Here is a 247585-nt window from a genome sequence, read left to right on the forward strand (position 1 = left end):
CCGACAGATAAGAGAGCGTTCCCTGACCCAATTTCAGCTAAAGCTTTTTTTACATATTAATTGAGCTGTCAGAGAATGCATATTTCATGCAAGAATCCAATTAGTGTTTATTTCATTATCAAGATATCCTTACAAAAGTTCTATTTCTACTCCAATGCAGAACCTCGTGTAGTTTGTGAATTACCTCCACAAAAATCAAGTCAATATCTGAGAATACATTTACTTTGAAAATATTCTTTGTTCACTCTTTTTTTTTATAAGAACCAGTAAATTTAAGTTCAGGCTGACTGTTCTTCATTTTTTCGAAAATCTGAGGCTGGATTGTTCTTAATTTGTTCTTGAAATAATAGGGTGTAAGCAGTGCTATTGCTAGCTTTTCGCTCTAAGGAGGTGTTCAGGCCTCATTTGCCAACAAAGTGAGAGAGACAGCCTTAATTTGCTGACAAATTTGAATATTCACCGAAAAAGCACCCACATCGCTAAAAATCCTCGGTTTTGAAAAAAAAACGTTGTTCAAAGTTGCATTTTGCAGAAGCTCAGCCTCAGCTTGTTCTTAATTTGTTCTTAACTTTTGACCGGTTTTGAGGCTCGTGTTCTTATAAAATTGTTCTCAAGTTGTTAAAATTGTTCAAAATTGTTATAAAAGTGTTTTTCATTTGCATTTATTGAAAAATATGGTTTGAACAGCTTGTCATAAATTGCTAATATTTCACTATAATTAACTGTATATTGTTTTATGCTTATTAATTGCTGATCATTTTTAGATTTTTCTCTTGGTCCATTTTCCCTAAAATTTGGTTATTCTGATTCCAAACTGCTCTCGGCTGTTTTTGTGCAAACATTCAAATTTTGACATCTTACGTTAGTTCACGTATTTTTGAACTCTATCAGGCAAAGGATCAACCTTATGACCCCTGCAATTTTCTTCTTCCATCTGATATAGCAGTTGAATTTTCGTAATGATAAACAAATTTGTTGTGCGTCATGCAGATGATCAGCTGTGCCGGGCAGAACAAAGAACGGAAACAAACCAGTTGAGTATGTTGTTGTTGGCAGTTGTTCAATTCATTAACTCGAATTCAGGCAGGCATCGAAAATGACGATCTTTTGCTGAGGAAAAGCATACTAGAATACTCTAAGACCCTGTTGAGTATTTTGCAAAAGTTTTAATTTCATGCAGGTAAGAGACCTTGACATTTTATCATTTATTTCCGATGTTTCCACTTATTTTGATGCCCTCAATGACGCTCTACCTGGCTAGGCCTCGTCTTGACATGAACGTACGATGTCAAACCACTGCGGCAAACTTGGAAGAATTTCATCATTCAAGTATGTCGTAACATGTATGTCTTAAAGAAATGTCTTCATAAAAAGATTACAGCCTGAATGAATTTATGCGTGGATTAGACTTTAATGCTACATAGTAAATACAATTCATTAAATTCATCCTCTAAAACAAGAGAGAAAAATCTTACGGAGAAAAGAGAAATTTTTTAGCAATAGTTTCACCCCTTTGAGCGACCCTGAACTGCTTCCTAGTACTACACAAAGTTTTAAGAAATCAATAAATCTTTATTTGACCAGGATGTTGACATTTAATTGTAATTCATAAGCTTCTGACATCGTCATAAACAATGTTTTAGTTGTTGATTTTCTTCAAGTATGCCAGTCCGTAGTATATAGCAGAGCTCAACAAGAAATCAAGCTTGCACAGTCATTTGAGCTATATTTTCCATAACCTCCTTTTACCAATCATTTTGAATGCAAACAGAAGTTTTTTTATTATAGAGAAATTGTGAATTCAGTTTGCACTTGAATGTTTTGCATGCAGTGGCATTCTGGCGTTGTGCATGCACCTGCCATATTCTCAAGACTTGCTCTATTCATTGTCATAAACAGTGTTGTTGTATTCATTGTCATAAACAGTGCTGCTTTCTTCTTTGATGATATCAAGGGGAAATTGAAAATGGTATTGGGCATAACCATGCACCAAAGATCTATTGATATTTAATTCTTTCTCAAAACAGATTTTCTGCTTGCCCTTGAAGCTCCTTTCAAAAATGCCAACTGTGAGGGCCTTTCATTCAGATGTATCATTGACTCTCATTGACTCTAAAATATTTCATATACATTCCCCCTCACCAAAGTATCTGGACAGTTTGGAGATCAATTGTGTTTTCAGACAAAAACAAAAATTAGGATGGCAATGACTACTTTTAGCTTAGTCATAATAATTTTTTGAGAAACCCTTCAAAAATAAACCAAGACATCAAAGTGTTGCAAAAATTCTGCTCTTTTCATCTGTTCTTAATTTTTGTTAAAATGAGAAACCTTTGCGCCACAAGCATTATGATAATCAACTGATGTCAAATTTCTTTTATATCATAAGCACAGAACAGCAAAGTTAGGTGATTTGAACTGAGTTCTAGGTTCTTGGTTTTTGGACTTGGTTCACAATCTAGTTCTTGAGACAGAAATACTTTAGAATAAAGAGATATACAACATGTTTACTTTTAGTTGGAAAAATATTTGTATGGAAATGCCATGAATCAATTACAAGACATGGATGACATTTGGTAACATTTTAGTAAATCATAAAGGCTCTTGCAAAGGGGACATATCATTCAGTTTTTTTTGCAATGTCAAAACAGGAGTCTTTTCACCTCCAATGATACTGGCAATTTAATGATAGCTCTTTTCCATCATTGTGATAAAACATTATTTCTAGACACTGCTCAAAAGTCAATTCTTTTATTTCGGTCACTACCATCTTGAGGAAAAGCCCTCACAAAGTTTGCTTACATATCAATAATATATTTTTTTTGGGAAATAAATAAATCAACAGCCAAATAAGCTTCAATAAAAAATTCAGAAAATTTGACAAAAATGTCTTCACGAAAACAGCCTTTGAAATTTGTAAACAAGTTTCTTCAATAACAGAGATTCGAAACTGTTGTAAGGGTATACATGATGTCTTTAGTTCATAAATTCTCATTGGTTGCTTCTTAAACTCTAAGAATATGCAAAATATAATTCTTTACTCAACCTCTTTCCTACAAGAACTTAATCTTGTAATCTTGACCTTTATAGATAAATATGAGGAATTGATTCTGGTACAAAGTTCAAGTAATGTTGAAATTTGAAAATTTCTTGAGTTTTTGTCACCATATCATGTTGGCAGTTTCAAAGTTCAATAGATTAAATAATTTTCTGCCTTTTACTTTCAGGAACAACATGGAGGATTGTATGAACTGCAAAGATGATAAAATGGTGATGAAATGCACATCAGCAGATTCAGAACTCAGAGAAGGATTCATAACTTTTTGCCGTATTTGTTACAATGAAAGTGAAGAGGAATCCCTTTTATCACCGTGCAATTGTGCTGGCTCTATTAAGTATGTCCATCAGAGCTGCTTGTTGAAATGGTTGAAAGCACGGAAGCCAATTTGTGAATTATGTAAATACAATTACCAGATCATCAAGAAGACCAGGCAATATGAAAAGGTTAGTATTTGAAATGATGCTGATATGTCTTTTGTTTTCAGATTGTAGGGTATTGTGGAAAAATTCCCTTCGTGTTGCAAAAAATGTATCAAATGCTTCCTTTGAGTCCAGAAACATGGCATAACATTTAGTTTTCCAAAAGGTTTGTCAGGGGCTCATACGGCTCTTTCCAAATGACCCAAAGAGCATATAATTTCTCACCATCTTATCAGGTTTCCATCATGCTTTTTCAACTCTGTGTTTCAAATAATTTGATATATTTGTTTTGTTTTGTTGATATTGGAATTTGCCCGTTCTGTTTGTATGATGATAATAATAACTGAAATTAATTAGATTTCAGGCGCGGATCTAGCCAAAATTTTGACCAAAATTTAGCCAAAATTTGGGGTGCTTGACCCTGTTACAGCCCTGTGTGTTATAGAGTTCACAAGTGTGACATCACAAAAACTATTTTTAGAATTTTAGAATTTTGACCACATGAAATAAAAGAACACCATAAAATACTCCCATATACGCAAAATCAGTTGAATTTGTCAAAAATTGGTGAGCTATGGCCAAATAGATTTTTGAGACGTCATCATCTGCTGTTCTCTATTAGTCCATAAATATTGCTAAAAGTTACTATTGAGGTTCGCAACTTTTAATTAATATCTTTAATAACTAATAAATTTTAAAAAATGTGATTAATATCTAAAATGTCACAATTTTACTCCGTTCAGCATGGCCTTTCATCCCGGGGGGGGGGGGCACTTAGTATATTTTGCTGACAGGATGTGCACATCTTTCCGGGTATCATTTTCAGCAATTTATTCTAAGGCTGGGTATCTGTTCAAAGGATATAATCTGTAGCCGGTTGCCTGATTTTCGTTTTTTTTCTATTCAAAAATAACAGCAAAGAGGCTGCCCGCCCATTGTTTTTTTGGTGTTCTGGCAACCATGGCAACTGGCACCAAAGTTTTTGTTTCCCTTCGTTCTTTTTTCAAGAATTCTAAAGCCGGGTGTCATTTTTAGCTTTTTTTCTAAATCTGGTTCACCAAAACAATCTTAGGAGTGCACACCCCCGTCGTTTTGGTATCCAAGTACCCCCCCCCCCCCCCGGGCCTTTGACCCTCTTCTTGCAACTTCGATTCTAATTTTCATGACTTTTTCTAAGAAAAAAAGTCTAGTCCGTCAATACAGGCAATGCGAGCGTTGAAAAAAGTGGGGGGTCTAGAAAAAGTGGGAGGGTAAAACCATATAAAAAGAGGCTTTACTGGTAGTTTATTACTTAATATTTGACTAAGGCCCCCCAGCCCCCCTGCTCCGCGGTGCCTGCAACACAAACCCTCAAATTCTTATTTTCATCCGTATTTCATTTTGCACATTTTGTTTTAAAGCGTCCACACTTTCCGAGCTATGGATATCGATATCGAATATGCTTTTTAGTCACTGTTTTTATAGGGGAACATATGGGCACGGGTTTCCACAGGTTTTCAGGAAACAAGCTGTCACTTCGAGTGGCGACTGATTTTGAATTCTTTGGATACTCTGGGATAAAGATGAATTCTGGAATTCTGTCGGAATCTTGTGGGAGTTCAGTTCAGTATGTAAACAGAAAAACTGTGGTCAGTCAGGGAGAAATGCAGCAATTGTTGCAATTGAAATTTTAGATCAAAAATTCAAGATTTATGGAGAAACATAGCTCTTAGAATTTGACCGGTTTTTTTAAACCTGTGCAACCGGTCTAGATCCGCGCCTGGATTTATTTTAGTTAACTAAACTTCTGCAAATTGTAGAAAGAAAAAAAGCAGTGTTTTGAAAGGAAATTAGGAGTTGTAGGATTAAACAAAGGGATGTATGGATTTATGATCATTGAAATTGTCTCTATCATGCCCTTACATAAGGTCAGAGTAGAACTTGGAAATATCAAAACATATCTTATTCATTTGTCTGCTTGTCAATTCGGTTTATGGGCACATCACGTATAGTTATCTACATAAGTATTATAACGTGATACCAGGAAATGTTGTGCTACATTCATACTTCTTAGAATTCATTTTTTGCTTCTTCTGTTTTAGAGACAACACCCAAGCATCACAAGATGGCACTTACTGTCAATTATAAAAGCAATTGTGGTGCTTGATTGGTTTCACTTCCTTGAGACAGTTTTCCTCTGCTTCAGCTTGTGCATCATTAACCACTTGAACTCAACTGACCTTGTGTACCAAGTGTCCCTCATTGGTTCAATAGAACTCTTTTACTACTTAGCAAACTTCTTCAACTGCTTCTTCCTGCTCTATTATTACAAATGGTCAGAATTGAATCAAGACATCAGAGTTCTGAACTTTTGTGACACTAAAGTCGTCCTGGATGATAGGGGAATCATGCTAAGGCTGATCGATAAATATGCTTCCTTGCTCGGAGAATATCGAAGGATAATGGATGTAGTGAGTCAAATTGAGTAACATCCCATATTGAATGAAGCTACGAATGGCAAACTGGCCTGCAAATGTTGATATTTTCTTTTTGGATACGGACTTTGGGACCTTTTGATGAAATGAATGGACATGTTTGCCAAGAAGCTCAAGTTTCTCCCTTACACCAATGGATCTGTTTGCTCACATGCTATCAAGCTGTTCCCTCTAACTTTGATTCCTGGAGATTTTATAGGTGATTTCAAATCATCGATGTTTATTTAGAAGTAGATTCTAGCGCAATTTACAGATTGCAACACATTTCGCTGTTTACAAGTCTTTGATTGAATTTTAACGGAGCTTTCACTGCCGTTTTAAACTGCTCTAAGAAACATTCGTTGTTGTCTTAATTATTTGGAGCACACCAGACTGTTCAGTAAATAAAACTATAATTGTGCTCAAATTGTTTTTTATAAACTTTTTCCTTTATAATATATAGAGTATATTTGTTTATTTAAACTAACTTATTATTAGTGAAGCTAATATTTTATTTCACTTGATGCATTGTTAGTTGTATCTTTGCATTTACTTAAATGTTAATTCAAAAATATTCGCAAATGTAAGAGAAGATGTAGGCCTTCCATTTTTAAATATATGGCATTATTTAATCAAAGATTGTGATCACATGTGACTCTCATATTTCTATAAACAAAATGTGTTACTGTACAACGACATACACCTTGCTAGGGAGCACGCTCCTTCATTGAGGTGCAACTTCAAGTTAACGAAAATAAAGCGCAAATCCTTTGACTCTGAAATTTAGAAAATTTGCCAATTTTGAAATTTCTGTTAGTTTATCAGGTTTTCTTGGGTCGTCATCTATTTTTAGGGACTTCTTTAAACCTAAGAAATTTAATGCCCAAATTATTTGCACAATATCATGTTACTTATAGCCGAGGCATATCACTTCAAGAAAATCTCATTCAATTTTCGTGGAAATCCTATTGTTTATCTGAAAATCTTTGGAAATCCTTTTGTTTTCGTGGAAATTTCACCCCAAATAGTATCTCAATAGGAAATTTCAGGTAAAATCCGCTCGGTGGAAGAAACGCTTTAGGTATTTTAGAGACCTTCCTGTCATAAAGTCAAGAAAGGATCAAGCAAAGGTAGTTGCTCCGTTTGTTAAATATGATATTCCTTTTTATGAATGAAGTTAAACAAACTAATGATTTGAAGATTTGAAGATTGCTTGTTGGCAATAAATCTAAAAATTCAGGCCCACTTTAGGTAAAATTGTGCCTTGTGTCCATTTCTCCTAAATTTTCTCAGTAGAAGCGTCAACTGCAATTCACTATGAGCTCAAGATTTATTTTAATACTCAAAAGGCATGCTAAAATGGAAAGAGGGATCTAAATTGACAACCAGTGTTTCTTGTTACCAAGCTTTAGAAGTAACTGACAAAATGGCATTTTTCAAGACCGCGGCGAAATTGTACCAGTTGTTTTTATCTGCTGTTCAATTTGTTTGCAAAAAATAATTTTCAATAGAATTAGGAGGATTGCTTTAGTTAAATGTGCCTAAAAGAGAGCATTTCCCAGGGAACTGGAAGCATCAAAATTCGAAAATTTCCTGCTCCTTCGGCGGCAACCATGGTGCCGCCTTGGGTAGTAGCTATATCCTTTACCCGTTCCGATATAGAGATTTGACAAAACTATTAGGAAAGTCCGTTATTATCATATAAAATGAATAGTTGCTAATTATATACAGAGTTAGGTTGACAAAATGTATTTCAGAGGTTTGTGACAGTAAATGAAAAATTTCAGGTACAATTTTTTAAAGCAGGTAAATTTTGTAGTAAGCCCCCCCCCCCCCCAACAAGGCTTGCCTCACGACTGCCCTGTAGAGTGTTACTATTTTGGTTCCGAAATTGAACCTATAATTCCGCAAAAATAATGAAAACTCTCCCATACATCCACAAGGTATATAACATTTTTCAAGAAGCAACAAATTTTGTAAATCCTTGACCCTAAAATCTCAATATTGAACATACTTCATAATTTCATTTTTCATTCGACATTCAATTTTTTGTTCATGCTAAGTTTCCCTCCCAATAATTTTGCCGTATCTTTCCAATATGGTGCCCATAACTTCGCATGTTTCTTCAAATGATACGAAAATTTTTATCGATTGCCTTTTGAGGTATCGGACCGTGGCATTAAATTTTTATTCGACAAAACTTTTAAAAACTGATAGCGATAATTTCGCACTTTTCCAGAAAAAGGTACCGTAAATAATGGCACGGCTCCGTACCTCAAACCTAAGGTCCTCCCTCCCCCCTCTGAGGATACTTTTGCAATTAGTAATGTTGCCTTTGTGGGCGAGTTTTTCTGTTGACATATATTTTTGGTTGCTATTCTCTTTTTGGGTAGTTACTATAGCAACTAGACAAGGCGCCTTCGTCATTACCAAAACACTGAAACCTTTGATGGACTATTTCGAATTTCGATTGAAAAATTCGATCAAATGGAATGAAAACAGCAAAAATCATACAGAATAATTAACTGGTGCATGTGTAAAAATTGATGTAATCCTTGATGCATACAAAAGTCCTGACAACAAGTGAATAAGGGAAGAATTACCGGCCTAAGGACAAGAAGGCAATCGATAAAACATGGCCGCAGTGGCAATCGCAAAGCCTAGAAAGAAACCAAAATCTGACCGCGTTGAGCCTTTTGATGATACAGCATCAGAAGCCAGTCTGCCCTCGATTTCTCAGAGAAATTCAAGACCTGGAAGTGGTAACTTTTTAACTGCCAAGTTTATTACTTTCAATGAGGAAAATTTTTTACGGTCCAGAATTTTCATTTCTTTTATATTCTCAGCATGGCAATGACTTTACAGAGTAACAACAGATGAAAAAACCTAAAATTAAAAAGTAAAGTTAAAAAAGAGTTCATGTAAATACATATTGAATATTTAACATAAAGCTTGCTGAAGAGCATAATAAAAATAACTTTTCAGAGCTTTTGAGCCATAAATATCCTTGATGATGTACAGGTTCAATCACCTATCAGATGCTTACAGTTGTTTTCCCAATCTTTTTCAACATCATATTAAATTCGTCTCATCCTTTTTTTCCCCACATATCCACAGCTAGAATACCAGAATATTTTTCGATCAAAATTTTGTCAAAAGTGATTTATGTGAAAAATTTGGCCAAAATGACATTTTTATCTTTGATCTAAAAATCCAGAACATCATTCTGATATTTCTAGGAACCATATTTAGAAAATTTTGAAACACAGATATTCCTTGGTTTGGACAAGAAATCCACATCTGAGCTTTGTGAAACTTATGCTAAACACCCCATGGCAATGTTTGATGTTTTTTTAAAGAGTCATTTGTTTATTGCATTGTTCATTTCAGCAAGTAATAGACCTACAGGCATAGTTTTAAAATGTTAAAATGCAAATGGCACCAACATAGTAAAGCATTATGTTTATTGTACCACAATAGATTTTCATGCTTTCTTTTCAATAAAATATACTTTGGAAAATCATATACCATAAATCCTCGAATTGGCCCCTCTCAAAAGAACCCCCCCTTGAATAAGCCCCTGCCCTAGAACTACAAATTGTCAATAAGCCCCCCCCCTCCAATAAGCCCCCACTGCTACTGTAAATTCTTGAATTGGACCCCTCCATTTGATGATTTTTGCCATCTGAGGTTGCCTATGGCGTTATATTGAAATACGACAACAAATTCATACTTTTGGTAGTACTTAATTAAATGCTCATAAAGATATTTCTACTAAAATTAACGAGGTATTTTAATAATGTCTTCTTAATGTCTATAATTATTTTATTGGCCTCCCCCCTCGTATAAGCCCCTCCTCGAATAAGCCCCCATCCAAGAATATCAATAATAAATAAGCCCCCCTGGGGGCTAATTCGAGGATTTATGGTGAAAGAAAACATGTTTTCCTATTTTTTTAAGTTGAAGCATTATTATGAATTAATTTTTGCTAAACTTTAGCATGGAGTGCAAAGGATGAAGATGAAAATGGAAACGTTTCCATTAATGGCGAAAGCTCAGAAATTGAGAAGAAAGCAAAAAGAGAGGACATCTTAAATGAACAAGAAAGGTCATCAATAAATGGCAGCAGGGGTATGCTGCAAAAAATGAAGAAAAATGTTGTTGTCCCAGTTGATGAGGAGCCAACTGGAAGTGACTCAATTACTAGAATAAATGTCATTGGAAAGAGAGATGGTATGTTTATTTCTATGGTATACCTTTTTGCATGCAAATAATCTTAGGTACTTTATAGTAGCATCTTTTCATGATACTGGTATCATGCAAGCTTAAGGATATTTAGATACAATGAAATGTAGAGTGTCTTATTGTTTGATATCCATTTGGCAGTTCTTTTCTATTCATGGTTTTTCTTTTGAAAATTTGAGTAAATCTAGAAACATCCCATTTTTAGTACCTGAAGCTTGGGATAATCCTGCACACGAGGCAGATTCGGATTCCATTGCTTCAAGCCGACCAGGCTCTGCACCTCTCTACAGACAGCCTAAACCTGCAGCATCAAGGTATGTTGTTTTTTAAGTTTATATTCACCAAAAACTAGCAGTATTTCATCTTGTTCCCACCATCATGTTGCCATGTCATCTTCTTTGGTATTCAATGAGCGAATGTTATTTTTTAATTATTACTCTGTTTGCTTAATTTACTCTTTTTTCTTGCTGTTGGCTGCTAATATATGTTTCATCTAGATCTGCGAGAATAACAGCATTTTGTGTTTTTGGAGCCAAATACATTATTGATCATCAAAATTTTTTGCTACTTTTAAGAATATGTCTGCAATTTTATGTTTGGTTGTTAGTTTTTTGTCAGTGGTAATCTTGTGTTCTCTTTAGGCCAATTTCAGCTCCTCAAGGAAGGCTAGCAAAGCAAACAGGGAAGGATGGCCCATACAAGCATACAGATACAGACATAGTGGAGGAGTCAGCACTACCAAAGAATAGACCCTCAACATCTCAATCAGTTGGTAAAAGAGCTGGAGTTGAAAGCTCTCTTTCAAAGGTAATTATATCACTTTCCTAAGCAGATAGAACTCCTTGACTCAGCTTTTCAGACAGTTTAAGAAAAAATGTTTTTCAAGCCTTTTCGTAAGAAGTAGCCTGCGCGAGCTGCCGAGCGGTCACGTGAATTCTCTTGCGTGAGCGATCTCTCTAGAAATGATAATATAATAATCAACAATGCCGAAAGTGTCTGTAATGTTTAAAAAACCGTATGAATTTGTTCTAAGGTACCTTTGTTTTAAATGCACTCCACGAAAATTCACTCCACTCCATGACTAAATACCCAACATAAATGTGCGTCGTTTGTAAATTTTATGTACATCACGAAGGTCATATAGACGTCATTGCTGGATGATCGCAAAATGTTGTTCCAAACCTTTTTTAAAAACGCTTTAACTGACCAGACGATCTTCTAAGGGCTAATGTTCTATTATTAAACTTTCATGGTAGATTTGAAATTCAATTGCATATTTCCGTTGAGATGTAGTCAATTCAGCTTGCTTATGTTTCCTGTGTTTTTATACACAGCTTTGCATCGTCTATGTAACTTCTTGGGTCGCAAAAGATGACTATAAATATGTTAATTGATGAAACATTTTTTCCTCAAAATTTACCGTTTTGCGCGAGCAGCCAAACGCTCCCGCCGTTGGTTTTGCGCGAATGCTGGCGCGATTGCGAGTGATCGCTTGCGTCAAACGAAAAGGCCTGTTATTTACTCAAGGATTTTATTATTCTCACTTACTTAAGGATTATATTATTTTTCCAGCATGAATCAGTTGCCAGTTATACAGAAAGTCGAGCTATGAGCAGAACTGGCAGCCGGGAGGGTCAGTTATCAAGTAAGTCATTTTTTGATATACTAGTTTGTTTATGGTTTTGTAAGTCTTTAAAAAGGTGAAAATCGACCCTCTCTTTAAAATTTAATGCTTCCTCAACACACCAGCAGTAGAAAGGGTGAATCGAGTATATAGAACAAAGTTTTTAGGCAAACTGTGACAGATAACTTGATATCCAGAAAGGGGGGGTCCAAGGTGCAACCTTTTCTTGTTCCAAGGTGAAAGTAAACTTTTTCCCGTTTTCCTCTTTCCCCTATTATGAAGAATTCCCCAATCTGAAGTGTTTTCTTTCCGGTTGTGAAGGACTGTTCTATTTATTGAATCCTTGCTACATTGGAATTAATGTATTGTTTGGGCATAAGTCATTCCTTTAGCTTTATCCCGTACCCCTTGTTTGGCATATCCTCCTTGCATGAGCCATCTCTGCCAAGTGTTAGTCTTTGCTCATTTTTAAGGCGACAGCATTCTTTTAGGTGACATTTTTAAGTACATGAATACTATGAACTTTTCAAAATCACATTCTACAGCAAAAACAGCCAGTTCAGAGTCAATGCTTGCCCCTCCAGTGGCATCTGGTGAGCCTCAAGCATACATTCCTTATGACTATGCCAAAGACTGCATCGCTAAGGTTTGTTTTGAATATCTTTACTGGCTTAAAGTCTTCTTCATCGAACTATCATTTTTATTGTCATTAAACTATTCACAAATCTACTGAATTTGATTCAGATACATCTATTTATAAATAAAAAAAAATGTCTGTGTAAAAACTATTTGGTAAAGTGAATTTTGTCCGCTGGTGCTTAAGCAAATCTGGTTACATGAGTTCAAGAATCTCGCCCTGCCTTTGCTCTTTGTTAATTCCTTCAAATTGTGCATTATGCTGTTTTTGGGTATCAGTGTGTTGCTTCGCAGAAGAAGGGCTCATAGTAACCCTTCCTTCTCATTATGACTTGTGAACAAGTCCCAATCTCCTTCCGTCTTCCGAACTTTTCTTTTCCACGTAAACCTTTCCAATTGTATTACCATTTTGCTATATCATGGAATCACAGTTTCCAGCACTAATGAAAAGTTAAAGGGCCACTCCAGCCCAAAATTTTTATTTCAGAACGCTATGTAATCAGACCTCCTGAAAACGAATCTGTTACTACTTTTTTCATATCTCTAACCGTTTTGTTATTGGCGTTTGTAAATTGATCATTGAGTTGAATTGTTTATGTAGGTACACCCAAGTATCACCTTGTTTTAACCGATTTACTTTTCACTTTGTTCGCGTAGGTTGTTGACAACATGAAACGAATGAAGGGAAATCACTTGAAAGTGGTTGAGAGGATCCAAGACCAATACAAAGTCATTGAGGAACACACTCAGGTAGGGGTCGTTTACTGTCCTATTTTGATCTAAATACACCCTTATCACTGTCTCTACTCATAAATAGCAAATTCACTTAGTAAAGTCATTTATTACAGTGACGATACCCTGGTACTGACGGTACTGTATTGTTTGCTCAATCTCTTTGACCTAAACTGCTGCATCCAAACTTAGTATATTGTACGTAACTTAGCATAAGTGAACTTAGCAAAAAAGTTTTTTATATTTGAAAAAACATGTATCGAAATCTTCCCTTCAAACGTTTATTAACACATTATATATATTTATGTATTTAATTCTTAAATCCTTTTCTAATTATGATCAGGGTCAGTTCAATGATTATGTGATAAAACTGAGAATGGAGTACAACGAGAAAGTTGGCACGTTTAAAAGAATTATCGAGATTCACCAAGCGGAACTTAAGAAGAGTCAGGACTTTTGGCAAAACAGTGTCAAGGTTAATGCTTCACTTTTTAATACCACGTAGAAAGCCAAATATTCTTATTTTATGTTTTTTTTTATTTCATTGATATTGTCTTTAATATCTTAATATAAAAGGTCATTTATTACCATTTACAATAATTAAGTCTATAAAATGTGGAATATTATTTCATTCAAATTTAGTCGTTGATAGCTAGTCATTAAAAAAATGTCTTTTGACTAGGCCTTTGGTGTTTCTTGTAGAGCTTGAAAGAGAAAAACAAGATGCTCCTGGAGGACAGGAAAAAATATCTCACAAAGTATAAAGATGAAATCGATAATCTGGAAGAAGAAAAGGTAAGACATTTCCTTTGTGCCGTTTTCTTAATGACAACTGACCTTAAACAGTACGGGAACATTTGATCCCTTCCTTGAATGATTCCAAAAATTACATCAACCACCAAGCAATGCGCAGTATTCATCGCAAGCTGTGCCTGTTAATGTACATTGAATGAACTTGAGTTTGGTCATCGCTTTTGCAATTTTTACACAACGAAATGTGTACACTTGCCTTGCCTTCATCTTTCCACTACACGGTGTATTACCACGACCATGTAGACATCAATTGCATTCATTCGCTTTATTTAAGTTTAACTATCTTGTGTTGCCTTAAACTTCCTTTCAACAAACACTCCTTGAACTTTCACGACTTCTGAAATACGGTGAGTTTGAAAAAAGTCAAATACTGCAAAGGTATGAAAGAGGCGCCCTAAAATATTATCATTATTATTTTGCTAAAAGGTGAAAATGCTAGACTAAAATGTTTCTATATCTTTTAGGTCACAAGTGTGAAACACTTGACTAGACTTCTGGATCAAAAGCATACAGACTACCTGAACGGTATGACAAATTTAAAAGATCTATTTTCTTCTGATAAATCTTTTTTTGCCAAATCGATATATTTTCTTTTGATAAAGGTTTGTTTTGTTTGCCAAATAGATTCACCGTTTTAAGAAATTGTTTGGTGGCATTTTTCAAGATTTAAGTGAATTGTTTAACTTATAATCATAGCAAGAAGATCTTCTAGTCCCTATTTAAATAGAGAGCGAGATTTCAAAAATCACCATCGATGGGCACTATAAAAGTTTAGTGCTGTAACACGTGGTTGTAAGAAGAGTAAATTCAGCAATCTTATTGGTTAAGATGTGCCCGTCAAGCTAAAATCGATCAATCAAATATCCGCCTGACTAGAGGTACAACGAGAAAATGTCGGTTTCTCAAATATTGTTTTACGTTTGTCAATGTGTGTGTTACGAGCAAAGATCCTTTGCTTTATAATAAAAACGCTAGCTTCCCCAATAAACTGCCATTTTTGCAAGCCAACACTTCTAATACTATTGGCACCCTTTCTTGTATTTTATCTGATCAATTCGCAAGGCTACACCTTGAAGCTAACTGTGATAGGCTTTACGGCCAGGATGAACAAAAATTGATGCAAAGAATAACGACTTTGTACAAGAACTGAATATCGATTACGATGTTTCGAGCATAACTCTTCGTCAGGTTAAAAGAATAGAAGGAGAAACGGTTAACAAGAGAATTGAAGAGTAGAATCGAAAGATAAACTGTATGGAACATAGTAGGAATACGATAGTAGAAGGCGTTTGGACGAGATAAGAGTACCAAGTTTAAAAATAATACGTTTTTCGATGTATGTTTTTAAATGCAAGCTCAGTACCTTAGATGTCTAGATATAAAGAAAGTCTCCTCGCCAGAGTTTTAGGATAAAGAAATTTATTCATTTATTCTCAAGAAATCAATTAATTTGCTCTGTTAGGAAGATGGCATTCAAAAGACTTTTATTTGTCGACTGTCTCATGATGCATAAGAAAGTATATTCTGGGTCATTCTCGACGTTGAAAATCTTTTTGCTTTCGGTTTGTTCTTTAAGGACTGCCATAGTACATAGGATCAAGCGCTTATTCAAATAGATATTTATTTCATTTTATCTCTTGAGTTTAGTTCTGAATAAGCTGAAAGAAGAGGAAACGAAACGAGAAGAACTACAAAGTAACTTAAGACTTGAAGCAGAAAAAGAAGAAGAACTTCAAAAGCAAATTTCGGAGGGTCAGAAAAAAAGTGGAGATGAAAAAGAGCGACTGGAGAAGGAGCTGGAGGAAAAATCAGCTAACGTGGTTGCCTTAGAAAGTGAAAAAGACAAAGCTGAAACCTCGTTGAAAGATAAAGAGGATGAAAATAACAAGTTGAAAGAAAGCATCTTAGAATTAGAAGCAAAACTGAAGGAGTTGTAAGTTTATGAATAATTCCCAACATATTAATTGTTCTAGATATTTCTTTAGAATCGTCAAATTTAAATGCAAGATGTATCTTCAGGATGCTCAAACCTAAAAACAAGATGCACCTTTAGGACGATCAATCTTTTAATCATGATCGAAGCTCTTTCCGTTTCGCATTTGACCTGTTTTATTTCCTTTTTTTTCAGTGAAAATAGGCCGTTGGCTACAGTGGGTGTTGTCACGTCAGCTTCTCTTCTCGAAAAGGACACCGTGAAGGAGGCTGATGTCCAGAAATCCGAGGCTCAAAATGAAGCAGCGACGATGGCAACCTCGACGACCGGACTTGTTGTGGCTGGAATCACAACGGAGGAGTCGAACCGGATGGAGAAACGAATAAAAGAGCTGGAAAATGAGTTGAATGAGACAGAGAAAGCAATCAAGAAATTTGAGAAGGAGAATTCAGAGCAAAGCGAGGTTATTCTAAAGCTGCGTAGCCAGTCTGGAAATAATGATATGGTATGTACACATTTTGATGATTGACGTATGCTAATTATTCTTGGGAAGAAGGTGGTACCTCAAAAGAGGCTGTTGTAAAGACAGTGGTGATGACGAGGGAGGGGATGTGGAGAGGCTGGTTGCTAAAATATGTTTAACCTAACATTTGTGATTTTTCGTAAGTTAAATATTAGTTGTTGGTATTTGCCAATGGAAAAAAGTACTTTTCAGGATAGTTTTTAGAATAATCGGGAGTTTCTGTTTTCTAAAAAGAGTGCAATCATAAGTCATTTTCTTAAGGGGCTATGTAACTGCTGTATTGGAAGGCTCGTGTTCTAAGAGCTTAAGGATTACGCTCGTTAGAGCTTTCTAACGTCAAATGCATTACAGAAGTTAAAGCATTAAGCATTTTAATTTTTGGAAAATTTAATTGCTTTTAACTTTTAACTTGCAGGCAGTTATAGAGCTCAAACGAGAAAATGAGAGCTTGAAAGAGCGCCTCAAGGTGGCAGTTTCACAAATGGCAGACTCAATAGATATTGGTGATGTCAAAAGCCGAATGGAGGCTGCAAATGCTGAAAAGGCCGATCTTGTAAACGAGAATAACGGATTTAAGGAGCAGCTTGAAAAGTGGAAAGCAGAGTTCCGAGAAGAGCATGATGGGAAGGAGCCGGCAGAGGATGACAGGTTGGAAGATTTTTTTGCTATTTGATCGTTATTTTCAAATTTTAATTTGCTAACTTCATAAAATATATCATTTCATTTTTTCATTTTATAATATTTATACAGGTTAAAGGTTCATACATATATGTTTTTCAACCTGACCTGTTTAAAAGATTAAATAAGCGCTAATAAATATGTTATAATACTAATAACAAAAGAAATTTACCAACCAAACCTAATTTACAATATTTAATAATGCTAAGTATCTACTAAGTATATATAGCTATAGATTAGTTGTTTTTGGAAACTGAAAAGGGCGATCCATATTGCATCGCTTTTCAATTTTTGGACAAGAATTGTCTTTTTAGTTATCAATTTTCTTGACCATCTTGCCCAATTTTCTTGCCCGATTCTAGAAAAGACAGTTAAGTTACTATCAAAGTTGACTTTGTAATTCGTAACATTTGGTCGAGAAAACAGTCATTTGTTGGTTAAGAGCCCAGTTTCACGAAATATCCTCGGACGTTCGCTAATCATGTTCACCCTTAATGGGAATTACTTGTGCGTAGTCGTATATGACCACTGCGAAGGCAGGGTTTTCTTCTAGCGACTTTCGCCGAACTTTATGATTTTTTTGAAGATTTGTTTAATGTTTAATTATTTGTAGAACGGAAGAAATCGAAGGCCTAGTCCAAGAGATCAAATCAAATGACGAGAAGCTTCGTGCAATGAATGCAGATATTGCTGTAATGAAACTGCTGCTTGGAGAACCCGTAGATACTGATGACGGAAAGGAGAGTGGTGAGCAATTTAGATCTTGCATTTGCCTAAGAGCTTTTTACAAGGAACACTTCATTTTCATATTCAAATAAGTTTCGTAATCAGCCCCCCCCCCCCCAGTTTTTCTTGCCGTTTTTGGTCAGTTTTTTGTCGGAAAGGTACAACATTCCAGCCTTATAACTTGAAAGCTAATTGGAATTTCACCAATAAAATGTTTTTGGACCTTTTGGACCGGATTCAACTTACGGTCCGGTTTTTGAAATTACTTCAAACGTCATTGTACGACTTTGCCTAGCTGAGACTAGGATACAGCACCATGCTTATTATCGGTTCTTAACTTTGGTTGAGATTGTACTGTAGGTTTAATGATGATAAGAACGGTCGTGAAAGGTGCAATTTTTACTTTGACGAAAAATTACTCATGCTCCTGCAAATACTTTCATGAGCAATGAAAACAAGAGTTTTTCAGAAATTTTCTTATGCAAAACATGATCAATTGAATTTCATCTTAGATTCTTCCGACGGCAATGAAGAGATGATAAAGAAATTAGTCGAAGACAAAAATTCCCTTCTTGATGAATTGGATGATTTTAAGAGAGAAGCACGTGGGGTCAAAGAAGAACTCGATGAGCGAAATGACGAAAATGCAAATTTGAAAGAAGAGATACAAAAGTTAGAGAGCGAGAAAGAAGAACTAGAGGCTAAAATTGAAGAGCTTTCGAGAGCAAGGCCAGGGGAGCCAGTCATCGTGGCAGGGGTGTCATCAGATATCTCTGTTGCTGCAAGTGGAGCAGAGAGCGAGCATGATTCGGCGGAATCTGAGGTAGCTATTGTTTTGCAATGAACAATTTGTTATATCTGATTGTTTAGCAAAGCCTACTCTATTTTTTTGTAAATATATACATGAACAAGGCTTTAATTGCGATTTAAATGCAGTTCTTGTTATGAAAAAACCTTTGATTTATAGATTAGGAAGCTTTATTCATCATTTTTATTTCCAAACTTTTCTTCTTTCTTAAAAAAAGAAAGATTTTGCCCCCCCCCCCTCCCAATTGTAAAAACCAGACAAGTGATTCCAGTACGCTGGTCACAGAAAACAAAGTTCTTTTATCTGAAAATATTTGAAGATGTCATGCTGTTCTCTCTTTAAATTTAATTTCTATTTCTTTCTTAATTACTGTGATAGAGCGTAAAATATCGCTTGACATTTTTCTTTCAACAAAGGCTGCTAAATTCTACTGCCGTTGCTCCGTATATGTTACTGCAACCTTCCCGGATCGAGCAACAATATCTTTGTAGCAGGGCTCTTCGCTTCTCCAATGTCTTGTTCTAAAAGTTTCGAGTAGACAGCTGCTTTTATACGCAGAAACAGGCCTATCATCCCCATTACAGAGCTTCCTATGTGTAATTCTGATGGACGAGCCTATTTTGCGTAACAATTATTTTAAGTTTGCTTTCTCATCAGGCAACTTCACCTCACTGCTTAATTCTATTAGTGTGTTCTCTCTCATTTGCCTTTATATACATCAGTATTAGTAGCTTTACATCGTCTTTTTGCACAATTACCACCGTTGCTAAGTCCAATTCCTGTGATATGCTAGGGCCTCAGAGCTGAAATCGAGGAATTAAACAAATCACTGGAGCAGAAGCAAATCGAATACGAGACTATCGTTGTGGAACTTAATTCGAAGATTGAAGAGTCACAAAAATCAATCGAGGTAAATTTCTATTTTGCTCAATTTCTTCAATTATTTTGACAAATGCTTGTTAGACCTTAGCTGCAGATGCTGTAGTTAATTAGCTTTTTATTGTACAAAATGCTAGTTTTTGTAATTATTACTAAGTTGTTTACTTGTTTGTTATCTACGCACTCCTGGTTGAAGTGCAAACAATAAATCGAGATTTGGTCGGATCGTGCATTCATAGATCTTTGTTTTGAAGTTGAGATCTCTTAGTACTGGAAATGAAAATTTCACATGACAAGAAAAATATCTTAGATTGGACAGTTATCAGGCTCTACTGATAGATAACATATTTGTATATGATATGTACATTTCTTGTAGACTGCAATGCAAGAAAGAGATAACTTTATGATGACGATACAAGAACTAGAAGGAAAGATGGAAAATGAGCAAATTAATTTTGATGCGCAACTTGCCCATAAACTAAAGGTAAGTAAGATACCTATCTATATTGCCTCAACGATGCACACGTTCTGCATTTTATTTAATGCCTCTATTTTCCCTATAAAGTATCTCTTTTTGTTTCTTCAATGCCTCTCTGTTACCTCTCCTCTGGTCTGTCTCTGTATGCCAGACGTCATTTTAGAATTATTTCGAACCTTGTCTCGTGTCTTTTTCTGGTTCAAGGTCCTGTTTACTCTTTACATTTGATTATTTGCCCTGTTTTCAAATCAACTGTTAGAAACGATCCTCAGAATTGCTATATTCAAGTGAGATTTTAATGAGCTTTTAATGGGAGTGAAAAAGTTTCTAATTTTTCATAGTTTCTTACCGTTAATGAAGTCACGTTAGACCTCTTCAGATGTAACCCTGGTTTGAGCACGAATAAAGGTTTAATGATTTTCCACGAGACTGACATTGATTACTGCTTAATGAACCAGTATGTAATGATTATCATAAAAAAATTCGCGAAAATTCAAGACGCGAAAATATTGAATTCAAAAATTGTTTTTTTCCTGTAGGAAATTGAAGCCTTTAAGTTAAAAATAGAAGAGCTTGAGGCGCAGAGATTGTCAAACCTACCAGTTGATGCTGCGGAGGAGGTGAAGGCCCTTCAAACTAAACTGGTGAGTGTCTGAAAAGACGTAGCTCTATATGTTGTTTGGGGGGGGGGGGTGCTTATTATATGTGATACTCATGTGGCCTAATTAAAAATCAGGAGGCTCCTTTTAGGATCTTTGCATTCAAATATGTATCTGACTTTCTAAGACATTAGATTTTGCCTAACATCAAATAATTTAAATGTTTTTAACGCAATTAACTTTAATGTAATGTTTTCATATGTTTAGAGTTAATAAGGTCTCGTGAAAAAGTAAATGTTTTTATATGGTGTTTTAGAAAACGTTGGAAGATGAAAAGGAATCAATGGAGAAAGGCAGTTTGGACAGCAAAGCGACAGCTGCTTCATTGAATTTGAATATAGACAAGCTGAATAAAATGATCGAGAAAGAGAAGGCGAGAAATGAACAGCTACAGGTTTGGATGTTATTGATGTTCGATTTTTTATCTGTATTTAATGGTAAGCTAGGCAAATTATTTTTAAATTTCAAGGTATTAGGTAATTCACCCTGTTTGGAATAATGTCACTATTGTCACTCATGCTTTTTTGGGAATTATAAGTTTTTCCCATGTATCCTGTTTTTATGTAAATGTATGTAGCAGGCTGCTCGACAGACTCTAGAATTCTCTAGAAATAATCCTTTTTCTTCTGGAGTAAAGATTTGGAATAACATCCCATTGCAAATTCAAACAAGTCCCACAATCACTACATTTAAATGGAAACTGAAGGATTTCCTACAAAATTATCATCCTTCCCGAAGCACGATCCCTAGGAAGACCGGCAAATCCATACTGTTCTAGTCTCTTTTTTTGCTTTCTTTACCATTAGATGCAAATATAAACATCCCTTGTATTTAACAATGTTTGCTTTTTACGAACAAAACGTAACATGCAGTCTGTATTGATTCCTATCGCGGTTCCCACCTCAGACACCCAGACTGCTTGCAACTTTTCGTAGCCAGAGGCCTACACATTTCTGAACCTTGTCTTGTGAAATTTCCTTCAGCCTTGGCAATCACATGAATTTAATGTTGCAATTGTTTTTTCTAGCTAGTACTGAAGTTCTTGAACTCTATATTCATTCTTTTGTAGACTGAAAAGCAGAAATCTAAGGACGAATCTGATAAGAAGATAAAAGATCTTGAACAGAAACTCACAGCAGCAACAACAGCAGCGGCAGCATCACGAAAACAAAGCAGAAGTTCAAAGGAAGACACCGCTAATACGAAAGCCTTGCAAAAGAAGGTATGTAGTGCGGCGATCTGCCGCCCGTGTTGAATCTGAGAACAGCCAAACGAATTTCTCAAGAATTTTTATCAATTGTACGTCCTGTATGACCTAAACTACAAATCATGTTCTCTAAATTAGTTTAAAATAGTTAAAAGTAATTAAAGATAGTTAAAGATAGAAGATAGTTAGAAAGTGATAAGAAGAATAAATCAGAAATTCCGAAAAGGATTTTTAAGGGTATAAATTTTTGGCATACGAATCAGCCAAAAAAGCGGTTTTACGTCATTCACTTAAAAGATTAAGTTTTTTTTCTTTTTCAATTCCTGAAAGTGACACAAGCTCCAACTAGCATCTGGAGCCATACACAACTAAGGACTGATTGCGCCTTCCTAATGACAGTCAGTGAATCTGCGCAGTTACTTAGAAACACTACGTAAGCTTAATGACCAAAAGTATGGAAAAGCTTAATGTTGATAACTCCCCTCTTCCCCAACGAGGTTGCGGCATAAAAAGGACACAGGCAGGTTACACCACCCGAAATTTAAATTATTTTGGAAATCCCCCTTTAGTTATGGCAATTTTACAGTCCTCAAACCTGTAAATTCGTGTTTTTCTACCAAATCTATTTGACAATTTGTATCAATCCCCGTCAAATTTATCTAAAAGTTTTGTTTCCGACAATTTCTAAGAAAGTAACTGGCAAATTTTCTAAAGAAAGTAACTGCTTCTGTTTTTTTTTCATTAAATAATTTCAGTCAAGTAATTCCATAACTGGCTCAGCAAAATTGAATACGTTTTTCAGGTTGACAATTTAGAAAAGCAATTGGCCCAAGCCAAGGAGAAAGTCGCCCAGGCAGCACAAGCGCCAGTAAAAGAAACAAGAGTTAGTATTTTCGTTATGTTTCATTTTTCAGCATTTGACTTGTATTTCTCACGCTGTGGGTTAGATCGACCATTTTGCTTTCGTGTTTTAACCAATTTTGCTGATTACTTTTCCCCTGAAATATTGTTCACAGGATTTTTACAAAGAAATTGCTTTCTGATAAATTTTAGTTAACCTTGAAATAGTAAGAAAATGTTATCAAGAGATATTTATTTTTTCCTGGCTTTGTTTAGGAGCCAAAGGGTCCAAGTTTAGCGGAAGAAAAACTCAAGAAGGAGAACGACAAACTAAATGAGAAAATTGAAGCATTTAAAAAGGCGTCCAAGGTAGGTCTATCGGATAATCGAATTTAAAGGAATAATATAAGCTTTTGTTATGCAGTTGTTTAAGATTCCTTGCAATACTGTAAAGTACAGTTCAGTTCATTACAGTACAATACAATACAATACACTACAATACAATACAGTACGGTATGATACAATACAGTACGGTACGATATGGTACAATTACAGTACAGTACGATATAGTACGGTTACAGTACAGTGCTGTGTAGTGCAGTGCAGTGCAGTGCAGTGCAGTGCAGTGCAGTGCAGTGCAGTGCAGTGCAGTGCAGTGCAGTGCAGTGCAGTGCAGTACAGTACAGTACAGTACAGTACAGTACAGTACAGTACAGTACAGTACAGTACAGTACACTACAGTACAGTACAGTACAGTACAGTACAGTACAGTACAGTACAGTACAGTACAGTACAGTACAGTACAGTACAGTACAGTACAGTACAGTACAGTACAGTACAGTACAGTACAGTACAGTACAGTACAGTACAGTACAGTACAGTACAGTATAGTATAGTACAGTACAGTACAGTACAGTGCAGTGCAGTGCAGTGCAGTGCAGTGCAGTGCAGTACAGGGCAATGCAGTGCAGTGCAGTGCAGTGCAGTGCAGTACAGGGCAATGCAGTGCAGTGCAGTGCAGTTTAGATCAACTCTGCTAAACCTTTTTTCTCATTGATTATAATTTCATTTTAATTGCAGGAAGACCGTGACAAAATCAAAACTCTTCAAGTGGAAATCAAAGAAGTCAAAGAAAAGGCAGCCAAAGCCGGCCCTTCAGCTGAAGATGTAAGTTTCATCTTAGAGACTCTTAGAGCGTAACAGTCAATTTGGTAAAGGTGGTAGTTTATATTTTCTGCCATCGTTATATCTGCAAATATTGAATAAATTCCAACTATTCTTTGCAGAGAATGGCAGCTAAGAAGCAAGAAAAGCAAATGAAAGGTAAATTGCATTTTGTTCGTTAAATGCTTGTTAAGTGATACAGACGAAAAATTAAGATCGCTTCAGCCATGCACTAAATGTGAAGAAAAATCTTTATTCGTTTTGATTGGACTTTTGATTGCTTTTTTAATAGATTTGCAAAAGAATCTAGAAACAGAGAAGAAAAGAACTGATAAATTAAAAGAAGATTTGACCAAAACGGAAGAAGATTTGGCGAACCTTAAAAAGGTAAGTTGTTTTCATTCCTCGTAGGTTTTCATTTCTGGTTGAGGGGACAGGGCACCCATTTTCGAGGATGCTTTTCTAATCACGGCTAGTTGATTGATGATTGTTTGACGTAATTGTACAAAGGCATGAAATCTTGGAATTTCAAATTATTTCTATCAGTGCTAAACCCTTTTAAAGCATGGTTAGTTCTAGCAGAAATGATACCTGAATTATTTTATAGGAACTTTCAGAAGCCAATTCTGAGAATAAAAAGAAGGAAGATGAACTTTCAAAACTCGGTGTTGCTGCAAAGGTTTGTCATATTTCAAGTCCGAACGTTGCAATCAGTTTTCTGGTCACTGATATTTCAGTGTCAGCATAATTCATTTATGCAAAGATTTTTTACACTTTTTTGTTTAACGCGTGTTTGTGTCATTTATGTAGGTTGTTTTTTAAACAATTTGCGGAAATTTTAAGCCGGGATTTACTTTAAATTACCCCGTGCTACAGAGAATGAAAAAAGCTAAGACGCCATAATAAAGGTATATTCAAACTGGTTAAGTTAAGCAAATTGCTAGTTAAGCAAACTTTTTCAACCTTTTTTGACTCCCTCTTTTACCCACAATGCTAATTTTGATTGCCAGTTTAATTCGTCAATGTTTTGATATTATGTTTTGATTTAGCACTGTTTCTGTTGTTGATGTTTGTGAAAACGTACTTCTTACCGTTAACTAGGCTGTTTTTATCAAAACATTTTCTAGATGCTAAAGGGGGCTGACTTTTTATTTTTCAATCCTTTTTTGTAACAGCAAGGTGCAGAGGCGATGGCAAAGGTTGAAGAGCTGCAAGTGACATGCAAGACCTTAACGGATGAGAATAAAACACTGACTGAGAATTACAACAGTGAAAGGGCAAGTAGTTAACGATTTATAAGGAACTATGATATAGATTATGAAGTATCGAAAAATTTTTTTAGTCAAAATGAGAAGATGCACGTAGTATTCAACATATACTTTTGCAAGAAATCTTCAAATGTCATGATTCGCTTTTGGTTACGTTTGATCTCATTCTCACAGAAGTTACAAGCAATCTTCTAACAGCAAAATAACATACCGCTTTCTAATTACAGGTTTTAAGGAAGAAATATTACAATATGGTTGAAGACATGAAAGGCAAAATCAGAGTATATGCTAGGTGCAGGCCACTAAGTACCTCTGAAAAAGAGAGAGTAAGTCTCATTCTTCTTTTGATCCCTCTTTGATTTCTTATTTTAGTTTATGGTCTATGAAAAAGGGATGCTAATCAAAGAAACAATCAAATTCTAAACAAACTGTTAGGCGGTTATAAGGTTCATTCAAAATATTTCGATTTCTAGGGAAACTACAGCGCTGTGAAGTCGCCTGATGAATACTCTCTTATTGTGGACACTCATAGAGGGCCTAAGGAATTCCAGTATGACTCTGTGTTCATGCCTGATTCAACGCAGGAGAAAGTTTTTGAAGATACGAGCGTAAGTGATTACAATCATCTCATTCCTTTCTTGTTACTTTGGCTATGTTGGGCATGTTTGTCATAAGTCTTAAGAAGACCGCCTCTCAGGACAACTCTCTCTATCTATCAAAACATTTGTAATTCAGCCAAAGGGAAATATGCCGCTGAAAGATGACACATTTTTGCATTTTATCGCAGTGGCATGAAAATTTAGCTCCCAGGTTTTTTGAAAATTTAACTCCCAGTCTACTGTTGCATACGTTTTGGTATATTGGTAATGACTTATTTTTTTGCAACATTTAATTGCAGATGTTAATCCAGTCTGCTGTTGATGGGTACAATGTCTGCATTTTTGCCTATGGTCAGACTGGCTCTGGAAAAACATTTACGGTTATTGGTGACAAGGAACAAAGGTTTCCTGGAATTGCTCCACGGGCATTCCAGAACTTGTTTCAACTGTTGGAAGAAAACAAGTAAGTTTAACCCGTTAGTTTTGAATCATTTTCTAGGTGCAGTCTGAGCATTTCAGGATATATGTCGCATTTCGGTTGTTTTCAAATTTTTTTTGACTTCCTGTTTTGTCTTTAAAGGCTGATTTTTATAAACATTTCCCCATAAATGAAATCAATCAGCGTTGAAACTGGCCCAAACTCATTATCTTTGACTATGAAATTAGGTTAATGTGTTTGTACTTTAAAAGAGAGAAAAACAAGGATCCTCACGCTTAACTTTTGTAAAATTCTAAAATTGTTCATTTTATTGGTTTGTTTTCTTTCACATTTTTAGTCAATCAACAATTATTTCCCATTTCTAACCTTATCTTGATGGAGCCAATATTAATTCGTTCACTATCAAATACATTCAATTGATGATGTTCCTTTATATCTTTCTTCAGGGCGAAATTTGCCTTCAAGGTTGAGCTGTACATGATGGAGTTGTACATGGACAAACTCATAGATCTGTTTGCAACAAACAAAGATGTATCCTTACTGATAATGAGAGATGTGTTGTTTGATATTGCTAAGATATCATGCACCTACAATCTTATATTACATTCTATGTTAGATGTTATATATAATATCTATTTGGTGTCAGATTAGATGCGTCGATAAATACGAAATTAGATTTTTCAATTTGCAAAAATAGCCGAAAAACCCCCATCCCTAGATGTTGTAGAATATTTAATTTGGGAGAAATTTTGGGACAATTTTTTGAAGAATCTTTTTTAACATTTCAACCATTTTTGTCCGACAATATTGGTTACTAACTTCTTTTCGGTGGATTTTCCCACTTGTCAAGATTTTCTTGTGTCCATCGCAGATCTGGTAGGATTCAGGAGACACCTTCTGCAACATAGTCAGCATCCCATTGTCTACTAATCATAATCTCAGTAAAATGACTACAGAATAATAGTAATTGTCAAATTAGTCTTAGACGTTTTATGTCCACTTTAGAGCAAGAAGCAATAAACACTCCTAATGGGCGAGCTTTGTTAGTTTACCTTAACTTCGATCTTTAGGCAAAACTGGATATCAAGAAGGACAAAAAGGTAGGACTAGTTCTCTTCAGCATTCTGTTGAGCACACCATATTGTATCTTTTCCAGTTTTTTTCCAGTATTTCCAGTTAATCGTTTGCTTACGGTCACTTTTTCTTAACAGGGTATGGTTATTGTGCAAGGTGCAGTGATCCACGAAGCCAAAAATTCAGAGGAGCTTATGAGTTTGTTTGAAAAAGGCTCTTCCACTCGACACGTCTCTTCAACAAGTATGGGTCTTTCTTTTTTTCGTTTTATAGTTCGGCAGGGTACCCAGTGGCGTAGCTTGGCCTTCCAGACCAGGGGGGATGCAAGGTCACCAATAGTAAAATTTACGGGCGGAGAAATGGAGGAAGATAAACTTAGGTATATTTTCACCTACCGATTGGCAGTTTTACCGACAAACTAACAATTTTGTGAACCAACTGGAGAACCACCGACTCATGAAGAACTGGGAGCTGCTGCACCCTCTCCACCGCTAACCTTGCCCCTAAGGGTATCTGACACTTTTGTACCTTAAGAATTATCTTTTATCAATAATGTCACATCAGTTAAGGCTAAGGCAGGTTCGCTGACTCCACAGCCTTGTTCCCATAACTAAGCTTTCTTTTGTTTTTCTATACAGAAATGAACGCTGAATCCTCAAGATCACATTTGATCATAAGTATCATCATCGAGGCTACAAACCGGACAACTGGGACCGTATCAAGAGGAAAGGTATGTCTATCCAATCACGTAGCCATTATCAAACACCAATCACTTGTTCTTTTTTGGTAGCGGTAGTTAGGCCTAGTGGCGAATTCCATTCTAAGGGAGGGGGGGAGGGGGGTGGACTTTACACTGACTTAACAAGAATGCAAAGAAACAAGGACACTTGACTTACTTGAATAGAACCAACAATGAATGAGGTATCAAGGAAAGTTTTCAGTTTCAAACCATTTTCTTTTGTTTGTTGCTAAACGTTTTTGCTTTATTTGCGTGGAATCTTTATGGCCTAGAAATCCTTCTGTGGGATTTTCATAGACGCAAGTAACCTGTTGCTAGACTTTTTATTTCAAAATCTCTCTAAAATTGTGGCAAGTTCGCTCTGTTCGGACTGAAATCTGTCGTGAAAAAGTTCTTTGGCTCCTTAATCCATCCTTTGAATTCCTTTGTTGTTTGTTGTTTGTGTTACTTACGCTAAGGAAACTAAAGCTTTAAAAATTTAACGAAATATGCCTTTGGTACTGCGAGATGGCTGTATGACATTCTCCCGGTTTTTCGTTTTATTTGGACTTCTATCAACTCTTTTTTATCTAAATATAAATCAAATCTCATTGAATGATTTTCTTCTAGCTGAGCTTGGTCGATTTGGCTGGGTCTGAAAGAGCGGCAAAAACTGAAGCATCTCCCGAGCAGCTTAAGGTATGCTTTTTAAGTGCCACTGGATGTTTTGTAGACGCAGACTACTGCCTCATTTTTGGGGAAAATTTCATTGAAAGGCATTCTTCACGGCAATTTTGCAATAATAGCAGACTAAGCATTTCAAATATCAAGACTATGTTTCATATTACTTATTCATATTTATTGGTTACGTTTCCTGTTTTGAAGAGATTACTATGGTTAGCACCTTAAATTCGAATTAGCGAAACTGTTGCAAAGGCTTAGCTCGAAATTCAATTATCAGATCCGATTAGACCAGAACTAACGCAAAGGAATTGCAATGTCTGTTTCATAAATTCGGGGGTTCATAAGAAGAACCAATTTATGAGTATCAAGGATGATTCTTTCGCGTTGTAGAAAACCTTAAATCGTTTGGTTTCCTTTAATAAGTTACTTTTGCTTGCATACTGACTTAGCAGTTCAGCATTTTTTAGTATTGTTGTTGAATAAAAGTCCTATTTATATTGATAACCGTGAAATTTTTTTTCTTCGAGATGATGTTTCAAAACAAACCGCAACTGTGCTTGAATCTCTTTAAACGTATTTAAACGGCTTTTGGGAGATATCATACATAAATAGCTTTTTAAGAAGCTTTATAACTACGGGAACTTCTACTTAAGAACCCATATCGATCTGTTTTTCAGGAAGCTCAGTCAATCAACAAGAGTTTGAGTGCACTTGGTGACGTCATTTCTGCTTTATCTAGCGAGCAGTCCTTCATTCCGTACCGTAATAATAAGTTAACACTCCTTATGCAGGATTCACTTGGTAAGTTCTTTTTTGTGGTCATCTGTTCAGGTAGCCATTTAGTCAAGGCTGCATAGTAGGGGCTTACGAGCTCACGTACTTGCAGGTCATTTAAGATTGCAGCTGTTGACATCATCACAGTTTTAATCTACTATCCTGAGTGATTTTTCATTACCCCTACATTTTGCAAATTGGCTAAGTTTAGAAAACCTTTCGCTAGCTCGAGCACCCGGTATCTCGACCACCTGGTATCTCGACCACCCGGTATCTCGACCACCCGGTATATCAACCAACTTGTATCTCGATTCCTATTTTCATCCGATTTCAGCTCAACTTCATTCAAAAATTTATAACAATATTTTCAATATTTTATTATCCTTTTTCCCAAAAATATAGAAACATTAAACAAGTAACCATTAGCTTAAGAGATGTTATATCTGGCATTTATCGTGTATTAAATGTATGAGTACTGTGGCAGTAATGTGGGCTTGGGGCCCTGCTCTGGAATGGCACATCTCGTATTTTTAGCTCAAGTGAAATATTACAACCTGCAGATCCAAAGATCAATGCCCAAGAGGGGGCTTAAGATCGGCTTGCTTTTTCTTAGAAAGCGTGACACCTTTACAACAAGGCCCATTTTTCCCACATTTTTATGCCAGCAGAAATAGGTTTTTTAGAATCTTTTGACTCAACAAAGAAGATTTTTCCGCAAAGTATCTTTACCAGCAGACAAGTAAGGAATGACACGTGAATCATTTGTTTTGCTACTCTCTTTCAGGTGGAAATGCCAAGACGCTTATGTTTGTCAACATTTCTCCTGCTGACTATAACACCGATGAAACAATTACCTCCTTGACGTGAGTTTAATTATTTCTGCAACATGTTCCCGGATTTCCCGGGCATATGATTTTATCATCAAATATTTTTTCTACTTTGCACATGCTTGCAGTATCTCAAGTATGTGTTATACATTCGAATCCCATTAAGTCGGACCTTCAAAAGAGTGAAGAATTGGTCTGACTTTGCGAATGCTCGAGTTATTCGTAACGACTTTTAATATAAATAGGTCTGTAAAAATCCAATAAGAATCGAAAATCAGTCCGACCTAGTGAAGTCCTTGTTGTCCGATCTGGTACGACTTAACAGGATTCAACTGTACATCCTATTCGTAATTATACATATCGTTATTATAAAACTTGGTTCGATTTTATCGCTGTTAGATCTGCATCTCTAAACCGTTGCTGTGCAGGCTTCTAAAGTCTTGGTGTAGTTCAATTTGTAGTGCCTAGGCCATTTCTATGCATAGACACTGTCAGTTGAGTCAACGCCGTTATTTGTTTCAGATACGCCTCCAGAGTGAAGCTGATCACAAACGATGCAAGTAAAAATGCTGAAAGCAAAGAGGTCGCAAGATTAAAGGGAGTAAGTGATTCCTGCATTTTATGTTTTCTTTTTGCCTTATGCTGTCTGTTGGGGAGTTTGGCTTGCCTCTGCTGCTTAACCTCAATGATGATTTGCAAAAAATTAAGAGCAGAAACCATTTGTTCTTTTTTTACGTACCTTTTGACAATCGATTGTTAAATGTCGCTCTTTGCTTAGCAAATCATTGATTTGTATGCGGACTTTAAAAGCGCTAGCTCCATATTGGGTATCAATTTGCATATCGTATCGTATGCATATGGTAGATCCATTTTATGTAGATTATAAACTGACAGCAACAGATTGATAGGCAACTTGGGCTGGAGTCATTTTGACATTAAGCCAACTTAGGGCTAAGCGAGGAAGCTGTAAACAACTAAACAACTTAGTTTTATATCTCCAAAATTTACCGCCTTTATTGTCTAGCAACAACCGCTCAGGTGGTTGTTTTGACATTGTATTTTGTTATCAAGACCAAATATTATTCAGATCAACATATAGACCGAGGCATGACTTCTCCCATCTCCTGTGTTCAATTTACTATCAACTTTTAAAGCTGAATTCTTAGAAAATTTTACTAGCTTGAGGGATTGATCCTAATTCAAGTTAAGGGCTATGAAAAAAGCAAACATTTGAGTATGCTTAAGTTTTTCGTCTCGCACTCTTCAGAGTATAAAAGGTCAGAACATAGATCGAAAACTTTACGCTGGGAAATATATATATATACCCAGTTGTGGATCGAAATAGGCCAATCAGATACGCGAGCACATGACTGTCGAGGTTGACCAATCATGACCGCTTGCCCAATGAGAATGTTACCAATGGAGTCCTAAGGTGAAAACGAACTCCTTTTGTCTGCACATTAGCGGTTTTTCATGTCTATGTAGATAAACTGAATTAAAAAACAGCAATCTGTTTCTCGAGTTTATGCCAAGATGGATTTCAACCAAGTTTTTTTGGCTCTGATGCTTGCGATCTCCCTGAAAATTTTGTTCATATCATTTTGTCCTGTACCTTTAGATAGGTTGCCCTTCTTGGCAACAAAAATGTTTTGAATTTTTACTATCTGGAGTTCTTATTATATGCTATGTGTCTTTTGTAGATTATCACTAAATTGAAGAAAGGAGAGAATGTCGAAGAGGAAGTGGCAGATGAATAAACAAGAGCTGGCAAACCAAGCTGGCTATTATGGCAAAGATTGTGTACTCATCAATGCAATTTAAAAACATTTTTCATTTAAACTTCATCAGATTAGCTATAAGGATGATAGAATATGTCACGCTTAGTTATCACCTTTGAAATCAATACAGACACCTTTTGAAAATGCCACTGCTAGAATCAAACCAGTTGTCTTACCCCACAACTCCGAAATTCTCCAAAGTTGTAACCCTATCTTGAAAACTTAAAGACTAACCATCATTTGACAAGACGCTTATCTCTTTTAGAAGGCCACTGCTATGAAACGCTATTGTCTCAGCCAAAACTACTTCAACCAGTTATTTTTTTATAACACGACCTGTTCCTTAAAAACATCACTGAAAACAGCATTTTTAAAAGCTTTTTAATTAAATAGAAACAAGTTGTCTAGGCTATGCAAGATCGTAGTTGGCCTCGGTTATGCAATCATGTCCAGAAACTTTGACTTCCATTCACCCTTTCTGTAATAATCTCGATTTTTATCTCAGATTTGTGTCTTTTACAGGAATTGAATTGCATTGTATGTGTATTTGTAATATATTGCCTTGCGTCTGTAAATATTGGTTGCATAAACAACTGTACGACTTTCGAGTGATTATTTTGATCTGTGTGAAGATGGGAAATAGTATTAACTAATTTTTTTAATTTAATGTACATAGACACGAGTATATTTTATAATAATGTAAATTATGATAATTTATGAGCATTATTTATGTAGCATCGGTAGCATCTCAGTTTTTCATCATCACAAAATACTTGAATTTGTGCTTCTCATTCAAATTACTTATTCTCTGACTTGTGCTAGTTTTATGATTCTTATTTTTATAAGTTTATAGGTTTGATAAGTTTGGTGAACGGAGAACGTTGTAAATCAAAACTGTCAACATTTCTATTATAAGTTGCAAATGATTTTTAGAACTACAAAAGTCGTTTCATCCAAATGTTGTATTGAATCAAATCAAGGCGTTGCTCTCTCTAAAGAATCTTCGGGATTCATAATTATACTAATGGGCAAATTGCATTCTTCTGGCCTGTATCAGATGCTTTATTATAGTCAGCAAAGAGGAATCTTGACCTGGATTTGTTGTAGAAAACACCCTATTTCAAAGTCTTTTCCAGATTCCCAAAGGTACTAGATTGCAGGAAAAACCCATCTCTTCTTCAAAGGTTTTCCGGATGAGCTTTGGTACACCTGTGAATAAGAGTGAACATGCTGCGGTGTAATCTAGATCGTGAAAAACTTGTAACGGCTATCTATTCATAAACCTCTTGTCTCAATTCTAAAGATCATCCTGCTTACTATGCAGCAAATCGTGTTTTCGGAGAAGATTTAGATGGAAATCTTAACCGTAGCATGCACGCCTCTGTGTAACCAAAAAGCAATATGGTGACGAAAAATACTGCCATGTAGTTCTAAAGTGAGACACCATGAAAATATATTTTTAGGATTTTTCATTTTTGACCAAATAACTTAACAGAACTTCATGAAGAAACATCTAAAGATTTATCTCAAGAAAAACTCATAGGTCTTCAAATTGCTTTTCCCTTCTTTTGTAAATTGTTATGTCTAGCCTTATCATGATCGACTTTTTGAGCTGCACTCCCCTTTTCTTTCGTTCTCCCTTTATTTTCTTTTTTCAATTTTTCCTATCTTTTTTATTTTTTATTGTATTTTTTCTTCTTATCTTGAATTGGAAACTAGATGCTCTGTTCTTTTTATTACTTCATGATGTTATTGACACAACTTCAAAATGTTTTTTCTTTAAATTCGATTTAATGAAAGTACAATGTAACCTTCAGAATCACACAAGGGCACGTAGCTCGAAAGCTCTTCTGAGTTATTTCTACGTGCCTTCAGTATTCAATTTTCTCTTGCTAACAGCTATTATGTAAAACGTTTTTCTTTATTTTTAATTATCTATGTTATCAATTTTTATCACATGTGATCATAAAGTGTTGAAGTTGGATTTGAAGCTGCTGATAGGATAGCCTCGTTCCTGGACGATTCTTCTTGTCTTGTAGTCTTGTAGTCTTATTGCATAATCTATCGAGTACCCGCTTGGCAAGGTGAAATTGGAAGTTAAGGCAGGTGAACCGCAGGCAAAGATGTTTTGAACAGGTGTCCAAATTTCAAGGCTACATTCAAAATACATAAACATGAGAGCATTATCTGAGGCTGTTTTGTAGCATGCGACCATGATGAATAGCTGTAACGTACCTTGAATAAGGACGCTTGACTTCCTATGTACCTGGTATCCTAAGATAGGACCTCTAGGCCTGTTTGACTGTGGGCTACCCGTTGTTCATTTTGAATTGTTTGTAATAGCATGTAAAAGTCAGTCAAGGAGACAGATCAACTAAACCTAGAGAAAGATGAGAGGACCACGAAGTGTTACAAGTCATTTCTTGAGGCCTGTCAGGTTTGCAAGAAGCCCGAGAACTGCTGAGAAAGATAATGCGGTATTCAACAGAAATTGCATCCTCCGAAGTGCCTCGTTGCACAGCCACAGCAGATTTATGGAAGCTTCCTCAAACATTATAAACTTGAGTGTAGTTAATTCTGTGCCAGTTTATGAACTGCGAAATGAATATGAAAGAGCAAAGACAAAGGCCCTTTGTAAGTAAGACCAAGTCTTCCTGTTTCGTCTTTAATTGTTATTAATTTTTAACTTATGATGTGTCACCATTTGTTGACCTCCGCCTGCAATGTTTACATACACCTGTGATAAGGCATGGAATAATATGGGGGATAGAAAATGCATGCAGAATTAGACTGGATACCATGACCTGACATTGCCCTTGGCATGAAATTGGAAACATGTTATCTAAACCTTCAGGTTCTTATCTTAATTGATTTGATGTCCTTGGTGGACAGCTCTGAAAGATTTTCAGTTGAATTTTTCCACTATGCACAATTTGTGAACAAACTTTAATGGATGAGTAATAAGTTGCTATATAACTTTCATTTCTTTCGCAATGGTGCATTGCCCTTCCAAAAATGTTGATAGAATCTTAAGGGGCTGAGTTTCCAGAGCCTGAATCCTCTCCTTTTATGGTAAGATACTTGTGATAATGGTCTGCTTAAAAGGGTAATAGTGTCCCTTTAAAAACACTGTAGAGGTGGTTCTGGGGGCCCATCTCTTAGCCCCTTAGTTTTATCTATGACCATGACAACAAGCCAAAACTCAGATTTTGGGATAGTTGGAGGGTCATGGTATGGTACCAACCTTCTGATAGAAGATGGTACCTGATGATGAAAAGGGTAATACAAGATTTCATGAAAATGGTTTTTTTAGATTTGGGAAACTATAGAAATATCAAAATAATTCTTGATATCTTGCTAATTTTGTCATAATGTCTTATTTTAGCTCACACACTAAACAATCAAAATGACATAAGTGTTGATGCAGTGTTTGCAAACAACGAAATTAGCCTTAAGTACATTGATGTTTATGGCTTTGACTATGATTACACTTTGGCCAGCTACTCCGACCAACTGCACATGAAAACCTATGACATTGCTGTGAACAACCTGATTGAGATGTTTGGATACCCAAAGCAAATCAAATCAATGCGATATGACCCAGGCTTTGCTATAAGGGGATTGCACTTTGATACACGGAAAGGCTTGTTAATGAAACTTGACTCATTTAGTCACATCCAAATTGGGACAGTCTATAGGGGGCGTCAAGAAGTGAACAGCTGGGATGTTGTCAATTATTACGGTGGGACACATCTTGGTATTGACCAGGTCAGCCATGCCAACAAGGGAACTGACACATATATTCATCAGCTGATTGATTTATTTTCACTGCCCTTTATGGGTCTTCTCTCCAATGTCATTGAGGTATGTTGATTGCTACTGTTTGCATTTTACCTTGCTGTTTCCATTGTTTTCTTCTCATTATGCGTTTTTCCAAAAACCAGCCTTATTTGGACAACTAGTCAAAATTTTCCATGTTACAAATCAGGGGCGGAAATTTGGTCAAATAAAGGGGGTTGGGGCAAGCCTATTGTTTTAATAAGATGGCTTCACATTTCCCATTGTTTTGAACCAAAAGACCATTGGCCCCCCAAAGTATTGGAGGGGCTAATAAGTAAAAACTTTTAGCTGGACTAAATTTTAATTACTGAATCCTAATCCAAGGTCAAATCGGCTAACTCTTTCAATAGTGCCTATTTTGCCTTCCTAAAGTGAGGCTAATTGCTGTGCTTTGTTCAAGTTGAAGCATTGCGTATGGGTACCAAGTTTACTTCTTTCCTGTTTCAAATTCAAGAAGAAATTGTCTTTTCTTGACTATTGAAAATAATTTTGCATATCTTTTATAAGTCATAAAATATTTTTAGCATGTATACATGATTAGAAAAATCAAAACATTATTTGCTTACATGTCACAATTTCCCTTCTTTTTCCAGTATCTTTATCAGAACAACATAACTTATGATCCAGAGTATGTTTATTACGACTGTGAGGTAAGAGCAATTGGTATCTGCAAATTTATTTGAATTCCATTTGTTTTTGTGAAGTAGCAGGTTTGACTTTTCTTCAGTGTCAACCATTGTCCTTGCTGATAAAAGTGATTGCCATTACTGGTACTGGTACAAGTATAATTTCTTTCTAATCAAAATTGTGTACATAATGATACCAATTTAAGGCACAGGGACCCTGTTTTGCTAGCAAAATTGCTGTCACTTTAGCTAGTATCGACAATTTGCAAACCAGGGAGGAAATTAACAAAAAAGTTATGCTAAGAAGGAGAGCATCTTAAAAGTATTTGCAGTAATCTGGTTTTTTCCTGCTTTGTCTTATTTTCAGAAAGGCATTGATTTTTATGTTTCAAGATCACAATTGTTTGCAATCTGAGATGTGTGCTAATTTTGTTTCATTTTGCAGAGAGCTACCCAGGCTGTTCATTATAAAGGTGTCATGTATGATGCAATCACAGGCAATCTAGGTAAGGTCAATTTGCATCAAGTACAATGGCTTTTGAAAACCTCAGCCGTCTTTTGTTTCTTCTCTTTAAGACATCAATGTAAAAAATTTTGTTTTTACTAACCATTGGCTAGCTTAAAGAGGAAAAAAATTGTCTACTTTGAAATTAGACCAGTTGAGAAAAATGTCAGTGTGTGGTATAGCTCTTCAATTGAGGTGAACAATCACAGAGGTAGCACCAGTAAAAAGCTGCTTGAGAAAATTGGCAAATGCCTTAAAAGCAAAATTGCTTGAAGAGATAAATAGTCCTTTTGCAAGACATTTGCTGTGACAAAGCTTCTGCTATTGTCAAGTATTCATGTTTGAACAGATTGTGTTTAGCGCACTGAAAGACTCAACAGTGACGTCATACACAGTTAACCTGAGAGGGAAAAACCAGTTGCAGTCAAATTGTTTGTTTGTATTGCTATACAGCTGGCTCAATATTTGAATATGAAGAAAAAATCACAGCACTGGGCCTAGACACACGCTGTGCAGAGTTTTTAGTTTCGTCAACATCATAGCAAGCAGATGTTAGTAAAGCTAGGACATCAAAGGGTCGCATTTTCAATACGAGAATGGGAATAGACAGGAGTAGGGTGGAATGTCTATTAAGGATAGGGGATGGAATTAGTAATGCAAGCAATTTTTAACAGATGATATATAAGTGGAAAAATAAAGCACAAATTCTAATGTAAATCAATGATAAGAAATCGATAAAAATGTAGCAAATAATAAAGAGCGCAATGCGACAAAAAGGAACAAAAGCGAATAAACGTAAATCATAAAGCTAATAATGATTGTTAATAAGTGTAAGGAAGTCTAATATTGTGTTACAAAATTAATAAAGCATTTGTAATACATATAGTAATGTTTCCTTGAAAAATCTTTAACCCGCTCATTCTCTGAAGTAAAACAGTTCATCCTTTGCTGAAGAAATACAGTACCATTCTGTATTTTGTACAATTCCCCTCCAAGCGCTTGATAGAAAATGCATACTTTAACTTTGTTCAACCTGCTTTGCTTGCAGAAAAATACCTACCCGCCAATCCAGAGATGAAGGAGTTCTTGCACAAACTGAAGCAACATGGCAAGAAGCTGTTTATGATAACCAACAGCAAATACAATTTTGTGTAAGTATCTAGAAACGCCTATTCAAACAGACCTGCCAAGTCAGACGCATTTTGCGTTAAACACACGCATTTCGGCCCTTTTTCGTACTCACACGCATCACAGCAGAATCCTCACGCATTTTGCAACAAACTTTTTGGTTTATTCACATTTTTCAATTTTTATTCCAAATCCAAGCAAAATCTCTCTTATCCTAACAAGGCATGTTAGCACAATAACAGCGACTAGATAATAAGATGACTAGAGAACAGTGAATTTGTCCAGGTTAAGTGATGTTACATTTATCGGCAAGCCTACACAAATAGCAGACTAGCTCTATTGCGACTATTTGGGATATCAGTTACACTACGACGCTCCGGTTGCTCGTACGTACATTCCTCCCTCTCCTGGTCTACAGTGCTGTGCCCTTTTGCAATCATTTGCGCAGTGCAAGTGCACCAGATTAATTTATTTCATGATTATGTACTGTTTTAGATTCTCTCTCAATAAAAACTGAATAAAATGACGAAAATCAAAGCCCCCTTAATCCCTCGCCGCTTCTGCGGTCCCTGCTCAAAAAGGTGTTTCCGAAGAACTAGAGGGCGCGGCAAAGGAATAGCTTCATGGGCTACGCCCTGTGACCCTGCTTTGCGTGTGTGGCGGTCAGGATTAGTTCTAGGTCGATCAAGACCCGCCCATGCCAACCTTCTTTTGCAAAAACTCACTCGTTTTCAAAACTGAAACTTAACGGGTCTGATTCAAATCGATATTGGTATCCTGCTAAAGATGACTGGGACATTAGGTCGATCACTGGTAGTGGGGCATTAGGTCGATTGGAAGGGTTCCATGATTATGTTGTAATATTATGATACATGTAAGCTATATCTTTCCTTGATTCCAAGAAAGCCCTAGAGAGTGAAGGCAAAGGGGGTTACGCTTCCAAAAGAAAATAGCAAAATGCAGTGAAGGCAATATGCTCTTGTACTTTATGTAGCAAGTTGTGTTAAACTATGCGAGATATCTTCCATATCTTTAATGTTTTTCTTCATTGAATCATTTTCACTCAGCTTCTTGTATTCAACCCCTTGTGTTTTCGTTCGTTAGTTACAACTCATTTCACTCACGTTTTGCTCTTTTCCTTCCTCGATCGATCAATTATGTCGAGTAATGGTGTAATCCAAATTGGAATGTTTCGTTGCTGTCATCTTTTACTTTGTTTCATGTTTCGTCATTTGCAATTTTAAGATCATGTCTCCATAGAAACAAAGGAATGGTTCACCTGATGGGCCCTGACTGGAGAGACCTCTTTGACGTCATAGTCACCGATGCAAGGAAGCCGAGGTTCTTTAATGACATTCAAAGGTGACGATTTTCGAGGCTTTTTGAAGAGCTTTTATCTATTTTTGCCAGCCTTGCATTGCTTTACACTGGCCTCCTTCCTAAAAAACTACCTTCAAAGAATCAAGTTGATTTGGCTGTTTCATTTTCGTGTAATATTTTGCATCCCAGTGACCTTTAATGTGTTTTATATCTTATATCACTGAGTAATTTCTGTTACAACTAGCGTACCCCCATAGTTTTTGGCCAAGGGTGATCATGTTAGTCTGATTTGTTTATTACGAACTAAGAGAACCTTGCTTAAATTGAACATCCCTATGTCGAATGCCTTGCTAGTCTGGAGTATTTTGGAGTTTTCTGTAGGTTTAAGGAACCAAATGAAACACGAAGCTTCTTTTCAGTCTCTTTTTATAGTTGGCGTTGCATTTGAGTCAAAAGCTCGGCCATTGATAGCTTAAAGCCAGGTTTCATCTTGAATAGTATAGTTTTTATCTTAAAATGTTTAGTTTTTATCTTAAAAATGTTTAGTTTTTATCTTAAAATGTTTAATTTAACTGTGAACTCAATGCGAAATTTACCTTTAGGCCATTCCGATGTGTCGATACGGCAACTGGATTTCCAACTTGGAATCAAGTGAACCAGTTTGAACCAGGAAAAGTCTACTCAGAGGTGACGGTTTTCATTTCGATTTCCCCCATTTTTATTCTGCTCTGCATCAGTTTCTCAATCTTGCCTCAAGTCTCCATTTAACCAATTTAAAATTCATACTTGATGTAAACTGTAAACAGCCTTTATTATTTAAATTTTCTTATCAATATGCGTCTATAACGAAATGGTAACAAAGCAGAGAATTTGAAATCAATATTGCTCAAAGAGTTATGTGAGGTTAATTAAAGTTATTAAAAATAGGATGCCAAACGTTTCTTTTCGAAAAAAAACCTTGTTTTGGGAGCAGATGCTGTATATAAGGCGATTTATTCTATCCCTGGTTATCATGTAACAAGCATGTTTTTTTATGTTATATCTTGCCATCGTGTTTTATATTCTTGGATTTTCTTTTTCACAGGGAAACATCAAACTGTTTGCTCGTTTTACAGAATGGGAAGGTCCACATGTTTTGTATTTCGGAGACCACGTGTATAGCGATTTGATGGTTTGTATGCAGTTACATACAGCATTTGTTGGCGTACAATTTTGCTTTTTGCATTTCATTTAGTTCATTTTTAAATTTTTCATTCACAGTAACGTTTTGTTAAAAACTTAATTGAACTAATTGCGAACACTATATGGATATTTACAAACAAAACAAACGCTACTTGAAAAATAAATACCTAAGGCTAATCCCAGTGTAGGCCAAGTGAAATCTGATTTCAGTCAAAGGTCAAAATAACAGATAAAGATCAGAAAATCTATTAGTTTGCTATTGGTTTTTTTTAAACGTAAACCAGTGAGATTTTTTTTAAATTTTACAGCCAAATTTGCATCAAAAGCCTCCATACAATGACTCTTGTATTCTGTTAAAATTTGTGTTAATTTCTTTGTTGATGTTATCAGTCTGGCTCAAAAAATCGATAATCTTGATTTTCTAGGATCCAGTTATGAGGCATGGCTGGAGAACTGGTGCTATTTTGCCGGAACTTGAGGTGAGAAAGAAAATGAATGTGGGGAGTTTGTCTTGACTATTCCAATATAAAAATGTATCATAGAGAGCTTTAGAGAGAGCCTTTTCTCGTTTTTGATCAACTGGAAACTATTTTGTATTTTTTCTTTCGAGTGCCTAGCTCTGAAACCCACGCCATGTAGGCAGAGAACGAGATCAGCCAATCCTAGCATCGTTTCTTCCAAGTTCAAGGAAATCAGTTGCAGTAAATGAAGTTTCTCGTTTGATTTTAAACTCCATTCCTTTCTTCAAAATTTTTCAATTTATAATCATTCGCTGTAGTTTTCCATGTGTTATTGACATCCTTAAAGGAGAACTGACACGCAAAAATAAGTTTGGCTAAAACGGTAGTTTGTGACAAGCAAATTCCAGGATCGAAAAAATTTTTTAAATCACAGTTACCGTTTTTGAAATACAGGCGTTTTAAGTTGAGGAACGACAATTGTTCCGACAACTTGAAACTCGAGGCGAAAATCGTCACGAGTGGGCAATCATCTTTGACGTCACAAGTGACATGTTCTCAGCACGTATTATGTTTCTCTATAGAAACCTTTAAGAAAATGCTGCGGACAAATGTTTATTTTGTGCATCTGAAAGAAGCTAATTTTGCATTTTTGACACATAATTGACTTTTTCAATGGTTTGGGACTCTGAATCGGAGTTTTATTACACTGATTTCGAAACAAATGGAGAGTTTCAGCCGTCTGAGTTTGTGCCACCAACCAGCGCTGCCGCTTGGGCAGATAGTCGTCCCATGGCTCAACAGTGACGATATTATGAACAAAAAACAGACTAGAAGTACAAACTGATATAGAGTTTCGATTAAAAACATTGCTATTGCTACAATCTAAATGGGATCAGGTATCGTAAAACTAGAATTTCTGTATGGCCTAATTCGCTGAAATGCCTATGATGCCCTAAACAGAACTGCAAGTTATTTATTATCAATATAGCATTGTATGATTGTTTTTCCATGTTTCAAACTCATTAACTGTATCGTGATATTAAATAGTAAAGGCGGGTTGAAAGTCGCACTTGTGCGGATTATATGCCATTTTCACCGGGTGTGGAGGGTTTCGGGAATTACCTTTAAGGCTTGAAAAATCTGGATCTACGAAATAGGCTCTTAGCTCTTAGTCATAGAACTTGATTTCTTAGTCGAAGAAAATGCTTTTTAGTTGTCATAGGAATATCAACTGGCGCATTATCTTCTTTTGCAAACAATTTTGACTTGGGTAGGATTATTATTTAGTCACAATCGCAGCTCCCGTCAACCAAGGTTTTTTCTTGAATTCATATTTCTGCACCCAAAGCAGGTTGCAGGATCGCTTTTACCGCCGTCTCCACTAGATTTCGTTTGTCTTTTGGCTATTGCTTCAACCCCCCCCCCCCCCCCCCATTCCCATGTTGCGATTTTATTTGTAATTATAAAGTAAAAACTTTGAAGAAATGGTATTAACAGTTTTTAAACAAAGTCGACTCCTTTTTTCATAAGCTTAGAGGTTCTTTCAATGTTTCAAAGCATGCTGGTTCGAAGATATCATGGCATAAAAATAAATTTATGTGGATATTAGCGTCCTAGCAGACATGTAGCTAAGATTTTCTAGCTTTTTTATACTTATAAATGAAATGCCTGAGAATTTTTTGTCTTTTCACCGCGGACTATTTTCAATAAAACATGAAACTTCATTTGTACTTTCACCGTTGCGGTGAAAGCCTTTACAACGGCATTGTTAACATGTCACTTGTGACGTCAACCGAGAATTTTAACAACTCCTGGCGATAATCTTGTTTCCGCTTCGGGAAATTCCCGAGTCCTGGCTGTGACGTAATTGACGGATAAAAGTGCAAATATCAGAAAAACGGTGAATCTAAGAAGAAAACTTTTTCCAGATTTGAAGTCAGCGACAGATTGGCATAGAATAAGCTAAAGTTATTTTTGCGTGTCAGTTCTCCTTTAAAGGATTGATCTCTGCACACGAGTGCAACAAACTATATAGAAGTTGACAGCGGCCTACTAAACTTCAAATCCTCTTTTCAATTATCAAAATCTTTTGCACGAAGCACTTTTGAAAAAGTCTACTAACCACTCTTCTCTTGTATCCACAGCGAGAAATCATGATATCTAACTCAAAAGAGTACAGAAGAAATGTTCAGTGGTTGCTTGCCCTTGAAAATCTCATGGCAATAGCTCAGGTTGGTTAAAGAAATTTTTTCATTCGCAACTACAAGTGTTGAAATTTTCTTGCGCAGATCTGCGTAATATATAGATCTCAAATTCTACCTATATTTTTGGGGCAATCCCTCTCAAAAACGATCCTTTCCTTCCCGTAAACAATCCTTTCCCTTCCTTAGAATAAGGTCGACAAAAAAGCTGCATCTAACCACCTTTCACAATAGTGTTTTATATTAGCACCCCTTAAGTTGCACCGTTGTAGCATTCTATTCCAATATGCTGCCTATCCTGTGGGTATATGCAACTTCTTTATCGTTAACATAAGTTGAGAAGTTTTTGTTCAACTGGAAAAGCGTTCATTATACCTCATAAAAACCCTAAAACAAAGCAACTTAATACTGCCCTGTTCTTTCCACCAAAAGTGTGTACAGCTCTGCTTATAGGGTAACAAGCATTTTATGACAGACCAGGAAACAGTAATTTTCACCTTGATGTTTTATATATTAATATAAGTAGCTACAATTGAGGTTTCCTTAGATTAATCTTCATCTCTAAATGATTGCTCTTTTTGGAAATTTCAAAATCATTAGTCATCTTCTTTTCATTTACTTGTTTTGGAATATGTCTAGATCCTGACTTTTGTAGACAGGAAATGTTCATTTTCTCTCTCGGACCTTCGATTAGTTGAGAGGCCAACGTTCACCGATTTGTCACAACCAATGTTATATTTTAGTGGGAGCGTTCTATTTTCTAGGTCCACAATGAAATAGAAGCGAAAAATTTATTTTTTGAATGGAAACACGAAAGACGAGAGCTCAGGTAAAATAATTCTCGACGTTGTGAAACATTGTTAACAAGAAAACCCAATTAGTTCTGACTTGATTTATCGCACTCATTCGTTTTGAATTTCATTAGATGTCTAATTTATTTTCATTTCCGATTTCCAAACCAAAATTACGTTCTTTTCTAGTAACAATATATTTCTATTTGTAGGCAAAAGCTGAAAAGTATTTTCAATCCTTTCTTTGGAAGCGTCTTCAGAACGTATCACAACCCGACATACTTCTCAAGGAGGTTGACGCGATATGCAGATATATATACAGCAAAAATGTCAAATCTGTTAGAATACCCCCTAGGGTACACGTTTTACCCGCGGAGGCACCATCTGCCCCATGAACATGACATTAACTGAAAAAGCTAACAATCACTTCAGTTACAATAGAATGGTGTTTATATTGTAAATGCAGGAATTTTAGCAATAAAAACCAAAATAGTTTGTAAAATCATAAATTCAGAGTTTTCATGCATTCATTAGTTTACATTTAGTTCTAGTTTCGTGTTTAAAACAAATGGTTTTAGAAAATCGGATTTGTGCTATTTTCTCAAAGGCTGTGTCTTTTCTGATTGTTATATGTCATACTTGTCAGGTGATAATATTCTTGAGTAGTAACCAAATAGTTAAAACTGAAATACCATAAAGTGATGCTTCTGGGCACAAATGGCTGTAAGGGGGTGCAAAATATGAAAAATCCGTTTCAACACGTGTCATGCATTTTAAAATCAGTGTAGTGCTTGCTGTACCTAACAATTTACGACCTAAACATGAAAAAAATCAGTGTGCTACTGCTTAATTGGTAAAAAATGTTTGCGAGCTCTGTTCTTTTTTTAAACATGGAACTTGACAAGCAACGATAAGGATCAGGACGAACACATGTTAGAAATAGGTATGATGAAAGTTATCTGGAAAAATATTTTCAATAGATTTCGTTAGAAGTTATTTTGCATATGCCCTGATGAAAGATGCATTGTTTGGTAGGATTCTGAAATCATCATCTGATCATAAAGGGTGGAGCTTGTGTTGACTCATATTGGCTATTGTAGTTCCGTAGCTATTAAGCTAGTTAAAGTAACTGAACTTGTGTCTTGTTCCTTCGGCAGAGCGTTACAGACGTGCATTTGTTATTTGTGCCGCCATTATGATTGCTCGATGGCCGCAACGGAAACCGACGTCGCTGACCCTGACCCTTATTCGTTGTGACCACTTGTCAAGTTTCAATGTTATCTTTGTAACTGTCACAAAGCAAAGTACTGATTACAGTTTCAGATCCCTGACCTTTGAATTTTGTCTTTGGCCTAGCCGGCTTTAGTCACTCTTAGTATCCTTTCAGAGCACGTGTTTAAGCGAATTCCTAGCTGATGATTTCAGCACTACCCGAGTAAGGCCAATGGAGTGTCTGAGAGGTATCATGGGTATGTTTATGGGTGTGGTCAGGGGTGTGGCTTCTAGAAATTGACCTACAGCGCAGCCCACCCTCCTTTTTAGGTTGGTTTCCATGGTATGGCGTTCTTCGAACTCGGTTTTAAGGAATTGTTCCGTTTCAATACAGACACAAAGAAATGGCTTTTTCTGAGGAAGAAACCATTAGGAAATCTCCTTTTGGTTTGTCATTGCAATATGTCATATGTGATCTTTAGGTTGGTTTTCCCTCTTAACTATTTCTGTGAATCACATTAGCATTCAGTCGCCAATTGCTATCGGCAAAAATTAGCTTATTTCGCAGCCAGCTTATTGTTTTCTAGTAGAAATAGAAGCCTCAGTCGACAAATGTTATGAGCAGGCGTTGACTGGTTCATCATCTCAATTAAAGTATACGAAGCCTACACTTTATCCATTTATCCAACGATTGCTAGACATTTTGACGCCCCAACAATACTCTCCTCCACAGAGGCTATTACGAATTGAGATGGGGAATGAGGAGAGGTGGAGGTGCTGTTGAGAAGAGGGGAGGGAGGGAGGAGGAGAAGAGAAAAGGAGAAACACCTACAATCGTTTGCCGTTTTTCTTCCAACTTCTTCCTCGCAACTCCTTCACTTTTCCTTTTCTTCCGCAGTTCCCTTTATCCTTTTCGCCCTCTTTATCTCGCTCCCCAGTAGCCTCTGTGGAGGTGAGTAGAGCAAGTTATAATGCAGTACAGCAACACCGATATGAAACACTCTAATATGGCCGCATATCTAAGGTGCTAACGATGAAAAAGAATGTCAGAAAAATGAGAAAAAACAAAACATGTCTAAAGAATATTGACGAGGCCTCTTTGTAGAAACACATACCTGATAATGTGATCATGACTGCCAAGTGGTCTGATTTAAAATTTAATTAATTTTTGATTATATTTTAAAAAAACTCTACAAATAAAACCTGACCATGCCAGAGAATCTTGGGCCCCACTTACGCTAGGGGTTCTAGGCACACTGCCTAGTGTGTTGGAGATTAGATGTTGCCCAGAACTGTGTAGAGTTATAAATAAGTTCCTTAAAAGGCCTGGTGTATTGAATGATCGATCAGTAGCAAATGAGGAAGCAACCCATTTCTTTAGGATATATCAAAATATAAAGTGGTATTCTTCTCGTGAAAATCTTTGTTGGCATGCATTAAACATTGAATAGCTCATTGATAAAGCTTCGGCAATTCAGAGTCTCAACATTGATGACTAAATCCTAGCTGACAACTCAGCTACAAATTCAGGATTATCAGGATCAAAGAGCTTGCCTTTTTTGAGTTTTTAAGACGTGAAGGATCTAATCGATTCTGCTTTCAATACCATTCTGGACTAACTCTTCGGGGACTTCTTGTTTTCGTTTAAATCAAGTAGTTACTGGCAGTTCCGCTGTGGCATTCATGGTCGTAGCTAGTAGAGGGGTGTTGGGGGCGATGACCCCCCCCCCCAACTCTTTACTTGTTGGTCTGTAAATCTTCATTCGGTACACAAAATCTTTAGCTGGTCGGCAAAATCGCCTATCGGTAATTTAAATCGCACATAAATTTTTCTTCATCTATATTTTCGTTGAAGAATTTTACTATTAATGACCGTCCACCCCCTAGCCAGGAAGGAGAAGCTACAACTCTGGTGACGTTTATATTTGTTCTGTCATTTACGGTTAGCAAAAGTTTTGCAAAAGGGAAAGTCTTGGAGCGCTGAAATTAATACCCAGGCAAGTTTAATCACTCTGCTATTAGTTAAAAATCAAAAGATATCTGGCAGGGTAATGTTGAGGTCAAACGGTGCAATTTTTCATCTTCAGTTCCATTGTCAGTTGGTTGACGAATTGATGAACTATTTAGAACCACTGATAAACTCAAAGGAGCAACTTATGACCGTCTTCTTCTATAAACCAAAAGCGTTATCATCAATAGGTATTAGAAAATAGCGAATTTTTAAAAACACTTCTACAAGTACGAGATAAAAATTAATTCTCAGAGTTAAGCAATCACGTTATTAGTTAAAAACTGATTAATGGAAACCTAAAATATTTTTGATTTACGATATAAAATTAGTTTGTTATTCATTTTTTAGGAAATTCTAGAGTCGAAAAAGCCAATGCAGAAACGCATACTACACCAGCAACCCTCCACCTTTCTCAGTTTGGATTTTCAGCTAAAGGAAATCAATCTGACCGAAAACTCTAAAACGCAAACATAAATGATGTTTCAATCATTCATTTAATAATTTTTGTAAACAATACTCACTCAGCTACATTTATTGTTTAACTAAACCTAAAAAAGTTAGCCAGTTTTGACAGAATTCGTTCTAATGATCTTGCTTGGCTACTTCGTAGTCTTGCGTTTTACTTCGTACTTCTATTCTCTAAACATTTTTCAAAGGCAAAGCCATCCGTGTTTTATTTTTAAAGTAGAATAAATTGGAAAAAAGGACTGATCGAGACATATGCGTGACAGCGCATAGATGGATTGAATAATGGCGCTCTCTTGTGTCTCACGCCCAGGCTTAAAGACATGACCCTGTGGTTAAGGATGGCGACCGAGAACTGACTTGACTGTTAATAATCACCAACTGTAATCTTGAACTAGTGACTCTCATCTCTTATCGTCGATGAATAACCCTGATAGTGCAGAATTCGCTCGCCTCCCATTCTACTTTATCGGTTGACGCCAGTCATTTCCTCAAAACGTTTCTAAATTACCAAACCTTTTAATTCCTAGTAAGAGGGCCTGTCTCCAAGTCTAACTGCAAACTGCAACTTGGCTTCGAACAATCAGCTGTCTTTAACAACCCTTTGAGACATTTTTACATATTGCCCCTAAGGGCACTAGATCATCAATGGGCTGGACAATGGCGCAGCTTATCATGAATTTGAAGATGGTGTAAGGGGTTAAATTGTCTGTTTTCTTTACAGTTTCTATTTTTTTATCATGCAGTTGGGCAGATATGTGATGCTTCAGCACGTATCCTTGTGAACTGCAAAAATGACCTGTGATCAGGTCCAGTGAATCCAAACTCTGCCCAGTTGTTCCTGTGGACTCAGCCCCCTTCTATCTCCAATAGTTGGCGAATCCCCTGTCTGATTTTAAACCAAATGGTTTTGCCTGGCCGTGGGTTCATCTTTAGGCCGATTAGAACACATGCGATTAAGTCTGCAGTTCATGGATTTCTTACTATGCCTTTATATTTTACATTAGTGCATAAATCGATATGGACAGATATAATGCTCAAGAAAGATTAATAGTTTTACTGTTAATAAAAAACAAATTAAGGCCAAAAGGATCCAGGGAGCTTCTCAAGATGCAAGAGAATGGTTTTTTGAAAGGTAGACAGCTGAAGAGGAAGATGGAGCTGAGAAGGTTAGTTAATAAATAAAATTAAGCTGTTTCTGACTGTATTACAGCAGCTGAAAAATTAGCTGTTTTATTTTCCGTAAGGAATGTTTGCACTGTTACTTTTTGCATCTAATGAACAACAACCTAAACAAAACCCAAGAAATAAGATATTTCTTGAAGACAGTTGTGGCTCGGTCAAGAAGCCTTTCTCTTCATTCGACTTTTAATACCTTAACAATATACTATTTAGTAAGATATTTGTGCCGATCCTTCTTCAAATTTCAAGCATTCTCGCAATCAAAAGATGCCTGTAGTTGTTAGTAAAACAGTGCATCCCTAAATTGAATAAGCAGCAAATTGACACGGAATAAACAAGTATTTCGAGATGATCTCAAATTTTTCAAGTATAGCTCCAAAGGCTACATTTGGAGCAAACGTATAGGTTTGGACTCCTTCTCTTTGCAATGACGGGGCTACATTGAACCTCATGAAACACTTAAATTCAGCAACTTAAAGAGCTGAATCCTGAGCTAAGGTGCTGATTCAATAATGTATGGCACAGTTTTGAAAGCAGTTAGAATAAATTTTTAAATTTTCTTGATTGTTATGTTATTTTTGTAAAGAGTCTCATGCTCTTCGCTCTTTAAAGCGTCGTACCTGAAAACATTGGCAGCCTCTTTTGCAGCAGCACTTAGCTGCTAATCTTGGCCTGCATAGAATTTGCCAATAAAGATCAAACGATGAACATAGTATAGCTCTTCTAACCAATGATGGTCTCTCGCCTTCAAGATATTCCTTTGTACGGCCCATAAGCGTGGATTGCCCGTGGCAGGAGACCTCTAAGCCTTGAAGTAAATTGCAAAATTAAAGTCCTTGGCTAATGTCAAATACAGTCCTTTATGTTGTTACCTTTCACGTGGAATTATTCTGGACTGAGACTTTTGAATCACAGCTTGCTTTGGGCTTTGTACATTTTTGTGTTTGTACATCAGTGTTTGCATCGTTTTGTTTTTCGAATCAAATCCACAAAAGCTACCGGCTTTTGCAAAAGCCCTGAGATTCATTTTGATTTAGCGTGATTTTTCCACTATTTACTTGTCGATTAACGAATTTTCCTTGGCATCCTTACACTTTGTTGAAAAATTACAGAGCCTTGGCGTCTTGTGAATCTGCAAAACAAAACTTGGGATGAACTGTGTGGCTGGGATAGACCGAACTAGGGTGGATGGTGGTTCAGGTATAAAGTGCCTCTGAGGTTCGTATTTTTCATTTCAAATTCTTAGCAATCAATATCAATCAATCTAATAGGAGTTAGTTTGGACTTGGCTTAGTTCACAGCATTCAGGACCGATTTACACAGAAGTTGTTATGTAGACCATCCTTATCGTTTTCTTTAATAATTTGCTTCGTTGAACGGATTTTATCAAACTCTAGGGTCTCCCTGATTCCCTGATTGTTGAAGTTTTACATTGAAGCGCATGTTAAATTAGTCAGAGGTTACCACTTGGCCTTGCTATCAAGGAAAGACTGTTATTCTCAGATGCTATGAGTTGATCAAATGTTTCTCTTGCTAGGATATAAAAGATTAATTCATGTCGAAGTTTGCGCTGCATAAACAGAGAAGTCTGAAAAGATAGGGAAAATATCACTAAAAACGATAAGAAGTAGTAGAACTTTTTGTGGTAGAAAGGAGCACATACACCCTCGGCGTGAGGTAAGGTGCTTTTATTTAGCAGTGTTCCTTGGCTCTAGCATAAAAAATGGCACCATGCAAGGTGCTGTATGTGCAAGAAGTAGAGACAAGATTTGGGCTTTTTCGGAATTCTATGTCAATTTGAAATGGAAAAATTTGGTTAACTAAACGTGCTACTGTGTTCAATATGTGCCAGAAAATTTTTCTATTTGAAAAGGGTTTATGTTTGTTCATTTGATAAACAAAAACAACCAGAAACCTCGAAGCTGCAATGATTTCTGCTTTTGTATAGATCCCAGCGTCTGACACACATCGATTACCGTCAATGAAGTATCAACTATTTTTAAATAAAACCCAGCCTTAAAGTTTGTTGCAAGACAGGGACCGCCGAAGGGGGGGCTGAGGGGGCTGAGGGGGCTGAGAGGGCTTCAGCTGAGGGGGCTTCAGCTGAGAGGGCTTCAGCTGAGGGGGCTTCAGCTGAGAGGGCTTCAGCTGAGGAGGCTTTAGCCATCCCCCAATTATTTCCAAAGTGTACTTAAACCATACAAAAGTCGCCTTGCTCAGACCATGCTGTAAAGCAACCTATCTCAGCTGACCTCGAATCATAGTCTTATCTGGCCATGGAAAAATAGCCAACGACGCTGTGCAGCAGCTCTCCGAGACTGCATTACACCACAATGTCAATATACAATACTGCGTTCGTTTTTTATGAGCTAATGCCGAAAAAGAGTATCAAACCCAACTGCAATCAATGTAATCGCTATGTTCTCAAAGGCACCTACAAAACGAAAAATAGAAATGCATTTTTTCAAAGGATTTCACTTTTTCATAAATCTTGAAATCTGACTTGGGTGGGAACCTCTTATTCTGACTGTGGTATCGAGCTTATCGCAGAAGTAGAACAGCCCATCAAAATGGGTCAACGAGCCAACGTTACGTCTGGTTACAAGTAAAGACAAGAGGGAAATTCCTAATGAGTACTTTCGAAACTTCTTTTAGGGCTCAAACTCCTTTGCAGCGGCTAGTAAAATTGTATTATGGAAAAGCTTTAATGGATTCTAGGCAACGAAAAATTGTTACTTTTGTTCAATCTCATTGGGGGGAGGGGAGTGGGGTGCCTGTTGAAAAAGCAGAACCATGAGTATGGATAATATCAGTCTAAATGAGGGTTGCTTGGCGGCAAATGTTCTTCCATGCTTATTACATTCGTACTCTTTCTGTAGTCAGAGCAACTGCAAAATAAAGTTGTGATTTTTAATTAATCCTTAAAGGGATATTTGAGCCCAGGCTTGAATTTCCAGCAAAGGGCTGAGTGTCTTCTCAAATATTTAACGAATAGCAATGTGGTGAATACCGAGTACTTCTACCTACAGAGGACAGTTAATGATAATCAAATCGTGCCTTAAAATCTGAATATCTGATTAAAAATTTCTTAGAACACTTTGATTACCTTAGAAAGATATCTTTTTAATCTTTTGCGAGATTTAAGAATGTGTCATCTGGATATTACTGTGCTATTAATGACGATTAAGGTTAGAGTGAAACATTTAACGTCGATAAAGCAATGGGTTTCTCAAACATTGTGGTGTGTGGCAAGGTATGATCGGACCCTGTATCCAATTTCAATTTGAGATCTTTGGCCTAGGCCATGCTTTTTACCTGGAGCGACATACTCAACATCTTTTCAACCGTATCTTGTTCTTTAAAAATTGGCTCCTTCATTTCTTTTACTATCTGACCCCTTACTTTCATTCAATTGATTAAATGTTAAAACAAACAGGGGCGTCCGAATAGGGGCAAATCCAGTGTCGTAGACTAGAGGTTGGAGGGTCAAATTTACCGACAAAAACATAGATGAAAAGAAATTTAGGTGCTGTTTCACCTACCAAAAGAGGATTTTACCGACAAATCAAGGATTTTGTGGACAACTGAATATATTTTACTTGGATTTTGTGACCCACCAAATCATTGGGGTGTCACACCCCCTATACTCCCTGCGAACTTCGCCTTTGGGCAGATCTAGCTATAATTCCTACAAAATGCGTCTATTAACTCTTGTTTATTCCTCTAAAGGGCTTTATTAACGCCAATTTATGCTTTTGCCAATGACCTATTAGTAACCAAAATAAAGAAACATTTTTCTTCCCTCTTTAGAACTCGAACACGCCCTCAAATAATCAGAGTGCCTTTTGAATCCTCAAGAAAGTTTCTTCGTTGCGTAATTACACATTTCTTTTTTCTTCAAAATTTGTCACACCTATTGCAAAAAATGTTCTTTCTGCAGGCTGTACTTGATATATCATAAAGAAAACTTTGTCATCGCATAAGATAAAATTCATAGATTTGGTAACATAGAAGCAAGACACTGAAACAGCTAATGCAATTGGTGAAAAAATTTAGAGTGGAGGCTTGTTTTGACTAAATCGGTAATGAGATAGATGGAGCCCAACTTGTGATCAGCTCCAAAGGATTTCTCGCACAGTGATAACTACATGAATAACGCTCAGTTCAAAGTATTGTTTTTGCCTGAAAGAAAAAGGCATACGGTCGTTATCGACGATTTCCAAGGCAGTGTTTAATCACTTCACAAATTTACTTGTTGGTCGTCAAAATATGCCCAAAGCAAAGATTAAAAAGAAATGATTTAACTGTTGTTTTGCAAATGTTTCGTTTCAAACGAAATTTTCCATTTTGTTCGTATTTTCCACAGCCTGGATTTTTTAACCGTTTTTTGGCATAAGGAAACAGATTATCTCAAAAAGGAGCACGAGAAACGTGAATGATGCCCCATAGTTTTGCTGGTCCAGCTCATTCTATCAGTAAAAACCATTTAGGCCATTGATTGGTTTCAAGGTGATCGAATATTGGCTCATTATCAAGCGTAGAAAGACAATTTTCAGGAATTGATAGTTCAAATGTTTTTACACAAAAATCTGAATTATTTTGTAACATTTGAAAAGGTCTTGTGTAGAGTCTCCTTGGAAATGTCTGACTTGAGCAGGACGTGAGTGGGTGTATTGGGGTGTATGCGGATGCATGGGGTGATTTTAAGCACAGAAGCCAATTTCCAGTGATATATCTTAAAAGGAAAATTGTGGACTTCATAACAGTTGCAGCTCCATTGCAGATGGTATGATGTGATTAAGAATCTGAATGAGAATTGCGAATATTTGCAGTTTTGCAATGAAGTGAGTTTTCATACTTTTGTGCAAGGCTCGGCACGAGTGACATCAGTCAAGCAATGTGCTTTCGCTTCTGGTCACACTGGACTTTTTCACGCCATATTGGACACAATTAAGAAAAAATTAGACTGTAGACAGTAACTTATTTACATGAATATAATATTAAATTAATGGTAACAGTATATAAATTTTGATTTGCATACCTTTTCGTTGTGTCTGTAGTATTCGACAAAACAAGAATTTTAGAATGTGAAAAAGAAAGGCTTTAATTCAGTTATCTTATTTTCATTCCCTATCAAAAAAATCAATGTCTGCAAAAAAAAAAACTATTTCTCGCTACCTGTTGCAAATGATAGGTGGTGGCTTTTGAGCAAATTTAACATAGCTCTTTGTGAAGCGATTTCCAAGTTGAACTTCATCAAGGTCAAAGTGTACTCCCTTTGTGCCATATCAAAAGATTTTCTCAATCTATAGCACATGTACATATTCAGTGGGCTATTTTTAATACAAGTTGCCTTCTTCATGTTGAATATTGTCAATTTAGAGTTAAGTCTTGAGTTTTCCTTTCAGATTTCATCTGCAAAAGAGATTTGACAAAGGGGCGGTGACGGAAACCACAGCGAAGTAACTTTGAAAGAGCGTCGATAAGGGAATCAAGATTGTCAAATTAATATCTTATTTAATTCAAAGTTTTCGCCTTTCCTCGTGGGCAAGATTATCGATAGCCCACAGACCCGATCTGGAAATTGCCTTGCTTTGTATCAACTAGTGTATTCAAAGAGTGGAGAGTAGATCAAGTAGACAACAATTGCACATAACAGACCCTGTTCGTTGTCCTTTTGTCTTCCTGGCTATAAAAGCATGCGAGATAGTCGGGTCGACAGTTCATTATGATCACTCAATGTGTGGTGACCTCGTAATGACTAGGTGGTTTTGTAGTGACTCGCTTGCAGGTTAACAGAGAAATTATCTGTGAGGTGCAACGTTAGAAATTCAGTTCATCGCTACAGTTCACTAGACGAAAATTCAATAACTAGCTTTCATGCCACGAGAGATTTCCACAACAAATCTGTAACCCATCACAAGGATTCGCAAAGAATTTCCTGGAAATTTGATCCAACACAGATAAGTGCAATTTTAATCTGGCTCAGCTCAAGAACTCTCTCCGAGTAGGTCTCAAATAAAGAACGGTTGTTTACTGCAAACAGTGAAGGGGCAGCGTGTAAAGAAAGGCGATAGTTGTTGTCAATTTGCTGTTTTAATTCTGCAAAAAACAGTTCATGACCAAACTGGAAAACATGACTTCATCTGCTAATGAACCATTCAAAATTGTTCTACTTGGAGACGAAGGTGTTGGAAAAACTGGTGAGTTTTTTACAAATCTTCGGATATCTATCATTAGTTGTTCATCGTGATTGCAAGGAAATGCCTAGCACAGGTTCTTCAATACTCGGAAATGACATTGCTTGGCAATTTGTTGCTAATAGCCTATTATCGCTTAATTGCCTTCATGTACAGAATTATTACATTTGCTTCTGTTGTCAAGTTCCTTTTAGTATTCCTCCCACCCGGATGTCTTGGAAAAACTGTGTCTGTTTGGTCGTCAAAGTGATATGAGAACGAGCGCTCGAAGTGCTGGACTTCCCATTCGGCAATTCGCAGGAATTTATTGTCAATTCCGCGTACTTAGCAGATTAATGCGGCCACTTTCACTATCAACGTCATTAACAGTTTTGATTGGAAATTTATGAACTTCTATTACTTTCAGGATGAAAATAAAATCGAGTTAAATTTAGATACCATCATCCAGAAATAGCGAGTCTAATTCTGTAGAAGGCGCGGTTTTTTGTAATGTGTAAATGGGAATTAAGAAAAAACATAAATAAGGTCATCACATTACCGAAATTCCAATGACATCTGGGTATAAGAAACACGATGCAGGCATGCCATAGACTGAGGTCACCATTCCATTCGCCGTCATGGTCATAGTAATTTCATCATCATAATCATAATCGGAACTCTTGATGAATTTCAAGGTGATATAAATGATATCTTTACTTGGAAAGACCGATGTTATTGGAATTGCAAACATAAAACAAAGACCTCCTGAAATTCAAGATCATGGGATGCACCCATATGCCAAAAAAAGTATGACGAAAGAGCAATAATAATAATGATAATTATCATTTTTCGTCATCGCCATCATTGTAGACTTGTTTCTGCTGTTGATGTTGCCTTAAGGAGAGTAATTTTGCGTTCCTGTGGTAAACTTGACTTGACTTGAAAAACAGTTTAATAAAATCTGTGAATTAAACGATAATATTGAGCAGAGATGGATCATTTTTTCTGATTTTTAGTACTAAGACTTAGCAAAGCTTCCTTTCAAAGTGTCACGAGGCCCGGTTTTGCAAGATGGGCAATTATCTCATGTAAATAGCGTACAAGATTTCCACGAAAGCAAAAACATTTCGAAGGATACTCAGATGCAGCAATATGATCGCCACCAAATGTGTATGAGATTTTCATGTAGTAATTTTCCCCTTGGTTCGCCACGGCGCACTTAGAATGATGTTTGTTCATACTACTCCACAAAATTAGCCTATTTCACATCAAATTGTTTTTGATAATGGACTTACCTGTATGAACCAATCCATCACAACCATGCTTAGTTTTAGGGAACACTTAAATATAAATGGAAGGGAATCTACCTTTGCCTGGCTGTAACTTTTTGTCCCCGAATTTTTTGTAGGGTTCTTTTTGCTGCCCCGCAGTCACAACAAAGAGACTCACCGAAGGCGCCACAGGCTACTAATCTCTCAATATTCCGTACCCTGTTGAACTGCATCACAAAGAAGTGAATGCGGATTTTGGAACAGTTTCTAAATCACCTAAAACGATTCCGTTTTAATGATTAATTAGGCAGGCAACTTACAGAAGGTGCTTGAAATAGTTCGGTGTAACTGTCAGAAAACTAGAGGCCACTTTATATGGATTACTATGACACGTAGCGCTAAGTTGAAAGCAAACATGGTTGCCCTGTTTTATTCCACAACGAGACATCGGCCAGAGTTATAGATAGCGACATGAAACGATTGAATTGTTAGCATTCTCTATCAAAGTTGAGAGCCTTATTAAAGCGAGTTGCATTTAGGGTTTATGAATGATAACGAGCGTATGATACTTTACTCCAACCAACTAAACGCTGTCGCCAAATGCATACCAACATATCCCCTCGAAATTCCATTCCTCTCTTGATTTAGAAAACTACAACAAGATATGATTTGATAAATCCTTTTAGAAAATTTATGATTCTCATTCATGAAATTTGATGCCTCGGCAAGAACTCTGATTAAAGTTCAAAAGTTTGTACAATTTACAAACACACAGGAAACGCTCTTGTTTTACACACAGGAAATTTCGTTTTACAAAAAGTGGAGATAGCTATACTCCCCCCCCCTTGATCCCCGTCATTTGAGACCCTGCCCTGTCATGTCTTCAGAGATAACTATATCTAATAATAATTCAGCAATATTGTGTATCTTTAAGAGTTCCAATGTGAGAAATGCACAAATTCCTTATCAAAAAGCGAGTGCGTTTGGCAGGTTAAAACCATTTTTAGGGCCACAAAAGTCAAAGATATTGCCAATTTCTACTGTGTTGCCAAACTTTTCATATTGCCCTTTGATCTGGTTGTTCTGCATCAAAGTTGCAAAATAATGCAATTGGCAAGACCCACAAACAAGCACTGAGAATTCCACTGAGAATTGCGGAGACGACGATTCCACATTTCCACAACTGCTTGATAAGGATGGAACGAAAACAATGAAAACAATCAATGGCAGCGCCAGCCACTAAGCTCTGGGGGGACAAACCAAAAAGTTCAAGCCACGCCCTTTTAACCACCAAAAATTGCTCTTTTACCAACAGGGAACGCCAATTTTATCGGAAGGGAGCGCCAATGACTAACTTCTGTTTGAATATTGGCAGTTTGAAAATCATAGGATTACATCACAAAAAGTATGGTGTCAAAATATTACCCCTCCCCCAATATTTTCTCATCGAATTTAAGCGAAATACAAAATCGGTTCTGCTGAGAACTGGGAGAGGGGACGTGTCCCCCAGTCCCCCCCTCTGGCGCCGCTACTGAAACAATATAAGCCGATCAACCATATTAATCTTGAATACATGTGGGAATATTTCGTTAAAAATGATGTTCCGTACAATCTCCGAAGTAAGGAACTGTGCAAACTCCCATTAACAAAAACCCAGCGTTATGGTATAAAATCCCTATCATTTAGAGGGAGTTTAATGTGGAATAATTTAGACGATGGTATAAAACTTGGAACCTCCCTGAAAAGCTTTAGAACTGAAATACGCAGTTGGGATGGCAATAGATTTTTGCTTCAAATCTCCACTTAGTCTTTATATGTGTTTTTGTGAATAGTTGGTCTAAATCAGTTCCTTAACTACAAATAAACCAACTGTGAAAAAGTTTTATGAGCATGAGTTTGATTATGATGATTATTATTATTGATTATCAAAATCCATTGATAGCCATGGGCCTTAAAATGGCTTGTAAACGATCTTTGGTTTTCTTTAGACATCCACCCCTAATACTATTTCCATTGCTGTAAATCAACATATTGACATGAAAAGACAACGTTAAAAAGAGCGTCTTTAACTGTTATAGTCATTTGCACAGGGTCTTTCTTTCATTTTGGAATGCACTGGGATTAAGCCACTTCAGTTTGGGGAAATGCATTGACATAATCTTCGAGATTTGAACAACAGTGATTGGCAACAAAAGCGAAAAAGAACGAGTTGATAAAGGCTTTGTTCACGCGATTGATTCTTCAACATAATTCCTTCCCTCTGTCAATTAATTTTGCAATCTTTGACACACTAATATTTCCTAATTTTGTTAGCTATTCACTAATTTTATCTTCATTTCTTTGCATTGATTAATTGCAAATTGTTCAATTTTGATTTAGCAATTACTAATAGAAGTTAAATATCCCTTTTTAGCGCTGTTGGTGAGATTTTTATGCAGAAGATATTTGGGGGAATATGATCCAACAATTGGTAAGAAGACTTTTATTTTGCAATTTATACAATCATATTTTGTATCAGTTTACTGCATGCTATAATATACGTTGCATTGCAAATAGATTTCACAACAGACTTTAGATGGAAGCATCAATGGGAGACCTAGACTTTTTTAGTGTATACTATTGCCAGTCAGATCTTTGCTATTTCTGTTGAAAAAATTTCTTTCGTCTTTCGTAGAGGATGCTTATTCTAAAAAGATTACATTAGATGGCAAAACACACATCATCGAAGTCTTAGACACAGCCAACAAGGTAATGAATGGTCTTGTGTAATCATTTGTAAGTGACTCTGCAGACGCCCTTAGGCCCTTTCCTATCTCTATAAGCAACAGCCTTCGGGCAAGACCCATGCTATACGTTTAACCTCAATATTGTTCGTGGGGTGGGAGAAGACCAAAGCCAAACAATGTTGGTATTATTGCAGACTCGTCCTCGCCTCGAATCAAGATATGATGATGATTACAGTTTTGATCCTCTACGTAAGATGCTTACAGATGTACAGAAACACAATGTGTACAGAAACACCCATAAGTCTTCCAAAAGTTGAGAGGAACAGGTTTTTCAAAAACTACGCGTAAAACCATACTGGAGTGTACTCATTCATCTTTCATGGATTTAACTTACAGTTACAAAAAAACTGGAGTGTAGAGTTACCAAAATAGTGCCAAAACAATACCGTGTATTTCTTGCAAACACTGTGTATTTACATCAAAGTTCTAAAAGGTTTACGACGGTTGTTTGTTGGAAGTAGCAAGGGCACAAAAGACGATCCTTGTGGCATCTACAGTGCAGTGCAGTTCCGGATCGTAGCAACAGTGCAATTTAGTTTTGCAAGATCCATGAAGAAGATTTATTGTTGCAAGGTCATTTCAATCAGCGTCACGACGCAATGTTTCACTATTGATTTTGTAATTTTTGTTTTAGGGTGAAGGCACGACGAGACGAAAAGAATTCATGCTAACAGCAAATGCATTCATTATAGCGTTTTCAACCATTGACTCTATATCGTTCCAGTCGGTTTTGCGTTACAAAAGAATTATCGAACAATATTCACGGCACGACGACATACATATCGGGCTAATAGGAACAAAGTCAGATCTGACTCATCTACGACAGGTGCCTCGGAATGAGGCTCAGTCGTTTGCGACAATATATGGCTGGCTATACTCGGAATCGTCAGCTGCCAACGATATCAATGTGCAGGGTATCTTTCATAGTATTATACGAGCAGGAAAGGGAGAATCAGGACTTCCAAAAAACGTTCCGGAGAGACCAATGAACAGAAAGAAGTCTATCTTTAATAAACTGAGTTCTCAGTTCATGAGGAAAAGGTCTTATAGCAAGCCTATAGATGTACCAGCTGAGATAGTCCAAAATGGTAATGGATTTGCAAAGAATTCAATGTCGTCCCTGTCTGTGACTGCAAATGTAAAACAGTATGCAAGGAGACGCTCCTACAGCTTTACGACTGTCATTTAAGACTTACAGTCCCTGGCCAATTTCCTTGGAACGCCTTGCTTGTTTAAGTGTTATTCATGAAAAATTTACTGTTTTCAGTAAGATAAGACCGACTTCTTCCCCAAAATAGCTTTAACGAATCAATTAAATCACATCTAGCCTCTTATCATTGCATTAAACTGTTTGGAGGGAGTGAAGGGGTGCAATAGAAAATATTCAAAAATTTGAAGCAATGAACCAACGATTTTGGCCGGGATTCTATATATATATCAATGTAGGTAATGAGATAAACTTTTAACCATCGCAATCCTAACATGAAGTACCTTCAAAAAATTTGTCTCTGTGTCAGCTAAAGGCATAAATACCTGGCTTTATGTATCTTTTTCTTGGCAAATGGCAGTAAGAAGGAAGGACAGTTTGGTGAATAAGTTTTAGCGTCTAGGCAACTCCTTGAAATGTGCTACTTGCAAAACAGACAAATTGATGCTATCTAAAACTCGTTAATCCCTAGGAAGGCCAGTTTTGTACATGTTGTCTTCAATGCATGCACCCTTCTTAATCAATAACTCTGAAGGAGTGCAATTGTGCTTGAAGCATCTTGCAAGGTTTATCCATGCTAAAACTGCTCCCTTTAGCATCCTCTAGACTAGCTGTATGTACCCTGGGTACCAGACTCACTCATAGGTTTTGTAATATTTTTGCGAGAGCTTTCTTCATAGCATTGCGAAACTATTTTTTCTATCAGTTAAACGTAGAATCCACCAAATGTATCATCGCTGAATGTTTTTGGCAGACTCGTACAACGTAATTCTTCCCGCACAAACGGGAAACAGGGAAACATTCCTAGTCAGGTAATAGCAGTGCCACACCCCTTCCCCTTAATTTTGAATTTGCCGGCAAAAGCAAATAGAAATGCTAGATTCTAAGTTTATAATCTATTGCTCCAATGTTTTAAACTTGAAGATATATGAATAGTGATAAACATATTCATGAATATTACGTACTCTATTCTTGCCTTGAAATTGTTTATTTATTCTCAAATGGCTCAAGCTTTCACTGGAAACATTAGGCCACAATGCATTATTGCCAACAATCATATCTTTGAAACACCATATTCAGCAAATCTTGGGATCAGCCCCCCTCCAACAATTTTCTTTAGCTTGTTCCCTGTGTAGCAGTTACCAAGCCCCCTGTCAAAGTTGATGCAAAAGGTTTTTTAGAAAATTGAGCAAACAAAAGCCTAAAATTGTAGACTGTCAATTTGAAAAATTAGAAACGCAATGCATAACAGTCTTATACTGTTTGACTCAGCCATGAAAGCAACGGTTGTAAAGAATTCAATTTTTTGCGATTTTTATTAGTTAAAAGCTGTCATTGCTAGCTATGATAAAGTTTTTGTAAGAAACGCGAGTGAGAAATGCCTATATTAGTGCTTGACTTCTTTAAACCCTGACAATACGTTCTCAGCATTTAAGGAACAATATCGGAAAGCATTTTTTAAGCTGCTGCACCTCAACTCATAAAATGCATTTAAAGTTGAATTTTCGAACTTCTATTGTAGAAGAAGCCTAACGTACAATATTGGGAATTTTTTTAGCAATTATTTTTACTTTATGTTGATTTGGCATGGTATCGTAATCAGCAATGCAACTCACTTGGTTGTAACTAAAATTCTTTAGCCAATAACATCAGAAAACAGGCGGGCTCTATCTGATTTGTTTTAAATCCCTCCCTGAAAGGTTTATAGGCCCATGAACTTTCCACAAGATTGCAAGACAGCAGGATAGAACAGAGTTGGTTGCAGCCTTACATAATTTTTAAGGGAAACTCATATATTTTTTATATTATCAACAATTTAAGAATGAATCCCTTTTCATGATTAATCAACTCATCCACCAACATTATCCACCGTAACTTTCACTAACACCTATAATTTCTGGGTAGAAAGAGACCATCACCAAAGATGCAAGGTTGGGGCTAACTGGTGTATTGGGGAAGTTTGAGACTCTAAATAACTCTGTGCTGAATTTGTATTTGTATTCTCTAGTAAACAATGGAAGAATAAGAATTACATTGAAGAAATGAATAGGCACTGCCTGGGTAGATTGGTTTGTTACTGACTGAGAGGGCAGAATATGGCGTTTTCTCTTCACTATGACTTCTCTTGATCTAATCTCTATCCCAAGCGTTTTGAATGACCTAACCAAAACTGGTAACTTTATGGTTATCAACTTCTTGTAGAATTTCTTATCAACTGCACGGAGATCTGATATCTTACGCGTTGTGTTGCTTCGACTACACCAGGCGGGGTTTACATGTATTTGTCAAGTTTTGGGCCTTATAGGCCGGCCCAACGATCCCCTGATATCAAACAGCATTTTTTGTGATTAAAGAATAACATTTTGACACAATAGGGGAAGAATAACGTTTCCAGCTCACCCATCCATTATCTTATATTCATTGGTGCGCAACAGTTCACCTTCAATCTCCATATCTGTTATCTGCGGTGCGGCAAGGTCATCTTTTCGGCAGGTGCATTCCAAATTTGGCCAGAATGACCATATTTGGATTACACTCCCATCATGCTTTTGGTAGGTAGAAATATACCGCATGCTCTTTCGCTCTTCCCTTTTCACGGCACGGCGAGAGATGGCAAACTATGGCTACGGGTTTGGAAGCTCTCAGTCTCAGGGCTATTCATCCGTGCATCCTCAAAGCTCGTTTACTGCACAAGCATCAAGTGCCTATGGTAGTAATTTTGGCGGAACAGGAGCACCTCGTCCCCTAGTTCAGCAAGGCTATGATACAGGTCCTGGTTATGGGTATGGCTATGGTCGACAGCAAGACAACCAGAGTTCTGCGATACCTTCATCACATCCAACTACATTTGGTACATCATCATATATGTCAAGAGATGCCGGACCTTATGATGCATCGAAGTCCAGCTTTGGCTACGCTCCGAGCTCACAAGGTTGGTGAAATTCAATTTAACCTAAATGGTATTTGGAGCTTGCTGGGAATTAGGCCATTAGGCCGTAGGAACATTTAGTGCTTTCATTAGGACCCTAACTTCTACATGTCTTATATTTGCTTTCCATCTATTCTGCTGATCAAATTAAGCACAAAGAAAATAGGAAATTGTTGTTTGATGAATCTTAGCTTTAATTAACCTTTGATGTGTGCATTTTTATGGCCAGAAGGTAGCAGTGAATTCAGCCTATTGTCTGGCCCACATGGCGTTCCTCGATTTGCAGAACGAAGAACACTAAAGGCTGTAAGTCTCATGGCAGACCTTCTTTGTTAAATGCGCAATCAATTTTAAAATTATAGATTAAAAATTCAAAGCCTTTTACTGCACTTCCATTTTATTCTTTAAAATGTGCAGGGAGAGAAGCCCTCCACCTCAAGGAGAGCAGTGCTTCAAGAAGCCGACATGTCAAAACATCTTTTAAAATATGTACAATTGTTTATAAATCTGAATATCTTGTTTTCAATTTTTGTGAAAATGCACTGAAATTAAGGACACTTTCTGTGCAAGTATTTTGGTTGTAATCGACATTTTCATTTATTAAAATGCTCTACCTATAGATTTTTTTCGTTAGTTGATGGATAGCTTGATGCAAGCCTGGCCATTATAGGAGTGTCATGGCATTTGTTCCCCTCTAGGTTCTCCTCAAATGCAAGACAGGGGCTACAAATTGCTCTCTTAAATTGCTTTAAAAATCAAATTGCTTTCCTTGAAATCCATTTTTTAGTTTGCTGTAATGTTGATTTATAACATAAATTCTTATTGCAGGTTCATTCATGTATGGTAACCAAGGAATGAAGCAAACTGGATCATATGGTGGAAGCTCAATGTATGGCTCTGGTCAATATGGATCTGGACAGTCTAAGCAATCATCCAGTCAAAGTTTCATGTCCCAAGCTGGTTCAACTAATCCTGGTTATGTTGGGTATGGCTCAGTTCGTTCCCAGGCTGGTGCTTCGGGAGGGTATAGCACTGCGTCTGTCTCAGCTGGTGGTTATAGCAATGTCTCATCCCAGGCTACATCAGCAAACAATGCACAACAAAAACCAAGACAAGTCATTTCAAAGGTGGATTTCCTTTTTAACAAAAGTCAGCATATGTTATTCAAATAATTAGATATCTCTTTAATAAGTGATCAATAATGATTATTAAATGTCAAAGTCAATGATGACTTCAAATATTTGATAAGTATCTTGATATATAAACTGTTATATTACAGCTAGTCTCCTTCAGTTTGAGAATGCTAATTTAGTTGATATCCAAGATGTATTTCCAACAAACTTATTTTTTTCTTGACAGCTAATCGAATCTACAAATCAAATTAAATGGTTCAATGTTGAATTAGTTATCAAATTTTTACACCCGCATTTGATTTAAGCCACAGCAACAACAAGGACAGCAGCAACAACCAGGAAACCAATCTGCTGCTAATACATATGACACAGTCATTCTCAATGCAGCCACTTCATTCCTGAGTCAGCAAGGTCAGCAGCAAAAAGCACCTTGGCAACGACAGCAGAAACCACAGTTTCGTCTTCAGAATGAAAGAAGACAGGGACCTAGAAATCCGCAGCAGTTGCATTACTGTGAAGTCTGCAAAATAAGTTGTGCTGGACCAATGGTAAGTTCATTGTGCATTGGAAGTCATTTAACATTGTTACGAAACATCAGTTGACTGCACAACCCAGAAAGTTTATGTAGGGGCCATGAACATCACAGGCCGAATTCAAGCTGGGTCTATTTAACTTGCTGCATTCATTTCATCCTGCAGCATTAATTACAAATATGATCATGGATTCTTTGTGTTAATATACAGACTTTGTGTTAATAAGCCTCCATTAAAAACATAGCAATATAGCAGTTTACTCAAGCAAGCTATAAGCTTAATTGCTCTGTTGACTTCTTTAAATATACTTGCTTTTATGTCAGCTTTTGATTATGATGCATAGAAAACTCTGAAAATCATTGATATGTTTTGATGCTTTTAGACATACAAAGAGCATCTCGAAGGTCAAAGACATAAGAAAAAAGCAGCATCTCAGGTTACAACGAGCAAAGAGGCTTTGCCAAGTGGGTCATACAAATGTGAACTGTGTGATATAACTTGTACTGGCTTAGATGCATATGATGCCCATCTGAAAGGTGCCAAGCATATCAAGGTAACACTATCATTACATATATATGTTTGCCATTTGCTTTGTTTCAATTTTGATTGTATATATATCTTTAAAAGTTTTTATTCATCGGTTGGTATGTCTTTTCATTCAATCCAAGGATAGATTCTGTTCTTAGATATATCATGATTTTTAAAAAGTGTTAATTTTGATTTTATCATTTAAATTTTATGCCTCTCCATTTGTTTTAGACCATAAAGCTTCATCAGAAACTAGGGAAACCAATTCCTGATTTTAAAACACCCGAGCAAATTAGTGCAGAGGAAAAGAAGACAGCAAATGAGGGTCCTAAAAAAGTTATACAGCGCCCAAAATCAGCAACGGCTCCTAAAATTAATTTTGTTGGTGGGACGTCTCTCACAAGCACTGGGTCTGGAAACAAGGATGGTGAAAGTTCTGCAACCAAAATAGATGCTCCAATTGAAGATGAGGATGCATCAATGGATGCCATTGATTCTGGAAAAGAGATTGTGGGTAAGGGCATGTTGTTTACTCAATTTCATGTGGCATCAAGATTGGCAGAATTTTGGTTTCTTTACACACAGCTAATGATGATATCATATATACCTTTTCTGTAAATATAAGTGATGACACTACACACCTCTGACAACCTGAAGCTGTATGTGTAATTGTGAAACCATTGATTTATACCTACCATTCCATTAAGGCTAGCCTTGATTTTATGAACCATGGTGTTTTATTTTAAGGGCATTTTATGCAGCTTATAACTTCACAGCACAGTAAGACATCAAATTTTTTGGAAGTGATGCTGAAGTTTTCAATGGAAAGGAAAGTGGTTTCTGGCATTAAATTGGTTTTTCTTTAAGTGAAATCATGTCAGTCTTTTTGTTTGTTCTCATTATCCAAACCTCTTTTCAGGTGAGGAATACATTGAAGATTTAAAGAGTGATGTTGGCAAAGTCATTGGGTACAAGTGCACCTTATGTGACTGTAGGTTTAATGATATGGTGGCAAGAACTGCTCATGTAAAAGGAAGAAGACACAGGCTGAATTTCAAGGTTTTTGATTCTTGCATTAAAACTTTTGACAATGTGAATAAAAAATAGAACAGAGAAAATATATGTATGGGCAAAATGCAGCTGATGATGAAACATTTCCTTAACCATCTTTCGGGGCTGAAATATAATGATGCATAAACCTCTGACAACCTGAGGCTGCAATTGAGTCCTTATCAAGTAGATATTTTGGTGTTTATTAACCTTGGGTTTTAGGACTTTTTAAAAATCTAAATTTCTCATTTTTATCAGAAAAAAGTTCAGCCATCACTGAAAGTTGATATGAAAGGCAGCAAGTTTCAAAACAGATTGCAGCGCAGTGGTGGTGGAGGTGATACCCGTCGAGCAAGGGAACAGGAAGTTATGTGGCGAGCACGTCAGCAGGAGCAGCTGAGGTGGGAACAAGAACTAAGGATGAGGGAAGAAGAATTGCGTAGATGGGAAGAAGAAGAGTACCTCAGGAAAGTTGAAGAGGATAGGTAGGTGATAGAGTCACTTGAAATTTGTTTTCATTGGTTATTTTTGCCATATTACAGCACATGATGAAACCTTTTCCTACCATCTTTCGGGACTGAGATAATCAGTGATGATTCCAACCTCTGACAATCTGAAGCTGTTTGGCAATGGTTACTTTGTGTTAATGGTTTATTAATTTGGCTTTTTGATAAGCTGTAATCTTTCCTTGTTGATAGGTATTGGACCAGACCTGATCACAGAAATATGCATGAGTTGGAACATTATGAGCTTGAACGCAGAGCTAGATATTTTGAATCTCAGGGAGGAAGAGGCGAAGGTGTAAGTGTTTTTTTCAATTTATTCTTTATTGTATATATTTCCTCATAATATATATTTATATTTAGTATCACAATATCAGCATCAAGCTGAATCAAGAACACATATATACCCCTTAAAAAGGTTTTGTATATATACTTTTTGATCAACATCTTAAGAAATTGATTTCATGTAATGCTATGTAAGAATTCAATTTTTTTGCTCTCAAGTATAAGTGGCCTTGTAACATTTTATTTTTAATGCAGCCAAATCCCTTAACACCTGACGATAGGCTGATCATGGCAAAGCACAACAAGATTTATCCAAATGAAATTGAACTAAAGCAAGTACAGAATGTTGTTGGAACAACAGAGAAAGCACTGAAGCTGGTTTCAGACCAGATTGCTGATGAAGATCAGAAGGCAGGACAAGAGGGAGCCGAGGTAGTTGTGAAAAAGGAGGCAGAGGAAAAGGTTAAGGTTAAGAAGGAAGATGGAGTAGAGCAGGATGAGAAATCTGAGTTGTTAAAGCAGGAAACAAAAACAATGACAACAAAGTCTGTTCCACGTAAGTATTAATGACTTAACCTGCTACATAGGCTCTGTTACACTATAAAAATTAACCTGGAATTTTCTTAAGCTGCTAATTTTGTTATGTAGACAGAATGAAGGGTGAACTTGGGCTGGTTTGATAATGATGCATGACACCCTTGAAATGTTTCTATTAAACCGTTTTCAATACTTTCTGTCTTTGTATGATGAGAATCAATTTTCCTCTATCTCCTTTGCTGTAAATGCTGATTTACTTTGTAACCAATGTGGGAACCTTGTGTGCCATGCATACAAGCTCCTCCCGAGTAGACCAGAGCTGAGTACGCCTACCTTGTACACCAAATGAAGTGCATTCTGTCTACAGCATTGGATATTGATACAGCTCGCTGTCAATTTCATTTTGAAATTGATTGGTTTGTAGCTGTGCTCTGCATATTCCATTGCCTTCTCCTAGTCACTATGTGACCATGATTGAGGAGACAAACCATGCAGTTGACAAATTTTTTGCAAAAAATGTCACTTAAAACTTCAGTCACTTAGGATTTGTTCCTTTTTTGAAAGGAAATGTTAGAATTGGATTGTTTGTTTCTCTTTCAGGCACTTTAAAAGGTGTTATGCGTGTTGGTGTACTTGCTAAAGGTCTCCTGTTGCATGAAAGTCTAGACGTTGAGCTTGTTGTTTTGTGTAATGGTAAGTGTGAATCTTCAGGCTATTTTAGTTATGCTAACCTCTTAAGACCAACAATAAGACATTTTATTTTACATTGGCAGAAGCAATTGATAATTTATTGTCTCTGTTTTAAAAATTAACAGAAATGAAAAATTAGCAAAATGGTTTAGAATCAGCTGTTCAATGGAGGTTTAATGAATATTTTGACAAGTTTTTCTTTTAAATGTTGGATTAGGTTGTAATTCAAGCAAGTAAAGCACTTTGGCTTACTCATATCAAGCTGAAGTCATTTAAGATTAGGCAAGCACCTCGACTGAAGACAGTGCATGAATTCTGTTATCTTCAGCCTGTTTTGTTAAATTCCTGAACAAACCAACCAGTACTTGTATGAAGTCAGATGTAGGCTATGTGCTTTCAAATGATGATACTCTTCTCTTGATTACCATGAGAGATATTAATGATTTAATGAGCCTGATGAAAGCACCACTAATTCTGTATTATTATATATACCTTATCACAAAAATAGACCATTTATTTATTACATTAAAAGGGTATATACAAATCAATGGGTAAAAAGCATGGTGAAAATTAAGCAGCATTTCCTTAGGCAATTTTTTCTCCTTTTTTGCTCAATAATACACATTCTATTTTTATGTAATAAGGTGTAGTGGTTTATTGGTTAGAAATGTATAGTATATCTATTATATTTCCCAGTTTGATTTTGAGGCAAGATTTTTAAAGGCTCATATGTTGACTGTTGTCTTTCACAGATAAGCCCACACTTACCCTGCTAAGGAGAGTTGCTGCAGCCCTTCCAGAAAAAATAAAAGTATGTTTAAAATCAGTATATTATATTTTATATGTAATTTTATTCTTTTTGCATATATTTGTTTCTCTTGCTCCTTATATTGCTGATGAAACAAAAAAAAGGTACTGCTTGACAACACCCCTTTTGTGTATGACAATTCCAAGTAATTATGTCTAGAAATTTCATGAAATACAATTTATTTAATGTTTTTTATCAGTCAAACCCTATTGTATTATCTCACATTTTTGCAATTTGCCATTTCAAGGATTTTTAGAACATGAATGGAAAAGTCACTCTCTGAGCAACCATATTTTGAGATGTTTGAAAGTCTATCAAAAAAGTTTAAAGCTTGAAATCAGATGATTGTCTCTGTATATATATTCTAGCAAATTACAAATAAGAAAACATTTTTTTCCTGTAGCAAGTTTCAGATGAAGTCTATGACATAGAAGTAGATGAAAAAGGTGGTTGTATAACAGTTTCAACACAGTCTGATCCAAAGTGTAGTGTAGAGATCAAGCTAACATCCCCAGTCATGAGGGAAGAGCCAGGAGAAGAAGGAAAACAGGACAAGAATGGTTTGTATTTGTCACCATTCTGGTTTCAAAAGTGCTCCTTCTTTATTTTGAACAATAAAAGAAGTTTTTTACGTGATTTGTTCCATCTCAAAGGAGTGAGGATTTTTTTGAGGTATCAGGTATTTTGCAAATCATTCCACATTGATTAATCCAAAACTACATATAGAAATCTTTCTTTGACAATATTTGGAAGTTGTGTACACAGTATAGGACCTTGACTGTATTCAATAGAAAATGTGTGCTACCCATATTAGAAAATGTTTGTCTATTCAAACAAGAGGGTTTTTTTAAATGCATACACAAGTGTAGTTCTAACTTGTAAGTCAAATACATTTAAGCTTGTATTAAAAAAGGGGTCTTTTTCTTTTCAAATGTTAAGAGGAAAGTTTGTGTTACTATACAAGTATATTATGCTGTTGGTTATAGAAGAGATGGAAATTTCTCAAAAGTCGCAACTCTTCTTTAATTTTAGCTTGACAAAAAGTAAATCTTAATAGAGGTTCTCAATATATTTGCAGTTTTTGCCATCAATTTTGGTTTTCTGCAAAGTTTCAATGCAATCATGTAAAGGGAATTCAGTTGAAACTAGAAATCTTTCTACCCAATGCAAACTTGCCCTAAAATTTAACAAAATGTTTCTGCCTCTAATTGGCATCAATATGCGTCAGGTTTGTTGTGTCATTTCAGCTCTTTTCTTATTAGTTGCTCCATCTTTGCAGAGAAAACAGTCAAAGAATTCCCTTTTTTCAATCTTACTACCCTTTCATCTATAGAAATGTGGCAATTAAAAACTTCAGAAACTCGTTTATTGGTTTAATATGCAGGAATGAAAAAACATGAAATAAGGAACATAAATATGGAGAGCTGCTTGAAGAATATTAGGGTCTTATTCAGCGCTTGGTCTTTCTCCCAAAACTTTGATTTTTTGAGGTCATGTTTAATACTGTCCCTTAAATCCCTAAATATTGATTTAGGATTTTATGCATTGACCATATAAATCAGTCAGAAAGTTGAGTGGACAGTTTTGTAATATAATAGCTCCAACATGTTTTGTGACTATTTTCAAACTGCTATAGCCATTTTGAAAGAAACATAACCTGTTATTTTGATGCCGTAGAATACTTAATTGCAAGGCAAGGAAGTTGTTTTGTGCACCAGAACAGCTTCCTTAATTGCTCCAGAAAACAGTTACCAGAAAAGGAAGAAGAATGGGAGATTGTCATAAGCTTTGACCATCAGTGCACCTTTGCTCCATTTTTTATGTATTCTTTAGATTGTCACATGGTGTTAATATGATGTCTGTCCTCCCATAATCACCAGTATATCATCAACTGAAGTAATGTGGCCCCAGTTCCTTTTGAAGATGATATTTGCAAAGTAATAGTTGCAAAACAATTTAGAAAATGTAAAAGAGCAAGAATGCTAGATATGTAGCAAATTGTAGCAAAGCAATTGAGGTTTCAATTCCCTCTCCTACATAATTTGTAGACTCTAGTCATATAGACACGTTTAAGATGTTAGTCTTTGATGGAGCGTATGTGCCTATTTGGTCAAAGCCTCACACCAAACTTCTGTTTATTGGTAGCAACATCAGCAGAGGGTCAAGTGCTGAATAAAGAGAAATGCCTTGAAGCTCTAGCGTCTCTACGCCATGCTAAGTGGTTCCAGGTTCGATTTCTATTTCTCTATTTTTCTTAACACCTCCTTCGTTTATCTGAAGCTGGAGAGGTGGCTAGCCATTGGTTTTTTGATCCTGTGTGGATTTTGTATCAAAATCAATCATGTTAGGAAGGGAATTAGTCTACTTACTTTAGGTCTTAAATTAGCTAAGTATGTGGTCTTCACTTTGGAAATTGTCATTGCAATGCAGCAGTAATGTTAGCCTGTCCAATGTACAATTTAGCCACTTCTCCATTCCTTCAGCGTGATAGTGTGAGCTGTTCAAATGTAAACTTCTGGTTTGACTGTGTCATGCAAGTTCACTTTGGTCTTGCTATTTAACGAGTTTGAAGATGGCTACTTGTCTTAGACAGCTTGCACTTGCCAACTAGACAAACCTATGAGGTGTATGAAAACTATGGAAATATGGACATGGCATGCATCATGTTCAGAAAATGAAAACTCTGTAGACATTTGCAACACGTTTCTTGCATTTTTGCTTAATTTTTCACTGCCAAAATGAAAGTTTGCATGTTACATGTGCATATTTGAACAAGGCTTGGCTATAGAGAAATCCAGTTTTAAATGCTAAAGGACTAATTGAATTTGGTGTGTTTTCAGGCACGTGCAAATGGGGTCCAGTTCTGTGTTATAATCATTCGTATTATGAGAGATCTGTGTAGTAGAGTTCCTGCATTTCAAGTCCTTGATGGATGGGTAAGCAAAGTTTGACATTTTTCTAGTGGTTTGAGCAAATACTATGTTCACAGAGCAAATATTTTGTTTGCTAGGGTTTCTTGGTAGACATTATAATATTGGTGTTTCCAATGTGGGAACCTTGCGTGTCATGCATGCAAGCTCCTCCCGAGTAGACCAGAGCTGAGTACGCCTACCTTGTACACCAAATGAAGTGCATTCGGTCTACAGCATTGGATATTGACACAGCTCGCTGTCAATTTCATTTTGAAATTGATTGGTTTGTAGCAGTGCTCTGCATATTCCATTGCCTTCTCCTAGTCACTATGTGACCATGATTGAGGAGACAAACCATGCAGTTGACATGTTGTTTATTCCCTACGTAATGTAATGATAACAATTGTCAATAATGATATCAGTTTTACTATGCATGTCATTCTCATCGATGATTTCTAAAATATGTGAAGTCTGCAATTCTTTTATATATAATGTAGCAAGTTGTTCATGAATTGTACCCTTTGAAAATGGCTTTTGAAAGATGAAGGGAAGTGAATTAGAAAAGGTATAAATTGAGTGAACATGAAAAAAGAATTCTTTTGTTAAAGCATAATGACCTTCTACATAGAAATATAAGTTTTGGTTCATGCTTTGGGTAAGTCACAGGGCTTCAAATACTTAAAAAAACATGTATTTCTTGATTAGGTGATTTTTTCTGCTACGTTGTCAAATTTGTCATAACTTAAAATATTGGAAGCAACCTGCACCTGAAACAAAAGAACTGCTAGTACTAAATTATGATTATTTTAAGGTAAGTTTAGTTTAACATTGTGTTCAAGTTTGACCTTAATTATCTTCTTCAGGCAATTGAACTTTTGGTAGAAAAGGCCCTGAGCAGTGGACCAAGCCCTGCTGGTGCAGGAGAGGCATTCAGGAGGGTGCTTGAAGTTATCTCATCCGGAATATTCCTCCCAGGTTTGTGCTTTTGTGCTTTTTATTAAAATCTTCCGCAAAGTTTTTAGAATGCCAGGTTTTTCATGTTGCTTTTTTGCTTATCTGAAGGAAGGTATGATACAAAGTGCCATATCTTTTAATGTTAGAGATAGATACAGGAGGAAGTGTAAACATTTCTTCACTGTAGCTTTTTTCTTAAGACTGAATTTTTTTAGATTTTTAAATCTTATGTGTGCTGCAGCTTTTATCATTGAATTTGTGATTCAGACACAATTTAGCACTTTTTCTTAAATATTTTACCAAAGATTTCTCCTGCTATCCAAACACCAACCTATGTGCTATCACTCTTTGCTTTTGCTGTTCTTGCCTCTCTTTGCAATTGCTTACCTAATAACCAATGTGGGAACCTTGCATGCCATGCATGCAAGCTCCTCCTGAGTAGACCAGAGCTGAGTATGCCTACTTTGTACACCAAATGAAGTGCATTCGGTCTACAGCATTGGATATTGACACAGCTCGCCGTCAATTTCATTTTGAAATTGATTGGTTTGTAGCGGTGCTCTGCATATTCCATTGCCTTCTCCTAGTCACTATGTGACCATGATTGAGGAGACAAACCATGCAGTTGACATAACACTTATACCTTTCATGGTAGTGCCAGTTGAAGTCTTTCTGTTTTGAATCTCCTTATGGAGAGAATAACAAGTGATCTCAATGTTATTTGTTAATATATCTTGTAGGCTCGTGTGGCTTACTAGATCCATGCGAAAAAGACAAAACCGATGCAGTCTGTGATCTTTCAAACCAGGAAAGGGAAGACTTGACTGCTGGAGCTCAGGTGAGTTTCATTAATTGCTTGTTTTTTTAAATAAGTTTACGCCTGTTTGTACTGTCCAGGTACTACATCTCAGGTGTTATTTGGTTGGCAGTTAGATTGCAGGTCAGCAGACATCAATGCCTCTGATCCCAGGTTGTTTTTTTTGTAACAAGAGATTGACCTCTTCTGTAAATTATTAATTTCTCAGGCAGGTTAGAACATTGCAAGATTCGCAGCTCCATGTTTTTTTTACAAATTCAATCTTGACTTGATAGCAATGCACTGCTTGCTTGCAACATTATTTGTTTCCGTATTTGTATTTTACTGACATTTTCGTCTTTTGTTTTTGTAGCATGCACTGAGGCTACACGCTTTTCGGCAGCTGCACACTGTACTTGACATAGAACCGCTGAAGCCATCACCACGAGGGCGAGGCTTGGTGCGTCCTAAGAGGAGGCGCGATGACAGCAGGGACAGTGCTGGTAAAATTGCTGGTGCCAAAGTGCAAAGGAAGGATGATGAAAAGGGAGAGGTGGCTGGGACAAGTGCAGAGTAGAGAAAACCATTTGGGACACTGGACATTGGACGCTGTTGAGACAGCGGTCTTCTAGTCACAGATAACAGCAATTACATTGCTACGTTGGGAACTGTAGATAGTAAACATTTCGATATTGTAAATTAGGTGCATCATTTCTAACAGATTGTGCTTTTGAGATCTTAATGATTGTGTTTGTTGGTATGACCGATCGACACACAACCTCAATGTGCCGTTCTGTATGTAAATTAACGAATTAGAATTTCATGGTACTTAGAAGATTTCGTTTGTTTATATTTGTAAGAAATCTGGCTATTTCCCACTCATGAGACGTGCAGTACATTTAATCCTAGAGTTTTTTCCCCAGTTTTACTGAAAAAAGTAATCGGGTTGATACGAAGCACTTACCAAATGTTTGTGTAATAAAAGTAAGTCTAGTTACTTTGTGACAGGCTACCGTTCTTCTGTGCAACATCTCTTGCAGTAGTTGTAGGCAATACCAAAGTTCGCTGTGTGTAATGGTGTGATCGACGTCCTTCACTGGTAAGAGCCCTAGAAGGATGGTAAGATAAACAATATCGTAAGTTTACGCATAATTGTCAATCACAAACATATGAAACATAAAAGGTGAATCAGAATCATAAAGAGCAATTAAGAATTAGATAAATGAAGGTAGATAGAACTAAGTAATAGGTATTGATTAGATTAAAATGGAGAAACTACAATGCAACCGTTGAAATCGCACGAAGGGCCGGTCCAACCCAACTTTTTGAAGCACGACTTGCTTCAAAATCAAATAACCACGCACAAATGTTTTTACAATTATTTTTCAATATTATAGGTGCTTAAAAATCGTGACATTATGTATTCTGGTATCTTCAAAATTGTGACACTGGGAGGGACCAAATATTTTCCAAATCCTTTTAGAAGCGTTGTTTTTCCAAGAACTGGCACCAAGTGCTTGCATACCAATAATGCCTCCTCTTATTTCGGGATTTGATTTAATAACAATCTCATAGTTCTTGCAAAAGTTTCCAATAGTCTTTCAGGGGGGCTATCCTTTCATTAAATTTCTTTAAATAAGCATCTCATTTCAAAAAAGTCTTCGTAACATGTTTCAAAATGCTTGCTTTCTTCAAAGCCATTTTCAAAAAAATATTTAAAAACTTTCAAGATTGCCGAAAAAGTCTTTTAAATGATAAGTTATTGTAATGAGAGTTAATGAAGGCCACATACTTTTATTTATTTTATTTTACCTATTCTCTCAGGACATAGAGTTGTTAAGTGTGACGTCATAAAAATTTATTAAGAATTTTGACCAGAAAATCTTTTTAACCTAACCTAAAAAACCCAAAAGAACAACAAAAATTACTTATAAATACGCATAATCAGCTAAATGTGTCAAACATCGTGTGAGATAGGCTAATGAAAGACTAATGAAAGTTATCCAGTCAAACCAAACGGGCTATGCTCGAAACATCGTTATTCATTAATCTTTTATTTATTCCTGATACAATTTACCAGTGGCGGACTGGCAGGGATGCTATGTTGCGATCGCAACCCGGGCCCTCTCAACTTCATAATAACCGGGCCCTACGGAGATAAATTCGAGAAAATAACTCTATTAATTTCAAAGATATCTATGTTCAAGAGAATACAAGTCACAAAAATGAAGATAAAATCCTTAGAAAGAAAACTTTTCAGTATTGCTTACCAGGGGCGTTGTGGCTAGGCGGGACACCGGAAAATTTCTTGGTGGGTTTGTAAAAAATTTCCCTTTCAAGTGAGTTTGTAAAACCCAGGAAAATATCTTATATGAACAAAATCTTTGGTGAGAAAACGCCTCACTTACATTTATACTCAAGTTCACAGTTCAGAATTAGAGGAGGTCGACATTTACAAACAGGCAACTGTGAAAGAGATGCGTGGAATATGAACAGGGCTTCCGAGAGGGGGACAAGAAGGGGCAAACTGTCCCAGGGCCTCGAGGTCTAGGGGTCCTCTTAAAGCAAGGAATTCCAGTTTAAGAACTGAATTTTAACTTTGCTCGCAGCGCATATAGGTTTTCTCTTCCATTTTTGTTAGAATCAACTGTGCACTACAGCATTGGATTTGTTTCACTTTTTTGCAGTCAGAGAAAAGGGGCTGCACCCCAGCAAATATAGCAGGTGAACCTTTAAAAATGATAAAAACTGGCATCTTTTCAAGATTTCATAGGTGCATGGTTTCCAGGTACATATCATTTTTGATGAATTGGGTTCATGATTGGAGATATCATACACAAGAGTGGGCCCCCTTATGATAATTTTCTCCCGGCCCTTTTCTAGGAGCCACAACGCCCCTGTTGCTTTCATTATACGTAGAACGGGCCCCTTTTCTGTATATAGCAACCCGAGAGGTTTGCTGCCAGTCCGCCTCTGCTGAATTTACTTACATTCATAGTTGTTATTTAGCTAACCGTTTTTTTTGCTGTTATTTTGGCTCTTTGATGGGGAAAGACCCTATGCTCCATTGGCCATATCTCATCAAACTCGTAACATATTTAAATGACTTTGGACATTTAGAGGTACAGTCTACTCTCGATAAGTGGAACCTCCACGGGACCGAAAGATATAGTTCCACTTATCGAATGTTCCACTTGTCCGAATTGCTCGATAAGTGGAACCTTCATGAAACCGAAAAAAAGTTCCACTTATCGAACTTCCCCCTTGTCTAAAGAAAAGGCTTTATAAGTGTTTATGTTCCATATGATGATTGTTTTTAAAGCAATGTAGTTATGCAAAATAATCCTTAATACACGCTTGTTTTAGAGTTTGTGAAAGTTTCACACAAACTTGTTTTAGAGAATTCCTTAAACTGCTTCAAACATTCAGCTTTCTTTTTTACCCAGTGTGAAACGGTGTTTTTAGCAACGCCATATTTCTTTGCTGTAGCTATACAGTAGTTAAACAGGCAAGCCTTCATTTCGAAGACTGCACAGCTGCCCCTTTTTATATGTGACTGCTGATCAGGGACGGATCCAGAGCAAACTTGAAGGAGGGGCAGTTGGTAGTGGGGGCGCTGAAAAATTTCAATAATTTCAGATACCTTTTCAGAAGAAACAACATAACTTTGAGGAAATCCTTGAAGCAAATTAACCTATCGGTCCAAGGACCTTTTTCATCTGATTCTCATTCTTCAAAAGGGGCGCACAATTTCCAAAAAGGTGCGGCAGACTTGCTTCAAATCGTTGAAGGAGGGGCAACTGCCCCTAGTTGCCCCCCTTAAATCCGCCACTGCTGCTGATAGATATTTTTTGTTTTCATCACTTGATAGCAATCGAATGTTCGCAAGAATATTCGAATAAAGAATGTATTGATTAAAATGATTCGAACGTACTTAAGATGATTTTTTTTGGAAAAGTTCCACTTATGTGTATTATTGCTCATGGACCAAGAAAATGGTTCCACTTGTCGAAAGTTCCACTTATCGAGGGTTCCACTTATCCGAATAAAATAAGAGAGGTTTGTTAATGCAAATCCAGGGAACCGGAGACATTGGTTCCACTAAACGAAAGTTCCACTTATCCGGGGTTCCACTTATTGAGAGCAGACTGTAATTTATGATGCCTTTCAGGCTATGTGATCTATCTAAATTCAAAAGTTCTAAAAAAAGAAAGATTTTTGTGATTTCATCACTTAAGAACCCTATTGGGTTAGATGTATCTTAGGTCTCCCATGGTCAATGGTTCTACCCTAAATTGAAAAGTTATAAAAAAAGAAATATTTTTGTGACTTCATCACTTAAGAACCCTATTGGGTTAGATGTATCTTAGGTCTCCCATGATCAATGGTTCTACCCTCTTCTGTATGTAGCGGTGGCTGCTTTCAACCCAAGAGTGTCGAGAAGCCAGGTGCTCATTGTCCAACAGATGTTACTCATTCCAGATGGCAACGAGGGTGCCGCTTCTTGCTGTAAGATGTTTCTTGCTTACCCAATCTGTAAGATGTTGGCTTGCAGCGAACAATTTAACCATATGCGATCCTTGATAATTTTAGGCTATAATTTTCTTTGTAATCTGATACTTTTGGGTACCTGCTTCTAAAAATAGCCTATACCTTTTTGATACTTACGGGTTCAATATCAACACATAGCAATATCAAAAACAGGAATGAAAGAACAGATGTGTTTAAACTGATTATTCAGGAAACAAGCGCTATGACTAGTGGTATTTTTATGTGCTCAATAACAAGATTTGGTATTTTGATATTTTTGGATCTTGTCAGCAATCTTTACCTGACATTTTTGGGACTGAAAAATTTGTTTTCGATACTTTTAGGTGAATTTTGATAATTGCGGATGGACCCCCCCCCCCGAATAGAAATTCAGTGACTCCCCTTGGCTGTCAATGCTTTGAAAATAACGCCGATTTATGTGTAATTGAATGAATTTTGCATCCTGCCTTATTCAAAACCCGGTTTTTCGTGTTTTGAATGTTTTTATTTGCTCTACGACAACCGCTTAGTGATTGCAGTTAAAAAAACAGAAAGGTAAAGAACATAATTATTTTTTTATCTAAGGAAATAAACAGCCGATCTCTATTGAATATATTTGAGTTTAGTATAAACCAACTAAACAAAACGCCAATCAAAACGAGAATAACTGGTTGATTATCGAAGAAAGAACGGTTTCCCACGTGGTTTTTCGATCGCTTGAGGTTCAAGGTACAATAGAAATTGATTGACAAGTATTGGACACCTGTGATATCACTAATCCATTTGGCTTAAGATTGTTTTGAAAGAGTGCGTTCCATGAAGAGAAAAGCTTCGTTTATGGCACAATTGTTACTCGTAGGAACACCAGTTGAAAAGAAAAACAAGGAACTCCATACAAAACTAAGAAGTGCAACGTTGAATAAGGAAAAATCGCCGAAGTAGACTTGCAGTAAGCAGTTCGTGTGCCACTGTAAATGGCCTACGGATAGAGTGAAAATGGATACATATTCCACAAAATCGGCACAAACAACGCAGACCACGAACACAAGTGATTCTTCATATCCAATTTTGTTCCAGCTTCAATCATCAGTAGACAAGGCCCCTGTAGCTCAAAATAACGGCCTGTCGAGTCCATATACGAGACGAAAAAGCCATGTACATGCACACACGTTGAAACGGGTACGAATTGCATTGGCTCTGTTGGGGATTCTCGGAATTGTCATGGTTATTTTTGTGCTTAGCTTTTACCTTCCAGAGGGTCGGCAAATCGGTGAAAAAGATGTGAATTATAGTTTGGGTAAAGAAAGCCACGGGTCGTTAGTGTTTAATGTTAGAACAGCTGGGATTCTTCTACATAATTCAATTACAAACACAAGCTTGCGAATCCAAACAAAGCTTTCAAATACTGCAAGTGCTGCTCTCAAAGTCATTAGTCACTCGGATACAAACATCGTTTTGAAAACGGACAGTGCAGTCTTTAGGGTATCATTACAAAGCAGTGACAAGCAGTCGATGTGCTGGAATATCTCGATTTCAAGAATCAAGCCAGGCAATATTGGGAAATGCGTCGAATTTGGAAATGGTAAGTGGTACGGAATAGGGGAGAGATATTTCCAAACGTGGCTTCTAAATGATGCGAATATCAGTATGGTGCCGTTTACTACTTTTGATATAGCCCAGGGAAAGGTCAATAAAAGTTATGGTGGCGTTATTGAGCCATATATGTTTAGCTCTCTTGGTTTTGGTATTAAAATAGATAGGACTAAACTCCTGAGAATGAGCGTGAACAATCCAGACAAAGGACAACTTTGTGTACTGTTGTCATCGGATGATGATCGCTCGATTAGAAGCACTGGGAACACAGTAGAACTTAATTACACTGTTTGCATGTCTAAAAATGCACGGGAGGTGCACAAATACATGTTGGAGAAGTTTTTTTCAAAGCCGTTACAAACACCGGATACGCGAATGCTGACATCACCAATATGGTCAACATGGGCAAAGTACAAGAAAAATATCACCCAGGAGAAAATTCTCGAATTTGCAAGAGACATAGTGAATCACAGCATGCCTGTCAGCCAGCTCGAGATTGATGACAAATATTCCACTCACTATGGAGATTTTGATTTTGACCCTGCAAAATTTGATGATCCAATTAAAATGATTAAAGACTTACATTCAATGGGTATGAGGGTCACAGTTTGGGTCTACCCATTTGCTAATCTGAATTCCAAAGCATTGAATGATGGTGCTGATTTCTGGGTGAAAAGTGGTAGGAGCCCTGGAATTGTTCTATGGTGGAACGGGCTCGGTGCTGTTCTTGATACAACCAATACAGAGGGAGTCAGTTGGTTCAAGAACAGGTTAAAGACATTCATCAACCAATTTGGGCTGGACGGTTTGAAATTTGATGCAGGAGAAGTGAGGTACTTACCAGATTCTTATAAGTTTTATCAACCATTGGATAATGTCAACTTCTTCTCAAGCAAGTATGTAGAAATGGCATCAACATTTGGTGGACTGGGAGAGGTCAGAGTTGGATATGGCAACCAAAATTGCTCACTTTTTACTAGAATACTTGACAGGTCATCAACGTGGGGCATTGACAATGGTTTGAAATCAGTTGTTACATCAACACTGACCTTTGGTATTTTAGGATACCCTTTTGTACTTCCTGATATGGTTGGTGGAAATGCCTACATTGGAAAACCAGACCAAGAGTTGTATATAAGGTGGATTCAACTCAACGCCTTCTTACCATCTATACAGTTTTCAATAGCACCCTGGGATTACAATCCAAAGACAGTTAATCTCACAAAAGCTGCACTGGCTGTTCGAGACATAATTACCCCAGATATTCTTAAGTTCGCAAAAATTGCAGCCAGTACTGGATACCCCATTGTGCGCCCGCTTTGGTGGCTGGCACCCAATGATACCATTGCTTTGACTGAGGATAGTGAATTTTTAATTGGAGACAAATACTTGATTGCACCTGTTTTAGAGAAAGGAGCTCAAGAGAGGACTGTATATTTGATTGAAGGTTCGTGGCAAGAAATGTTTGGGGACAAGAAAGTATTCAATGTCAGCAGTGAAGGGAAGAGGATTTTGTACAAAGTAGGGTTAGAAGATATAATATATTTTAAGAATCTAAACAGTGAAGAGTAATTGTATTTGATCATGTTGATGGTAAATATTTTTGATTTTGTATCACTTTGATATTTTGTTAGGGTGGCATAAAAAGGCAACTCTTTGGTGAAGGCAAATTCACGAAATTATTTGGTGAAGGAGCTCAGAAGCTAATATATCACTCCCTGTTTCCTCCCATTCAGTCATTATCCATATAGTTGAAGCAAAATTATATCAAACTTATAAAGCAGCATGAGCCATGTCTAAAACAAATTTTGATTGTGTACTAAAAAGTAAAAGCTTCATGCCACCAAGGTAGCTTTGTACTTTCTTACATAGCAAAAACTGTGTTTTTACTATTGAGTCAAACAGAAATTAACTCCAAAACTCGTTTTTAAAGGATAACTTTATATGAGAAGTTGCCTTGAAACTAATCTTCACAGCAAATAGCAAAGAAAATCTAGGTATAAATACTGCCAGTCAATAAGAAATCTTAATTTCCAGACAGCTTTTTGTCCGAACACTGTGCGGACACAGAAGCCATGATAAAACTGAGCCATATTTGTATTATTGAGAACTTTGTTTTAAAAACATGTCTGTTGCCAGATACCCTCATTCATGCCTGAGCAGACCTCAGGTGTTCTTGTGCTAACCAGAGATATCAATGTTGACAATATCAATGGTTTTTGTAAAGGAATTGGCCAAGGTTTCTCGGCAGTGGAGCTAACCCATTTTTAAAGGAGCCGATGCATTGTAGAGAGCCATATTTTGGGATTTGGAAGACTTACAACCCACCCCATATGGGCAGATGTAAAATTATTCCCTGCAGATGTAAAATTATTCCCTGCAGATGTAAAATTATTCCCTGCAGATGTATAATTATTCCCTGCAGATGTAAAATTATTTCCTGCAGATGTAGAAATATTCCCTGCAGTGCAGACATAAAATTTGAGCAGACTCTTCTCTAGGGCCCTCTAGATGAATCACGGACACACCCAACCCTCTGAAGCAGTATTTGCTGTTTTTTAAGTAATTCTTTTTAATGTAAGGGTGTAGTTATCTTGTTCTAGAGATTTTTAAAGAATTTATGAACAATGCTAGTATATGTTTTGAGTATGTCTATCCAGTGTTCAAGTGAAAGGCAATGCTACACTTCTTAGGATATGTGTATTGAAGTTTATTCATATTCTTGTTCAAAATATGGATGTGTCTGCATTTTGAATACACAAATAGCAATTGAATTTTGTATATACACATATGGTCCAAAATTCACTAGATGTATTGATTACTTGCAATTGTAAAAGAAAACAAACAGATTTTCATAATAAGAGCTAAATCACTTTTGAAATATTCGTTGTTTGAGGTTTTGATGAGAACTATTACAACTTAAGACAATTACAGCTTTTGTCTCAGGAAGGCAAAAAGTTTTTAAGAGATGTCATTAAAAATAACCTGATATGTTCAATTTTCTTAAAGTGGGTTGCCAGAGTCAATTTATCTTACTGTATTGGTCAGTGTGTAAAAGTTAATCGCAAGTTTTTGTACAATTGTTTATAGTTTTTTACTCGAGTGTCTGCATCATAAAACAAACATTTCTGATCCGAGCATACATAGCATAATAAGGCCTTCTCAAACAAAATTTCCCTGTCAAGGTGTACAGCCATAATTTATATTCCTCTAGGAACAAAACACCCCTAGGACAGCCTATGTCAACATGCATTTGAAAGTTCAATAGTTTGAAATGTGCCTTTCCGCAAAAAGTTCTTTATAGTGCTATTTGGTAGAGAACACGCGCGTAGACGCGGAATAGCGCGGTTCCAGCTTATGATGATCCCTAGCTTCATTCTCTTTGTCAGACTGTAGAACTTCAAATCCCAATATATTAGGACGAAAAAGTATCTGTAGTCCGTAAATGAACGCTGGTCTAAATGGTCAAAGAAATAGTGCGTTGTTATCTGTATATGTTTGCAATTTTCGTTAAAGTTGGTTTAAAGAAGATAATATTAACTTCATGTTTATTTGATATAATTTCATATATAATTACTTGGTTCTAGATACTTCCTTCTACTTACATGTTTGTTGCTACATCTATCAATCAATTTATATATTTAATTGCCATATTTATATATTTTGTCACTTATCAGACGATCTTGTGATATTTTATAAATTGATTCGCAACGTTATTTTCCTTCCATTATTTTCCGCTTTTTTCTCTAAGATCTGTTGCAAATAAGTTCTTGTAAGTGATGTATCCTTTTGCTTGTTTGAAGTAAGGTTTTCTCATGCGGTGAAACACCCAGTTCCAACTTTTTCATCGAAAGTGATGTATGTTTCAAAAGTAATATGTTTTTCGCTCTATTTTCCTATGTTTCCGCTTTTCCGTTCTATTTCCAAACTCTTAAACTTATCCGCTAGAATCAGCAATGAAAAAACGAACAGCGAGGCAGCCACGATTATCACCATATTTCTAGAAATAGTGAACTGAAAAATTCTAGGGATTCTAAAAACTCCAGAAAGTAGGAGACGTATTTTGGATATTATAAGAGACAAGATAGGCACTGTTTTCTAGAGTCTGTTTGGATCAGTTTGACTTGACGCATCATCCTTGCAGATCCGCAAGGTCCTTATTGGTGATATTATAAATTTAGCTCCATCTACTCTAAATATGTGGATCTAGGTTTATATGTACGTAGAACCATCTCTGGTGAAGGTAGCATCAAAGTTGTTTTTTGGTAGTTGTGGTAAGCCCAGTCAGCCTGTCAATTCCAAGCTCAGTTGGCATTTGGTTTCAAGCTTCAGAGATCTAATTAAATATGAACGTTGCGTGTGGTACTTCATCAAAAATAACGATAATCTAGTTACCAAATAAACTGAGTACCAGTTAACTATCAAACTAATTATCTCACTCTGGTCTTAAAAGATCTAGCCATTATACTGATCCTTTTAGTTCTGCGTCATTTTTTTGCGGATAACACATTTGTGTTGATGCATTGCAGTAGTAAAAATTAGGTTACATTTATGTAATAAAGAATTAATTATTAAATATAAAATAGATCATTACATAGCAAGCAACGAACTATTACGTCTAAAGTTTGTTATACGCAAAAGAAATCACGCATTCAGATATAATGGAAGCATTTACATTAATATTTTTCTTTCATGTACAAAATTTATTATTCTATATCTTTTATTCTATAGCTTACTATTCTATAGCTTATAACTCTGTTCTCAGTCACCATTGTTCCGAGGAAAAAACAAGTCCTTGACCGATTCGAACAAACTGCCACCCAAAAATCCACCTTGACCGTCAAAATTCTTCCATAAAGCTGGTGGGATGCTCTCGTCTGTGGAAAATAATTTTAGTACGAATGAATTTGGAAATGCAAGCAGAGAATGTATTGAATGCAACAATCTGAAACAAATAAACTCCTACAACAACAGTAAAGAAATGAGAATAAGCATGAAAGTCGAGGAAAAGTTTCAATTTTCAATTGAAACGTCTCTAGATTCAATTGGAACGTCTCTGAATACTTCAATTGGAACGTCTCTTTCAAATATAAATCTTTCGGTGTTTAAAACCTTTTGTTTAGGAAAAGTTCAGAAAACGACTACCTTATTATCCTTGACAAGGTTCTTTGTTTTGCCCGAATAAGAACCCATAAACTTTGATAGAACTCAAGAAATCACACTTGTTCGGGAGATGAACCATGCCCGGCTTCCAGACATGCCCTAGCCCCCGTTTCAGGGTCATTGCACATGAGCATTATTACTTGAAGCCCTGGCGGGAAGTTCAGGAGTTTTGAGGTCCCAGACAGAACAGCGCATGTGCTATGGCCCTGTAGCACTGATTGGTTTAAGACGGTATTGTCTCGAAACAAAAGACGGCTTCGTTTCCCGAACAAAACAAACACAGTTGATTGGTGAGCTTTGAGTGAAAACTAGTTCTTCACGCGTGCAAATGATCTTGTTATTATTCAAGAAAATCTTATTGTTTCTAATGATCCCGCATCAGAAAACTTTGACAATGTCGTTTTAACAGTGAATTGGAAAAAAGTATCTTCTGCAATTAAGTTCAGATCTTCTCATTTTACGATATCGTAATAACTTGATGCGTTATTAAAATGCAATGTATTTGCTTTTTGTGTTTATCAGTTGAATGATAAACACGATAGTTGAATGTTTGTTGTGGCAACTGTTTTCAGCGAAACATGGCTATTGCAAAGATATAACAATAACTGTTGATGGTACATAAAGAGAGACGCTAGGTAGGCCTTCTCCTGGTTTCTCTAGATCGTGAATTGATCTAGAGAAATAACAGTGAGCAGAAATAACACGCAGTTGCGTGAAACGATTTTATATAAATGAAAAATGATTTGATTTAAAAACAAAAATGTAAAAAAAATTAGATTATGTAAAATTGTGAACACGTGACACAGCTGGTGTTTTGCCAAATAAAAACTTAGCCACTCTTGGCAATGGAGTGAAGCATCTTGCACAAGCAGATCAAGCAAGGATGTCCTTTTAGGTGTTACGGTCGCGTGACAAAAACAACAAGAGAACAACGTATTGCGAAAGTAAACAGGAACGTCAAAATAAAAATGACTGTATTTGTCTCGGCAATTAAGGTTACAGTATAACATTAAAAGTAAATAAATCAAGCAAAGAGACACAGAAACAAAAACAAATAAACAAAACAATTGAAAAAAGCTGTTCGCCACTGACCTTTCACTTCGCTCTTAGCCCAAGCTTCTTCAAATTTTTCCAAGTCACCTGAAGAAAGGCAGTTGAAAGTTAACCAAAATGAAAAATAATAAAACATTTAAAGGATTTTGGGGGATTAAATTCCGAATGGTATTAGCTGGGGTCCTTTGATAATCAACTTAACTTTCTAAGACAACAATAAAAAGCAAAAACGGCCATTAGAAAATCCATTATTGCAAAAATCCTACTTTACTTTTCATTTCTTGCTGTAATTGAACAAATATTTCTTTACTTTTCATACAACTGCAAATTCACAACTAATTTTCCAAGACACAGATTCTGACCTTCCCCTTTCCGGATATTTAAATTTACGTGGGGGTATTTACGGACTTCATAAGAAAAAAGAAAAACTTGTTGAAACATTTTCCCGTGAATTAATGCATCTCACATTTTGGTTTCTTGCTAAGAATTGGAAAACAGGATGACACCAAGCAGTGGAAACCAACATTATTTTTCTGTCTGATCCTCAAGTCCCTGGCAGATCGTAGGAAATAAGGGACTTTTGGCTGTTGCAAATTGTTGCAACGAATTTACAAAATACAATTTATCACGCAGCAACGCAATTTTACAAAATTTGTTCCGTGAATAATAACTAATTCTTCATAACATTACTAGCAGAATCTTAAGGGGCTGTAAATGCGTAAAATTGGCTTGGTTATGCTTTAGCTGGTGTATGTCGAGAAGGGTGTAAGATGCGTTAAAACGCGATTAAAAGGATAAAATAAGTTTGAAAATGATTTATCTTTATTGAAAGCAAACCTTCATCCATGTTCAAGAGATCTTCTAATACTTCTTCATTTCCTGTGCTATCTTTCGAGGTAATTTTCTTATGTGTTTGATCGCCGATTTTTCGTATTACAGTTACCTAAACAAAAAAGAGACTCATTGACTACTTCAGAAACGATTTATCGGATGTTGGTCCATTGAGCTTCCAAAACCTCCACCAGAGAGTAGATTTTTAGCACAATTCACTATTAATTTTGGTTTTTTTCTGGCTCCTCCTCTAATGCCTACTATGCCACAACGAAGGCATACAATTGATAAGAAGCTTCTGTATGATTAAGGTTGATAATGTTTCAAGGAGGAAACTGTATGAAGAATAAAATAAAATATTGTTAACATGATACATAGTTATAGGGCTAATGGTCAGTGATGTTTGGCCTCAAAACAACGTATTGCATTTCTAGCCATGCTTCGAAAACGAATCTTAGGCAATAGACTGAAAAGAATTAAATTTTGCCGCCTTTACAAACTATCTGAAAGTTTGGAAAAAATTGTAAACAAGTTTGTAGACTTCTACATAATAATTCATCAGTTGACTGAGAATGAAAGGCTGAATTCAATTAATTTTTGTTTTTTTCTTCATTCTCAGTCATTTACCCCTATGCCCCTTCTTTGTAAACTTTCCTAATTTATAGGGGGTCTAGACAAGCTGGGAGGGGGTTGAAATAAGCAGGAGGCTGTACTTTGGATACAGGAGTGTCTTTTTGTTTGGAGACGTTTTGCATCATGGTGTATCTTTAGAATCTGGAAAGTTCATTTCCGGGTAAATTATTTTCTTAGCTGTTTCTTGAATCTTAAACATTTGCACCTTTATTTGCAGACTGCAAACAACGCGAGTTGATTACGTTGACTTGCAAACAATTGCAAATAACTGCAAACAACTCGTCTCATTGCGGTCTACGAATTTCTCCATAGCTTTTAAGAATTTTCGTCTTTCTTTAATGGCTTCATTGTAGCACATATTTGGGTGGAAAACAGGCGAAAAGAAATAAACAGTGTTGCAATAATGATGTCTTGGTTGCCCACCCTTCTGCAAAAATAGCGTCTCGAAACGATTATTAGAAATTTCATATTGGCTAGCATCCTTGAAAACCCAATACCTGTTCATTTCCTTCTGAGTCTTTAACTGTCTTTTGACATTCAACTATCTGCAAATAAAGAAGATGCTGAGCTGACTTTTTTGGGCTTTTCTACATCAAACCTTTTTTATATATCTCAGTTTGCTTTGCTATATGTTTACAATCTTTTGGTGGTACAAAACTTGAAAATGGCTTTGAAAAAAGCAAACATTCAGTAAACTAAAGCTTTTCGTCTGACACTCTTCAGAGTTTAAAACGTCAGAACATAGACCGAAAACTCTACGCTAGGAAATATATATATACCCAGTTGTGGATCGAAATATATCTTTATGATATACAAGATGATAAATAAGATCTACCCTGAAAGCCTTTGGAAAAGATATAAAGTAAGGTATACCTACTCAAGTTATAGACCAAGAAACCGCATGGACATTAAAATTCTGAGTGTAATCTTGATTACTCGAAAAGCGTTCACTATTTTAGACAAAAAGCTTGGAATGACATTCGTACCACCATCAAAGAACTCCCTACCCTGCAACAATTATAAAAAACATCTAAAAGCCTTCCGAGGAGCTGAATTTAACCCAAAAACGACTCCCTTGAAGGTCAACTATTTCTTCATTTACAATAAACTTGCTTCAAATAATGAATAAAAAATATGCATAAGCTTTCAAAATATGATACCCCATCAGCTCTTTTCCTTGTTACTGTGCTGGAAAATGACCCAAAAGAGGATCCTTTCTGTGTCATAAGACTTCTGTCATCAGGAACCGCGTGCTCAGCTGCTCCTTTATTTAAGACATCTTCAATAGTTGATTTTCCAGACTGAATTTCTTGATCAAGATCTTAAAGTAAACGATCATCGAGTTATTGACAAATGATAGAAGAAAAGCTAGAATTATTATGCGTTCTCTGTCTACTTAGAATATTTTATTTCAAACATCCAACATTCCTTTTTAGCAGAAACTGAAAGGTGAATGAACTAATGACAATCATCAATTACAGTATACGGAAAGAAAAGTTCATCGTCATAAAGAATTAGTCTTTACAGACCTGTAATTTGACGAATAATATTTTATAATGCATTTTTTTAAGGGGAACTAAAAACAGTACTAAAATAGACATCACTTGGAAATTACACATCAAGAGATCGTAATTACAGATACCAGATTTCCACTTAAAGGTGCCCTGGGTGCTTTTTGAATTTAAAGGGAACCGCTTTTTCGAGGGGGTACTTGTTCGTAGGGTGTCTTTTTGTTCGAGGGTGGACACTTTCAAAATTTTTCGTCATTTCACTCAGTTAGCTTGTGATTGGAAATAAATTGTCTGCAAGACCTATTTGGAAAAATTAGCGTGGAGCCAGCCTTATTGTTCCAGAAAATTTTTATACTATGATAATGGATGCTATAAAAGCAAAAGTTTTAAAATGATGAACTACAAAAACTAAAACAAAGTACAGGCATTTTGAACTCATGTTTGAAAACCGTTCAAACGGAAGTGCCATACTTTATTTACAAATTTAGTAAGAGACTACACGCATTATTCCCATTATATTTGTTATTAGTTCAGTTTTTGAGAGAACGGTGCTTTCTTCAGATAGGGGGCCTTTCGGAGTGTGGGCGCTTTTTACAGGGAATACGGTAATGAAGCAATGCAAGGAAGCCTAGCAGGTTCTTGAAATCAAATTTTTGACACTCCCATTAGGTTTTAAACATTTACTCTCCAAACATGCGATATAAAAACTTGTTGTACGCTTGTTGTACGGGCTCATTTTATTAACTGTGAATCTTCTCAAACTCTAAATGATCGAAAATGAATACATTTTCTGCCATTTTCAATGTGTTTATGCTTTTTGAATCTTTTTTCTTAGTATTTGATTTTCATCAACCACGCAGAAATTCCTTGAAATTTCCCAAGACTATATGCAGTCAAAACATAATGTAACAAAGTACAATCAATTTTCACTGTTTCTGTCAATCACACATCGTTTCAAAAACTCAAAAAGATGCAACAAAACATTGTTCCTCTGTTTCCGCCACATTTCAATCATGGTAATGATAACGTAACGTGTTTCCCTAAAGGCTGAACATTTCCAGGCCTAAACAATCTTTGTTTCATTTTCACTATTCTTGCCTGTATTTGTGCCTGGTAAATTGTACTAAATAACAAAAAGCATTTGATGCATTATGGAACCAAATGTAAACTTTAGAAAGTCTGAATATGTACTTATCAGTACCATGGTCTTTGTAATCATTGATTTTTGGGAGTTTTCTATTATTTTCAAATGGAAATGTCCATGACCAATCCATCTAATAAAAAAAACAAGTTCATTTTATAGCAAGAAAATAATGCATCTAGGAACAAAAATAAAAAACTGTGCATTGCATCACCATATAAAATGTGATGTCTATTCACAAATTTCTCAGAGATTGTAAAACAAATTATTTACTATAAAAAGGTAATAAAATTTACAAAACATAACAGTAAACCTGATAAAAAGTTTTTAGTAGATATCATATATCAGGTATACATTTAGGAGTCATTTTAATTTAGGTATTTTAGACAAGAGCTCTCTTCTTCAGAAGAAATGCATTTTGTAGTTTGGACTATCAAAGTAAATCTGTGCTTAGCAGTCACAACAAAGCCAAATGCAACATCTTTTTTATTTGTGAATTTAGTTCTATGTCTAGTTAAAAAACATCCAATCTTTTGAAGGAGAAGCAATTACCCTGTGATATACGCTAAAGTGGCAAAACACTTGCAGTTTGTTTCTCCAATTCTATAGGACAACTACACAAAGGAAATTGTTAAGATTGAGTCTCAAGCCAAGCAGAAAATCCTTCAATCATCAGATCTATTAAAAAGTATTTATTCTAGTCCAGGAAGACGCAACTCAAGAGTTTTTGAGAACCTTGCGTAACAAGGCTTCAACAATGGCCTTTTGCAAAGAACAATATTCTTACCAGAAAAGGTATTATGGCTTTAGCAGGAGGAACAAAGGTAGCCCTACACCATCAATACCCAATGAACATGACAGGTTAAAAAGGCATACATATATAGTATATAGTACTTCACAGTCTTATTGTTATCTAATTTCTTATTCAATATCAATTGAAATTCACTTGGCAAAAAGGCCCAGGTACAATGTACCAGAAGTTACCATATAGACAAGGTGATTAAGATCCTTGGAATGAATGGGTCATCTGTCTATCTGTTGTGCACAGTATAGATTCAAGTAGGATATCAAAATTTGCTAGACTTTATAACATGCAGAGGACAATCCATGAATTTTTATAGAAATTCCCAAAGCAATAAACTTCTGGGTGCCATCTTCCAAACTCATAATTTCCATCAACATCAAATTATTTTTATTAGGTTTTAGAAATGACTGAAACAAACCATTGTCCTAGGGTTGCTTTGCTCCAACTCATTTTCATCATAAGAAGGTATCTATAAATCAGATATAGACACATCAATATTGTTTTTATACAATAAAACAATTTTTAAAATTTGCTAACCATAATTTTGGGTTGATAAAAAGCAAATCAAATGGATCAGCTATTTCCCTTAAAGAAATTATAAACATTGTTCAGATGGATGTAGGAACTGGGGGCACAGGTTTCAGAAACAGAGTTATAGTACAAATTTGTAGCTCAGAGAGATGTCCTTGGTTCACTTACATGTGTTTCACCTCATTTTGGAAATGCTTCATATGGCTATGGTTATTCAGCTTAAGAACACAAGAATTGATTTTCTGGCAATGGTCTTGCTGCATTATCATGGTGAGAACTGAATTATGTAGCTAAATGTTGAAATTTGTGAAAGGACTGAAATTTCAAATTTTAAATTTTGTTTGTTGCTCATTAAAATATCCTACCAAAGCTTTGGAATGATTAATACAATTAGCTCCACATTATCAAAAGCCAAAAGATCTTTCAAAGAGGCTCAGTATTCTTATATTCTCTCTCCACACTTAAATGATCCCAAATTGGAAAACCTTTGTATGTAAGATAATTTAAAATTTACCTTAAAACTTTTAAAGAAGCTAAAATCATCCCTGTCAGGATCTTTTAACATTTTATCTCTCAGTTTACTTGAACCCTGGCTTTCATTTTCTGTGTTGTTGTCTGAGCCATCTATAGGAAAATAGAAAACAACAAAACCTTGTAACAATGCTCTTGCTAATAGTATTGGATTAAACAAACAAATATGCAGTTTATAGAATTTGCTTCACCTTACCCTTGGAGTGTGAATGCCATTAAAAGTCAAAGAATTAGCCCATTTCCTCTATGTTCAAGAATGTAGAAACAGAAATCACTACAGTCTGTATTCAGAGAGCAAAACATTGTTCTCTAGATAAAGCATTATCGTTCACTCTACCAATCATTGTTTCCACTTAACCATTTAAAAAATGTACTAGCCACCTGGGGATTCCAGTGTAAACAATTATGTTACAAAGCCGGTAAGAGAGTTGGCTGCACCAAGAAATGTCATCAAAACCCAAAACAGAGAATTTGAAAAAACATGACTGATTTTTAATTCAGGCTTTATAAGATTGATTTCCCATCATAGATTTGCTATATTTGAACATTGTAGAAATTTTCTTTACCCTAAAGAGTTGGATGAAGCAATAAGAATTCAAGAAAATCTGGAAATAAAGAATATCAAATATCTAAAGGAATTGTACTATTTGGTACCTTCAAGGCCTCTAAATTCATGGAACCCATGATCATCATGAAATCTGTCAAATCCCTGGAACATATCTTTCATTATTACATCAAACTGGTGAAATAAATCATGGGAGAAATTGAAGAAGTCTTGTTCATTTCCTCTATCCTCCTCTCCATCTATATAGATTTGAAATGACGGCATTGAATGGCCCCAGGGGTGCTCCCTGTACATGTGATCTTGCCTTTCAGTTCTCTTTTCTTCACTTTGCTTCAGAAAATCACTTTCAATATTTCTGAAAAGTAGGAAATAACTAAAAAGAATTAAAAAATATTGCTGTCTAAATAAACAGTCTCACATTAACGTTTCTGATTACTTCATACTTTTTGTTATGGCAGTTTTGACAAATGGTTTGGCACAATTTAAAAACAATAGTCTAAAATAACTTCAGAAATTTATTTCCAAAACACAAACTTATTGAGCATCTCTCTTCTTCTTTACTGCCCTTTACATAACCTTTTAGGTTAGCTACATGTCGAGAGAGATAAAAAGCCATCGAATCTATATTGTCTAAAAAACTGTTTATTATTTTGGCAACATTAACCTTGGCAAGCCAGTGACACCAGTGTCGTTATTCCTGTCATCGTCTGGTTTGTTCTTTTTCGAAAACAATCCACTGAAAAGATCACCAAGAACCATTTTTCGTAACTTATGTTTTCAGTCCCAGGTTTGATCAATTTGGTTGCATCATAATTTCAAATGTTGACACGGCCTCGTTTAGATCAATCATAGCGAGGCGATCTCAAGAAGACGTGGAAAAATGGCGACCGAAGTAGTATTCTTATTTTGCAAATAGAAATTGTGAGTATTATATTGTGTAAATGATGTTATGTTATATTTGAATTCATTAACGATGTGCAGAGCTTAAGCGTTCCGTTTTGCTAGTAATAAGATTTTAAGGATAGCCTTGTGTGTTTATATACAATATCAGATGATAAGATGGATTTATACAATTTCAAAATATTCAGAAATTTCTGTTCATCCCCATATTCAAAAACCTGTTTTTGCTACTTGAAACGTGTCTCAAGATAATAATAGATAATAAGAAAGTAAGTTTTCTGAAGTATTTCTTTCATTTTATCTCACTAAATGTCACTTTTTCTATCACTTTGTTTCCTATGTTGTTAATGAGCCAAACCGAGTACCACTTAGATTTAGCACCAGAGTCGCCGCCAGATACCATAGGACAATGTGGATACCATTGCAAAACATATGCCAGCAAGGCGAAATGAGGGAAAATAATCAAATTCCTAGAATCCAATTTAAAGAAAGCAGCATAAATTAAAATGTGATAATTTTTCTTATTTTAAAAGAGCAATACAATAAAGTAAAGCAGAGCCAAAATGCTATCCAAATTGTTCATTTTGATGAGCATGATAGAGCTTAGTTCTTTTCCAAGATTGAGCATAGAGTGCCAGCACTTGCGCAAACCCAACCACTGGAGCATTTGATCACTCGGGCAAAAGGGCAAATTTTGAGGAATAAATTTTTCATCAATGATCACATCTCAACAGAAATATTCATTTTAATTTGAAATGTACCACAAGTGTTTAATGATACTTTAGGAATACTATAGCCACTTGGTATTTGAATTTTATTAGCCCTTGGAACATTGTATAGGCAGTTAGTGTCTTTAAAAAAGTTTGGTAATGAATTTTGCAATCATCCAGGATTAACATCTATATGACAATTATATTAAAAATAAAATTTTCAAATGAAGCACATTTCGCTTGGTTGTTTAATCTTATGGTTTCAATAAACATTACGGATGCTTTTAACATTGTTGATTTTTATTATTAAAATTTGCTATCTCCTCATTTGTTATTATTGAGCTAACAGAGCCTTTCAGATACAGAAGCCTGTTTGACCTTAGATCAATACCAATTTCAGTTGGTCAACCATTGATTGTCTTGAATAAAGCTTCACACTTTCAATTGAATACTAATGTGAAAATAAAATGGTAGCTGTTGCTTGATAAGAATAATGACAATTTTGAAGGCAATGCATAATTGTGTCAATTAAATGTTTTTATTTATCCATTTAATAGTAGTTTTCATTCAGTTCATTTGGAGCTAAATATTGTAACATACAATCAAACTTGTGTAAAAATTGACAAATTCACATTTGATTTGCGCTTTTCAGCTAAATATATATTTGCATATATATGGTTATTCTTATAGATGAATGAAGCATTTGCAAAATAGAGAGACGTCATATTTAGGCAAATTAGGGGTACCTCTGTTAGCTGCAAATAGACTTTTCCCATGTACTAAAAAGGGGGAGGGCATACTTCCTGTTCCCCTTTAATCCTCTATTGTTCAGCTCTTGGTTTAGTTCGGGTTCAAACTGGAAAAATTTGATTCTGGTCTCAACATATGTGTTTATAGGGGAGGCGGACAGTGCTACTATTTCAATTACTTTAATAGCAATTTTTTTCAAAGCCACTAGTTGTGTAATGTAAGAAAGATAAAACGGAACACAAACATTTTCAACCACGTAATTGCCTCATTCAATCAAACTCAAGTTGCTGCAGCAGACCTTTCATCAAAAGCCAATATACCACAGCATGAGAGGAGCCTCATTCTTCAGCCACAGAACAGCCATGCTATTACTTGGGTCTTTTTAATAGCAAATGAAGGAAAACAATGGTACATTGCATCATAACTCTCTTTGTTTGTGGCACAATAGGCTATTGTTAGGAATGCAAATCCTTTTCCTTTGCTTTTAAAATTTCAGATTTAATAGCAAGAGATCAGATAGGTGCTCTTCTTGAGGAGAACAAAGTAGCTTGATACAAAACAAAACAAATTGACAATTGTATCGCTTCTGCTTGTATAGATGTATAAGACAGGTTGTTTCGTAGTTTTCTTCCTTTACATTTGCAAATGTAGGCAAATTAACTCATGAGTAGTGCCTTCACCTCAAAATGATGGAAATCCCAACCCAATGTTAAAGTTAGTAAGAAGCAGATTCAGTTAAAATTGAATTTAAGGTAATTCAAATATAAAGTACATATAATTGCTTGCAATTTTGGTTAAGGAAGATAAGGCCTTCCATCCTTATTGAATTTTCATCAAAGTTTTTTGCTGTGTTTTTATAACATTACTAGGTTAGACTTTTTCAGTGACTTATTTGTTGCATTTCATTTCTATTCCTAATAAATAACCGTCTACACACCAATAATTATGCTGCTTTTACAAACTTTCTGACAAACTTCTCACAAGGAAACAAATATCTCATTAAGGCAAGGAACAAACACTCCAGTGGCAATCTTGCTATTACAAAGTGTACCTTTAATAGCGAGAGGCTCCAGTGGGAATATGATATTCTTGCTTACTCTCAGGCATCTATGCTCTTATTTTACTGGCATGAGCACCTTGAAACAATTCTTTTTTGTATGGAAAGTTTCCACGTTATAAGGAGTGAATTAGGACGTCAATGCACCGCTGCATATCGTTCAACCTACCTTGCACATCTAACAGGAAGATGGTACCAAGGGAAGTTACACAAAATCTATAACTGTTTCAGAAGGGAGAGGACAATGAAACCCCTTTTCATTACTATGAGCCAATCCACCAGTCCTACCTAAAGGCATCAGAACATCAGATAGCATAAAAGATGCCTAGCCAATTGAAAAGCTGTCAAGATTACCGTTTAAAAACTCAACTTGTCCGTTTTACACTAAAACGGGCAAATTGTCATTCAAGAATCGAAATTAGGGTGAGTGGGCTGGAAAAAAACGAACAGCGTATCATCAAGCAAATTGAGACCCACGCCATACCGAATCTTTTAATCTCTCTAGTTCCACCAAGAGAAAAACATTGCTATGAAATCACACAATTTACTCTAGTAATCTTTATGAAGAAGAAAGACTCATTGTGGATAATCAGATATAAGAAAAATTTGAGAAAGCACGTCAGAAGAGACCATTACTTGTAGTAAAAAAATGCTATGGGCGAACATTTAAAGAACAAACGCACCTCGTGGAATCAACTCGTTGAATTTTAATCAATTATCTTTATGTCTTATATTTATCTTCTAGACAAACACTGGCTGATAAATAGAGAAATTCTGAAAGATGGAGAAAGGATCAGAAGTAGATATTCTTTTCAAAACTTGCAGTATCGAAGAAATCAAAGATGCGGAGAAAAACCTAAGAGGTGCCATTGAAAAGAAGAAGGAAGATTTAAGACTCATGGTTGGAGAAAGGTACAGGGATTTGATAAACGCAGCGGATACAATCAGTCTGATGAAGGATTTATCACAAGATGTATATAAAGGTTTGAATACGATCCAAGCATGCTGCAAAGATTTTAAGAACAGGACTGCGCGACGTAGACGCACCACAAGTGAAGATATAAAACTTGGAAATGAAGAAATAAACTTTTATGCCCTGGCCACGCAAATGGAGCTTCTAGTTGATACACCAGAGAAGATATGGGACGCACTTGACAGGCAAGACTTCATGGTAGCTGCGCAGTTGTATTTGCTGGGTCACCATATTGTTAATAACAGCCTTCACATGAATACGGGCTATGGGAACCAAAGTGATGTTTTTGTAAGTTAATACCAAAGATCCTTTGATGTTTAAGAGTGATTTTGTAATTTTAGAGAAAACGATTTACTGTTGCAGTTTGGTACGATAAACAAAGCGGTCAAATCTTTGATTGGCTGAGAGCTCCAATCACTATTATTTTCTCCCAACCAAATAAGCCAATCAGCACACAGGATTCTCACAACAAGATCACTTCGCAGCTAGAATTAGGCCCATTTTCGCCGTTTCAGCGTGTTTTTCCCTACATTGTCTACAAAAACATTGCACGCCTCTACAAAGCGAATTTCCGCCTGATTTTTTGTCCAGTTCAAAGAGGATTAGGGTCAGAAAAAAGCAGGCTGTACATGTCGTTTAATTTTAAGTATTTGATGTACTGCGATGGAGCAGATCACAAGGACTGTGGACCGATTTTGAGTTTTATATACTTATGGTTAAGTGTATTGATTTGCCATGTTGTGTAAAACAAACAGGTTTTTAATCGCGAAATACAATATTCAACACGTAACTAAATGCTCTCTTTAGACTTTCTTAACCTAGTAAAGATGTTTATACAAAATTCGCAAATCTAGTCTAGCAGTAGGAAAAGATAGATTGACCAAGCAGCTAAGGGTGGTGAAAGAAAATGTATTGACTAGTTATGCAAGTGCAAAGAACGCGGTATAAATAGTCACGATATTGGAAAGAAATATAATGACAATGCAAAGTTATGAGACAAATCATAACGGATGGGAACAATGATCTCGAAAAAATCGAATGCCATCTTGTCATCCTAACAAGCACTGTATTTTGTAGGTATTTCTCTAGCTTTTATTTTTGTTGTTTTGCAGGCAAATTTTCCAGTTCTTCATCACCAATGGGCAGCCATCAGTCACTTCAAGGAATCAATCCTCAAGGTTACAAATGTTAATCTTACAGAATTCCACTGAAATCGCAATGTAGCAGTCGTTTCTGTCGACATTTATGGCAAAAGAGAATATTCTTAAAAGCGATCTCACAATTGCCATATGACGTACGGTGCTCTAAAATTTTTTATTTTATGGAAGGGCAATGGTATGGAATGCTATATAAGAGTTTAGTTTGTAAAAGGCATTTAGATGTTTTCAGATAGTAATATTGGTAATAGTTGATTGAAGCCATATATATGCTGTCTTTTCATTAAAACCTAATTTTTGCACAACTGTCATTGACTAAACAAATTTATCCTATCTTTTAAGGGCAGTTTGGCCGCTTTGAAGGAGCCTACTTTGCCAGACAAGGTAATCTTCAAAATGATTTCATTAATTTTGCGTCATTGAATCGTTTTTTCCCATCCCCAAATGCGTCTATAGACTTGAGTTTTAAGTGCTGATTTACGTTGGTTTCTGATGGCAGAAAAGCAAACGATACTCCAAGTTTCATAATTCAGGAAAACATTTCTTGGTCTTAAGAATTCCAGTTAGTTTTAAACTTTATTTGTCCTTGATAACATACAGAAACTGATGTATACGGCAGCCATAAATCTCAATGGTAGGAAAATCTTTTAAGGGTGATTTGTGTAGTCTCTCCCCGTTTACTAGACACCCAAGACTAGAAAAGGATTTTTTCTCTTTCTTCGGCATATAGTTCAAGTGACATGCTTTGTGCTTTGATGGTATTTCGTACGTCGAGGGGGGCAAGGCAAATTTGATGGCCTAAGGGCCATGGCAGTGGTTTGTTGGTGCGAAGTAATGGCAAGCAAAAGATGTCTGCGTCCGCCTGGTGGCAACCAATCACATTTTTAACATATTTGTCATCACACATGCCATGCAGCCATCTTCGTGGGTACAGCTTCTTTCTCATGCGGCCGTCATAACATGCACCACAGCCGCCATTTAATCGAGCTTGTACTTGGTTAGAATCCTGTTAAAGTACTTTAAGTTCATATCTACTCCCGTTATTTAAAACTATGTTTTTTATAGGGTTGCATAAAATGACCTTTCAGTGCTTTTTGCGTTCTAACGCCCCTTAAGAATATTTTCACTCGATCTTGAAAAACTCTGGTCCATGCTAAACACAGTTTCACTATAAGCTTTTGTCGCAGAGCGCTAGAATCTGCTAAATTGTAACACTAAGCTTCTGACTGGAACGATACTTCCCTTTTAGGCGCTAGCTGAGAGTCTGTGCAGTATCATTCTTCTGAGCGACTCTTCACCTCGGCAAGTCTTCGTGGAGTTTTTGCTGGCACGAAAGGTAAACCGTGATTCAATCAAAGTTTCTCATTTGAATTTTCATCTTTGAAACATTATGCAAAATAACGTATTTCAAGTGAAATTATTTTATTATTGGTACATTGCTAATATCTCAGGCTCATAATGAAATTTTTGTTTATGAATCACTCTTTTGCGGTCTTAAAACTCTAGCTGTTAGAAATAATTTGAACCTCAACTAATTTGATGTTGCCGAAAATTTGTTTTTAATGTTTCGATATATCATGTGAGATGATGGATTAGTTTTTTAATCTGGTTTTGAATCTTAATTTTTGAATCTCGTTTTCTTAGGCAGCAATTCAAGATCTGTTTCACCCAAGTCATCACAGTAAGGCTCGTTTTACTGATCTTCAAATCTTTAAACCTTCCTTAAAAAATGTTTCTTTGTTGTTTGCTTGCCAGTTGAAAAGTATGGACTCGATGGAAGTCAAAAATTATTTATCTCTATTACAAAACTCTTTTCATGAAAAAGCTGTTCAATTACAAAGCGGGGTAATTTTTGAAATGATTCTAAAATGGTTAATTTTTGGTTAGTTATAATTTTCTGTCAATATGATTCTTTAAAAAGGTCATGTTCGAACTTTTATATCTAGCTGGTGGCTGTTTTTACAATCTTGCATCTATTTCGTGTAAGAAAAACTATTGTCCGGTGCTTTTTTTATTGTAGACTTTTTATGTGGAAGAATGACTCGTTAAAATGTTATTTGGTTCGTGAATTGTTTTTACATTTTTAATAGATGCGATGAAAAATCCGGTACAATTTTTATTGTGACTTATCTTCAGCCTCCATCAGACCTTGATGGAAAGATCAATAACTATGCTTTCTTTATAGTTTATTGTTTTTTATTTTTATTTTCACTTTCGTTTTTCTTTGCAGAAACAAGTATCAAAAGGCAGATATGTGACGTCACGTCCTTGATAGTCCTGACACTGCAACAGATCTTTAGCTTGTTTTATCATCCTGATTCGCAATCAACGCTCGATAAACCCGGTATATTGAAATATTCGTATGCTTTGTTTTGTTTTTGCAATTAAAAATTTTCCGACGTTTTTGCTCTGACAAGTGTCGGACATAAAGTATTTTAGTATGCTATGTTTTTGCTTTACCGTGCTTTTTTGACGACAGAGATAATTGCGATTTCAAAACTTGATCATCCGCGTCAGTTTTTCGGTGTAAAATAAATTGCTCTTTAGAAATTAAAGCTGCTTCTGGTTACTGTTTCTATACAGCGAAATTTGTCGAGCTCTGAAATTTTAGTAGTTGTTATATAATCAAGGTAGCAGACGAATTTATGAAGTGCTTTTTCAGCTGAAGTTTTTACTCTAATTATTACGGAATTGCCTAGGACTACTACAAGAATTAAGGAAGGACTTTTTCTGCAACAAGTTTGGATTGCCAACTTTTATCAATGTGAAGATACGTCACTGATTTTTAAAATCAAAGTTTAAGAGCCTTTTAATTGAAATCTTGTTTTTATTGATTTCAGAGGTCGACTCGCTCCTCTATAAAACAATCAACGAAGCAACAAAGAAAAAACAGCCTGGTCAAGGAGAATGTGAGACAATCTTTTTCACTAATTCCTTTTATATCAAGTTTTTCATGTTTGTTTTATAGTCAGGGCTGTTAGTCAAAAAATTGTGCAAATTGTGATACCAGCATGAAATCTCGCATAAAGGGGCAGTTTAATACGCTGAAAAAGATAGGATATGGACCCCAACTGAAAATCGCCCGCTTCGGCTATTTTTAGACTGGGGTACTTTGCCTCAAGCCCCTAACGGCGCTAATACAATATATCTGCTGTAAGTAGGTACAATAGCACGAAACTTTGCAACAGGGGCCAGTTTGATACCCATCACTATAACTAAACCACTAAAGAGGCAGTTTCAGAAATTTATAATGGCGTAATTATAAAAATTAGCATCTTTTTTTAGTTAGTCTAGAGCTTTTTAGTTAGTCTGCAAATGTTCTGGCATCAAAGTCTCAAAATGTTATATGAATTCGTGATTCAACTTGTTTGTGATCTTTTTCCAGCACTCCAGTGGCTTTTTGGAGAAGATTTTGATGTGCTCACTGTGGCTCGCCATTTGCCGCCCACTGTTTTAGGTAGAAATCAGATCTTCTTTTAAATGTCTCCGTTGTTGTTGTCGTTGTTGTTGTTGTTGCTGTTGTTGTTGTCGTTGTTGATGTTTCCCCTCTTGTTTTTGATATAGTAAAGCTTTCTATGACGATTGCTGTGTAATATTCATGACAAAATCTTCTCACAGAAATCAGAATCGCAAATTTATTGTTTGCCCCTCTTGCAAACCCATAAACGAGCTTTAATTTCATATTGAGATCTAGTTTCATCGTTGTTTAGTATTAATATATTTTTATCTAGTAAGATTAATCTATTTTCGTTTATCAATGCTGTTATTGCCATCTTTTTTAATTTTAATTTTATACTTTTCATTGTAGTTCAAAGTTTCAATTATGTCACTGCTTTGTTAGCCTAGATATATTTTCATAAAAAACATGACGGTTGTTCGTCCCCAGGCTTTCGTCCGAAAATAAGAAACGTCATGGGAATTGTTCCTCAGCAAAAAATTCGCGATGGAGCAAAGGAATGGCTGACTGGGTGAGCGATTTTTCTGCTTTTCCCTCCTCGTGCTGGTAGTTGCAATATGACCACCCTGTTGCGACATAAACACTGCAACCCAATGACTAAACCATCCTTTGAAAATTCGACTCAAATATCAGAAATCTGAGAGCTACAGAAACTGAACTATCAATACCTGCTTAAGGAAAACAAAAATAATCGACAAAGGTTCTTGTCGTGGATCTAGGCTTGGGAATCAACTTATCAACCTTTCTTGCCTCTTTGAGAATATATTCGAATTGGAAGTAAAAGGTCTTTGTACGACCAAAAAACATGTGACAATCAATAATTAATCTAGATTGATGGGAAATAAATAAAGACGAATGCTAATGGAAATTTCGAAACTTTCTCAAACATAGCAAATTGTTAATTTCTTTTCTTTACAAGAAAAGTCATCCCTGATGATCTTGCTGGATGAAAACTGCCAATTTGTGACAAACAGTGCTATAATAGCAAATATATCACAACGGATTCATTGTTAATACGATTTAAGAAATCGTTATGAAGAGAATTTTGAATTATTTCACAATCATAAGGATCATTTGGGTAATATCACTGAAGATTGCCGAAGCTATCTAATTATAAAGGAAATTGCATCTTATTAGAATTTGTAGTATTCTTTAATAACAAGCAACCAATTTCAGACTGCTTGAGATCAATGTTAAACCGAGTTAAATGGAGATGTCATCCCATTTATTTTAGACCGGCTTGTTTCTGTAAGATGAATGGGGATGACAGTAATTATGCTTTTCATCGCCACTATGTTGGCTTGGTCTTAGAATCTAAAACGATAAAAGGTTGTGCTTCGCAGTGGTTGAGATTGATTTTGTATCAAGCCGCAGCGTTCAGAATGAGCAGCTTGCTTTGCGTTTCTCCTTCTCACTTAGTCACGTAGCAACAAAACACTTACGAACTTCAAGGCAGTTAGGTCTGTTAATTGTTTTTCCATAGCGGTCATGGGAAGGAAATATCACTTACATCAATGATATTTTTCCTTATCTCTAATTCTAGGTCAGTGTTTCTTGTTTTGATTGATTTTGCCTAGCTCCACCCTACGGTGCCTTATCACAGTGTTTGTAGGCTGGGGCAGTTAACCTTTTATCTCTCCATTTGGTCTTAGCCCACATTATGACGTCAGAACATGCACAGACAATTTTGATCTTTACTTGTACTCTTTGAATCTTGAAATATTAATATCCATGCTCATTTGTCACAAGAAATATGAAATGCGATCAGTAGCAGATGAACCCATAGCGAATTTCTTTCTAATGCTCATTGTGAAACCCACCTCTAGATATGCATAAGTTTTCTAACAAGATGCACCTGCCTTTTGACGCATTTATCGACCAAATGCTCAGTTGCTGAGATTCTCGAATTGTTGAATCCAGCCATCCATCGAGACTTTGTCACTCTGCTAGCTGATTTTTAAACAGTGCCTGTGAAATGGCCGATGAAAGTAATAGCAGACCAGTTGAAAAATAGTTTGAGACTAGTTTTAGAATTCACCTTGATTGTGTATGAGTATTAGAGTCTCCTAAAATTCGTCAGTAACATAAACACACGATTTGTTTTGTTCGAGCAAGTCAAACCAAAACCGAAGTAGCCGATATGAATCTGTCGTTTAGCCAAATTAGTGATGCAGTGCTATTTTAAAATCATTTTCAAAATTTATTTGATAATCAAATGAAATTTTACCAAGGTTAATTTCACGAAGGATGTTGGAAATTTTGATTAGGCTAGGGATTCATTTTTAAGAAAATTTTGGCATTCATTCTTGTTTTAAGCTTTAATGTACGGCTTTTCATGACTTGGAATAATGAATAAGTAGGAATTCTCAAGTTTTGGTTTTTGCACGAAATCTTTCTCTCTTCTTCCGTCCTTTCTTTCCTTTTTTTGTATAAAGCAAAGTGTGTTTCATCAAATCCTTGATATTTTCTTGATCTCTTCGGGGTTAGTGTCTATTTATCGCAGGATTCTTTTCACAGTTCTTTATGTTTTTACTTAGGATAGACTGGGCTCTTAAAGTGAGTTATTTTTTTCTTCTCCTTTCATCCCTTAGATATCAAAAGTAGAGCACTGTTGTATCGACTCCCTGGTGGGGAAAAGTGAACTTTTCTTGCCCATTCCCTGCCTATAATTTAAAGTTGCTTTGTAACTTGAGTCCGTCAAGTTATATGCAAGGTTTAGAGTTTTTTTGGATTAGATGGAGCGAGTTGTGCCGATGTACCAACGGCTAGTCGTAGCTTCCTATGATGAGGAAATGTAGCCTCAAGATCTGATTTGATGTCTTCTCAGAAAGCGGTTTTATTTAAATTTGAGGGCTTCATAAATCGATGTTTCCTCCCCGAGCAAAAAATTAAGAAAAAGGTATACTATATAATAAGTTTTTTTTTGAAAATCTGCGTAATGAAAGTTGCATTTGCTAAGGGTTCTTTTCTTATGCCTATTTTCTGTATCCGTAAGGGAACTGACTTGCCCGCGTAGCAGGCTCTCGCCGACGAGCTAGTCAGAAAATGCAGTTTTTTCTTTTTCTGTGGTTTTGTGCTTACTGACTCGCGTAGTGAACGAAATTGCATGTTTTGATATGTAGATGCACGTTTTTCACACATGAAATTTTATCGAGTCCACCCCAGAAGACTCCACGAAATGCTGCAACATCCACATTTTTTGCCGAATCATTGGAATCACAAAGCCATTTTTTCTTTTTGCGTTCCGAAATCAGTCTGCATCAAACAAAAAAATCCACTTTTGTGTAGACAAATTCACATGGTTTCTTTTATAACGTGGGGATTCAATGGTCGCTGATTGGTTGACACTAGCAAACGGGCCTCTTTCCCTCGCTAGACGTGTGTCTACCAATCAGCTGGACTTGCACATTATTCACGTTTTTCGTTCAGTCACCTGATGATCGCATAAGCGTGAAGCAAGGAGTAGCAACGTAGAACCGTCCTGTTCTATACATCAAATAGCGTAGATTTTCGTTCATATGAAAAGTAAAGTCTTTTCTATTTTCATATTTTATATTTTGTTTTTGTAATAATTTTAATATAATAATATACATGTTTATACAGGGTAACCTTATCAGTACAAGAAATTACTGTTATCAACAAGGGCCCTGTTCAAAATTACAAATGTCAAGTTTATATACAAAGAATTAAAATATTTTATTTACATAAATAAGTATCATCTGAATCATTTCGTCAGTATTTCTTAAATCATTGTAACACTTAGGTCCTTGAAACAGAAATGATTTTCTCGAAGCTTCAGTCCTTAGTGGTTTTTTTATATATATATATTCAGTATTAAAACTTACAACAACAAATTACCTAAAACAGTACGTACGAACTACTAAACTACATTACAAGGACGGAACCCAGGAGGAGAAATATAACATGAGTGCCCCCTGGGATATGACATGTATCTAAATACAACTAATAATACAACTATAATACTACATATACATATACTAAATTATAATAATACATACATAGTAAAATACAACATGTACATATACGGTAAATACTCAAGCCCATTTCACATTGGACGCCATTGGAAAATATGTTATTATGCCCTTAGTGGTAATCGAAGGGCTGCGTTGTTATTTCTGGTGTTATATAATAATGGCTTATTTCCGCCGCGTATGATGTGAACGTTCCTTGCTTGTTCCTTGTATGCACTTGAAGATTAGACCTGCTACTTTCAATTTCTTTCGATTTAGGATGTTACGGAATCTGTTCTCTCTATCTTCAATTGTTTGGTATTAAATGATCTTGATTGTTTGGCAGTAAATGATCTTGTGTAAGTTTTGTAGCAAAAAAGCTTTATAGTTATCGCTTGCAGCATCTTAACCCATGTTAACTGGGGTGCTCCTTCTTATAGGTCTTTCAACAGCTCATGATTTTGTCTTTCAGGTGCATCAACGATGTTCACGTCGGAGTGGCTAGGTTATTGGAATACATTAAAAGTGTCAAAGGCCTTGCATCAATACGAGACACTGTTTACGACCTGCTGTCCGATTCGAGGCTGTTCGGAGCAAAGGTACCTTCATGATATGTTAGTTTACGAAAATCAAATGTACCTGAACCAGGAAATATCTTACCATGATCTTTGGCAGTGTTTGACAGAATTAGAAAACATTACACACAGTACAAATATTTTTTTAATTGTTACACAATTGAAAATAACATTGGGAACCACTTTCTTGCAACAATATAATCAAACATTTTAATGTCTTGAACGTTTTCAATTTTATACTTGAAAAAGGAAAATTTTCCAACATTGGAACAAATTACCAAAGAACAAATCTACCAATCTCTAAACTAGTGGGACGTACATGTGCTGTTAGGATAAAGATAATTTAAATTAGCAATTTTTTCACGGTGGAAATTCATGTTTCGTTATGGAGGAGACTCTCTCTTCCCAGTACGCTCTTTCTCTCCTTTTTGCATCGGTAGGTACCCATTGAATGCCATGTTTATGGAATATTACATATAACACAAGGAATGAGCTGTAGCACATAATTTAGAAATCTTATTTGCTTTCAAAAGTTTGAAATTTGAGAATTTAACCATCGTATTTTAAAAAATTTGGACAACCAATCATGTATCTTGTCGAAAGCAATGTGTAAGTAAAGCATTTAAATCATCTACGAGTTAAGTGATCGTCAGTTTGAGCTGCCGGACAAATCTACAGATAAAGTGATGTGTCAAGTCAAATTCTAGGCAATGAACAGATATTAGCCAATCAATGAGCGTGTGAGTGGAATCACGCTCACTGATTGGTCAATTTTTATTGTAAGATGGCTCAAGCCTCTTTTATATCTGTCGATTGCCTTTAAAGAAGGGAAATTCAGAAGAAGTAAAATTCTGTAAGCGTCTGCAGAGGTTGATGCGCGTTGCTGGTTGCTCGTGTCGCAAATTCAACCTGTTTTGTCGCTACTAGATCTATGAATGCATTTACAGATTTTACCGAGTGTGACTTTTTTTATTTTTAAGAGTGAGTTATCAGCCTCTTTGGAATACAAATCTCGGGATCCAGATAACTGGAATCATCTTTGTGAAGCAGTTCTTGACCGGCAGTTCACACTTTGGGATGAGCTGTTCGAAAGAGCATTCTTCAATCGAGCAAAGGTATCCCTTCCATGCATTGCTAATTCTTTAATCTTTGCTACTTTTCATCCTTGAATGCTGTACAGGTAGCTTGCTTCAATGGATTTCTAACTTTGTTCAAATGCCCGTCAATACGGTGCAACATTGTCCCAAACATGCCCCCAACAAGGCACGTTGGGAGCGCTTCGAATTTGGAGGGTCACAAAAGGGGCAATGCTTCAAGAAGGCTACTTCTTAGACAAGAGCATGTTTTCCAAAAGTTGGGGGCATGTGACCCCGGTGTAACCCCGGTGTACCCCTGGTTGCGACATCCCGGCACCCAAAAGTTTTTCAGGTTCTCAGATGTAAAGGATGTCAAACAACCCAACTCTTGAGACAATAATTCTTTTAACAGCCAACCTTTTTAGCTAAAGCAACTCACCCAGCATCAGAAGCGTCTCCGTGTGGTGACCTAGTAAGTTTTTCAGGTGACCCAACTTTTCATCCAACATGAGTGTCAAGTGAAAGTCTGATGGAAAGTTGGACCTCTTAAAGGGGGCTTGAAGCAATCAACGTAAGTAGCTTGGTCTAAGCCAATCAAATCACAGAACAGTTAAATTCATGTTAGTACTGCATCAACAGTTGAAGGACCATGTGTACCGTGAAAACAAACAATTCAAGAATTGCCCGTTCACAATACAGGGAAAAACAGGGAAAAACAGGGAAAAACAGGGAAAAACAGGGAAAAACAGGGAAAAACAGGGAAAAACAGGGAAAAACAGGGAAAAACAGGGAAAAACAGGGAAAAACTGTAGGCAAGCAGAGTACACATCATTAGGGTGGTTCAAAATGACTTTTATCTCAATTTGTGAATGCGCAAATGATGGCAAATACACAAGAGAATACGTCATTTACTCCTGTCTTTATGGCTGGAGTTCGGAGTTTCGTTAAAATTATTTTGCTACTTTCATGCATTCTCTTTAAAGCTTTTTCTTTTTGCATTAAGTTAAAAGCTTGCAAAACTTGCAACATGTGATCGAGGCTTTCCATATTAAGATTATCCGTTTTTTGTCTCATTTTGAAATTGCCTTTCGTCTGATAACCTCATTTCAAAACATATTGTTGCCATCTATTGTTTTTTCAAAAACATTTGAAGAGCAAGACGTCGAATTGGCAGCACACCAAACTGCGTTTCTTTCAGGTTTTATTGACTCTTTAGTTGAATAGATTCTTTGTTTTCGTTATTCTAAGTAGTAGAGTGTTTTGGAAAACTTTTGCTGGAAATTCAAAAAGTCGAGGGTACGGACAACCTGTGTAAATGTCTAAGTTAGGCTTCTTGATCCTGCATGCAAATTGCGTTACTCAAATTTTCAAAGCTTTTTTGCGTGGTGCGTTTGACCTCACGATTCTCTCTATTTTATACGTATTTGAAAGCTAAGTTAAACTTCAGTCTCTTGAGTCAAACTGTTTGCTCAAATAAAGTCTTATCTGGTAGGAAGCCAAATATTACTGTTGAAAAACACAGAATTTCAGGATTTTTTTCTACCAATGTTGGCGATGACAACATTTTACGTTTCTTTATCAAATATGATTTTATGCGTTTGGTCAGGTTTTGTTGGCTAATCTTATCTCCTCAATGGCGCGTGGTTTTATGGATTTTTGTTTTATCAGTTAAAGATTTACACTTACCTCAAGTATTTTCATAAGTTAATTTTGGTCGCTCCTAGATGATTTGATAAAGCTGACTTTGCATTTCCTAAAAGCTGAGACGTCAAACAAAAATATATTGGGTTGAAAGAAAGGGTTGAAATGAAAAATGAAGAAAGAGGGAACGAGAAGGGAACGAGAATGGTTTAGCCTATGTGTTGGTTATTTTGCCTAGCTGCATATTGTTTTGTTTCTGCTACCTATTACGTACTTATGCTTGATTTGTTTGCTAGATTTTTCTTCTGTGAATCACGGTTTGTCAGACTTTGAAATATTGCAGTTAGTTGATGATGTTTTCGAAACCAGCTGGCTAACTGCGAATTTGTTCCTAATATCTTTAAATCTTCGATATCGCAGACAGCGATGTAACGTCGATATCGTTTTGCGATCATCAACTTTACTGGGTCATCTACAACAGGTTTTAATGGTAGGAAGAAACGGGCGTACTTACACATGCTCAGTTAGGATGATCTCTAGCTACTTGCGGAAACGCACATTTATCTTGACTAATCCTGCAGTATTGCTTAATTTTAGCATACTTATTGGCTCTTTTCACTCTGCAAACATCATAATATGCATGGCTAGAAGAGAGGCGACTGCGTTAAAATACGTTCAAGTAGTTTGTCAGCTTTGTACTCTGAGGGGTGTGGGACGAACAGTGCTTAAATTAGCCAAATGTGCTCTTTTTCTCTTTCTCGTGCACGCTATTAAGATATTTTGGGTTAAAGAAATGTATGTAAAGTTTTCACCTATTGTCCGAAAAATGGTAAACAACTTATAAACTCCTTAAATGATGAGTTGTTTTTTTCTTCCATCTCCTCTAGAAAACAGTTATAGCTTCTATTAAAACCATGCGAGTTCTTTTCCTTGCTGTCTTTAAAACTTTTAGGATATCAACCAACATTTTATACTCATTTTATACATTATCGGCTAACATTTTCTGATAATAATATTTCATTGTCCTTTTCCTGCTTTCCCTTTAAAAATGCTGTTCTTTTATCGAATATAACTATGAATTGGTCTTCACATTTCAGGCTGTTCTAGAAGAAATGCTTTCAAATTCGTATTCAAACGCTGTCAACTGCATTGACACGACAATCACTGAGATAGCCACGCTAAAAAACACGAATGCAGATTCAAATTCACATTGGGACAGAAACGTGACATCATACTTATGGAGTGAGATGCCGGGAGATTTGCCGACCTCGGGTTGGTGTATGGAGACCAACCAAAATGAGTCACAGGAAATAAGTTCTTTGTCCTACAAGGCCAGGGGATGTACACCGTCCGTACAAACGTGCGTTTTGTTTTCTACTTATTAATTTTACAATATTGCCGAGACCATACTTATTATGAGATTCAGACAACTCAAGAAGCTTTGGCATTTTCCATCCTGAATGGATATGACAGGATTATAGTAAATGAATTTCACACGGGGCTGGGCTGTTGTGGGGTTTACAAGGCAAGCAATTTTGCCAAAAAGATGGGCGTGATATTGTTTTTGTAGCTGACGTGGCTCTACATCTTTCAGTGAAGCAGACATTTTCTAGATTTATCGATCCCGTGCTCCAGGGGATCTGAAGTGTGGGTGTGACCCCTACACCCCTTATTGCAACGGCCCTGTGTGCCAAAAACCCTTCATCGGAATAAGCGTGATTATTTGTTGTGCAGCGTCCTTGTTTGCAGATATTATTTGATTTCAAATAAGTTTAGAAAAACTTTTCTAAAGGCTTGTAAATCTTTGCATATAAAAATGATTTGTTGAATTTGCTCTCGCTGTTCGTAGGCTATGTAAAAATTTTGATACCAATCTTGCTGACGTCGTTAAAGAGGTGAAATATTTGTTTGAATCTGGAGAGCAGAAAGATATTCCAATGGCATCGAAAATTGAGGTAATAATGTTGACATGTATGGTCTACTTGACTCGCAGTCTTGCCTGAAATCAAACAAGAACCAGAGATCTGAATCTCAGGTCCTTGCCTTTAATCCTAAACCAACTACCGATCTGTTTCGAGAGAAACATCCAGTTGAACAAAAGCCTAGAATAGCCAGTGAGAGTTACTTATCCTCGCATTTGCTCAAAATATAATATAAACCCGATCCTTGGCTTTAGATTTCCATACAATTTAATTCTATCTCTAAAACTAAGGATTTTGCAGTTGACTTCGTTTTTTTTGCTTCACGTTTTTTTATAAATGAACCACTGCACAAAAGTGGCTTTGTTTTTATAAATTATTAATTCATATCAAAACCGTGTTGGTTAGTTAAACAATCGATTTAGTGTTGATGTTAACTACAGTGCTTTCAAAATGGACCCTCCTTTTCGATACAGGCACGTGGGTTTTCATTCGAAGAGGACAAACGCATCGAGCCATTCCGTAAGTTTTCATCTGCAACAGAGGCTCAAGGGTATATTCAAGAATCAACATCGCAGGTTGTTAAGAGGTACGTTTTTTGACGTCACTGTTTAGCTGTTAGCTGATCTCGTGGGTTTTCGGGACAAACGTGCTTTCTTGAGGTTTTCTGTTTAAAATACGCGATCATCTCTCAACTTATAACGGACTAAATCTGTCTGATCTGCATCTTCTCTTCTAGTGGTTTTGTTAACCAGTGCTTTGACAAATTGCGTTTCTGCTAATTGAACTAGATTATCTAAATGATAAACGTACTACATGGCACAAGTTATTGATCAAAACAGACATGCACCTTGGGTTTAAAATGTTCCTCATTACGAGCAACCCTTGCTGTCATAATTAAGGAAGAGCATGCTGCCATTTGTATCACGTGAATTGAAAGAGGCATGGCATCATCTGCAATGGCAATCACTTGGTCTCCAGGTGTTGGTAGCATGGTATTTCTCCGTATTTATACATGGGTTTTAGTGATAAACGGACGATATAAAGATAGAATTTGAGTCAATGAAATTTTGCTCTATAGCAACGCGTATTGGTAAGAATCAGTTTTCATTTTTGCCAGAACGTATTTTTAAAGGACCTTATTTATGTTGGGCGGGTGCCATTTTAATATTTTTCCTTTGATCTTGTTGCAGGATCTGTGCTCATATTCAGGAGTCTCTTAATGAGTTGAATTCACAGTTGGTAAACACAAACGAGGCAGACGATTATAATCAATCGCTTTGCATAGATAGGTTTGTATACTTCTTGCATTGTATCAGTTATCAAAAACGCAGACAGATATTTTTCTCTCAATTATTATCTATCATTAGCTTCTTTGTTTATAAATACTTTAAAGAAACTGTTTTTTAACATTTCTTTTTGAATGGTGTCTTTTTTACACTTTCCTCACAGAGTTTCTCAGACCTAACAAGATCTTTTAATAAATTCGACCAAATTGATCATCATCTGCCTCAAGCTTTCTTTACTATACCACTTATCCATTAAAATGTCCAATGTAAACACATGGGCTGTTGATTCTGCACAATCCATGCCAGAGAGCGTACCAGCTTTTGTAGTGTACCATTGGTAAATCAAGCTTTCCATTCGTCCGTTAATATTGTTTCCCTTTAATACAGTGGCCCGATGATCGCATTAAGCGTGAAACTCGGGCTAGCAACTTAGAACCGTTCTGTTCTTTCCACCATAAGCGTGTACAGCTCTGTCTAGACAGCATTGAGCACGTTTATGACAGACCGGTAAACAGTGATTTTCATTAGTTTCTCTTTTATAATACTTATTTTGCTGCTGCATAATGTTGCGTTACCTCTTGAGCACGTGCCATATGGCACGTGAAAAAGGTTTTAAAATACAGCCCAATTATTCCTACCCCTCTTCCACAGAACAAATTATATTATTTCAATGCATATATGGAGCTTCTTACACATGGTAAATTTTCTTCAGTGTTTGAGAATGTTCACATTTCAGGATCACCTTTCTTGGACGCCTTTGCTCCAGCATCCCGGAACATTGTAAAAATTTAATTCATCTCACTTGTGGTTTTGCGGAACAGGATAAGACAACTCTTAAAAGAGCAGCTAAACAGAGACCAAGAAAGGGCAAGCTGCCAAAGGTAGTTCTCAAGCTACTTCTTTTTTAAAAGTTTGTTCTTTAAGAGACGCTTATACAAAAGTCCGTGGCAAACAAGCAAATTCGAGCTGGTGTCTTTGTTGGGGAGATGCACCAGCATTTGTCCGAAGTTCTGGTAGCTTTAACAATTTTGCATTATATGCACATGCGCAGTTAAAATCGATCGCCTTATGTATTCTGTGCCAGGAAAATTCATGGCTGTTATGGAAATGAGCAAGTGTCGAATCAAAAGACAATGAAAATTTAAAGAAAATATTATCAAAAGAAAGGTGACAATGTAGGTCTGGATTTTATGATGCAATTCTGATGTATATAGTTTTTTTCACTGAAAGCCGTGAAGCGCTATGAGAAGGAAATTCTTTTCTGTGAGAGCACTAAGGCGCATGTGCCTAAGCGGCACTTCTCTCATTGGTCGAACTAGTAAATAGAACGATAGCCCGAAACAATGGCTTCCTAGTTTCATCTCCTCAAGGATGTTCACTGCTAATAGATTTGTGATCTTGTTGTGTTTTGATGGTAGCGATTGTTGAATAGTTTCTTTGGCAGTGTCCAAGTTGTGTCTTTCGTAGGTAGAGGCTATCAGAAGAGAGACAGGGCCGAGTCAGTGGCGTAACGCACGGTGTGCACCTTTAAGCACAAAACTAAGAGACCCCAAGCATTTGGGCCCCGAAAGGGTCATCAAGAATTTTCTCGAAAAAACCGATGTTTTGATGAAAGCATATGTTTCTTAATAGCATTCACAGCATCGTTAAAATGAGCGTAAGACTTGCGAGCAACCTTATAATAATGAAGCAAGATATAGCATGTCAATTAGGTTTTCCTCTAATGCACATCCATATCGTTATAAAATTTTGTATTTAATTTTCGAGAATCTAACAGATATTAAAAATCTAATTGATTTACTCCATGGATCAGTTTGAAACCTTTCTGAACATGTTTTCAAATGCATGCTAAACCCACACCTGTACACGCTGCATGGAAATCCATGAAAAGCTCAAATGAAGATCATAAAAAATATCTTAGGCAGCAGAATTTCTCTTCATATGTTGTTAAATGTTATTTCTTTGGATCTTACAAGAAAACCCCTGAGTACTTAGGCTCTAAAACTTGACTCAACTTTAGGTAAGTATAGGGGCCTGAAACACCATTTTCAATAAAAGTCCCACACTGCTTCGTTACGCCACTGGGCCGAGTATATACAAGAGTTTTCTATACAAGATATCAGCAATTGTTAGTGCTTCGTATGAAATGTACATAGTCACGTGCTAGCTTAGTCCGTTTGGGAGGGCCAATGACTCTGGTTTTAGTCATTACTAAGCATCACGGGATATGCGACTTATTACCAGCATCCTCATTGGCCAGTGGCCTAAGCACTTGGTTTGCAAGTTATGTCGACAATCGATTGTCGGCCTAGAATGTCGAGTCTGAATTATTGGAATTTGATGTTTGTTTGTTGAGATGTTAAAAGAGGCGAGTGTTCTGCGGGCGACATCACTCGTTTCAAACTTTACAACACGCCTGGATTCCCCGTCTCGTGGTTTTGAAACACATCGAAATAAGGCACGCCCTAAAAGACATGTGGAAATACGATATTCGAAACGTTAAAATATGAACAGAACCTGACATGAATGAATAATTATGTCGTACGATCGCTTTTGTTCAATTGTTAATATTTGCAGCGTTTTTTGAGCTCATAAACGACTTTCTTGCTATTTTGTGTAATTGATATCCTATAAATATTCTTTTAAGCAAAGTGTTCTAGAAGCTGCATGTGTAGTGTTTAGCTGCATTTTGTCGCTTATTAACAAACTTTGAGCAGAATCTCGACACTTGCAGAAGCTTGAGATGACGTACAATGTGCATTTGACAAAGCATAAAAATCACCCCGAGCTATACTATAATACTTTTTGAAAGTGCAGCAACCATCTTTGTAAAGACAGGAAATTTTGATACTTTCATTAAAGCGTTTTTTCAGCAGTAATTCGGATCTGTTTCACTGTTTCATGGCAGCTAGTAGCTTGCTTACTATGCAATGTGGTCCAGTGAGACAGGACTTTGGAATTCAAACTTTGTACTCATTTTGACCATCCTTCACAATTCATCAAACTGTAATTATTTTGTTGTTTTATAGACCGAAGCTACCTCTTGCTTGGACAAAGTTAAATCAGAATTTGCAGAGCAGCAAAATACATCTTTCAGGTGAGTTGAGCAAGTAACTCTGAAATTCCAGCTTCTAATTTTTTTATATTTGATGCCAGTTCTTTCTCAGCTTATTTTCTAATAGGGGTCCTTGTTTATATTAAGCCCATCTGAACATCACTTTTCCTGACAAATTTTCTCAAATTTTCTCTCGTGTCTTTTTGGATAGATTGTTGAGCTCTCTCACTTTCATTCATATCCTTTGTTTTGATGTGTGTTTTTGCTCGTATTCTCGTTAACGTTTTTCTTGCATTCTCCATTTCCAATCCCGTCTCTTCATCTTCTTTTCAATCTTCCACTTCTTCTTGTCTCCCCCACTCCTATTCTAATCGCTTCTCTTGCAATTTGGCTCTCCTCGTCTTCTCTCCCACTCTCTCCTCTCCAATCTCGTCACTTCTCTAGATACGCTTTCTTCTTCGTCTTCTTTTCAACCTTCCACTTTTTCTTGTCTCCCCCACTTCCGTTATCGTCACTGCTCTTGCAATGTGTCTCTCCTCGTCTTCTCTTCCACTCTCTCTCCTCTTTATGCCCACTGCATTTCCAATCTCGTCACTTCTCTAGATTCGTTTTCTTATTCGTCTTTTTTTCAACCTTCCACTTCTTCTTGTCTCCCCCACTCCTATTCTAATCGCTTCTCTTGTAATATGTCTCTCCTCGTCTTCTCTCCCACTCTCTTCTCTCCAATCTCGTCACTTCTCTAGATTCGTTTTCTTATTCGTCTTCTTTTCAACCTTCCACTTCTTCTTGTCTCCCCCACTCCCATTCTAATCCCTTCTTTTGCAATGTGTCTGTCCTCATCTTCTGTTTTTATCAAGTGTCCATACCACCACAGTTCATGCCCCATAGTTACAGGAAAACAGCTGTCAACCTCACTTGTCCTGTGCATTTAACACAAATCAAACAATCTTAATTTCAGTAGAATTATTGTCAGTTTTGCACCATTGAATACCATCAATTACATTCTGCAGCATCTGGAAAGAATGGGTCGTTCAGAAGAGTTCGTCAATTTTCCAGAAGACGTTATTCTCTGCCGAAGAACTTACTGTTTACGGTACCACGGTATGTGAAGTGCACCTAACTTAGTTGCATCTTTACTAGGTACAACTTTTCCTGTTTTGTAATTCATCTGTGCGTATCGTATTCCGTGAAATTCACCAATGGACCGATTTTCTGTAGACAACGTAGTGCAATCTGCAGTCTAGTGCAAATCTTGATAACTATGTAAACAGTGGTGTTGTGCCATTAAATTGCAAGGGGGACTCTTGCACAAAATGTTGCGGAAACAATAGCAAAAGTAGAAATTTGTTAATTTTCGGCATCAACAAGGGGGATTCAGCCTCCCTTAGCCCCCTTAGCTCTACACTCCTCTATGTAAGGTTTTTTGGTATGTCTAGTTTTGCGATCAGCTTTTATTACATTTGCTAATCGCCAAGGTTCATTATTGCAAAGAGCCTTATTCAACCTATATGTATGTATACGATGCAGTTTTTGAGATTTGCCTTCTTTAAGTCTGGCCAAGAGTTTTAATGAAAGTACCTCTTCAACGTTTAGTGTCGGTTGTTGATGAAGGAGTGACGATTGTTCCTATCAAAGTAGAATATTACTTTTGAACTAAAGCGATCTGTGTGAGATTTGTCAGAATGCCAAGAGATTACCTCTTCTCAACTGCTCAAGTATTGTTTTATTGCCACTATGAATGCGTTGGAATTACCTGTCTTTTATCACAGTGCTGGGAAGATATCACGATTGAGGAGGAGGCAGACACTGGGAGTAAAGTGCAATCAAAAATCAGAGTTCCATCCCAGGTAAGTTGCACTCGGCTCATCACAAGTGTCGGGTTATTTATTTGAGATCTATTTTTGTACTTAGATTAATTGACTTGGTGTGATGGGTATGATAATGGCCACCAAGATATGAATAAGATCGACTTTCTGTTTAACGTCCCGTTTCAAATCGAAACGTCTTGTCAAATCGAAACGTCCTTGTCAAATCGAAACGTCCTTGTCAAATCGAAACGTCCTTGTCAATACGAACCGTCCTTGTCAAATCAAAATGTTCTTGTCAAATCGAAACTTCAAAGGCTTTAAAACTATGAAGCAAACTGAATTTTCTATAGGACAGGGAGAGGGGGAGAGGAGGTGTAGTGGGGCTAAAATGTCAATCTAAGCAGATAAAAAAGCTCTCAATTCCTACTATAATATTCCAAATCGACTTCAATTTCTTAGCGAGAGTTTTTAAACCCCCTTTTAATCTACTCCTCTGGTACAACCAGTGTTTTCTTGTAGATTTCGTCTGTTTACATAGATCTGGTATTTGTTCCAAATAGCTGTTGTTAATTTGGTAATATGTATATGTTTCCTTGACAAGGTCAACTCAACATTTTATAACTGCAAAGACAAGCAACCGCCATCATTGCAGCTGTTTATTAACTTACTCAATTCGTTTCAATTCGTTTAATCGGATAACAGGTACAAAACATTATACTCGCAAAAACAATTCCATTATCAGCTCCTTAGATGATAGTCTGCCATAAAACCAGATCAACTCTTGATTATTCTTATCAATTCCTCACTATACTCAAGTTTAAGTTGTTCAACACTTCAATGGCGTCATTCTCTTACAGGTTTCGTCGTTCTTGATCTCCCTGCTTTTTCGCTTGTGCGAAGAAACCAATCGAATCGGTGGCCATGTGCTAGAAAAGTTAGTAATTTGAATACACTTGCCCAATTGCATATGAAGTAAACCATAGGTTTAGGGTGAGAGTTGAACCGGAAAAACCTGCCAGTCAAGGCCCTGAAAACTAACACGGTGAAGGATTATGTTCTGTTGACAGTCTACCAGACACTTTTGAGTTATCAAAAAGCTGATTATGTTATCTTAATAAAGAATTGAAAATTCAAGTAACATTGAAAGTTCGTGCTGAAGGTTTTTCAACACAAATTCTCACTCAGGCTGTCTGTAATGACATGCGCATATAGTATACTCTAGTTACAGTCACACTAAATGTTGCTTGAAGGTTTGTGACTGTAAGCGTAGTGTGGACTTAAACACAGCCTACTTGAAATGTTTTGGATATTTGGGCCTAAATTTTGCGAGAATGAAATCTGCAGAGACTTTACGCGGAGTGACTATGAGCCCTAAGTGACTATGAATTAACCTTAATCATTCTGACTATGAGCTCTAAATCAACTCGCAAAGTGATTATGATTCCTAAATTTCCCTTAGGTCGCTGATCAGAGAACTAACGTACGCGGTGGGCGATGCCATACTATTCTCTTTAGAAGACTACGCAAAAAATCAGCGCCCATTGTCACAGAACCGAGCGTTGCAATTGGTTTTTGATGTCAAGTTCCTCATTCTTCTCATAGCTGGCAATACAGATACAAAAGATGAGGTACCTTGTTTGTGTTTATTGCGAAAACTCTAGGACAAAAGTGCTCGAAACCTTATCACGTTCCCTAGAAACCGAAAGTCTTTGTGCGATTCTTGTTTATGCATTTTTGTGCGATTCTTGTTTATGCCTTCTAGAAATCAATAACCTGTCAATTCCTGGTCGTTTTCTATGGTTTTAAATCATATAAGCTTATCTGAGTTGCTAAAGCCGTGGGATATTCTGAAAATAAATTATTCTGATAAATGAGTGCTCTTATCTACTAATTGCATTGAAAGAAAACTTTTTAAGGAGAAACATTTTTGCCTTTCAGGTTAGCAAAAGATTCAAGAAAAGAGGAAGTATGCTTGTAAATACGATGGAAAGCTTTGTTGACCCATTTGATTTAGACGTATTCACACCACACATGACCAACTTTGTCAACAAGCAACTTCAAAAATCATGTGTAAGTCTCGCCTCTTTATTGGCAAACCCTTTTTTTCTTGGTAATACATCTCTCCTTTACAGCTCTAGAATCCCTTGCTCAATTGGTCTAACCTTTATTTTGAAATGTTTTGTTTTCTAAGCAAACTAACAGTTTTATCTATTGACGTTAGACTCTAAAAAATGCAAAAATTATGTTGTTGGATGCCTTCTCCGCATTACCCTCTGCCCCTAATATCGTAGCGAGATCTTTGATAGTGGACATAATTGATGGTTATCATGCATCAATGGAGAGCCGGGTCCTCCACCATTTTTTGAAGCGGGGTCTTTACCGAAGAAGTATGACGAAGAGAAACGAACTTCGTCAGAAAGTCCTAACAAAAGTCTGCTTCATCATCAAAAGAAAAGTCCTAAACCATCTACGTGCTCAAATTCATATCGTAAAAGAAAGTGCGTCAAGTTACATGATAACGAGATTCATACTGGAAAGGAGGATATTTCTGTTGCAATATGGCCCACGTAAAACACCATAACGTGCCTCTAAGTATAGAACACTCCTTGAACATTTGCCAGAAATTCATTTTCAATGAAAAACTTTCATTTTCGTTTTCAACTTTCATTTTCGATGAAAAATCTGAAGTATAGTAGAATATATCTTATTTGGCTTAGTTCATTTTTCATCGTAAATTTTACATCCAAAACAAGATTGCATTAGGTGGCCATTTCTCAGCCAGTTTTGCACAGGTGCGGCGTCCAGTTTGTTGGACTCTAACGTTCTTTTCTTTTAATTTTATAATGTTATAATGTCCTTTTAATTTTTAAGCTCCAGAGTAAAAAATCATTGAACTAAATTTTGATGGCCTTTTCGCTTGACAAATATGTTGACAATTTTTTTATTTAGCTTGGGTTTTGCGGTCCGTATAAATTTCAAAAAGTTCCTTTTTCAATGTTTTCTAAGAACTACTGTTTTTGTCGATAATGTTTTGGTCGATAAATTGTTGAGTAATTTGCAGCTTCTGAATCTTTTTCAACCTAAATAGTCATTGCGATGAGATGCTTGTGGGAATTTTTATGCTTGGGACCATTCCGCTAAATACACGATGCTCTGTCATGTGGTTTAAAGATCGTTGTGGTAAACGAAATTGCTTATTATCCGAGCTAGTCATTTGTAAATTAAAATATACTTGACCAAACTGAATGGGTCTCGGTATACGTAAGGCACGGTAGATGTGTATGTCATAAAACGGGGTGGGGCCAAGACCATTGGCTTTTTCAAAATTATTTTTCTAGAAACAATAAGCAATTCAAACCTTTTTGTTCTTAAGTGATAGTTGGCCTCTTACTTATTTTTATGACTTACCTTTTTAAACACAATAATTAGTGGATGTTGGATTGGCTATAGACTCTGTCAACATAAATTCTTAAATTTGTTACAGGCACTTTGAATGAATAAAGTTCAGCCCGGGCTGAATTCAACACGGGCTAAGATTGTAATCCATCACTTGTCTTGTTATTTCTGGTTTTAAAGAGTGGACAAAACTCGAACAATGAACCTAATTTCAATGGTTAGTCTCTCCACGCTTAAAAGGCACGTCTCGCTACTCATTTGCGAAGAACTTTAGACTTCTTTATTGATTGCATGATCTAGGTGTAAAAGGCTTTATCCCGGAAACAGTTAATTCAATTGGCAAAGATACCGTTACAGTTGCTGCATTGGCTGCCAGTTGTTTATTACTCCGGTTATTGTACCTGATAAAACGGCGTGCCTTGTGAGCTCTTTCAGTGTTTCCTTCCTAAAGAAGATTTCAACATTGGAGTCTCGTAAATTTAATTAATTAGCATTAGCTTATTGTTTGTGCATACCAAGATCTCGAAGTTCGAATTCTATAAGTATTACGTCAAAGCTTATCTTGATGCCTTTTAGCGACTTTTGAATAGCTTGGTAGAGATAGCCACGTGAGATAGCACACGGACACAGACAGGCGACGCGAATAAATGAGACGACCGTTCGACAAGAAGGACTGCGGCTGACTGATCCAAATGCCGCTGCTGGCTTTAAAACCCGAGTTTGATACACATACATTGGTAGGCCTGCCTATTGTTGGTTGACTTGAGCGCGGATATGAGTCGAAGTGATCAGCCTTTATTAAAATGGCCAATGTTATGCATTTTATGGCCAATTTCACTTCAGGGAAAGGTCCTCCCTTCAAACTCTTGAGAATTTTGTCCCAAATTTTTAGCTTTCCACCGCCCGTGGTGATTCGGAATTTGCCCGATAAGGCTGATAAGGCATAACATAGCAGCAAAAGGAAGCTGTCTGGTCATCAGTACGAGGCATCTGCCTCGCTCCATCAGTTCATGCAGTTGTGTGTATGCGTGGAAGTACGCAAGCAAGTCTGTTTGTCAACCAGAAACCTTTTGTAAAAAGTGTTACGCCAATACACTTGCTGCCATTTCAACAAAAATTAAAGCTATAAATCACCCTTGAAAATAGTCATTAAATAGTTGTTTGCCAGTTCCCCTCCCCCTGAATTTTACCCCCTTGTTAACCTCTTTCCCTTGAATTCAACAAATTTTCTACTAGTAGATATATTTTTACATATACGTGCCTTCTTAACCCCAAAAATTACTTAGGCCTCGTCTATTCATGCGCAGAATCAAACTTTTCATTGCGAATTCAAAAATTAAGCTTCGAATCGGTTAGGCGGGAAAATGTTTGGAGGAAAAATTTTACTTGAAGGGCAATCGGTTCAAGATAATTTGAAACGTATGAAGGAAATTGCTGATAAACTCCATGCACTCGGGTCTACCGTAGCTGAAGTGAACAAGTCGCTAGACTCTCAAACCACAACACAGCGGACAAAATGCTCAGCGGCATCATGTTTCGGAGCATGCTCCAACAAGCATGCGGTCCAGTATAACGTCATCGGGCAAAAAATGTCTGGATTAGAGCGTTCTCTCGTGATTAACATTTCTACCTTGAAAAGGAAGCCCTCCTTGTAAAGAAATGTTTACGTATTCAGAACTATGCGGTTACGTATTTATGGGTTAACATTGGCTCCAAAGTATAAACGCCTCGATTAAATAAATTTAATCTCTCACCACAGTTTGACTGAATTAACACCAGACACGTAAATGCTTGCGGCTGTGGGGGTGTCACACCCCCAATCTTGGAAATTCTTTCAATTAGTCTTAAAATGTGAGAGTAATCGGAAAATCTAAGTCGGTGCTCTAACTCTCATTTGCGTCAGACAATTAATTCTCAATACTACATGATTTCTCACTATCACAGAGAATGTTAGGCAGTTCTAACGTCAAAATCTTATACCCTTTACCTTCCCAAAAATTTCGGTCAATTTACGTTCCTGTTAACACGATAACATTGTCGAAATGGTAAACAGGAATGCTTATTACTAATGTAAATTTGGACCAAAATTCCCGTAACTATTTATTCTTAAAGTGATTTACCAGGGTCTCTCTTCTCACTTTCAGCTTCTTCTTGGCACTATATCCAACATTGATAAGCACACACTACCAACCTTATCTAGCAGAACCTCAAGTATGTCACAAGAGCAATACAATGTTGTGCCATTCTCGCCAAACCCAGTGAGATTTATGTTGCTACCAATCAGCGCACACCAAGAGAAGAGTAGTCACTTGAGAATTGAGGTCAGTCCCTTGCTTTTATTATTTCATTGTTTCAGGCGGTCATTTGACAAATCACTAGAAGCAAGCTTCCTCGTGAATATTTTTTTATTCACTTGGACATCTACTGTTAATAATAACAGCAATTATAATCTAATCAATTAAAAGTACGAAAAGCTTCTTTTCACAAGTTTACGCTAATCATATAAACGAACAAGGCAAATGCGCTGTTGAACTCGAGGGCAACTTGTAGGTCGAATGTCCTAAAGATGTTATAACATAAATATGTGAAAGTCGCCGTATTAATGTGACGTCTTTTAGCAAAAGAAGCGAAGAATATTGTTATGTATCATTTGCATTGTATTTAATGTTTACCTACTTAAAGTTTTGAAGGAATTTAGCTTATCGCTGTTTGGTTCTCTTAGGTACAGGAACACGATATTTTGACATTTTTATTTCAACGCGAAATCCTTGGAGGAGGAGCAGGTTATCGAACCTAAAGTAGATCCTTTCAAAGCTTATTGCGCGAGCATATTTTGATTGCCTGGAGTTTCATTTAGGCCCGAGCTACACGACGTCGGATTGGTTTTCGCTTCGGATTGCCCACCCCAAGTGATTACACGAGAAAGAATGCGAAGCGAAGTACTTCGGGTTGATTTTCACTTCACCTCCAGAGCGGAGTGAATTTCACTCCAGTTACGCCCACCGAAGTACTTTGGATTGCCTCAGCATCGTCTAACTCCTATCCGACGTGAAAAGCAATCCAATCCGAACGTCGTGTAACTCGGGCTTTAATTGCTAGTTTTTCTTGTCCCATTTCTCTGCATCCGTCCCTTTTATATCAATCCACATTGTGGCGCCTTATCATTTCCACTCTATCTTGTTCTCAGCGATGAGTAACAGCCTTGGATTCACGGTCGCTGATTACTGTTTGTTCTTCTGTGCCTATTTTCAGTGGTATCGCTCTCCTTATCGACAAATCCAACCTTAAATCCAGTGAATTATTCTGTTGATAAACTCAACACAAAGATAGTGTTTTCTCTCTGAGATAGGTTTTCAATAACTTAGATATTTATCCTTTAAAATTACCATGCCTCGATCTGACGATATCTCTATGTCACAAATACTTTTGCCAATAAACTTCTCACGGGCCTCTTAGCTTATTGCTTTTTGGTTGAAGCTGCAGCCTTTCTATAGTAAGGAGAAATTATGTTTACATTGCCTTCCATTTACCAATTTGAATTTAACATAGCTATTCTTTCAAAAGTTAGTCTTCATCCACGGAGCCACTGATGATATTTCTTCAAAGCGACGCTTGTGTTTCGGTGGGTCGGGAATCTTTGAACCATTTCTTTGACATTGTTTCCAATACCGTTTTCACAATCCTATTGACAAATCCTATCCACAATCCACCTTTGTTTACTTTCGGCTCCCTCAAGCACCACTTCTTGTTTCCTTTTTCTCTAAGTTCAATATTATATTGAATAAGCTGTGTATGATTGTATAATCATTGTTTTGCTTTGCTTTTTTAAGCTTTTAATTTACAATGCAAGTAAACCACTTACTTCTATATCTTTTTATACGAGGCAGCACACTTTGTTCCGTGTTGGTTTGTGCCGATACTTTCAAGCAGTCAACATTTTCTTTTAACATATCGAAACGCACTCGCTCTCTAGTTAGAAGGTCCTGTTTCATACCGCAGAAATTCGTTGACTGTATTTTTAAATTTCATTATTGAAATTATATATACAATTATGAAATTATGAATACAATTATGAAATTATGAAATTATGTATTGAAATTATGTTCCTTTGAATTGCTGCGTCACATCTTATTCTGTGCCCAGTCCTTTCTGGCGCAATATTGTCGCATCATTTTCTAGATCGTATTTTTTAGATAGGAAAATCTTGTTTATGTTATTCCTTACGGTACGTTACTATCTCTACCCGTAAATCGAAATTTTAAATCGAATTTAAGCAATATTGAATGAAAGTTATTGAAGTTCCTATAAACTTCCATATCGAAAATGTCAGCACACAAGTCGAACTTCTTAGCGTTGTCTATAAAAATCTAAATACTTAATGCTTGAATTATATATCTATCTATGTAGGAATATTTAAAACGAATATAATGGAATATTTAAAACGACCTGTTTTTCCAATTATGCAATAGACAAAATATACTGCTTGCCCCAAAAGCTTGGGAATAACAAGTTATTTGTAGCAGTCGATAAAGATGTAGCTCAGTTTTATATTATTCTTTGTGTTTGTGAGTCAATTACTATGGGCTATCGTGTCAAGTCTCCCGTAAACCTATATTAAATTGAAACAACGAACGGCCTAGCATAACATTTTCGTCCTTTTTTGAAATTAGGTATGTGATTTTTCCCTCAAGTACTCGACACGTGTCGAAAGAAGCGCGCAAGTTGAAATGAAGTTGTTTCTCTAACCATTAAAATGTTTGGATTTAAACAAAGACGCAACCATTAAGCGACTGATTAATGTCGCGAAAGTAGGGCTATGAAAAATTAACTTGGATATTAAAAACTCATTCATTTCCCTGCCTGTTTGTTTTTTAGGATTTTGAACTCGAAAAGACTCACACGAGCGAAGCAAACGAGAAACTGTCAATCAAATCACCTTTGTTTGAGCACCTGCGCCAATATACGTTAGATTTTGATTTAATTTAGATTGACTGTTTGGGTCTTTGTGATAAAGCAACTTTGTCAATGGTGGTTGGTTTATGCCTTTGTGGTGGCTGATGAAAAACCGCCGTTCGGCGAAATCTGGACAGAGCAGAAATCGATCTAGAAGACGCTCCTTTGACTGAAACTTTTTTGACAATTAGGACGTTTGAATATAAACTATCGTATCGGCAAAATTACCTATCTTAATTTTGAAGTTTGGTTCGATTGAAATATAATGTATATATGCCTCGCAGCGATTAAGCTAGATTCAATTGCCATCGTAAATTATATGCTTGTATTTGCATTGTCGTAATACACTGCAGACACATTATTTAAAATTCGAAGATTGAAGATCGTCGTTGAAAAGAGTCTTTTTTGTAAAACCCATTCATTCTTCTAAAACCCAGCTGCAAACTGCGGTTCGGTTTTCCTTAAAATTGCAAATTTCCAACGGAGAGTTTTCCAGTTTCCCAGCATTGTAGCCAGATCGTAAAAATCCCATTATGATTTTGAGATCTCTAAGACCAGCTGGTTTTCTTTAATGATTTTTTGCGTCTTCGTTACCATTTGCTAAATACCTCTCTCGCCTAGTGACATTTGAGGCTGGCACAGCGCCTTCCAAGCATCCGCTATCTGCTGCGACTCCTCGCACCTTTTTCCAGGACGTTCCCTCTGTCCTTCTTTCCCTCTGTTCCTCTTCCCCACTTTTGCTCCTTCCCCCAGATTGCGTATCATACAAACACTATAATTACTTTCTTGATCCAAATTTAGCTCATGCGTCATCCATTTCCATCTTCGTGGTTTGTTGTCAGTCTCGTTAAGCAAATCTCCCATACTGGCGTGAGATGATGCCGTTCTGTACAGTTACAATGTAATGCCTGACCAGACCGATGAAATACGGGAGAATCATACGTTAGTGGGAAACACTCGAAGATTCTTTCCCGTCATTAAAAAGATGCTGTTGTAGGATTATTATTTGACGGCACAAAATGGCACATGTTCTTTCGTCTTGTTTTGTTGCTCACTTCTTTCGCCATGTAAAGTCAGCAATCGCTTGCAGAATTCTTAGCCTATTTCTGTGGCCTTCTTTCTCGCCATATGCGCATGCTATCTTCATTTCTGTTTTTGCTCAACTATAAATTATTGTCATATTGTGTACATAAGATTTTTTTTCCTGATTTTTCTGTTTGGCAGCTGGGGGTGGCCATTGATTAGAGAGAAGACGAGGTAAAAGAGTAATGCTTGTGGAGATAAAGAGGTGTGCCAGATTTAAGAGTACGGGGTTGTAACGCAATCATGTATTTTCAACGCATTTTGAATTGATACATTTAAAAAAATCGACAATCCCCCCTGCAGGGACTTTTTGTGTCCTCGCGGAAAAAACTATTCTATTTTTCCAGAGGAAACAGAAATTTTCTTATAGCAACCACAAACAGGCATCATATTGAACAGTCTATCCCAATTGAAAAGTCGATACGAATGCACCAAGACTGGTGTATAAAACGCAATGGAGAAACAGCAAACAAGAGTCCGGGGTTGCCAGTAGGCAGAGTCAAAGAAAAGAAGTTGGGTCTTATCATTACCCCAGCTACTGCATATCAATTTGCTGTTATTAGACGGTAATCACATAGCAAGCAATGGAAAAATTGCTTTTTATGTTTCATTTTTTATCATCAGGCCACATTATTGTTCATTGCCTCTGTTAAAATGTGTACTTCGTGCTTTGGTGAGCACCGTGCACTTAAACGTTTCCCTATGTGAGAATTTTGCGGGTCAAATCAATCAGCCTATCTTTTGAGTGAAATGAAACATCGAAAAGATTTCTCACGTGTTTTGCCTCGCCTAAAAGCTTTTTGCAGAGTTCTTTTCGAAATATTGAAATTAAACTTTCTTACTTGAAACATCTGTTGCCCACTTAAAGCGCGAGCGTAATTCACGGTCTAATGATCGTGAGAGATCAGCCAGATGATTGTTTTTTGAAGCAGCTTACGGCCTTGCTTCTTGCGCTTTTAAGTTGCCTGGCCATGTCAGAAAAAGTTCGCGTATAACACTAAGGGATTCTGCGTGAAGAAACCCAAAAATTTGCACGAAGAATGCCGTTTTGAGATGATTTATTTCTTAATTCGAGGAAATAGGCGGGAAATTCTCCTTTTTACTCGTTTCTTGATGCCTTTTCTCTTTAACAGTTTCAGGTTCACATCAAATTTTCAGGAACTGTTATGTTAAAGAACTAAGAAATTTGCGAGAATTTCGAAGGGGTGACATAGAAGATGGAATGTAACGAATGTGGCAATCCACGGTTGCTAACGAGTAACTCTGGGCCGGGCATATATCTATAAACGAGCGACTCCGATTAAACCTCTGTGTTTCCTTGGTTGGAGTTCACGATATTTTGAAAATTTGCGCATGTTTCCAATGTGACTTTGTATCAATATATCTTCTTAAATGGACGGCAGTCCAAGCTCATATATTTTGAAAAAACAGTGAAAAATGCTATTGAATTATCATTATAAAAGTTTTTGTCATAATTCTTGAAAAAATGTTGTTTCATATCAAACCGGTACCTTTTACCTCAAAACTTTTACCTCAGAAGTTTTCCAAGCGAGCTGCTTTGCTCATAAATGGGAAAACCTGCAGTAGAATAAACTGACGAAAATTGCATGACAGCCTTAACAGAATGTGTCAAAAAGTTGATTGTTGTTGATCTCAATGCATTATGGATGCAAATGAAAGCGGAAAACATTTCCATAAGACCTAGACATCATGCATTTATCAAAAACCAGCTCTAGTCCAATCAGCAGCCACATTCATTTGGAAGGAAACTGTTCAGCCAAAGTCATATAACTGGCGATCCTAAATGGAACTGACTGTATTACCTATCTGTCGTATAGTGATTGGTGCCGTGATCGAAGCAGAGCTGTGCACGCTTTACAGGACAGATATGAATTAAAGGTTTTGATTCTGTAGCGTTAACACTTTTTGGGAAAAGAGTCAATGTTCACTCTCCACTGCTCCTTGCTATATCTGGTCAACCAGCAAAAAAAGGAAATCTTAACACACTTATAAGTTTCGCTGGCTAAGGCTGGCTAACGCTGGTAACGAATTTCATAAGAACATCAGTGCAGTGCCCTGCATTGCAAAATTGGACCATATCTCCCATGCATGATGACGTCCTGCTCCATGTGATCGGCTTTGCCCTGAGTTGAGATTCTTTCTTCTTGTTAATTGATCTAACTGCCTCAGATCTCATCAGAAACAAATTCGTGTCTGATGACATCATAATGTCTGATGATTCGTGTCAGATGCGTGTCTACTCGTTTCCAAAATGAACGAGAACACATTACGGTATATACAGGTGTGGGGACTATGTAATGTGATCGTTGCTCAAATTTGGCGTTGTTGTTGCAGTTTGTTTCGACAGGCTAGTATCCGGCTCATATAAAATCAATCGACGTTCACCAATGTTGTAACAAAGCTAAAGGGGCGTTTCCCCGCATTGATCGCATAGCAGCTCGACTTGTAATTTCAGCTGGTGACTTGTTTTATATCCCCCTATATTTTAAGAGACGAATCTAAATACACCTCCTGGTACAGCCATTCACTGACAACATGCGTATGGCGAAACAGAGTTGTTCTAGCTGGTGGTGCGAGCGTCCTTCATTCAGCTTTAGATCGACAATGAAAGTGCTACCCGTTGTTAGAAAAGAAAGTAGACCATCGATTAAACAGTTTGACATGCAAGCGATAGCTTTGCAAAACATAAAACCGATGTTGCTGTCTTAAAACAGACTGTAAAACCCTCGCTCTCCCAAGGAATCTCTGAAGGCTTTCTACGCATGTCACTGTGAGAGTCCGCTGTTGCCCAAGGCCGTTATTTTTGCAAGGTGTTGTGTACTTAGAAGGGGCTTCCATGACAGCAATGAAAGTTTGTTAGACCGCTTCGAAGAAGTGTGCCAGTGAAAATGCATGTATAATGTGACAATGATGCTGGAACTTCAAAGTCCTTTCTTATGGCTGTTTATTAGTTATTAGCTTTAAGCGTGGCTGAGCAATTGAAATCTCCCACTTCTCTTTCCTTAAAAAGGTTTTAACTTCAGAAGTAAGAGATCAGATTTTAAGACAGGCTTATCGCTTATTAATGTTCCTGCTCTTGAAGTATAATGGCACAATAAAGCAATTTTTCAAAAAACTAATTCATAAAGAATCAAGTAGTTTAAGTGAATTTATGTTTGCCATAAAGTATGCTTGTCCCAAAAAAAGATGTTAAGACAGAAATGCATGAACAACATTTACAAGTTTTCAATATATATTTTAAAATCATTTAGAAACAAGTCGCATTTTAGGCTCCATCGTTTATCGCTACAAGATGCCATTCATTTGGATTAATTCAAAAACATGTTGTCGAATCGATGTTGAGGCAGCTGAAAGTAAATAAAGAACGATAATTGAAGGAGGCGGTTTCAAAGATCAGCATATATCAAATGCTAAACCTGCAGCATGAGCGTAGGACTCCCATCCGATCCAAGGAAAAACAACAATCTGTCAAGGGCAATTTGTCTATGTCAAAGCTGTTGTAGTTGCATAATAAAACATTTCGTGTTTGTACAACATTTGAAGTTCAAGTTTTGAAACGCACCATCAGCGAAAGTTTCTTGAAAGACTCAGCTCATTGAAATTGTGTCTGTGATAATAGCTGTAATGAGTATAGAAGCTGTAATGAAAAATTGCATTGTCTGTTTCGTATTCGAAGCAACCAGCACATCAACAGTGTAAAATGCTATCGCCTTATAACAATTTTCTTTATTTTTTCAACAGCATCGGACCGTAAAATTCAATATTTCTAGTTCACCATGCAAGCAATCTTTATTTCCATTATTTTTAGAGTTAGCCAAAAAATTTTTCATTCATCGGATATGACCAAAGCTAGGCAGGAACTTGAAAAATGAATGATGCAATTAAATGGTGTAAAAATTCTTTGCACAAATAACTCAGTTTGAACGAACTTCAAGTTTTCAAACCTTGATGTGTAGGTTGAGGCATGGAGGAGGAGGGGGGCTGAGAATTTTTTCCCCGGAATATTTTTTCGCATTTTTTTCTTAAGTGAAGTTGTTCCAGACCCTGATTTTTGTAAAAAATTATTGAAAATATTGCTCATAAAAAGTTTTAGAACCTCCTATCACAAAAACTTTCAGAAAATTCTTTCATCTTGGCATTCTCTGCCTTTCTAGAGAGCACATTTTATGCCTTTCTCTACAAAGTTTTTGTTCCATTGTTTTGCCTTGCCCAAATAAGGCTGCTCAGATCTCAGGGGGCTGAAGCCTTCCCGGCCTCAGATTCGTTCATCAATGCCCCGATGCTAGTTATCATCGACAGGCAATTGATAAATGTTATAACTACCATGCTTCCACTTTGTAAAAATCACTACGATGGATTCAATCAAGCTTGCAGACCTTACACGGGCAAGAAGAGCACACAAAACCATTGATTTGAAAGCTATTTATCCCCGAATCAAGCAAGGAAAGCCAAACTTTTAGGGGTAAAACTATATCATATGTGTTTGACATGAAAATCTCATTAAACTACACCTTGGACTGTAGACTTTCCTATATGCAATTCCAATCTGACGGTTTTTAACAAATCACCCTCATGTCATGTCCGAAAATCGGCGGACAATAGGAGAGATTTATTGCCAAATTAAAAATGTATTCGAAATTAATTTCACTTGAATGTCATTAGTACTAATGTGTAGAAACAATTCACACGAAAACAATGTTTTCAGGTCATAGAAGAAGAAATTATGCGGAAATTAGTCATGACATGCGTAATGAACAGCGGCATAATTAACGTGCCATTCGCGTCACATTTATGTAATACATATTACAACTTCAAAGAATTCTCTATTATTCAGCAAGTTTTGTGGAAATGCTTAATCAATGTGTGGTTGCTTCCTAGTGTAATAAATGGCCGTAACTGCGCCGTGATTCCTAGCGCAAGCTATCATAATTAAACCGCCTGTCGTCGGAACAAGTCGCGGAGTCGCTGGACGTTCGTGGTTAATCTATAGAGTCACTTTCTGTCACAATCGCCTCATTAAATAAAGAAAGCTAAAATAATAGTCTCAATACAGGTTTACGTATAAATAAAGTTTTAGTTCTCATCTTGTCTTGGTGAGTTCAAACTACCGCGAAGGCGCTAATATATCGACATATATAAAAGCGTTGAGCTCCCTCAAAGTTCATTTTTCGACATTGGAAAAAGACAGAACAGATTTTTGTCATTCTGCTCTCAAAATTCCCCCGAAGTTATGATGTCTAAAGAAAATAATTTAAAAAGTTTTCAAATAAAACTACCTAACCTTAAGATAAAACCAAAAATTAGCTAGATTATTGAGATATGTCTAGCTGGGCAAAATCAATTAAATATGTTACAAATTGGCTGAGTTATGACAACATGTGCACAGGCACCATCGCATCATTGTAATTCCGTCTTGGTTTCAAAATCAAAGGCGTACGAGATTCTTATGAATTGTCACAAATGGCGCACAAGATCTTCATTGGGTGTTATGCCCCTTGACTCACTTCTTTTACTTGAAATATCTTAATAATTTTTTCTAAATCTTTTTCTTGTATCAAAATTTAACTAATTCATTTGCCCTATTAAGATGAGCTTTGAAATATATTGCTCAACGTCACTCGGTTTCTAAATGAACAAGAGAAGGCTCGGTCACGATGCATGAGGAACATCACTATCAAATTTGACTAATCGCTAATCGATTCAAGCAATCTTATTTATATTTATACTAACTTTACTCGGATGTTTTATAACATTAAATGCATTAATTGTAGAAGCCTTAAGCCTGTCATAAAATGCCACCACATTTAGGCATATTTAGTAGTTGCTATCTGATCATTGCATTTAGAATTATCCTTGTATCTTTAAAGTGTTTTTTGCTGATTTTCAAGGATTCTGACGTCTCCTATCCAACGTGTTCCTCGTCAATTTTCATCCAATATGTTCTCAAAGTGAGCAGGCATAATTTTGATAAAATGCTTAGAGTGTACGAGTCTGCGTTTATGAGAATTTAAGCCTGAGATTTGGGACAGTTAGCTGATGATCGCATTAAGCATTAAACTCGAAGCAGCAAATTAGAACCCTAATATCTATACACAAAAAGCGTAAGCCTGAGATTCAATAATTAAGAGTGTCGAGCAGCCATAGTAATGAAAACACTGGCAGTCAAACGGCCAAGCAATGTGATGTGTCCACAGGGGAAGCAAAGGAATCTGAAGCTATCACACCCAGACCCCGCTTTCTTTCCATTTTTGTCTTGAGGAAGGTTCGGATAGTTTGAGCTAATTGGCCATTGGAAACATTGTAATCGAAGGATGAAGACTATTCTTAATTGTGCCCATTGGAAGGACAAAGACCTTTCTTGATTTTGCAAAGAGCAATCATGGGCGAAGATTATTAGAAACAGAATTCCTCTTTGCCTCGAGCCACGCCTCTTTTCGAATGACCACACCGACGGCCTAGCGCAATGCCCCTTTTTCCAGAACAAGGCTCTGTGCTAACATTAATTCCCAACTTTGAAAGTAAACACCCCTTAGCCAGGCTAAATTGTTCAATTTCAATTCAAGGACAGTGTTTTGTTAATATATTGTTAGTTGTCATTGAACACGACAAGTTACCTTCAGCGTAAGCACAGACTACTGTAAAACGAATGGCTTGTTATTGTTTACTGAAAAATTCCCGCCAAATTTCAACCACAAACGTACATGAATAATTAATACATCCAGGTGTGCAACGGGTACTTGCAAATATTCTCAACAAAAGCCATCTCTTTAATCTACAGGAATCCTGCAAGATGAGCAAGATCATTTGCAAATGACATTTGCTTTCAAATTTTCATTCATTGATAAAGTAGGTTGTATTTGCATCACACTAGTATGCCTTCATCTCAATAGGAACACCATAGACTGAGCTTTCTTTACGAAGCCATGTTTGTCACTCTGTCTTGTTTGCAATCATTTCGATCAAACTAATTTGAAGCTTAAATGATACGCCGAATAATCACCAGACTGCTTCGAAATCAAGCCCTGCCTTAATGCAGGGAATTTTCAAGAAAGTTTGGACTTCTGCGGCTTGGCAAATTTTTTCACTGTGTTTAAATTTCTCTTATTGAGAAATAGGAAGCTGTGATAAAATGGAGAACGGAGATTTTCTTTCAAAAATAAGGAAAGAAGGGAAGGATGTAAATAAAACAAAGGTGTATGTTTATAATTAATGATAAAGGATGGCAACAGTAAAATATTTCTTTCTAGACAAAGTAAAATCATCAATTGAGAAAACAGATAAATAATTAATATGTTAACCGATGAATGAGTTTGAGTGCTCGCGTCCTGTGTCAAAAAGTTGATCATGATATGTCAAAGAAAACAAAGATAAGGACTCCAGGCCTCGAAGGGAAGAATCTTCAAATGAACAAAACATGTCATTTAAAATAATACGTTATGTTGTCGTTGGACAAAACTTGTCTCACTTGAATCATCGAGTATTAATTTATTCTCGAATTTATATTTTTCCGTTGCTGTTATGATGCCGGAAGATGAAAGAATCTTTTAAAATCTTGATAATATTTTGAACTGAGGCTTTTTGCTCAAAGTTAGATCTTAAAGAAAGTATTTCGGGTATGAAAGTGTACAATTTGATTCAAAAGCTGCTTGCATTGAAATGAAAGACTGAAATTGTTTATGAATTTTGTGGGAATACTTTGGCTTGTTTTTGTTTGTATATGAATATCAATCATAGCCTGCAACTTTCGTTCTTGAGATGCCCAGGGTCTTTAACGGAGATAGGCATTTGCAACAAACTTTTTTCACGCGCGGCAGAACAATGCGTAAAATGAGTACAGGTTTCGCCAAAGCGCCGCTAACACTTGCTCGACGGGTATTTTGGTGCGGCCTGGTCGTTGACCATTTGCTTGTTCATTTCCGTTGTTTTCAGCTTCAAAACATAGCCAGGCGTACATAATCACCCAAAACCCCCTGCCAACACATGGTATGTGCCTCCAACAATGACTAAACTTTTTCAGATAATGAAGTTTCCTTTTTATAACTGCAGAAACAAAAGGCTTCTAAAACCCACTGAATTATATTGAAAATTTGACAATGCGAAAGTAACGGTACATTGAACAAAAATTCCGCGATTCCTTTGTACATGGCAAAACATTACGATGGACGGCAAGTTACTTCTAAGCCATCTGTTAGTAGTTTACGGGAATTCAACTCTCATTAAAACCAGCTATTGACGAGAATCCGAGCAGCCAAAAATTTTCACATAATGTTTAGTTTTCCTTACTTAATGTTGTTTGTTTCTTTATCAAAAACAAGTGGACAGAAACTCGTTCTGCGTTTGGAGTTTTCAAATGAATTCAACAGAACGCATTCCCACAATTTCATTGTTAAAGTGTTAAACCAATGAATCATGAATATCGCACACCTTGAATGGGGCTTTGAAAATTAGCCAATCAGCAGTAAATTTGAAGCTCACGTGCCACGCTCGGTTTTAATGAGAACAGGTCAAATGTATGACGTCTGGGCTTTATAGTGTGTATGTGAGCGAATTGAAGGTATCTTGCCCAAAACACTCGAGCGTCGCTCCGAGTCTGGATGCAGCGGATAGCCCTTAGTAACGCAAGAAAATCTAGGCCTGTTTGAAAGTTTGATCAAGCAAGTGAAGCAACGATGCCTAGTTCACTATTAACAGACATGGAAAGAGGGAACGCTGGCCCTTCGTTAGATGATCATAGAGCAATGCAACTCGCTTTAGAGTTAGAATTATCAATGCTAGGCCTGGACGAAGAGCCAAACTTTGCAGAAACTCGTGCCAAGAAGAGCATGAACATGACAGAATGCGTACAAGTTCCTACTTCGGAGCACGTCGCGGAAATAGTCGGCAGACAAGGTGAGTGAAGTTATTTTTTAACGTGACTCTGATTATTTGATTTTAATTTTTTCTTAAGAGAGTGCCCATATGCTTTGTGTGTATGTTGGATTGATTAAGCAAACACGCGGCCCGATTCCCAACATTCTCATACTCATCCAGCCTTTGTTTTGCTCTTTTTAAACAGGTTGTAAGATAAAAGCCCTGCGAGCAAAGACTAATACATACATCAAAACACCGGTGCGCGGGGAAGATCCAGTGTTCGTCGTTACAGGTCGAAAAGAAGACGTTGCTATGGCTCAGAGGGAAATCATGCAAGCCGCAGAGCATTTTAGCCAAATCAGGGCCAGTAGAAGAAACAGCAGCAGCCTTAGCAATGGCACTATTGGCCCGAACTCCCCTACCATCCCTGGACAAATAACAAAGTCGGTAAGAGTACCTTACAGAGTTGTGGGCCTCGTTGTTGGCCCGAAAGGTGCCACTATCAAACGAATTCAGCAGAGCACGAACACATACATTGTCACCCCTTCAAGAGATAAAGAACCTGTTTTTGAAGTTACTGGCCTTCCTGAAAACGTCGATAAAGCAAAAGGCGAGATCGAGCAACATATTGCTCTCCGCACCGGCGGAATTTTAGAGAACACCCCTCCGGAGAACGGTGATGGGCATTTGTACAACGGTTTCGCTTCGCCGCTTTTCTCTCCAACAAATTCTGCGAGTTTTTCAGCCTTCCTTGATCACAACCACACACCTCACAATCATCAAAGATCCAGCTCATCAGATTCGTTCAGTGGCTACTACGCTAGCTCAAGTGGTTCTTCAAAGTTTTCAGACCTTGGCGTTAAAAGTCCTTTTACAAACAACGGCTTTTTCGGTGACGATATTGTGCCGTCGCCGACCGCGGATCTGGATTCGCCGCGCAATTCTGCTTTCGACCCGGCTCCCGGATCTCCAGCTCCAAGCATATGGCCAGATTTGGCTGGTTCGCGTGCTTTGAATCGCGCTGTTGGCGGCCATACATTGCAGATAGCAAGATTGAACAGCGCAAGCATGGAAAATGGCAATGATATGGAGCCTATCACCCTTCGCCAGCCACCCATGAGACGCATGATGTCTGAGCCAATAAAGCAGGACGGGATTTCTGGCCCACCCGGTCGTGGCATTTTTTCCTCATTCAGTCCGACCGACTTGATTAATCGTCGCAACAATGATGTCGTATACACAAGTGGAACATTGAATGGTTTGTCTTCACCCACCATCGATGTTTCAGCAAATGGCTCACTGAGTGATGGGAGTACAGGCTCACAAGCATCCAGCCCGGGGGCAAATTGGAGACGAAACAATATGATTGAGGATGGTTTCAAAAGAAAGCTTTGCTACGTTTGCAAGAGTGGAGATGTTGTTGCTGCCTTGGTACCTTGCGGACACAACCTGTTCTGTATGGAGTGTGCCTCTAAGATGCGGAATGATGCCAAAGATTGCCCGGCCTGCGGTAAGCTAGTAGAGCAAGTGATACGCATTATTCCTTACTGAGGCGAGCATGCTGTGTGACGTCAGATGCAGTGCGGATGGTCCTCAGTAATTTGTGAGTAAGGAAATTTCTACATTTATTATAAAATCTATCCATTCAGCTAATTAATACTGCTCTATTTTAATTGCAGAAGACTAAATAACCAATTAAAGGACTATCCCTCATATATATTTAAATATTTAGATTTTGACTGGAGAGTGTCTTTGGCAAATTAGTTTTATAATAATAGTAGTAAAAAATTTTAATTATAAAAATAAAGACAATTGTTTAATATTAGATTAACATTCCCAGCATGCTTTGCGCTGTTATTTTAGAACTGAACTGAAGTGGTATAAAAATATTCCAGCTTTTTCATGGTGTCATACAATAACAGCCAGGAATTCTCAAAAGCAAATCGATTATGTCCATATTTAGAACACGAAATGTTCAGATTGTTCTTTCTGACTATACGAACCTGTTTTGAAATGCATCATCTTTATTTAGAAATATCTAATTGAGTTAAGACAAAAGGCTTCCTGTGAATTTGCTTACGTAGCCAATATTACAAAAAAGCTTTTATGTTTGCTACTTTGTGCAGATCAATCCCATTGTTTTGGGGGTTCTTTGATACGTGAAGCGGACGCCCAGTGTTTCGGGGCTTGTATTCATTACTCGTTGATCTATAACTAATTTATCGCGCGGTAGTTACTCCCTGTTAGTTTTCTTGACGCAGATGGTTGAAAGAATCCCTCCTTGAACAAATTTTACTCACGTTATATCCTCAGAAGATATTTATAATAATAACCCTGATGCTTATAGAATTCCTGGCTGTCCGTAGATTGTTCACACTCTCCTTTTTCTCGAACTATCGTCTGGTGTTAACAGATTATAAAAATAAAATTATATGGGTCATAATTATATTTTATATATACACTGTAAATCATACTTGGTGATTTGGGCCTAATCATTTGAGCTTTATTGATGTTTTTAACATACGAGCTCAAAACCACGTGACTATGGTCTATGTTTCGCATATAACGTCTCAAGGTCGTTATTTTTCATGCCTTGAGTCCGTACTTCAATCAGCAGAAAATCACAGGTGCCTTGGTGCAAAAATCGTTTTGGATTGTTTTTGATGCTGATTAAACCCTTTGCCTTGGAGCTCTTACCAAGGCGTGATTTTCAAACATTTTCCAAAAATAATCTTTGTGATTCCATCTGAACGTCTGAAGATTTCCAAGGCATCGCTTGAAATGCATTCGATTCTCAGATGGCCAAGTATGAAACAAATATTTTGTTTATTTCTTTATAAATAATCGAATTTGGTAGAACAGAATGCACTGTCAAAATGCAGTGGCCTAGAGAACAGAGTTAAAGTGTGCAGGAAGCAAGGAATCTTCTACTTGTGTCACGAAAACATTGCATAATGCCTGTGTCATCTAGGAATGAAATGAAACCGATTCAATAAAAATCATGTTCACTCACTTTAAACCTTGATCAAGGAGAGCTTTTCTTTTCTGACTTTCATAATCATAACAAGAAAGTTTACTTTTTCGCTTGATGCTTCTCTTGCCTAGGTAACTATTTGCTACTGTCTCGCTTAACTGGGCTTTCCTTTCTGTCCTCTGAATCGTGTTTGCGTGTTTGCTTCATGCCTTTCCTTAAAAGGCTGTGTTCCTGTTAAAAACCTTTTACTATCATTTCCTTTCAGTTGCGCTCTTTCGGATACCAATTAGGTAGTCAGTGCAAAACAATATTAAGGCTATTTTTCTTTCGAAAAATTATTCAAAACATTAAACTTATAAGTTCTTTTCGAAATCTTCATAGCGATATAAATATTTACCATTTTCATGCTGGCGGTCAAATAGTTTTTCGACTTACGTACATTTTGCTTATACCACTAACAATTAAGATAGAAAAGTCTCTTTCTTCATGGAGTCATTTCGTTGTGCTGGCTTGTCAAACTGCGTGGGAATTTCTTCCTTTATCCATGTTTGTTTTGGTTTGCCTCGTTTTGTTTGTGCCTTGAGATTAATGACATAAATCTGAGAGCGAAACACAACAAAGCCGATGTGCTTTCTATCGATCGTGGTTCATTAGTGGTTTTCTCCTTAAGCCTTCCAACTCACCAATGCAAAACCCTGAACAATATTACGGTTTCTTTAAGATATTGCTTGATTTCCACTGCTGACAATTACTTTGCTAATCATTTCATCCTGTCGTCTATCGTCTCTCGATCGTTATTCATTCGTTTTTCAGTCGTTGCCAAGCTGACCTATATCTTCATGCCTCCTTATGTTTGCTTGTTTCTTTGCTTTGTGTTACATTCAGTGTGCTAACTACGGTAGTCTCGAAAATGTCTCTAGTCTTTAATTCCTTTATCTTTCGCTTTTAATTCTCAAACCAAGCAAAGTTTTAGGTATAAAGATATAATTAACGCTGTACCCCCTGTTAAACAGTTTCATACTTAGAAAAGTTGACTGCAACACCAACATGCTGGAACAACCTCCCTTAGATATTATTCTGTTAATCTTTGGTTGCTGTTTCATCAATTTTTACCGCTTGGATTTATATCCTTATAAATAAGTAAATATATCATACTATAAGCCATGTTTTCGTGTCTCCTGCTAATTTCAATCATCAGTAAGATTTTCGGACGCTCTCAATCAGGTCGAGTCAATCTTTGAATGCTGTCCTATTTCCTACGCTCGTTCTGTTTCTGATATATCTTAAAAAGTTTGGGAGAGATATACTGAAAGATTCATAGTTCCGAAACTTTCAATGGTTAAGAAGAGTTATCTCGTAAGCCATAAAGATTAATAGATCGCAAAGGGACATCCATTATTTATGCTCGCGCAGTTGTATACTTGAGAGAAATGAGTTCTTAAGATTTGCATTTGCTTCTCTGGGTCAAACACGTTTTAGGAGATTTTCGTACACCTGCGCTCTTGTATAGCATTCAGTAGGTTGACCCTTCTCTGTCCAGCTTTTCTCGAATGCTGATTGATTTTACCTAGGCCGGTCTTTGCAACTGAAAGGGAATGAATGGTTCTGACTGAATAATTTCTTGTATTCTCGCTCCATTCTTTCCTTTGTTATAGATAACTTGTTTCTAATTGTCTACTCTGAATGGCAGATGGTGAAATGCTAATGGAGATTTCTTCAAAGCAGTAGCGAAATTTCTTTTGTGCTGTTTGGCTCTCAACTTTTAATCATTATTGTACATTTATAAAATGATTTGTTAGTGCGCTCGATACAGCTTTGAAGGTTGAATAAGTTTCTGTATCTAATACAGTAACTATTAATTTACCAGGCCAATTTTGAACGTGATGTTAGCCGACAGATTGTTGCTTTGTTTTCAAACGCCAAGAGAAGATTCTTTGCTATATCCACCCGGTGAACGAATGATGAAGTGGTTCTTAATTTTATTTGTTTACTTTTCGGGATCTTTCTAGGCCCTGCTAGCGTCTTATGAAGAAGCTTCTCTTTTGTTAACTGAGGTAATTATTTACATTTTGGCAACCATCAAAACTGTTAGAGCAAATTGTTCGTGTCAAGCAAACGGTTACCTTTTCGAAAATTTGTTTTAGTTTAGATGATCTAGCATAGATTCGCATGTCGAAGTTCCGATTGACAAAAATGCAACGCCCCCAAGTGCAACGCCCCCAAGTGCAACGCCCCCAAGTGCAACGCCCCCAAGTGCATTGCCCCCATATCCTCAAAATTCATTATGTTCTTCGAGCACTTTCCTTCTAAACTTAACATTTTTCTACTTCGATCTTTTTCAAACAAAGTTTTGCTCAACCTGGTTTATTACGTTACAGATTTTTTTAAAGAATCTGCAGAACTTAATTGTTTATCATCTTGTATAGGATTAAATTAGATAGCAAGTAAATTTATCGTGTTTATAGCACATTTAGCCGTGCTTTTATGATACATTAACAGGTTAACGCGAGTTTTTTAACGGGTGCATAAAAGTTACTGACAGTTTTTGCTTGTTTTTTGTCGTAAACGAGTGCATTGGGAGATCTTAGACAGATTTCTGGATGCAAGTAGGACTTTTTCAGATGGTGAACTTTTGATTCAGTTTTTAACACGCTTGTGTATACTTGCAATTTTTGTTCAATTTAGAAGTTTTTGAGATTATATTTAGGGCATAGGGTTTGTAATGAGAAGTATAAAAAATCGTGTGTTATCGTCCAGACAAAGATTTTTAATATGCGTCAGTGATCGTCACTAGCACCGCAATATTTTACATAAGATTGATGTACAGTACGTCTATAGACGAGCGTGCGAACTGTTGTAGAAACCATTAAAAGAATATTTTTTATTTTAAACACACATTACTTATAATGAATTGAGATATTAATGATGGCAGATCTTTTATTTTTGTTGTCCGCGTATCAGAGCGTTTAATGTTAGTTTAACGCAACTCGGCTTATTAATTATATCAGAGAGTCGAGCTTCGCTTGACCAAACATACAGTTTATCAACATTCTATCCTGGTACTGAAATTATTACGTTAAATTGTAGATTTATTTCGCATAGATACATAAAGTGATTTTTTCCATAGAATTGTTTATTAACTAACCCCTCGTTTATTTTTTCAAAGAACATTATGGGTCAACCCAGAAAGAAATATCTTTAACATGTGCTAATTGGAGAGTCTGTAGGCAGTGGCCCTCTGTGTAAATTCATGTACGCAGATTTAATGACAGTTGCAGGCTGGATTTCCCTTGATAATGCATTGACGAACACGTGAAACCGAATATTCGTAGTTAGTCCCTGATGAACTTTTTGCCTTTATCCCAAACGTTGTTTTGATGACCAAATAAGGAAAATGTGTCAATTGTAACGAAAGTTTTGACCTTAGGCTCCCTAGCAAATTCCTCATGCAAATTCTTTGCTAATAACCACTTTTCAATTTTAAGACTTCTTTCCAAGAGTAGATAATCTTGTAACTGAGATTACTTCCACATAATCCATTTTCTTTTATTTGTCCCTTTTTAAGATCGAGCAGAAATCCAGCCTTAGAAACTTGCGTTCAGGGATCTCCTATTTCCACAATAATTAGCAATCTGGAATCTGGAGCCAAATAGGACGGGTAAATCGATGCTAGCCTGGTTACGAATTTGGTGGCCATGTTTCCTAAAACACGTAACCTCAGACCCTAAACGGCCAACCAAGTCTGTCATTTCCCATGAAGTCCTCTATTCCTAGAACCAGGTTTAGGCCTATGTTGACTTGTGCGTTGCAGGCTTGTTTGAAATAGACATTCTCATAGATTCAAGATCATAGTAACTCGATATATGCTAGATGGTAATATACTGCAGAGTCTTTTTAGTTGTTTATGAGTATTGCATATATAAGAGTTTTAACTTCATTAAATGAGCGTCTCAATTAAAAACACTTCTCAGAGATTTCGTTAATTCAATAAGGTAGTCATGTCTTAATGCCAACAGCAGCAACTTTCGATCTGAAATTGCCACACTATTTTCAATTCGTTTTGTTTCGCGAGACATATGGGCCTAGTCATAGGTCACGCCAAGGTTTAAATTGTAAACGCAGCTTATTGGTGCGTCTTTGAAATATATTGTTTAATCTGTTTTAAAATCTAATCCATTCTCAGCTCAGGAAAGCATTTCAAAGCGGTTTTCCAGTGAGTTTATAGCCGATTAAAAGTGTATTGCAGAGTCCCAGCTTTGATACCAAAATGCACAAAAAAGTTGAGAGATCATAAGTGCAACAAACAATTTCTATCTTAGCAGTTGTTGCTGTTGTATTTTATCAATTCTAAAGTAGAGAAAATTCACAAACATCAGTTAGCGTATTTCGTATTTAAGAGATCGTGTAAAAGGGTTGTAGATAATGCCATTCTATTGTTTATAATGAAACTCATTTTGCTAAATATTGCGTTTGTTTTCTATCCACCCGCTTCTAGCTGTGCTTTTCTAGTGGCCTTCGGTTACCGACTCAAAGGAACTTATTCAAATTAAAATATATGGAGAACATATATTGGATGAAGGAGAGGGGAAGATTGTTCATCATGGCTGATAGTCGTGCTTAGGTGATGAGAATTTTCGCTAATAAAATCCAGAAATACCCTGCTTCTGAATTATAGAGACAATTTAAGAAGAGGGAGTCGAATGGATACAAACCTTTGGAATAAGATTAACAGTTTCGTGCTATTAAAGTTAGACTGAATTCCTTCAATAGTCTGGTTTGTTTTCAGGCGTGGTCGGGACACCGATGACTCTTAACTCTAAGCCTAACGCGTTATTTAAAGCTTGTATAATACCTACTTTTCCTTTAGGTTATCCTAACCAACTAGAATGTTTACCAAAAGGCTAGGAACAACGACGTCAGTTTGTCAATCGTCCCCCTCTTCCCTACAAAAACAATGTTGGTTTACAATGAAATGGGTCAGGGTTTTAGGAAGCTCTTTTTTTGCTTTTATGTGATTTTTCTCTAAATTATCAACATTGTTCTAGAGGGATTGGGCGGAAGTAGTAATTTTTTTCGGTAGAGGAATGAAATATATAGATGCAACGCAAATTGCTGGGTGTTCCAAGTACGTTTGGCAGGAATTGTAGTTTTTCTAGCATTTATCAATGAACAGAGCAAATCATTAAGATATCAAAAAGAAGTTGCAAAGATGTATGATATGGAATCTTGGTTTTTCTTGTTTCCAAACCTCCACAAAGGTAGAGTGGTAGCTTGTGCTTATTGGCCACTGTTGTATCGTGTTCGTTCGCTTTTGCTCTTTCCATTCCATTTTATAACACTCCTTCATGTTGCAATGTTTTTCACATCTTTGTGTCAGGAGAATTCGTAATTTTTTCCTAACCAAGTAATTTTCTATAATACAGTGCTTGGGAATGTTTCGAGGAGCTTCAAACTTGAGGAACTTGTCAAGGCTTTCGTTACCAATATCCTTTCTATTACGTCACTGTTTAAAGGAGGGTAAAGTCTTTTGTTAACATTGACAACGACAAGATAGGGTTATTCAATTTGTAGGGGTAAATCGACCGATATCTGTCTGCATGGGAGATGTAATTGAATTGAAACTATCCCATCTACTTTTTTGAGATAATGCAATTGAAGGATGTCTGGAATTTCTAAACAGGACATCACAATAAATGACCCTCAACAGTTTGTGACCTTTAGCCAGAACTTTGTGGCAGGAAAACATATCATAAAGTATTTGTGGGATATGCCTCGTAGTTCTATGTAGACATGTTAAAAGCTTTCCACTCCTCACCCCTGTGACCCCGTTACACTTCACATTTTTTGTAGTAAATAACTCGTATAGTTCACGACTTGCTTTGATTCATATTTCCTTTTATTCAAAGAAACACAACTTTCAGTGGGAAAGAGAACAATAAATGAGCTTTACCCATTGACTTTATTCCTGTGCTGTGGAAGCCTTTTGAACCGGCAAAAGGTTCTCTTGGCGCGAGTATCACAAAGAGACTGGGTTCTACAAAAAGACGACGATCGTTTTTATTTTCATAACAAATTTGATAGATACGTTCAGTGAATTTTTAAGCTGCAAGGATCCTTAGATATTGACAGATTTTTTATGGAAATCATTACACTGCCTTTTAAGATCACCTTCGGCGTATAGACTTTTGGGCTCACAATCAGAGACTAGCTTGACAGTCAGAGACTTTGATTGATGCTAGATCTGGGCACTTTTTGCCCAAAATGATCAGATGGAGTCCCATTCAATCAAAGTCTGTTTTATTACAACCATCAAATGCCTTATGAAAGCAATTCTTAACCTTCTTAAGGATAAACACGTGAATCTCTTTAAATTATATTCATTCAAATGTTGCCAATCGTTTGTTTCAAAAGGCCTGCTTTCCAATCTCTCTAAAGAGTTTCAAAAGGGTGTTTTCTGGCAAATATTTCTCAACGGGAAAAATACAAAACGAAATCATTTCGAGGTAAACAGTCACAAAATTAAATTGGTGTTAGAAATAACGTGTATGCGAAGAGAGCAGCTTGCGAACCCGACTTTTTCTAGATTTTTGCACAGTTGACATTGGGAGAGTTGACATGCTGTGAAACTTTCGGTTACCAGAAAATCAAAATGCAAATTTTCAGCATAGGAAGTTCAGCTTTTTTTGTAATAATCGCCAAAATACGTAGTTTATGCAAAAAGACCTATAAAGTATAGCTAGTCAAAAATTTATATGTATGATAAAGTCATTTACACAAGAAAATTTTCATTGCTTGGCCTAAAGCCGTAACTTTTGCAAAAAAGAAACGCTACTAAAGGAGATTTGATATGAACTGGGCTCTCAAAGCAGTTTCTGCTTCGATGCTTAACCATTTTAATTTGTATTGTGGTTTTTGAATAGACATAAACGATAGTCTATCACAACTATCATATCAAAAGGTCGATTCCCATTTCTCTCAATTTTCTGTAATTTTTGTTCTGATGAACCAAAGAAGGTTTGCAGGACTCAAACATATAACTCGACTAAAGAGACAATTCACATGTCTTAGAGCAATATCTAATAGAGAAATTGATATTACTCCCATTCGATGCATTTATTTCTTACAGCAATACTTTAAAAGTTTTGAGACAAATCGAAGAATGGACCTCTGAAAATTCTATTCAGAATGAAATTTCTAATTCTACAACATTCTAATTCAATACTTTCAAACGCCTCTATATAATGCTTGTATAAAAATTGAATTGCTTTTTTTATTTTAGGGACACAGAAATTCACATAAAAGACTACTCAAGCTTTAAAAATTGCATTTTCCTTCATCTCTTAGCTTTTATATTTCTCCTATATTAATATTCTAAATTTTTTATGCAGCATGAAACGGAATTATGTGGAGGCAAGGGTGTGGTAAAAACAAGTTCTGCATCTTATTTAAAACTGAGTCACTGGCCAAAGATTCTCCAAGGTACCAGTTTGGTATTCAACTGCTCGTTTTAAGAAGGACCTTTTTTACTGTTTTCCTTCTGTCTATCAATAGGAAACTTTTTCATGAAAAACTTAACAGTGAAAAGTTGAAGACTTTTTCAGGGGAGGTTTTAATCGTGCTATCCTTGATGAAGCCAAAAAGCAAATTACATCTATTTTAACTAAAATTTCAGTTAATGCGAAGAAAGAACGTCACAAATCTGGATTTTTTCAAACTAACTTTTTGGTTGTGAAAGCACGTGAAAAATACAACTATAAACAACGTAAAACCTTCTTCTTCTCATCGATACATTATTGCTAATGTCATATCAAAATCCTCGGTTTTTTATCTCTTTCGCTGTTTCTGGTGTGCAAGATCTCATTTGATTTGGTGTGATTTCACTCGAAATTTTTCTTTTTCCGGTTACTTCAAACGCGATTTCAAAACTTGTTGCAAATCGACACAATTGCTTTCCTAAACTGCTACACTGCTTCGAATGTAGAACATGCGATGTAAACTTTAACACTTGGCAGTTTTGTGGATATTCGCTGCTGAACGGCGGGCATTGACTTGTTTCTGCTTGAGGTTGATTCGAAATTTTTGCTGAATTGCGGTCTAGGCCTTCCACCATTGTGTCACAATGATATTAGAAGATTCTCCTCGTTCTTACGCGGTTAAATCTGGCCCACACCTAACAACAGAAAAATAAGTCTTGCGCATATTTATCAAACGTGCGGTGAAATCTTTGTCTAAACAAAGGCCAATTCCCTTGATTGTCAATATATGTTCCCTAGTGGATAGCTTAAATTGTTGTTAGAAGGATTTCTGCTACTTAAGCCCTTATTGTAAACTCCAGTTACTGTAATCTTCTATAAAGATAGCGAAGCAGCGGGGTACTCAAGGGAACGCTATTTTCTAAGTAACATTTCAAGTTTTGAGTCCGACTTAAGCTTTTGAAACATTTCTGCAATCGAAGTCTGTGAGAAATATCCGGAGATTCATGATAAATTTATTTAATCTAGAAATATCTCGAAATCTTTGCAGAAACCTTTAAAATCCTTAAATCTCTCAAAGACCTAATTGCTACGATTACTCACTAAGCATTCTAACAGCATTTAGAGCAGGAGTGCGGTCCTAAAACTTAAGGAAGGTGAACTCTGTTGTAGGGATTGCTAGAAGCCTTACCCAATATCACACCCATGGTCACGCCCTGTCCATTGACTTTGTATCAATTAAAGGATTAATTTAAATCGCTATGTAAGGAATTTGCCCAACCAACATATATTGGCTTACTAAGGGGCAGTTTAGCCCCCACAAAATATCCCCTAATACCAACGAAGGAGACTGAGCCCTCGAGACCCCTCCAAGGCATCGTTGATATAAAGTTATGCTAAAAACCATACGATGATGTCATTATCTTCAGCAGAGCTAAAAACGCAATTGAAGTGGTTAAAAAAAAGGGAGCTATGTTGTGGTTGCTGCTTCAGAGCTTTCCTTAAGTTGTCATGACTTTAATTGGCCCACAAGAAAGTTTTGTAGCAAAGGATATACAATGTGGAACAACAGAAATGCTGAGTCATATTAAAAGCTTATTAATTGAATGACGTAAGCAAAGTATAGGGTCCATATGTTGGCCAAGTTGTACCCATAAAGGATATGCACCTGCTTGACCAACATTCGCGCTGACAACTAAGTTAATAACTGTGGACTAGAAAATACTGTTAGATGTAGCTATTTGCAAGAGAGTTGAAAATTCTTCGAAATAAAGAGATCATCTTTTAAAACTGTGGGCGTTTTTGCCAATTAGTTTGAAAGAAATAAGCATTAAGATGAAATGGAGCCAACGATGAAATAGAAGCTGCTGAGTTAGTTAGTCATGCAAATTGTGTTCATTGAAAATTATGACTTAATTGATTATCAATTAAATCATTAGTTCCAATTAAGTAACCAGCATTATTTTTTTTGAAGTTGAAACTTTCGTAACTTTTCAAAATACAGGCACATTCATTGCTTTTCTCAGGATACGCATCCTGTTCAAATTATAATTCAAACACTCTTTTACAGAAGCACGAATTAAAGGAACCATTGATAGTATAAAATGCAGACTTAATCTGATTCAAATACAATATTTTAATTGAAACGAACAAAATCAATGTAATCAATCAAACATAACAGAACGTTACAGCAACATCCAGAAATTGTTTTTCTTACATACTATCATAGTAACATTTACATTAACAATTAGATTTTTGAAACATTTACAAAGATTTTTGTGCTTTTAATCACATTCAAAAACTTTTGTTATCCATAGAAAGTCCTTGAAAATTTACTGGAAATTAAAAATCCTCAGAAAACCTGTCCAGCAATCTGAAAAGAATTTTTAGATTTCATAAGCCCGGAAATCTTTTAAAATCTTGAACAACGTTTTACGTATTGAAGTCAGTCTTCAGAAAATCCCCTTCTTTAATATCTATAAAAGGTACCATCTTGAATTTTCATTGTAAAATGTTTTGATCAATAAAATTAGATTCTTCATCTTATAGTTTAATAGAAAATTAATTCTCATCATGATTATTGTCAATTTTTGGGTATAGCAGGCGCTTTTGTGTTCAATGAAGACAGAATCTCCAACGATTTTCGAGCCAGGTGCTTTCTTTCAGACAAGTTTTCATAAAAATAGCAATTTAATCTCTAAATTTTAGTATGAAGATTTTAGTATAAAGGTGCTTTTTATAAGCAAGAAACCTGAACAAAAATAGAAACGACACTATATGAGACTATTCCTAACTATCTAAGACGAACATTAAGTGACAAAGGAAAATGCAAAAAGCGTGAAATAGTATATATATTTCTTTGCGGTTTTTATTCGATTTGAATCATAATATATCCTTCTTTAGGAAAAATTATTTGGCGGCTCACATATATTCTATCATTGCTGAAAGATTACTGTTAGCTAGAAAGCAACGTTTCGGCTTGAACTGACCTATGGCTGGAACTGGAAATCAGGCTGAGGAGTTCAAAGAAAACTTGAAAATTATACTTTATTAGGGCAGGTGAAGCCTGATAAGAAAGTTTTATATTTGTCTCGGTTTCTTTGCAAGAATTTGTAACAGGTTAAGTGCGATGTGATAAGATAGCAAGTCTAAAGTGAAAAATTCCAAGTGAAATAAGAATGCTGGAAGTTTTATCAAAAATACTTATGACCTTGGTTAAAAGTCCTGGATCCTTCGTAAATGGCTTTGTTGACATTTCTCTCTCTAACATCGGGCAATTGCTTCATGTTTATGGAACAGTTAGCCATTAGCATATTCCCTTCTTAAAGGACTATTCTCTTTGACTAGCGAGAGCCGCTTCGTGTCGTTATCTTCGCTTTTGAAGAGTCAGCTGCACAACTGCCGTCATTTCTCAAGCAAAAACCATTGATTGCACAGCTATCACGCCTGGCACAGGATATGCATTCTCTTTGCTGCCTACAGGCTTAAAATAGGACCTTTTGAGATTAAAGACACAGCAGAAGGGAATTTGAAAACAGCCCTACCTTATATTGCAATTATTTCAAATTTAATTCTAAGCTTAAAACCGAAATTGTGCTGCTCATTTGCTAAAAGAAATAGAAAAAATAAAGCGTTCAAGTTAAGAAGTTTGGTATATTGATTCTGTATCTAGTTTACAATTCCCACCAAACGTCTGGGAACGTAAGCGACCGTTTTCTAGGAAAATTTTCACATCCTCCTCTCTCCCCCTCATCATGTTGTTTGGGAGATTGGGAAGCGCGTTTCTTTGTGCTACTGGTGTGATATTTTCGCTGTTCTGTTAGGAAACGGGGTGAAAGTAATGGTAATTGAGAGAAAAATACAAAAACACATTAGCTCAAAATTATACTGGCAAGCATTGTAGGTCTTCCATTATATTAATTTCATCATTATATTATATTATATTATATTATATTATATTATATTATATTATATTATATTATATTATATTATATTATATTATATTATATTATATTATATTATATTATATTATATTATATTATATTATATTATATTATATTATATTATATTATATTATATTATATTATATTATATTATATTATATTATATTATATTATATTATATTATATTATATTATATTATATTATATTATATTATATTATATTATATTATATTATATTATATTATATTATATTATATTATATTATATTATATTATATTATATTATATTATATTATATTATATTATATTATATTATATTATATTATATTATATTATATTATATTATATTATATCAATTCAAATTTCTTATTAAAGGTTGGTACATCGAAAATCAATGCGCCTGTAACGCTTGCAGTCAATAACTTCCATAATGCAATTTCTAAAATTGCTTCATATTAGTACATATTACTGTTCACGCTATTGTTAAATTAACAGTAAGAAAGGTATTATCAGTACTACTTGAGAAAAGAAAAAAGATTTCTGAGATGTCAAGAAATAAAATAGATTATATAGAGCAGTGTGAAGCAATAAGGAAACCCATTCGATTAGACTTTTGAGACTGAAACAGTCAGCCGAACAACCTATCAAAAATGGAAAAAGGTTTAAGGAAATAAAAAACAAGCAGAGAAGGAACCAAAAAAATCAGCAGGGAAAGAGGCAGCAAGAATTGTTGCAAACGATAGAAAAAAAATAGATGAAAGCTGTAAAGAGTTCTTTTCAGAACTATAATCACTGAATGGACAAGAGGCCACAACAATCGACTTTAGGAAGTGAAGCTGAACGAGCTCTTTTAACAAATAAAAATGAAAATGAAAACATTAGAAAAAAGACATTGAAAAATTGAAAGAACATTTAACTTGGCGCATAATATGCAATTCCCAGTAGTACAATGCAGTCACGCAACAATATTACTAGCCTATAAAAAGGGGATAGGAAATAGATAGGAAACTCCATGTTCATGAGCTTATTCTCCATAAAACACTTGTTAAAAGCCAGCCATCAGACAGGCTGCATATAGGAAAGGATAGTTCGTAGACCATAAACACAAATGTTACAACAAAACATAAACCGACAAGCTAAGTGCCACAATTAACATTGAAAGAGGAGCATGAATAGTTGCAGTATGTAGAGATGTGATAATTTTTGACACGTAGAGACGTATTAAAAGCAGAAAATGTCATATGTTTCTGAAGAAAATCCTAATAAAACACTGTTTTTGTTTCTAACTTTTGCGTTATACTTCCAAAAAGTTTGCTACCACACCATTGATTTCATGCAATTGAATTTTTTCACTTTCCACGGTCCCTGGGGGCAACCAAGGAATGTTGTCAAACAATTAATATTTCATATGCAATTCCCAAAAGAATAAAACCTTTCTTGATTCTTTGGATCCTTTGGGACAATTGAATCCTTTCTTGTACTCAAACTCAAACGATGTTCTGAATGCACGAGTTAACTTCTTTTTCAAATTTTTTGTCAGCAAGGCAGCAAATGGGGTGTTATTTATGGCAAAAAGCTTGCAAAAGATAGCCAAAGACTGAATAAACAACGTGAAAGTTACGGACTTTATTAGCAGCTGAAATGGGCCTACAAGGTATGTTTGATTTCCGTTTTATTCATGATTAGTGAATGGAAATTTGTATTTACTTTCAGCATCTCGAAGGGTGGATGGATTTAAGAAAGCGGGCATTTTTGAATGAAAAGCAAAAAGTCTTCTGTGATTTTTATGGCGAAGCTTAAAGTGGAAATCTTATCTGGCAGTTGTTTTGTATTTCGAAGTATTGCTTTGGCGCAAATATTCAAGAAGCGCATATTGAAAGAGAGCGATACGAAAAGCCTGTTTTGTTAAAAATAGTAGGAAAATATTTTTCCTTGCCAGTTGCCGCTAAAGATGTTGGTTGGACATCGGACTACAAAATATTGAAAATGCTTTGAAGATGAAAATTTTGATTTTGGATATTTAAATTCTCAATTTTACAAACATGAAATTTGAGATTTTAGTTATCTGAAGTAATTTGTCGTGTTATAAAGACTCTAGAGCTGGGTTTACATCTTATAGAAACAAGCAAAAGGGTAAGCTAATTATCAAAATTCAGAAACTATGATTTCGAATTATTTTTTGTCTCCATTCTAAAATACGTGTAAAAGGCTCATATCTTGAGTGTTTAATATGCCTTCTCTTTTATCGCAAGTGTCCAAAGAATTAAAAAAACACAAAAATATCATAAATAGCAGCCCAAAGATAATCAATAACGTGAAAATTCGGATGACTGGACAAACGAAGTCGCCCCATGATCAGTGATGAATAGATCTCCACGATACGTGTTTGTTTTGTGATGCGTCAAATACTTGGAGGTTTTGGAATCTTCAGGGTATTTGTCAAACGACTGCTCATCTATACGTCCGTGGTTTAGCAAACCCACTAGAAGATTCAGCATTGATCAATAAATAGGTATGCAGGGATGCCTGGTTGTCATAGAAACCAGCATATAGCATGCTCTGTATTCGTCTTTGGTTGTTGTTAATATGCTATGAGAATGAAATTTTTAGCTGGCATGACAGAGCTGATCTAGATGGGAACTTCAATGTCTATTTTTCCTGAAACTGCCATTTGTTGCATGTCGAGATTCCGGTTTAGAATTCACAGCATCACAAAACAGTTGGGAGTATAGTCTATTGAACAACAAAGTAGTGTTTGAAAAGCTCTAAGCACATTTTTTATCTCTTTTCTCAATTAAATTGGGAAGTCTTATTGGTTTTTCAAATAAATGTGATCTGGCAATAAATATAAATTTACTTGAGAACCCAGAGTGCACCAAAAGTAAAGTGATAAGAATATCGAAATTATTAGGCAAGTTAAATAGTATTTTCATTTCGTACTAAATTAAAAAAATCCTTGAAATTTATCTTTGTAGTCAGAGTTCGCTTCACGTTAGTGGTCATTACCCGTCGTAACCAAGGTAACAGCAGAAAATTCGTTTATCCTATGTTACATTAGATACACCGAGGGTGGTCCCAGTTGAACAATATATTTTTCGCGTTATACTTCCCTATTTGAGAAAATTTTTAAAAATTTTTGCAGTATGAGTGGGAGATCTGAAAGATAAAGGCGAAAATATAATTTTAAAAATGTTATTGAAGAGCATAAATCTTCTTCTTTCGAAAGAATAGAATTTTATGAATGTAAAATTGATTTTGATAAAAAAGAATTTGATAAACAGAAAATCACACATTTTGGAAACTATAGACACATTTTTCATATACGATTCTTTCATCTTCGAAACATTTGTTTTCTATGAGACAACATCAGTTTAGAAGAAATCCCCCATGACCGCCACTATTCTTGTGAATAAAATCCAATTGTAACATTTGTTTATTTACTTTAAGGTTGAACCGAGATTCAATGACCATGACGGCTAATTTAAGTTTCCATATCCTAACTGTTTTCATTTAAGCATCATACTATATCTGCTTGCTATCTCTTTCTTTGCATTAGAAAATTTCACAGCTCTTTCAAATGGCAAAGAAAATTTATGCATTTAAGGACAATGAACAACTCCAATCTCTGAAATATTTTTTTGATGTAAATCAAATTAAATTTGTAGCTCTAGAATTCTATACAACATTAGAATAAAACTTTAGCTATTGAGACATTTACATTTTATCAACAAAAGGAGACGTTATATTTTGTTACAGCTAGAGCATATAGTGAAATGCTTTAGAGGAGAAGATCTTTAGATAAAAGTGCACAATTCCTCAAGAAAAATTGAATAAGTTGGTTCAGTTTTCTGAGAGCATCTCAAGGAGTTTTATCAAGAGATTTTAGGATAATTTAAGCAAATGTTTTGAAATGATGTTTAATGGTAGATCATTCCTCCTTATGCCTCTTGAAATTGAATAGACTTTTGCCATAATAAAGTTTGTTGCTATGATTCAGGAGCAGAAAACTACAATTGAACTGCCTAGTAGAATGTTGTGATGGTATGTTGTCTCATCGAGAGAAAAGTATGAATAGCTTTTATTTGTGATAATGTTTTGTTGCTGTTAGATTTTTTACTTCGTGTTCTGCCTAACTCACTTTACGTTGGTCTTTTTGTAAAAGACAAAGTCTTTGAAAGGAGCCATTTGAAGGCAAGGTATCAACAGCTTTCAGAAGGCATCGATGGCACTTATATCCGTCTATGCCACATTTCCAACTCGCATCTTTTGATGCCAAGGGCTCTTTTCTTGCATTTAAATCTTAGCATAACTCGAGCAGAGAACTCAAATGTTTTCTTGTTGCTGTGACAGGTGCACAGTCCTAAATGGTGAGAAAGTAGACATCTTCCCACTCAAGGTCTAGATTTCAAACCTGCCGATACTCTAATTACCGCAGGTAATACTTATTACCGCAAAATTGACATAAGCAAGGGATTATGGATGCAATCAAAGTATCTAATGGAAGAAAAATTCTAACTTTAATGAAAATGCCCGTCTTTTGAAAAGTCTCTAACGTGTCTATACTAGCTAAGGTTTTCATCTAAGGGACATGCTCGGCATAACTAACGGACGATAAGTTTGTGCTTATTATAATTCTTAGTCAGGTTCTCTGAAGTAAACTGGTTGCAGAGTGGTATCAATTACTTAATATCTTTGATCTCCGAAAAACAAGCACTTGTCTGAAATGAGCATCTCTTATAACTAGTTACCTTGCATCTTTAAAATCTTTCTCGCTCTAGCACACTCTGCCCCATAAAATTTTCAAGAGTTGTACACTCACATTATAGATTGTGCTTTTTACTGTCACATAGAGGCGGATCTAGACGTTCGCACCGTTCGCACATGCGACAGTCAAGTTTTAAATTAATATTAGGAATTCGTCTCGAAAGATTAAACTTGATTCGAATCTCTAAGCATCCTGACTAAAAAACTACAGGGTACCAATCTAGTTAGATTGGGGTATTTCAGTGCACAGTATAGTTAGGAGAACGTTCGCACCGATTCGCACAGCTTTTGTTTTAAAATATCTAGCCAATCAATTCGCTAGATAGTGCGAACTTCGGTGCACAGTATGTTTTTTAGTACGGTAGCCCCACTGGGCAAAGATTAATTCGTCCTCTGTGTGCTTGTGCTTTGTACAGTTCTGAGCTTACTTATACTTGGCCTGGAGAAATTTGTCATTGGAGAAAAGAAATTTTGTGTTATTGAGTCGACGGGCTATATATATAACGTATGCATTAAACCTGGTAATTGGGAAGAGGAAGGTCATTTGACACGGGATATTTTCCAGTTTCGATATCCTCGATGGATAGAGGGCCTACAAATGTCAATCAATGCACTGGACTGGGGCGATACCTGCGATTTGGCTCTGGCGAAGAAATTATGTTTAGGACCTTGGTACAGTGACAATTTTTTGGATTCCGGGTAATGTTTGCTTGGGTATTCCCCTGAATTTGTGGGGTTCACTCGGAATGCAACACATGTTTACACACCGATTTGGTTTAGTTATTTATTAATATTAGTTATCAATAAATATGAATATTTGCGTAAATTTGTTCAATTTGATTAGTTCTGAAAATTCGTTGCAGGTATGCTCCTTGTTTTTTTCGCGTGGTCTGGTTTGTCATCGTACAATCGTACAGCATTGCCTGATTGTAAAAGGAAAACTCGTGTCAATAGGCTTAAGAATTTTAAGTTGTTTAAGATTTTTCTGTTCGAAAGAAAGGGGGTGAATATACGTAAAAGCTATTGGTGTTGTCGCAAGTGGTCTTTCCAACCACACTCTTGTGTGTGACAGTCGGAATACTTTCTGGATCCGCCCCTGCTGTCACAGTTCCCTTTTGGCAGCCTTTCCACTATTAACATGATAATAATGAATACAAAAGATACTACTTCAAAGACTAATTTGATAAATCGAAAAAATCACATGATACTAAAATCACAAAAGAAGTAACTAATAGATCTAAAGGTGCAATTAGATAACAAAAGAAATCATAAACAATTGAATGTGAGAAAGGTGATCAATTACTATGTTTACATATAGCAAAATAGACAAAGTCTAAACCAGCACTATTGCATCTAATCTGACTTAAAAGTGCTCGATGTTCATTAGCACGGAGCAATTGACATAGTAAAAGATAGGCTAAAAATAAGAAAGATGGTTTGTTACTCCGAATTTCGTGTTTGCGCACTCATCAGACAGATTCGCTTCTCAAAACCCCGTGATTGGAAAAAAATTGTAAACCAATTGATTGGTTCATGGACAACATTTCTATGCCAATCATATTTGTTTTCAATATCATTGTTCAACTTTGTGGACAATGCCATACTATTTTGGCCCTGGACAGATATCTTGCAGCCCCGTAAAATGGTGCTAAGGCCGAGGGAGATTTCCTAACGCGCAAAGGATCTCTTTAAGCAGGGCCTCGTTCCAGCGGACAACTTTAAAACGGCGCAATTTCACGCCGACCGGTGATTATAACCACCGCAGCCAGAAAAAGACAAGACCAAAGTAAGCACCGCCAAAAAGGTTTGGTCAATGGGAAAGATCAGGGCGAAACATAATGATCGGACAGCCTTATGACGGAGAGAAGACTGATTAAACTTTAAGCAGAAAACAACAAATCCTCGGTGCTTATTTGAGCAAGTTCACTAATCCCTTGAAACCATCGAAGGCAAATATCTCGCTTGAAAACAGCCTTTAAGTTCATTTCCTTGAGCTTGTTCCCATAACAACACAACTTTACTGTGGTTTACAATATTTACAAAGAAGCATTTTGTGACAGGATGTTTCTCGATTGTTAATTTATTCCAAATTAGGAAAATACCACAGGCATTGTAAGTAGACAGATTGCATAGAAATAAAATGTTTTTTTCGAAATGAAAACAATATGGCCTTCAAGGCAAACACTTTATCGTTGTTGTGTGGTCTTAGGATAGTCCATCTTGGTTCCCCCTTATGATAATGAACCATGAAAAGCAGCACATTTTATAAGAAGGAATGAAATTTGAATAGATAATCAATAGCCAAATGGTATGTAAACAGGCCTAATGGGTCATGAATTTGTTCCATGCAGTTGTAGGTATGTTTGAATCATTGTTGGAGACTTCAGTACTTTGAGATCATTTATCGCAAAGATCAGTCCTGCAATTCTTTGCATTCTGATATGATCGTGAAACATTACTGTCTCGTTCGCCAGCCCCTAGGAACTAACTGACAAAAAACCCAATCTTCATAATTCCTGGATAGATAACCTTATATTTAATAGCTTTATAGATTTGGCGCTTTATTAGGCATGAGTTTAAGCGTTGCCTATATCATAAAATAGTAATTTTCAGTAGGCCCGTGAGTGTATTTCAGAAAAATTATCACCATGGCTTATCCAGTATGTCCCCTTAACTTTTACAATCTGTTGGCTTGAAAAACAACGAGTGATGCATTGATCGATCGCATACCCTGGGTACCAGACCCTCATGAATCCGGGGATAAAGTATTATAGACGGCTGCGATGGCCAAGGCTGAACCACCTTCAAAAAATATTAGTGACTAGTTTCGAACAATTCTTTGGGACGAAATGATGAAGACTCTGGCACCCAGGGTATCGATCGCAGTGCCCTCGAGTTTTCTGCATGTTTAGAGCACGACGATTTTCTGATGATCGCGATAACTCTCATCAGGGGCGCCTACCCTGGAGGGGCTGCAGGGGCTGCAGGGGCTGCAGGGGCTGCAGGGGCTGCAGGGGCAGCTTCCTCCAGCCCTCTTCCAGGAGGGGCAGAGGGGGCAAGCAATGCCCTTAAATATTTACTTCTAAGATACCATTATAGTAGATTACTGATGGCTAGTTTAGCCACTCTCATTATGTTAATTTCAATAAGAAATTAAAAAATATAGAAAAAATCTCCTTTTTTGCTGTCGGTCTTTGATAAAGGAAATTTTTATTTCAGAAAAGATAATAAACTTTAAAAACCAACAGCATCTTATAAGATACTAACTTTTTTGCCCATGTTTCAGAACGCTTATTTCATGCCTTAATATATGCATAGAAATACGCTGAAGTAAACAATTATTTGATTTACCTCTGTTTCTTTTGATTATTATTCAAAATTCTACTATTTTCCCACAGCAGCAACACTGCCCCTCCTGCCTTAATCTTATGCAGGCGTCCCTGCTCTCAGTGGAGGATGAGCATCACAACAGTCTGTGTTTTGTTCATCATTCTTGCTTGGCATGGTACCGGTGAAACCTGGAATGGCCCTTCTATTGTACAAAAGGCTCCTTTGAAAGAAGCTGATAATAGCTACCTGGGCATTTTGTCAATATTTTTCGGGCTTTGGAAGCTTTGATTATGATTATAGCAGCGAAATGACCTTTGTTTACTTTTAAGAGTCAATGAGTATTGTACATCTTTGTAATCCTCAGATTCTTTTTTTCTAAGATAAGCCAAAATGTATAAAGCATCGTTGAGAAATTATTCAGTTCACAAAATTGCATGGATCGGCTTAGCATAGCGAACTAAACTTGATTGGCTTTAGCGAGATTCCCTTCCTGGGAGTCCTCCATTAAATCCACCAATCACGTTCCTAGAGTCAAGCTTCCAATACCAATTAAGAGCGTAACAAAGACTGAATGCTGAAGTATTTTCTTCCTCAGGACAATATAGAAAATTAGATAAAAACAAAAATATAGGAGCAATTCAAATAGACCAATTCGACTCACAGCCTCATTTTGAAAAATTCTTCAAATTATTTTGTACAAAATTTTTGACCTCAGATTCGGATTGCGAGCAAAGATTTTAGCATACTTGGAAGTTTTCATTATGGTATTGCTCACGATATTGATTTTATGACAACAAAAAGGTAAAAAATTAGGTCTGAAATCTAAAATACAAGCACAAACAATATGAAAAATTGTATCCGGCCTAAGATTATGGTGATAAAACCAAATTTGAGCTTGAAAAAGTCGTATAATTAGGTTAGGAGAAATTTTCAAAACGAGGCCATAAGTCGAATTCGTGTATTGTGTTCAATCGCGGGCCAAAAGTAACGAGGAGAAGATGAACGAATGTAAAGAATGAAGCACGTTGATTGGCTCCTCTTTTGACCAATCAGTGGCCACTAAGCTCCCTCGTGGTTGAAGAGTCGAAGAAAGAAAACGAACTCTTTCTATCTGCACTAATTAGGTTGCTTTTATAGTAGATAGATGAAACAACGCTTTCATGAAACAACGCTTTCATGAAAAGTTGCTTGCATAATAGTCATCAAATGTTCTTTGTTATGTATGTTATGTTTGTTATGTTATGTATGTATGTTTCGATGAACAATAGAGTTTAGAGTAAATATTGCATCTAATTTGTCCAAATAGCCTTGTATACTGGCATTTCTATCGTTGAGGCTGATCTCCTTCCGGTTTGAGCGGCAAGAAGCTGCTTTAATAAGAGAGCAGTGCTTTTTGTTTAGCTTACTAATCTTTCAGTCTTTCATTATCCCTTCCTGTTTTTATTCAGATTAAAGATGCATTTCTTCTTCTTAATAATATCAAATATATCATGAGCAAAAACATCAGTCCTTTTTCCTTAACCCATACAAAAGCCCCAAGCACTAAAGTGCCAAAACACGCCAGTCTGTCTAGCATTACAGGTCTTATTGCCCTAGCGCTGTTTACATCTGACTCACAAGAGCTTGCCTTGAACTTGTTACAGTGTCATCTATAATCTTAACTTTTGCATGGCAGATAAATCCATTGCTTCAATCAATTTATTTTTATTATTCTCTCCAGTGCCCTAAGTGATCTGGCCTAGCATAGCTCCAGTCAATTACCCTTTTCTATTCTTCTTGTCCACTCAGCCATATTGACTGCTCGGGTTTCTTCTGATGACATCCTGCCCTCCTCTATGCTCATATGTAATAAATATTTGTTGAAGCCCTGTATTCATTTACTCTGACGAAGCCCTGTATGCCGGGGCGAAATATTAGTATTCGTTTAATTTAATTTATTTTGAAAATATGTTTGCTTTGTTCCTGAAATTTATCCTCATATTTCTATTATACTAATTGCAAGATTCACAGAGTCCGGCGGACAGCCTAACCTGCGGTTCTTCCTTCTCACACAAAATATTTGTTACCCTGTTTGTCCATACGATCTTGCTGAGTAACAAAGAGCTTAGAAAAGTAATGCAATTGAAAGAGAATTAATATTCCGTCTCACATACTACAACCCAATGTTTCATATTATCGTGACTATTTGACACAATATTAAGTATCAATGTTAAGTCACTTTAGTTAAGGCTCCCCTCCAGTCCTTATGCGTTGCCTAGATATTTTTTACGATCAGTTTTAGCTACAAATTAGGAATTAATGTTTTTTGTTTCTTCTGACGAGCTTCTGAATAAAACAGTAAACCACCCTTGTCTTGTTTGCTCAAAACAATATGATATAGATATTCAAACTTTCGATGAAGTTAATGTCTTGGTAGTAATTTCAGTTAAAATATTTTAAACTTCTCAAATTTCTTGCCTTAATATTCTTGTCATGTTTATTCTTATAAAAAGAAAAGTTTTATCTGTGTACAGAAGCCCTATCCGGAAAATAATGTTTTTGGGATTAGTTATATGCGTTTACATTTTGAAGGGGCCTAAAGAATCTGTAGGCGAAACCATACGCTTTCACTTTAGCAATAGGCAGCTTGCTTGGCATGTAACAAAATGGCTTAGATGCATCAAAATCAGGCCTGCAATGCCCTTGGTATTCATGATTTTAAAACTTACTTTGATCAGTCGAACATACTTGTTATTCAGTGACTTCTTCTATGAGTGCAAAATAGACCTGTTGTTCTAGTGGAAATGTTTTAATACAGGTTTAGAAATATGCATTTTCCTAAAGCATGATGATTAAATTGAGACATTTGAAGCCAAAAACAAGGAAAGTTTCAAGAAGATCCTACCAACGAAATTAACTAGCGAGAAATAAAAATTCATAGCAAAACTAATATCATTTCAACCTATGTTTACGATGGCAAACTTAACTTTAATTTGAACTGAGTTCTAGGCATAGCAAAACCAAGATTCAAGGTGAATGATTCCTTAGGGTTATTAATCTCATTGCTGTACAGATAACTCATGATGAAATAAATGGTCACGTGGGCATTGACCTAGGCTATGAAGAACACTTATCGAAAACATCTACCACGCCCATGAAATCTTGCAGCGTTGTTGAAAATATTTGCTGGAAGACAGCTGAAAAGGACTGGCTTTTTGCATTTTGCTTGAGAAAGCTCGTTTATATTCACAACTTGATAGATTCTAATTACAGTGCTTTGTCGCAATCATTTATCGCAAAATGTCTTCTACTCATTAAATTCAAATCTATCGCTTTGTAGCTATTTTTTATCCTTAATTAGGGGATGGAAAACATCCCACAGAGGTTGGACGAATCTGCCCATTTGACATATGCGAAATTTCTAAAGTTTATTATTTTTCAAAGTATAATGGATCAAAAATGGGTAATACATAAGAAATACAAAGAATATCTAATTTTATATGTACAAAGCACTTGCGACTGAAATGAAGCTTTATCGACGTATTTTAGAACTAACAAATTCCTATATAGTTTACTATGTGCTTTTCATAATGGAAACAACTCGCAGCACGCGCTATTTAGCCTTATTGAGACCTGTCGTAAAACATTTGATGAAAAGGGGGTAGTTGGGATGGTGCTAATGGACTTATCAAAGGCATACGACTGTCTTCTCCATGATTTACTTTAGCCAAACTTTCAGTCTATAAAATTGAGCCAAACAGTCTTGCACTGATCTCCAACTATTTATCACAAAGGAAAGAACGCAAAGTAGGCTCAAAATTTAGTGAATGGCAGGAGGTAGTGTCTGGAGTTCCACAGGGCTCAGTTCTCGGTCCGCTTTTGTTCAATATCTTTGTCAATGATTTCATCCTTGCCACGAAGTCCACCTATGTCTGCAACTTTGCGGACGATAATACAAAATACGCTTGTGGCAAAGATGTTGAATCAGTGGCAGCGAGACTGGAGGATGATGTCTCTAGAGCTCTCGACTGGTTTAAAAATTAACAGAATGGTGATTAATCCCCAAAAATTTCAAGGCTTGAAACAGAAACAAGATTTACTCTTGGAAATTGGAAACATAATAGTTAAAGCGACAAGATCTGTTAAACTACTTGGGATAACTGTTAACGATGAATTGAAATTCGAGAAACATGTGAAAACACTGTGTCAAAAAGTTTGCGAAAAAGTCAGTGCATTCTCAAGGGTCGCCCCTTGCGTGGATGAAAAGAAAGGGAAAATCCTGTATCATACATTTATAATGTCAAATTTCAATTATTGTCCACTTATCTGGATGTTTTGAGGTAAAACTCAAAACAAAGAAATAGATAGGGTTCACAACAGAGCTTTGAGAATACTTTTTAATGACTACACATCGAGCTTTGAAGAACTTAGTGATAGGATCCATAGCAAAAAATAGGTAGTGATAGGATCCATGTAAAGAACCTACAAAATCTGATGATAGAAATATTTAAGTGCCTGTCATATGAAAATCCATCCTTCATGTGGAATATTTTTGAGCGTAAGGAATTAAATTAAAATCTAAGATTAGGTTCACAATTACAACTGCCAAAAGCCAAAACCACAACCTACGGCACCAGTTCATTAGCTTTCAGGGGCAGCATCCTCTGGAACAGCCTGCCTGATACTATAAAAGACTCACCGTCTGTTGATAAATTCAAAATATTGATAAAAGAATGGAAGGGTGATAACTGTAAATGTAAAGATTGTCGGTAGAACAACAGCAATAGAAACCCCCTTCGAAGTTTTATTTATGTAAATATTTAATTTTAGTATTTTTCTTTTGTAAATAATTGGTTTAAATTAGCTGTTGCATTTAGCTATTGTGAATACCAACTTTGAATTATGTAATAATAATTTTTTTATTATTAAACATCTCATTTTCATTGAATACATTTTAAGTTTACAATTATACGACTCGCTTTTACAGGCATCATATAATTGGCTTATCTGCATTACAATATTTAAAAGTCAATTAGTTCGGGGCTTAGCCATGGTTTGTTTCGACGACAGAAGATATAGTAGGTGCAGCGGATAGAAATGTTCATGAGTTTCATCAAGATGGATTTAGTTTGATTTGAGTCAAAATTGAGTTGGTGTAGCATGTCAGAGAGAGAGAGGTAGATGAGGTTCCCAGAATGCCAAGGGCAGTCATAGAAAGGTTAACAAAGGTAACACATTTATAGGCAGGGCTCAGTTCCTTGATAAGATCGCTATATTTCCTAGCTTTTCGAGTACTGTTAGATCGCTATATTTCGTCAATAATAATAATAGTAATAATAATAATAATAATTTTTAATAGTTCTGCACATCAGCTTCTATTATGGTAGTTCACCGGAGATTCTTGCGCTCAGCATGGAGACCTCGTCACAACCATGGACTTCTTTGGATCAGATGACCCAATTATCGGCCGACTTTCATGTTTTTGAGGAGGAAGTCGGGTTTTTGTAAAAAGTAGGTAGAATATTTTTGGAGCACTGTTCTACAATTAAACTTTGAAAATGCCGTCTTTTTTTTAATTTATGAACAGTGTAATGAGCTTCAACAAAATAGATTTTAAAATCTTTGCTTTCTGTGATAACTAGTAAATTGAAGTTCAGGCTGGTTGTTTTAAATTTTTACGAAAACTTAAGGCTGGATTGTTCTTAATTTATTCTTAAGTCATTAGAATGTTCATATACGTAAATAGACTGTTGTTGATTTTACCGTTACATTGATTTTTCAATTGTAGGAAATCCGAACTTTAGAATTAAAAGTACTGCCAATTTTTAAAACAGCACTTTCTATCTAGTTGGTTTAATTCCTGCCCTGTTTTTTTTATATTTGTAAATAATTTAACCCAATTGGTCCAACAATTTCCCTGTACAAAGCAACAACAATTTTATACATAATTTTCAGCGTTCCAAGTCCCACATATATGTTAAGCGAATTTCCACATTCCGAAATTGTTTTAATGTTCAGTGAAAGCTTATTGCCCCAAAGCCATTCCTCAAGAAATGCAAGCTCCAGTGACGAATCCAGACTATCGCCATTACCGCTCGAGCGGTAGTCAGATTATTCAAAAAATTATAGAAACAAGGATCATTTTCATGTTTATCCTACTACTTTAATTAAACCATAGTTAAAAATTGAAAACATACCTGAAATTTCCACAGAGACAGAAATATAGCATGGGGGGATGATGAAATCACGGCTTGCTAGCTAGGGGGGTTGAGTCGGTGTTGAGCGGATTCGAGCTGAACTGAGCGGTAGTCAGCCTGCCTAAACCAATCAAATCATCAGAAATCACAGCCAACCTGGGGGGATGCATACAAATTTTGTTGACAACCAATGAACAACCGAGTTGACTACCGCTCAGATGGGGGGTAGTACGAGTAGTACTGTCGCTCAACACGGCTCAAACGCTACAGAAAGATGGGGGATGCCTACATATTCTACAAGTGGGCAAACTGTAACTTCAAAGCCGATGTGACCCATTTTTTTGTACAATACACAACTATAAGTAGGAATATATTTTATAAGAATATTAAGACTCAAATATTATAAAATTTAAGAAGGCATCAGGATTAAAAGTCTGGCCCACAATGTTCGCCAAAAGTATGATTCTTTGTTTAACAAAAATTTCTCTCAATAATTGCAAATTTTATCTGGCTTTTTAAACTTATAATTTCCAACAGGTCTGATTTTCATAAGTAATTGTGCGACTAAATGCGAGTTTTAGGCGACACTTCAAAATTCTGCCAGATGTATCTTTTTTTCTAATTCTATGGTGTTCCTAGGCTAAAGCAGTAAATTTTTTTAGAATATCCATCCTCAGAATATTGAATAAGATTTTTTTTCTTCTTAAGCTTGTTGTAAGGATACATGAAATTTCAGTAAAGCACTGCTTGTCTCTTGAAAATGGTCTACATAAGAAATTATAGAAAAGCAATAATCATTTTAGAAAACCGGGTGTGACCAGGAAATGGGTGTGATCTAAAGGGTGTGGTCTACCCTAAAGGGTGTGTATCTCATTTCGGCGGTAGTCAGATTTTTGCCTGGATCCGCCACTGAGCTCTGCATTGATAACGGCGTTCAAGTTCTCGATATCGTCTGATACAGATAGTTGTGTCGTCAGCTTACATTGTCAACTGAGCTTTTTACAATAAAAAGGCGACCTGTTGATATATAGTAAGAAAAGAAAGGGCCCAATACACGAGCCTTGCGAAATACCAGTTTCTGTTGCTTGAACAGAACAACCTTTTTAGGCTAGTGGCCCTTAATAGATACGAGTACTTCATAAGTAGCAGTTTCAAACAACTTCTTAACATGAACGATGTTAATAGCGTTGACTTAACAATTTTCATTAAAAACAGTGACTAAAAGTGCGTTTAACGAAAAAAAGAAGCTTATTGCCAAGTTCTTGAATTGTCTCGTATTGTGTGTTGTCTTTATTGATTTGTGAGTGAATTCCAGATTTTAGGCCCTTGGTCACTTAAAGGTAATGTGTCAATATAAAAGTACTGCGTATACCCAACTTGTCAAGTAATATCAAAATAACGGCTTGTGATTGGTCAGTATTCTTGCGATGCAAAACTGCTCACATGAAAACCAAACTTCACAGCAGGGTAAATAAACAAAATGACCCTAATGGCTGGGGCGGTGATATGAAAAATCACGTTTCTGAAAACCCCCGCAGAGTTGCTTGCTTCAGCTGGACACATTACCTTTAATGATCTGATACCATTGTTGGTAGTTCTGGCTTTTGGAATGTCAAGGGGGTTTTTGAGTCAAAGGTTATGACCTGTTGTTTTGGGTACAAAATAGTCTTTCATGAAAACAGGATTAAGGTTGTTGAGTGCTTTATAAACTTCAAGCGCTAAAATTCTAACTGATTGGATATGTATGGGAGTTTCTTTGAGTTGGCAAGTAATTCTTTGTAAAGCATGGACCAGAGTGATTTGCTTTCTGTAGCACAAAATTCGACATTGTGCAGAAAATATCTCTAGGAAACTGAAGCATACAACGTGTTCTTTTTTATACAAATCTGAAGGTAACGTACATTGTCAGGACATCTGACGAGAGTTTTCTATTCAAAACTGAGGAAAGAAGATCCACCATTTCCCAGACTTGTAAACTGTCTTTGTTAAAACTAAAATTTATAAGCTTGATCTTTCTTTTCTCTCTTCCACACCCCTCCCTTCTCTCTTGTTACGGCTAAGCTAGAGGCTCCCGGGCCTTTCCCTAGCATCAAAAACTAAAAAAAAAATTAAGCAGGCCATACATTCAATATTGCACCTTGTTGAAAGCGTCCATAGAGGAAAGGTGCAAAGAAAAAGAGCTTAATAGAGAAGGAAGATTCGAGATACCATTAAAGATAGGTTGTATGCAGACTTAAAACATACAGCAGAAAATCAATAACTAGGGATATAAGAGCTAAAATCTTTTTAACAGTTCTAAAGCCCGTTTACACTACAGCAAAAAGAACGGGGACTCTTTAGACAGTGCAAGGAATACAACTTCCTGATCTGTTTGCAAGGAGGACAACTTCAGGTTCTGTTTGCAAGAAAGACAACTTTCGGATCTGTTTGCAAGGAAGACAACTTCCGGTTCCGTTTGCAAGAATGATAACTTTCGGTTCTGTCTGCAAGAAAGACAACTTCCGGATCTGTTTGCAAGAAAGACAACTTCCGGATCTGTTTGCAAGGAAGACAACTTCCGGTTCCGTTTGCAAGAATGATAACTTTCGGCTCTGTCTGCAAGAATGACAACTTTCGGTTCTGTCTGCAAGAAAGACAACTTCCGGATCTGTTTGCAAGAAAGACAACTTCCGGATCTGTTTGCAAGGAAGACAACTTCCGGTTCCGTTTGCAAGAATGATAACTTTTGGCTCTGTCTGCAAGAATGATAACTTTCGGTTCTGTCTGCAAGAAAGACAACTTCCGGATCTGTTTGCAAAAAAGACAACTTCCGGATCTGTTTGCAAGGAAGACAACTTCCGGATCTGTTTGCAAGAAAGACAACTTCCGGATCTGTTTGCAAGGAAGACAACTTCTGGTTCCCTTTGCAAGGGAGACAACTTCCGGTTCCGTTTGCAAGAATGATAACTTTCGGTTCTGTCTGCAAGAAAGACAACTTCCGGATCTGTTTGCAAGAAAGACAACTTCCGGATCTGTTTGCAAGGAAGACAACTTCCGAATCTGTTTGCAAGGAAGACAACTTCCGGTTCCGTTTGCAAGAATGATAACTTCCGGATCTGTTTGCAAGAAAGACAACTTCCGGATCTGTTTGCAAGGAAGACAACTTCCGGTTCCGTTTGCAAGAATGATAACTTTTGGCTCTGTCTGCAAGAATGATAACTTTCGGTTCTGTCTGCAAGAAAGACAACTTCCGGATCTGTTTGCAAAAAAGACAACTTCCGGATCTGTTTGCAAGGAAGACAACTTCCGGATCTGTTTGCAAGAAAGACAACTTCCGGATCTGTTTGCAAGGAAGACAACTTCTGGTTCCCTTTGCAAGGGAGACAACTTCCGGTTCCGTTTGCAAGAATGATAACTTTCGGTTCTGTCTGCAAGAAAGACAACTTCCGGATCTGTTTGCAAGAAAGACAACTTCCGGATCTGTTTGCAAGGAAGACAACTTCCGAATCTGTTTGCAAGGAAGACAACTTCCGGTTCCGTTTGCAAGAATGATAACTTTCGGTTCTGTCTGCAAGAAATACAACTTCCGGATCTGTTTGCAAGAAAGACAACTTCCGGATCTGTTTGCAAGGAAGACAACTTCCGGTTCCGTTTGCAAGAATGATAACTTTCGGCTCTGTCTGCAAGAAAGACAACTTCGGTTCTGTTTGCAAGGAAGACAACTTCCGGATCTGTTTGCAAGAAAGACAACTTCCAGTATGTTGTGAAAAACCCGACAACATTAAATCGAAAGCAGCTGCAATGAATACCAGATGTGCAGCCAATAGTCCATTTGAAGCGTAAACAAGGGCTTTAGCATTAAAGACATCTTTGTCGAAGGATACCTAGTTTACAGTTATTGGATCTTTGGGACAAAAAAGGGGTCAATGAATTTATGAACTTGCTTGCTTTTTTCTGTGATTTTCTCCCACATAAGAACTTTACCATTATTATAAAAGGCATTAATGATTTTGCAATCAATATTGCACTTTGTCAGCATTATATTGAGCAAATTTGTATAAGAAAGACTAATTGCATGTACGCTGAACCATCAAAATAGCCAGAAGGTCGATGAAGAATCGCCAGCCAATATTTCAATAACTTTGAACAAAAGTTTCCTGGCTAAAAAGTTTAGGGCTTTTCACATGGTGGGCAGTAGTGTTGGTATTGCCTAAGCAGCAAGGCTATTTCAGACTGGAAGCAAGACTACTATTATTGTACCTGTTACACACTGACTTCAAAACTGTTCTTTGTATATTGAACAAAAGGATTAATGCTCTTGAGCTTTGGTAACAACAAGTTTCCTCAAATGTCAAGCACTTGTCGGAGAATTCTACCATCCTGGTAGCTATCCCAATCTCCTTCAGTCTTTTTCTCAATGCTTTTGGTGTTGTTCCTAGCGCCCCGATTATGATTGGAATTAATTTAGATTTTTTTCCCACAGTTTTGTCAGTTCCCTTGCTAAATCTTGGTACTTGATTATCTTTTCCTTTTCTTTTTCATGAACTCTGGTATCGAATGGCACAGCGAAGTCTATAGCCTGGCATTTGTTATTTTTCTTGCCAACTATAATCATATCAGGCCTTCTTGCTTCGATGACGTGGTCTGTTTGTATTGAAAAGTCCCTCAAACCTTACACTCTTCGTTTTCGCATACAGCTTGCGGCTCATGTTCATACCATCTATCTTTCGTGTCAAGACCATATTTTCCGCATACCTCCCAATGCATCTTTTTCCTTTCCAGTCATGCCTACGTTTATACTCTTTTTGTATCATTTAACTACATTCACTTAGGATGTGGTTGATGCTCTCATCTGCTTTACCACACATCCTAAATTTACTGTCTTCTTGCGTCTTACAAATTTTTGCCTCATTAAGTTTGCTCTCACAGCCTGTTCTTATGCTGTCATAATGAGGGCCTCGGTTTCTCTCGTCAGGCTTCCCTCTTGTAGCCACAAGACTACAAGATTAATATCCTCGATGACATTTTCACCATTCAACTTTGTCTCCAGAATCCTTTTCACTCTTCTCTTATATTCACTGCCGACTTTCCCTTTCATCTCTTTTACCTGCACTTCATCTGCCTGTAATACGCCCAAATATTTGTATCCTTCTCCTTCTTTCAGTGATTTTATAACTTTATCATCTGGCATTTTGATTCCGTATGATTTGACCCTTTTTCCTCTCTTCACAACCAATTCCGAACATTTTTCAGCCCCGAATGGCATGTCAATGTCCTAGCTATACACAAGTGAAACAAATTCTTTCTCGCTCTTTGCATACAACATAAGGTCGTCCATGTCAAGAAGGTGATTGATCTTTTCTCTATTTTTTCCAATTTCCTACCCAAGTTTTGTTGTTTTCAATACACTGGTGAGAAGAATGAGTGTTATAGCGAGAAAAAGCGGCCATAATGCATTCCTCTCCTAGTGATTCATTAGCACATGTCAGCTCAACCCTCCAATCTTTCATTGTCGATTCAAAGAACTTCATTAAAGTATTGTTTATTCCTAGAATATGCAGACGCTCTAATACCCAGGAATGAGCCACCATAACAAACACTTTCCTGTAGCCAATCCATCCCATTGCTAAGTTCTTTTTTCTCAATCTTGCCTTTCTCAGTATCATCCTGTTTATGTACAATTGATCTGCCGTTTCTCTGCTCTTTCTCCTACACTCTACTCTATCTGTTCCTCAAGCAGAAGCTGGCTCTTTTCATCAGATACTAGTGCTGTCAGCAACTTCCAACAAAGCGGTAAACGTGTAATAGGACGGCTGTTGCTTGCATCTCTCCCCTTTGACCTTCTGCAGCTGGACAGTTCGGCCTTTGTCATCCATACTGGTGTCTCCTTCCAAGCATTCGGTGGAACTTGTATGCATTGTTGCAAAGAATTTTTAGCCAGAACCCTTATACACCATCTGGTCCAGGTGCCTTCCAATATGGTACTTTTCTAAGGATCTTCTCTATTTTCTCTCCCGTAACATTCACTTCTGCTTGTTTTAACCCTGCATTCATCTTCGTTTTAAAATCTTCTAACCACTCTGCCTCCCTGTTGTATTCGATATTTGTACTTCACATGTCTGTCCAGAATTGCTTTGCTTCATTTGCCTCTGGCACTTCACTTTCACCTTGTTCTCCTTCATTGTTCAACTGTTTATAAAATCCACCTCCATTGTTCTTAAACTGTCTATTTTGCTGGTATGGCTTGGTTCTTTCGTCATATCTTGAAGTCTTACCACGTTTGGCCTTAATCCTTTGCCTCAGCTTCTCCTTCACAATCTTCAATCCATTCTGCTTGAACTTGTACTCTCCTTGCTATGAACCTACGTATTGTTTCTTTACTGCTTTTCTTTCAATTAACGCATTCACTCGAACTAGATCTCTCTTCAGCTCTTTAACTTGCCCTTCAAGCCTACATTTCCATCACGGTTTCTTTTTTTCTCTTTGTTTTTGCTTTTCACGCCAAGCAGTTCTGTCATCATTGCTGCCTCACAATGTATCAGATCATTAATCTCAGTAATGCTGTTCACTTTGATCTTGCCTATTACATTATCAATCTTTTTACTATTGCCTAAAGCTTTCCTTTCTCGATGCCTCTAAATGATGGTAATCTAACTCTGTCCTTCTTACTTATCCCGCTTAATCGCTCAATCACGTTCTTTTCTTCATGAGTAATATCCTTATCGACTGAGAAATAGCCATCCCTAATAGCAACTCATTATCAACGTCAGCCACATGAGTAAACATTTATTCGTTTCTATCCTCATGCTCAATTCCCTGTTCTATTTGTCCATACGATGCATCTTCGATCGGTCGTTTTATCACTTCAAGCTCCAGGTTCGATAACCATTGCTTCTTCGTGATTTGGTTCTTCTGATCGACTAGTCGTTGTTCAGTAACTGGGAACATACCTCTACTAATCCACACACTATCAATTCTTTCCCTGTAACCATTACAGCGTGGCTCGCTGCTATAGTAGCACTCAAGGGCAATTCTGTCATCATCCTGTTACCACTTTCATCTAATCCTCCTAGCAGTAGATTGCTTCTTCATTATAATTTTTGACTAAATTCTTATTTCAACACGATATCCCATCAGAAACCTGAGTAAAAGCTATGATAAGTTAAAAATAACTATTAATTGAAGACAAAATTTAAAAAAAATTATTTAATAATTTAAGTGAATTGAATTTGACGTCTGATCTTCCTAAGAGTCGTGTTTTAATTCGGGTTTCCTGAGCTCTCCAAATGAGTTTCCTGATTTTCCTTAATTCTATGGGTATTTTGTTTCGCGCTTTAAGCCCAGAGAGGTGGAATCCTTTTTTTGTACTGTCAAGCTTAAATTTTGGGATGTCGAGATTTCTATTGTTTTTTGTTCTCCTCACATTCTATCCTCTGTCAATCCTCTAATTATACTTGTTCCAGAGGCTCTCAGGGCGCTGCTTATTAACTATTTTGTGTGTCACGATAGATCTATCAAAAGAAATGATCTGATCAACGCTTAGCCAGTCACTAGTCCAGGGGTCCTTTCATTTGGCATTTTCAATAATTGAGAATGCCCTATCCTGTAGACGCTGAAGCGTTTGTAGCTTCGTGTTTGTGCTGACAGCCGGGCTAATGCTACTGGACCATGAAACACCTGCCGGGCAAGAGACTTCTCCAAGGGTTCCAGTCTCATTCGCGCCGTTGTCTGTTATACCTTGATAATCCATATTACACTCTTACGAGGATAGTGAGTTTTAGGCTACACCACCACCGGTATAATTTATTGCAACACCATCACTAAGGAGATTGCCGGCCAAGGCTAAAGAGTTTCTAAGGTTTCTGAACCAGACTTTTAGGACCCAAGTACCAATCTTGATACTTTCTGTCCCAAGTAGAGCTTTTATCTGCATATGTTCAATACGAATTTCTATCTGTTCAATACGGATCTTAAGATCATCCATGAATTGCAAGTAATTTAACTTTAGTCCACACTTCAGAGTGTAACCCTTTGGGTCTTTCCTTTATTTGTATGTGAGGGGGATCATACAGATCACAAATAAAAGAGGCGAAAGACTGTCTCCTTGGAAAATCCCTCTCCTGATGTTGACCTTACCCAAGATTTCACCACATGATGTCAAATCCACATTCCAATTCTTCATAGATCTCGTGCTGAAAATAATAACATTACCCTCAACATTTGCCAGTTCCAGATATTCGAGAATCCAGGAATGGGGAACAAAATCATAGGCTTTCTTATAATCGATCCACGCCATTTCTTGGATCAACATGTCAGTCGTAATTCTAATATCATATTGTTTCCACAAGAGTCTTTATCCGCTCGTCTCTTAGCCATCTTTTTATGATCTACTTTGTTATCCTAAATGTCACTCCAAAACCGTTTACTTTCATTAGCATCAAGCTTTTCATTGCTTTTTATTTTCCACCCAGCTGTTGATAAACCCGTTTTTGGTCTTGCTAAAACAACCTATTGATTTTCTATTGCTCGATTCTCTGATCGTACCTCTTAATTTTCATAGATTTTGCTTTTTATCGTTGCTTCAGCTCTTCTAATACTACATTGAAACCTTTTCTCTTTATCCTCTATTTCTGCTCAAGTTTCTTTTCCACCAAATCTTTTTTATTCCATTAGCTCTTTTACCATAAGGTCCGAGATCTACTTTTCTTCCTATCAAGATGGTACAGGCTTTTATTAATTCATTTGTTCCAGTTATACTTTCTGTTACAAATTTTCCCAAAATGCTATTCACCTTTTTTACATGCTTCCTGAGTGATGTTCTCTCCACCTCCTTAAACCCTTGTAATTCCACTTCAAGATTGTGCTCAATTATACTATTTATTTCTTCAATAATTTCTCTTTTCTCGTCAGTCACTTCTTGTATATTCACAAACACCAAACCACGATGGTCATCCTCTGTACTATCATTTTCAACAACAGCCTCGTTAACATCTTGTTCTTCGCATAATTCCTCTTGAAAATTTACACCCACCATTCTTTTCTTTATCTCTGCAAGTTCTAGCGCTGTTAGCCACTCATTTTTACGTATCATTCGAGCTTTTTCACAAAATCTCTGCTCAGTTACATTGAAACTTTGTCCTTCCTTCCAAATATTATGCAATTATTATTATTGTTATTGTTATTTTTTTTGTTATCTGACCTGGGTTGTCCAAAACCTAGACAATCTTGTGTCCAATTTTATTCGCCAGTTTTTCCTGTTGATCTTCCTGTTTCTGCTACCTTGAGTGGAATTATCCTCTCAAAAATCAATTTGGCCTAAATCTATCGCTGCCTGCTGTCAATTTTACGCAATGCCAAACTGTCCTTCGCAATGCCCTAAAATCTTCTCCTAACATTGACATTCAAACCCTATGGAAAAACACCAGTCGTGGCACGAACCTACAGTACGACATCTATCGTAATACTAAAGAGGTATTAAAAGCTGTCAAATCAGACAACAAAGAACGTCTCTCTCAAAACTTACCATCTCAGGGAGCTACAATTACCTTTCTACTGAAAAATTCACTGGAAAAGCTGAACGGTATTTGGTCAAGTACACAGAGCAATTTGCCTAGTAACATCTTTAACTTTACTATCAAGTATCTTAACAATACCCCCCAAACTCGTAAAATTCTGCTGAAATGGAACCTTAGTCAAACATCCGACTGTGAATTCTGTCTTCTTCCAGAAACACTTCTACACGTTGTTGCTGGATGCAAAGTGTACCTTGACCAAGGCCGCTATTCTTGGCGTTATAATTCTGCATTAAAATTTCTAGCCACTTCCTTCCAAGCAATAAACGGGTCTTCTCTCTACGCAGATTTTCCAGGCTTTCTTTCCCCTTCTATCATAACTGGAGATCAACTACGCCCTGACTTACTTATTACTTATCAAAACTATCTGTCTGTACGTTTTAGAGCTAACCATAGGCTTTGAAACAAATCTCATTTGCAATGCTGTCAGAAAGTCAAAGAAATATGCCACCCTCGTATATGACTTAAAACGTCAGTTTAAGTCAGTCTCGTTTGTCAATCTTTCCATCAGTTCACTTGGTATTTTTGGCAACTCCTGCAGCTCATTCATCGACATGTGTGACTCTTTGTCCATTGATCATCAACAGAAACGCTATCTCATCTCCAAACTTTCAAGCATCTCCATTCGCACCACATACTATATATTCTGCTGTAGAAACAAAACGTGGACTTATCCAGAGCTACTCTCCTTTTAACATTTTTTCTCTTTTCTCATTACTACGATTGTAATAGTTTTTATTTTGTAAACACAGGCTAGCCAGTTACAAATTACCTTGTAATAGTGAGATTTGTAATTGTAGTTTTTATTGGAATTCAAAATTAAAAGTTTTCATTATTATCATCTTCAGTTTGTTTTTTGTATTGTTCTCTTAAGAGACCGAGACCAAACTATGGTCCTAAGGCTTAGCAGTTCAGCTCTTTTTAAGGTTAGAGATAGAGCTCTCCTCAAGATATGTGATGTTCCTAGCAAGAATATCTTTTGGATTTCTTCGATGCTGATCTTTCCAAAAATCTTTGATACATGTTCATTCATACGTTTTCTGATGAGTCCAAGGGCTCCGATAATGACAGGAATAACACTTTTATCTCAAGATCTTTGTATTTTGATAACTTTTCTGTTACTTTGCTTTCAACATTTCGCTCAGATAGGACAGACATGTAAATGAAAATGCATTTGTTTTCCTTCCTGCCTTTGATCACGATGTCAGCTCTGTTTGCAGTAATCTTCTTGTTAGTGGATTGGCATATCCCACAATATCACCACATCCTTCCCTTCAACGACCATGCTTGGTTTATGCTCATACCATCTAAAGGGCACCTCAACATTGTAATATTTACATATCTTCCAGTGCATGTAGATTAATGCTTTGTCGTGTTGTTCAAGGTATTCCCTTTTTGCCAGAACAGGGCATCCTGATGTGATGTGCTCTATGGTTTTATCATAGTCATGGCACAGTCTACACTTTGGGTTTGTTCCGTCCTTAATGATCTTATTCCGGTAGTTGTTTGTGGCAAGGCTTTGGTCCTGTGCTGCAATAATAAATCCTTCTGTTTCCCCCTTTAGACTAGAACTTTTCAGCCATTTATAGGTGCTTTCTTTATCTATATCTGATTTGTTTACTCTTTCAGGATATTGTCCATGCATAGGCTTTGCCTTCCAGTTCTCGCTAATGGTTTCCATTATTCTTTTCTTGGCGCATTTTTTAGTGTGTCTTGCGCATTGTGTAGCTGACTCATTTTCCCTTGTTTCAGTATCTTGCATTTGGATGTCTTTCTTAAACCTAGTTGCTTCCTTTTGTACCGAATATAGTTTCTTACTCTTCTCGCGGTGGTAAACTTGTCTCAACAATTTATCTTTTTTCATTTTTAGGTATGTTTCTAGGCCTATGGTGGTAATCTTATAGGTACACTCTAATTGGATCAAGCCGCGTCCTCCTTCTTTTCTACTTATGTTAATTCGATCAACAACTGCTTTGGGATGGTTCATCCGGTATATAGTTAGAAGCTTTCTTGTTTTTTGTCCATTTTCTTTATTTCTTGCAATTGCCAATCAATGATATTGAAAGTGTAAGTGAGGACTGGCGCAGCTAACGTGTTTATAGCAGTTATTTTGTAACCAGCATTCAGTTCACTTTTTAAAACCAATTTAATTATCCGATAGTACTCTTTTCTGATTTTCTCTTTCATGGCAGAGTGTTGGATTCCATCTCCTTCATCTATTCCAAGGTATTTATAGGTGCCCTCTTGATTCAGTTCTTCAATGTTGGTATTTTCGTCTATTTTGATTGATGAAGTTTCCGCCAGTTTTCGCCTCTTGAATGTTGCCTTTGCGCATTTATCTAGTCCGAATTGCATATTAATACCACTAAACATCTTGACGGTGTGGAGCAGGCCTTCAAGGTCTCCATCATTCTTTGCATAGAGCTTTAGATCGTCCATATAAAACAAATGATTTAATCTTTCTCTATAGACAGTGTATCCCAAATCTGTGGTGTTGAGTAAATTAGAAAGCGGTGCCAGGCCAGGCAGAATAAAAGAATAAAAGAGGAGATAATGAATCTCCTTGAAATAATCAATTTCTGATATTTATAGGATTTGTTACAATTTTTCCAGTAGAGTAGTTCAAAACCATTGTTGTTTTCCATGAGTTCATATTGTGCTTCATAAAATTGATTAACGCTGGTGAGACTATATATTTGCATGGTTTTCAAAATCCACGTGTGAGGGACGCTCTCAAACGCTTTTCTGTAATCTATCCATGCACAGCTCATATTTTTATCATTATTATTATTATCATTAATGTTCTTATTATTATTATTACTAGTATTACATATAACGTCTAAAAACATTCGCCAGTGGCTTGATCTTCCCATAAGTGCTACTTTAACTAGTATAGTTCTTTCTGAAAATCAATTTGGTCTCGATCTTCAGCTACCTTCTGTCAAATTCACTCAATGCCAAACTGTTTCACGCAATGCCCTCCGAACCTCTCCTAACACAAACATCATATCATCATATTCCCGACGATATCCAAACATTGATCTCTAGTCTCTACACCGATTTCAGAACATCTATCATCACAAATAGCTTCCAAACTCCATCTATTCCTGTGCATCGAGGAGTTCTTCAAGGTGACTGCCTTAGTCCTCTCATATTTAACATGTGTTTCATCACTTTCATTCAACACATAAAAGCTCAAAAATTCAGACAGCTCGGCTTTTCTTTTCATGACCAGACTAACCAAATGTTTCAACAAGTACACTGGTTCCAGTTTGCTGATGACGCAGCAGTCGTCACGAGTGGCGAAAAAGAAAACCAGCTATTGTTAAACTGCTTCAATGCCAATGGGCTTATATGACTATTAGGGTGGATAAATGTTCCACCTTCAGCATCAAAAAGTTCTCCACTCGATCAATGCAGTTCCAACCCAAACTCCACGTTAACCACGAGCCTGTTCCTTCTGTCGCTAAAGACGAGTCATTCAAATACCTCGGTAGGCATTTCAATCTTGAAATGAACAACCAAGATCATAAAGCAGAATCTTTATCACTAGTCACTGGCTTTCTCAAGGAAATAGATTCTTTGCCAATCCACCCTAGAAACAAACTCCGTCTCTATGACAACTATGGTCTCTCAAAGGTTTCATGGCATTTTACTGTGGCTGACCTTTCTAAGACATGGGTAATTGAGAACCTCGATAATATTGTATCTAATTACATCCGTCAATGGCTCGAATTACCCATTAGTTCAACACTCAGCAGCATCATCCTCTCTAAAAAGTTTGATTTGGATTTAAAGCTTCCTTCCACAAGTTTCAAACAATGCCAAACTGTCTTGCGTAAAGCTCTAATGACTTCTCTAAATGAAAACATTCGCTCACTATGGAAAGCCACGAGTAACTGTAAAAATCTGCAATACGATCAGTACCAAAGAAGTCTTGAAAGCCATAAAAACCCAGCACAAAGAACGTCTTCACTTCAGAATGCCTTACCATCACAGGGTGCTACTCTCACATTCCTTTTCACTAACGCTCTTTCTAAACTGAACAAACTCTGATCTGACATGCAAAGTATTATGCCCAAGAACATTTTCAATTTTACTATTAAATACCTTAACAATTTTGCTTCTACCCATAAAAACCTCTACTTGTGGGGAATTAGGCAAACGTCTAATTGATCGTTTTGTTTACAACCAGAAACCTTACTCCATGTTGTTGTGGTTGTAAAACATATCTCGACGAAGGTCGTTATACATGGAGGCATAACTCTGCCCTGCTCTTCCTTGCAAACTCTTTACAAGCCATCGAAGGATAATCACTTTATGCTGATCTCAATACATTCTTCTGTCCTTCTGTCATCACTGGAGAACAATTCCGTCCCGACCTGCTTTTGATCACAAAAGACAAAAGTCTCCTTATCTCTGAACTTACTGTTGGTTTCGAAACAAATCTCGATAATATCGATATCGCAATAAGGCAATTATGCAGAGAGAATAAGGCAATTAATATCAATCAGACATATCTTCTTCATACAAATCCGTCATTTCTATCAACCTTTCTATTGGTTGTCTTGGTATCTTTAGCCAATTATCCACTTCTTTCCTCGAAATGTGTCACCCACACTACACTTCGAAATGTGTCGAAGATGTTTAATCCCAATCAACAACACACACACTATATGATTCGTAAACTGTCAAACATCATCATTAGATCTACCTACTACATCTTTTGCCGGAGTACAAAACATGGGACAACCCAAAGCTTCTTTCTTTTTAACGAATGTCTTTTTATTCTCTATTGTCAGTATATCTTTCTGTTGTTATGACTATGTGTAACATTCACTCAACTTATGTAACAGGCAAGTCATTTACAAAGTACCTTATCTTGTGAGCTTTGTAACTGTAATGTTTAAGATTTCAAAATGAAAATGTTTCCATTATTATTATTACTATTATTGTTACTATTACCTGGATAAAAACGCTGCGCGTAAAGCTGAGAAATACAGTTCCCTTCTAAAGGAACTGCGCCATAGGTACAAAGAAATGAAATTTGTCAACCTGTCCATCAGCTGCCTCGGCATCTTTGGTAACTCATGTGACTCTTTCATTGATATGTGAGACGAATTGAAATAAGACTATTAACGCCGAAACTTTGTGATTAAAAATTGCCTGCAATAATTATACGCACATCTTATTACATATTCTGTATGCGCAACAAGACTTGGACAAACACTGAACTGCTCTCCTTCTAAAAATACTACGAACTCCTGTGATTTTATTTATATGTTAAAAATTTTGTAAATTAGTGTGTATTTGGGATCATTGAAGGTCGTATACGGGTGTCACTACTGCTATGCAAAGTTCTACTACAGGTTTGGATCTCAAGTCTATTGATTTCGGGCCAGTTTCCATTATTGATCGCTTTGAAGGCAAGTTTAAAGATGTCAAATTCGCGTCTCTCAGCAATTGGTAACCCTCCAATTTTTAGATCATACTATTTCTGATAATCAGCACAGCCAGGTAAGAGTAAAAGCTAACCAAACCATCAAAGAAAAAATCGAATCAGCTTTCTTTACATTATTTTTGGAACCGCAAAAGTTTAAAGATTTGGAATGAGCATGTGACTAGAAGAATAAGGAATGGGCATGCGACTAGAGGCCTGGCTAAAGAAACCAAACATTCATACAACACATAGTCGCATTGTTTGAAGAGGTTTGGTGACCTGACCAAACCTCTTCTTAAATCGTGGCGTTTCATTTATCGACTTTTAACTAACAGCCCTTCCGTGAATAAAGCAACCATTTTTTCATGAACGCAATATTGCTCATTAAACAATGACGAAATGACAGAATTTCTCAGTCTGATCCAAAGGTTATTGCAGTATATATAATGCAGATAAGGGTTGCATAATTGGGGATTTTTTTTCTAGTAATTAGTAGCAATCGCCTTTACTGTCTTCTTTTGAAAGAAATTCCCAGCCAAGATTACAACCTTCAGTTGATATATATATCTCCTAGTTTGTTTCATTTCTGGATCCTTCTTGTGATGAACTGCGTCATCCGTCGTTGAGATGCAGGCAAACGTAAACGCTGGAGAGCCTACGCTGTGCTTTTCGAGTTTAATAATTTTGATATATCAAATATAAATTATATTTAAATCCTAGCCAAGCTGTTAAGTTTCTCGAATGATCTTTAAAATTCGTTTTGGAATCAAGGATTTTCTAAATGAGCTAATGCTTTTCTTTGCTTCATAAATGTCTTCATTGCTAACAAACAATCTTTGATGCACTAGCCTCTTATGCTTGATGAAAAAAATTTCCCTCAGTTGTAGAAGCAACGAGCTCCGTTAGTCTTTCTTTAGCATTTCAGCGGTGGCATAAACATTTTTTCTATAGAAAAAGTGATATGCCATCCGCAACAATTCAATAAAAAAGGCCATTACATGCACAATCAAGAAAAACGGGTTCAGAATCGGTCCTTGAAGAATGGCTGCAATAACAGCTTCCCATTTCGAGCTTTTGCAAATTATAGACACTGCTATGCACTAAGTATACACACAATACACGCTGCTGCCTATTTTCAAGTCCCTGTGCATGAGATTGAGTAGATTATCAATAAAGTTTAAGTTCAAAAAGACCTTCATGCCAAACAAATGCATTTAGAAGTTTGAGGAAAGCAGCGAGAGATTCTATACTAGGAATCAATTAAATTTGCACATACTGAGAGGAGTTGCTTGAAACTGCTTGCTTAAAAACCTTCATTTATTGGATCATTTCTGACACTGGCGGTGAGAATCGGGTGAACTGGTAGACTCCCATAGACAAGGGACAACTTAGAAGGTCTGTAGGAGAAACGGCAGATTAATCTTATACACAAACAGGGAAAGCCCAATAGAGACAAAAATCTATTTGAATTTGGATCTCATTACCTGAAAAACAACATGGATTGCCTCTTAATATGCAAAATCAGTTACGAATATGTTACGAATTAACTGACACACGGCCACTTCAGGAAGATAACAAATATGTTTTTCAGAAAAGCGGGAAACGCTCTTTTTGGGGTCAGAAATCGAGAAGTGGCAAATTTTTTCGAGTGGGATTCTGGAATCGATAACACCGGAATTCGGAAATTGATGGTTAGGAATCGGTAATTGGGCGAAAAATGTAGCGGAAATTTAAGAATCAGAGGATCTATTGGGTACTCTCCATGAGCAGAGGCTCATTCTCCATCCAACCTTTGTTATTTGGTCTCTATTCACAATATAATTAATAACAGTACAAAAAAAGCTACCAGGTAGCGAACATCAAATCTTTCATTAACCATATCCCACCTGATGTTTGACATGTCTAAAATCATGACTATTTTTCGTTTTTAGAACTATTTTTAGAAGTTATTTTGCGTTTGCGTCATGGGGCTCTTTCAGGATACGTAGTCAAAATTATGAATTCTAAAAATTGATATTTAGGACGTCACACATGAACTTTCTATGAATCAAGAAATGATCCAAGGAGAGGAGGAAATGTCTAAGGGCTAAAGCAAAATAAAATAGGGCTAAACCAAAAATGCAATGGTGTATATTATAATATGGAAACTTTTCATTTTCAATTCAATTAAAACTACAATTATAAATTTCACTATTACAAAAGTAATTTGCAATTTGCTAGCCTTAGTTTACAAAGTAAAAGACCATTACAAGCACAAACAAAAGAAATTAAAAAAAAGGAAAAAGTATGTTCGTCATTGTTTGCTTTAGAAGTTCTTAGTAGCAGAGATCGTTAGAATGAGATACGAGTCTTTCTCTCTTTATGATAAAAATAATATTAATAGTTATAAATGAGAAATTATTTATTTACAGTTGGCAACAAGATCTAGCGTTCGGCTAATTTAGGCCAACTATTTACAATGAATAACAAAAGTAATTCTAGTAACAAAAAACATCGTCCTTTATGCTGGATTCAAGTTATTGACAGCTTTATATATCTCGATTAAGAGCAGTTGTAAATTTATCTGGTGAATAGACACTGATTTTGTTGCATGCGACAGCATGCCTCCTAACCTCAACAAAGTTTGAGATTTTAGTGCAACGTCAGCAAAATTTCCATTGTCTTTTGGGAACAGGATCCCTATCCTATGGCAACCGTAATTTTAGTGATCATCGCATTTTGATTTATAATCTTTTCTTGTGTCATACACTTCGCTGCAAAATGTAAGTGGTTGACTTTATGGGTTGAATGTGAGTGACTCACACACCTGAGTGACTCCTGAGGTATGACATTTTGAACCAATGAATTGTACATCACTGATTAGGAAGGCAGTGAAGCCTATCGATTTCCGCATTGCACGGCAAGAAGTGACTCAGTGTATTTACACGAGACGAATTTTTTCGTGCGAAGGGAATTTTTCGCCGCGAATGCGCGAAAAATATGCGCAGAAGTAGAAATTAGAAAATTCACAGCGAATTCGAAGCGAAAAATTCGCTGCGAAAAAGCAGAAACCATTCCTACTTTTTCGCCTTGTAAAATAAACCAATCAGAACAGCATTTGAAGACCCCTGACTTCTTTCAGATAGCCTACGTCTTTCCGCATTCTTTTTTTCAAACACTCTCGCCTATAAAACGTACGGTGGCCCACAGGTGCCACGGCAAAACTTTCTCTCTCACGGCAAAACTTACTTTCTTACGGCAAAACTTACTTTCTCACGGCAAAACTTACTTTCTCACGGCAAAACTTTCTTTTTTCACGGCAAAACTTTATTTCTCACGGCAAAACTTTATTTCTCACGGCAAAACTTTACTTCTCACGGCAAAACTTTCTTTGAATTTAATTTATTACTTAAATTAAATTTATTTTGAAAATTTTATCTCGTGACATTGGATTCTCGTCGTCGTATTGCTTTGTTCCTTTTGCTTTTCTAACATAGGCGTAGTAGACAAGGGTCTGGGGAGATAAGGGGGCTGTAGCGGCAACTGTAGTTCCTCAACACTGAAAAGTTTCCAAAAAAGCGATAATCAGGCAGAAATCTACCATGATTCAGTCAGGCAAAATTTTCATAAACAATGGATGTTGTTTGTTGGGCAACCACTTCGATTTTTTTCTCCCCTTATATTATGCCCATGCTTATTATTTCATTAAGTACCTAGCCATCAACCCACCCTGTGAGTAATACGATATGATATGATATTAAACACAATACCCAATTTATAGGTTTTTTACAAGCCACAATCGAGCGTGCCAAGTGCACGTACGTGATTTTTTTGCACGAATTTTATGTGCACGCCAATTTTCAACGAATTGATCTTTTTCACTGCTTTCAAAACAAACTGTTTCGTTGAGATAGGCATATAGGCCTAGCCTAGCCCAACCTAGATAAATTTTAGAACATTTCTGGAAACAGATATTTTTCCCGGCTTCACTTCCTGTGGTCAAAGCTGCCTCGAGTTGACTGACGCGATTGCGATGGTCTGGCCCAGGTAAAAGGAGCTGTCTAGACCATATGGCTACTGCTCGACCTGATGACGTAATTAGTTTACTCTAAACTTAACCCTACCCCTTGCTAGATTCCTTCTAGTTTCATGACCGATGACTTGCAAGGTGATCACTTGATACACCTCGTTAAAAATATCTGCTTCAAATATTTGACTGTTTGTTTGCGAAGGTCCACCAAGAAAAGATTAAAAAACAAGTCATAAATAAGAACAAACCAAATATTCGCCATCAGATCAATAAACTCATTTTTTTAAAAATGTTTAGGGACTGCAAAAAAGACTGTAGATCCTCCAAAAACAACGATCGGTACCATCACTATTAATGCCAAGAATTATGCATTACCTTCACATTTTCCTTGAAATTCAATTATTCACGTTCGTAGGGGTTTTTCATATTTTACAGTTTAATCACTTAATTTTTGCCTGAATTCTTTGCTTAATTTCGCACGTTTCATAAAATTGTTTGTACAGCACCTCTCCGTTCTTGCCGTACAAATGATATTTTTCCCGGCTTCACTTCCTGTGGTCAAAGCTGCCTCGAGTTGACTGACGCGATTGCGATGGTCTGGCCCAGGTAAAAGGAGCTGTCTAGACCATATGGCTACTGCTCGACCTGATGACGTAATTAGTTTACTCTAAACCTAACCCTAGCCCTATGCCTAACCTTAACCCTAACCCTAATCCTTTACTTGAAATAATTAATCATACTTATTTATGACTGTTAATCATGCTTATTTATGACTATCAGGTCGAGCAGTATGGAAACTAGACAATTTCCAGGTAAAATTGTGAATAGATGGAGAAATTTTAGTTTATGAAGAAGCAACTATCTCTTGAGGTGAATAATAGAAAATATAATAGCTAGGCCCATTTGTCATGGTTTTATTGCCATTTCTTTATTTGATATCTAGGTATTCGCTGTACACTTTGGAAAACTTCCTGAACCTAGTCTTCTGATTGTGCATGTTTCGAATAAATCTATTCATATGGCGAACCTAGCCTTCTGTATAAAGCATGAGAATTTTGAAAGCTTCTGTTTTATTACAGGCAAAAACTCCTAAAATCCTCAAAATATACTTTGTCTCTACACCTGGAGTTTGGCAGCTCTGATAGAAATCTATTCGTAATGATGGCAAAAACGGGAGCTCATTTGATGTTGCTAATACTTTTTCACTATAAGCTGTGTTACTAAGCTGTTTTGTTCTGTCATTGTTGATATCCTGGTGATAATCAAGTACTTCTTGTGTTTGTCTTTATCCATTTCTGTATACCGCCATCATACAACTTAACTCTGGCATTTTTCTTTTCCTCAAGCGCATGCATTTTATAACGTATCGTTTCTTCTAGTTTAAGTTAATAATTGATCAAAGTTGGAGGTGCTATCTTTGCATCTGATTCGGAGAGCTCGTTCATGAATCTTGTTTATTTTATTATTTATTCTTCTATCGTGGAACATCCATACAAGTGGTCAATAACTAAGATGAGAAATTATAAATGAGGTCATTGTTAGAGCTAGTTGAGGTGTACCATCAATGTTGATATGTGATTTAGAGCATGATGTTTTTGACTGGCTTTTTTGCAAAGGTTATCAGCATGAGATTGAAAACTTAACCTTTTTTAAAAGTTACCCCAAGAGGAGTAAATTCGGTACTTTCTTTTATTACAGACCCTCAGTTTCGTGTAGTTATTCTCAAACCATGGAGATAAAAAGCAAGTGTCTCTTTTGAGAGGTTCTAATACTACGTGAAGACCGGCTCTACATGAAAAGATTGTGGTATCATCCGCATAATTACATAAATTACTATCTATCACCAACGAATTTACACCAAAATCTTGATCTCTAGCAGTTTTCGTGGCTTAGTATAAAGTTGTTAGATTTATCTGTTATGGAGCTTCAGGCGTCTTTATTACGATCAGATTTGGTCATAATTTAATAAGAAGATACCAATAAAAGAAAATAGCACCCTAAGACTTATGCAGTGTGTTAAAAGGTTTCCTGGTTTACTAGTTGTTCAGTGTCATTGGTACGAAATTCATATTGTGTGGGGGGGGGGGGGGGCTGCCCCTTGTATTCCTTCTCATTCAGTACACTGTTATAAAAGAACATACTCCCGTTTGACAATTATTGGGGGAGGGGCTCCAGCCCCCCGGTTACTTTATATGGCAAAATTTCAAGTTTGGCAGGTGCAGGGGAGCTTAGGGGACTGTAGCTCAACGTCATTGTTTAAATTTTTGTCAAGGTAACTAATGCCAAAAAACTTACAGTAAAACTAGAGAGAAATTTTGAGGCGATTCAAAGAGAATGGGAATAGGAAACTTGGTTGTAAATTTAATATTTGAGACCGTTAGTACAACGAGACTGAGATACACCAGGGACATCCAGCAACTGATAATTTTACCTTGTCTCACATAGTAGTTGTCTTACACTATTACTTCCCCCTTTTTTCAAAAGCATAGAAATTTTAGAATTATTTAATTTCCATCTTCAGTTTTGAATCAGTTCACTCTAAATGCCAAGAGAGCTTAGAATTACATCCCTTTTTAGTGTTACTCTGTGCTTATATTTTCACTTGTACATGAAAATTTATATGTGAAAACTCAAATTTTTTCCATTATTTAAATTACTAGCAAAAATTAATTTCTGCAATTTTTGGTAGTCTGAAAGATGTGGCTTGAATAATCTATCTAGTAAGTGATTCATTCCCAGAACCATGCATTTTCCAATCCATAGTTTCTTTGGTCTAATGCAGAATGTTGTAGTACTAGATATTATCATACCATAATATGTTCTCGATTCCAAACACATTTTCCATTTCAATGACCTTTAAATTTGTTTGTCAGTTTTCATCATCTCGCTGAGTTTCAATCCTCCTAAATCATTTTCTACTAAGTAGTTAATGGTGCTTTTGCAATGTTTTTTATAAAACCATGCCAAATTGTAAATTGGGCAAATTTTGATTCAAAAAACCAAAACTTTATGTTGATCTTCAATTATTTGACACAAAGAATAATTTAAACATAGGATAAAGAAACAGATTGCAAAAATGATTAGTTCTTTACTCTGTGTCTAACATGTAGGTCTATTACATAATTATCATGTTTAAAACAAAACTATTATAGTTAATATCTTTTATAAACCCTACTGTGATTAAAAACAAAATATGACTGAAAATTATATTTACATGTCTGACCAAGTACTAATTTACAGAAGTTGCTTAATTGTGCTATGTGTCTATGAAATTATAAAATTGTCATGCCTAAGTATGTAAAAGTTATATTTCTTGTGATGTTATAATCAAGACAGAAATGAAGGCTGGAACAAATCTTGTGCTTGTATTCACCCAGTTAGAAGATGTGAAGGCTCTTGAATTCATGTAAAGTTTTGATGTGTGGCAATCCTTTCAAAATCAAAACTCTGTTACTATAAGGATTAGTTTCTGGTTGCCTAGGGCTTGCTCTCGCAATGATGAGGGCTTGCAGAGGTATTTGAGATGAGTGCAGGCCATGTTGAGTATGCTTTTCATCTTCAGGGAGTTTGCGCTTCATCTTTTAAAATATCTGCAAAAATGAAATTGCAGAGAAGGGCAGAATTAGTTAGTTGCAGAGTCTAAACATTAGACAATGAGCCTAAAAAACAGAAAGCACAAGGATACCAAGACCCACTGCCTTAAATACAGCAAAAATGGTTCTTAACAAGTGAAAATCTGTGAAAGAAGGTGCACCAAGTGAAAAATAAGTGTGAAAGTTTAACAAATCATTTTTAGATGCAATTTTGGCAGTTTGTATCAACTTTGCATTAGATAGACTTTCTTCCAATGAAAATCTTTCGTTTTGAACCCCCCAATTCAGGCTTATCCACTTAAACTTTTACATATCAGAATAAGTGAAGTTGTGTATAACATTAATCTACTGAAAAAAAATTCCCCAGATTTAAAGAAACAAAATTAAACCCAAAATTGTATCTCTTTGAAAAAAATTACTAACTTTGTCTAGAGGTGCAAGTTATTGAATATTAATCAAGGTAAAAAATCTATCTTCTAACCACATCGGTTACAAAGCCAACCATGCATTTATAAGACTTGTTCTCCCGTCCTTTTGGGGCTACTGATTATCGATTAAAATTTATTTCTTATCAGGATGTTAAATTCTGGAATTCTCTTCCTCTTGAATTGCGTAATAAAAAAATAAACAAACGTTTAATAAGCACTTGAAAATATATCTCCAAAAAAATCAATGGGCCTTCAAATAGCATCTTATGATCAACTTTTGAATTGCACTCCCCTTCTCTTTAGTTCTCTACTTTCTTTTTATATCAATTTTTATTTTCTTACGTTTCTTTATTATATATTCTTGCTGTTTTTGTTATTGATACAACTTCACATATATGTTTTTCCTTGAATCTGTTTCTTTAAATATATACAATGTAACCTGTAGAATCACAAAAGGGCACGTAGCTCGAAAGCTCCTCTGAGTTATTTCTACGTGTCCTTCAGTATTTAATTTTTTCTTGCTGACAATTTCATGCTTTTCAAATCTTCTAATCGTTTATGTTAGCACTATCGTATCACTTGTAATTATTTAAAATATACTGATAATGAAATGTTGAAGTTGAAGAAGTTAAGATAAATTATGCTTCATTAGAATTTCAACAACCAGGAGCCAAATCCACTAAGAAATCCACTAAAAGGAAAGCTAACCATTGGGAGACTTGTTTTGCAACTTTTTAATTCTCTAAATTTTAAACACATTTCGGTTCAGGTATATTCTTCATCGTTAATAATTGAAACATCCCCACCCGTAGCTACCCCACTTTACGTGCTTCTGAATTCGGTCCAATAAACAAAGTACGCTTTTGTAAATCTTTCGTGCACCGCTACCTGTCAGCTTAAATCTTCAATCTTCAATCGTTAACTCCTAAAGGCTATACAACCAATCTGGAGAATTTACTCAAGGAGCATTAAAAAAAGGGAAAATTAACTTAGGAGCAGGATTAATACCATTTCCACCCAGCGCTCCAGTTTGTTGATTATGCTTCGAAAATTGTAACGTTTTGCATATATTTCGGCATATAAAAACAAAAAACTGCACTTGAATCAAAATAGACATGAATTTTATTAACTGGAACAGGATTTCAAAAAGTCATTGATATATTCTAGGAAACTTGAAATCATTATTTAAAACAGCATCAAATGTAACTATAAGACGTGAATATCTATGAAAAAGTTACCTGTCACTTGTAAAATTTGAGCCAGCTTTTAGTTCTTCAAACAAATCAACGAGATCTCAGTTTTTGATTTACGTGAGAACAGGAAGAAACGAGAACAAAAACAAAACAAATCCAAAGTTCACGAGGAAACCCATGTGCAAGATCGTTGTCTGGCCAATCAGAATATCTCAAAACCCTCCAGCGCAGTTCCAACTCACTGGCACTGATCAGTGCTCACTGGGCCAATATCACCTGTCCGCGTTCGTAGGAGAGCACTGGGGTGAGCAATACATCATATATACGAATTAATTCATTTCTCACACATTCGACTCATCTAATCTAAATCTTTTTTAAAAATTAATTTCTCACATTTTTCGATAATATTTTCTATTATGTATTTTGCTATGTTGGTTCTACTTGGCACAATGGTAAATAAAAAGGTAAACCATATTTTGGTGGTACAAAACGTAGGGAGCTGTTACCGATCCAGGGTAGTTTTAGATAGACCGGGCACTTTTGTGGACCAAATTTTACGTCAACCGAGAAATTTCCTATCTCCTTAATGTAAACTGAAATAATGTATGGCCTCCCTAAAATACACAAGCCGAATATTCCACTTGGACCCATTTTGTCTATGATTGGCTCAGCACAACACGAACTGGCTAAGTGGCTTTCTGAAGTTTTGGACTCTGTTCTTCAAAAATATTCAAAACATTGTATCAAGGACTCTTTTACGTTCGCTGAGTTCATGCAAAACTTGAACATCGAAAACGAAACATCTTTCATGTGTTCTTTTGACATTAGCAGTCTTTTCACTAATGTCCCTTTGAATGAGACCATCAAAATATGTGCCGACGCTTTGTACCGGAGCGAGCTTAATAGCCCACCATTCCCAGAGGAAGTATTCATTGAACTGATGGAAACTGCAACATGTTCAGTTGAATTCAGCTTTAACAATGAAATGTACCAACAAAAAGGATGGTGTCGCTATGGGTAGCCCTCTGGGACCTGCTTTGGCCAATATCTTTGTTGGCTTTCATGAAGAGCGTTTGTTTGACTGCGACCAAAAGCCAGGTGTCTATTTTCGGTATGTGGATGACACATATACTATTTTCAAAACAGAGGCTGAGTGTGATACTTTCCTAAAACGCCTTAATGGCCTTTACACAGCCCTACATTTTACATTTGAAAAGGAAGAAAATAACTCCTTGCCATTTCTGGATGTTTTGGTTGAAAAATCTGACACTGGATTTCTCACTAGTGTATACCGTAAACTAGTGTTTATAGTACGAAAAAGGCCCTTCCGTCCATTCAAAAGGACTGCGTTCCTGCCACAAAAAAAGTTCAGTTGTATATGAATTTACGTGCCAGTGTAATTCTGGCTACGTAGGACGCACCACCCAAAGATTGGAGGATAGGATAAAACAACATGTTCCATCTAATATTAGAAACAAAACACATCCCCAAAGAGAACAGCCACCTCGGTCTTGCAAATCCAAAATTGCTACTAAAACCTGCGATTCTGCTATCGGGCAGCATTTGCCAGAAAACCCAGATTGTGCAAAAAACTATAATGGCGACATGTTTCGGATTATTGGTAAAGCCCGATATTCCACCTAGCAGTTATAGAATCTATCTACTTAAGCACGAATAAACCGCTACTGTGTAGACAAAAGGAGTTCGTTTTCACCTTAGGACTCCACTGGTAACATTCTAATAGGCAAGCGGCACTGATTGGTCAACCTTTAGAGTCATGTGCTCGTGTTTCTGATTGGCCTATTTCGATCCACAACTGGGTATATATATTTCTTAGCGTAGAGTTTTCGATGTATGTTCTGACGTTTTATACTGTGAAGAGTGTCAGACGAAAAGCTTTAGTTTACTAAATGTTTGCAAAGCCATTTACAAATAAAAAGGTCTATAGGTTCTATTTATTGTTCTAACAATACGATTTCCTAATGGATACCTAATCTGCTTAATTGACTAATTTGACTCTCCTAGATGAAAAATTATTCTGGGACAACTCAAGTCTATCATTTTGATTCATAGTTTAAAAGTATGTGATAAATATTTTAAACACTCCTTGACTTTTCAAAGTTAAATATTTCTTCGATAGATGAAGCCCCGTAAAACGGGGCGAAACACTAGCCTTCATCAATTTACGTGTATTTGCTGTTGTTCATTCTCGTTGCGTTGCGGTGTTACTTATTTCCTATTATTTTATCGATTTTTCACCGAAATTATTCCATGGGAGCGCGTCGAGCAGCCTGCTATCGTGGTCTTCCCTTTATTCACACAAATATTTCTTTGGTTGTACCCAAGCGCTATTGTTTGTTGTATGCTCACAACCATATCGTGTCTCTTGACAGTCTACACAAAATTTTTTATGTTTCAATATTGAAAGGATACTCGGATAGAAATTTGAATAAAGAGCCGATCAAATCAGTAAAGTTTGGCCAGAACGTGATCCGAAACCATAAAACTTTCGGCGGAATTTTACTTTTTCATCAGAATGTAGTATCCAGTATGTAGTACCAAATTATAGGTTATCAGTTACCCGATACCTTTTTATTTTTGAAGATGAACTCGGAGTTATTCCATATCTGCTTCAAACACTTAGCCTTTAAAAACAGGCCAGATGACTTCCATTAATGTTGATATCTTATTCAAATATTTTTAACTAACTAGCTTCCGAATGTAGATTTAGGACACTGAAAAGGTATGCTTGTAGCGCAATGTCCTGATCTTTCTTCTCGGTCTGACCACACCTCGCGATTCCTACGCATGAAATTAAAGGTAGCTTGCGACGCTCTTCACTCCGAGCCTCCGAAAAAGGAGGCTGGGGGGCAATGCCCCCTCCACATCTTTTGGCAAAACAATAGTTTTTTCAAAATCTTTTGTAATGGTTGCTAAATTTTCCCTTGGCTCTCCTACTTTCAAACCTGTTTCTGAGCCAATGCCACTCTCAGTGTTTGGTCATGTCAACCCTTGGATCTGTAGTCAGCGACCCATTGTGTGTGGTAGAATTAAAGAAGGACTTGGATTCTCTGATCTTGTGACAAAAACCTCCTTGTTGTAGAATAGTTATGACTGTGAATTTTATAGCTTAATCAAACTCAGTGTTGATAACTTTTATTCTAAACATTGGCAGAAATGTAAGAGGAACTTTTAGTTGCTTAGTAATATCCACGATTTTACATTTACAAAAAATGTTATGAAAGAAAGGCAACAGGGGCGCACATTCAAACTTTGTTTGGGGGAGGGGTTATAAATATGTCCTGGACCGACAGCAGCTTGAAAATTTTTCAGACCGAATGAGGGTGTATAGAATATTAGTGCTTATTTAAAACGATTTAAGATCTTTTACAACAATGACATCAAGTATACAACATAAATTTCTCTTTACTTGCATTTTAAGCTGCAGTAAGTGTTCCATAAAAAATCAATTAAAAATCCACCACTTTTCATAATTTGCAGTTAAATATATTATTTTGATTGTGTATATTTATATTAAGGAATGCCAGGACCGACTTAAATATTGGGGGTGTCTCACCCTCATACCCCTTAATATGCGCCCCTGAAAGACAAAATGTCTAATAAAGTAAAAATAACAATTTGAACTAAAATATTGTGTAACAAAGCACTTTAAACTTAGATTTATAAATGTATATTATTGTTTTCAATAACAAAGGCTTATTTGGGAATTCATTTTACACACCGCGCACTTCAGCATATGTTGTTTTCAGTTGGAATGGACACGTGTACACATGTCCGGGACATAACGTGATTTTATCATCAAATTGTAATAACATTTTAAAACGTGATGTGACTACCAGAGAACGACGCAAATCGACGAGTAACAATCGAATGTAACAAAAAATGAGACGAAAGCTAAGCTGTGATGCAAAATACATGAATTAATAAAATCTCTGCGCCGGTTGCTCAAACTGACTTCGGTACTGAGCTGAGGTGTGAAATCTTGAAATTGTCACCTACTCGAGGCACCCTTATCTTCAGATAAAAACGTCATAGAACATGTGCATGACACAAATTACATTACATTGGAAACCTCTGCAGCAGAGGCGAGGGCAAAGAAATTCTTTTGATGGTAAAGAAGTAATTTTGCCGACAAAAAGGGTGTGGTCAAAAGATAAATACCCTTATATGCTGCTTTTATGCGCTTGTGTTTCAAATTTCATACTTTAGTGCCATACTTTGAAAGTTTAACTACTACAGAACTGTTTATACGTTGCAATTGTTGCAAAAAGATTACAGGAAGAGTACAAAAATTTCTTCTTTTGACCGGCAAAAATCCTTAATGTGCCGACGCACAAAGTGGTAGCCTCTGCTCTGCAGAATCTTAAAATAAGTATCATCTAGATAACCACAAATGAAAACACACATATTCTAAATGTGTTTGCCACCTGGCTACTTTTAAGGAGTCAGTCTTCCATAATTATTCATTACCAACTGCTTCCGACTCGGGGGAGACCTAAAGGCAATGGAAAATGGTTTAAATAAGAAAGAATTCCAAAAATCATTTGAGTTTTGATTGGCAAATTACTGATTGCAAATGTGACTTGATCTTCAAAGAATATGCAATTAAGTATCTGCTTGAAAATAAAAAGTTGAATTAATATTTTCTTCTTTTATGAATAGATATATCATATCATTATCTCATATCTTACGGTTTACATATAATTGCTATTTCTTTGATGATCTTTTTAAAGATATAAATCATAAAATAACATGACAATCAGTAAGATTTATCAATGACTTGCCATACCCCTTTAACAAGAAAAGCACATCTCTTGCCATCATGGCTTCCATGTAAAGTAAGAGCACTCCACACTTTTACAAGTGACCTTGAAAAAGGAATTAGGATTCTTCAACATTACATTACGATACATTTATAAAAATACATGTGTGTATATAGATATATAAACCCACAATACTTGGCAAAAGTCTTGGAACTCTAACGTCAACATTGAATTCTGGCAGCATGTTGCAAAAAACAACGAAAATGCAAAGGAAACAAAAATTTTTGCACAGATAATATTCAAAAAATTTTAAAATAATTTCAAAATTGCAAATGATGAATGATGAAACAAAGCAAAAGATAACAGACAGTTTTAGATCAAAGCAAGTGAAAACTTTTGTAACCTACAAAGCAAATTTTGATTACGGTATCACTCCCAATAATTAGCAAAAATTTAGCTTTTTTGTATACTGCGTTTAGCTGGCTGCATCTGGCTGCCAACCATAAGATATGTGGCTGTCAACCATTCATAACAACTGGCAATAACCTGAAGGTGGATAGTCACAATTTACTCCCAAAATGAAACCACAGATGCTGGTGTAAAGTGTTTGCATTTGGTAACGATAGACAATGGATCAATAGAAACAATGTTTCTTCTAAATAATATCGGAATTATGCCAGGGTTATGCTAGATTCCAAATTATGCTAGATTTTATGCTAAATAAAGTTACAAAACCTTTGTGAAAACTATTTTTTGGGTTATGCTAAGGTAGATCAAATTGGCAGGCACGAAATAATAGGCATGTCTTTCTTATCACTAACTTAGCCTGGTAAAAATGAGATCTGAGTCTAATTTTGAGCAGCCTTTTAACACAAGGTGTGTAAAAGTTGAAAACCAACTGGCCCCCGAAGAAAATCTTTATGTTTTTCTGGCCCGGTACTTAAAAAAATTAAGTACCCCTGATACATAGCAACAAAGGTTTTGTAACTTTATGTTTCTTGCACCAGGCTGAGTCAGAAAATCGTTCTATGCTATTTTTAGGACAGAACGTTAATCGTTCGTTAGTCTTTTGTTGGGTCGGTTTGAAGCGCCTGAAGTCAGGGTCGAGGGACTGCACAGCGTATTTTAAAGAAACTCTTATATTTGTAGATGAATTTAATAAAGGCCGCCACCATGGTTGGCGCTAAAAATTTTTTTAGGTTATATTAATCTAGGAATGGCCAGAAACAGCACCTCAAATAGATTTTAACGGGAGAAAATTCAAAGCAATATTCTTATGGTTTTCATAACTAGATTCAGGGCCTAAAATAAGCGTGGATCTGACTCACTTTGTGGAGTCGTAAATTAAAAATGTGGAACTGTAATTGTAGAAAGTGTGGATTTGTAAATAATGCATGTTCTTAAAAGTGCAGCATAAAATACCAATCGAAACGCCTAAGAAAGAGATGGGAACATTTTTCAACTCGAAGTGAATGCCCAAGCCCAGCCTTATGTATTGCACTCATTTTTTTAAAAGAAAATTGCGATAAGAAATAAGCAATCTATAATAAAGAAGAATTAAGAAACTTCAGAGCTCGAAGCTCGAAGCTTTACGATATTGTTGTGTGCTATTTTGAAGTAAGATGGACTCTGTATACAGCTTTAACTTCAAAACATCATGTCAATTTAGTTTGCTTCTATGACTTGCTTCAAAAAAGACACTGAGCCTTAAGACCAAGACCGAGATTATGATTTCCTGCCCGTAATGCATTTTGGGGTTTTTATGTGATATTTTTCAGTAGATTTCAAAGAAAGTTATAAACCATTTCAACTAAGGTGTTTTAAATTGGAGAAGCATTGGAAAAATTACCCTCAAGGCTACAGCAGCTGAACGATGATAAGCCTCTCGGTGGTAGCTGGAAGGAATATTCAATTGGGAATGTTGCATAACAGGGACTATAGTCCTCCTCAACTTTTTTGCAATAATAGGTTAGAAAATGTTTTGAAAGTTTACGCTAACGAACGCATTAGTAGCAGTTCTTCTGGGAACACGTTTTGTTCTTTTTGATGGTGCTTTATCTTGTGTGAACAAATTTGTATTTTATCTAACTCGGTTTTGTATTTTTATGTTAATTGAAATCTTTTATTAAATCGTTATGTTTATGAATAAGGACAGAAAGGAGCATATATTTTCTGTAAGGAGTGGTTTCCGGTGTTTCAAAGGGCGTGGCTGTAAAAAAATTTAGGGGCAAGCCTGCTAGTCCCGTTTTAGCCACTCCCTTGTGGGCTGGTGCCAGTGTGACCTGATCTAGCGTAATATTAACATGAAATTGGCCAAAAATCGTCATTTAGCATAAAACCTAGCATAATTTGGAATCTAGCATAACTCTGGCATAATTCTGATATTATTTAGAAGAAACATTGTTTCCATTGATCCATTGCCTATCGTTACCAAATGCAAACACTTTACACCAGCATCTGTGGTTTCATTTTGGGTGAAAATTGTGACTTTCCACCTTCAGGATATTGCCAGTTGTTTTGAATGGTTGGCAGCCACATTTTGTATGGTTGCAGCCAAATGCAGCCAGCTAAACGCAGTATACAAAAAAGCTAAATTTTTGCTAATTATTTGGAGTGATAACGTAATCAAAATTTGCTTTGTAGGTTACAAAAGTTTTTACTTGCTTTGATCTAAAACTGTCTGTTATCTTTGCTTTGTTTCATCATTCATCATTTGCAATTTTGAAATTATTTAAAATTTTTTTGAATATTATATGTGCAAAAATTTTTGTTTCCTTTGCATTTTCGTTGTTTTTTTGCAACATGCTGCCAGAATTCAGCCAAATGTTGCTTCTTCGGCCAAATCAATTTATGACGGCCAAGGGGTTTGATGGGCTGGATGCAGTTAAGAACTTTCCATAAGTAAACAAGACTTAAGAAAGCTTCGACCAGCTTTTGTCCCGGACATCGCAGCAATCCCTAATTCTGTCGATGCAGAGAGGCTGATTCCCACCTATAACAAGATAGAAGCGGGTGGGGAGAGCAGCATAGCTCCAGAAAACTTATCAAATAGATAAATATTACAATTAATATGCTTGATCTCGCAAGTTTCGAGTTCCGAGAAAAGCTGCAAAGATATAGTTCCAAAAAACCAGAAAATACCAAAGTCTGGGAAGCAAGGCTGATTTAAGGGAGTTTTTGAAGGTGAAAGGAAAAAAATAACTTTGACAGAGACCCGAACAAACTGACAGAGACCCGAACATATCAAGACATTGCTATATGTAGCTAATTTTCTTATTAACCCAGATCATATATTGTGAAGAATCAGCTTTTGCTACTTATACTTCATTTATTAAAGAATTTGCCCAATTAGGACATGCTATTTGCACTATGATGGCAGTTTCTATATTTGCCACTCCCATGATGCAAATCCCAGCAAAGTACCACGCCCAATTTTTATAAAAAACGCGGATCTGTAAAAATGTCTTATTTTAGGCCCTGACTAGATTCCATAGTTTTATCTGTTGACATGAAAAAGGAAAAGTCTCGCAAGGTTTTAGAATGATCTTTGCATAACAGCGTGTAAGATGGAGAAAAGAAATAAATCAAAAAAGAGTTAATTAAACGCTATAAAACGATCAATTGATTAAAAAAAGCATTTCCTATTTCGGCACACTCTTGTAGACCAGAAACTGTCCACGGAACGCATTTAAAATTTACTAAAGAGAAAAAGAAAAATATCAAAGAGGACAAAAGAAACCAAAGATAAATAAGATTCCAAATGTTGGCAAAAAATATTTTCGAGGTGAAAAGCATTCGGCGGGCCGGATGAAATTTTGCTGCGGGCCGGAGTTGGCCCGCGGGCCAGAGTTTAAGAATGGCTGCTGTATATAGAATACAATATTTTATGGAAAGAATTTTTTTCCGAAACGTATCGACATTCTATGAAAATGTGAAAACATCTACAATAAAAAAGACTGAGATGACAAAAACATTCCAATTCACCATTTCTAACGCTCAAGTCGAATTGAATGCTCTTTGTTGGAACTTATACACACAGATCTACGCTTTTGCGAGGCAATTCATCGGAAAAAGTTATGATGTAGCAAGTAGTCAAGCATTAATCGTCTCTAATAGAATGTTTGCTTTTTTCTTTTGTGGCATAATTTACCGAAAAAACTGTTGATTTCCTCAGAAATCATTTGATTTTCTGAGAAAGTGTATTTTTGTCGTTAGCAAAATGGAGAATTGTGTTTGTTCTTTCAAAATTACCACAGCTAGAGCAGGTCGCATCCCAATGAAACTAGAAACTTATGAAAAAATCATCTGAACAAAATTCATCTTTGTTCATGGAAAAAAAGTCTGCTGGTATTTCGCTCGTTCACATTCCAAACAAGATAAATTTCACCAGCTGTAGTTTCAACGTCAGATACGCAGACGGTAGATAAGGTGACACATGCAATAGTATATTTTCTTTATATGCACAACAGTTTTTTCAAAAATGAGTTAGGGAAAATTTCCTGAAAGTGGGAGGTTAGATTTGAAATCAGGAGAAGAGGAGAAATCCTAAACCATGAGACTCCTGCCTAAATCGGAAGGGTTGGAACGAGTATTCTATGCTTTCCTTTAAGATTACGTTGTCAAAATTAGAAAACTCTAAAACTAGATTTTTGATGATGTCACACTTAACTAATATTTTGGCTGAGATATACATCATCGCAAAGCACATTAGCAAAGGCTCCTTCCCATAATATCACTGTAAAACTCATGAACCTTAGTTGTCAAACTTACTAACCAAGCAAAAATGTTGATAGCTGTTAGCAAACTTCCAATCTGCTAACTGGCTAACTGCATTTCTGATGATTTGACAAGGGAAGCTGAATAGCCTTATCATCATTATCAGAATCATATTCAATACAAAAAGAATCTCACTTTTCAATGTTATGGAAAATATGTATTTTAGAAGGAGAACAGCTTCACATACAAGGCCCACCAAAGCAGGATTAAAACACTCATGCAACAGTCTGCCTTTGTATGGCCAAATTGATTTCCTTTGTTTGGCACAAAACTATTACCAATCTTCATTCCCCAGTCAAAGAATATAATTTCCATTCTAAAACGATTCATTCTTCACACAATGCAAAAACATTACTATTTTTGTAGAAGTCACAGTGACATTAGGTTTTGTTTGTTTACGTCCATGGCCACATGGCATTACATATTCTGGCAGAATTCAGCTGTCAATTGCAATACAACTTACATCAATTATGCAATAGTACCATTTTGTGCACGACTTGTGTTTATAAGAGGGAAGCTTGTAATGAACTACTGTCTAGTTGAGGTTTTGGAGAGCCAGAGGTAATAAATATTGCATTTAATGTATGATTTAGATTCTTGTCATTTAAATTGGAGATGTAATTATACTGAGTTGGTCATTTTTCATTGTTAAGTCAGCCTAGTACATATATGGGTGAGCAAAGTGCTTTCTGGGTAAACTTGATATATCCAACATAAGTTGACTTAACCTCATACCACTCTAGCCATAAAGTTAAATATTGATAATTGGCAATGATACTGATTTCTTTGAAAAAGCATCTATATAATTAAAGGTGTGATAGATGTCTTAAGAAAGAGACAGTTAAAAAAAGAAACTAGTAACTTACTCCTCTGGGCAAAGAAGAGTTGCTTCTAGATTCTGATCATCAAATTCTTTTATTTCCAATGGCACAGCAGCACAAACCTAAAGCCAAGTAATTTTATCACAAAACCTGCTGCATATCATCGAGTATAATGAAAAAAAGGCAAGAGATGCCTAAAACATAAATGGGAGACTCATCTCAAAACATGAATTGTGACCATTGCTTTCATCATAGTTAGATACAATGAAAATGCAACAAAATAAGGCTTACAATAAATGACTCCTACCTGACCATGAAGTGATTTGATTGCTGCTTGTATGATATATGTAAAAATGTCTTCTGTTATATCATGATTTGTTTCTTCTTCCAATTCCCTGAACCACAAAAAAACATACTTCATATTTGAAAGATGTTATTTGATGAAAAATATTTTTAATTTCAAAGACAAAAAACAGTTGATACAAAATTCATTTTTCATTTTCTTGAAGATGAACCTGACTATTTTGCCCCTCTTTCTATTGAACGATATAGTGTCTCTTTCCTTCTAACCCTGCTTAAAATCTAGACCAAGTTGCTTATTTTCTTCTTTTTCCAAAGCAATGTGTGCATTTAAGTTGTCAGATTCCTATAAAAATCAAGATAGGTACTTACATTCATATTTGAATATAAAGGCATTATGAAGCCAGATTAATTCACAAGGAATTTCACAGACAGACTTTTTAATCAAAAAAATTTTGATCATGCATGTGTAACAGTGTTTTCCCCCTAATAATAGGATCTGGTAGGTAATAATATGGCTGAAGGTTTTCCTTCCTTCTTTTAACTGAAAACACTTGATCAGCAGCAGGCACCTGGTTTGACTTTTGTTTTGAATTGATGAAGTCATACTTGTCCATTGTTTGAGAAAACAATAATCAATTTCCAAAATGTTGAATTCCAAAATATCCAAATAACTTAAATGGTATGAAAGAGGAAAGGGATAACTTGTCCAGAATCAGCCTCTATATATGGGTTTGTAATGAAGACAATTTTTTGAAAAGGTATCGAGTTTTGATTAAAATCTGTAGACCTTACAAACTACTATTTGACAAAAATAGAAAAATAGCCATTTCAACTTCTGCCTCAAATGGACATTATAACGTACCCCAGCTAAACTCTCTAACGAAACTTATTATGCCGTTGTCAAAATTATCAAATTAAACTTTTCGTAAACTTCGCCTTTATCACACGAGAACTGATCACATGGTTTCGACATCGCTCTAAAGAGTTTTTTCCGTCTGTTAGTCTTATTAGTGTTGTATTTGTTGCTTTTATTAATAATCTAGTAAAACGTACTAGTAACTAGTAAAAAGTTCATAATCTGGTAAATAATAATTCATATAATGTAATTATTGTAATTAATAATTGATGCTGACAAAATTGTTTTGAGTTTGATGCTTCTCGATTTTCTCCACCGGCTTTGATAAAGATTTTAACAATCAAAAATTTATACTAGTGTCCACTTTAAAGCTTACAGCTTTAAAAACAACGTGCAAATCCTGTTTCCACTCTTTTTTCTTTTCGATCCTTTCCTCCTTGGTTTCATGTTAAAAATCCTTATTCACGTGTCGATTGACAAGCCACCATCTTTGTTATTCTTGGAATCATTGTTTAAAACGAGGCTGTGTGAGGGTGTCAGACCCAGACTCCTTGATAAGTGAAGCTCTCGGCCTAAAACCAAACGAACGTGAAGTCAGAGAAAATCTGCTCCGTGCTTCCTGGCTTTGTAATAATCATGTCGACGAAAACCATGATTACGGAATTGGTTGACCAAAGCAGACAACTTGTCCGGCTTGGGAAACCATGGTAAGATATTTTTTGTCTTCACAGCTTTAGTTATTCCTGCGCTTCCATTCTCTCAGTTCCCTTTTCTCAAAAGCTAAGCTGTTGCCACCCCAAGCTTCTTTGAGCAACTAGAGGAAAGAAATTCAGCTTCAAACTTATATTATTTTTATTTTTTGCCTGTCTGAGAGTTAGAGGATTAGCACCTCGTGTACAAAATCCAGTTAACTGAACTCCTTTTCAATTTCTTTAGTATCAAAGACTACTTATTCAGCCTAAGCAGAGGTCAATGTTAAACTCTGGTACATTAATTATTTTGAAATAAAGATGATTCAGGCATTCCAGAGATACGGCCAGTCAAAAAAATGGCAGCTGTTTGGCATACAAAATGGTTGTGTGACAGATTTTGCTAATCTCTATTATATACTCTATAGACAGTATATACTCTTTTATAAGCCGGTCTGCAGAGTATGGCACTTTTCGACGAGATCTCCGGTGTGCACGAGCAAAAAGCCTGGTGTGCCGGTGTGCACCACCAAAAATGTCTGGTGTGCTGGTGTGCACTGACTATTTTCCCCTGTTGTGGTTAAAATTTGTGAATTTGCATTTCACCGTAAAAATGCGTTTGAAGTATACTTTTGAAGATAGCGCAAGTTTTTATTTGTATATTTGTCAAGTAAGATTCATGATATCTCAAATTGTTCATACACAACTGTGCTTGTTTTTATCAGCCACACCCATCTTAGTTGCCACACCCAAAAATATGGGTGTGCAACAAGTTTTGCACAAAAATATCTCCGGTGTGCACATGCCATACTCTGCAGACTGGTTTATAAGACAAAGATTTTAACACGAAAGATATAAAAAGAGTACTGAACTTTCAAAATATGTTTGGAAATTGAAGAAACAAGGACAGATACCAACTATTTAATGGAGAATTGTCAAGAGAATAAAGAGCAAAGCTAGAAGTAACTTTTTTAAATTATGCCTGACAGAAAATTTTTATATAATTCAATCTTTATCGGACAATAAAATACTTAATAATAGAACAGAATTGATAAGCCAATGTAGACACCAGAACAAACTTTTGATTAGCAATTTTCGATGTATATAGTTGTTCACGATTTATCACTCTTCACAATTAACTTCGTTTGATTATGCTCGATTATTTGTTTTTACCGTTATATCTTGCTTGCCGTTAATTTGTGTTCTTTTATACACCTGATGATTGTTTAAACACACAATCACTGTTACCAACTTTTGCCAAAACGGTGTGAGCCGGGCCATTTATTATTATTAATATTATTAACTCTTTATTTACAATGTTGGCATTAAAAAGGTATAAAATAGCCAAGCATAGCTAACAAAAGCCAACTATTTATAAAAACCAGCAATGGGCTCAAGAATAACGGAAACTGAATGATCAGAAAGTGGAGACATACAAAAATGGAGTAGTGGAAACAAGGATTCGATGTCCAACTTCCATTTCTAAAAAGAGTTTCTTAAGTGGATTGACCTATCAGCATTTGGTAATTGCTCTTCAAGAGAAATATTTATCACTGGGCGCGTCACTAATCGCTCTCAAAGATAACCTTGGGCGTGTGCCTGCACGCTCGCTTGCGCCTTCCATCGAAAGCCCTGTATATATATCAGGGGCAGCTAGGAGAGATTTTAAACTGCTATTAGAGAAAATCGTGGTATCAGGGCGTGGCTGTCGCTGTTTTTTACTTCTAACCACACCCTCTTCAATGGTTGTTCTCAATATTGCACTGTTTTTTTCTATGCTCTACCTCATCGATACATCTTGATTTTCTTGGCCGCAAGTCAAAAACACCTTGCCATTTTCTATTGTAACGCTCTCTTTCTAGAAAGTGGAGACATACAAAAATGGAGTAGTGGAAACAAGGATTCGATGTCCAACTTCCATTTCTAAAAAGAGTTTCTTAAGTGGATTGACCTATCAGCATTTGGTAATTGCTCTTCAAGAGAAATATTTATCACTGGGCGCGTCACTAATCGCTCTCAAAGATAACCTTGGGCGTGTGCCTGCACGCTCGCTTGCGCCTTCCATCGAAAGCCCTGTATATATATCAGGGGCAGCTAGGAGAGATTTTAAACTGCTATTAGAGAAAATCGTGGTATCAGGGCGTGGCTGTCGCTGTTTTTTACTTCTAACCACACCCTCTTCAATGGTTGTTCTCAATATTGCACTGTTTTTTTCTATGCTCTACCTCATCGATACATCTTGATTTTCTTGGCCGCAAGTCAAAAACACCTTGCCATTTTCTATTGTAACGCTCTCTTTCTCATAGTCATTAAGAGAAAAGCAAAAAAATCAGGGAGGGGGGGGCTATGGCTACTGTCGGAGGTTATTTGATCTCATCAGATGAATATCATCAGCTTACGATGAAAAGGCTCTCTGTTCGTAGCCGTAGCCTCTTTTTTTGTTGCTATTAAAGGCCCTCTTTTAATAGAAAAATCATATCGGCAAGTATCGTACCTTTTAAATACTCCTTAATAAGGACAAATATTTCTGATAAATGCTCATTGTTAACATAAAAAACCAAAGCACCATATTTTTCAATTCAATTTAAGTGCAGATTGAGATTTTTGATGAAACTATTGTAACAGCCTGAGAATAAACTACATATCGCTTCACCAAAATAATAAGAGAGCGCTATCTTTCATATATTTAAATGAAGTCGCCTTTGGTGTGTTTATTGTTGTTGTGAAGAAAGGATTGTCTGTCAGTATGTCGTTAAAACACCCAACGTAAACTAGAAACACCCATATGATTTATTTTAAACGCAATATACCAAACGCACGGAAGAGTGAATTGGGGAATCTTGCTATTAGAAGTGACCCGGCTAATAGCAAGTCCGCATATATTGGGTCTTTCAGGCCTTGCTCTAAGCAAAATGAAGGTGCTCCATGAAAAGAGCCCCTTAGAAACTCTAGGCGCTCTATTTCACACCTTTAAATAAAATATCCTTGAGAGCATCCTGCAAGAGCTTTGCAAGATCGAGAGCTTCATATCGAAAGCTTTGGAAGAGTGTTAAATAAGAAATTCAATGGTGATACCAAAAAGCACCATAATATGAAATAACAAAACATGCAGCAAACACCATGTTGATTTAATACAAATATAGAAATATAGGAAAACGCATGGCTTTAAGTCGAACATTAGCTTTGTTTCCCTTTTTATGCTATTCTTTCTATAAGACACACTAGAACATCTACTATTCACGAAAGCAAATGAAAACTGAAAAGCAATGCGGTAATTTGGACGGAAATGTGATGTCTGATTTGCAAAGGTGATTTTAAATTATTAAGAAAAACAGAAAACAATACTTCAACAGAAGATTAACGCTTGATCGAAAATCAAATAAATCTGCCGGAGATGAGGGTTGATGGCCTGTGACCTTGGTGGTTATTAGAGGGTTATTATATTAAAAATGGTATCGAAAACCCAACGTTGAATTTGCTGAATTTTTTTCTCAAGGGGTGATCTTACGCAAATCATAATATTGCGGTCTATTGGGAAGATTGTTTATGCTTGATCAAGTTTATTAGACAAAGGCCAAGAAATTATTTTGCTTCGTGGTAATATTGTTTTGACGTTTTGAGGGGCTCTTTAAATCGCTCTCCAAGGCTTCTTTTGGGTGCGCTCTAGGCGCGCGCGCTCGATCGAGCGCCTTTCCGGGCAAGGCCTGGTCTTTCACAACAGCATGATTGGCCACTTTACGTCACACAAGGAGATACAAACAAAGGTGGATATGAAAGTTGCTATTAGGATTCACAAACCTAATAGCACAATTTCAGGGCTGTGGCTGTAGTATTTGTTTGAGGCCGCCAGATGAATGCGTCACAATAAGTGTCGCTTTACCATGGCCATATCATGCCATATCATTGCAAAATGGCCGGTAAACAGTTAGCGGTCCAAATAAACTGTTTTTGCCAAGGATTTCCAGTACTAGTTTTATTTTAAAGATATATGACCAGTAGATTATGCGAGCCTTTGCTGAAAAAATTGCTATTAGACTAATAACGCTAATACCGCTCCCAGCCGTCCCTGATATATATCATATTTACCAGGCAGTTAAAAAGGGGAATTAAACTTGAATTGAATGGAATTAAAGTTTTCATTATGATTATTATTTTTTTTTCATTTTTTTATATTCATATTCATAGTCATCATTATCATTCCATTGCATCAATCTCCATAGCACCACCCACATCCCCTTACATCACCCACCACCCTTCCCTCCCCCTCTTCCATCATCCCATTTTTTCTCCACTGCGCTGCATTCACACCATTCAACATCCACCAATCCGGCACCACCATCTCACATTTCAAATTCATTCACTTGTTCGTTTCATTTACTCTGATGAAGCCCTGTATGCCGGGGCAAAATATTAGTATATTTCTTAAATTTAATTTATTTTGAAAATTTTACCTCGTGACATTGGATTCTTGTTGTCATATTGCTTTGTTCCTGTATATCTTTCGTAACAACACTCATTGCAAGATTCACAGAATCCGGCGGACAGCCTATCCTGCGGTTCTTCCTTCTTACACAAAATTGAACTTGCCCTGTCTTGAATTTTGGTAAATTTTATCCCAAACGTCACCTGTCTTATGGAGATTAAAAGGCAACAGCGATTCTTGTGAGTCCAAAAGTTTGAATGGTGATAACTTCTGATCAAAGACCATTTTATTTGAAATAAGTTTTGAAAATAAGATTTCCACCCAGTCTTATTTAAAAATCTTCACTGACTCCCAAATCTTTTGTTTTTAGGCTCAAATGCAATTAATTCGGTTTTTTTGTCATTTGTATAGGGCAAGACCATTAGCTATATGGGGCACAGCCTTCTCAATTGTTGGTTTATATCTAACAGACTGGCAAGTTGTTCTTGGGAAGGTGCCATTTATCAAGGGAAAATATGAGTGGGAAACGCCCAAGTAATATCAAAACAAATGCTTGAAGGTAAGATAAAATGATTTTTTGAAAATTAATCAATTTCAATTTGTTAAATATACATCTGTGGCTACAGGGGAGGGGGGGCTTAGTTGTTTAGCCTGTTATAGCATGTAAGACCTCTGTTGGAATTGACAGGGATAGCTGTACTAAATAAGATTGTATTTTTAAATCTTTTACACCCCATTCCCCTTATTGAAGGGGCCTTTCTCTCTATCTTAGAATTTCCTTTGCCAGCCCTTGCAGAGATGCTGAACTAGCAAGAACTGTTATTTCAGTTTTGCTAAGTTGATATCAAAAGAGTATTGTTATCAAACTAGGAAGCATTTGTCCAATATTGAGTAACCCAAATGCATTGATGTATTGCTGTGGCTTTTATCATTTTATGCTCTGTATTTTCAATGTTAGCTATAAAAGCCATTTTTTTGCTAGGTTTGTTTTGTTTATTTTTGTTAATTGAGAAATGAAATATATTCTCGCAGCCTTTGTTTAATAGAGAAAATGAACAGCGACAAAGAAAAATGTAATTTATTAATCAAACTTCTTGTTCATCAAGTCCTTATGGGACATGTCCTTTCAGCTTTCTTCCTTTGACATGCAAAACTTTAGACAATAATGCCATTGCTTCTTTTAGATGGATTTCCAATAAACCTGCTGGACAAATGTGCAGTTAACACTGAATTACATTTTGTGTGCTTGTTCTAAGGACAGTTAAGTTCATCAAGTTAAACATTGCTTCTTATATCAGTAAATAGAATATGTTGTTTAAATTGTCTTGAATATGAAAAAGTTATTTGTGCAAGATCAAGGAGTTATTGCATGGAATCAATTTCTGTTTCAACTTTTTTGCACCCTCTTTCGTGGTCAGTATTGGGAAATAGGAGACACCTAGATTTTTTTATGCCAGTTACACTATGAGTAAGTTTCTCTTATGTATCACCAAGGTGCCAAAACCATATTTTAAAAAAAGCTTCAAAGAAAGCAAACATTTTGAGCCATTTTGAGTAAAAAGCTAACCATATTATTAGTTTTTGTCTATCCCATATAAAAGTTTACACTGATAAATTACTAACTAACAAACTACTTTATAACACTGTGAGGATGATATCAGGAGGAGTAAACTAACATACCTACCATCTGGCTTTTAACATGGACCTAAAAATCAACTACAAAATGCTACTTATTTCATACAGGAATGATCTTACAAAATAAACAAAAAATAGAATATTTAATGCGAGAGGAGAATAACGCTTGGGGCTGTGAATATAATCTAGTCTTTTTTTAAAAGATATTGCATTTGAATCAAGAGAAAATTGTTCATTGCCATACAGGATGACTTCAATAACTCAATATTTTAGAGCCTTATTAAACTATGATTAAATTATTAGTTCTGAAGGCAGAAAGTGTAAACCAGCTTTTGAATACTTTCCAATGCTCCAATACTCAATATTTTCACATATTGGTCTCAAATGATTTGACTGCAGGTACTTATTGATCAATGAGTTTGTTTCATGTGCCAGCTCCACGTAATGCAAATTTTTTGCCATGGTAGAGGTAGTTCTCATTTGAGACGCTCCTAGCTCTCACTTGGTGAAAATGTGACCAAATATGTTGGGTTGAGGATTAATCTATCGTAGTGGGTCTTTTTTTAACTTTAAAGGTCCTAACGAATCAGCCCAACTATGCAATTTTTGGAATGTTCAGTTTTGTCAATCTATCCACATGCAAATGATTGGATTTTGTTACCTAAAACCTTGTGTAAAGAAATCATGCATAGAACGAAGCTTCGTAATAAAAATAACAACGCTAGGAAAACTTTGACTTTCAAAAAAGAGCTATGTAAGGCCAAAACTGATTGCTGAAGAAATATCGATCTTCATGGCCTAATCGATATTTATGGATTTGAAAAAAAATTATAAGGCCATTGCTCTCAGACAAAGTGCAAACAATCTCACGTGTAGATTTGATTGAAGATATAACAACGCTAGAGGTTATAATAATCATGATTTTAGAAAAACTAAGAGGCAATTGTTTTCAGAAAAGGTGCAAGTAAACTTGTGTGTAGCTTTGTGTGAAGATAGGTAAATTAAAGTTGTGAAGCTTAAGTAGCAGACATTTTGTTTCAAAACATTTGCAACACGTGTAGCCAAAAGTTTAGGGATCTCCGGATGAATCAATCTTTCAAATGACATTATAGATCCAAACGACGAATTGATTCACACCCAATCTCAAGTTGCCTCACAAATTTTACTTTTGAGATGTCACATTTATTAAAATTTTGTTATTCAAACTAGAAGGCTTGATTTGCTCAGTTTCTCGCTCTATCATAAAATGCTTGATACCCTATAGGCAGAGCTGTACAAACTTTTGGTATATAAAACAAGACAGTTTTAAGTTGCTACTCTTAAGTTTCACCCTTAATGCGATCCTCGTGCAACTGTTAACTTATAGACAAGTATTGAAGTGTATTATATAACGATTACCAACCTGTATAATGCTGTTTTATCTAAGGATAGTTTTCCCAAAATGGAGGTAGGATCGCTATTTTAAAAAGTAGATGCAAAGATGAATCCAAGTCTTACAGACAGTATCAAAGATTTATGCAAAGTTGATAAAAAGTCAGATGCTTCCTATTGTCCAAAGCATCCAGACCATACTTAATGTAGGTTTCAGGAAGACTATGGTTCACAGCCTGCACTTCTTCGTCTAGTGGAAGCCTTGAAGAAACCTTTGGATAGAGGAGGAATTGCAGGGGCTGTTCTGGCAGACTTTTTGCAGACCTTTTATTGTTTAAACCATAAATCATAAATTGGAAAAATAAATAGAATGGCTTCGATCAATCTGCCTTGCTACTCACCGACAGGAAGCTTTAGGTAAAAGTCGAGTGTCAATTCAGCATGTGGAGAGAAACCGCCCTCGGTGTACTACAAGCTCTTGTCTTAGGGCCTCTTGTGTTTGAAATATGTATAAAATGACCTGTTTATGTTTCTAGAGCAGACTAAGAAAAGATACAACTATTTCTTGCGCATGGTGCTAACATAGAAAATGTCATTGTAAATTGTACATGATGCCCTGAAATGAACTAATTGGTTCCCAGGCAATTTCCTTTCCTCTTCAAACTATCATCGGTCATTGCAATGAGATATTCAGATGTCGGTGAACAAGATCAAATTTATTTCAAACTTTAAAGTTAGGGATGAATTTTTATAATCTTCCTCGGCTTTTGGGTTGAGCCAACTATCACGGTGTGTGTTTTGACAATATCCAATGAAAGCTCATTGCCCTGCAACAATTTCTCAAAGCAGGAAAATTCTGAATGGACAGTATCTTCAATCGCAACTTCATCGGCCTACATAGTCGCTTGTACCCTGTGCAGTGCCAGGACAAAACAAACGGTCATCAATATAATACATAGAAATCGAGGTAGCAAATATCCTTGTGGCAATCCTACATTACTTGCTTCTGTATCGGATGATACACCGTTGATTTGCAGAACTACGTGCAATTATCTTGTGGAAAAAATGGCTAAATCTTTGATGTTTTAGATTATCAGTTGGTTTACTGTATTAAACGTTTCCTTTAGATTGATGATGGTCATTGCAGTATGTTTTCCCCTGTCTTTATTTAAGTACCCATCATTGTTATATTTGAACATAGGTCCCAGCTGTATGTAATGTCCAAAGCCTAAAACCATGTCAGAAGTGTTTGTTAGAAAAGAGGTGCTTCCAAAGTTGACTATAAATGTATTTTCCAAACAGTCAGGAAGGGGGGCAACATATAGATTTGATCTTGGCCAATGGTTTGAGCGATCATCAGCCTCACAAGTTAAAAGATAACAGAAACCCACGCTGCCTTCCTGTGCTGGGGAACACGACAATCTCAATTGAAGGCCTATCAATTCTACCGAGAGATCTAGAGATGATGGGAAATGCGATTAAGATGAAATGGCTAGCAGTACCGTCCGATCCAGTGCCAAGTCATTATTAACTTAAAGTTCTTCTCTACACCAATTGGATTGACGGCTTCAAATCTGAATTGTGTGTCAAATTGATTACCTAGATACTAATCATTGGGTTAGGCTATCGCGCTATGCTTTTACAATTTATTTCCCCTACACTGCAGATAAAAATAGTTCTAAATAAGGCAGTTTCATCATTTTGACAATCTATCTTAGAACTTTATATATTTGTGTGATTTGATATTTTGTCCAGCAAAAATTTCATTGTCTCTGAAGAAATTCGTAAGATTTGAGTCACCGAGGCTTCTGCTTTCACAGATGGCTTTCAACGACAAAATGTTACTTGTGGAGTAGCGATATGTGTGTCGTTGAATCTTCACATCTTCCGTTTTCTTCTTCAATGTTCCTTTTGTATTGAGTCTAAACTGCAACCCAACTCCCTCTTTATACATGTTATAAAAGGAAGGAAGTTTTGTTACCCAAGGGTCTGTGGTCGGGGAGTTTAGTCAGGAATTTGTGGGATAGATTCTTTACTCATCTTGATGCCCTATTCATCTGGTTGAACCAAATTGCTCGTAGCGCCTCGCGGAATTCGTGCATTCTCCACGCGTAAATGAGTGCATTGATTCCGGAATTGGTCCATGCGAGAACTGCTGATATCGAGTGTGCAAATGCACAGTCAGTACAGTGTCCTAGCCCTGTCAACAAGTCGATTGTCGATTTTGGGGCCCACATTAGCACAAAACACAAACATACAACGTTTGTGGCGATCGCTCGCGTAAATTCGGACTTCCTCTGTCGCTTGATAACTGAAAATAGTCTGACAAAAGAAGCAAACGATGTTTTAGGCCCGCGCTTCTTCTTCTTCGTCGTGAGTGAATCAGGACTGTAGTAAACTTTTTTTCTGTCGATTTTGTTCCTTGTGATTTTCTGAAGGCGCAATGCTCTGGAGCCGAAGGCTGTCATGTTTTCATGCAGCGGTTTTGTGGAATCAACTGATCGCGGCTTTGGAGAATTTTCCTCTGATTCTCTTTCCACGCAGAAGATGTTATCAATGCTTTTTTGTCGCGTTGTTCTCCTTTCAGTCAAATTTTTCAATTTGGCCGTCCAGTCATTGCTACATTTTGTATTGTCCTCGCTTTCCTCAACACATAATTGCAGTGCCGTTGCGCCCATATTTGCTATTTCATGGTTTCTTTCACACTTTCCCCCCTCACTTAACCTTTCCTCTACCCTCTCTGACAATGTAACACATTTCATGTTTTTATTTTTCTCCCCAGTATTCATTCTGTCCTGCCGTTCTACCGCTCGCTCCGCAATACCCGGTACTTTCAAACTTATATTTTTGTCTTTGATGAGCTTTTCGCTGTCTCCATTTGAATGTTTTCTTGAACCGCTTGGAGACAGCAAATCACACGCTTCTTTCTTGCCTAACTGGTTTGTCCTTCGGCCCTCTGAATCGACATCGTTTAGTTTTGTTTTCCTTCTGATATCATTTATAACTGACAGTTCCTTCGATAGCGCTCTCTCTACTGAAGAATGTCCGGACTGTTGTTCGCGCTGGCTTTCGGATTCGTCGTCTGCCAGTGCTGCATTTATATTGAACGATTCCTCGATTATAAAACTCGTAGCTGCCATTAGGCCATTCTTAACATCTCCTGGGTACGGCGTGGGTCGGATTCTTCGAATCTGTGCGCGTACAATCAAGTAAACTTTGAGCTGCATGAAAATCATTATACCACAAACAATGTAGAATATGACAAGAATAAGGACGAGGAACCAAGTGTCAATGTACTTGACAATGTCACACTCTCTGATGTCATTGTCAGATTTGTCTGTAGCCAAGAAGACAATCAGCATCCCGAATGACAATATCCAAGAAACTGCCAGCAAGCCACCGACCACTGACTGACTGGCGATTTGGTGATAATGCAGTGGTTTAAAAATCGCAATCCATCTTTCTGCTGAAACGGCGATGAGATTAAACAGAGAGGCGTGCGTGGTTAGAATCTCACACGATAACGCAGCTCGACACAAATCTTTGTTCTCGGGTAGATATCCCGAGGCAGTTGCTAGAGGGATCCAAAATAGTCCAACGAGAACATCAGCTGTTGCAAGACCGATTAGAGGTACATTCCTTAGCGTCTGCAGTCGACGCATGTTTAAGATCAACCAAAGCACTATCGAATTCGTAAACACGACGAAGATTAAAACAGGAACGGATATGTAAAGCCACATTTTAACAAGACATCGCCAAATCCTTCATTTGCCTTTATCAATTCTACAGATCTCTTTTAGAAATCAGTTAAACGCAGCCCCATTTTCATCCAGTTTATTACATAACCAGTACCGATTGTTACCAGTGTCAATATTATGTTCTCGTCTCCATTAAACGTTGTGTATTCCAAGGAAGTTGCACCCTCGTCAAAGACTGTTATGCTTTAAACGCTTTCTGTATCGTCGTAGTTCATTAAGAATAAGGTGGTTTTAGTTGTTTTTCAGTTACTATTGCCGCCCTGTTAAAATATTCATGTCTGGTTAGAAATGACTACTGCAAACTCGAGTAACCATGTGGTTTCATAAGATTTGAGTTTTCGTATTCCTTATCAGTTCTTCGCCAAGGAAGCGCAGGGACACCGATTCGTATTTCGACAGACAGAATCACTTCCATGTGCTCTAAAGAATTTGATTGTTATTAAATCTTCTTTACTTTTCTTGTGCTATCCATGATACGACTCTCCTGTTCACTAGAAGAGGAAGTAAATCTCATTTTATTTCTTCTTTCATGCAGCAAAACATTTTGGTCAACAAGAGATGCTATCCCCAACAACATAGTCGAAGGGGTCTAGGAAATTGCACTGTAAGGTACATCTCTAGCTTTAAAGATGAATAAGCAAACAGGCAAATTGGTTTTGATTTTGACTCGGTGACTCTTCGTTTAACTAGTGTATAATGTAGGGACGACTCACTGAAAGGCTTATTAGCTTTCCGAAACAAACAGGCAACGTCCACGTGATATGAACGAGCTGTTTCATCGAAGCTAAACCTAAAAATAGACAAGCACGTGCTACTTATGGTTCTGAAGTCACACTATTTCAAATGTAAGTCAACCAAATGCCATTTTTGAGAGACTTTAAATTCGATAATCAGAACTGTGTCTTGGATAGTTCTGTCTGTTCTACACAATAAGTTTGATCTAGCACAGTTCCATTCGAGAGTGGTTAAAACAGATTTTAATAGCGATGAAAGTTTTGTAAAAAAAAATTTCCACTGGATTTGAATGGATATCACCCTGTATCTGAACTTTATATCGCTGTTTGGCCAAATGCGAAGAATTTAGCATCGATAGTTCAAATATAGTTTTCTTTTGGCAGATAAAAAGTGGCTACTATGACTGCTGATTTGTGAATGATTCTGTTTTAAGCCCAAAAATTGTCTTTAATGATTGTTAAAGAGTTAATGTGCTTTCCAAGTAAAAGCATATCAATTTCTTGTTTTCCTTTAATATGGTTAGGAACACACCCTGACATTAGATATCAACTTTAGCCTTAAAAGTAAGAATTCTTGTAATCTTGATTAAAATTTCTGATGGTGTACAGTGCAGCTGCTCCCTATCTTGCTTGGATGTTGGTCAAGCTGTATATTTGTTGCAAATTTCTATGCCAAGTAGCAAATCGTCAACATATTGTTTCAAACCACTCATCAATACACCCTAGCTTGTTTTAGCTGTCATGAAAACATTTATAACTGAGAAAAGTCTTCTTCGGAATCTTACCTTCTTCCCTAAAGAAGCCTCTATAATAAGTTTAGAATCTCACCGCACAATTTCTTGCATTGTCTGCTAACAGCGAAGACTTTCTTTGTGCGAGCTGGATCCTTTACAAATACATTCTCAATACGGCGTTCAGAGTCTATATGGAATTCAATTAATGCTCTCCTGGCTTTGAGTATCTAATATGTAGCAAGAGAAACGTTTTTTGCATTGGCTAAGCTTGATATGGTTTTGCTAGTGACTAACTCTGTGGTATCAGCTTTCATTTCGGCGATTATCCTTTGCATCATCTTATAGCTTGTTCGCTCAAAGGCTGACGTAGTTTCGTGAATGTCGTCTGTCTTTATTTTTGTTTGGCAAATCAATTACTTCAGCTCTATTAAGCATCTTATCATATTTCGAAGGCGTTGATAACGCTGCTTTAGAATGTCAGAAGTAATTTTGTAATTATGTAACGGTGTGTTTAAATCTGACACTGTATCAGCTGTAAATATCAGCAACGTGAGTCAAACATTATTTTTTGATGGCGAAACCACTACCTCTCATTCTATGTTGTCATCGCCATATTTCAATCCATTATTTATCATGTACCAAAAAGGACAGATGTTTGAACATACGAATTATGACAGGACAATATGGAGCTTATTACAAAAGCCTCTAAGACTGGAGTTTAAGGAAAACAATGAAAAGTTCTAATATCTCTTTATATCCAGATTAACCCTGAAGAGCAGTTTGTTTCGTAGGTTTACACTAGTTTCTTCAAATTTGGCGCAAATGCATTGTGTCCCATTATTCTTAGGACGGAAGCTGTTCCATGCATTAACTGATTTGACAAAATCAAGGCAAAGCAGGCATTGCGTCCATTGAAATATGTCGCCTTATTTTGGGTTGCCAAATACTAATGCCAGATTTTCAACCAGAATCGCATCAAATATCTTATCTGAATTGAGCCACTGTTTAGCTCTTGCATGTTATATCATAATATGACAGCGAGTGACATCATAATACAACATAGACCACCTTCCAATTCTCTACTTCAAAGTTTCAAACAGTCATGAACAATAGACTAAAGTTATCAAGGGTAGATAATCCATTTTTTGTCTTTTTGTTGCAGAAAAGTTATTTTATTAAAATATATATCTAATTTACCTTGCCATTTGAAACACCATGCCAAGATGAAGCATTATTACACGGGTTAAGGCTAGAATATCGCACATTTTTGTAATTCAGACTCAAGCATTACAGCTCAAAGTGACGGTTCATTTGTCATTCTTGGTACAATTTCTGATGCCTCAAGTAGCTCCAAATGAGTACTTTGGTGGATCAATTGTTAACTTATGAAAATTTCTTTTCATGCAACCTACTTTGTTTTATTACGTAACAGCAACTGCAAAATTGGTTGAAACAAAACCAGGAAGCTACGATTGGTGGCACAATACATTTTTATGTACGAAGAACGAGTTCATAAATTGAAACTGGCCTCTACGTATGTGCTCCGGGCATAGCTTTCAGTACGTATAACTATGATTTGTAAAAGACATACATAGAGATCGTCAGTACTGGCTTTTTTATCCGAATGCATTAATTCCTATCACAGTTTATGTTCAGCTGCATTCAGATTTGCTAATCGTATATTTTATCTTCCATTGTATAATTACGCTGGTCTGGAACTCAGTTACGCAACACGATAAGGCATGGTAATTAAATCAGATGCACCTATGCCTCTGCGCAGGCTTAATTTCGTCAGAATTTAAGTCCTGTTAGTGAAGGCCCTGAATGTTGCAGTATTTAGTCAATTCTGCAGCGCATTATCGAAGTTTAATGAGAAGTTTTATTGCCTCATGAGCAAACGAGAATTTCCGAGCGTCCTTTTTACTGATTTTTCACAAATTTCATACAATAAGTGAATACACCTAAAGATGAATATTTAATAAATCGTGAATCCTAAATCTTTGTCTTTCTTATCAGTGCTTCAAAATGTGAAATGTGGCTTGGCAGCTAGCATTTTGGTTGTCTATCGGCTGAATTTTCAGACTATGGTGGTTTGCGTAAATACGACCGTGTGCGCTAATGACGTTTGGATGAAATAGAGAGACTCAATGAAACCAGTTTGTCTGCAGCGAGTTTATTTGAACGTTTTGCAATTGTGATAAATGAATTTTGATTACCTCTGGTTTTCATTGTCTCTTTTACCGTTTGACTTTGAAAGCCATAATTTGAGCGCAAAGAGAGACACATTTTTTGAGATTAACATATATTGCCTTTATTCATATTTTATGCAATCATTACATACAGTGTGTCGAAAGGAAACATGCATGCAATCGTCTCCTCTTTTAAACAAGTAAAATATAACTTGATAATAATGTTTACAATCAAACACTTTTCATACGCAAATCGTAGAACCGCAAGTCGCAATCAGAAACCAAATTTAGAGCTTGCGTAGTGTAAAAAAACGCGGTAATCTTTACTTTACACTAAGAGGTAATCTTAGTGCATCCCACAATTAAAGTTTGTTTACATATCATGATTATTTCTAGCATCGTGATATAATTTGGTGATTGACTGGTTTAGTGACTATGTGGTCAGTTTACAGTGACGTCTTCCCAAGTTTAATTCATTCTACGTGGGTACTACTGCAAATTACAAGGATGGCAGCCCAAGCCATGGCCTGCTCCTTGTATTGCAGGTAAACAATGTGCGATGCACCAAAGACATCTATTCAAACTACAACAGGAATCAAATGCTTCGACAATCATTCGTATCTTTTGCCTGAATTCATGTCACTTCTCTTAAAGCAGCAGGTGAAGATATTTACACGGAGGATAGGAACAATCCTGATCATGAGAGTGTTACCAAATACCATTATCGGAGAGGAGTGTCTCTCTTTGTCACTTTGATTCGAGCTCTGCTTCACTACATCTACTATTGAATCACTACCTCTTCATTCTGCACATGGCTTGCTCGCTTTATTTTGTAACCTGTGTGTTTTGCCAATCTTGTTCTAGAACCGTAAGTTCAAGGTGCTGCAAAGCAAAATAATATTTGCATATTAAAGAGAAACAAATTACTGTCCTTAGGGCTTTGACTGTTCCAAATATGTGGCAGTTTTTGTTCCAAGCTAAGACTGGTGAAGCTACGATACACGGATAATGGCCTACCTGAGAAAGTAAGGTGCTTTTGCAAGTACTTGCTCGAATTCGTAGAAGTCCAAAACATCATCACCATTCCAGTTTGATTCTTCAAATATCTGTCAATTGAATTCGAATCTTAGTCAGCTATGGACTCAAATTAATACAACTCAACTGACGGGGACTATCTGTTATAAAATTTTTTGAAATGAAGCAATTGCTAATTGAACTGAGAGGAAATGGCTGGCGCAGTCCTACTGGCTGCTCCAAGTGCTGCTTTCACAACAACCAAGCAAATTGCTCGCAGCATGGCAATCAGTGATAAATATTCTTTCATCCAATTCATCACAGTAGCCTTTTACTTTTGTAACGAAAGGTATCTTGGTGGGTTTGTTAGAGCATTGTGTACGAAACATTTCTGGAATCTGATGAGAAAAGGTAGAAAAATTGCTTTACTTGTTTTTCGAGTCAAGCGTTGAAATGAAGATTAACCGTAACTCAACAGATGCAGGTGAAACTCTTATCAATTTTGCCACTTCTTACCCGGGAAGTTTGCAAATCATCTGCCGACTAGATAAACTTCCAAGAGATAAATCTACTTAAAAAAATCAGTTTTCACGCAAAGAATGCTCGAACATTTTTGGATATGGTAAAGATTCCGCGCTTTATCAAAGTCGGTTTTGTCTTCAGTAAAGAAGATGTAAAATATACATAAATATCTTTTGAACCAGCATCTGATATTTTCAATCGCTTGTTCTACATAAAAACGGGTACCTAGCACCACGTTAGAAAATCAAATTAAAATTCTTCTTGAATATTTCAATTCCGATGAAATCTGTTAATCTGCACAAATTGAACAGATGCACATTTTGTCAGCAAGTTTTATGTGTACTTCGTAGAGCTGGGTCATTTCCAGATAAAAAAGACATTGGCATAGCAAAGATTGCTGAGAAAAATCTGGATTTGTGTTTTTTTCAGACAGTGCGCTTTTACAGTGATCTTTGTCTATCGTTTATTTCAAGAAATAAGATAGGAGTCAAATCGATTTATATCCTTGCTTTTTTACCCTATGAAAAGGGGATTGTGATTCCACAGAGGAAAATCAAACGTAAAAGAACCCCAAAACTGACACATCTCCAAACAATTGGTTCATGAACTTTGTTAAATGTCTTATAAACACAACATTAGAAAGTAGAGTTCGGTTACTGGATGCGCTAAGATTGTGGATCTTTCACTATTTTGTACTTGTGCTTGCAAGAAAACTGTTTTCATAATGAGCTTTGCTTCATTCAAGTATCAAGCTCGTGTAAGGTTGAAGCAACCAGTAAAACCAAGGTACCTACAGTTATTATTGGCGGTATTATAGCATGTTATAGGATAAAAGATCGAGAGAAGTGAGTATATGAAAAAGACAGCTTGCCAAGTGCCAGCATGTCAAAGCTAGGTCAACTGAGATATTTTGATAGCCTAAGCAACATTTTCATCCATAAACATGACTGAAGCAGAACTTGATTCATTGTTGCCTCACCTTGTCAATAATTTCGTTCCTCTCTGAAGTTTCTAAGCTGCTGTCTGTAATTCTGTCAAGAACTGCTAGGAGATCATTTCTTCCCAACTTGGAATCATTGTCCATATCTGCAAAGAATAAAGGCTTTGTATTGATAATCAACTGAAAATAATCAAACCCTTGTTGTCAGAATTCTTTCTAATGTTTGTTTAAAGAAATGTAAAGTGTTTGTAAATCAAATGCTGCTTCCTATTTTGAATACATGGACATTGTAAAGAAACAGGAAATGAAAAAGGGTGTTTTTTCTTTCTTAGGTGTGCCTTGGTGAAAATGCAACCAATTCTTTGGCTTCACCATTCCTGTTACATTGCCACATATATCCTCGCACTCCTAAGAATGTACAGGAGAATACTGATAATGTTTGCATGATTACATGAATTTGATAGAGACTGAACTCCAAGTTTCTACGCGTTGATATACACGTGGACTTTGGGTGACATCATTTAGACATACGATACAAGAGATAAGATAAAACCAGCTTTAGTAAGCACATGAATGTATAGTGCTCTAAGATTGTAAAACATACAAATTCTAAAGTGCCGCTGCATTGCATACTTAAATCCATCATGATTTACATTTCTGGGTACTCGAAACTCCAAGGGGAGAATGAAATTGCATGTGTAAATTTCCAGCAACCAAAAGCTCTAGCATATTTGGGGGGGGGGGAGAGGGGGGAATGAAAGGAAAATGCAAAGACAGTTCGAGTTATGGGAGACCTCAAATATTTGTAGCCTTGAAGTATTACTAGTACGGCCTATATCGTATGCGATTACGATCATAATTCTGATCATTGTCTTTCTCGAAGGAGATATTTTCAATTCAATGTTTACTGCAACAGAGCAGCTTCAAATTTTACAACACAACATAAGATCGAGCTGTTCTTGTAAACGTTACTTACCATAAATTTTGAATAAATAAGCGATCTTGATGCCAGACGGCGCCTAAGCAGATAAAGCTGTATATATTAATTGCATTACATTACTACAGAACCTAACTGGCAATTTTGTGAAAAAATACTTTATTAATGAGTATGACGACCCTTCCTGACACAGCAATAAGGGCAGCTTTCTCAAAGGTAATCTTTAGTAGACTGGTTTGCAATTTTGAGTTATCTTTTCATTTACTCTGTTCCAAATTGTGTATGCATAATCGCAAATCAATAAAAGAACTAAGAACAATTATGCAGTGGAAATAAGTAGGACTTGAGACAAAAGCAAGAAAGAAAGACTTGAGACGAAAGGTTAAAGCAAGGTTCCTCAAAGAAGGGTGATATAATACCTTCCTTGTTAATTTTGTTTGTTCATTATGTTTTCTGCTTGTTCATTTGATACATTTTTGTTTTTGCTCAAGTGTTGAAATTTAAAAAAATTGGTTCTTTTCAAAGTAGGTTTACTTATAATCTAAAGGCAAGGAAATGTTTGAAGAGAAGAGGCTTAATTTCAAGATTGTTGCTCATCCTTAGTTCTGTACGTTCTATACTTTTTGATTGCTTCACCGTTGGAAAGTCTGTGGCAGTTTGTATCTGTTACCCTATCTTGTTCCTTTTCTACCTGTCCAGTAAACGAGTTCGGCAGAAGATTGTGTACAACAGGAATAAGCAAAGAAGCAAGATGTTACCTGACTATTGAAGACAGAATGCATATCCAGAAATTCGTCAAAGTTTAAGCTGTCAACTTGATCTGTAGAGAAAACATGGTAGATTCTGTCTCTGAAGGGGTTTTCCTAAAGGGAAAAATGAAGGTCACAAATGATATTGATGAAAGTGTTTTTCCTACTCCCGTGGACTAAGACAGTGGCAAAGCAAGTACACGAGAGCAGGCATTAAGGCACGATTATTGTTGGCATTGAGACATTAAATGATGCCGCATTCAGTACAATATAGCCTTGCCACATGTCTTTTTTCCTCAAACATCTTATCTGATATCTGAACCGCTATTAGTATGCAATACTGAGGAGCTTAATTCTTTAGGCCATCTTTTCTTTGGTTTGACGAGTGTAGTGCAATTGAAACCACATTGAACTCACAATCTCAAAAGTTGTAGGACGAAGTGACAATTTTTCACTTCATAAACTGACCCTCCGGCGTTTACTCTTTTGCACTTGCGATTCATCCCATCTAGTTACCCATTGCCTGTTTTCTTTCATAATACTAAGCAACGCCTAAAAATTGGTCTTGAAGAGATTTAGCACTTGATGTTACTTTGTAGCATTGTGGCACTTTAAATTACTTTTGACAAGAGTAATGCATACTAAGTGAATGAGTAAATCTTCAAATTGGTCAAAAGTTCTAAAGTTTTGCCTCTCACGTACCTCCAGCTCCTTCATTTTCCACAGTTTCTCCTTTGGTATTCGATAAGCCTTGCTGTACTTGTCTGGAACTGAGTCATCCAAGCTCTTGAATTTTCTATATATTCTATAAAAAGTCAAAAGTAACCAAATCAAAAGTAACCAATCAAAGGTAACTGGTTTTGTAGAAAAGCAATCCAGAGTCACGTCGCCTTTTATGGAACGATTTCAGTAAAAATTGTTTCCTCAGCTTTTTCGTACTTCTTAATAAAATCAACGCGTTAGAAACACATTATTTGTTGTATAATCTACATGCTTGAGTAAAGACAGTCTTATCAGCTTTTCTTTCTTTCTACACGTGCAACATTACTGCAGGCCATTTTTTTCGTGAAAAACTTAGGCCATCGCCATTTCTGGAACGACTCAAGTTTGGGCATGCAGAAAAGCGCACAACGGAGAAAAACCGGGAATTATCATATGCCTTCTTTCCTTCTACCTTTATCATTCGTCAATATCAAATCAGACTTTCGTTGAGCCATTTGTTTTCAAATTCAGAGTTCAAAGAGAATAAAGTTATCATCCCCCAGTTTGGTTCTCTTATTTGAATGAGACTTTATCACGTGTCACACGTTTAGCCACTCATAAATTGTTGAGCATCACAACAGGGAACCCGCACTGATCTAAAAAAGGCTGGATCGAACAACCTATTGACTATTGTTCTCCTATATCAGCAAGAGGAAGCGATCGAAACTCTCCATCTTGAGACATCTCGCGTCTAAAGCTTTGGGCTGGCATTTGTTAAAATGGTGCACACACAGTGCTGCGCTTTAAATTGTGCATTAATCATTAAATTATTAAATATTTTAAGAGACAACAGGCCCAGGAAAATTAGTGAACAGTGGATTCTTCGTTGCATAAGCAAAAACATTCACGGCAAAAATGTTTAACATCACTTCCAAATGCTGCAAGTTTGTGTTTCAACGGTCACTTTGAATTTTGCTATGAGAAGCAAGTTGAACTAAAACCAATATGATTGCACTCTAGACTCATACAACACGGCAAGGTCTCAGGATTGACGCTGCTATGTGGATTAAACGCTGGGCAGGGAAGCTCGATCCAGTCTTTTTTATATCAGTGGGAACCCGCCGTTCCATCGAAGAAGCCACAAGATAAATGAAAGTGCTCCTGATAAATTTCTAAATGTTGTTTCCTCACTATACTCTAAGGTGAAATCTAGTGTAAGAGGTGATGATATACTATCTGACTTTTTTGTTTTTTCTCGTGGTGTAAGACAGGGCTGTTTGTTAGGTCCTGTTTTATTTGCTCTTTTCTTGAATGATCTGGATAGTCATATTGGTGAAGCCTCCTCCGGCATGTCCTGGGTGACGTTAAAATAAGCACGTTACTTTATGCTGATGATTTAGTTTTACTCTCTGACACAGCAGATGGTTTGCAAGCTCAGCTGACTGAAATCGATCGTGACACAAATAGGTTTAAATTATCTGTAGATGTTGATAAACAAAATTTTGGTTGTTGGTAGGAAAACTAGTAAATCAGTATCATCACACGCATGGAAAATCGGTAAATGTGTGGTAAAATAGCTCTTTTGGTGATCATGTTAAAACAGTTAAAGAAAAGGCTCAGAAATCGCATTACGCACTTTTATCGAGAAGTGGGGATTGGGATGGTTTTAATCCGAGGCTTTATATCTTCTTGTTCGACAAATTGATCATTCCTATTATGAATTATTCGTGTGAGGTTAGGGGCCAAAAGGAGTGGCCAACTCTGAAAAAACTACACTCGCAAGCCTGCAAATATGCTCTTGGGGTCAAATCGTCAACGACCTCCGATGCAATTTACGTGAAATTAGGCAGACTTAATATATTAGCTATGAGGCATATTGCCATAATTAAATTTTACTTTAGATTATATAATTTATGTCTGGAACGCCTCGCGAAACTCGCTTTCCTTATGTTTCAGATGATGCTTTGACTGGTGTTTAAACCTGGATTTCAGATACAAAGGAACTGATCTCATTCTACAACAAAAATGTCTCTGATAGTGTTCCTGCTATTAAATCTAAGGTAATGCTTCATATCAAGCATCCTGAAAAAACTAAGGCCATATCATTAACGAAAAGAAGCTACGGACCTATGCGCTATTCAAAACCACGTTTACGTTCGAAAGGTATCTTGATATTATTCCAGATTTTCAAACAAGAAGCATGCTTTGCAGATTAAGACTTAGTTCTCACAACTTGCATTTTGAGACTGGCAGATATGGCAACAAGCCTCCCACCCAAGGATGAAAGAATCTGCAGATATTGCGATTCGATCTCCACCCACGCTATTCAAGACGAATTCTTTTTGCAATGGTTTGCCTCCTTTACTCTAAAGAAAGGAATGAAGTGTTGGAGGAAATTGAATTCCCTATATAAAAATCTTAGTCATGAAAACAAGTTTATTTGGATGATGAGTCAAGAAGATAATGATTTGATTCCATTTCTTGCGATAGCAGTAAGGCGAGCACTCCAAAAGCGTGAAATGTAAGGCGAGCTATTGTTTGGGTTTCAACGAATATTAGTTTTTGAAAGATGAAGAGACAAATTGCGGGGTTTTTTTTTGTTTTAGCTAAAAAACCGACCGAGGGAATGCCCAAAAAAGTTGAGGTGCTGAACAAAAAGAAGAGTCGAAGGTCTACTGACAACTTTTTCAAGTACATTCCGCTTACTTTTAAAAGATTCTCCAAGCTTTTATGAACAAAATGAAACGACGATAATTAGCAAAAAGTACAAGTAATGTCGTCAGCAAAATAATTTCGCGCGTTTTTTGAAGATAAACAAAACCAATTCCTTCATATTAATATTTATCATTGCACAGTCAGAAATCATGAAAAAGTCGAATCTTTCCATTAGGGGCGACGTGACTCTATATTAAAAAGGAGATAACGTTACCTTCAAAGTTGGAAGGGAAAGAGGTATGTTACTTGATCACATGATTGCCCTGTGGCCTTCAAGCATGTGCTATTACTGCTCTTCTTTTTAATTTTTTTTGTAATCGGCGGTAAGAGTACTGAAGTGTGACGTCATCAAAAAGCTATTTTTAGAATTTCTCAAATTTGGCCACAAAATCTGAAAGAACGGTATAAAATGCCTCTCAATGTGGAAATTTAGCTAGATTTGTTCCAAATTGGGCAAGATACGGCCAATGAAAGATTTCAAGTTTGCTAGCGGATTACTGTTATTCTGGCCTGGTTCATAAAGTTATGAACCAAGACCAAATTACAGAGGTTTGATGGGGCAAGTGCCTGTACTAATGTGGCCATATCTCAGCCAATTCGTAATGCCTTTAACTGATTTTGCATATTTAGAGGTATTTCATGTTGCTCTTCTAGTTTCTGGGATCAAAATTCAGAAATTCTAAAAATAGATTTTTATGGCCTCATCACTTCGGTACTTTATGCTGCTAGCTATTATAAAGTTGAGATAAATATTGAAGACTCGTTACATTGTCACAAGCAGTCCTTCTTTGAGGGTTAAATAAAATCGTTCTAGACAAGATATAGTTTATGGCTTATTCAATGCAGTTCGATATGCAAGACTATCCAATTTGTTCCATATTACCTACAAAAAACGGTATTATCATCTACAAAAAGAAAGAGATTTATGCGGGAGAAGATAGTTCATCTATTAGAGAGCTCCTCCTTAGACAAATAAATTTAAATACATAATGTCTTGTAATGTTCTATGTTTAAGTTCTATGTTGTTATGTTATGTTAATAAATTTTATTCTGTATTGAAATGTATTTAGGTATATTTGTCATTGAATTGAATTGAATTGAATTGATAGAAAACAGGTGCCATTATAGAAATGATCTATCTCTAGCCTCGATTTGAATAGACTACCTGCCACATCGTTACGCATTGCTAAGAAACAAGCTGGTAACAAGCCCGATGGAGTCGGAAGAATATACTTTCTACAATCAATAGTTTGATCACAAAAGAAAATAAGATTTTTCAAACATGAAAAAATTGAAATCTCAAATGCTTTACCTCAAGATGTCATTTTTTGAGAAAAATGTACATTCCTGTAATAGAGTGATAGGCATAAATACAGGAATGTTGCAATAAATCCTGTAATAGAGTGATAGGCATAAATAAAGGAATATTGCAATAAAAGATTTCAGGAGCATTCAGTTACCGAAATAAGTAAAATAGAATTGCTTTGGTTATTTCCTTTATTCCTCAAACTGTCATTCAATAAAAATAGTGGAAGACGTATGCAAGATGGCGGTTGCAAGAGGAGAAGGAAAACGTGTTTCTACGTTTATGCAGCCAAGCATTTTTGACACTCACTGCACGGATAAATTGTGTGAAGATTAATGATTCCAAAGCTTGATACTTTTAATCGTTTAAGGAGGTAAAATGAATCCTACTTGTTGGTTTCTTTGGCTGAAAATTGGGCGCAATGCTAGTGATTTGACTGGCAGAAGCAAGCAATTTGTCCTCATTTTGACCTATTCATTCCTCATTAGGCCTACATGAAGAATTTTTTCTTTATTCCAAATTTCATACTTATATATAGATGCTCAAGCAGACAAATATTTTCTTCACAAGAACTTGATTTGTTAGGCATCGAAAAAATTCCAGCAAATACTAGTTCGTATATAAAAAGTTTCTTCCAAAATTGTTTGGTTTCTAGAACCAACAAAGTCACAAGTAAAAAAATCGAAGATTCATAATCATCCTCAAATGTAGCAAGTAGCATGAAAGCAATTCACAGATTAATACCTTATGGTAGTATTCAAGCTTTTCGTCTGAGAAATGCGTCTGAGAATTCCCCATTATCAAATCACTTCACGTCTTGCATTCTCTTTCCACCATCTTGTCTCATTAAATATTGATAATTTTATGTTTAATGGCAGTAAATCAATTTTATTTATAGAAACATCCTCCTTCCAAGCACTCTTTCAATTGCAAAACCCTCAATTCCCTGTTCCCGAGGCCGTAGGTAGAAACATTTTTGGTAGCGAGGAAGGCGGGTGTTGTCAGAACGTTATAGAGGGAGGTCTTTAGCAAAAAAATGTTCAAATATAGTGAATTTTAAAGCATCACATAAAGTTTGTACAGTGCAATCGGCACAAGTCTCTGTCAGTTTTTGTCTTTTGTGATTGAAAAGAATAAACAGACCTTCAAATCTTATTTATCTGCATATCAAGACAAACACACGATTCACTCGTTACCTGAGGTAACACATAGTTACTGCAGAAGGGTGGAGAAATGTATTAATTTTGATGCTTCGAGTTTGCTTGAAAATGTACTCTGCGAAACAACCTTTCTATTTCGATGAATTTTTACAGGCGGAAAGCTTTGAAGGTTTTAATCAATTTTTTCGTTTCATTCCTTTGCTTGTGCAGCATATTTGGATAGATATTCTTCAGTTTGGGACAAAATCTCTCAGATCGGGTGGTTGGGAGAAAGTCATAATATCGGGCCATTCGGGTAGGTTGGAAGCTATGAATGAAAAAGAAGTCAAAAAATTGAAATTGAATCACGTCTTAGGCCAGCATTACCATTAATTACAGTGCATTCGAGGGTTTCGGAAAGAGCTTGGTAACGTAATGCTGGAGTTGTTTCTAGCCTAAAGCTTGGTCTGGTAGGACATAACTTATAACTTTGGTACAAAAGTTTTTGTGCAGACCTGGACATGAACATTTGAACATTGCCTCAAAGACCTCCTCAACCGTATCATCAGTATTGTCATATTTTTTCTCTTTTTCTGTTGACAGACTTGGCAATTTCATCCTCTCTAATTGTTGTAATGTCTTTCAATTTTCCCAGAAACCTTATTTTTTTCCCAATGAAATCATAGGCCAAAACTTCAAGGAAATGGAATCAATTGTTAATCATGAGCTGACTAAAGTATCATATGGCTAAAGTATATAAAGCATGACTAAAGTATAAAGTATCACTATACGGAGTAATCATAGACTCTCATCTAAATTGGAGAGGACATAAAAAAAGTTAAATTAAACTTATGTAAAAGCATTTAACTACTCTCAAAACTATGAAATTACATAGCACAAAACATTCTCAAAACTTATATAACGCACTAATCATACCCAATGTTAATTATGGGCTTACGTGCTGGGGCTTAAGTGCCTACTCCTCAAATCTAGAACCTATTGGTATCACCTTACGCAAAGCAGTGAGGGCAATCAATTTTGCAAATAAAGCGATCTTTCCAAGCCAATCTTTGAAAAACTTAATTTAAGTGATTTTGATAATGCATATAAAAGCGAGCTAGGAAAATTCATGTTCGGCGTTAATACGAAAAGTTTTTCTTTTCTGTTCAGTAGTCTCTTCAAAAAACTAGCGATGCACATATAAATACATGGATGCACACAACCACTAAATTCGTCAATCCTCCTTAGGTTTGTTCTCCCTTTTTTTGGAGCTACAGACTATCGTCTAAAATTTATTTCTTATCGGGGTGTTAAATTTTTTATTTCTCTTCCTCTTGAATTGCGCAATGCAAGAAAGAAACAAGCGTTGAATAAGAACCTAAAGAAATATATCTCAAAAAAAGATCATAGGCCTTTAAATTGCATTGTATGATCAACTTTTGATTTGCACTCCCCGATTCTTTCTCTCTCTCTCTCTCTCTCTCTATTTCTTTTTAGTTCATTTCTTGTCTTAAACTTTACTTTATTTTTACTTTCTTTACGTTTCTCCCTTTCTTTTATCTATTCTTGCTGTGATTGTTATTGATTCAACTTCATATAGGAGTTCTTCTTTAAATATGCACTATGTAACTTTCAGAATCACAAATTGGCGCGTAGCTCGAAAGCTCTTCGAGTTATTTCTACGTGTCCTTCAGTGTTTAAAAATATGCTTTTGATCTTTTAATCGTTTATGTTAATATTATCGTGTCACTTTTAATGATTTAAAATTTACTGATGATAGAATGTTGTAAGTTTAAGTTGAAGTTGAAGCCTAAATGTATCTTGCAATATTTACTTTTCTTCCTAACAAAGTTTTTGATTAAACATTTTTGCTAACATGTTAGATGCGGACCAAAGCAATTCTAGCGTATGGTGCTCTATTAAAAAGACTCACAATTAACATTGTTGCAAATTGTTTATGAAAAATATTTTGTTGTCTTTGCGTAAGTGTTAAAAAGTGCTTTCGGAAGAGAGAAAAAACCATAGAGATCTCTCCGTGAGAAAAACAAAAGAAGGTATAAGCCAATCAGAGCGTGCCAACATCAACCTCGTTCTTACAAAGACCAACGTGTCTTCGTCACCCTCTCTCTTCACTGAATGATACCGAAGTAAAGGGGCATCAAAATGTTGCTTTGTTACGGGTCATTCGTTTTCTTCTTAGCTGTAGCTTCGGCAAGTGATGTACTTGAGTACACAGACTCGAATTTTGATTCCGAAATTAAAGATAAAGAAATCGCACTCGTGGAGTTCTTTGCACCATGGTACGTGGTACTTTAATTTAGGCCCAATAACAAGGCCCCTTGGCAGAAATCAGATTGTTTAACTACAGAACTTGACGGGAGATTGGTTTGTTGGGCAAATTTTACCCTTGTTTCTTTTAGAAGTTTTTTTAGTATCTGGTGGTTTTTGAGCATTGAGCATTGCAGGGTAAAAAAATATTATCAACGCGAGAAACAGTTTCCCTATTACCCATCACTTACATTTGTATGTAATTTATCACTCCTTTGTCCGTATGGTAAATTGTTAATATGTTTCTTACTGCCGCTATGTTGTTGGAAACGTCATAAGCAGGGTCGATGGGTTGTAAATATGCTGAACAAACGTTGGACTGGAGTGTGTGCCTAATTGAGCATTGAGTTGATGTGAGGTACTTTAATTTTGATTGAGCCTCGATTTCTCAAAACTGGTGATCTTTAGACTAAATTTCTTGAATCATTCTAAAGAAGCTCAAATCTTTGCTGCTGTTTTTCTTCATCCCAAAAACATTGCAGGTAATGAAATATTCTAGCTTGTGGCTGTACCTTGATATACAAAGTTTTTCAGCTGCAGCAGTTATTAATTATTATACTTGTTTTTGATCTCACCAACAAGGTGTGGACACTGCAAAAGATTAGCCCCTGAATATGAAACTGCTGCAACCGAACTTAAGAAGAATGATCCACCAGTTCCTCTTATTAAGGTGAGTTTGAAGGTTAATCCGTGCTAATACTAGTATTCTTAAGCTTAATATAGTATTCTAGTATTCTTTTCATGCTTATACTAGCATTCTGACAAAACATACTAGTTTAATGATGGCCAAAGGTGAATGGTGATTTTTGTATTGTTGTAAAGAAAGAGGATAATTTTAGAAGATTTTTGCTCCTTGTTTTTAGCAGATTGTTATGATCAACCTATGTAACCTGCTGCAAATATTTGTAAGACTCAATAAAATCCATGTAAATAAGTTTCATTATGTGCCTTTGCACCTGTTTTTAGGTTGATTGTACTGAGGGAGGCAAAGAAACCTGTGGAAAGCATGGAGTTAGTGGGTATCCAACTCTAAAAATTTTCAAAAATGGGAAGATGACACAGGACTATGAAGGTCCAAGGGAAGCTGGTAATATTGATGCTTTTATCATTTTTAAAACAAAAATTTGTTGGCCTTTTAGACAATTTTTGCTGGAATATATACTTAAGTTTCAAATCTCATTCAGCAGAATAACTTTTTCAGTTGGACTTCCTAATGTATCAATTGACTTTTGAGAATGAAATAATAAGAGCAGCGAACTCAATTTGATAGATGTGGGAGTACTATTACAGTCATGAATTAGAAATATTCAGGTATATATGTATATACCACTAGATTTATGACTTTCAGCAACCAGATTTCTACACCATATTGCCTGTTTTACTCTGCAATTTAGGCCTGACTTTGTTTTATTATTTATTAGCGAAATAATTTTAGGGACTGTTTGTAAAAAGTTCTAATTTTTGTTTTAAGTGCCTCCATACTGTCAGCAGGAGTTGAAAAAGAAACATTTAAACTTGACAAAAATATTAAATGACAATAGAAAAAGTCAGTAAAAAACAACTGTGTGCTGTTAACTACAGATTCTCTGTCAGTCTGTAAGCCAAAGACATTCTTTGAAAGGCAACTTGACCAATCATTGTAATAAAGTAAGAATGCCCTCTTGAATTTCCAAAGCTCTAACAGGAAGATTAAGCTAATTCCATTGAAAATATTTCACTAGATCATTTGAACTAGATCATTTGAAAATATTTTTCTGGTCTGTGGCTATCCAGAAAAAGCTGTTTGACCATATTATTGCAAAAAAGTCAAGGGAAGGTTTTTTGGCTGACAAGAGATGTGGTCCACTATAAGTGCCCATTTTATTCTAAACTACCAAGATATGTAAGATTTCCTTATGATTTGAAGGTCAGATTTGAATTTGCTAACATAATGTCAACATTTTGAACTCTCAGGAGTCTCAGAAGAGAATTTTCAAACTTTTAAATCTAGTAGGTTATTGGGCAAGACCTTGGATTGCTGTTGTAGATGAGGGTGGCCATAATAACATTGAGCAACAATGCTGAACATGGTTTTGTTATTATAATGTCCCAATTTTTATTTTTAGATGGTATTGTTGGATACATGAAAAAACATTCAGGACCTGCTTCTAAAGAATACAAAGACTTGGACAAGCTGCAGAATCGTTTAGCAGATGCACAGGACAACCTCATTGTTGGTAAGGGTCAACCCTTTTTGCATCCAAATTTCTGTTGATCAAATTGCAGATATTTTTGAACAATAAGTAATGCACCTATCATTTTATTGCCCTGACCCCCCACCCCAGGATAGGCAGGTTAATGTGGGGTCATTCACGTTTTTCTTATGGGAAAGTGAGCAATGCCTCCCACCCCCTGGGGCAATATTTTTTGCGAATGGGAGGCAATAGCTCGCGTTTGAACCCGCTCAAAGCCCCAGTATGTTATGCAAAGACAGATAGAAATCATAGTGTTTGCTGTAAAGAATAACTAAAAGCTATAAGGATGCCACGTGTTAGAAATTTCACGTTGAATCCAAGTCTTCTTCTCAACATGTAACTGCGAACAGAGAATGACAAACAACATAAAAAACTAGATTAATTTTGTATAACAGAAAATTCAGTCTTCCCAAACTGCTTTCCCCACATCTCACCAGTGCCTAAAATCACAAGTGTTGTCCTTTTTCCAATATCAAGCAATTTCTCCCAATCATCCACTTCTGTGCCACGTCTTTGAAACAAATCCGCAAATTTCCTATGTTTTGAGGTTCAAACCCTAACTTCATTGCAGCTATAGATGAAAATTTTAAAAATAAACCAACTAGTCATTAAATGAGGAGCGAAGCGACATGTTTGTATATCCTTTATTGGTCATATCAATTAATGAATAAAATTCCAAAATGATAATCCCATCAGACTCATAGACTTACAGTACCTCTTCATTCCCTGAGTTCAAATTTTTCAAAACTTTGTAGAAAAGATTTAAAAGCTTACAAAAATACAAATATCTGCCAAGGTACAAAGATCTATGCACTTAGTTAAAAGAATTGCAAGCACGATAGCATGATAACACCTGGAATGCTGTACATGTTCTTATAAAGGTAAATACCCTAGGACGCAGACTGGATTCTTTGGCAATTGCAGTCTAGAGGAAAATTTTGAAAAAATGAAAGTCCATCTTACCTATCTAATAGTGGGCATGCCATGAAATCCAGACTGGCCAAGGCCTAAGCTGGATTGGTTTCTACGGCAATTGCACTCCAAGGAAGATTTTTTAAAAACGAAACTGCTCTCTCACACATCTGAATCTTTAGAAAAAAGCCTTTTCCTTTTGTTCAACCAATGTTTAAGCCTTCACAATATTCTTCTTTGTTCTGGAATGATCACAAATGTGAAAAGTGCACAAAGACACCTTTTTTCATTGAAAAAACGCTACTGCACATGCACAGATGTGAGCTTTGGAACAAGCGAATTGACCTGGGTGTCCCCGCTCTCCAGGGACAAAAATTTCCAGGCAAATGGCCCTACATGGGTCAAGAGGCAAATGACCCTACCTGGGCTGCGCCTATCCCTGGACAGGGGATCAGGGCAATGAAGTGATAGCTACATTAGCATTAACCATATCTTTTTTACTCGTATCATCTTTATAGCTATTAAAATCATTTCTTTATTAAGCCCTAAATCATTGATGAACAAACAAGTTCTCAAAGCATGCATTTTACATGTGTTATACCCAGAGGCGGCTGGGATTAGAAAAGTATTAGTATTAGCCTCTGAAATTAAGATATAAGAAGGATACGTTCTAATCAAGGAAGGTGGTAAAAATGACCTTTTTGATTTGATGGTTTGAAATAGCTTTTGGCAATACCATATCTTTTCAAGGCACTGGCCCACATTGTCTCGACCCCCCCCTCAGAAACTGATGACCCTTTGGTAATGTATTTCATCCAACTAGTTTTGGGTGAAGGAAGGATGGGAAATTAAAAATGGATTATGGCTAGGGCAAACTACTGGACCAAAATTGTAATTTGATTAAGCAGTTCTTTGAAAATAGACTAATACCTTTAATCCCAACCCAAGCAGCCCCTGGTTACACCAGATTTGTAAGCCAAAAATGTATAATGAAAAGACTGATTTCTCACTTAATTTAGGTAGTCCTATAAAGTTACTGATTTCCTGAAGATATTATGGTATTTGTATTTGTTTCTACCTAGCATCTAAAGGTAGTGTTTAGGACACTGAGAAGCGTATGCTTATTGAGCAGTTTCCTGGTCCTTCCTCTCAATGTGAACACACTTTGTGATTCCTATGCCTGGAATTACAGAGAGCTAGCGACTTACCTCACTCTGGGTGAAAGTTTGGTCATGCCAGGGACTTGAACCAGAGACCCTTGGGTCTGTAGTCATATCCTCTAACAACTGAGCCATCCTCGCCTAGTAGATTAAGGTATTTTTGTTTTGTTTAAAGGTTTCTTTTCTGAAGAGGATAACACAATGCACAAAAGGTTTGCCAAAGCTGCAGACAACAAGAGGAACGATTTTGATTTTGCGCACACCTTTGCACCAGAGATCCTGAAGCACTACAATTATGAAAATGCAATTGTCATCTTTAGGCCTTCTCATTTGCATGCCAAATTTGAAGACCCTTTTGTTGCCATCACTGATCCAGAGGAGAGTGTGTTAAATATTGAAAGATTCATTGATGATAACCAGTAAGTGAAAATGTTTATCCTTGACACAATGTTTTATTTTCAATGTAAGAAACTATTTTAAGAGAGACTTTCATTCTTGTTTGAGTCAAGAATGTATGTTAGTGTACTAACAACCTTTGTTCTTCAGTACAGATTATTTCTTTGAGTAAATATTCACAAAAACTGCTTCCTAGGTTTGGAATGGTTGGTCAGGTGAGAGGAAATAATGAAGCAAAATTCATGAAACCAGTTATTATTGCCTACTACAACGTTGACTGGAGGAGAAATAAAAAAGGAACCCAGTACTGGAGAAACAGAGTTGCTAGAGTTGCAAAGAAATTCAAGGGGAAACCAATTTCCTTTGCTATTGCAAACAAAGGGGAATACACCAGGCAGATTGATGACTGGAAATTAGACCAAACCCAAGATGTTCTGGTGGCAGCGAAAAATGCACAAGGAGAAGTTTTCTTATTGAAAGATGAGCCATTTAGGTATTTTTCTAATTTTATATAGTTATATATAGTTATTTTTTATTTTCGTTTCATAGGCTTCATTTTATTCAGGAACCACTATATTTGCATACTTTGATTGCATAGTTTTATCATCATGCATTAACCATTGCTCTATTTTTAACACCACATCCTTATATTGTTGCTTGTTACCTTTACACCATTGTTAGGGTAATTGGCCTACATCATTATGTGGCTTGCTATGCTTTATGCTTTTTCAAATATAGATCAAGTTTGAAAAATTCTTTAGTTTTTCTGCACTATCATTCTGCAGTTTATTGACATTGAAGATTTTAAGATTTGATTTGTTGGATTCTGTAAAAAATAACATGAAATTGTCCAAATTTTCATAGAACTGGAGTCTAGCAATGTTTAGTCTATTTTTCTAGAATTGCTCTGAAATATGATAGACCATAAGGTTTAGCAGGGGAAAATTGAAGATTTGGCTGTCTCAATCTTTCAATATTTTGCAAGATGAAATGATCATAAACTGTATTATATATTTATATAAACATCAACCAATTTTTTAGCTTGCAGATATGATAACATCACAAATGTTTTTTGTGAATGAATAAATGAAGCTGCTGAAGGCTTGTTAGTTTCTCATCTTTGTTGTTGCTTTGTTTTCAATTCAGAATACTTAATATCTTTCTCTTGATCTGTAACACATTTCAACTGTAACATGTAGATGTCTGTAGTTTTACAAAATTTTATACACTTTCTTTTAGTGTAGCAAATTTGGAAAAATTTGTCAATGACTTTGTTGATGGTAAATTGAAACCATACATAAAATCAGAGCCAATTCCAGAAAATAATGATGGTCCTGTGAAGGTAATTTTTCAATACTTTTGATCTCTTTGCGATTACCGTGAGTTTATTGCTACAAATATGTTTACAAGAAAGTAGTAGCAATGCAGGTTTTAACTATATAAAGTGTTGAATACAAGTAACTTTTGTTTTGCATGTAACATGTAATACTTAACATGGACTAATCACTTCCAGTATACTGCAAGAGAGCATTGAAAAAATTCCCCAATTATATTTCACTGATTAAATCTTATTAGATAGGGCTGAAAGTGTTTCCAATAACACTATCATGCTGTTTCCATGTGTTAGGTTGTCGTCGGTGAGACTTTCAAAGATATTGTGCTTGATGAAACTAAAGATGTTTTGATTGAGATGTATGCACCATGGTGTGGACATTGTAAAAGTTTGGAGCCAAAATATAACGAGCTTGGTGAAAAGGTAGGCCTATTTAATCGAGCATTGTTTATTCATGAAAATTTTATAGTTGCATTTATTTGTTCCCTTCATATTTCTTTGGACTAACTTTGTTGTCTTTGAGCTACTCACTAAGAGTCCTACTCTTTTTTATCACAATAACATCATCATACAAGGTGCAGGAATTTGTTATTTAGTGTCTGTTAGTTTGTTTTTATAAAAAATACATTTACTTGCTCTCTAAAGTAAAAGAACATAGGGCTTAATAGGCCTTTCAAAGGAAACTTTGTTTTTCAAGAATTTTGAAATTAATTGTTCTTATATTGATTAATTGTGCCTATTTTGAATTTTGTAAAGATGAAGGATGTAAAGGACATCGTGATCGCCAAGATGGATGCAACTGCCAACAGCAGCCCTCCTAATTTCTCAGTAGGCGGGTAAGTCGCATTTTGACATTCAATAATCATTATATTCTGCATTTAACTCTCACTGTTATGAAAAAAACTTTTAATTTTATTGCTTTTTTACTTTTATATAATGAAAGACAAATCTAATAAAAAGGTTAATGGTGTTATCTTTTTGCTCATCTTTTTATCCACCAACTTCATTGTTATTGAAAAAAGTTCTTGCTTTTCATCTTTCATTATTTTTAAAGTTCATTTGTTTTCAAGTTAGCACAAAGCTGGGAATATTAGCACATAATGCTAAAGTAAATTTCATCTGACACGGTCCGAAATTTGTATCGGGACCCGGATTCAAAATTCACGTGAAAAAAGAATGGCGAATTTGATTAGTTGCTGGTATTTGACCAATCAGCAATGGCCAACCTCTCACAATCATTGTGCCAGATTGGTTTATTTTCTGCGCCCATTTTTTTAAGTTATCGATAAAGTTCTTTGTTACTTTTTTAACAACATTTTGTTTAACCAAGAAAAAGTTGCTATTGTCTCTACCTTCAGTTCCAAGTAGATTTCCCATCCTCTGATTTTATTCAAATTTGCAGCTTCCCGACTATCTTCTGGGCTCCCATGGGAAAGAAGGCAAACCCTCAAAAGTACCAAGGTGGCCGCGAAGTCTCTGATTTTATCGACTTTTTGAAACGTGAATCGACCAACCCCTTTGAGATTACCGAGAAAAAGAAGAAGAAGAAGAAGGATTCTAAGGAGGAGCTTTAGATTTGTGAAGAAGTAGACAGATTTGAAATCAGACTTGTAGTAAAGTTATGTATTTGCTAGAAAATTATCAGTTTGAAAACACTATGAAATGACCTCGAGATTCCCCATGTACCAAGTATCAGGGACCGCTGTCGGCAACATTGTGTTAAGCTTGGCTGTATTTCACAGGTAATGTAAATTTCGGTGGAAGATTCGTAATATTGCCGACATTGGCATTATCCTTGCCATTATTCTTATTATTCTTGGCATTATTATTTTCCATTTCTAAACTTTCTTTACTAAACCAAATCATGGTTCAATTGTGAATGCCACTAACAACGAGGTGTTGCAAACTACAAATCCTTAGGGAATATTTTTCTAATGTCAATCTTTGATAAAGAGTATCACCGATAAAGCGAAGCAAGCAGTCGCAGCTATGAATTGCAGTTATCTGTTGTATTTTGTCAATTGACATACAATGAAGAATTCTTACTCTTTGCAGTCTTTTATATCGTGTTCAATGTTTCTTTACATTTGCACTTTCTGATCCACTCTGGCCTCACCACTGGGTGAACGCACTTCTAAGCATGCGTAAGGCACAACCCATCCTTTGCTTTAAATGCGAGACCAGTCTCTGAGAAACTCAGCCCAGTTTGCGGTTTTGTCGATAGTAGGCCTAATTTATTTAGACATTTTATATGTTAGATGACGATAAAATGGACTAGGTTTGGCTCTGAATATACGGTATAGTAGCAAGGGAGGTACTGGTTGAAAGCTTTGTTTCTGTAAGTCATGAATCTTCAATGAAAAACGGTTGATATCCGAGAAATCTTCGTCTCTAAACATGGCACTAGTGTCCCATTCTGCGTTCTACAGTGCCTGAATAATTCATTCTTCAACTTTTGGTAAAATATGTAGAATGGGCCCGTGATACTAAGAAAGTGTAAGCAGCGGGCTAGAAGCGGGATGCTAACTTTTAGTTTGAAACCACTTAAAGATTTTTACTCGACTTATTTCAGCATCATGTAAGATCCGTTAGAGGCAGGACGACAGAGAAAGCATGATGATATTCTCATAGGTGTTTTTTGATAACGGAGAAAACAATGACAGCGAACAATGCTAAATGTAATTGATTATAGCAAATCATTGCTAATTCTTAGTTTTGTGCCTGCGAACAGCATACACAGATAGTGAACCTTTCTTTCCAGTACATGGACAGTTTGTTTTACGCCTGCATCTCTTGATTGACGTATTGATGCAGCCTGTTGATGGACCCCCTTTGCTGTAGTTAGAATGTGCGTATGGACCACTCCAACATTCGCCGTAGTTTCCAATTCCAAATGCCCGATATCCCAGCTTCAAGGCTCGCTTTGCACATCTGCATATGAATCTTGTGAAAAGAAGAGAAACATATTTTCATTTTTTTGATTAATTATAGAAACAGTCTGAAGATAGTTGACGGTGCTTAGATTTTAATCAATAACCTCAATTTCAAATATCAAAGGTATAATCGTGCGTGGCTCGATGTGGCCGATGGGCCATAAACCGGCACTATTCTTATTAAAGTGGCCTGTTTCTTGGTAGCTGAACTGGCGTCAATGCTGGATCTAACGATCCAATCCCCGTGGCCGTATGTAGGACTAAAAGCAGTAGCCGTCAATGGGTAGGCGAGCTCTTGGTAAATTTCTTATAAAAATAATAATTTCAATTCTTTAGAGAAGGTAGCCCTCTTGGTAAAATTCTTTATGACCCTTTCCGGACTTCCTCTAATTTAAAGGTTTTGCAAATGTTTTGTACCTGTATATATTCTGGTCAATGTACATGCCAAGATACTTGGTAGAAATTTTTAAATCCAAATGGCTGGGCAGAGACTTGTGTTTTTGAAAGTTCGCAATCATCATGGAGTGTGTCTTAAAGATAGTGTACTCCCCAAAGACATACTTATATACAGCCTCGACTACATGGGCCAAGCTTTTAGTGTGCATAGCAAGACTTGTATCAGCGGCATGCATGGTAAAATTTTCAACAGCTTGTGATAAATCATTTATATAAACCAGGAAGAGCAGAGGGCCGAGGTGGTGCTCTTATATCAACTTTTTCAACTTCAGAGTCTTACACCATTTATCCATCGAAAATTGCTTTTTAATTGCCAGGACCAAACTTTTCACGCCGTTCTGCGCAAGTTTCTTACAAACGATTTACTGTGTCATTTTTATCACAGTGTTTAAAGTTGTGCCTAAACCAGTAACTATGGTGATATTCCGGATAATATATCACTGCAGTAACAAATTTTGGTCAAACTTTCAAAACGTAGTAACTAGTGTCTAGATAGTCTAATTTCAACACGAAGATTTGAAATCTGAGGTCCCTGCTTGAACCATAAGGAAGTGACCTGCCATCTGGACGGGATGATTAAACATTAATTATACCTACACCTACTCTGTAAGTCAAGCTGATTAAGAAAATACGAAAGAGACAAAAATAGGGGAAACATAAGTGAGGCGTTTATGTACCGGAAAAAAAGAGGATTCTCGAATCCACCATTATAGAGAATGGAGATGTGGAGGGGAATAAATGAGATGGAATGATAGGACGAACCTTGATCAAAAATGTCGGTGAGGGTTTCCAAAAGAGTCATTTCACTTATATGAATTCAATTCTTTAGCCTCAATTGTAATACCCTCGATTATTTTTAAAATAGCTGTTTTTATAATATTGTGAAAACCCAAGATGGTGTCTTCTTCGAATGTCCTGACCTAAATTTTCAAAACAATCATTATCAAGGAACTAATTGTTTGCGGGCAGTACTAGCAAAAGCTATTTCTAGTTTTTAATATTTTTTCGATCAATGGCATGCCTTTGCGAAAATTGTTACTCCAATCACTGGGATATAGATTACCGGTCAAGCAGATTTCTCTGTAAGAACATTAAACGGTCTAGGATTTATCTTTTATAGCAGCGTATGTCATTTGCTAAACTTATTAAAAGAACAATACCTCCATTGTAAGCATCCAGTGTTGCTCAGTTCAGTGGCGGATTTAAAAGGGGGGGAACTAGGGTCAGTTGCCCCTCCCTCGACCAGTTGGAGCTAGTCTGGCACCCCTTTTTCGGAAATTGTGCGTCCCTTTTGAATTTTGAGAATCAGATGAAAAATTTTCTGAGACCGATAGGTTATTTTGCTTCAAGGATTACCTCAAAGCTATGTTGTTTATTCCGAAAATGGACCTCGAACTATTGTATACAGCATACTCTCGTCACCAATTTTTGGAAATTTTTCAGTGCCCCCTACCAACTGCCCCTCTTTAAAGTTTACTCTGGATCCGCCCCTGATTCTGTTGTAAAATATTTTCGCCTGTCTAAACCTTTTCACTGTGTCCTTTCTAAGTCCCCTCTTCCGCAACCACTCTTTCTTTGCCACCGCAGTCGTCTATCATATTTATTCCCGGTTTCTCGAGTCTCCGATACCAAATCTTTCGCAGCGCAAATCTCGATATTGCCTTTTTACAACTTTCCTTTATTGTCATCAAAGTAAACGATGAGCTAATTAACTTATTCGTTTTTATAATACGTTAGAAATATTTCACCAGAATCGGATTTGTGCTGAGTCCCTGCATAGAACAATTCAGAATACTAACCGCTCTCCGAATGCTTTTTCCTGCTTTTAGCAGACTTAAAGTCTTAACGTTCTAATTCATCGTTGAGACTACTTTATTGTTGAGAATAATGAGATGAATTTCAGACCTTACAAGCACTCCGAGAAAGGGTTATTCGGTCTTCGCTTGTACAGGGCTTTCTATGGGATATTGTCAACAGTTTTTCAAATTATACTCACACTGACAATGCTTTTTTGAAGTTACTACGTCTGACGACGAAACCAGAAAAGAATCTGCTCGATTTTGACCTCATGGTTTCCAGCAATCTTGGCATGGTCCTTCTATGTCGTCTGCTCCTATCGCGGTAACAGGCTCTGTATCTCAGACTTATTCCTTTGCACAGTCCTCCTAAAAGAAAACATGGTCGAAAATCAAGAGTTTATATACGACGCAGGAATTTTTGTTGGGGGTACGAGTATAAATTCCTGCTGTCTAGGACTACATTTCTAGCCATCCTATCTATGAGGTGAGCTGAATTGTCCGAACCATTGAGAAAGTGCTTCATATGGGCATGCGCATTAGGCAAATTTTACACCTCATGGCGCCTCGCAGCATTAAAGCAAAACTGTTTTATATCATAGTTACAATTAGATCAGAATTTGATTATACAGAAAAGCTACATTTTCGCTAATCCTGTGAAGTAATTGTGTAATCAAAATTTGCTTTGTTTGTTACAAAAGCTCCCACTTGCTTTCAATTTAAATTTTCTACTATCTTTTACTTTGTTTCTGCTTCATTATTTGCAATTTTGAGAGCATTTTAACAAAAAGTTGAATATAGTCTGTACTAAAGTTGCCGTTTTCATTGTATTTTTGTGGCTTTCGATATGCGGCCAAAATTCGGCTAACTTTCGCTTTTTCGGCCAAATCAATTTTTGACGGCTAACAGCTTTGAAAAACGGCCAGAATGGAGGAATTTGGCCGTCAAAACGTCAACCCTGTTTGATTCTTCTCGTGACACCCTTCTCTCTAAATTTTCTTCATCTTTCAATTCGAGACTGGCTTACTACTATAGCAGCCACGAATGTTCCTACCACAAAATATGCTATGCGATGTGAAAATGACGTCATCGATTGTAACAGCGTATGTGTATATGATGCGAAATTGTGAAAGCCAACGGACCTTCACACAAATGCTGGTTCGTCTCCCCAACAATATTGGTAGAAGACGATGGAATGGTGATCTTAGCTGAACTGGAAGATAACTTCATTTTTATTGATATTTTCACTATTTTTCATGTCAGTTCGTCATTATTTTTTGCAATTCTGTATGCAATGATGCCTACCTGCAAACTGGGGTTGCTTTTGCAAATTAAGACTAGATCAACATATTTTGACCAAGATTGAAAAAGACAGCAAATGTCTTGGTTAGCCCTGTCTTGGTTAGCTATATTGACAGTTGTGGTAATTGTATGCTTCATACCATCAGATGCGGTATTAGCTTTTAAAAGCTTCCATACAGTGTATTCTTATAACTTATTCGAAGATAATGTCATGGACATCCTCTTGTTTGTGTGAATAAAGAAAAGGTAACGATAGCAGTCTGCTCCACCGACTCCAAATACTTCTTGTGGCGAAAAATCGATTTCACAAACAAAAGGTTTAATGATTCTTACCATTCTGTTTCTTACAGTAAAGACATAAAGACACTAACCACAGGAATTTTGCGTTCCACCGTTCGGCTTTGGTTTAGCTGGCGGCGGTGGAGGTTTAATCAATGGCGGTGTAGGCGTAGCTGGTGATTTTGCAGGTTTCGTCGGTGGTGATGGAGGTTTGACTGGCGGTGGTGCAGGTTTAGCTGGTGGTGGTGACGGTTTAGCTGGCGGTTGTGGTGCAGGTTTAGCTGGTGGTGGTGACGGTTTAGCTGGCGGTTGTGGTGCAGGTTTAGCTGGTGGTGGTGACGGTTTAGCTGGCGGTTGTGGTGCAGGTTTAGCTGGTGGTGGTGACGGTTTAGCTGGCGGTTGTGGTGGAGGTTTAGCTGGCGGTGGTGACGGTTTAGCTGGCGGTTGTGGTGGAGGTTTAGCTGGCGGTGGTGACGGTTTGGATGGAGGTGGTGACGGTTTAGCTGGCGGTTGTGGTGGAGGTTTAGCTGGCGGTGGTGACGGTTTAGATGGAGGTGACGGTTTTGTAGGAGGCTTTAGGGGTTTGGTTACTTCCGAGCAGTTATTAACAAATATTTTCTTTGGTTTACATTTTGTTTTCACATAAACCTTCTTTTCAATAACTTTAGGATTTTTTACTCTACTGGTACATGCGGGGCAATTTTTGGTGAGGTAATAATTGACGCTCTCGTGATAGAATGTCAGCATTTTGGTGAAGCCAACTGTGTCTTTTCTTCGTTGTGCAGCCTCTGCCCAATCGTACTCTTCATCTTGCTCTGTGAGATTATCAACTTGTGCGTCAGTCGGGTCGAGCTTGTTATGCAGCTCCTCGGGGTCTCTTGCACCATTTTCACGCCTGTCCAGCTCTTCAAAGAAGTCTTCAAATGTCAGGCCTGCAAGAAAAAGTTTCAAATTCAATCCTACTCATGGCGGCGAAGCGGCAAAGCGGCGAAGCGGCGAGGGAGAGAAGCATAAACATGATTTGCTACCAGCGCTGACATTAGGAACCTCACTCCAGATGAGAGATTTTCAATTCTTTTGCGTGACGTAAACAACTACGGATATTCAACTGTCGTGGTTTTCCTTAACGAGTTTTGGTTGTTTTTTAATCTAATGGATTTTTTACAAATCTCTAAAAACCGCATTGCTAAGGAAGAAATGAGGCCGTGATTTAGTAGTGATTTTAAAACCCAATTATCTGAGTGATATCGAAGCTTGCTTCTTGTAGTTCATTTAAATTGTCAAAGCCTTTTGGAGCACTAGTAAAGCTCTTGCCTTGCTTTCATGAGGTACAAATGACAGGACAGTAATCATGATTACAAAGACAGTGGTGATGCTTATACTTTGTTTGCTTGTTTTTTATTGTTTCAAAATCAATTGTAAAATATCAAGTCGCATTATGGTTTTTGAAACGAAGTTTTTATTTCACGCAGGAAAGACTTACATTCGAAGCCTCTGATATGCACATGAGCACTGAAGCTCAGCGTCACCAACGCAAAGAATAAGTGACCTCATTTGTGGCCGGCTTCAAAAGCAGGCCAAATTTTTGGCCGACCAATTATTCGGCCGACCCCGTGTAAACGCAGCCTAAAGCAATATATACATAAAGAACATCACCTCATTAACACTATACAAGTTCCATTTATGTACCGATTACCTTTAGAATATGTCACCAAAGACGTGAACAGTGCCAAAAGTAAGAGAGTTATGATCCCTTGCTCCATCCTAAACGCGGTCATCGAAAGCCTATCCAGAAGTTTCATAGGGTTTTGCGCTTCAAGGTTGGCTGGTGTCGAAAAGGGTATTAGAATAGATTTATTGTTTGATAAGGTTTACCGTGACAATGCCGATATTCCTGAATATATAACTGAAAACCGACTTTTGCAAAATAAGATCTGGTTGGGGGGCTTTTCAAAGGAGAAAAGAAAAGTGGTGTGTTTCCTGCAATTGCGTGCCGTAGAGCTATGTGATTGATAACACAGGCCTCCAAATGTTTTGGCCATTGAAAGTTGTTCTGCTTTTAACATCATTTCTTACATCAGTTTCTTAAGCTGATCTAAAAAATGCAACCAGTTCTTTTGTATCACGTCGAATCTGTTTCTAAAAAGGCTTTTGAGAAATTGAGCAATTGTGTTAAATTTCTGTGCATTTCTGATTTTTCAAGTATGACATAGCTGTTTCTATTTCCTTTGCGAATCGAAGAATGTCGCTGCAAAAGATGTTTTATGAGCATTTCCAAACAGAGTAAAACAAAAGCTACATACATAAGAGCACAGTAGATACATGAAAGAAATATTTTGCAGAGATCTATCAAATATTAAAATATTTATAATGCTAAATAGAAAGTTATGTTCATCATTTGGCCTAAAAAAGGATCACATCGTCACAAAAATGGAAGAAACTTCTGCCTCTTTGATCTTTTTGAATGATTTAAACAAGCACATCTCTCTCCAGGCTCCAGCAGAAGTCAGCCATCATGCAGGCGCGGTTTGTCCCGCGTGGCAAAGTGGCGATCGCCACCCGGGCCTTTGCTTTTAAAAGAAAAAGATGATCACGGGGCCTTTTCTTGAAAAGTGTGAGAATATGAATGTTGCTAACTGCTAATAAATTTTATTCTCTCTTTACCTGAATATCTACTTAAGTTCCAGAACAAATAATAAAAATCCCTCAAATAATAACAAATGTGAATAATAAATTGAGGGTCACTGCATCAAGTCACCAAACACTACAATATCATAGCAAAATGATATGAATAACAACAGTACAGTCGTGACGTAGCCTGTGTTCCAGACTCCTAACTTGAGACCTCTACTTTAAAGTTAGGGGCCTGGAGCACAAGCTATGGTGAAGCTGCGCATAACGTTTACTCGCGTAATAAGCAGTTCAATTCCGTGCGTTAGACGATTAAGGAATCGTGGGCCTAACATAAATCCCTTTCATACACCGGTCTTGCATCTTATCGTATTTTTTTCTACCTATACTTTTAGCATATATAGCATTCGAGTATTTGAACTGGAACGATGATAATACAGGAAAACTCTTAATCTGGAAATGTTTTCAGTTTACGTATCTTTTTCAAAAAAAGTTTCTATGGTTATATACACAATATTTTTATTGTCACGTAATCATATCAGTCGACTATTCATAACGCTTCCTGCATATATTTGCAAAGAAGAGTTTCTCTGTATTTCGATCTAACTATTTCCCAACACCTTTCAAATGTTAAGTCTTTTATACCTAAGCTCCACAGTTATGATAATCAAAATGAATGAAAAAGACTGTTCAAAAATTCTGATTTACATAGAATATAGTAATTAGAAGTAAAAAAGACACAGCTTGGATCCTTAACGGATTCACACAAAGTACAAAATGTGCAAAAACTTTATCACAAATACTACTAGCACATCAATTAACTGGTAACTTGCTTTCAAATGTCACTTCTGTGAGTGTGGTCGCTCAACCACACCCTCATCGGTGCGGCTTGAGAGCCACCCTGCAATTATGATACCAGAACGCCTCTACCATCATGTGAATGTCCCAATGTCCTTGGAAACGTTCTTCAATAACCCTTATATCCTAGAAGCGTTCTCCTTGCTCATTGCTTACATCACCAAGGTTTGCAGGAAACTACTGAAGGTGGCTGAATGAGAAAATAACTTTTTCGATCTACACAAATAACTCAGTTATGGTGGTCGTATTTGATCAGCGACAAGATCTCCTTTCCACGTATGGGTTTCCACTAGCATACGTTTGTTTGGCAGGAACAGAACGTCCTATTGGATCAGAGGCATATTTAATGCCGTTATGAAACAATACGCACTTGAGGCTTTGTGTAGCACTAGCGAGCAATGAACGCCAATCATTTGGATCGTAGGATTCTACACCAAGGTATTCTAGTGCATCAAAGTATTCCAGCAAAGGACAATGTCTTCCTCTTCTTTCAGAAGACTTTCTTCTTTCTTTCAGAAGACTGGCATACTTCCTTGTCTCTTTCACAACAGTATATGATCCGTGTACCAGAATGGAGAAGATTTAATCTAGAGGCCAGGAGCTCGGCAGATTCTTTAAACAGACCAAGATCTCGAACCAAGTTGTCAAGTTCTGATCATCTTTCTTTAAACAGGCCAGAAAGCACTGTCGACTTCTTGATGAAGATGAAGTAGCACTAATTTCAGTAATATTCAGATATCTAGTTTTGGCATATCATCGGCTTTTGATGTGGACGATTCTGAATCATTTCAATTTTGGAATTGAGCAAATACGTGACAGGAATTTCATTCGAATGTGATACATGTGTCCGCTGACGAAGAATTTTCAATTTATCAAAGTCAATAAGCAGACTATTTTAAACATATCCTCTTCTCCAATTTTGGAAGAGCAAGTGAAATTAGGGATATGCCATTTGTGAAATTAACCAAAGTCATTTCTAATCTTGTTTACCCAAAATCTTTGCAGTATCTTTCAGGTGTTTAAAGAGAGATTTATTTAAAGTTTGCACTGAAGTCAGTGCCTTGAAATTAAAGAAATCGCTCATTTTACTAACAGAATAACTTCACTATAAAACAGAACCCTGGCGTGTGACCAAATAATCCGATATCATTTCTGAAATCAGCGCAGAAAACTGATGCGGAAAGTGATGTTGAATGCAAAACAACGTTCAATGGCAAAAAAATTGTAGGACTGTGTAATTATAAGGCAACAGTCGACATTATTGAAAGCATGCAAGTAACGAACGCTAAAAGTCCGTAAGGAGGGAACGAAATTGATCTCATATCTTGAATATTGAAATGCCATGAACAAAAGTACAGTTCAAGCAAATATCTTAATTTAATGTGATTAGAAAAGTAGCTCTTTATACTCCATTGAGATAGGAGCTGAGTTTAGATACAATGTCGAGTGTGGATACAATCCTCTTCTTTGTACCAAAACTGGCATTTAAATATTCTTACGTTTTGTTTCCTTGAACAAACTGATTCTCTGTAAGAGGATGAATACCAGGCTGAATTTAAAGATTTTGTCATGTGTAGACGCACAAAAAAAGGCCATTTAGGTCACTCATATTGTCGTGTAATATGAACATCAACCATTTTTGGCGTTATTTCTCCTTGCTTGACACTCAACAAACATCAACAAAGACATGGACCATTGCGAGGCAGCAATATAGAAGGCAGGTGACCATGACACTCTGGTGAATTCCACGTCTCCTCTTTGGCTCAGTGAGAGATAACAAAATAAAATATGTATTTAAAGAATATCTAAGTTTTGAAGACAGTTTTGAACTTTTTTGCTATCTTTCAATTGGTAAATTATTAGTTCTGCAAAATATTTTTGTGACGTTATTCTTAACTTTGCAATGATACTTCTTAAAATTGTTATTTTTAGCCAGTTCATAAACAACCTTAACAAATTTGAAAAACTGTTATGTTATCATAATTGCTTTTATCGTGGCAAACCCAATATCACCACTATACGTCCGAAATCTCATGGCAACCAAAAATATGAAAAATGGAAGTTGAATTCAGTCACAGATTTTACGAATCCCTGTGAGATAGGAGGGTGCAGAAAGTCTTTATCAATCGTTTCTGTCCACTGCCATGACCTTATCTTCTTCAATTAAATTACTATCTTCAGAATTTATCTGTGAAGTGTCGTTCTCCAGGAATTTTTTACCTATGAATGGTCCTTCTCCTCTTCATCGTCTACGGCGTGGCTGCTATTCCAGCGAAACTCACAGGTGATCAATTGAATCAATACGTTTTATGACATTGTCGATTCTCTTTCAATTTAAATTCTTTACCGGCCAAACATTAGACCGCAAGTTCCAAAGTTTCTTCAAAAATAAATAGTCTCGCCACTATAGAAAAAAACCTTCAAAACAACATAATAAATCTTTATTTTTCATGACTTGTTTCTTTGGAGTGAGATATTGGGATAGCATTTTTTAAACGTTGATTTTCATCTGACATGAATTCTTTCCACCTTGTTGATTTCTAGCAAAGTTATTCTGAACAATAATTATTTGTTTGTAAAGAAATAAAGCTACGACATTTTAAGAGACACAATATTATTGATCGAAAATTGAAAATTGACACCACAAGAATTGATTAAAAAATAAATTTGGCTTTGACCAATATAATTTTTGATGGTAAAGTGATAAAGATGAAGATAAAACTAGTTTTGGAGCTTAATTCACAAGGACACGACCAAATTAATTCTTGATGACAGAAATTTTTTTTGCAATCCCAAAATCTTTAATTTTTAAGAACAGAAGACGTTTATCGAAGAATTAATTTTCAATAAATACGTTTGTCACTAAAAAGTGAGATAGTTCAAAACAATTTCAAAGTTGATTTAGTGTAAAAACAACCCCTGTAGTGCTGCCAATTTTAAAATAATGGGCGTCATCGCTTGTAGAGTTGATCAAGTGTTGAAAACGTTTGAACAAAATACTTCTCGATGGCAAGATAGTTTTTCAAAGCCTAAAGCATTTCCTTTATTTCTTAAAGAGGTATCCAAAACATAAATTTTCATACTCTGCATTGAATTTTATGAAATAAGATAGATAAGAACGTTGTTTAAAGTTGATGAGCAGAATCAAAACACAAAGTTCAACCAAATTAATTTTTGATTGCAAATTTTTATGTATTTAAACCTATAGTCTCCATTTTTGGCAAAAATGTAAATTGCAAATTGTAAATTAATCCAAAATTTAACTTGCAATTTTATTGTTCTTATTTTGTTTACATTTGATGTGATATGAAGATAGCATATGTAAAATTGTTTTGACTTTAAAAAAGGTTTCGACTAAAGTTTTTAATGGTTAATATGAATTTAGAGCCTATAACCTTCATCTTTT

The 247585-nt window shown here is 36.4% G+C and overlaps 15 protein-coding genes and 2 non-coding genes across 20 annotated transcripts; 12 read left to right on the forward strand and 5 right to left on the reverse strand.

Annotated features, from left to right (window-relative positions):
* The first annotated feature begins 983 nt into the window (after positions 1 to 983).
* Positions 984 to 7721, forward strand: LOC148957888 (E3 ubiquitin-protein ligase MARCHF9-like). The gene is made up of 3 exons (XM_089114646.1): positions 984 to 1180; positions 3228 to 3504; positions 5562 to 7721. The coding sequence occupies exons 2-3, from the start codon at positions 3235 to 3237 to the stop codon at positions 5946 to 5948; spliced, it is 657 nt and encodes a 218-aa protein (XP_088970772.1). The 5' UTR covers positions 984 to 1180; positions 3228 to 3234; the 3' UTR covers positions 5949 to 7721.
* An 832-nt stretch (positions 7722 to 8553) lies between these two features.
* On the forward strand, positions 8554 to 32815 carry LOC135687587 (uncharacterized). The gene is made up of 39 exons (XM_065204180.2): positions 8554 to 8695; positions 9933 to 10166; positions 10384 to 10492; positions 10820 to 10985; positions 11751 to 11823; positions 12348 to 12448; positions 13096 to 13188; positions 13514 to 13645; positions 13873 to 13965; positions 14448 to 14508; positions 15631 to 15916; positions 16112 to 16421; positions 16855 to 17087; positions 17731 to 17864; positions 18356 to 18666; positions 19445 to 19561; positions 19907 to 20014; positions 20548 to 20652; positions 20924 to 21061; positions 21737 to 21889; positions 22677 to 22757; positions 22991 to 23083; positions 23795 to 23881; positions 24001 to 24037; positions 24171 to 24265; positions 24486 to 24557; positions 25054 to 25155; positions 25374 to 25472; positions 25620 to 25754; positions 26045 to 26208; positions 26631 to 26715; positions 27255 to 27284; positions 27396 to 27501; positions 27897 to 27988; positions 28607 to 28675; positions 29338 to 29461; positions 30219 to 30297; positions 30784 to 30862; positions 31962 to 32815. Exons 1-39 carry the CDS (start codon positions 8569 to 8571, stop codon positions 32016 to 32018), a joined length of 4770 nt encoding a protein of 1589 aa, XP_065060252.2. The 5' UTR covers positions 8554 to 8568; the 3' UTR covers positions 32019 to 32815.
* A 1274-nt stretch (positions 32816 to 34089) lies between these two features.
* Positions 34090 to 44680, forward strand: LOC135687592 (5'-nucleotidase domain-containing protein 3). Its single transcript, XM_065204187.2, has 12 exons — positions 34090 to 34673; positions 35425 to 35903; positions 36473 to 36529; positions 36951 to 37011; positions 38059 to 38161; positions 39399 to 39500; positions 40061 to 40145; positions 40543 to 40629; positions 41066 to 41119; positions 43246 to 43332; positions 44067 to 44131; positions 44306 to 44680. Exons 1-12 carry the CDS (start codon positions 34430 to 34432, stop codon positions 44502 to 44504), a joined length of 1623 nt encoding a protein of 540 aa, XP_065060259.2. The 5' UTR covers positions 34090 to 34429; the 3' UTR covers positions 44505 to 44680.
* Positions 44681 to 50037: 5357 nt separating this feature from the next.
* Positions 50038 to 62830, forward strand: LOC135687594 (ras-like protein rasD). Its single transcript, XM_065204189.2, has 5 exons — positions 50038 to 50181; positions 54372 to 55166; positions 58827 to 58883; positions 59088 to 59161; positions 59834 to 62830. Exons 2-5 carry the CDS (start codon positions 55082 to 55084, stop codon positions 60386 to 60388), a joined length of 771 nt encoding a protein of 256 aa, XP_065060261.1. The 5' UTR covers positions 50038 to 50181; positions 54372 to 55081; the 3' UTR covers positions 60389 to 62830.
* A 149-nt stretch (positions 62831 to 62979) lies between these two features.
* On the forward strand, positions 62980 to 74901 carry LOC135687588 (zinc finger RNA-binding protein). 3 transcript variants are annotated; one of them, XM_065204182.2, is made up of 18 exons: positions 63295 to 63338; positions 63565 to 63641; positions 64164 to 64462; positions 64774 to 65016; positions 65384 to 65554; positions 65761 to 66043; positions 66449 to 66588; positions 66838 to 67064; positions 67278 to 67380; positions 67623 to 67923; positions 68505 to 68597; positions 69347 to 69405; positions 69806 to 69962; positions 71548 to 71630; positions 72243 to 72338; positions 73178 to 73289; positions 74009 to 74106; positions 74438 to 74901. In XM_065204182.2, exons 3-18 carry the CDS (start codon positions 64172 to 64174, stop codon positions 74639 to 74641), a joined length of 2661 nt encoding a protein of 886 aa, XP_065060254.2. In that variant the 5' UTR covers positions 63295 to 63338; positions 63565 to 63641; positions 64164 to 64171; the 3' UTR covers positions 74642 to 74901. The 3 variants fall into 3 exon arrangements, with proteins under 3 accessions (XP_065060253.2, XP_065060255.2, XP_065060254.2); XM_065204181.2 differs by lacking the exon at positions 63565 to 63641 and having other exon boundaries at positions 62980 to 63338; XM_065204183.2 differs by lacking the exons at positions 63565 to 63641; positions 71548 to 71630; positions 74009 to 74106; positions 74438 to 74901 and having other exon boundaries at positions 62980 to 63338.
* LOC135687827 (small nucleolar RNA SNORA73 family) lies at positions 68169 to 68408 on the forward strand. The gene has a single exon (XR_010516284.2). It is a non-coding gene; the product is annotated as a small nucleolar RNA SNORA73 family (small nucleolar RNA).
* Positions 72446 to 72685, forward strand: LOC135687830 (small nucleolar RNA SNORA73 family). Its single transcript, XR_010516286.1, has one exon. It is a non-coding gene; the product is annotated as a small nucleolar RNA SNORA73 family (small nucleolar RNA).
* Positions 74902 to 79357: 4456 nt separating the features above from the next.
* LOC135687591 (alpha-galactosidase MYORG) lies at positions 79358 to 83917 on the forward strand. The gene has a single exon (XM_065204185.2). It carries the CDS (start codon positions 79591 to 79593, stop codon positions 81757 to 81759), a length of 2169 nt encoding a protein of 722 aa, XP_065060257.2. The 5' UTR covers positions 79358 to 79590; the 3' UTR covers positions 81760 to 83917.
* A 417-nt stretch (positions 83918 to 84334) lies between these two features.
* LOC135687593 (uncharacterized) lies at positions 84335 to 93774 on the reverse strand. Its single transcript, XM_065204188.2, has 10 exons — positions 93616 to 93774; positions 93041 to 93306; positions 92370 to 92479; positions 91743 to 91793; positions 90580 to 90652; positions 89028 to 89188; positions 88365 to 88412; positions 87241 to 87346; positions 86443 to 86490; positions 84335 to 85064 (listed from the first exon to the last, which is right to left on the reverse strand). Exons 1-10 carry the CDS (start codon positions 93708 to 93710, stop codon positions 84949 to 84951), a joined length of 1074 nt encoding a protein of 357 aa, XP_065060260.2. The 5' UTR covers positions 93711 to 93774; the 3' UTR covers positions 84335 to 84948.
* Positions 93763 to 126364, forward strand: LOC135687590 (conserved oligomeric Golgi complex subunit 1). The gene is made up of 25 exons (XM_065204184.2): positions 93763 to 93872; positions 97114 to 97629; positions 98454 to 98519; positions 98841 to 98882; positions 99748 to 99834; positions 100143 to 100179; positions 100729 to 100842; positions 101339 to 101407; positions 101884 to 101955; positions 102385 to 102466; positions 106399 to 106525; positions 107482 to 107616; positions 110316 to 110578; positions 111068 to 111173; positions 111614 to 111726; positions 112331 to 112429; positions 113163 to 113307; positions 115456 to 115523; positions 116492 to 116582; positions 117251 to 117328; positions 118147 to 118223; positions 118749 to 118917; positions 119228 to 119359; positions 122830 to 123006; positions 125561 to 126364. Exons 2-25 carry the CDS (start codon positions 97150 to 97152, stop codon positions 125669 to 125671), a joined length of 2940 nt encoding a protein of 979 aa, XP_065060256.2. The 5' UTR covers positions 93763 to 93872; positions 97114 to 97149; the 3' UTR covers positions 125672 to 126364.
* Positions 126365 to 135245: 8881 nt separating this feature from the next.
* On the forward strand, positions 135246 to 143028 carry LOC135687233 (RNA-binding protein MEX3B). Its single transcript, XM_065203741.2, has 2 exons — positions 135246 to 135631; positions 135798 to 143028. Exons 1-2 carry the CDS (start codon positions 135412 to 135414, stop codon positions 137141 to 137143), a joined length of 1566 nt encoding a protein of 521 aa, XP_065059813.1. The 5' UTR covers positions 135246 to 135411; the 3' UTR covers positions 137144 to 143028.
* Positions 143029 to 186318: 43290 nt separating this feature from the next.
* LOC135687804 (ribonuclease P protein subunit p14) lies at positions 186319 to 200527 on the reverse strand. Its single transcript, XM_065204473.2, has 6 exons — positions 200381 to 200527; positions 199153 to 199240; positions 198891 to 198967; positions 193275 to 193353; positions 188510 to 192980; positions 186319 to 186840 (listed from the first exon to the last, which is right to left on the reverse strand). Exons 1-5 carry the CDS (start codon positions 200449 to 200451, stop codon positions 192945 to 192947), a joined length of 351 nt encoding a protein of 116 aa, XP_065060545.2. The 5' UTR covers positions 200452 to 200527; the 3' UTR covers positions 186319 to 186840; positions 188510 to 192944.
* A 23-nt stretch (positions 200528 to 200550) lies between these two features.
* LOC135687805 (cytochrome b-c1 complex subunit 10-like) lies at positions 200551 to 206470 on the forward strand. The gene is made up of 3 exons (XM_089114259.1): positions 200551 to 200711; positions 205528 to 205675; positions 206301 to 206470. The coding sequence occupies exons 1-2, from the start codon at positions 200641 to 200643 to the stop codon at positions 205652 to 205654; spliced, it is 198 nt and encodes a 65-aa protein (XP_088970385.1). The 5' UTR covers positions 200551 to 200640; the 3' UTR covers positions 205655 to 205675; positions 206301 to 206470.
* A 2862-nt stretch (positions 206471 to 209332) lies between these two features.
* Positions 209333 to 215458, reverse strand: LOC135687801 (uncharacterized). Its single transcript, XM_065204470.2, has 2 exons — positions 213400 to 215458; positions 209333 to 212371 (listed from the first exon to the last, which is right to left on the reverse strand). The coding sequence occupies exon 2, from the start codon at positions 211860 to 211862 to the stop codon at positions 210159 to 210161; it is 1704 nt and encodes a 567-aa protein (XP_065060542.2). The 5' UTR covers positions 211863 to 212371; positions 213400 to 215458; the 3' UTR covers positions 209333 to 210158.
* Positions 215459 to 215644: 186 nt separating this feature from the next.
* LOC135687803 (calcium and integrin-binding family member 2) lies at positions 215645 to 225464 on the reverse strand. Its single transcript, XM_065204472.2, has 8 exons — positions 225167 to 225464; positions 224429 to 224463; positions 220402 to 220504; positions 219709 to 219813; positions 218990 to 219032; positions 218053 to 218159; positions 216555 to 216643; positions 215645 to 216419 (listed from the first exon to the last, which is right to left on the reverse strand). The coding sequence occupies exons 1-8, from the start codon at positions 225218 to 225220 to the stop codon at positions 216398 to 216400; spliced, it is 558 nt and encodes a 185-aa protein (XP_065060544.1). The 5' UTR covers positions 225221 to 225464; the 3' UTR covers positions 215645 to 216397.
* A 2204-nt stretch (positions 225465 to 227668) lies between these two features.
* LOC135687802 (protein disulfide-isomerase A3) lies at positions 227669 to 235974 on the forward strand. Its single transcript, XM_065204471.2, has 10 exons — positions 227669 to 227861; positions 228472 to 228559; positions 228856 to 228976; positions 229995 to 230105; positions 232371 to 232614; positions 232788 to 233084; positions 233831 to 233933; positions 234219 to 234347; positions 234681 to 234760; positions 235327 to 235974. Exons 1-10 carry the CDS (start codon positions 227725 to 227727, stop codon positions 235496 to 235498), a joined length of 1482 nt encoding a protein of 493 aa, XP_065060543.2. The 5' UTR covers positions 227669 to 227724; the 3' UTR covers positions 235499 to 235974.
* A 570-nt stretch (positions 235975 to 236544) lies between these two features.
* Positions 236545 to 242540, reverse strand: LOC135687001 (uncharacterized). 2 transcript variants are annotated; one of them, XM_089114257.1, is made up of 5 exons: positions 242387 to 242540; positions 241179 to 241622; positions 240783 to 241067; positions 239310 to 239478; positions 236545 to 236867 (listed from the first exon to the last, which is right to left on the reverse strand). In XM_089114257.1, exons 1-5 carry the CDS (start codon positions 242490 to 242492, stop codon positions 236627 to 236629), a joined length of 1245 nt encoding a protein of 414 aa, XP_088970383.1. In that variant the 5' UTR covers positions 242493 to 242540; the 3' UTR covers positions 236545 to 236626. The 2 variants fall into 2 exon arrangements, with proteins under 2 accessions (XP_088970383.1, XP_065059500.2); XM_065203428.2 differs by having other exon boundaries at positions 240783 to 241622.
* Between the last annotated feature and the right edge of the window lie 5045 nt (positions 242541 to 247585).

This window comes from Rhopilema esculentum, chromosome 20 (assembly GCF_057945365.1).
Source record: "Rhopilema esculentum isolate cy_ngs chromosome 20, ASM5794536v1, whole genome shotgun sequence".
Lineage (NCBI taxonomy): Eukaryota > Metazoa > Cnidaria > Scyphozoa > Rhizostomeae > Rhizostomatidae > Rhopilema > Rhopilema esculentum.

Coding starts and splice junctions, on each gene's coding strand:
- LOC148957888 (XM_089114646.1), top strand. CDS start 3,235: ATGGAGGATTGTATGAACTGCAAAGATGATAAAATGGTGATGAAATGC. Junction 3,505..5,561: donor AGACCAGGCAATATGAAAAG/GTTAGTATTTGA, acceptor CTTCTGTTTTAG/AGACAACACCCAAGCATCAC.
- LOC135687587 (XM_065204180.2), top strand. CDS start 8,569: ATGGCCGCAGTGGCAATCGCAAAGCCTAGAAAGAAACCAAAATCTGAC. Junction 17,865..18,355: donor TGATGACGGAAAGGAGAGTG/GTGAGCAATTTA, acceptor ATTTCATCTTAG/ATTCTTCCGACGGCAATGAA. Junction 24,266..24,485: donor ATTTGGCGAACCTTAAAAAG/GTAAGTTGTTTT, acceptor ATTATTTTATAG/GAACTTTCAGAAGCCAATTC.
- LOC135687592 (XM_065204187.2), top strand. CDS start 34,430: ATGAGAGGACCACGAAGTGTTACAAGTCATTTCTTGAGGCCTGTCAGG. Junction 36,530..36,950: donor ATGTTTATTACGACTGTGAG/GTAAGAGCAATT, acceptor TTCATTTTGCAG/AGAGCTACCCAGGCTGTTCA. Junction 38,162..39,398: donor AACAGCAAATACAATTTTGT/GTAAGTATCTAG, acceptor ATGTCTCCATAG/AAACAAAGGAATGGTTCACC.
- LOC135687594 (XM_065204189.2), top strand. CDS start 55,082: ATGACCAAACTGGAAAACATGACTTCATCTGCTAATGAACCATTCAAA. Junction 55,167..58,826: donor CGAAGGTGTTGGAAAAACTG/GTGAGTTTTTTA, acceptor ATCCCTTTTTAG/CGCTGTTGGTGAGATTTTTA. Junction 58,884..59,087: donor GGAATATGATCCAACAATTG/GTAAGAAGACTT, acceptor CGTCTTTCGTAG/AGGATGCTTATTCTAAAAAG.
- LOC135687588 (XM_065204181.2), top strand. CDS start 63,017: ATGGCAAACTATGGCTACGGGTTTGGAAGCTCTCAGTCTCAGGGCTAT. Junction 64,463..64,773: donor CAAGACAAGTCATTTCAAAG/GTGGATTTCCTT, acceptor ATTTGATTTAAG/CCACAGCAACAACAAGGACA. Junction 65,555..65,760: donor AAGGTGCCAAGCATATCAAG/GTAACACTATCA, acceptor CATTTGTTTTAG/ACCATAAAGCTTCATCAGAA.
- LOC135687591 (XM_065204185.2), top strand. CDS start 79,591: ATGGATACATATTCCACAAAATCGGCACAAACAACGCAGACCACGAAC.
- LOC135687593 (XM_065204188.2), bottom strand. CDS start 93,710: ATGGTTCTTGGTGATCTTTTCAGTGGATTGTTTTCGAAAAAGAACAAA. Junction 92,480..93,040: donor TGAATTTAGAGGCCTTGAAG/GTACCAAATAGT, acceptor ATTTTCCTATAG/ATGGCTCAGACAACAACACA. Junction 89,189..90,579: donor CAATGATTACAAAGACCATG/GTACTGATAAGT, acceptor GTTTACTTTAAG/ATCTTGATCAAGAAATTCAG.
- LOC135687590 (XM_065204184.2), top strand. CDS start 97,150: ATGGAGAAAGGATCAGAAGTAGATATTCTTTTCAAAACTTGCAGTATC. Junction 106,526..107,481: donor CGAGGCTGTTCGGAGCAAAG/GTACCTTCATGA, acceptor TTTATTTTTAAG/AGTGAGTTATCAGCCTCTTT. Junction 119,360..122,829: donor AGCAACTTCAAAAATCATGT/GTAAGTCTCGCC, acceptor TCTCACTTTCAG/CTTCTTCTTGGCACTATATC.
- LOC135687233 (XM_065203741.2), top strand. CDS start 135,412: ATGCCTAGTTCACTATTAACAGACATGGAAAGAGGGAACGCTGGCCCT. Junction 135,632..135,797: donor GGAAATAGTCGGCAGACAAG/GTGAGTGAAGTT, acceptor CTTTTTAAACAG/GTTGTAAGATAAAAGCCCTG.
- LOC135687804 (XM_065204473.2), bottom strand. CDS start 200,451: ATGAAACCAAGGAGGAAAGGATCGAAAAGAAAAAAGAGTGGAAACAGG. Junction 199,241..200,380: donor TGCACGTTGTTTTTAAAGCT/GTAAGCTTTAAA, acceptor TTTGTGGTTCAG/GGAATTGGAAGAAGAAACAA. Junction 193,354..198,890: donor ACTCTTCTTTGCCCAGAGGA/GTAAGTTACTAG, acceptor TCCTTTTTCAAG/GTCACTTGTAAAAGTGTGGA.
- LOC135687805 (XM_089114259.1), top strand. CDS start 200,641: ATGTCGACGAAAACCATGATTACGGAATTGGTTGACCAAAGCAGACAA. Junction 200,712..205,527: donor GTCCGGCTTGGGAAACCATG/GTAAGATATTTT, acceptor TCATTTGTATAG/GGCAAGACCATTAGCTATAT.
- LOC135687801 (XM_065204470.2), bottom strand. CDS start 211,862: ATGTGGCTTTACATATCCGTTCCTGTTTTAATCTTCGTCGTGTTTACG.
- LOC135687803 (XM_065204472.2), bottom strand. CDS start 225,220: ATGGGGAATTCTCAGACGCATTTCTCAGACGAAAAGCTTGAATACTAC. Junction 220,505..224,428: donor TCAAAAAATGACATCTTGAG/GTAAAGCATTTG, acceptor GACTTTTTATAG/AATATATAGAAAATTCAAGA. Junction 218,160..218,989: donor TTATTTATTCAAAATTTATG/GTAAGTAACGTT, acceptor TATTCTTTGCAG/ATATGGACAATGATTCCAAG.
- LOC135687802 (XM_065204471.2), top strand. CDS start 227,725: ATGTTGCTTTGTTACGGGTCATTCGTTTTCTTCTTAGCTGTAGCTTCG. Junction 230,106..232,370: donor ACAGGACAACCTCATTGTTG/GTAAGGGTCAAC, acceptor TTTTGTTTAAAG/GTTTCTTTTCTGAAGAGGAT. Junction 234,761..235,326: donor CCTAATTTCTCAGTAGGCGG/GTAAGTCGCATT, acceptor TCAAATTTGCAG/CTTCCCGACTATCTTCTGGG.
- LOC135687001 (XM_065203428.2), bottom strand. CDS start 242,492: ATGAAACTTCTGGATAGGCTTTCGATGACCGCGTTTAGGATGGAGCAA. Junction 239,479..240,782: donor TGGAACGCAAAATTCCTGTG/GTTAGTGTCTTT, acceptor GTTTTCTTTTAG/GAGGACTGTGCAAAGGAATA. Junction 236,868..239,309: donor TTCAAAAAAGCATTGTCAGT/GTGAGTATAATT, acceptor TCTTTTCACAAG/ATTCATATGCAGATGTGCAA.